This window comes from Syngnathus acus, chromosome 12, assembly GCF_901709675.1.
Source record: "Syngnathus acus chromosome 12, fSynAcu1.2, whole genome shotgun sequence".
NCBI classification, from domain to species: domain Eukaryota; kingdom Metazoa; phylum Chordata; class Actinopteri; order Syngnathiformes; family Syngnathidae; genus Syngnathus; species Syngnathus acus.
Genome location: NC_051097.1, coordinates 6,258,392 through 6,529,629, shown reverse-complemented (window position 1 = coordinate 6,529,629; position 271,238 = coordinate 6,258,392). Strand labels below are relative to the sequence as shown.

At 42.2% G+C, this 271,238-nt stretch overlaps 33 protein-coding genes and 3 long non-coding RNA genes across 63 annotated transcripts in view; 14 read left to right on the top strand and 22 right to left on the bottom strand.

The window, feature by feature from the left end:
* The window catches only part of LOC119131896, a 22,454-nt gene extending 17,339 nt beyond the window's left edge, over window positions 1-5,115 (top strand). Inside the window, exon 3 of the long non-coding RNA XR_005099730.1 lies at window positions 4,907-5,115. This is a non-coding gene — a long non-coding RNA (uncharacterized LOC119131896). The remainder of the gene's footprint in view (window positions 1-4,906) is intronic.
* Window positions 5,116-6,133: 1,018 nt separating this feature from the next.
* Window positions 6,134-25,966, bottom strand: rai14 (retinoic acid induced 14). 3 transcript variants are annotated; one of them, XM_037266536.1, is made up of 22 exons: window positions 25,848-25,966; window positions 25,694-25,732; window positions 24,368-24,444; window positions 15,094-15,224; window positions 14,258-14,346; window positions 13,969-14,033; window positions 13,781-13,838; window positions 13,433-13,503; window positions 12,529-12,635; window positions 12,125-12,306; window positions 11,916-11,941; window positions 11,315-11,401; window positions 11,004-11,084; window positions 10,726-10,830; window positions 10,234-10,335; window positions 9,504-10,175; window positions 8,957-9,423; window positions 8,713-8,881; window positions 8,463-8,630; window positions 8,238-8,396; window positions 8,094-8,159; window positions 6,134-7,372 (listed from the first exon to the last, which is right to left on the bottom strand). In XM_037266536.1, exons 3-22 carry the CDS (start codon window positions 24,401-24,403, stop codon window positions 7,286-7,288), a joined length of 2,928 nt encoding a protein of 975 aa, XP_037122431.1. In that variant the 5' UTR covers window positions 24,404-24,444; window positions 25,694-25,732; window positions 25,848-25,966; the 3' UTR covers window positions 6,134-7,285. The 3 variants fall into 3 exon arrangements, with proteins under 3 accessions (XP_037122431.1, XP_037122430.1, XP_037122432.1); XM_037266535.1 differs by having other exon boundaries at window positions 25,694-25,857; XM_037266537.1 differs by lacking the exon at window positions 11,315-11,401 and having other exon boundaries at window positions 25,694-25,857.
* LOC119131897 lies at window positions 25,135-48,858 on the top strand. The gene is made up of 3 exons (XR_005099731.1): window positions 25,135-25,147; window positions 44,743-44,753; window positions 48,576-48,858. It is a non-coding gene; the product is annotated as an uncharacterized LOC119131897 (long non-coding RNA).
* Window positions 27,055-31,822, top strand: scarb2c (scavenger receptor class B, member 2c). Its single transcript, XM_037266597.1, has 12 exons — window positions 27,055-27,242; window positions 27,659-27,816; window positions 28,049-28,193; window positions 28,271-28,462; window positions 28,552-28,643; window positions 28,892-29,011; window positions 29,687-29,865; window positions 29,933-30,051; window positions 30,583-30,656; window positions 31,010-31,061; window positions 31,151-31,303; window positions 31,431-31,822. The coding sequence occupies exons 1-12, from the start codon at window positions 27,123-27,125 to the stop codon at window positions 31,467-31,469; spliced, it is 1,443 nt and encodes a 480-aa protein (XP_037122492.1). The 5' UTR covers window positions 27,055-27,122; the 3' UTR covers window positions 31,470-31,822.
* On the top strand, window positions 32,407-33,507 carry LOC119131884 (liver-expressed antimicrobial peptide 2). Its single transcript, XM_037266690.1, has 3 exons — window positions 32,407-32,909; window positions 32,983-33,122; window positions 33,231-33,507. Exons 1-3 carry the CDS (start codon window positions 32,844-32,846, stop codon window positions 33,253-33,255), a joined length of 231 nt encoding a protein of 76 aa, XP_037122585.1. The 5' UTR covers window positions 32,407-32,843; the 3' UTR covers window positions 33,256-33,507.
* On the top strand, window positions 34,395-41,784 carry LOC119131804 (iporin). Of its 2 annotated transcripts, XM_037266526.1 has the most exons (11): window positions 34,395-34,625; window positions 36,044-37,142; window positions 37,228-37,302; window positions 37,366-37,417; window positions 37,497-38,279; window positions 38,882-38,958; window positions 39,320-39,494; window positions 39,573-39,678; window positions 39,757-39,803; window positions 39,915-40,437; window positions 40,694-41,784. In XM_037266526.1, the coding sequence occupies exons 1-11, from the start codon at window positions 34,609-34,611 to the stop codon at window positions 40,776-40,778; spliced, it is 3,039 nt and encodes a 1,012-aa protein (XP_037122421.1). In that variant the 5' UTR covers window positions 34,395-34,608; the 3' UTR covers window positions 40,779-41,784. The 2 variants fall into 2 exon arrangements, with proteins under 2 accessions (XP_037122421.1, XP_037122420.1); XM_037266525.1 differs by having other exon boundaries at window positions 34,396-34,625; window positions 37,228-37,417.
* fam166b (family with sequence similarity 166 member B) lies at window positions 41,992-43,356 on the bottom strand. Its single transcript, XM_037266661.1, has 4 exons — window positions 43,116-43,356; window positions 42,462-42,594; window positions 42,190-42,375; window positions 41,992-42,124 (listed from the first exon to the last, which is right to left on the bottom strand). Exons 1-4 carry the CDS (start codon window positions 43,317-43,319, stop codon window positions 42,009-42,011), a joined length of 639 nt encoding a protein of 212 aa, XP_037122556.1. The 5' UTR covers window positions 43,320-43,356; the 3' UTR covers window positions 41,992-42,008.
* si:dkey-106l3.7 lies at window positions 45,214-48,489 on the top strand. The gene is made up of 6 exons (XM_037266612.1): window positions 45,214-45,878; window positions 46,872-46,997; window positions 47,080-47,236; window positions 47,325-47,392; window positions 47,811-47,893; window positions 48,046-48,489. Exons 1-6 carry the CDS (start codon window positions 45,288-45,290, stop codon window positions 48,143-48,145), a joined length of 1,125 nt encoding a protein of 374 aa, XP_037122507.1. The 5' UTR covers window positions 45,214-45,287; the 3' UTR covers window positions 48,146-48,489.
* A 1,309-nt stretch (window positions 48,859-50,167) lies between the features above and the next one.
* On the bottom strand, window positions 50,168-56,403 carry rnf208 (ring finger protein 208). 2 transcript variants are annotated; one of them, XM_037266643.1, is made up of 2 exons: window positions 55,958-56,403; window positions 50,168-51,895 (listed from the first exon to the last, which is right to left on the bottom strand). In XM_037266643.1, the coding sequence occupies exon 2, from the start codon at window positions 51,284-51,286 to the stop codon at window positions 50,504-50,506; it is 783 nt and encodes a 260-aa protein (XP_037122538.1). In that variant the 5' UTR covers window positions 51,287-51,895; window positions 55,958-56,403; the 3' UTR covers window positions 50,168-50,503. The 2 variants fall into 2 exon arrangements, with proteins under 2 accessions (XP_037122538.1, XP_037122540.1); XM_037266645.1 differs by lacking the exon at window positions 55,958-56,403 and adding an exon at window positions 55,891-55,915.
* A 1,655-nt stretch (window positions 56,404-58,058) lies between these two features.
* On the bottom strand, window positions 58,059-62,745 carry slc5a1 (solute carrier family 5 member 1). The gene is made up of 15 exons (XM_037266574.1): window positions 62,409-62,745; window positions 61,887-61,958; window positions 61,697-61,801; window positions 61,553-61,612; window positions 61,378-61,482; window positions 61,208-61,313; window positions 60,814-60,894; window positions 60,535-60,743; window positions 60,119-60,254; window positions 59,946-60,053; window positions 59,735-59,885; window positions 59,495-59,663; window positions 59,005-59,220; window positions 58,824-58,926; window positions 58,059-58,273 (listed from the first exon to the last, which is right to left on the bottom strand). The coding sequence occupies exons 1-15, from the start codon at window positions 62,535-62,537 to the stop codon at window positions 58,059-58,061; spliced, it is 1,965 nt and encodes a 654-aa protein (XP_037122469.1). The 5' UTR covers window positions 62,538-62,745.
* A 2,377-nt stretch (window positions 62,746-65,122) lies between these two features.
* gnaz (guanine nucleotide binding protein (G protein), alpha z polypeptide) lies at window positions 65,123-82,677 on the bottom strand. Its single transcript, XM_037266634.1, has 3 exons — window positions 82,390-82,677; window positions 71,440-72,678; window positions 65,123-66,825 (listed from the first exon to the last, which is right to left on the bottom strand). The coding sequence occupies exons 2-3, from the start codon at window positions 72,160-72,162 to the stop codon at window positions 66,481-66,483; spliced, it is 1,068 nt and encodes a 355-aa protein (XP_037122529.1). The 5' UTR covers window positions 72,163-72,678; window positions 82,390-82,677; the 3' UTR covers window positions 65,123-66,480.
* Window positions 82,678-87,013: 4,336 nt separating this feature from the next.
* Window positions 87,014-100,819, top strand: sppl3 (signal peptide peptidase 3). The gene is made up of 11 exons (XM_037266611.1): window positions 87,014-87,576; window positions 93,891-93,968; window positions 94,461-94,549; window positions 94,617-94,736; window positions 94,969-95,047; window positions 95,999-96,111; window positions 96,207-96,313; window positions 97,462-97,625; window positions 97,876-98,066; window positions 98,172-98,281; window positions 98,545-100,819. Exons 1-11 carry the CDS (start codon window positions 87,551-87,553, stop codon window positions 98,611-98,613), a joined length of 1,146 nt encoding a protein of 381 aa, XP_037122506.1. The 5' UTR covers window positions 87,014-87,550; the 3' UTR covers window positions 98,614-100,819.
* A 10,823-nt stretch (window positions 100,820-111,642) lies between these two features.
* LOC119131892 lies at window positions 111,643-133,513 on the bottom strand. Its single transcript, XR_005099726.1, has 4 exons — window positions 133,503-133,513; window positions 130,461-130,465; window positions 111,862-112,689; window positions 111,643-111,739 (listed from the first exon to the last, which is right to left on the bottom strand). It is a non-coding gene; the product is annotated as an uncharacterized LOC119131892 (long non-coding RNA).
* On the bottom strand, window positions 112,942-120,386 carry nt5c2l1 (5'-nucleotidase, cytosolic II, like 1). Of its 5 annotated transcripts, none has more exons than XM_037266585.1 (18): window positions 120,241-120,386; window positions 119,304-119,377; window positions 119,037-119,154; window positions 118,841-118,936; window positions 118,672-118,763; window positions 117,946-118,003; window positions 117,777-117,870; window positions 117,637-117,690; window positions 117,386-117,469; window positions 117,264-117,299; window positions 116,935-117,045; window positions 116,765-116,831; window positions 116,513-116,683; window positions 116,385-116,436; window positions 115,895-115,955; window positions 115,498-115,674; window positions 115,333-115,420; window positions 112,942-113,062 (listed from the first exon to the last, which is right to left on the bottom strand). In XM_037266585.1, exons 1-17 carry the CDS (start codon window positions 120,297-120,299, stop codon window positions 115,334-115,336), a joined length of 1,491 nt encoding a protein of 496 aa, XP_037122480.1. In that variant the 5' UTR covers window positions 120,300-120,386; the 3' UTR covers window positions 112,942-113,062; window position 115,333. The 5 variants fall into 5 exon arrangements, with proteins under 5 accessions (XP_037122480.1, XP_037122477.1, XP_037122478.1 ...); XM_037266582.1 differs by lacking the exon at window positions 112,942-113,062 and adding an exon at window positions 115,065-115,262; XM_037266583.1 differs by lacking the exon at window positions 112,942-113,062 and adding an exon at window positions 115,065-115,257.
* On the bottom strand, window positions 120,752-125,374 carry slc2a11l (solute carrier family 2 member 11, like). The gene is made up of 12 exons (XM_037266591.1): window positions 125,221-125,374; window positions 125,042-125,140; window positions 124,757-124,917; window positions 124,559-124,683; window positions 124,339-124,468; window positions 123,230-123,378; window positions 122,981-123,168; window positions 122,552-122,662; window positions 122,329-122,430; window positions 122,177-122,252; window positions 121,538-121,665; window positions 120,752-121,448 (listed from the first exon to the last, which is right to left on the bottom strand). Exons 1-12 carry the CDS (start codon window positions 125,257-125,259, stop codon window positions 121,233-121,235), a joined length of 1,524 nt encoding a protein of 507 aa, XP_037122486.1. The 5' UTR covers window positions 125,260-125,374; the 3' UTR covers window positions 120,752-121,232.
* On the top strand, window positions 128,716-149,243 carry kcnn2 (potassium calcium-activated channel subfamily N member 2). Of its 4 annotated transcripts, none has more exons than XM_037266555.1 (9): window positions 128,717-130,802; window positions 131,168-131,260; window positions 139,023-139,441; window positions 139,648-139,789; window positions 140,438-140,548; window positions 140,623-140,750; window positions 143,135-143,143; window positions 145,505-145,574; window positions 147,164-149,243. In XM_037266555.1, the coding sequence occupies exons 1-9, from the start codon at window positions 129,804-129,806 to the stop codon at window positions 147,437-147,439; spliced, it is 2,247 nt and encodes a 748-aa protein (XP_037122450.1). In that variant the 5' UTR covers window positions 128,717-129,803; the 3' UTR covers window positions 147,440-149,243. The 4 variants fall into 4 exon arrangements, with proteins under 4 accessions (XP_037122452.1, XP_037122450.1, XP_037122451.1 ...); XM_037266554.1 differs by having other exon boundaries at window positions 128,719-130,802; window positions 131,165-131,260; XM_037266556.1 differs by lacking the exon at window positions 143,135-143,143 and having other exon boundaries at window positions 128,718-130,802; window positions 131,165-131,260.
* Window positions 149,244-149,590: 347 nt separating this feature from the next.
* drg1 (developmentally regulated GTP binding protein 1) lies at window positions 149,591-153,483 on the top strand. The gene is made up of 9 exons (XM_037266619.1): window positions 149,591-149,766; window positions 150,631-150,754; window positions 150,951-151,126; window positions 151,220-151,289; window positions 151,381-151,550; window positions 151,668-151,798; window positions 152,089-152,256; window positions 152,348-152,470; window positions 153,161-153,483. The coding sequence occupies exons 1-9, from the start codon at window positions 149,728-149,730 to the stop codon at window positions 153,258-153,260; spliced, it is 1,101 nt and encodes a 366-aa protein (XP_037122514.1). The 5' UTR covers window positions 149,591-149,727; the 3' UTR covers window positions 153,261-153,483.
* A 7,162-nt stretch (window positions 153,484-160,645) lies between these two features.
* Window positions 160,646-165,573, bottom strand: stard7 (StAR-related lipid transfer (START) domain containing 7). Its single transcript, XM_037266607.1, has 8 exons — window positions 163,672-165,573; window positions 163,356-163,519; window positions 163,224-163,273; window positions 162,753-162,863; window positions 162,228-162,310; window positions 161,894-161,993; window positions 161,714-161,798; window positions 160,646-161,523 (listed from the first exon to the last, which is right to left on the bottom strand). The coding sequence occupies exons 1-8, from the start codon at window positions 164,124-164,126 to the stop codon at window positions 161,348-161,350; spliced, it is 1,224 nt and encodes a 407-aa protein (XP_037122502.1). The 5' UTR covers window positions 164,127-165,573; the 3' UTR covers window positions 160,646-161,347.
* Window positions 165,513-174,780, top strand: slc20a1b (solute carrier family 20 member 1b). Of its 2 annotated transcripts, none has more exons than XM_037266573.1 (11): window positions 165,513-165,571; window positions 167,119-167,728; window positions 167,805-167,945; window positions 168,290-168,375; window positions 168,466-168,562; window positions 171,105-171,224; window positions 171,756-172,025; window positions 172,135-172,690; window positions 172,767-172,952; window positions 173,208-173,292; window positions 173,385-174,780. In XM_037266573.1, the coding sequence occupies exons 2-11, from the start codon at window positions 167,374-167,376 to the stop codon at window positions 173,547-173,549; spliced, it is 2,061 nt and encodes a 686-aa protein (XP_037122468.1). In that variant the 5' UTR covers window positions 165,513-165,571; window positions 167,119-167,373; the 3' UTR covers window positions 173,550-174,780. The 2 variants fall into 2 exon arrangements, with proteins under 2 accessions (XP_037122468.1, XP_037122467.1); XM_037266572.1 differs by lacking the exon at window positions 165,513-165,571 and adding an exon at window positions 165,689-165,992.
* A 3,265-nt stretch (window positions 174,781-178,045) lies between these two features.
* Window positions 178,046-182,980, bottom strand: pcyox1 (prenylcysteine oxidase 1). 4 transcript variants are annotated; one of them, XR_005099719.1, is made up of 9 exons: window positions 182,864-182,980; window positions 182,465-182,582; window positions 181,939-182,145; window positions 181,655-181,829; window positions 181,324-181,535; window positions 181,097-181,249; window positions 179,452-180,151; window positions 179,321-179,354; window positions 178,079-178,182 (listed from the first exon to the last, which is right to left on the bottom strand). XR_005099719.1 is itself a non-coding variant. In XM_037266590.1 (8 exons), the coding sequence occupies exons 2-7, from the start codon at window positions 182,580-182,582 to the stop codon at window positions 179,481-179,483; spliced, it is 1,536 nt and encodes a 511-aa protein (XP_037122485.1). In that variant the 5' UTR covers window positions 182,864-182,980; the 3' UTR covers window positions 178,046-178,182; window positions 179,452-179,480. The 4 variants fall into 4 exon arrangements, 3 of the variants coding, with proteins under 3 accessions (XP_037122485.1, XP_037122484.1, XP_037122483.1); XM_037266590.1 differs by lacking the exon at window positions 179,321-179,354 and having other exon boundaries at window positions 178,046-178,182; XM_037266589.1 differs by lacking the exon at window positions 178,079-178,182 and having other exon boundaries at window positions 178,749-179,354.
* A 345-nt stretch (window positions 182,981-183,325) lies between these two features.
* fam136a (family with sequence similarity 136 member A) lies at window positions 183,326-184,313 on the top strand. Its single transcript, XM_037266675.1, has 3 exons — window positions 183,326-183,604; window positions 183,675-183,815; window positions 183,950-184,313. The coding sequence occupies exons 1-3, from the start codon at window positions 183,518-183,520 to the stop codon at window positions 184,136-184,138; spliced, it is 417 nt and encodes a 138-aa protein (XP_037122570.1). The 5' UTR covers window positions 183,326-183,517; the 3' UTR covers window positions 184,139-184,313.
* Window positions 184,314-184,393: 80 nt separating this feature from the next.
* Window positions 184,394-190,485, bottom strand: gmcl1 (germ cell-less, spermatogenesis associated). Of its 2 annotated transcripts, none has more exons than XM_037266595.1 (15): window positions 190,356-190,485; window positions 188,287-188,450; window positions 188,077-188,200; window positions 187,690-187,786; window positions 187,514-187,611; window positions 187,298-187,410; window positions 187,117-187,182; window positions 186,771-186,855; window positions 186,608-186,698; window positions 186,387-186,527; window positions 186,204-186,273; window positions 186,033-186,108; window positions 185,732-185,877; window positions 185,496-185,583; window positions 184,394-185,427 (listed from the first exon to the last, which is right to left on the bottom strand). In XM_037266595.1, exons 2-15 carry the CDS (start codon window positions 188,442-188,444, stop codon window positions 185,287-185,289), a joined length of 1,494 nt encoding a protein of 497 aa, XP_037122490.1. In that variant the 5' UTR covers window positions 188,445-188,450; window positions 190,356-190,485; the 3' UTR covers window positions 184,394-185,286. The 2 variants fall into 2 exon arrangements, with proteins under 2 accessions (XP_037122490.1, XP_037122491.1); XM_037266596.1 differs by lacking the exon at window positions 190,356-190,485 and adding an exon at window positions 188,816-189,108.
* ggcx (gamma-glutamyl carboxylase) lies at window positions 189,866-194,367 on the top strand. Its single transcript, XM_037266548.1, has 15 exons — window positions 189,866-190,053; window positions 190,278-190,481; window positions 190,549-190,707; window positions 191,047-191,212; window positions 191,278-191,356; window positions 191,416-191,522; window positions 191,593-191,756; window positions 191,941-192,230; window positions 192,364-192,495; window positions 192,607-192,758; window positions 192,972-193,141; window positions 193,209-193,339; window positions 193,414-193,561; window positions 193,684-193,888; window positions 194,008-194,367. Exons 1-15 carry the CDS (start codon window positions 190,029-190,031, stop codon window positions 194,165-194,167), a joined length of 2,292 nt encoding a protein of 763 aa, XP_037122443.1. The 5' UTR covers window positions 189,866-190,028; the 3' UTR covers window positions 194,168-194,367.
* Window positions 194,368-194,562: 195 nt separating this feature from the next.
* Window positions 194,563-198,529, bottom strand: snx24 (sorting nexin 24). Its single transcript, XM_037266672.1, has 7 exons — window positions 198,209-198,529; window positions 197,402-197,485; window positions 196,653-196,757; window positions 196,265-196,359; window positions 196,109-196,138; window positions 195,959-196,023; window positions 194,563-195,778 (listed from the first exon to the last, which is right to left on the bottom strand). The coding sequence occupies exons 1-7, from the start codon at window positions 198,275-198,277 to the stop codon at window positions 195,708-195,710; spliced, it is 519 nt and encodes a 172-aa protein (XP_037122567.1). The 5' UTR covers window positions 198,278-198,529; the 3' UTR covers window positions 194,563-195,707.
* Window positions 198,530-198,907: 378 nt separating this feature from the next.
* loxa (lysyl oxidase a) lies at window positions 198,908-203,351 on the bottom strand. The gene is made up of 7 exons (XM_037266606.1): window positions 202,593-203,351; window positions 201,755-201,863; window positions 201,257-201,388; window positions 199,814-199,970; window positions 199,628-199,723; window positions 199,436-199,551; window positions 198,908-199,359 (listed from the first exon to the last, which is right to left on the bottom strand). Exons 1-7 carry the CDS (start codon window positions 203,200-203,202, stop codon window positions 199,353-199,355), a joined length of 1,227 nt encoding a protein of 408 aa, XP_037122501.1. The 5' UTR covers window positions 203,203-203,351; the 3' UTR covers window positions 198,908-199,352.
* Window positions 203,352-207,591: 4,240 nt separating this feature from the next.
* mpx (myeloid-specific peroxidase) lies at window positions 207,592-212,929 on the bottom strand. Of its 3 annotated transcripts, XM_037266545.1 has the most exons (16): window positions 212,884-212,929; window positions 212,699-212,764; window positions 212,516-212,600; window positions 211,842-212,017; window positions 211,649-211,781; window positions 211,306-211,435; window positions 211,020-211,226; window positions 210,584-210,944; window positions 210,347-210,507; window positions 210,019-210,277; window positions 209,697-209,867; window positions 209,391-209,628; window positions 209,056-209,273; window positions 208,856-208,900; window positions 208,697-208,743; window positions 207,592-208,025 (listed from the first exon to the last, which is right to left on the bottom strand). In XM_037266545.1, exons 2-16 carry the CDS (start codon window positions 212,760-212,762, stop codon window positions 208,014-208,016), a joined length of 2,307 nt encoding a protein of 768 aa, XP_037122440.1. In that variant the 5' UTR covers window positions 212,763-212,764; window positions 212,884-212,929; the 3' UTR covers window positions 207,592-208,013. The 3 variants fall into 3 exon arrangements, with proteins under 3 accessions (XP_037122440.1, XP_037122441.1, XP_037122442.1); XM_037266546.1 differs by lacking the exon at window positions 212,884-212,929 and having other exon boundaries at window positions 212,516-212,603; window positions 212,702-212,764; XM_037266547.1 differs by lacking the exon at window positions 212,884-212,929 and having other exon boundaries at window positions 208,697-208,741; window positions 208,857-208,900; window positions 212,699-212,762.
* Window positions 212,930-215,614: 2,685 nt separating this feature from the next.
* LOC119131862 (prosaposin-like) lies at window positions 215,615-219,058 on the top strand. The gene is made up of 10 exons (XM_037266642.1): window positions 215,615-215,941; window positions 216,014-216,066; window positions 216,633-216,707; window positions 217,024-217,152; window positions 217,237-217,347; window positions 217,423-217,503; window positions 217,702-217,885; window positions 218,535-218,593; window positions 218,688-218,752; window positions 218,925-219,058. Exons 1-9 carry the CDS (start codon window positions 215,890-215,892, stop codon window positions 218,739-218,741), a joined length of 798 nt encoding a protein of 265 aa, XP_037122537.1. The 5' UTR covers window positions 215,615-215,889; the 3' UTR covers window positions 218,742-218,752; window positions 218,925-219,058.
* Window positions 219,059-219,181: 123 nt separating this feature from the next.
* Window positions 219,182-225,438, bottom strand: mat2aa (methionine adenosyltransferase II, alpha a). Its single transcript, XM_037266610.1, has 9 exons — window positions 225,141-225,438; window positions 223,832-223,909; window positions 223,384-223,506; window positions 221,939-222,051; window positions 221,723-221,866; window positions 221,387-221,605; window positions 221,128-221,310; window positions 220,931-221,064; window positions 219,182-220,852 (listed from the first exon to the last, which is right to left on the bottom strand). Exons 1-9 carry the CDS (start codon window positions 225,232-225,234, stop codon window positions 220,750-220,752), a joined length of 1,191 nt encoding a protein of 396 aa, XP_037122505.1. The 5' UTR covers window positions 225,235-225,438; the 3' UTR covers window positions 219,182-220,749.
* A 483-nt stretch (window positions 225,439-225,921) lies between these two features.
* On the bottom strand, window positions 225,922-232,303 carry LOC119131820 (inositol polyphosphate 5-phosphatase K). The gene is made up of 13 exons (XM_037266567.1): window positions 231,845-232,303; window positions 230,555-231,031; window positions 229,698-229,805; window positions 229,509-229,617; window positions 229,308-229,424; window positions 228,739-228,914; window positions 228,547-228,658; window positions 228,230-228,339; window positions 227,932-228,142; window positions 227,712-227,849; window positions 227,577-227,642; window positions 227,410-227,514; window positions 225,922-227,025 (listed from the first exon to the last, which is right to left on the bottom strand). The coding sequence occupies exons 2-13, from the start codon at window positions 231,025-231,027 to the stop codon at window positions 226,558-226,560; spliced, it is 2,193 nt and encodes a 730-aa protein (XP_037122462.1). The 5' UTR covers window positions 231,028-231,031; window positions 231,845-232,303; the 3' UTR covers window positions 225,922-226,557.
* Window positions 232,304-233,088: 785 nt separating this feature from the next.
* On the top strand, window positions 233,089-235,359 carry LOC119131846 (tigger transposable element-derived protein 1-like). Of its 4 annotated transcripts, none has more exons than XM_037266615.1 (3): window positions 233,089-233,379; window positions 233,644-234,779; window positions 235,012-235,359. In XM_037266615.1, the coding sequence occupies exons 1-2, from the start codon at window positions 233,250-233,252 to the stop codon at window positions 234,627-234,629; spliced, it is 1,116 nt and encodes a 371-aa protein (XP_037122510.1). In that variant the 5' UTR covers window positions 233,089-233,249; the 3' UTR covers window positions 234,630-234,779; window positions 235,012-235,359. The 4 variants fall into 4 exon arrangements, with proteins under 4 accessions (XP_037122510.1, XP_037122508.1, XP_037122509.1 ...); XM_037266613.1 differs by having other exon boundaries at window positions 233,089-233,385; XM_037266614.1 differs by having other exon boundaries at window positions 233,089-233,385; window positions 235,009-235,359.
* Window positions 235,360-235,514: 155 nt separating this feature from the next.
* On the bottom strand, window positions 235,515-237,933 carry smtna (smoothelin a). The gene is made up of 7 exons (XM_037266656.1): window positions 237,347-237,933; window positions 236,930-237,005; window positions 236,717-236,839; window positions 236,616-236,646; window positions 236,197-236,311; window positions 235,968-236,119; window positions 235,515-235,879 (listed from the first exon to the last, which is right to left on the bottom strand). Exons 1-7 carry the CDS (start codon window positions 237,440-237,442, stop codon window positions 235,732-235,734), a joined length of 741 nt encoding a protein of 246 aa, XP_037122551.1. The 5' UTR covers window positions 237,443-237,933; the 3' UTR covers window positions 235,515-235,731.
* Window positions 237,934-238,217: 284 nt separating this feature from the next.
* slc35e4 (solute carrier family 35 member E4) lies at window positions 238,218-243,508 on the bottom strand. 2 transcript variants are annotated; one of them, XM_037266620.1, is made up of 3 exons: window positions 243,232-243,508; window positions 241,714-242,324; window positions 238,218-240,952 (listed from the first exon to the last, which is right to left on the bottom strand). In XM_037266620.1, exons 2-3 carry the CDS (start codon window positions 242,303-242,305, stop codon window positions 240,453-240,455), a joined length of 1,092 nt encoding a protein of 363 aa, XP_037122515.1. In that variant the 5' UTR covers window positions 242,306-242,324; window positions 243,232-243,508; the 3' UTR covers window positions 238,218-240,452. The 2 variants fall into 2 exon arrangements, with proteins under 2 accessions (XP_037122515.1, XP_037122516.1); XM_037266621.1 differs by having other exon boundaries at window positions 243,410-243,507.
* Window positions 243,509-243,959: 451 nt separating this feature from the next.
* Window positions 243,960-252,714, bottom strand: LOC119131815 (oxysterol-binding protein 2-like). Of its 3 annotated transcripts, XM_037266550.1 has the most exons (14): window positions 252,073-252,713; window positions 251,468-251,673; window positions 248,318-248,571; window positions 248,042-248,210; window positions 247,802-247,910; window positions 247,663-247,729; window positions 247,456-247,593; window positions 247,124-247,369; window positions 246,881-247,001; window positions 246,339-246,442; window positions 246,145-246,240; window positions 245,881-246,065; window positions 245,575-245,795; window positions 243,960-245,349 (listed from the first exon to the last, which is right to left on the bottom strand). In XM_037266550.1, exons 1-14 carry the CDS (start codon window positions 252,231-252,233, stop codon window positions 245,207-245,209), a joined length of 2,220 nt encoding a protein of 739 aa, XP_037122445.1. In that variant the 5' UTR covers window positions 252,234-252,713; the 3' UTR covers window positions 243,960-245,206. The 3 variants fall into 3 exon arrangements, with proteins under 3 accessions (XP_037122445.1, XP_037122444.1, XP_037122448.1); XM_037266549.1 differs by having other exon boundaries at window positions 247,456-247,729; window positions 252,073-252,714; XM_037266553.1 differs by lacking the exons at window positions 248,318-248,571; window positions 251,468-251,673; window positions 252,073-252,713 and having other exon boundaries at window positions 247,456-247,729; window positions 247,802-247,930; window positions 248,042-248,123.
* A 460-nt stretch (window positions 252,715-253,174) lies between these two features.
* atp6v0a2a (ATPase H+ transporting V0 subunit a2a) lies at window positions 253,175-259,788 on the bottom strand. The gene is given in 21 exon segments (XM_037266544.1): window positions 253,175-254,010; window positions 254,096-254,267; window positions 254,370-254,487; window positions 254,793-254,909; window positions 255,035-255,154; window positions 255,228-255,438; window positions 255,513-255,631; window positions 255,704-255,794; window positions 255,865-256,022; window positions 256,090-256,120; window positions 256,122-256,230; window positions 256,308-256,458; window positions 256,533-256,745; window positions 256,813-256,906; window positions 256,975-257,057; window positions 257,138-257,264; window positions 257,339-257,436; window positions 257,630-257,767; window positions 257,932-258,029; window positions 258,097-258,175; window positions 259,211-259,788. Coding segments are annotated over 21 exon segments (2,541 nt in total). The 5' UTR covers window positions 259,322-259,788; the 3' UTR covers window positions 253,175-253,907.
* A 469-nt stretch (window positions 259,789-260,257) lies between these two features.
* Window positions 260,258-262,042, bottom strand: nfkbil1 (nuclear factor of kappa light polypeptide gene enhancer in B-cells inhibitor-like 1). Of its 4 annotated transcripts, none has more exons than XM_037266623.1 (4): window positions 261,644-262,042; window positions 261,360-261,472; window positions 261,131-261,251; window positions 260,258-261,025 (listed from the first exon to the last, which is right to left on the bottom strand). In XM_037266623.1, the coding sequence occupies exons 1-4, from the start codon at window positions 261,915-261,917 to the stop codon at window positions 260,442-260,444; spliced, it is 1,092 nt and encodes a 363-aa protein (XP_037122518.1). In that variant the 5' UTR covers window positions 261,918-262,042; the 3' UTR covers window positions 260,258-260,441. The 4 variants fall into 4 exon arrangements, with proteins under 4 accessions (XP_037122518.1, XP_037122519.1, XP_037122520.1 ...); XM_037266624.1 differs by having other exon boundaries at window positions 260,258-261,022; XM_037266625.1 differs by having other exon boundaries at window positions 261,131-261,245.
* Window positions 262,043-264,775: 2,733 nt separating this feature from the next.
* On the bottom strand, window positions 264,776-267,016 carry aplnrb (apelin receptor b). Its single transcript, XM_037266635.1, has one exon. It carries the CDS (start codon window positions 266,966-266,968, stop codon window positions 265,901-265,903), a length of 1,068 nt encoding a protein of 355 aa, XP_037122530.1. The 5' UTR covers window positions 266,969-267,016; the 3' UTR covers window positions 264,776-265,900.
* Between the last annotated feature and the right edge of the window lie 4,222 nt (window positions 267,017-271,238).

The window sequence follows — 271,238 nt, the reverse complement described above, 5'->3', positions numbered from 1 at the left end:
GATAAACACAGATTATTTAAACAGATCAGAACCACATGCGAGGGCCTGATGAGAAGAAAAAAGGAGGGCCAGAACTTCTCTATCTCATTCATTACCGTGAGGACTCTCGGGCGCTCGGTCCCGGTTGACGTCGGCCGATCAAAGACGCATCGGCGGATCGGATTACCAAACATACACTAATGATGATTGCTTTTTACAGCGAGATGAAGAGCAAAGAACCGCGGCGAGAGTGCGAAGATGAAACGCGGCGAATGTGATCTCTAGCCCTCGGTAATATTTTTTTTTCGCAGTGACGTTATTCTCGTGGACGTCTCGTTACAGTAAAACGGAACATATGCATTCTTGTTTTGGGGATCGTAATTAAAGATCGTCTCGCAAAAAGAGGACAAGTCTGTCGTGCGATAAAACTAAATGAGTCATTTTAATTATTCTCATACGGATGCTGGAAGGGAGTACCGGAGTCTTATATTAGCGTGTCGTGTAACATGGAGTTTTGCTTTGCTTCATTGTGACTCATTTAATTAGTTAAAGCAGAGCAGCTTCAGGTAGTCCTGTTTAAAAAAACAAAACAAAAAAAACCAGACTAGACTGAGGACTAATTACACTGCTAATGCTCGCCAGGAATGTCACAAAATGTCTCCATGGCTTGGCTCGATGCAAGAAAAATCAGGTCCTTGGAAGGATTAAACACTTTTAGGGAAGAAATCTAGAAGTTGGTTCATTCAATTATATTTTCATTTATATACTGCTGTGATTTGATAAATGGGCCTAAATAAAACATGGTAGAAAAATTAGAAGGCAATCAGTGTCAGGGATGGACCATGAATCAGTGTTGGGGGCGGGGCAATAATGTGGCTTAAGTATCTGTTTTAAGCTATGCATCTGATTTATGAAGTTTTTAATTTTGAAATGAGTTTTTCTTGATTTGAAAAGTCTGGCTTCTATTCTGTTGTGTTTCTATGACCCTCGTCTTGATACAACATGTAATGTGTCTCGGTAAAATATTTAAAAAATTTGCAGTTCCGGATTGTTTTTCGGTTTTTCACACACACGCCGCAATCATAGCAGCCATGTCGGTGAACGTGAGTCTGTTTAAAGTCTCCAATGACTCTCAAGTGTTTAGTCTGCACGCTTCACTCCGCCATCTGCTTTACAGCTGCCTTCCTAGAAGGTAACAAGAATAAGGATTTAAAAAAATTAAAAAAAAAGTCATTTGCAGTCATTTTTGCTAACGCCAACCAATCAGGTCAAGGAGAAACGAAGGTTGGACGCGATTAAGATTCGTTATTGTCAAAAACAAGTCACTAACTACTCAAATGAGACTATTTGCAGATTTGGTTAAACAGAGGTCATTTACATATTCTTTTAAATTTATTCAGGGTCGTGATGTCACTATCATCTGATTGACTAACAGATGTAGGACCTTTTTTTTTTTTTAGCGATGCTGCAAGTAATTTCATTGCACAAGTCCAGTTGCTGTTTTGAAAGGAGCACAAAACAAAAAGGGGCCTAAGACGGACCCTTGTCTTTGTCAAGCCAGCTTCTTTTATTCGGATCTCATTAGTGTGTGCAGGTGTTCCTAATGTTGTGGCCGGTGCGTGTTTTACAATGTTTAAAGTTCTAATGATGGATGGCGCATGTCGTAAATATTTCCTGTAGCTTCTTTGGTCTCTTGTTTTGTGCTTCATCAATGCTGCTAATTTGTCCCACACATCCTTCCTGTGTCGGGCCTCTCATGTGGTCTCGCTCCTCAATTTTCTTCAACATCTAGTCATCGCTGGTGGAATGGGCTTCCCCTGAGCCTTCATCATCATCTGTATCTTTTGGGCCTCCTCCATTCTTCTTTCCCCACTCTCGTGCCCCTTAGCTTTGTCACCGGCCTTGCTTTGAAGTACGCTTTTAAGAGCACAATTAAACCCGCTTCTCCAGACACCGTACTCACTTCTCACCTTTTTAATAAGGTACTCATAGACAAGTGTCGTGCCCTTTTTTTTTCTTTTTGTTCGTTTGCACTCTCACATCCAATGCCTGTAAATTCTTTGGCTGCTATCTTAGCGACTGTACGATACACGTGTGTTCAGAGAATGAGTGAAAACAAATAAAAGTCAAAGCAGAGGCTTTTCTGGCACTTTGACTCATTGTGAATGTTGCTTCCGTTACTTTGATGCAAAAGTGAATCAGAGGTGACCACAGGTGGGAAGGGAGCAGGAAACCATTAGGGGCAAGAGACCACCTAACTGTCGCTCGGCATGTGCCCGCTCGTCTTGTCACTTGGCGTGTTAGTCAACAGGTATCACAAATTGAAAAACAAGACCATTAACTTTTTTCTAAATGTATTATATAAATTATTGTATTTATTTATGTATTTATTTGTGTTTATTTATAGACAAGGCTATTTTTCTTTTCTAAATTTATTATATAAATTATTGTATGTATTTATTTATTTATTTATTTATTTATTTATTTATGTATTTATTTATTACCTAGACTCAGTCCGTTCATCAGTAGGGTTCTGAAATTAGATTTATTAGATGCACTTGAGATCAAGGTTCAAGTTCCTGTACATGAAGCCTCGAGCTAAACTCGACTTTTGTTGTAGTCATGGGGGCATAAAGAAGTCACTAGACCCCCCCCACCCAAAAAAAAAAAAACTGCAAGTCCAAAAGAGAGTCAAGCGTATTTCTGCCATTCACCATCAGAAAGTTAAGCCTTCTAAGCTGAGAGACATGCAGCTCAGCCTTCAGAGATTGAGGGGATATTTTAAATTCAAACACGGACATTCCCTTAATAACTTCCTCAGCAGCTCAACCTTTGAGAAGGAAACCGATTTCCTTTCCTTTTGTCTCTATTTTGGTCATTAATAACACAATATTGTCCGGTGTGTCTGGGGAGCTAGCAAGGAACCACCTGGTTCCAGTTAGCCTCATCGGAACCTGATGTCGGGAGGCCGGCAGTGAGCGAGCAAGCGATGGAGGAGGGGGGGGGGGGTCTACAACGAGGCTACTCGGCCTTCCATTATTTTAGAGGCTAATTAATGACCAAATCAGGTAATTAATGTTCTTGTCCGTATGGCTGCCAAATTTCAGTTAGAACTGAGGCCTATTAAACAACTCTGTTTATCTTTTGTTAACTGTATTTGTAATGGCATGATGTACTTTTAGCCATAATATTATTTAGCATAATTGCACATTATCATTTTTCTTTTCGAATTGCAGTTACTCCATACGACAACCATTCTGCTCAAAATTACATGCAGGAAGGATTTTAGGAGGACGGCACAGCCATAAATCAGAGAGAAAAATATTAGCTATAATATTTACAGGAATTGGAAAAGCTTCCAATTTATGCTGCACATGTTTCCAAAATCAAATTGTTTGCAGTGTATTCATGTTTGAAATACAAACCTATCAAACAACGTTAGGATGATCAGAGATTTTGAGCTGGTCCTTCCTCACGTCCAACATCAATCACTCTGACATCTTAAATTGGCAAAAAACGCTGCGGAATACTCCAAAAGTCTTCCTACTCTATAAAACAGGGCACACACGCACACTTGAGCAAAATTCGTGTCAGTGTGCACAAAAAAACATTATTAAAGTAAAATAAAATATTAATAAATATTGTTGTTATTAAAGTCAAATAAAATATGAATAAAAATATAAATAAATATATATAAATATATCTCAAATAAAAATATTGCCATGCTGTGTCACCCTGTCGTCTCGCTCACGTATGCATGCGTTTAAGTGTAACCGCATCCCACTGACCCATGTTAGCGTCACCAGCAGTGCTCTGGTGGGCTCTCTGATGTCGCAGCGCACATGGCTTCTCACAAACGGGTCGGAATGGTTCCACGGGTTCCATTTAGGAAATCCGCTATCATTGCAGCGGCTCCATCCAATCACTTCTAAAGGAAGAAACCGGAGATGCCAACTATCTGTGATGTCATTCTGTGAAAACACCCACAGCTATAATCAAGAGTTGAGATGGCGAGCACACATCGAGGCGTGCCAGAATGTACTAAAGCGTGTATTTGGGTGGGGATTTATGGCGAACCTCTTTTGTGTTTTTCTGATCACACTGTGGCGGGCCGCAGTTTCTGTAATCAGCAGTGAGTGCTCTCATGAGAGTAAAAAATGTTGTGGGCTCTTTTCACGTTAAAGGGGATTGCGCAATTGAAAAAAAAAAATATAGACTAGAAATCACTGAGCCTAAGAAAAAACAACCAATTAGACTTTGGAAGTGTCATTTGTTGCACATTCATGGAAATTTTTTTTTTTTTCTTTTAACTTAATTGATTTTGTAGTTCTCGTAACTTCACTAAGGTGTTGTGGATTATTTTTTTTTGTGGTGAGGGTGGGGTGGCAGAACCTCCCTCCTCTGCGGCCCTTCTCATCACGTCTGTTTTGTAACGCTTCATCAGCTTCTACCACGGGCCAAATGTAGATCAATCAAGCATGTTTGCATTCATACCATCTTTGATCCGCCAGTTTGTTGTTCAGTTGTTTTCAAAACCCTCAAGGAACGACTGCACTTACGTAGATTTTGATTTGCTTTGATTAAGAGAACCTCGTCGTCTTTTGCCAGCAAATAAACAAAAGGCTGCAAAGTTTTTGAGCTGACTCCTTCATGTGGGCCCCCTCCCCTCTTTTTTTGTTGCTTTTTAGAAACACACTTGGAAAAAGGTTTTTGAATGTGTTTGGGGGTCAGGGTGGGCCGCAGGCCGAGTTACATCTTGCAGCAATTAAGCCGCATGCATCTCTTGGTGTGCACCTCCACTGCGCTCCTGTTTCAAGGCCAGAACAACACAACAAAAATGAAGACGTTTGGAGGGACGGGCCAACTTAGTTGTCATTTAGAAACTTAATATGTACTGTATTCTATTTGTTCCTTGGGTTCCCTGCAGTTCTGTTGGCTGACATTACTGACATGCCCAAAGGTTCCCCAGAGGCCGCATGCCAAAAGCAACGTTTCCCTCCGCGGAGGCACTTAATGTGGATTTGGTGTCCCTCAACAATTTTGAGCTGTATGCCAACACAAATGTTTCCAGAGCAACAAAGACATTATTGCCTCCTGGTGTGCCCCCCCCCACCCACACACACACACACACTGATTAGTGAGATTAGTTTCATATTTGACTTCCTGACGATTGGATTTATTTTATTTTGCAAGAATATAATATTGACTGTAATGATGACTCGTCAAACGTTTTTTTGCATTGAAAGTTTTTTTGACTATATGGAATTTGAGCTTATTTTTTTTCCTCAATTTTGGGATTTTTAAAAAATAAATTTTCATCACTTTATTCTTGCAAATTGACTTTTCCCAGACAGTTCTGACTTTGTGTCTTTTACCACTTTCTAGAACATCCCCAGTTTTTCAATTGCACATTTTTGCCTTGACAAATATGAGCCCATGATATATTAGGATCGCAGCACCCCGAGGTCACAACATGTGGGGAAGCACGATTGACAGGAAGTTATTGCGTAAAGACAGATGTGTTTGTCCAGCGGGCAGGAACCGGAACAGGAAACCCACTTGTTTTGTGCCACTGGTTGGAGGAAACACAAGAGAAGATTAATGATCCCTAGTTGAACTTCACCTGAGAAATTACCAATGTCAATTTGGCGCAAGTATCCAAACACCCACCCTTTTTCTGTAGTTCTTGTCCTTGTTAGGGTCAGGGGGGCCTTGGCACCAATTTAGAGTTTTCCATTAACTTAAAAGCCACAGGGAGAACATGCAAACGCCACACAGGAGGATAAAATTGATACGCAAACTTTGAATCTGAAATTGTGATGCAGAGGAGCTCACCACAACCAAAACTGGGTTGCCAGACAAATACTGTATTAAGGTGTTGGTAAATGTTGCCATCTAGTGGCCAATGATGCATTTACAGGCAGGTAGGGCTTTTTTTTATATAATTCTCCAGCGAGAAGTTCAAAATGTTTAATTAGTGAATAACAAACCCATGTGGTGACAGACCACCAGTATAGATTTGTGAAATAATATTAAATTGACCAAATTTGGGAGATGTCTGTCCAACTGACAATAATCGTATTACGTTGAATTAATTGGATGCATTTAATTGTGTAAATTGTAAAAAAAAAACACACAAAAAAACACAAGTATGTTATTTTAGTGTTACGTTTATTCATAACGGCAAAAAAAATCAACTGTACATCCCCACAAAACTTCTAGGAAAGACGCAACAAATAAACCTGAATTTATTTCTCTTGCTTTCCCTTACAAAATATTTCACAGGCCCAGATGGTAGATGTTATGATGCCATGTGAAAAAACAAAACTTACCAGAAAGAAAACTAAATTTTCTTCAGGAGTGTTGTGAACATACTTCCTGAGCAAGACATGAGAAACAATCATGAAAGCAGGCAAATTTTTTTTGTTTTTTCCTAACAGTCCAGAAAAAGTCACCTATTAAGTCACATGGATCTTGGCACAGTACTAAGGCAAAAAATGGTGGAGGAGTAAACGTCTTAGGAGATCCGCTACATAAAAGTGCTTCAAACACTAAAAGTGATGAGATGGAGCCGGGACATCAAATTATTTGAATATGGCGTCGAAAAGCTCAAACTGGGATGCAAACATGTCGGTCATAATAAATTGTCTTCTCAATAAGTGCAGGCACAATACCTGAAAACAGCCACATCGTTTTATGCCCCAAATATTCCAACTTTTACAATTTAATGAAGGGTGTGTGAAGAAAAACGCGTCAGTAGACATAATAGTGCATTTTTACATTGGAGGACAAAACAAAACATTCAAATCTCTGCATTAGAGTACAGTAACTTGGACAAAAACACCATTTTAATATCATTAAAAAAAAAATTACAAATATCATGCGAATGTGGCCACGATCTCATGCATCGCTATCAGGGCAAAAAAAAATAATTTAGATTGTACCAGGGTAACACATTTGGACAGAGAGTTAAAAATAACATTGTAAAAATAGACGCTATGAATGGCAGCACCAAATAGGCTCCGCCCCCCCCCCCCCCTCACACACAATGTAACAGAAGTGGTCGCTGCTTTCGTGCAGCAACGCGAGATTTCAAATCTACTTTGTGAAGATGGCTTGTTGGCTTTTGGGCTTTGCCTTAATCTTCTAGCTGTGACTTTGCAAGTAGACCGTGTAAGAAGTTCAGAGGCACGCCGTGCCGTGTTGCAGCCTCGCTCGCAGGACCTTGGCAGCAGCGGCAGCACCATCAGTTGACTTCAGTGTGTTTATTTTGCGTGTGTTGGCTTTGGAGCGCGCTCAGTACGTCTCAGCAGGCCTCCTTGGTTTGACTTGGCACCTTGCACATCATCAAGATCTGCTTCAAGGCTTTCTGCACATCCTCGTCCATCTGACCCTGAAGTGCAATGCAAAGGACAAATTATCAATGAAAGCATAAATATTTCATTTCCCATCCATTGACATTAAATATCTGATTATTGGATGTCTAAAATATTATCCTGACTAATTATTCTGTTCTGTTGTTTTTAGAAGTGTATTTCCCCCCTCCCCAATCTGCTTGAATAACATCTCATGTTAAAAACCTGTTCAATATTTGGTCAAGTAATTATTGCGCAATTCGAGCCAATTGGGAAGGGAACTTCAGCTTGCACTCTTTCCGAACACAAATAGAAGACAAACCAGTTGAATGTTTGTACAACGCGTCTGCCAAGTCATTCGCCATACCAAAAATGACAGGAAGCATTTTCAACCACATTCTAGTCACCAGTCTATTCAATAGCTAGCCTAGCTTCTTGCTAATAAACTGGTCCAAATGTGCCCTTTTTTTTTTTTTTAGCTCCTCTAGATGGCACTGGCATTCTGTTGAACATTGGGTTAACCTAAATGGTGCCATCTAGAGGAGAGAAAAATACAACTGGTTCATGAATCACATATGAAGCTTCATTTTCACATCACTAAAAAGTGCCGGTTGTATCATGGGCTTGCATTGCGTTGGTCAATAGCAGATTTTAATAAGAGATGACTTTGTGTACCTAACGTATTTTATTTTATTTAAATATTTTTCTTTTAAATGGCGGGGGAAGAACTGTTTTTATGAACATGGAAGAACCTAGTACCTGAACAGCGTAAAGAAGATGCATCCTGTAGACTGACACAATCTCATTGTGCTGCTTCTTGGACTCCTGAGATGTAAACAAAACAAGTGTGAAGGGAAAATTGAATGTAATGTAATGCGAAAGTTAAGCTAGGCTAAATCTTACAGCTAGTTGGAACTGCAACTGTTTGACTTGCTGCTGCATGGTTTCCAGCTGCTGGCTCTGCTGTTGTCTCTTGGAAGGTGATCCTGAGCTGTACGAGAGCTGCGAGAGGCTGTTTAAGGCGTCCTTTAGCTTAGCCACTTCCCGAGATAGGTCGTCGATCTGAGAGGGGATGAATGAGACACATTAGCGTGACGAGCTTTGTCTGACCGGTTAAAAGCGACATACCCGCTTGTTCTTCTCCCTCTCGGACGCCACGTGATTCTCCACCAGCTGCTTGAGCTGACACACAGCGTCCTGGGACTCGGCCAACCTGGAAGTCAAGCTCTGATTTTCTTTCTCCGTTGACGTCAGAACTTCCTGGATGGCCTCCCGCTCTGCTCGGTTGTCCCGCGCCTTTTGGTTGGAAGAAAATGGCCGTTAGTCATGAAAGCGGCATTGTCTCCTCCCCCCCACCCCCCGCCGTCCCGTCCTTCACCTTCTGCCAGGCGTCAGCTGCCTCCAGAGCCATCTCGTCCTGCTTACGGAGGGCCTCCTGGAGCAGCTGCGTCAGGTGGTTCACCTCGCCCTCCAGTTGTTCACGCATTTTAACGTGCTCCTCGCCGGAGATTGAATCCTCTGAGGTTGTGTCTTTCTCCATCGCTAGCCTTGAAGTAAACCACCAGATGGTTTCAAAAGGCTCCTCATAGAGTTGAACCGTTTGACCCAGATTAAACTCTCACCTGTTCTGGAGAGCGTCCAGTTGCAAGGTCTTGTGTCGGAGCTGCTCTTTCAATTCTTCCGACTGGCTTTCCAAGTCTTTGATGGCGTTGCCGAGCGACGACATCACTTGAGCGTGGTCGGCGAGGGTTACAGAGCTTTGCGCCTGAAGCTCCGCCTCCTGCCTCAGCTGGGAAATCTCCTCCAGAGCCGCCGAGTACTTCTTCTCAGTCTCGGCGAGCAACGTTTGCATCTCCTCCAGCCGGTTCTGCATCTCCTGCTGCAGCTCCTCCGAGGGCGGCGACGGCGGCCGGCTGCTCTCGGCCAGCTGCTTCTGCGTGGCGCCGAGCTGAGCCCGCGTTTCGCTGTAGGAATGCGACAACTCCAGTAGGCGGCGCTGCAGCCCGCAAATGACTTCGTTGAGCTCAGACTTCATATCCTGAAAGTCTTTGGCTGCCGCCTCCACGGGAACTGTGCCCCTTAGAGCCTCCTAATGAACGACAATGAAAAGGGTTCGCCCCGCCTCTAACTCAGTCAGCTGATGATTAACGAGCGGCGAAACCCGCATACCTGGAGCATCCTGATTTCCTCCTGCGCCTCCTTATACAGCTCCTCCATCTTTGCCGCCCTGGCCTCTTTCTCTTGAACGTTCCGTCTCTCTTCCTCGGCCTTCCTCAGCGCCTCCTCCAGCTGTCTCATTTTCTGCGTGGCGTTCTCATGCTGCCAGCCCGTCTGGACGAGCTGCCCCTTGAGCTGCTTGACTTCCTGCTCCAGCGCCGACGCTCGCCGCTGATTGGTCAAGTCGCCGCTTCCCATCTGTGCTCTCAACTCGTCCGCCTCCTCCACGGCTTGGTGGTACCGTTCCTGCGTGTCGGTGAGCTTTGCCTGTAGCTCCGCCAGACTCTCGATCAACTCTTGCTCTTTTGCTTTCCCCCTCACGCTTCCCTCCTCGGCCATTTCTCCGCTCCTCTCGGGTTTCACCAGAGCCTGCAGCGAGCGGTTCTCTTTTCTGCTTTCCAGCAGCTTCATCTGGACGCTCTCGAGCGCCTGTCTGAGCAATCGGGTCTCCTCTTGGCTCCCTTCCTCCTCGATTCCGTCCTCCCGCGGTGCGTGGGCGGTGGACGGTACAGCTGCTGCTGGCTCCAAGTCATCGCGTGTGGAATGGAAGGAGGAGTTAGAGGTCATGCTGTCGGGACGGCTGGTTTCTTTCAGGTCCTCGTTTCCTTGGAGTGATGGGTGTTTCTGCAAACAGGCTGAACATAAACAGCGGTCCAAAAAAAAATCTAATTGTGCCTCTTACCTTAAGATTGCTAGCCAGTTGCTGGTTTTCCAAAGTCAGAGCGGTAATTTTGGCTTGAAGGGCCGAAACGAGAGCGGCCGACGGCGCGAGACCGGGTTGAACCTGTCGGCGCATACGACGCATCACATACATTAGCGGCTGAAGACACTTGAGAAGCACGAGCTCGTCGGGACCACTGGCAAGTCAGCCGACGGGCAAACAAGTCCCGACTTGTCGTCTTTTGGTTAGACCTCCACAAGAATGCTGAAGGTGAACACGTTGAGCTCGAAACAGATGTCAGCTCTCGATATTCATGTAGACCAAATGTTGAACTTCTCAAACGCATTGAAAAGTTAACGTAGCATCCACAATGTGAAAATATTTTCCTTAATATTAAAACGTGTATGCTAGGATACATTTTGTCCCTTTTTTTTGGGGGTCTTTCAAGACAAATATGATGTCATGAGCAAGAGATGGTTTTTTCTTTAAAAGCCGACGCAGCATTGCGATTACCTTCGGATCCAGTTCGTCGGCGTGCGTCGAGTCGTCCGTTGTCTCCAGCAACATGTTTGTCTGGTGGTTGCGCAGCCTCTCAAAGTCCTCTCGGACTTCTTCGTCCTTCCAGGCCAGAACGAGGGGGAGGGAGCAATCGAGGGGGTGCGAGAAAAAGGGAAGTGGGAGTGGAGATTGGGAGAGGATAAGAGTCGAGGTGGGATCTCTTTTGTTGTACACTTTTACGATTGTTAAAATTTTAGTGCATCTCCGATGTCATGAGTGCTTTTGATCCTTACCTTGTCGTAGAATCGCTTTGGGGTGTCACTTTTGCTGGACGAGGGGGTTCCAGACATTGCAGGAGAAGACGTTCCAGACTTCTACACGAGGACAAAGTTGAAAGTCGTTTATCGTGTTACAAAGCCCAAGAGGTTGTTTAGACAAAGATGGTTTTATTTGCCTTTTTTTTTTTTTTTCGCTTTTAGGAAAACATTGCTCACAGAAAACAAGCTAGGCAACAACTGCATACTAAGCTTTCAAATGTGTATTAATACAGAGTGCAGGATATTGATACAAGCAAGACGTACAGAGGAGACATGCATTTATTTACCTGCAGTGGACTAAGAGGAGGTGGAGGTGCTTTTCGTTTTTTAGGAGTTGTGATCCGTTCATCATTTAGCTTAGCTACTTGATCATGCTACAGGGGGTCAGCAAAAAGCCAAGAAGTGGAATCAGTGGTGGTTAGTTCAAGGAGGTTCGATCAAATTTGAGTTTAATTTTAAACTAACAGGTTTACACAAGCTGGGACTGTTGATGTAGAAAGATGTCAAGATCTTTTTTTTTTTTTTTGTCATGTATGTATTGTATTTCCTCAAATAGTGGCCTCTGCCCTAGTTGACACCATGCAAAGTGGAAAAAACAAATTGCACCTCGTCTGTAAAGCTGAAGTCAAGAGTTTAAAGACTTGCTGTACGAGGCACGGAAAGTCGCAGCCGAGATTTGAATTGTCAAAAACATAACCGGGCATCTTCCACAAAAACATATTATAAACAAATACATACATTATAATTTAAGGCGTCCCCTCTCATAAAAACCTGATTAGACTCTGCTACCCCCACTATATGAGGAAACACCTGAATAAATATATTTTCTTTTTTTACAATTCACCTTGATTGATTTGTGTAAACACTGTTAAATGCATAGATTCTTACCGCAGGACTTAAGGGGGACCTGGGATCTGTAACATGTACAAAAGAAAAAGAAAAAAGGTTTTTAAAAAAACTACTGAGACTCTCCAGCAGATGGCAGTGTTGACTGCATTATTATCATCCAGTACAACTGTGCTTAAGTTCAAATGAAAGCGGGTCAACTAAACACTCAAACTTAATGTGTTTATTGATTGTGTGTTTTTGGTTCTCACCAGGGAGCTGCCTGGTCAGAGCAGCAGTGAGTGCAGCTCTGACCTCACAGTTGGCGGGCAATTTGGCGTAATGCAGGACATCGTGGCCATGCAAATCCACCGCTGACAGAAGAGCCCCTCTGTGAACCAGAACTTCCACGACAGCAACCGCATTGGACTCTGCGGCGAGCATCAATGCCGTCCTGCAAAGTGAGTATTCACAGTATAAGTGCGGTTGGACATTTTTTTTTTGTTATTGTATTTGTGTGCAGGCCAAAGCCATGTCTAATATAAAATGGTTGGGCTTTTATTTGTGAATTTTTCTTCATGGCAGCTTTTTTTTTTTTATAGTAAATATTAAAACCCTGAATATAAAAGAACCAAATGAAAATGTTTGCAACTGGGCTGCTGTTGTGCTTCCCTACCTGCCACTGTTGTCCGAAGTGCTGATTTCAGCGCCGCAGTCGAGCAAAGCGATGCACACTTCAGCATGGCCGTGTTTGGCTGCCAGGAGCAAAGGGGTGTGCCCGTCCTTTGGGAAGGAAAATAACAGCAGTGCCAACATGACATACAAAAAAGGAAAAAAGAAAAAAAATCTGGATTCAAATACAGACTCGGGACTTGGACATGAGACACTACCCTTGGACATGAATGGTATGTTCAGTGACTGTGTGGTGAGAGAAGTCACGGAACTATGTGAGAAAAAAAAAAAAGAGGTGAATGCGTCATGGCACTAATGCCCAAGTGAGGAAGAACACCGTTCCCTTTTCATAACATCTCAAAAGTTGAGGAGCTGTATTTTAGCATGGTGGACAATTTTTTTATATTAAAAAAAACAATAGGAATGCTAAAACCATTACTCTTAGATGTATAAAATAGAAAATACAATTATATAAATGTAATACAAAATAAATTAGTACAGCAGCAGTCACAGAATGGATCGCCTTCTCAATAACTCGCCGAGTGTTTATTTAAAGTCGCGAGAACGCCTCAAACGTATGCAGACGAAAATAAATAACCTACACACGCATTCATTAAATATCACGCGAGCCACTCTGATCAAACCACAGGTATGGAACCGCCGCTGCGATGTAGACCGCAAGTCTGCGGCTGGTGAGTGTCGTTCCCACAGTACGCTGACCTCTGGAGCTCAGGCGCATACTCGTACAAGCGAGGCACGTAACCATTTTTCTCAAAATCCACAAAAACAAATGTAATCAATTTGGGTGCGCAGCTGTGGCTCAGTGATTTATCGCCTGCCACTTTTTTACTCATATTTCCGGAAACTGTCTTTTGTGTACAATAGGTGGACAAAATGGAGGTACGTACGGCGTCTTTTAAGTTGATAGCACTTTTCAGTTCACACAGAAATTGGACAGTCTGGATCTTCCCACCAAGAGCTGCGGATGAAATGAGACAATACATTTATTACAAAAGAGCATTCCTCAGAGCTTGCAGAAGTGGAAAATAATTGAGAGGATTTTTTTGTTCCAACAATCCAAGATGAGCAATTTGTTTGATCATTCATTCGTCATTTTACGGCACAATCACTTAATTCTGGGAATGGCAGATGATTCAGGCTATATGAGCCCAAGGGCTTACAAAAAGAGAGATTTTCCCACAACCTCGTCCAACATTTCCTCATCAATAAATCAATCAAATAAATGTTATGCTTACCAGCATGATGCAAAGCGCTCCTTCCTGAGCCGTCGACTGCGTCAACAGGACATTTGCTCTGGAAAGGAAATAGGTTATCAAGGAGTTATGTTTTGGCAAGGGGAAAGCTCATTTTTTCCAAACGTCAGGGAGTCGTTTCGTTTTCTGAAGAGCTTTAAAGAAAAATGGCTGAAAATGTTGCTAGTTACCTGAATTAGCCTTTTGCAGCACTCTGTGTGGTTGTTCTTGGCTGCCAGGTGTAACGGATTCAAACCTAGGGATGAGTAAAACAACATATGCCTGTGAGTATTTCTATTTCATATTGTCTGTTAACATGTGTTGCTGCACCGTTTGCGTCCAAATATCTGCCGCGTAAGCGATTAGATCACGGCCACAGTTTTGCATTGTTAGCATAAAACTAGCAGACACAAAGTGATATTTTTCTTCAAAACATAGCCGTTGTTGATGTAAAGATAAAAGGTGTGTGCAGACACGAACCTGCAACGTCAGCAACTGTCGGGTCGGCGCCGTGCGAGAGCAGGGCAACCAGGCAGTCGACGTGACCACGTGACGCTGCGACGTGAAGCCTGAATACAAAAGAAAAAGAAACTGGAAAATATGGACACGCAGACCTCGGCCAAACTTGCACTCCATTTGCTCTTGTCAGTTTGTGACTTAACAGGCTACTTTCTCATTCGTGGCGAATGACGACTTTATATAAAACCGTTTCCAGCCCAATGAGCAAATTACACACATGCAGATTCCCTTTAATGTCGACAACACACACACAAATACCGCAACTATGCCCACATGCCTTTCGATCAGCTTTTTATCACCATGGCGATGCCATGGACTCGCCCTTTGTGCCGTTGTCTTGCACAGACTGGCCTGCCGCATTCTTCATAACGAACAAAGGTTGCGGGTATCCGCGAGCCTCTGTGTGTTTTCGTGTGTGTGTGTGAGAAAAGGTCAATGCATGGCGCATTTAGTTCACCAGCACGCTCCAGTATCGACACCTTCTCCCCCCGTATTGTGATGTTACTGGGTGATAAACACATGCAGGTCAGCGGGTGTTGTGTTGCAAGGGAAAAAGAATGAGGTCAAATATTTACATGGAGTTTTATCACCGTTTCAAGATGGCTGAGCCCCACTTTTGATGCAGGATTAACTCTGATTGCTTCATGGTGCATTGAAGGTGTTGCAGGAATTTCTGGTAAGTAGTGGCTACTTATTACACGTGACAACAATCTCCCATTTTTCTGTCTGTTTATGGGCTCAGGTGACGGGCGTATAAATCGGACCTTAAAGAATCTTCCTCCATCTTTATTACTTACGCTGATTTGCCCTCGCTGTCAAGCTTTACAGGGCTGGCGCCTTTCTTGGCAACAAGGGACGCCACCTTCTCCGCCTCGCCGTGCTCCACTGCAGCAAGCAGCCGCTCGTCATTTTTGTTCCACTCGTTGACCTATGGAGGCATAAAGTGAAAGTGACTTAAAAGTCCAACGTGGGAAGTCGTAGGATTTGGAGAACAAAAATAAATTCAATTTTCTAAATCTAAATTCAAAGGAAAGGAAATTCAGCCAACTAACAAAACATTGCTAACACTTCGAGCCCCAATATGGTCAGCTGGTTTACACACAAATGTCATCCTAGCGCCAATACTTAATGTGAGTCATGTTTCTCCCAGGGAGAGAAAGAGCAAGAGAATGTTTCTTTGGCTTAGCCCAGGCCCACAAAAAACATTTGTTCTCCTGCAAGCAATTTCCAGTTTGAACACATAAACACACGTTTACACAAAAAGGGCACACACTGTTTTTTTTTTTTTTGCAGGCTGTGAAGTCAAGTATCTGAGCACCATAGTTTTTAAAATTGAGTGAGAATAACAAGATCCTTAAGTCATCCAAATTTAAGCATGCAAAAATATAAACGACTATAGATGACAATAAGAGACCTGATAGCCCATTGACCTGCATCGTACTAACGTTGCAAACTCTTTGACTCCATAAATTGTTGTGCTGCACAAAGTGGGGCCTGTGCGTGCCAGCGCAGTATGCCAATATAAAGATAGACGGTGAAAATAGCCTCTGTGGCAAAGCCCCAAACGTAATCAGTAAGATACATTTTACACAGCGGGTGGAAAATTGGCAGGCGAGCCCTCGGATAGAATGACAACTAGCCATTGCTGCAGTGCAAACCACAGAGTTGACACGAGCCGGCGTAATGAATTGAGAAAAAAAAAAAAAACGGAAGAAATGCTGACTCGGGCATTGATGTTCGTGAAAGTTATCTAGAGTAGTTGCTAAGATACGAGACTTGAAAGGAGTGACGAGGTGAGAGACTATTTCCAAGGAAACGTGAGATGAGCTATTTGAATGGCCAAGTGAAAAATAACAGTGTACTAAGACACAGGCAAGGGTCATGTTGAGGAGATAGATGGCCACCAGGTGTTCTACCAAGTGTGCTGTGAGCTTTACGCAAGAACCTTCAAAGTCAAACACAATCTGTTCCGATTATCATTTTCCAAAATAGACTCCAAAAAGAATTCGTAACATTAGCAGATTTGGCTACTAATTCTACAAAATGGCTCTAACCGATTAGTCGATTATTAAAATAGTCGATTAATTTGATCATCGATTATTTGAGGATTAATCGATCCATTTTGACACCTAAAGTGAACCGTCGAATGTGTGTCGAGGCTAAACTACCAGACTACCATATGCTTGCTGATCAAATAGAAATATTTACATTACAGCGCTCATTACCGTGGCAGCGGTCATTGATCAAGTGTTTTTAAGGCGGACAAAAGACGTTTTACAACAAATGAGGCGCTTTGTTTACTTTGGTGTATTTCTCATATTTTCATTATGCTACCATTCTTTCGTTGTATTTATCACGGGGGGGGGGTATATCTTATGCTAATTGACTCTCTGGTATGACTGCTCGAAATTGAAATGTGTACAGTTGATTTATAATTACTAAAGATAAGATAAAGATTATGTAAGGTCTCTTTCCGGTCTATTAGAAGTAATATTAAAAGTATCTTATGCAGCCGTATTGTAAGCGCTCCTGGTTATTTACAACAAAATTGCAAAGTCGCACCCTGTTAGTCAATATTTTGATATGATGATAGGAATTAGGCTTGATGCCAAAGTTCAGCAAGTACACAAGATTGTTTGAAAGAAGAGCACATCATTTGTTGCTGATTAACACTAAACCGTTTGTGGATTGCCCGACATTTAGAGGAGATACTTGAGCAGAAAACAATGATAATGGCGGCTTAGCTAATAGTGAAAGGCTGTCGCCATAAAGCAGCGTGACACCGATAGCATTAGACGACATTGTCACGGACAGGTTGAACTGGAGCGGAATGCGCTGCTCCACTTTCAGGCCCGTGTAGCGTCATGGAGGGGAGCCTGATGAGATAATCATTCATGACTCAGCCCTCGTGATAAAAGTGAACAAAATGGCCGCTCAAGTATAGGCAAGTGCATTAAAACAGCAAATTGCTGGCAAGTTGTCGATCAGTAGTATATCCCGACTCTTTATTTACCTCTTGGACTTCCTAAAGTATCGCGAAAATTTTCTCCACCCACTTTGCCTTGTGCGGCAAAGGCCGCTAAAATCGCAATGATATTGTAAACCGGTAACTTCTTTGTTCCTCTGTGTGTACCGGGAAATGGAATAATCCTCGCTTCCTTCCCAACGTTCTTTCTCTTTTAGTCGACTCGGTAAATGGGTGTGGACACGAGTCCTTCTTCCCCTGGCTGTTTTTAGCCAGATACTCATTAAGACACACAGAGTTTGCTGATAACACTAAGAGTTTCCTGTTTGTCCAGACCAGACGCTAGCGCCAGGGACGAAAGTTTAGGAGCTGAAGAGATACGACGCAAGGAAGGAAGAAGCAAATTGGAAAAGGAATGTGGAGGGATAAAAAAAAGCCAAAAAATTGATTGTTTTCATTTCATGTTCAAACCGCAGGTTGATGTTAAAATCCAAAGAAAATATACACTTGGTAAAACAGCCATGGATGTTTGTTTACCTGCTGGTTTTTGCTCAAACATGTTCGGCTAAGAACGATTTCTCGGTTTCTTTGAACACCCTCCATTCCATGAAGGAAAAATAAACACTGATGTGGAAACAGTACTTCCTGCGGCGCATGATTTTTTTTTTTTACACCACTGTGATCACTGAGAGCAGATAGAGCTAGATGGAAAAACATTTACTTTTCAAAGACTCTGACATTTTTCTTCAAAATATGGGGAAAGCCATTTTTTTGTTGATGTAAAGATAAAAAGTGTTGGTGGACAAGTTAGAAACTTAATTTGGATTTTGCTGACTTATTGTCAAAAGCTGTGCACGGTAGGGGCAAATTATTTTTAATTGAAGTTAATTCCACAAAGACAACAATTGGGAATAACCTTGTAGTTTTACCGGAAAATGCTTTTCTTGGGAAAGAAGATGGCAGGACACGCGTATGTACGGACGGAAGAATCAAAGGAAATGAAAATGCCCAAGGAAAGCCTGAACACATTTACAATGTCGTTGGTCTTTGATCGTCTGCGCCTTGTAACTGCAAACGCCTTATCTGACACAAAGCAGATGTTCTCGAATGTCTCCAAACAATGCATCCATTTTTTTTTTGTCCTCGTCGGGGCACAGGCAAACAGACACAAATGGAAGAAACTGCTTCTAAACAGCTCGTGTCGTTCCAAGAACAGATCATGGATCTTATTGTGTTCATTCGTCATAAATCTATCACAATCTATTATACACGTGTAAATTCCGACTGGAGCCACGAAGCATTCAATTCCAGAAAAAAAAGCAAAGTATGTGTTTAAAAACAGATTACAGCACATGTCCGGAATTGTTGCACCAAGTCAAGACAACCCGGAGTTAAAAATAGTCGCCAGGCAACACTTCCTTAGGCTACAAATAGCCATTCCTGCCCTATAAATAAAACACGGCTGAACTTGGAAATAAAACCGCATACGCTTGCTGATTAAAGCAACTATGACCCCCGAAGCTATTTTGATGCTTCATTTACATTAATCAGCACATGGAGTCAAAAACCATCCGGCATAAACAGGAAACAGGCTTCGTTCGGCCACTTGATATGCCGTAGCTGTAAATCTGTCATTTTTCGGACTTAAATCATCGGGTTCGACTAAATACACAGTATGGTAACTGGGAAGCAAAAACATTACAAGCCACAAATCAAAACTGTCGCCAGCCAAAAGTCTCTCGTGAAGGAAATTTCTCCGTTTTTTCAGGTGGCCTGAGACGAACCCTTCCTTCACCCACATCCTTGCCTGATAGATTGTTCCACTTTGGCCAAACTAAACAAGATGTTTGAACGGGAATAAAAGCAGGGAGCCAGACTCTTCCTTTGATTCAAGTACATGAAGAATAAAGAAATAATCGAGACGGTTTTGAGACCGATTCTCTCAGCCAAATATTTGACGGCTGTAACCAATCAGGAATCAAATTACAATTATGGCAAAGCCTCAAACGATAGTAAGGACAGCTAGCATAGCAATGGCGCCACCAGAAAGACCGATTATCGACCAGACCGATTTTCAGCATATCGGCCTTCTGTTTTAAGGGGAACAATACTTTTATGGGATATTTTTAACTTCTGCATCACTGATGTCGTCTCTCCCCAAGCTGACTTTTGACTTAGCCCCGCCTCTTTATCTGCTCCTGGCTATTTTGTAATGAGAAGAAAGGTATGCCTGGCTCCGAGTATGACTTCATGCCCTCAATGGAGTCAGACGATTAAGTCATGTTCACTGCATGTGGTGCGGTAACATTTTGTCCAAGAACAATCCAAACATGCCACCGCCAGACCTTGCATCATCACAATGGATGGGCCTTATCTACTGATTAAATGGCATTTGCGAGAAAGTCATAAATGTGATGATTGTTTTTCCAGACTATTTTTTTTTATACTTGGCATGTAGAGGCAATAAAGAATAACTGGAAGAAACATCCTCTCTTCCATTTTAATTGGATCCACGTTTAACCCCCAAGTTTCTTGGAGTTGGTGCTAAAAACTTTGCTGCGGTAATTGGGACTTCGAGGAGGCAACACAGTGGCTGTATTTTCAAAAGAATTGTTTTTATTCCTGCTTTTATTATTGTTGTATACTGGTTTTATCATTATTTACATTCCCGAGCAAAGTGGTGATGCCGCAGATGTGCCCAACCGTCTCTCCACTTGCCACAAATCTGTTAGCTTCTAAGCTAGCTGGTGGCTATCACCTCATGTGGGATACATTTTGGCCACCAAAGCATTTAACCAGATAAATATTCATGGCTCCATCATGAAGGCATAAGAAAGATTTAAGTAGCATCCATTTTTCAACTGGGCACGGGTCCACATATTCAGCAGACCCGCCCTCATCGTTATTTACAGGGGATTAGCTGTATATTACTTTTACTGCACTGCCTTTAATCTCGACACCGAGTTTATCAGGCTAGTTTGTTTGAATGAGGACATCTCTGTGGACTTTTATTTTTTTTCTTCCCTCCCTTGTCTCCCTGGCTCAGATTTGTCAACACAGACACCCGCCCTTCCTCCCCTGGATTAACAAGGGTCTCTCCCTAAGGCTTTACTGTCACTCTCAGTATTAATACCCTTTTGCTGCACCCAGCCAGAATAAACTCAGACTTGAGTCCGACCGGGGCCAAATAAAACATTCCCTACCGGAGAGACGCTTCAGCTGCGTAAGAAACCATCAATAGCTGAAGGATTAAACCGCCACAATGTGACGCTCTAAATCTTTAAGCTTCGCAAAGAATTGAATTTATGTGGTCTATATTTCCCCATAAACTGCATTAAGAGTGTAATTCAATGCTCTTATCCCCCGGGGTGCACAAAGCATTCTGTCGAAATGTTTTCAGATGATCAGCATGTGACCCAGTGCCTGGGCAGCGCCGCTTTAACACAGCAGACATTCCATCACGCCTGATAGGGAGCTCTCCATTCCTGTAATATTTACACGGCTAAAATTAGGGAATTTACATTGTCGAATTGGAGCATAAATTTTGACATGTTTAGTCGTGCCCCCCCCCATATACACACTCCTGCAGATTAATTGATGCCATGGAACAGATGTGTGGAGTGATAGATGTAATCTGTGCATCAATTACATCGTGACCATGTTTGTGGTTACAAACTACTGGTTAGAGTGGGGGGGGGGGGTTAATCCCACCTAGTCTGGCAGCTGTGGGGGCAGTTTTTAAATCGTGACAATGGACCAAGGTCTGTGCGAGGCACTATTGTCATGTACACACAATGCAACAAAAGGCTGAATATATTAATAGGAAAGTGTGTGCTCAACAGCTAGTAAGACTAAAAGGAGTAAAGAGCATGAAGGTAATAGTAAATGGAGATTAGCTAATACAGTACAATGACATATTCAGTGTTGGCTCTTTTTATTATTCTAGCAACCAATTAAAAGGTGTCGGTGATAAATTGCTGCTTATGCACTGATAATTATGCTCCATATTTTTTCAAAGTGATAAAATTCATTCGATTACCCGAGTTGACAAAATTACACTGAAGAGTTAGCGTGGCTGTGTGGTTCTTTTTTGTTTAAAAAAAAAGACACGACCATATGTATGACATAATGCTTAAGCAAAGTGAACATGACTGAGGTATTTTCACAAGGTAAAAACCAGGAAATGGCAATTTCTCATCATTATTACGGCTGTACGATTGCTCAAATGCTTCATGTCTGTCTCGTTGTGGCTGTTTGCCAAACCCTATTCCCGTAAACCCAGATTACACGTCTGGTTGACCAAACACACACGCACACATTTTATTATAAACACTTTACAGTTGAGTAGACCAAATCCACAAACACATTGTCTCGAGCACACACACACAAACATAGACACACGTTCAACTCCACCAGACTCTGACTCATGTTGACCTTGCATGACCAAGTGTGATAAAGCTCCACACGTTCCTTTTAAATCCAACAAGCACCGAAAATTAGTGGGCAGGTTAAGTGTGACATGACCCCAACTTGTGTACTGTCTTATTACATGTTAAAAGTTTAACACGGGAGGTCGGAAATTGAAGACCTGAATCGCAGGCACATTGACATTGGTGTTAAATTAAAATAAATGTATAGATAAATTAATTATATTATTATAATAATAAATTTAATTTTGATTTCTGTAGGGACAAAAATACCAGGTTTTATTTTCAGGCCATTTTATTGAGTGAACTAATTTGTGAGCATAGAATCGTTGTTGGGTTTCTTTGAATTGAATCCAAAGCAATAGATGCTCAGTGTATAAAAGGAAGAACAAAAGTGGGCCAATCCAAGTGCTCAATAGAACGTGGGAGTGACGGGTGCAAAGACACACGAGCGCAAACGGCTTTGCTCGTGTTTCTAGGCAACATTCACATCCCTGACTTTTTTTTTTTTTCCTACGCTCAACTGGTTTATGTAACAGTCAGGATGGGCACCACTCACAAATGTTCCATCAATGTGCACCTTTTTGTGTCAACTGTAAATCCATGTTTTAGGACCGGTATGGGAAGGTGAGACAAACACTGTTGAGATCTCGTGGCTCAATACCAAACAGGACATTTTTTTCTGAACAATGGATGTGGTTGTTCTCTCCCACATAGCAGATTGAATTGGCAATCATTTACTTTCGTCTGGCTGCATGCCCGGCCAAAATAGCGGGGATTCATATTTGGGGTTACAAGAAATGCCAAGAGCATCTGTCAAATTGCACATGGATTCTATGTAGAGTGGACGTAAAAGACACACACCGGTTTTAAGTGCCAAGTTTTTACAGTTTAATAACACTGGACTAAAAAAAAAGTAATTACAAAAAAATTCCACTAATACTGTAACATATAATCTATTTAATGTGACCTATGACTGTCAATTGTACTGAAAAAATAAATTTTAACTGGGATCACTGGCGGAGCTAAGGGGGGGCCACGGGGCACGGAGTCCCACTCGAAATATTAGACCCAAGCCAGATCATTGACTTGTGAATATTTTGACCTGCCACATTTTCACGCGTCATCGATTAACCCCAAACAAATTTCTATTGGCTTTTTTTTTTTGCTTCCAGCAGAAGCCTCAATATTTCATCGACGATTTCAAACTGTTCATCATTTCCCCCCTGTTCGAGATCATTAACACACACACACAAAAACACGCACACATACACACAAAGCATGTGACTACTAATAAAACGGTGCTTCTGAATGGACCCCATTGTACAGTGAAGCCTCCGAATTGAAATGCCCCTAAATCATGCAATGTGGAATTTGACCCACATATTTCTGGGAAAAATTGCCCACCATCAGCCAGAACATCAACATCTCGAGACTTCAGCTCAGGGAGTAACTACATATTTACTCCACGTGGAAAGAAGGAAGTAATTAAGTCAAGGTCAGTATGAGTAAGCAATTTCAGGTTGAAAGTATGCGTTTGTTTTATAATACATTGTGTAATTTTCTTTATTGCGTTTAGTTTTGCAGTTAACTTTACAGGAGTGTGAATAAATTCTTTGTTTGAAGAACCTTGTAATGTCTCAAGCTGCATAGCCCAAGCAAAGGGTGGACAGACGAGTATAGAATGTATAGGACAGGTGGTATCGGGTGTCGTTGTATCGGAGCATTTTTATGAGTACACGTAGGAGTACAGATGTACAGTATTGACCCAGTTTTGGTGCATTCCTTTTTTTATGAAAAGCCTTTGAACGGTGCAACGGGTGAATTCGATTTACTGCTATCATTTTTTTTATTTTTTAAATCTCATCATTTTATGTGCTCACAATTCTAATGTGAACGGAATTGAACATAGCCTGACTCAAAGTGGAAAATGACTCCTCAAAAAGAGGACTCCTCATTTCTTTTGAGCCCATCAGTTGACACAAAAAACATTCTTGGCCCTACTTGATCAACTTCCTCTTCAAGTTAACCAGGAACTTCCTGACTTTTCCTGTCTGCCGCTTAGCTCCGTTGCCGTCAAGACCACGGTGACAGCGGTTGAGTCAAACACAGTGGAGACGCCTCACTTCCTGTCTGTGAGTGTTTGATATGTGAAAGAGCGATTCTTCCCAAACGATGAATTAATCATCTGCAGGGTGAACCGAGCTAGTTGAGATCTGCACAACTGTGGCCTTTGCTGGAAACAAGCCCGGTACTCCCACACTTACGGTCCTCTTATATGAATCACCGTGAGAAAAGTACGGTTTGTTTCGCGCCGCTCCGACGCCATCAATCACGGCTTCTCGACCTCGTCTCCCGACTGTGACCTCATTTTTCTTTTTTTTCCTGGAGGTGCTACCCTTGTGGTGGCACCCGCAATTAAATCTGTCAAAGCACACCATGTCACATAGACCTTTTCCCATGTGTTTTGTGTTTACAAAAGCACGCAAGGGCGGAGGGGGTGGGGCTAAGTGGATTATACGCATATTATGATTCCAAACTGTTGACTTTATTTTGTTTTTCTTGCAAAAAAAAATACAATTGCCCAGCCAAGAGGTGGCTATAAATCATCTAGAGCTGCCCAAGCGGGCATGTGCGCGCACTTCTGACTTAGTCACCAGCATGTGTTTTAGTACTTACATCAGTTTTCCTGAACTTGGCTTTAAGGCTCTTCATGTTCGGTCTAGTAGTCCATGTAGTTGTTCGCTCACTTACAGCTGGAAGAAGGAAGAAGCAGGAGGAGGGGGGGAGGTTGGAACACATAAATGTTAAAGCACTGAAATGTTATTTCTCCAACTTTTTAAATTGAGATGTCCAGCAGCACGATTCAATCAACATTTTCAATTTCTTCCCATTTTTACATTTTGCTTATCTCCCAAAAGTAACAGGAAGGTTCGAAGTAGACACAGCACATGCTATTCTAATTTGAACCTCACTGCAAATGGTTTCCAGCTTTCTATGCTTTCTTCCGATGTTCTAAATCACCTCCAAACCCTTCGGGATGCCTGGCAACCGTATTTTCAACTTAGTTCCCGCAAGCAAGCCCCGTTTTTTTTTTTTTTTTGGAGCCAAGAAGACCTTGTCCATGATTTACCTCCCAAAGTATCCCAATGAGCATTCCAGCCTTGTAACGAGGCTACTTTACTTTTGCAACTTTTGCATGCTAGTAATGCTAGGCTATTTGAATGTAACAGTGTTTGCCTCTTGAAATGGAGGCAGGGGGGAGAACATGGTTAGATTTTTATTGAGTGTTAGTGGGGGGCGGGCGCACTGATGTTGGGCACCACCAATTATGATAATATATTACAGTTTTTATGTAAGGAAGAATATGGCTCTAAAGTACAGCCAGGTGCATTGGATAACATTTGTACAACAGTTATGAATGTTTAACGAACTACGCGTGAAGTTAACTTGCTTTCGGTTTTCTTAATAATAAAAGAGGTCCATTTGTTCTATTAAATAGTTGCAGTTAATTCTCATTAAATCCTATCTATTCATATTTCCATTAATACTTTCAAAATTCTCCAGCTTAATTTCCCATTGAAATTTTCTGGGAGTTTTCTACCCCTTTGCAAACCCATGTTTCAACATATTTCATGCAAAATTGACACTTTGGTGAGTTGATAATGTTGAAATGTTACTTAAAACAGCCTGCCCTAAGAACAGATGAATTAAAATTCTATTCATGCCACTTAAATACCTGGTCCAACGTTTACGTTTGCGCAATTATCTTGAGTAAACATGTTTGCAGATGTATGTACTCCTAAGAATCCACCAACATGTTAAAGTTGCCAGCCTTTTGCATTGTGCCTGCTAAATGCAGAGTTTCCCGTTGAAGACGAGCACTCCTAAAATAGCGAAAGGCGCGCGACGTGCATCTTTGTCACCCAAACACTTGATGAGCACAAGACTACAGCAAACTACTTTAAATTGCATGCTGTCAATTTGCAGGGAACGCGTACTTACCCTTTTTTTATGGAGTCGCACAATCGGCTGGGGGTTCTCCTAAAAAAAAAAAAAAAAAAGGATTAGCTAGCGAACAGCGAGTCGTTGTTCTGCTGCCGCTCGAGTGGGAGGATGCAAGAAAGCTGAAGAAAACAGTGCGGGCGGATCGACCCACCGACACACTGGCCCGGCTCGGCCCCGGCCGCATACATTAAAAGTTGGGGCTGTTCCTGGATCCCCTCCCGCCCTCCCTCCACACACAAGGCTGTTGGATGCCTCTGGAGTGTGACGTCACGAAGGACCGAGCTCTCGTGACCGAAATAGGGGGGTGGGGTTCGTGTCCTCCATTGTGCTTCATTCATAAGCTGCATGGAGGGATTTTGAAGAACGGAAGGGGAAAACTGACTCATTTCAAACGCGTGTTAAAAATTGCACCTAAATGTTGAAGAAAACAGTTCTTTATTTCTGATCACTCGTATGTCAAAGCTCACCAGCTACCGTACATTTCATTTTGAAACTGAGTTGGTGCATGTTGGTCTGTGGTGCAACCACAGAGTAGTAAAAAAAAAAAAAAAAAGTATCAATGCAAGCAGCAACGTGTCAAAGCTCTAAGGGTGCTGCAATGTGTTGATCTGATTTGGCAAACTTGGATAAGGGCATGTTGCAACCTTACAATTTGTCAGACAAAAGCAAATATGTACGAGTTCTGAGTGTAAATATATAATTAAACGGAGGAGAGAACTCCCAAATACAAATACTGTAATTTAACTGTAATTTGCAGCGGAAAACGATGTTGTATTTTTTATTTTATTTTTTCGTCTAACGCAATCTGAATGATTCTTATAGAGCTGGTTACAACTCTTGTTGAGTGACGGACATCAATACTGTTCTCACGGTCTTTTGAAAGAAAGACACTGTCCTCTTGTGGCTGTTTTGGTCAGTGCGTCTCTGCTGCATCACATCTGATTCGGGTCATGTACATTCTTCGAGGCAATTGTAATAGTTCACCCTAAATTTGACTATTATTTTTATGATGGGGGACTAATTTTGAACAGAAGTCAGGAAAATTGTGGAAAGCTTTTGCTGCTCACACAATGTTGTGAAGGGACTGACTGCTTCCGTCCGCCTTGAGTTTTGTGACAAAGATTTCAAATTAAAATATATAAGGATATTAAATCATTAAACTGTTTACCTATAAAATGACAGATTGAAAATGCCATTGACGTATAAAAACGTTGTGTTAAACACGACAATTTTTGCGTTTGTATACATACAAAAAAAAAATTGACTGTCGAAGAAACAGGAAGTCGCAGCAGGGTATTATTTTATTGTGGTATTACTCTTTGGTGTCCGTGTGACTTCCGGATATATCAAAACAAATACTTTCAGTGGCGTTCGTCATTTTTAGCGCCACTTGTCACCGCCAGACGCCACCCAGTGCGGCCCGATCATGTTTAAATCGTGTTTTATTTATATGTGCGGATTATTTTCGTTTTTAATTCTCATTCTGGGCATCGCGCTGACATTGTCTAGTGTTTTTCCCAAACTAGTGGACTCCGTGGCCGAAAAGGTAAGCGATCACGAACAGCATCTTTTGACATTTTAGGAGCTATGCGACTATGGCAATTGCGTAATATCAAATGTGACGCAAATGATGATCCCGGTGTGGTAAAATTGATAACTCAAAATAGCGCCTTGGTTGTTTAATCCTCCGCTGGCCTATTTTTGTTGTGAAGAACTGCCATTTAACCGCTTTACCCATGTGATACCATTTTGGCTTGCTCAGCATCTCAAAATGTCCTTTTTGTTACAGTGCCCTTTGTTGCTGTAGTACTAATGTGGCCCACACAACTGTAGTCAAATTCCTTCTGTGTTCTTTCACACTTGGCCCAAAAAAATATGAATCTGATTCTTTTTTTTTTTTTATGAAACGTCACGTTTTCTCAATCAAATTTGAACGTCATTTTGTGCGCCCCACCCCAAAAGGAAATAGTATTGAAGAATGGCACTGATGCCTTCGATGCTTGGGCGGATCCACCGGCACCGATCTACATGCAGTTTTATTTTTTCAACCTGACCAATCCATTGGAGGTGCTGGATGGAGACCGGCCTGCTGTGCTGGAGATTGGACCATACACTTACAGGTACGAGTGGAAGAAATGCACAACATAATACAGGGCACCAGAGGACAGTATTAAAGACTGTCACTTAATTGGTTGGAATGGAAGTTTATTATATCTTTTACTACAAATAATCTTTCTGTCTATCTTATATTGTTCTTCAACTCATTAAATTGCTCAGAATTAATTTGAATTAATGAATTTTGTGTCATGTGTTGAGACGTGTCTGTAACCCACTTCTTTTTGTTTAACCCAGAGAGTACCGACCTATGGAAGAAGTCACCTTTCAGGATAATGACACTAAAGTTGCAGCGGTCAACACAAAAACATACATATTCCAACCTAACATGTCACGGGGTCCGGAGAGTGACCTCATCAGGACTGTCAGCATCCCTGCCATGGTGAGCATCCCTTGACACTTTTGCTCACAAACTACAATCAAAATGAAAAAAAAAATCACTGTTGTGTCTTTGCATAGACGGTGATGGAGCGCTTCAAGGATGACGCTTTTTATGCCAACGTGATCTCGGCGTACATGAAGGAAAAACAAATAGGCCTGTTCACCACTCGGACAGTGGGAGAGCTCCTGTGGAAATACGAAGACCCTCTCCTGAAATTCCTTAACACTTTCAAACCTGACATAGATCCTAATTTTGGACTCTTCTATAAGGTTGATGAGGATTTACATCATGAAAACTAATCAAGTGTTTCATTTATTTTATGTTTTCTTGACACGCCCCTTTTGCGATGTGATTCTAGAGCAACGCCAGCAATGACGGAGACTATGTGTTCCTCACAGGCCAGCAGGGCTACAAAGACTTTGCTCGAGTGGATACTTGGAACAATCAAAGGTTTTTGTGCCCACTCAACATACTTCTACCATGACTCATTTACATCCAATCAGTGAGCATTTGATTGAATCAAATGACTCGTATCAGTGTTACGAATCCTCGTCTGATTGGTGTGAAGTTAAAATCAATGTCTGGTTTCAAGATTAGAGATTTTTTTCCTGAACGAGTCATCTACGTGTTCCTTCCGGAACCTAAAAACTCCATAAAAAATACAAACTTGGATCCAAAATGTTTGTTTATGCCTGCAGCACGCTGAATTGGTGGACGTCTGATGAGTGCAACATGATCAACGGAACCAACGGCGCCTCTTTCCATCCTGTCGTCACTAAGGATGAAATACTCTACATGTTCTCCTCGGACCTGTGCAGGTGACTCAGACAACACCGATGCGCTTTAATTACTATTTTGGGTGACCTTTAGTCGAAAATCCACAAAGCAACAATGTACGTGAAGATCAAGTGTCAGACGACTGATGCATCTCAGTCGTCTATTCCCTCGTCTTATCTTTCTGTCTCTCGATTTTAATTTGGAAAAGTCTCCTTCTGCAATATACAAAGTTAATCATTACAGATTTGGTCTGACTCGTTAACCGCTTGAATGCGAGCACTGTTTGCGTATTGCTTATGCAACATTCTCTAAAACCATTCCTGTGTGTGTATGTGCTTTCTTACTGAGATTCCTAAACGAGCAATTTCAAAGAGGAATGAGTCTCTGCAGATATCCGATAAGATTCAGCTAAATACAAAGGTGAAGAAAAATGTAAACATTGTATATTTTCTCGGGCTACTTGTTCATAGAGGATGACTTAAGAGGAGCGGACTGTACCAATTTTGATCTTGGGGGGCTTAAGTTATTTTCTGTTTCATGTTGAATTATGTGAAACAAAAATGAATTGGACATTTTTCGATGGGTGATTTATGCATGATTGTGCTCACACACATTTTTATCATCTAAGTTTGACAAGTTTTTTTTTTTTCTAAGCATCTAATATTTAAAAAAAAAGAACTGAGCTACATTCACAAATGTCATTCTCTCTCTCTCAGGTCTTTGTACGCTCTGTTTGAGAAGGACGTGACGGTGAAACGAATCCCCGGCTATCGCTTCACTCCCCCCAGCCAGGTGTTCGCCAACTCTTCAGTGAACCCATCCAACACGGGCTTCTGCGTCCCCGCCGGCAACTGCCTCGGCTCGGGCGTCCTTAACGTCGCGCCGTGCAAACAAGGTGGGGGGATTTTTTTTTTTTAAAAGCCCATTTCCTTGATAACCGGTTTATCTTGCACTGTCTTCAGGTGCTCCCATCATCATGTCCTCACCGCACTTCTACCAGGGCGATGAGAAATTTGTGCAGGCAGTATTCGGCATGAGACCCAAGAAGGAGTATCACCAAACCTTTATCGATATCAATCCGGTTCGACAAACTTCACTTTACACACTCATTTCTAAAGTTTCCTGGTTCACTGTGAATGTGAGAGTGGATGGTTGCTTGTACTCTCGATAATCCAGTAGCTCTTATGCCAAGAGTTTATTGTCCTTTACGACAATAAAGTTAGCAATAATTAAACGTGCCGCCACGTAAACTTCACGTTGGCCCTCTGAACTTTGATACGAACTTAGCAGGTTGCACCCTACCCGTTAAAGAAGCTCTGCTGTTTGTGTAGTTCACAAATTAAGTTGAAACATAATTGAAGGAAAGTAGTTCTTGTTTAGATCAATGCTGGATTGTGGGGATGCACTTTTTGCTAAAAGTATTTGCAGAATAATTCTGAGGGCCCAGAATAAGATCAGATAAGATATTGCTTTATTTGTCCAAATTCCGGTATACAGCTGCCAGCTGTTTTAAATATTTATTTATGCATTTATTTTATTTATTTATTTTACTTGCACTCAAAAAAAAAAAAAAAAAAGATATACGTGTGACAGACGCCCTGATATTTTGCAGCTCACCGGAGTCATCCTGCAAGCTGCCAAACGTCTCCAGGTCAACGTCTTTGTGGAGAAAATGGACAGATTCAGGTGAGCATGCTTTGTCGTTTTTGTCTTTTCTGTTTTTTTTTAGCACTTGATCATTTTCTGGACACATGTCAGGAGAGGTTGCCAGTAATTCTAATGCCAGCATCATCATTATGAATGGACTTTGGTCCATTAGTCTTTAGCTTGAAGCAAACAAAGATAAAGATCATGACATATGAGCAATAGCATAATTTGCCTTCACATAGAATCTTAAATTCTAAAATTTTAATAATTATTGGAATAATAAAATGAGCAGCTATTTATCTTAACTTCCTCTTGTAAAGTGTATTTGTGTGCTACTATATATCTAGACAAGCACTACATAAAAGTGTATTTTTTTTTTCCTGATTTCTCAGCCAAACAGGAAACGTAAACTCGGTGATCTTCCCTGTCCTCCACCTGAATGAGGTAAACACACACCTGAGCGTATCAGAATACTGACAAAAGGTCAGAAAAGTCAAAACGATCCCCGCCCGTAACTCTCGTGGCGTCCTCAGAGCGTCGTCATCGATGATTCATCGGTGGCCAAGCTGAACGCTGTGCTGATGGAGCAGAATGTGCTGATCAACATTCCTTTCATACTGATGGGGATTGGCATCCTCCTGGGCGGAGTCTTCATGCTGCTGGTGTGTCGCCACAAGATGCCCGAGGTGACTCACTTCCTCACACGTGATCGCTTGAATAAAAAAAAAAAATCTTTTTAAATATGCATTCTCAAAAAAAAAAAAAAATTTACAGCTTGTGAGTAGATTAATAATAAAGATTTTTTTTTTTCAGAGTACCTCTGCAGAACGGCAGCCGCTACTTGCGTCTTAAACAGGAAGTGGCAGGCAGCACAGCGACAGGTTTTCCCATCGTACCTAACCCAAGTGTTCCGTGAATCGGCATCTTATCAGGTTTGCTTTTGTGTTATTCTCGGTCGACTCAACCGAGAACTACTGAACTAATCGAACCTCCGTGCAATCTTAATGACGACGTGTATTTTTATTTTTTAACTTGAGCCTTCTCACTTCTGCAATGTAGACTTTTTACAGTCAAGTGTTAGAACTGCCACCCCACAAAGTGAGTGCCAGCCATCAAACTGCGTTAAAAAAAGTATTTTTTAATGCACAGAAAATGGCAAGTGAACTACAGTTCAGTGATCCTGGAATAATAATATTGCACACTAACAACATAAAGGGAAGCTTTTGTTTGTTTGTTTTCCCCTAATTCCAAATCCCCAGTCCGCCCAAATCCTGTTGATGAAATGTTACAACCAATGTGGTTGTTGTTAACCTTTTTGCTAGCTCACTGCTAGAAATGCCGCTAGAAGTACTGCTAGAAATTTTGCATGACTGTTCACAGGGGTGTCAAACTCATTTACGTCTCGTGCCTCATAGTTTCCTTCGGAGGGCCATTATGACTGTTCAAATATTTTAAAAAGATGATTTTTAAAAAAGAACACAATTTGCAATTTTAATGACGACACATGAAGTTGATGTATAATTTGTCTTCGCGGTCCACATAAAATGATGTGGCGGGCCATATCTGGCCCCGGGCCTTAGGTTTTACATCTGCGTTCTAGAAGTATTAGTATCTTTTCAACTGGACTGCATGAATTAAGTTACTGAATAACACAAATGATAAATAACCACTCGCAGCTGACATAGTGTTGTCGTGTTTTTTGTGCAGTTAGTCGGAAAAGTGAAATGTGTTTACACGCGGCTATATCAGCTCACTAGTTCCGCCTATTAAAGAATTTGTCATTTGCCGTAAAGCAGAGTTCAATAATAAAGTTGTTGTGCTTCACAATAATATGCTGTCAATCAAATTTATGCTTGTGATGGTACTCGGTGTGCTTGTAGGAAATTTGCCACAAAGAAGAATCCGTTTTATTGTTCTGATATACAATTTTGCAGTTTAGCCTTGATGGTTAAAGTGGAATAAAGTGTGGTGACTTCTGCTTTCCTGAAAGTGAAAATACATTTTTTTGTTTTCTGCGTAGTCGTGGTTACGTCTTCTGAGTGTGTGAGACACACGTGGAGTTGTCCTCAATCCACAGGTTAAAGACTACTTTGCAGTAAATACTGATAAGTGCACACGCCTGCTCGCAGGCATCTAATAACGGAAGTCATTTTTCACCGTAGCTCCTCCTTAACCTAATTAAAGCCTTTTTAATCGGAGCCACACTGCATCGGGACATTTAGCACCATGAGGACTCTCGTGTACAAGGTTGTTGTTTGCTCTCTGATTCTGGCGCTCCTGTGCAGCTCGCAGGTAAGTCAACCTTGGTTGATGATTGTGTTTTGGATCATGCTAACGTCATCTTTTGTGATTATGGTGCTATCAGGTGGATTCGGCACCTGTGCCTGAAGACTGGATTGGCTTGGTCCATAGGACCAAGAGATCTTTGCTGTGGCGATGGAACTCTATGAAAGCGGTGGGCGCCAGCTGCAGGGATCATATGGAGTGCGCAACTAAAAACTGCAGGTATTGGACATCAGGCAAACTGGTACCAAAATAATAATGAGTGATTGTATTGATTGTTTTCACATTGTGTGTGTGACACTATGACAAATTGACATCTTGTCTTTACAGGAGAAACATTTGCGCTTTCTGGTAATTCCCCTGAAGAACACAAACAATTCCATCAGGGCCGGTGTTGGCACAACAAGCTGCTTGTTCATGGATCAGATCAACTAAAAACAACATGACTACATTGCATAATTGTAATGTTGAAATGAAGACTCGGCTACCAGCTCTTTGTTTATGATGAAATTACTTCAAGTAAGTCTCTGCATAGCTACAAAACAAAGTTGTAAAAAACTGTAAACGTGTCTGTTTATTGGTCAAATATACACACCAATGCAACATTTAAGACTTGTCCTTTTATTTAAATATATACATACTGTAACGTTAATGTCAATAGATTGCATTTTGATCACGTTTTGTAAAGATTTTAACATAAAAATTCCAAAAGAAACATTGTAGTCCAAATGCCTGTTTTTGTGATTAGACAAGAAACAGACCAGTTCTAAATGTACTTAATGTTTTATATTGTCAATTGCAGTAAATTTAGGAGTGGGGGGGGGGGGGGGGGGGCCTCACTATCCATAATATTCACACTTGCATGATCTAACGTGATTTCATAAAAGTATTTTGACGGTTGGCAATACTAAATTGATTAAATTGACGGTAATGTACACTTACATTATGTAGGTGTAACATAATGTGGTTATGATTACGTAACAAGGACAAAAACGCCCCATGCTATTACACTGTGCATGTGTATCTAATATGGTGTCCAAAAGAAAAAAAAGATCTAGTTTCTTGCCACTAGGGAGCAGTCTTTTTTTGTTTTTGTTTTTTTTGTTTAGGAACTCCAAAATGCGGGTTGATATGAACGTTATACATACAAAAAATACTTTTAATAATTTTGAGAACGTAAAAATAATTTGTGAGCCTAATCTTGAGTAACTTTTTTACTGTGTGGTATTCATTTTTTTTTGTAGGTTTTTTTTTAATTAGAAATAATGTGTATGCTATGTATTTTGTAGTAGTAATTAAATTAAGTATAAATTGTAGTAATTGGTAATACTAGATACATTCCTATTTAGTATTTATTTAATATACGGTAGTCCTATTTTCATGTTGTCCCCCCACTGTGTCTTGGATACTGCATTCCCTCTTTCCTCATTGGTGACAGGCTCGTGACGTCACAGTTGCTCCAGCTGGCTGGTCGTGCTGCCGGAGCTTCGGCATGGGGGTCCGTCCGGACCTTGGCGATGCAAGCTCGGTACCATTTTACATTCGATTATTAAACCTACAGACAAACCTCCCATCTAGCGTCAATAACTCACGCAATTTTAAATTGCATGCAAAGTAATGTAGGGCAGAAGCTGCATTTTTTTTTTTTTTTTTTTTTTAAATGCTAAGACATGAAAGTGACCCTAATAGAAGAGGATGGAGGTGACTCATGACTGACTGCTCTTTGTAAGTAAACAATATCTCAATGCTTGTTTATCTTCAAGTCAGGTGTCGAATGTTGTGTGTATGTGCATGGCACCACCACAGGCATACATTTCTCCAAAATTGATCAGACACTCTTAAATAAGAATATTTAGACAGTGATTAGTCAATCAAGGGTCACATATTTGTCCTGGGTGAGTTTGGTGTGGAAGAACCTATCCTGCATGCATGATGATCTAGAATGGAACATTTGTAAGGTGCATTATTAGAATTCCCACAGATTAATACAAACGAGTCTTCACGAGAAGATGTGGAATTGCTTCCAGTTAATGTAACAATAGCCTCAATACTTTGGGTTATAAATCTTCAAAATGATCACTTTACAGGAGGAGGTCACACATATTTGCTCCATTTATTATCTATTTATTTATTTGCAAATTAGTGTACCGAAATCCATATTTCTTCTGTGATCTGATGTCATATTTGCTCCTCGCGCTTCTCGAAAAACGAATAACAGATTATTTTTGTTGTTGTGAATTTTGCCACCAAAGCAGCAGATTAACCCAGTTTTCCAATACGGATTTATAGTTGATGCAGAGCAGAGGTTCAAATTAGAGTGTCATTTAAACTGTGTTGTGTGGGTGACACACACTGAAAAAATTTTTTTTATCTGGATACAGATGGTTTGTAGAAAAATTTCATACAACCCAAGTAATATTAAAACAATAAAATATACTGAAAATAAAATACAATTAAATTACACAGATTACATTTTGCCTAATGGGTTGATATTTTTATAATATTCACTTGAATAAAAATGATTTCTTAATATGAAAACACCTCTGATTATGAAGCATTTTTCCTATATAGCTTTACCGTGTGAAATCTTCTTGTGGGGCAAACATTGATTTGTGTCAGTTTTCAAAGCACAACATAACATGTTCTTTTATCGCGTGTAAACTCAGTGTTTGAACGTGTGCGTGAACACGCTTTTCCTCATAGCAATGCCGGCAGTGCTTGTCTGCAGTGCTGCTGACCTACTTAGACGGGCTGAGAAAAGTGGAAGACAGAACCACTAGGATTAGATCAAGCTTAGAACAAAAAAAAAAAAATCATTCAAGGTAATGAGCACAACAAAGCATAGCATTTAGCATGATAATCATTTCTAGTGCCTTCCTACTTTATTGGGCTGCTGTGTTTGTTTCTCCGAAGAGGAAACTCCCTGCACTGCTTCTCATGTTGCACACTCAAAATGCTTTTTGCAGCAGAGTGCATCTCATTGTTTCTCTGAATCATCACAAGTCAAGTGCGCAGCGAGGAAAAGGCCGAAGGAAAATGCCGCAAGCAACTTTTCACTTTCACTATTAATTGTAAAAAAAAAAAAAAGAAAATACAATTTATTTGTCATACATGATCAATAAGTCTGTGTTCTCTACTTGCAGGATTTTATTTCCACAACATGAGGAGATTGGATATGACAGATCAAAGTTCACCAGTATGATTGGCGCATCCAGTGTCTCGGGGGACACGCTGATTGCGTGCCATTTCCCGCTGCTTCCACTTCCCGCCTGGCAACTTCCCGTCCAGGCCCTGTGCGGCTCAGCCAGGAGGCCCGGTTTCTCGGGTCTGCCCCGGGCGGCGTCCCTCCCGGAGCAAGACAAGATCAACCAGGAGCATCCCATCGCTATTCATCAGAAGCAGTTTTCCAACAGTTTTGGTAGCCTCAACGAGGATCGAGGCGAGGAGGAGGAAGAGGATGCCACCAGCGATTGCATCTCCGCCTCATCGCCAGAAGAAACTAAAAAGGAACGAGCACGAGGAAGTCTGCACTCGCATAACTCGTTCCTTCCCAATCCGGACCTGGATGAGGACGACGAGGACAGCGATGGGGACAACCTTCACAAATACCTTGAGGATTCATCTTTTGTGTTGCACGGGACTTCCAACTGGCACAACAGCACTGATGATGATGAAGATGAGGCGACCCACAGGAACGTGGACTGGGGCCATGACGACTTACTTCAAGCTCACAACAAACACGAGTCTCCCTCAGAGATGTTCCGCAATAGCTGTGCCAGTGACTCATCTTGCGGGAGCTCCGATGGGGTCCTGGTGAACTTCGGCACCATGTACAACCACAGCAACAACCCCGCCGTGCCTCACGACCTCAGCGGCCCGGCGGTTCGCCCATCTCCATCCCCCGAGGGTTCCATATTCCTCAACCTCCGACCTCTTCCGAACGAGCGCGATGCCAGTCCCCTGGAAGAGGAGCTTTTTACATCTCGCTGGTCAACTCAAGATCTCGACTCAAACCGTCCCCCATACGAGCATCGATCTTCTCTCGAGGTGTCCGACCTGGCTACCCAAGCCGCACTGGTCACCGGGACTAATCAGACATACTACAAACTCGTGACTTGTGATCTTTCACCCAACGCAACCTGGTCCAACTTTGCTGGCTGTCTTGAGGATGAAAGCGTCAGCAGCCCCGAGATCCACTTTGTCGGGCCGAAGACAAGCGGACAAGAACATACGGCAATTGAAGTAAGGGTTCTTCATTATCTCTATCTAGTGTAAAATCATAGATAAGATTTTCATCCATGACCTTGACCTTGACCTTCCTTCTCAGGATCAACGGAGAGAAGATTCTCTAGACCCGGATTTTCAGCTTGCCAGCACTTCCAACGAGAAATCCTCCTCCGGGGTGAAAAAGCACTTCCAGAACTTGCCGTGTTTTCTTTGTTTCAACCATAGCTGTTCGTGCCAGGTCACAAATCAGACAAGCACCCAGGAACATTCGTCCTCAAACCAGGAACAATGTAAGAATAGTTTTGAAATTTTTGGAGTCTATGAAAAAAAATGCTGACAAGAATTTGTGTTTTTGTTGCTTTTATTCAGGTACAAGTTTGATGTGCTCCATCAAACCACAGAGGCCAACATCTCTACCAATCCAGCCCATGGTGCTTGGTCCCGGTGACAATGGTTCCACCAAGGCCCAGCAACTGGGTTGTCTGGTTGAACAATATATAAAACAAAAAACCAACAAGTCCCAGCTGGGCTTCAAGCCGAATCCAAAGCTGTCATCAGCAAATTCGTCTATCTTCATGGAGGCGTGTTCCAGCTCTGACACTTGTTCCACTTGTACTCCGAGCCCAGGCGGCATCAACCGCAGAAATATATACTTTCAGGGCCACCGTAGTCCAAGAACCTCCAAAACAATCACTCAGACTGACTCAAAGCTCAATCAGAACAGAACCAGCCCACAAACTGGTCCAGAATTGTTTCCAGGTCACTGTCAGCCCAAGTTTATGCGAATTCCAACCTACCAGGATCTCATAAGCCTCACAACCCCCAAGGAGAATCACCAAAGTCCCGCTCGGTCCCACGACCAGAACTTCTTTGAGTCCATCTTCTCTGATTCCATCGCCCAAACCAACAACCCTTATCAAGCAACGCCTCTCCCACAGAGCCCTCAAGCTCAAGGCTTTAGTTTCACAGCTACCTTCTCCTCCATGGGCCCTCTTTCATCTTTGGGTTCCCTGCTCTCATTCGCTGATCCTGCTCGGCAACATCTGCAAACCCAACGTGACGAACCTCTGCTCCTGAGCGACAGGGCCCCGACGGATCTCTCGCCTGACACTTCTTATGAGTCTCTGTCCATCAGTCATCTCCAGAGAAGAGGTGAGACCATACCAAAATGTGACATGGATTGAAATGGAGTCAAAATTAGCGGGAATTTTTTATTTTGCTTATCTGTCCTACGAGAAGCTCGAGTGAAGAGGAGCAGGGCAAAAGCACTTTGCTTCAGCGGCTCCCTCAATGCCCTTAAGGGGCTTCCTCTCACACATGACCTATTTTTAACTCTCCCTGCCGTGATTGGTTGAGCCATCTGCTCGCCGGCCTATGTGGGAGCGCAGGAATGATGCAGCGCAAACGGCACTAATGATTTATGACCTGCATCATCGTTTTTCTTTTAGAGCCACTTCCAATCCTTAATGATTGAAATCAGAGGCTAGCGAATCGGCGGAGGTTTGCGGTGTCTGCGATGCGCCGGTACGACGCGGCCCCCTGCAGGCGCCGTCGGCATGCATAAAGAATTCACCGTGACATTTGCGGGGATGAGCCAGTGTGCTGTAGAGGAGAAGAGCAATTCTCACTTTTATATGATGACCCAGTTAGTGGGGTGGAAACTAGGATCTGTGCTTTACTCGAGTATTTCTACACGAGTATATGTGATTTTAGGTCAAAGGTCAAAGATTCAGCATATTGATCTTTGTGTGCAGGTTTGCTAAGGTCTGTAAGCAGGGCTGTGGACCTCATCATAGCTCATTTTGGCAACAGCAGAGATCCAGAAGAAAAGGTAGATCTGAGGTTTGCATTCAAACACACGAATGAAATAAGTTTTTGGAGGTTTCCTGATTGCTGATTAATCGATTGTGTGGACTCGATTGCTGATTAATCACATCTTGAAGCAGATGAGGTCAGATGGAGTGCGATACCTGGTTGGATATAGTTTCAAATAGTTTGCTTTTCAACTCATTCACTACCATTGACGGATATAGACGTCAAAGATTCATTTTAACTTGTCGAGTTGAGGAATCCTAGCGCATGCCGCGAGCGATGGAAAGTTGAGCTGTTACAGTCTTTCCTTTTACGCAACATGCCGTGTGGAAACACGAGTTCAGAACAATTATTTCTGGTTCATTTTGTTTGCATCACAGATGCGTTTAGGTAACAGCTATCTGAGTGCCATGATGGCCAGTCTGGTTCTGGATCACCTGTGTCCAGCCATCCAGAATATTCTAGAAGATGGCCTCAGAGATCACAAATTAGACCTTGTCATTGGTCAGCGTCGTAACTCTTCCTGGACCGTAGTGGAAGTCTCTACCAAAGCTGGTAAGTATGACTTAGAATGAGATTTTTTTTTTTTTTAATCTTACTATTTTTTTTTTTTTATTCACCTTGGTGCAATAGGTCCACCCACCAAGGTTCTCTACAGCCTGGTCTGCAAAATCATCAAGTGTCCACAGCTTAACAGCCACAGTATGAGGCTGAAGGCCTTCATCATGGGCTTGCTGAAGTTAGTTTGTATATCTTTTTTTTTTTTTATTCTAATGCTTGAGATGCACACTAACAAAGCCCCTTCAACATTTTTCAGCTTGAGAGCTTTGGAATTCTGGCTCAGTCACCTCTACAGTCAAAGAAGTGAGTCTGCGTTCAATGTTCGACGTTATATTTGTTCAAGATGATCAAAAAAATTTCAATATCAAAGCCCGACATATCATTTTGGTGAGTTAGTTCTCCTTGTCTGCACAGATGTGGTGACTTCCCACTACCACGGTTGGGGCTTCCTGTCCATGTCACTGGGTCGATGTCGGCCTTTATTTCAGGAGCTTCTGCTTCTCCTGCAGCCTCTTTCCGTCTTGCCCTTTGACCTCGACTTATTGCTGGAGCCCAGGTTGTTTCAAAACGGACAAGCATGCGTTTCCCTTACTCCGCTCTTCGCAGGATTCTCAGGCCACCAGACCGAAGATAATTCTCAGAATGCATCTTTTAAAGTGAAGACATGTGAAGTGATGCAGTTTAACAGGAGACAGGTGCTTTTAGCTTCTGATCCAGAATGGAGGAACTCTGGAGAAGGTGAGGTGGAAGAGACTGGCTCCAGCCAGATTTCCCTTGATGGTGGACCCTTAGTTAGTCTGGATGGCGGGAAAATGAAAGACAATGAAACCACTGATGGTGCTCAGGTTGAGAGACCCGGCCCGGGTGGCCTGCGCTGGGCCAAACTTTTTGGAGCTTCCAGAAGGCTGCAGACAACTTCTCAGAGTCAAGTCAAAGGGTAAGACCTTGGATGGAGATACAGTGGTAGCTTAGATGAAGTGATAGAACTTCAAATTGAAATTGGTTTTGAATCCAGACATAATGACAAAGGAATAAAAAGGTGGGTGAGTAGTGACATTGCCATCTAGTGGCATTCTTTAGAACTGCTATCCAAATTGTGTCATTTCTTTTCACACATAAAGCTCCTACTGTTTTTTCTTTTTTAAATTATGTTCCTTCCTGATCTATTTTTCTCCCTTTTGTCATTTTTCCAGGTCCCATCGTCCATCGCAGTGGCTCCATCTGGACAGATCACACCTTGGACTCTTGACTCAATCCATCAGGTCATTGAAGCTTTGAGGCAGTCAGTCTGAAAGACGTTTTCCATAAAAGGAAACAGAAAACTGATGTGCAGTCTACAGTTAAGAACACAACACTCTGCCGCACTAATCACAGAGAACACGAATAACAAGATTAACAGCTTTGGCAGCCTCACTCAGCAAACATTGGCTGCACTTAAATCCAAGCTAAGCCCCAGTTATTAAAAAATTCATTCCATTTTTATGTCATATCTTTTGAAAGTAGACTGATAAACCTCATGACATGAATTCAAGTATTTTCAGGATTTAAAAAACTGTCATTTTCTCTATCATGTGGCTTTAGGACATACTACTCACCAGGCAAGGTTAGTCACAATCATGTGTCAGTGGAAGTGATGACACTAATGTCAACTAAGACGCTTTCACTATGATTCAGAGTTGCTTTTTTTCTGTCAACCATTTCCTTGTTTAGACAGCTCAGTCATCTAATCTCTTGTTTATGTCAGGTTCTTTTTGAATGAGCCAAAATCAATATAAACAACGTGAAAAAGAAGAGAACATGCTCATGCTAAAAATGAATGAATTATTAATGCGGGCCTATTTTTTTGGAATACTTTATTAATATGTTTTTGTCACAACAGTTGAATAATTCATTTGATACGCTTCAGTTGCTTTGAACGGATGTGCTAATCAAAATTAGTTACAGTTGGCCAGTTTCGGAATACACTCAATGGAAGCGCCGATGCTAATGCTAACAAATGTACTTTAGGTACATTTCAGTCAGACATTTATGTAACAACTTGATTCCTCGTCGTAGCAGGGCAATCGTCTGATGAAACTATTGTTTATATTGGTGTTAAGTGTTGCCGTAATAGTCCTCGTAACTCGCTTTTACACATATTTGTTACTGTTTAAGAGAAACCTGTGCATGTTTTTCTTCCATATTTGCATGATATTGCAAACTTAAATTTAGTATGACAGTAAAAGAAGATGGCCTAATCTGATACTGTATGTTTTTGTAGATAAATTCTAAAGGTGGGTGGAAACGGTCTGATAATCTATGTGTGTGAAATCCTCTGGTATATAAAAAGTAGTAAGCCATATTGTCTTGTTTTGATAAACTGCTATTCAAAGAAGTTACATAAATATACAAATGGAGACTTGCGCAATAGCCTGCAATAATCTATGGAATGGAGATATGATGACGTCCTTTAATGTCCAAAGACAATCAAATCAATAAAACAGTAGCATATATAGATTTCTCATCTTGTTATTCAAATCTGTTTTCTTCACAATATTTTGGGGGATGGGGTTTCTTGCTGGCACGTTTCTCCAAAGCTTTCTTGGAAAGCTGGCCAAAGGTGTGCCCGTACATGAATTTGTACCCTGTGGGATGGTTGATACGGGTTAATAGACTTTGGACACGGCGAAAGATAATCCGTGATACAAACCTGGTATGTGACCCGTGAATGATGATGCCACCCCCCTGTGGCATGATGGATAGATTGCACAAATGGATGGCAGCGGGCATTCGCCGCCACTCTGCTCCCTTCCGAACTGGACAAGGGCCTCGTTAGTGGTCATGGGGTAACCTTTCCCAATGAGGAAGCGGGATTTCGGCACATGTCCTGTGAAGCCTTCAAAAATATGCCAACCAAAAATTGTGTGTGTGGGGTGGGGGGTTAATCATTTTCAAGGATGACCATTTTTAGAAATGTTGTACCTGACATGTAGTACTTGTAGGGGTGTCCATCGTCCAGCAAATGTGGTTTAGGGATGGGGGTGAAGCTTTTTAAGGGTTTGTAGGACACCAATTGGTCTGAAATGGCGGTTAGGGGCACCGTGGGCCTCCGGACCTAAAAATGAACAACATGCCTTATCAAAATATGACTTTTTTTTTTTTTTTTTTTAAATATTGGGATTTATGCCTGAGATAATGTTGCTATTTTTGTGGCCTTCACTTTCAGCAAGGTGGATGACATTACACTGACCTGAAACTGAGCACCTCCATTTATAATTCAGCATGAAGGGGGGGGGAACTGATTCAAGCATGTCTCGCGCTAAATACAGACTCACCGGACACTTCATTAGGTACACGCTAATCAAACACAAAAAGGGAATCTGTCTTGACAAAGATTGTAACCTGAATGGTACACAATTTTATAATTTCTTTTTCTTTTTGAATCCAATAATTTCAATTGACTTTTTTTTTCTCAGTGTATGAATTGAATGTTCACTATTGTTCTTGCTTTCCACAGTAACGTGAAACCGTTTGCTTCGTAAAACTGTCAAAATTCTCGTCTCGAATCTCATTAGGTGTAACCGTGTATTTTGTCATGTAGTCAGTCAAAGAACTGAGAGAAATTAAAGTTTTAACCTCCAACTGCGGGTGCGAGGAGTTGACAGCGAGTGATGAATCTGCCGACGCCCGTTGAATATTTGCATATGTCTCCCGGTAAAAGTCAGAAAATGCTCTCTGGCATGTTTCCGCGAAGCTGCAGGCAATGTAGTGCTGCCTTTTGGGAACAAAACCTACAGGCGAGAAACAGGTGAGTGTAAGGTTAAAAAAAAAAAATTCCATTCATATGTCATTGTGTAGAATAAATCACTCCAATTTAGGAAGCTCAGTTGACAAGTTGACAATCAGATTTTCACTGTTCAACTTGTACAATCAATCTACTTGGAAATGATTGTAAAGCATCGCATGTCTTTTTAACAGAAAAGCTGTCGGAGCAGCAAAACAAACTGTGCTCAGCCTCAGACCACTTTCACAAAGGCTGCACGTCAGGTTTGAGGTGACCTTTGACCTCCAAGTGCCTACAGTTAAAAAGGTAAGTTATAGTCAAATTTGTACTTTAAGCATATTTTTTTTCTAATTCCAACAGAAAGTAGATTAAATGAGGACAAAGCAATGTATATTAATATTAAATATAAATGTAGAATGTCATGAATTTTGTATCTACCAGTGTAACCGGGCATGATTCGCCCAGCGTGTCTCTCAGGGATGCTTCCGAGGGTCCCGTCGGAACCCGAGTGCAGGACCGGGCTCCGCAGTTCAGCCACCAGCTGACCGTATGACTTGCCCATTTTAAACTTTAGCTGTGGACGATAACCTGAGTAGCTAAAAACACACAGCACCACTTTAAAAAAAAAAAAATCCCCTGATTGTAATTCTTGTGATGTACTCACCCTGGTATATAATGTGGATCTTGCTCCAAAAGACCCGTGCTCAATTCTGTCTCCATATTGGTGCTCTTCACCACTGGGTCACCTGCACTGGTGTTGACTGGTTGCTCAGGTATTGCCTTGCTTGGTTGCTAGTAGCCACAAAACAGCAGCCGAGTGACGAGCCTGAAACTCACCCATTCAAATAGAGACATTTAAAACTATTATTTTCATATTTTTTTATTTTGTTGTGTCTATTGCAAGCTACATATCATGCTTTTACTATTAAGGCTTAACGCGAGATAGTATTAATTAATGCAGAACAGTGACCTCTAGTGGTAGAAATGGCAAATGTTGGGGGGCACAGAGTATTACGCAGGCTTGGAAACTTATGGAAACTCATAAATAAATAAATAAATAAATAAATAGGGTGGATGATAAATTAATAATCGATAAAAATAATTACATAAAAAATTTAAATATACATACATCAATAAATAACATCTAAATACATCCATAAATAGATAAATAAAGTCGTTCATAATGTCAGTTTCTCAACCTATACAAGGAGGTGAGGGGCACTATGAAACCATAATCTTCCGTTAAATCTTTTATTTACATTAATAAGTGAATGGAGATAAAAATATTCTAGTTCAGTAAAACAATAACTCGCATTGTGCAAATCTACAGGCCTGTGTGTGCGTGCAAGCATGCGTGCGTGTGTTTGATGTCGAGAGCTAAGATCATATCAGCACATAGGAATGTCCATTCTACACATTCCAACCGTCGCAGACATTGTCACTGTTGTGAAATACAGTTTCAATCTAAGCAATAATTAGAATGCAAATGAGTCACAGTGACAACCTAAGATAAATACTTTTGCAAAATTCCACACATTTTCTCCCCGGGCTAAGGAAAAGAAAAAAACTATGCCGCCACAAAATATGTTTTAGGCAGCATGCAAATTAAATCTGAGTCTGTTAATTTCTCAAAGAAAATGTTCCGTCCAAGGGAAGAAAAAAAATACACTGTAACAGTAATCACACACTGTCAGTCATTTAAATTCTTTCCGTGTAGCATTTCCGAATGACTGAGGAGCTTTGATTTTTATTTTTTTTTTAGTTACATTTTGACACAGTTACATTTTGATTTTACATTTTGATAACCATGCTTGTAATAAGTTTGGAGATTAGCTCCAGCGGTCATTATTTTCCTGTGAGAGGAGAGTGAGAGCAGGTGAGGTAGGACGGGCGAAGGTGTGGTGACGAAGGTGCGGGGGCGGACCTAGGTAGCATGTTTCGAATTCTACTTAAGCAAGTCACCTCAAGACGACTTTCTTAAACCTTCTTGCAGTTGGATTGCGGTGCACCAAAGCAACGGGAGGATGAATCTTTACCGAAGTTTTGGGAACCGATTGGAGGCCTGGGTTGCTGAGCAAGAACCAGACACGGAGCTGCTGGAAGATATTCCGAATGATTCCCTCACATGTTCTTCACCTTCTTCTTCGGGCATGGAGAGAAATGTGCGAGCGGAATCGGTGGATTCTGGAGTGGAGACAGCCAGCACTGACACTTTTTGTCTCACCTCGTCATTGTCCACAGAAATGGCAGAGATGGACTCTTTTGCATCAGGGAATGACAACTTTGGTCCGTTCTTATCACTCGGATCTGCTTCGTTGCCTCCTTGTCCGCCACCGGCTGCTATCTCCCGGCCGCCACGTCTCAGCAGAATTCAGGGATCTGTCACCTTTAATCCAAAATTGAAACAAGCCCTCCAGAGAACCGAGTCCCGGCGGTCATCTGAGTCACACACAGATGATCGACGTCTTCATGCAGTCTCTCGATACAGAAATCCCTTGCTGAGGTCTGAGAGTTTTGGCACATGTGAGACCCTCAGACCATCAAGTTCACTCAGGCAGATATTAGACATCAAAAAAGAAACTCTGCCTTCCAGAAGCAGGATGCAGCCAATGCAGGTAAGATCGGAGGGGAGCTTGGCTTTGCGTCAAGGTTGGGGGTTAAAGTTCAGAACTGAATTTAAGGCTTTGGAGGAGTTTCTGCACATTTTTTGGATAGAGGCTGTTAAAGGATGCCAGCAGCAGTCCGAAGATGACATAAATCCGCCAGAAACATGCTGAGTCTAGTTCCCCCCCTCGTAAAGATAAAAGTGAAGGGATGCTGCAAGGGATCACAAACCAGTCTGCCTACATGACTTCACGCCGGCAGGCTCCGTAGTCCCTCCTGAATCTTGATATTTTATTTACTAACACATCTATCTATTCGTCCATTTTCTGTCACTGTCCAGCCAAGCTAGCCAAGGCCGCTGTAGAATTTAGAATGACAAGTAAAAGACAGTCACTCTACTGGCCTACATTTATTTGAGATCTAGAAACGCTTATAGCTGCAGAGGAGAAACAAAAATCCACATTTTCCTCTTGCTGTAAGTGTAACTTTATTGTCTGTCAGCATTTCTTCACTTTACGATCGTCGAGTTCAAAGAGGAGCGCCCGAGCTTTTGATTAGCGACGCCGCGCAACATACTTTACTAACTCTAATTATGTTTAATTAGGTCTTGTTTTTTTGCCAAGTTAAAACACCAAAGAAAGTACATGGAGATGTTGGGGGAAAAAAATGAGAAGTGGTGCTCTCAATCAGGTTAAACAGGTTGAATATAGTCTAGCACACTCCTTGTCAGGAGGTCAGAGAAACACTAAGTACCAAAATGTCATTTAGTTTTTGGAAAGAGCAATTAAATCCAACCAAGGTTTCATTAATAATTTTGCCTGCATCCAAGCACATTTTAATTTTATACACACACAATCATAGAAAAAATACAAATTCAAAAGGGCACATGACAATTTCCCCAGACAGATGGACGAGTTCACAAGCTAAATTTAAACTGTTAAACGATATCCAACAATGAGCTTGTGTTTTCCTTTCTAACCTTCCTGCCTTGTGTTGTGCTTCAGGATCGTGCTGAGGCGTTTGTGGCTCTGAGTCCCGGACTCAGGTACTTGGAGGAAGTGTGCAAAAAGTGGGAGGACATCGCCAAACAGCAGCTTGTCAAAGATGGCTACCATGTGGACATGGCTCAGGTAAGCAATACGCAAACTGCTTGATTTTATTTTATTCACATCGATGTTGTACTGTTTACTTACGACTTCCTTTGCTTGTCAGGATTTTGGCAGCGATCATTCATTAGACCAGCCTTTATATTTCCATGGTGCCAGGCCCGAGCAGCCTTCCAACAAGGACCAAGAGCTCAAAGACTTTCTTGATGGACATTTTCGGCAGAGGTCATCCTCAGACACAACCATATCATCAAGTCACATACGTGAGTTTTTAGATTTGAGTGAAATATTGTGGGACAGCAGAACGTTGTAGTGTTTCATGTGAGTGACCATTTTGTCCCCCCGAAACAGGAAAGTTAAACCTGGGCTCCAGAGGGCAGCAAGTGAGCACATTGAATCTGCTGGACAAGGAACTTCAGGTAAAAATCTACTGAATTACAATCAACCCAATAAGTACTATAATAATAAAACAAGTAAACAAAATAAGTTGTTATAGCCAGTACTTTATAATATAATTTGGGATTAAAAAAACATTGTCTCTCATGGCTTATTATTATCATCATTATTATTGTTAATTGTTATCTTATTATGATTATCATTATTATTATAGTCATAGTAGTAATATAGTAGAGTAGTAGTGTGATGTTGATCATTATATTATTAATAAAAATAATAAGTCTTTATTTAATTGCTTCTGCTAATATCCCTGATATTAATAATAACAAAATTGTAATTGTTGATAAATACGCGAAAAGGTAATACTATACTCACATAAGCTTTATCATTCATATTTTGTACTTTTTTCTACATGTCTTTCTTGTCTCTTTCTGTAAAAAGGGTGACCTAACATATAGACCCAACAAGCACCGGAAATTCAAGTTCCTGTCACTGACGAGAGGCAGATCCAGTCATCAAAATAGGTGAGCCCAAACATTTTTTTAAACAGCTTGCCCGTGCCATATGGTGCATGATGATGCATGGCTGCTCCAACATGCCATGCAACCAACCTTCTGACTGCTCCCCCCGAATGCTCATCTCAGCTCTGCTCAATGTGTTATTGTTTTTATTCCAGCCAACTGATGCAATCTTCTCAAAGCAATGGTGGTCGACGACAACTAGGCAACCTGCTCAGAAAGAGACGGCAAACTCTTCCCATTTCTTCCGCACATTAACATGAGACAGGAAATTGAATTATTATTTTACCTGTAGACCTCTGAAGATAATGTAAGTTATTATAAATATACAAATTTGTGAATATTTTGCATCTTTGTACTTTTCACTCCCAAAATTGATTTACTGTGTAAATACTTGTAGAACATGCAATACTTACACATTATACTGTATATAGTGGTTTCTTTTTATGTGTATGTATAATATTTAAAACTCACAGCACAGTCCTGCTATATGATATCTTCTCTACATTATATCAACGTTGAGACTGGTGCCACTGATTGTCTCAAAATTTTTGTTTATATGGGCTTTTCCCTTAAATATGATACTAATAATTGTAAACTAATATGTGCTGGTGAAATCTTTCTTATTGAGAAGAGCTTGTTTATTTTTGTAAATGATGATTAATTATTATTTAAAGCGGGAGTCAAGTCAAAAATGTTCGTTATTTAATTAATCAGAATATGTGGGGCCCATGGTGGTTTTTGGGACATTTGAATGGACATTCATACTCACCAGCCATGTCAATTTGAATTATGTTTCTGAACACGTTATAGGCCGTTATATGCAAATAGTACTGTATTGTATCAGTGGCGAATATTTGGGGATTTCAATAAGGCACCTGGGACAACTACGGGGGTCCTAATTAGTGATGTGCATTCCAGTTCTTTTAGGTGAACTGAATCTGTAGAATCAGTTCACTAAAAAGATTCGTTCAAACGAATCGTTCAATGAATCCCCCCCACACACACGCACACAATGATACGGCTTTTTTTTTTTTTTTTTATCCAGTGGAAACAACCCATACACATCAAACAATACAATGTCAACAACAACACAACCCCCCCCCCCCCCAATTATTATATATAATAATAATTGGCTCGGGGTAAATAACATATTTCTTTCTATAATACAACACTTACACACTGATCCGTTGGCAACAGTAACTCACTCGGTCGTGAACGGGAAGTTGCGTCACTGACTCGTTCGTGAACGGGAAATTACGTCTCTGACTCGTAAAGTCCCTCCTCCATCTAACGCTCGCTGGCGCTGCTGATGGTCGTTCGCGAAGATTCACGAGTGAGTGACAGACAGCATTGCCTCAATGCCATTGCAAACCGACACACTTTATGCCGACATTGATGTTTTAATTTTGTATTTGTTGGATTGTAGTTGATGGTGTTATTATATTGAATGTGTTTGTGTTTGAATAAAAGGTTGAAAAAAAAAAAAAAAACGTTTTTGTTAATTTTTGGGTCACCAACTCATAACAACAGATCCATTCAATTGTCGACCGGGAAATGCAATTCACAACTCGTTCGTGAACGGGAAGTGACGTCATTTTCTTCTTCGTTTTGTTTTACGGTGAGGTGGCACCAGCTTCAATGGGCATTACCGACACCTACTGGTTGAAGTCATATGAACTGGAAAAAGAACGAATCACTGTAGGAAGTGATTCGTTCACTCTTGTTCACTGAAAAGATTCGTTCTTTTGAATAATCGTTCACTCACGAGCCAACACTAGTCCTCATTACCCGAAAGTATTTGACAGTGAGCGGGAGTTTCGCCGGGTCTTGACTGTAACTGCCGCTGTTCTGTGTGTTTCAGGTGAGTAACGCATGTTGAAAAGATGATGATCAGAACTTGCAATACTGTTGGTAGTTTGAGCTAATTATTGTTTGAGAATATGTTACATACGGTTACGGTTGTACAATGTATAATTTTGCGTATAACATGGACAGTGTGCGACGCTTATAACGGGTACCCGGAAGTAGTTGACAGTGAGCGGGAGTTTCGCCGGTTCTTGACTGCCGCTGTTGTGTTTCAGTAAATGTATTATTTTAACAACAAATAACACATTATTGTAAAGATATATATATTCTTACTCGACTTCCTCTTGCTCCATGTGTTCGCTTTACAATGAAGAGCTTAAAAAAGAAACAACGCTTTGCCCACTTAGAAATTCATTAAAAGGTGTGTTTAAATACATTGAAGTGTGAGGAGATATCAGTAGGACACAACAGTTTTGTCATGAATTTAATCTTTATTCACCTTGAAGGGATGGGGAAGGGGTTGACCTCCCCTGGCATTCCCATGAAAAGAGATGACAAACACATCCAACCAAACACGAGAAGGGGAACAGGATTCCAGTCCATACGTAAAATACATATATTAACTATTTCTCCGACCGTCCGCATCCGTTAGTCCCACACAGTATTCGTCTGTGCTATTAAATATATAGAGAGAAGTCATCTGTGGAGGGATTATTGACAGAATGTGTGTGTGTGAGGGGAAAAGGGGAGAGCTTATAGTCGACAAAGGTGTGGCTGAGCAGCGTTACCACGATGCCCGCTTTTTCTCTACATGATGCCGCAGGAGGAGAGCGGGTTGGCGATGTGGCAGGTGCAAGCCGACTGGCAGTACTGGCGCACAGTCTGGTAGCAGCTGCGGTCGGCGTCCCCGCCCCACTGCACCGGCCCGTTGGGGTCGGCGGGCAGCCGGCTCAGAATGCTGGTGTTGATGGCGAGGGCCGCCAGGCCGTAGTCGGTGAATAGCACCGTCTCGCGGCGGCAGGTGGGGCAGGAGATGAACTTGTACTTGGGGCATGACTCGTAGAGGATCTGCAGGCATTCCTCACACACCGAGTGCAGGCAGGACAAGATGCGAGGGCGCTTGCCGGCAAAGTTGTAGGTGTGGCCGCAGGTGGGGCAGTCCAGGGGCTCGCAGGGCATGGGGGGACCCGAAGAGGTGGAAGACGATGACGAGGACGTGGATGTGGAAGAGGAGCGCAGCACGTACTGGTTGACGATGACGTCCTCCATCTTGTAGTGGAACTGGTGGTAGCAGATCTCGTTGGCACTGGGTTTACGCTGCGCTAAGAAGCTCTGCTCCCTGCGGATGACGGGGGTCTGGGGGGACGGGGCCGGCCTGGGGGTCGCCACCGTCACGTCCAGCGTCAGGTCGCTGCAGGCTTGGTTGACGATGATCTCCCCTTCGCCGCCGCCGTCCCATGCCACTCTGGGGGGCGGGGCGAAGCGAGGTTGAGTGACGGGCACCGTGCACTCTCTAGGGAACTTCTCCGACTGGATGATCTTGACCGTGTCCATCGGGATGGTGACGGGTTGACGCCTGAGGCAAGACATTTGGAATTCGGAAGTGGATGGCTCTAAAGAGGAGTGGACGCCCCTGCCAGGTTCTGGGCAAGAGAACTGGGTAGTGTTGTTATGTTCAAGTCAGCCGTTAGAGGGCACATGTGGGCGAACGACTGCCTCCATGTTGTCTTTAGAGACTCCGCTCCCGACTCTGGTGGAAGCTCCTGTCAGCCTGAGTCCTTATGAGGACTTGCTGGGTTGATAAGTTGAGCCAGAGCACCTTAATTCAAAAGCTTAAGAATGAACAGACCAGCTTCCTAGACCGGTGTTGGCTACTAGCATATTAAAGTTACATTATAGTCACACACTTAGCACCAATAGATAATCTTAAATGCACAGATTTATACACACACACTACAGGTTGGTGGAGGCCCGCTTTCAGTTCAGTCCGCCTGTGCTCGGTTCAGTTTCAGCTGACCCTTTTCTGCGGTCAAGTGAGGGGAGGTGTCCTTTGAAGCTTGCCGTAGTTGTTGGAAAAATTCCCTTTTGTAAATTCCTATGAGGTGGGAGTTGAAGTTTCGGGTCGAGGAAGTGATAACAGTCTAAAAGCGAGGAGTTCGTCCAGACTGCGATATCACCAGATAGCTTTGGCGCGGCAACCTGTGAAAACAGAACAGAGGGGACAGTTTGCTCAGATGTGTGTTTGCATGGACACATGGCATGTATCTGTGCCGACTGAGACAAATTTTCGGATAAAACAAAATCTAAAATCATCTATAATGTCACTATAAAAGGTATTCAAAGTTGCGTGGAAGGATTTCGTTTGCACTACTATTTGACTGATCCACCATGCGAGTGTAACAAAACAAGCACTTTGGCTTAAGTCTAGGCTTTACTTTTAGCGTGACTCAGTGATCAAGTTACTTCCTGCCTTGCAGCAGAGGAGTTTTTGAGTGACTTAATTAGGGCAACAGATTGGCTTCTTTGCTTTTTCACACAGCACCTGGTTTTCACTCTGGCACAATGCCCAAATTTGGAAGTGGTTGCTTAGCGGCTAACCAGGAAGTAGTCCTAGAAGCGCCTCATGTCATTTATCGCCCTGAAATCACTCCACAAATTCCTCTGCTGATGTCACAATGACACTGCTCCAGAATTGAACATGTTTCCTCACATCCTCATTTATTGTTTTATTGAGACTGGAATGTTGATTCGATGTATGTCAGAAAAGTTCCAAGACTGATGTCACAAAACATATTTTCCAATTCTAATTTTCTCCTTTGAAGTAGGGTGCATATAACATCATATCATAGATTTTTTTTTTTTTTTTTACTCGACTTTTCCTTTTAAATAAACACGTCGTCTGAGAGCAGGTGACTAACAGACACGTTTACGTCTGTCTGTCAACACTGTCATTCATCGAGCGCTCAAATAAATGCGAACTGATCTCGGGGATTTACGTCTACGTCTGGGTTCAAGAACAACAAGTGTGAGCCTGAGCTGTTTTTGTCTTTAACAAAACACAAAGCACACAAGGAGCCAGGACAACTCTTAAGTCTTCTATTTTGTGCACAGAGAGGATCCACTGAGGCGAAATCAACGGTGACCTACATGGTGAGTGAAGAAGAAGGAAAAAGGCGGCAGCCCAGCACAGTCGTTTTCTATTTTTGGTTTGTGTATGCATGCACACATCAGCGCTTCCTGCGCCCTTCCCCGCCACACTCTCAACAGACACCCGCCTTCACTCTCACATGATGAAGCGGCCATATTAGACGCGTCTACCTTGAGTGTATCGACCCATCTCGCATGTGTCTGCTCTTTCACACACATGGTCCAGCATTGACCCACAAGGTCTCCATTTGATACAACATATTATTGGAAAATAGAATTTGGACTTGACGTCCCCTTTAATCAATGCGAGAGAGTAAACCTCTCTCGGTAGGTGCTTCTGTTTTGGTTGGCAACAGAGTTTTTATTACAAAATTAAACATTACAATATATCTGTTGAAACCTGTTACGGGCTGCTAATGCTTTTATTTTGCAGACACAATGGTCAAATGTATTGGGACAGCTGGGCATTACAGGAAGTCAAAGCAGAAAGAGAGGAAGGAGCCGCAATTGCTTCCAATCTACTGGGAAGACTTTTGGTAAATGTTTTTTGTCCATTCAGCCTGTCGTTTGCTAACGTTTTACACCACTTAAAAATATTTTGCTTATTTTCAAATTGTGGCACAAGGGGGTCTGTGTTTATCAAAAATAAGGTAAAGGTTTCATTGTATGCCGAACGTATTCACTGCCATTGACGACTATAGATGTCAAAAGATGAAATAGTATGAGAATATGTTGGTTTGACTGAAGACTACTGAGTCACATCTACTTTAAAAATGGAAAGTAATGAGATCACATTAGTTTTTTTTTTTTTTTTTTTAAGGCTATAAACAGCGCATTGAAGTGTACCTGTCAGGGAGATGGAAATAAAGCACAAGTCTTTAAGAAGACAAAGCGGCTAAAATTACCCTCTCTGATTTGCAGGCGACACTACTCCAGACGCCTTGATAAGAGACCTCCTCCAACTGGCGACGGGCCGTCTTTGGCGCAGAATCCATGCTAATGGACGCGAGCCCTCCACTGTTATGTAAGGAGCTCATCCCAGCCCCGAGCACCGGTTGAAAAGTGCAAACTGCCGCAAGATTTTCCCGCAGTTATGCCATCTGCGGCCTCCTCTACCAACCAGCACTTGTGCAAGCCCCATTATGATGCTAATGAAATCAAGGTAGGCATCTGACTTGCTGGTTGTCATCACAAACATTAGATTGATGGGAACACACAGCATTGTGACCCGCATTTTGAGCCATGCTTTGCATTCCATTGGCTTGACAAACAAACGCATGGCAAGCGGATATCAGACACAAACATCATCTCATGCATACCTGCTCTAACGGCTGTTTAGTCGGAATGCATGCCGCAAAGTCGACTATATAGAATCAGAATGTCTTTAACGGATACTTTTTAATAGTGTGTCTATAATCTGTCCAGGTTTACTTTCTTCTATAATGATAGAACTACTGCAAACGCTTGTAAGTAAATAAAAAAATAAATGCAACTAAAAAATGAATAAATAAACCTAAAGAAAATAAATAAATCCATAAACAAAACTAAAATAAACAGATACAACTTAAATAAACCTAAAGAAAATAAATAAAAACATGTTAAAGAACAAGCACGTATAAAGACATTTTATGAGAATAATATAATAATATAAAAATCTATATGAAGTCAAGTTTTCAATTGAACGTTTCCACAAATGCATTATCAGGCCTTGGCATTCGGTCCGTCCGTTATTGGGGGTGAAAATATATGCAATTTTGCTAAAAAATTATTAACATAGACACAATATTATGCAGCACTGGTCACAGCAGCATTTTATGATGAAATTCCATTGCTAATTTGGAACACATTCCTCACCTATGCTAACGTAGTTGTAAAGTCATAACCATAGTAAATATCTTTATGAAAAACATTTCCATGCCACGAATGTCGCAATTTGAGCAGGCCTTTTTGTGCTGTGTGATGACAAACATTCCCATCATCCTCACACACACCTCCATCAATCGTCATCTTTTCTGCATTGATTCACTTCTGATTGGAGGCCAGTTAGCGGATTCGGAATCATCTGAATGAGTCATCAGTCTGTCTCCATGCCGACCCCGTCTCTCTCCCTCTCTCGTTCTCTTTCCTCAATGGAGAGCCGTCCGTGCTCCACATCCTTTTCACATCCGTGTCGGCATGGAAACGACCGCATGCCAACGACACGGCGGAGGCGTGCGTTCATATATGTCAGCTATGTCGAGCCAACTGCCCGCATTCAAACCTCGACTGGTAAAAAAGCAGCACGGCGGCGGGTATTATGTCGTGTTTCGATTATGTAACGTGCGCTGACCTTGAGTGCAAATCCCACGGTTTACGCCATCAAGATCATGCAGTTGCTCACTTGAATGTGGCAAGACTGACGTTGATTTTGTTTTCAATCGCTTCTTTTTCCCGCCGTCGACTTCGGCCATTTTGCAACTCATTTCCGTTAAGTACTCTTCATTGTGTGTAGCGGCGCTAACAACATGGCAGAGGTGCATGCAGGCAGAAAAATGAAAAAGCAATAAGCATCACCAGCCACTTCATGGATGATTAATGAGCTTCCGCAATACGCCGACAATGGCTGGATTGATTAAGGCTGATTGATTTTTCCTAAAAGGTCCGCCATGTCGGGAAGCTCTTGATATGCAAAATATTTAAGATGGAGAAGCTTTTTTGGGAGAGAATCTTCTCGTGTTGAAGAGACTCGGTTATGCAATAGCAACATTTCCCACTGCGGTACCAACGTACGAGTTGGGACGATTGAACACACACACACACACACACACACACACTCAGCACTTCATGCACACCGTCCAAGAAGTCTGCGAAATGTCATAACTACTCGAGACCTCCAGTTAACACAGCAAGGGTGGGGAACCTGCTGACTGTGGGCTACATAGTGCTTAAGATAGCATGTCATGTGGTTTAACACACACACACACATTCAACTTATGCATTAATACAGTTTCATAAATGGCCCTCAACAATCATGCATGTGCAATGATGCAACATCCATGTAAGCCCACCTGCGCCGTATTCAGATCAGAGCTGGGGTTGCAGCTCCAAGATCTCATAAAACATCATCATCCTCACCTTAAGCCTCGTTCAGGTCTTTCACGGAGGAGTACAAGCTTGTAGGTTCTGCTTCCCAGCAGGATGAAGATGGAGAGAATGTTAAGATGGAGGAGGCAAGGTGGAGGCACGTCCGCATCCCTCTTTTGTTCTTCACACCGCCGCTCTGCCTCCTCCGCCGTGTGTCAGAGCGTCTCTTTCGGCTTTCCCCATCCTTGCTCTTCCACCCTGTTGTGGCTTAGTCCTGCTGGGCCCGGGTCTTCAACCTAGCTGGACCGCACCGCTTTCCTCGGCGTCCCGCTTATCAGCCTGGGTTCACAACAACACCTCCTCCTCCTCCTTCGTCGGTTCCAGGCGAGCGCACCTCAGCGCTGCACATGCGCACTCTCCTCGCTTTGCCCTCCTCTCTCTCTTGCTCTCACTCCAGCTCTCTCGCCCTCTAGCTCTCCATCACACACTCCCTCCCATCCCCTCACTGCAGCACACACTGCAGTGGCTCTGCAGGCAGCGTCACGCATTTCAGTTGCCAGAGGAAATATTTCAGCCAATCCGAAACATTAACAGCCAACCCAAAGTGTCACACACCCTCCCTCCTTAACTATCCACACACACACACACAGGAAGCTGGCGCAAACACAGATCTAATCTACAGAGTGCCGAGAAGGAAATGAAGCATAAATTCCACTGACAAATCATGTCTGTTAAAAAAAAAAAAAAAAAAAATGCTGACTGCAAGATACAAGCTCAATCAAATGCATCTTTTCCATTGCTGAAATTCTCTGTAAAAAGCGATTTTTTAAAAAAATGGTTATTAACACAGTTCGATATAGTTAATACTTTTTTAATGAGTCCTGTTATAATATTGACATGTCAGGATGTCAAAAACTATAAGTACAGTAATTTATACAGTCGACTCAAGTTACAAACTTAAATTTGTTCATAAATCAAGGTAGTTTCTCCCATTGATATGAATGTTATTGCAGTTAATCCATTCTAATCAAACAAACAACCTTTTCTTTTTTAAACCAATTTGTGGTTTTAATAAATATAAGCAATATAGAAATAAGTAAGAAAACACTAAATAATAATAATAAAACAAAAGCTTACTCGACCAGCTTACAAGCAATATTCTTTCACACTATTTTCCCACATCCTGTGTTCTATAAATATATTCAGCAGTCAACTTAAAGGCAGCATCTTTGCTTCATATTGCATAATACAAATAATTGAAGCTTTCATCCTAAAAAAAATAATCCTCAGATCCATGGAGCAAGAAAATCCCAAATCATTTGATTACATAAATCACAAATAGCTGTAGGATTGTGGCTATTGTAAACCCGGTGGCCTGCTTTTGTCCAGCCCTGCAGCTTCCTGCCGAGCTAATTAGCTGTCACTAATGCGAAAATGAGCTCAGCACAGCAATATGTCAGTGAAATCTCAACATCTTGACCTCAGGAAGTCCACACTGTCAGTGTCGCAATAAGTAGTCCTCAAAATTCACTCTTATTTCATCCAGTGAGATTGTATTGTCTGGGATAAGCATGCTATGTTCCAAATCAAGTCCCCAGCCATGTTTCTGTTCCATCAAGTATTCATGAGTGTTTGGAATGATGAATTAAACACGAAGCCGTCACAGCAATTCCATGCAACATTTAAAATGAAAGAAAATTTGTTTTAAAAAATAATGATAATTGACACTGGATCCATGTGTTGGAACTAAATAATTTGATCAAATTGTCCTTTTAATCAAATTTTTCATTTCAATTTGATTTCATTTAAATAAATGCATTATTTGTGGAAAAATGCCAACAATTAGAACATTTACACCTGATCCACATTTGAATGAATATTGTAATGAAATATTCCATATTTCATTATTTTTGATAGTATTATTTTATTGTCTTGTTGTCAATTACAAAATGTAAACACTTTCTCTTTTAAATAATCAACACTGGACCCGCGTGTGAAGAATTTCATAGGGCATTTTATTATCATTTGTCAGTGCAAATATATGTATAAATTATGGCAGCTCTGAGTTTTAAACTGGTGCTTAATTGTTCAACAAAACAGTTGAAAGTGCTATTTTGAATAAAAGCCCATTGTTTGTATATAGTATGAATACTTATCCATAAAATCCATGAAAGAAAACAGCCACACCAAGGAGGATGACTGCGTTGATGTTGACAATATTCCTCCATAGTGGTATTTCAGATGTGTCTGTGAGCTTCTTCTGCAACTCGGCCTGCTCCTCCTCACTCAGCGTTGGAGCTTTTTTCTGATCCAGGCCGCAGAAAGCCTCTAGCGCCTTCTTGCAGAAGCCTGGTTCTTCCTTTGGTTCTAAACAGAAAATAACAAAGGGAGACATGCATGTGGCTTTGGTTTGTGAATGTAGTTCTTACATTTTTTGAATCATTCCGGAAATGCCCAAAAAAAAAGTTTAATGCCAGGCCTGTATTCTGCAATGTTACTTAGAAAGCAAATGCTATTTTCACACCATCTGCTTCTATCGCTGTCTATACAGAAATCATCAAAAACAACAACAATAGAGGACAACTGGGTCTCTTGTTGTAATTCTACTGAAGAGGATCAAGACTACAACCAGACCAGGTGGAGACTGGAATAAAATACTACAATATACAGAGCTACAGCACAGCAGCACATGTAAGCTAACATTAGCATGTGTACTAATCTCTAAAGCTAACATTAGCATGTGTACTAATTTCCAAAGCTAACATTAGCATGTGTGCTAATTTCTAGCTGTATCTCATTTACCGGTATTACATTATAGACGCCTGAATATGCGCAGTTTGGCATAAATATATAATACACACACACACATACACACACAAAGAAATGCAAAAGAACCGTGCCATTGTGTGACCATTACCTTCTATTACCGTACTGTTGTTGACATTTTCTTTCCAGTCGTCTTTCTCCATGTCAATCCTCTCTTCATTACTGTTCCTCAGGCTCCAACATAGTCGATATAACTGAACCAAAGACAAAACATAGAGCATGACACGTAGCGCTGATTGTCATAGTTACTTATTAGGTCAGACGTTGCGTACGTGTTTGTCGGGGATGGGTTCGGTCACGAGAGAGACGCCGATAATGACTACGCAGGAGATCGCAAAAAGGATGATGCTGAAGTAGAGGTAGTGAACACCACATATGATAGTGGGACATTTACTGGGCTCCACGCAGCTGCCCGTGCCGTAAGCAAACTCGGTAATCATCCTGGAAAGGCCGATCAGGAGGCCGATGAAGAGCCCGTAAAAGGCACCCTGTAGAACAAAACAAGTTCTGTAAACATTCATCTTGGGGTCATGATAATATCTGTGAAATAAAATCTTATACTTGAAGAGCTCAATACTTTTGATTTCTGCTGCTTGTTGTAAAATGGCAAGGTTTCATAACGCGGAACAAAAAGCCGTAACAAAAGCAAAGACCTTTGCACAGTCATTCTCTACCATGATAAACAGAACAGAGTTCACCTGGCTGTTTATTCAAGCCTCTGTTAATTGGTATTAACTAACCACGACATGAGTGGGAACTCACAGACTCATTGACTCGCTTGCAGAAAATAGCCAGTATAAAAACGGCAGACACGGGCGGCGCCAGATAGCTTGTGATGGCCTGGATGTAGTCAAAGAGATGACCGCTCTGGGCCGACTGCACCACGGGGATCCACGCGATGCTCACGCCAATCAGCCCCACGATAAAAACCCTGCAAGAAAAACAAGAACAGTGCGCAAAGCCAAATCACACCAATGGGTTCACGTCAAGCGTTCTTTCGACCTGCCGGCGATCATGAGCTCCCTCTCGGTGGCGTCGCTACGGATCTTGGTGTAGACGTCCATGGTGAAGAGGGTACTGGCGCTGTTGAAGATGGAGGTCAGGGAACTCATAAGAGAGGCCATCATGACCGACAGCATAAGACCACGCAGACCTGAGAAGGGAAGCGCAGGTTGAGTTTAAGGACGGAGGATTTTGGATTTCTTCTACCCACCGTCGGGCATCAGATCCAACACCAATTTGGGATAAGCAATGTTGCTGCAGCCCACTTTGGTGCCGCAGTGTTTTAGACATTCATCCGGGTCCACGCAGGCGACCTCCTCTACAAAAAAGAGGGGATATTTAACTGCTTTGGCAAGTCACCTAGAAATGTGAGCAACCCCTAACCAGTGTAGAGGATCCTGCTGATCATTCCGGGGAAGACCATCAGGAACATGGGCAAGAGCTTCAAATAGCCACATAAGATGCAACCGGCTTTAACGTGGGATAAATTCTTAGCGGAAAGGCAACGCTGCACGATCACCTATATTTTTTGGGGAGGGCGGAGACAGGAAAATGGAACAGCTTTCTGTGAGGTTCAACGAAGCATAGCCAAACGTTATGGTCAACAAAAAGAGCGCTTCGGGAACATTAGTCATTTGTGTACATCTAAAGTAGAAGATAAAAGGTCGTTATCTGCATGAATAAAACTTCATAAAAGAACATTATGTCCACCATACAAATGACCACTTTAGATAAACATCCATCAAGATCTTTATTTTTATGACCAGAGATGTGCCGGAAGTCATTCCATTTTTACTGACCTGATCCGTGCACCAGTACCACAAGGCTTGGATAGAGAGTCCAAAAACCAGGCCGGGCCATGGCAAGTCTCCTGTGATGGGGTCCCTAAAAAGGTGGAAAGCGTCATCTCGAGGCTTGTAGCATTTCTCACTGAAGTTCCCCGTAATGGAGGGAATGGCGTTCATGTAGCGTTCCTCTATGTTTGAATAGCCGCCCACTTTATGGAAGGCTGCAAAACAGATCTTTCAGTCAGACTCATTTCAAATATTTAAAATAGCGCGAAGAAATGTTTTTATTACCAAAGCCCATAAGAACAAATGATCCGACTATCATAATGATGGTCTGTAAGGTGTCTGTGTAGATCACTGCCGCCAAGCCACCTTAAGAAAATTACACAACAGGGTTTAAACAATTTTAATGCTTAAAACCAAACACTCATGTGGAGTTAATTATATATGCGTGTATTTATGTATTTACAGCTGTTTAAGTTAACATATCTCGCTTCCACAGTTCAATTTGAGGCACTAGAAGGCAAGCGTGCACTTATCACACTTTATGGGCCACAAGCAACAATAACATGCCATTGACAAATGGCGTGTGAAAAGACTTTGCCCCCACTAGACATCATCAAACATTTATTTCTGTATTATTTACCAATTCATTTTTTTCTGATTGAAATAATGTGGCACAGACCTGTGACGGTATACAACGCCGTAATCAGTAGCAACATCACGACGGCCAAATAGATATTTATGCCCAGTGCCTGGTTGATGAAAATGGCGCCGGAAAACATGTCCGCCTGAGTGGACAGGAGATCACATGTCATGACAAATTGTAAAAGTCAAGAAATATTGTACACTTACTGAGATTTTGGTGAAAATGTACAGAAAGAGGGAGAGCACAGAGAGGTAGATACGAATGCGCTGCCCGCCAAACCTCTTCTTCAGGTACTCGGGCATGGTGACCACCTAAACACCCAAATGTTGTTTTATTTCATGTCATACTTTCCATTTTATTTTTTCTAAAGAGTAACTTTACCCCAGCTTTAATGTAGATAGGCACAAAAAGCCAACCCAGCAAAACCACGATAATGAGAGCCTGAAATTAAAGCAATCATATTCGACAACTTAAATAGCATAAAAGTCAATAATAGTGATTTAGCATTATTTGAATAATACTCACATTCCATTCAAATCCACCAATGGCTATTCCGGTGGCCGCCCCCGTCCCGGCAATTCCCACAAAGTGCCCGCTTCCGATGTTACTGGCAAAAAGAGATGCTCCGATCTTTGGAAGGCATAATTAAAATAGATTTATTCAGAAATTATTTCACATTCTTGTTGCATTTTGTATCGTGTCACAAGCCTCTCACCGGCCACCAAATCATACTTCTGCCTGCCAGGAAGAAGCCACCCACAGTGGAGCGGTTGGTGCGAATCATGGCCTGAAAACAAACGGATTATATTCTATTCCCTGCAGTTATGCGAGTAGAAAAATATATACGGTTCAAATATGTTTTCAGGAATTATCTTAAAATATTTAGAATTTATTTAGAAACAAAAATCTCAATTCACTTCACAAGATCTTTAATCTGGCACTTGTGCATTCCCGACAGACCACAATTAAGCAATTAAATCCAAATCAGCCTTACTTTAATGCATTGTGTTATATTATAGTTATTCTCAATTTTTTTTTTTTCTTACTGGACCACCTGTGAGCAACACTCCTCTTCACACAACCTAAAAACAAAATCCTGCTCATAGCGAAACAAGCCCATCTGGGAAACTAAACATGTAATTTAGCTTTAGCTGTAACAAAAAATAAAAATGACCATGACCAACAAAGACTAAGCCAAGAAGATACCGAAAGGTACCCTTGATGTTGAACAACTCACCCATATTCCAACAGCCAAGACCACCACAAAATATATCACAATGACAGATATATCAGCAGCATTAGCAATGGCCGACGTTTTCGTTTTGTTTCCCGCATTGCTCTTCGCCAAGGAGAATTCAAAATCCATCTTGAAGCTGTCCGCCACTCACGCACAAGTGTCTGAGTGAAGCACCTGTAATCTTCTAAATGAACCTTTACCCGACCTGTGCTGCAGGTGTGCGGGGTCAAGCGTGAGAATATTCGAAGGGGCTAGTAGGGTGACATGAGATGATGTCAGTTGAGAGTCGATCCAGTCATTACGTGTGGCTGTGTTCACTGAGGGCAAAAGTTGTTAATCATCAACACTCAAGGAAATATATGCTGGGACTTCCTGTGAACAAAGCACAGAACAGATAAAAGCAGATAAAAGCAGCCAATATACAAATCACTTAACAACAAAACTTAGCTATTATGTGTAAAACACTAAAAACTTGACTCAATCAGTAAAATTAAATTACAGAGTGGACTCTCAGAGGTATTTCGTTTTATGTTAAAAACTCAGGCATGTTCATCAATCAAAACGTGATGGTCTTCAATCCTGGTTCTCGGGGTCCTGCATGGTTTCGATGTCTCCCTGACGCAATTCAAAAACATGCAGTACCCCGAGAACCAGATTGAAAACGACTGAAATATGACATCACTGAAAAGGAGGAAAGAATGGATAGGTAAATAACTTATTTTTATAGGCCAATTTGAATATTACTGATAAAGAACAAGATAGGTTGCGCGCGTACAGGAAGCAGTGAGAGGTCCGGCCTTCAGTCAACTCCATAGCTTCATTAAAAATGCTACTGTAGCAGAAGTAAGGAACACGTTTTTATTTCAAAACTGACTGCAAACAAGGAAACAAAGCAACAAAGACAATATGATCCAATATTGTTAAGAATGGTGTCAGCTAGGTAAACAGCGTTCACGGTTCAGAACATGCGGAAGAGGCTAAAGCTAATATTGCCCCCCATCCTCCCTCTTCAAATTAATTTCGTGCAGAGAAAACATAATTACTAACATAACATAACATCCTTCCTGAATTGATTTGAGCATTTTTTCATCAGCAGCAGCATTTTTGCAAAAGTGCTCGTCACCGGCGACGCTGTGGCCAGATAAAATACGTCAATTGTGAAGGTGGCCAGATAAAATACGTCAATTGTGAAGGTGGACTTTAACAAGGCACAATGATGGAGCGTCCACTAATACACACATCATTGTTGTTGCTATTTTGATTTTGCTTGCGTGCTTTGAGCTCACTGCCGTGTGAAGGTGAATGCTGCCACCTAACGGACACATGTTATTGCATCTATATGGTGAAACAGTGACGTACATGGTACAAATGGTTTTTTTTTTTAACTCATCAGGCAATCTGCATGAAGGTGGAGATATGGAAGTTTAGAGACCAAGCTGAGAACATTTCAGCTGGATGAAGCAGAGAGGTATGATTAGAACAAACAAGCAAATTCACAAGATATTTGAGGCCTGGCTTTACAAGGCTTGTTTTTGGGGATACAACTATTATTATTATAGGGATAAATGTTGAGCATTGTCATTAAAAAAAAAGAAAAAAAGGGCTTGCTGGCATCTATTTACTATTTAAAAATGCTCAAATAAATTGAGGAAGGTTGTTAATGCTATTATATCGCAATTATATTTTCTCTGTACCAAATGAATTTGAAGGAGGAGGGGCAATATTAGCCTCAGCCTTCTACAGAAAAAGGAATCCGTGAAAAGATTGTCATTATTTGACTAGTGGAATTTCCCTCTGGTTGAACATCAGCACCCCCTTGTGACCAAAACACCATCTGGGAAATAAATCCTGTCCCAATGGTTGTTTTTATCCTTGGTTCAGTTGCAGTTGCTTTTTGTTTTGGAGCTGCGTCGCACTTTTTTTAAATTTTATGTTTGGCGCTGATGCTCTCCACATGATGTTCACGAGGCTGCGCAGAACTGTCCAATTTGTGTTTGTGTTTGTCCAAGTGGGTTTTATTTATCAACACAGCATTGTCCAAACCAGTCCGTAAAAGCATAAACCGCAGGCCTAATTCACTTTGTGGAGCATTCATTTCAAAAAATGAACACAAAATGAGCCATTTATTGGAACACAGCTGGTGTGTGCAATGTTATTTATGAACCAGGATGTTGATGATTTGCACCAAAGACCTGAATCACTGGCGGAGCTAGAGGGGGCCCACGGGGCACTGCCTCCCCCCCGCCCCCCACCCCATCCTTTTGAATAAGCAAGACCAGATTTTTTTTCGGGATTTTTTTTAACATTTCCACTTGTCTCTTGTAGGGGACTTATAATAAATCTTTATCAGTGTTTTTTTTGATAATATTTTGGGGTTTATAGATATATATATTTTTTATCCTTGCCCCCAGTGACCTGCATGGCACTGTATGTTGTCACTTCATCACAAAGAGGCCACATTTATTCAGGAGTAATTTAATTACATTCTTGACGTGGCAATTAGTTGTGCCCCGGCAGTTTCATTGTCCACAAGGGGACAAACAGTGCTCATTCCATGATTTTGGACAGTAAGTTCCCAGTTGCCATTCACTTGATGCTGCATAGTTGTGGACAAGACAAAGTCACTGTCAAAAAACACAGTTACAACACCATGAAAATTTGCATAAGTTGTTTTATTTGTAGTTATCCTTTTTCATTTCGTTTTAATTGTACTGTTTTTTTTTCTCAAAGTGGACATCCTGTAAAGTCAAGCGTGAAGCCCTTAGCTCGGTTGTTGGCACATCATAAACCGAAAGGAAGGGTAAAGAGGAGGAGCAAAATGGAATTCCCCTTTCTCCTTCTCTTTCGCTCTCTTTCTCTCTTTGTCTCTTGCAGTCCTCCCAACTCAACCACTATTATTATTTGTTTTGACAAAGAGTGTACCGGACAGTATATTTACACATCATACCAACTGTTGGACAATTTCCACTTAGAGAATGCAAGGAAGATTGAACTTTGCGTCGTCTTTTTCATATTTTTCCATTGTCCTTTTTCCTTTTCTCATTTTCACGAATGAGACTTGACCCTATTATCATTTTTTTTTTTTTTTTTTTTAACCAGCGTAGCATCCCCGATAGAACTCTTCAATAGATTCCTCTCTTGACAGCTGTACAATCTTACACAGTGTTTGACTTCAATATATATTTTTGGGAATATACTTTGCAAACCTAAGAAAACAAAAAGAAAATTCCAAGGAAAATAGAGTAGTATCCCAAAGTAACAAAATCATGCATGTTTTAAGGTAATTTTTTTTCCCCCAGAAAAACAAAAGAAAAAAATAATTGTCATCAATGTTTTATTTACAAACTGATCTTGGCACTGTTTTTGTCGTCTTTGCTGGAAAGTCGAATTATCATGGTGAACACTTGACGCTAACACTCCTGGTAAGTCAGTGGCCTGCTATAAAAGGCAGGTTTGTCATACATATATTTTTTTTCAATGCACAAAAAAGCAAAAAGAGGAACAGAACAGCCTTTATAGAGTTTGGTGGAGAAGAACAGAAATAGTGCTTAGAAAATATTTTTTTAAACTGTGGCAGTTTCTTCTTTTAGGCAAAGACCCTGTGACATCATGCCTACCCACGTTTTGCTTCCCGACTAGAGACACGAGCTCCTTCACTAACTCTCATTGTTAAAAGTGACCAAAAAACAAAAACAAATAGAACCTTGATTTTTGCCTTCAATGTGTCCTGTAAAGCAGCATTAAATGTCCTCAGGCAAACAAAATAATTGAGACAAAATGAACAAAAAAGCCACCCGGCGAGTATTTTGTCTTCTGTTTGGCAGGCAGGTGGGGAAACTGTCGTACATGTCTAGTGTTGCCACGTCTTAATCTTGTGTGAGCAAAACAGAAAAGGTGTTTATCTGTGTGGGTGTCTGCATATTCGGTGCAAAAAAAAATCTCGTCTTTGTCCCCACTAAAACATTTCAATCCTCACCGTCCTTCCTTTCTCATTTGCATTTTTTTTCCTGTCATTCTTGCACTTCATCGGCGAGCTAAACCAACTACCCACCCGCCAACCAAACGTCGAGTCCTAGCACAACCCGATGTACTTGAGATTGTTCTGGATGATCACGTCCGTGACAGCGTCAAACACAAACTGGATGTTGCTGGTGTCGGTAGCGCAGGTGAAGTGTGAGTAAATCTCCTTGGTCTCCTTGTTGCGGTTGAGGTCCTCAAACTGCCGCTGAACGTAGACGGCGGCTTCCTCGTAGGTGTTCTGGCCCTTGTAGTCGGGGAAGCAGACTGTCAGGGGAATGCGTTTGATCTTCTCAGCCAACAGGTCCTTCTTGTTGAGGAAGAGGATGAGCGAAGTGTTGGTGAACCAGTTGTTGTTGCAGATGGAGTCGAAGAGACGCAAGCTCTCGGCCATTCGGCTCTGCAAAGGCAAAAAAGGGAATCAGGCCAGCAGTTCAATCTGACCCGGATCTCTTTTATTAACTTAAATCGATAGTATCATTCAAAGTTACCTAGAGGGTTAAAAAGATCCTACGTGAAGCATCTGATAGCCTGCAGTCATTCCGTTGTTTTCAGATACTGAGCTACATAGCCACTTTCCCCGCTCGAAATCACATGATGGAAAATTATATCAATTGCGATTGATAAGCAATAAGCACGTATGCATATGTTTGTTCTCATAAAGTTTAACGTCATGTGATGTTGGACATGAAGTCGAAAAGAAAAAGAAAACGGAATGGCGGCTGCTGGCATGTGGCGACAGGCCAGTAGCTTGTGACTGGGACCTTGTCAGATGGAGAGGGCTGTTGTTTCAAAGTATACAGGAATAACACAATGCTCCGAGCAAATCACAAGATCTGCACATCCTGGAAAAAAAAAAAATGGTGGACTAAAGTGAAAGAAGAGAAAAACTATGAATGAGAATTTTAATCCACAGCATTAATTGAATTTACACATTTTTTCGTTTTAACATTTAAGATGATACTTGTTCAGTATATTTTGCGAAATGTCATGAAATTTGAACCAAAAAAAATCACCTTTTATTTTAACCTATATAGCACAAACTATCAAAAAGATCTGGTCACTTATCACTGTACACCAAGATGTCAAACTCAAGGCCCGGGGGCCAGATATGGCTCGCCATATCCATTTATGTGGACCGCGAAAACAAATTGTGCCTCAAATTCATGTACCAATACTAAAGTTGCAAATTATCTTTAATTTTAAAAGATAGAAATACTGCAAACATTTTTTTTTTCAATATTTAGACAGTTTTTACTGATCTCTGATTTGAAAACTATTTATTCATCAGTTTGTTGTGTTATAAGGCGTTGACATTCATAATGGCCTTCCAATGACAATGTGGCCCTCGACAAAAACAAGTTTGACACCCCTGTTCTAACGCCATTCGACGGCTGTCCTCCACCTTTCAGATGATCCAAACAGGAGACGACAACCTGAGCCTAGGAAGCCTCTCGTCTTTCCACCTGTCCTCTACAATTGTTAAACAGTAAGCAATTTTAACTCATACATGTACATCTACCGCACTCTTCATTAGACACAATCTAATAATGGAAAATTACAGAAAAACCTCCAACGTCGAATTTCTTTTCCCAAGTCTCACAAATCATCCCTGTTACATGGACTAACTGCAAACGCATTGCGAATCTTATTTTTAAATCGCGTTTATAATCCATATCCCGCCTCAAAATCACCGACTGCTAAATACAACTCGTTTGTTCTTTTCAGTATTTACCAGCACAATAACGGCTCTGTAATGTTGCGTCGTACAATGGCGACTGGCATCGCTTGACTGAGCTTCACTGACAAAACAAGCCTACACCTCAAAAAAAAAAAAACACCAAGAAGTACAAATCAGTTCCGCTTACCATGTTGCGGTATATATGTAATAGTAAAGCTTGGCCTAGCTTGGATTTTCACCACAGGGATCGCATGCCAGATGGCATCCATGTGAATTACCTTAGTTCATCCTAACATAACGCTCTCATTTTCACAGAGAGGAAAAAAAAAAGATAGTAAGACGAACGATGGAGCACATCCAGCAATTTGTGTTCTTTTGTTCTTGGCACACGGCGCTTCATTACATAATCACCAAAAGCTTTCTTTGAGAAAAGGAACCCATTTCATATCTTTTGTCACATGAAAGTGATGATTTATTGTCGGTTGGTCAATCGACGACAGTGTCTAGGTAGCACATCGCTATGCTTGGTATCTCGGCCCAAGGCTGGAAAAAAATATTTTCTTACATTAGCAGTCTTTGGCACTAGAAGTGTTGCGTTCACACCCCCTGTCCAAGTATCGTGGAATACGCGTCTGTTACGACTCAATGTACTTTCAAAGTCGGCAAATTGCCGCCTCGACTCCCCACCCCCCCTTCGGGTCGGTGCCATCTGTACACTGGATAGTGTCTGTGAATTGCTGCCACAGCGTTATACAACAGTCTCAAAACCTCAGCTTGTTAGCGAAGCCATCGGATTTTTGGAGGGTCGAGTAGACGCCATTATGTCACAAGATCAATTTGATTGCATGATACCGTTGTAATCGGTTCCCTTAGAACTCGGTCATGTTTTAATCTACTATGTCTGAGTGCCCGATTTGAGACGGGAGCAGACATCCGCTTGTGTGCCTGTGATAGGGACAGTCTGTGTCAAATATAAAGTCATCGCTTTTGGGAATGTTTCATTTTGAGGACGACTAGTTAACGGAGAGGATCGTTCGTACCTATTTAAGCTAGCTCGCCATTGCTACGTTGACTTGCTCGGCATCAGCAATTTCATGCGTTCATTCAGCTCCCCCATCCCCCACCTGCTCTCACCTTCACACAACACATGCAGAGTACGCAAAGTGTGTCAGATGAGTTCCAGGACTGTCTTCTAGTGTGGACTTTAACAATTCACCAACAATGTCTACAGAGAAAAAATTCATTCCAGGAACAAAGTAAAGGCGTTGGCCAAAGGGCAAGGCATGAGGAAATGAAGGGACAATAGTGGCCTGGCTATTTTTGGCACTGATTGCTAAGTTAATGAACAGAAAGGAGCTAGGTGCTTTTTCCGCTGGTTTGGACTTCCAACAGAAATCCCTGACTTTGATTAAAATAAGAAGACATGACATAAAATCAACTATATGTGTCTATGTTCGATTGTATTTGAATCGTATTTAACATTTTCATTGTTAAAAATGCTAAATCTTCTTCCGAGCGACAAACACTGGGGCATTGCGTGGATGAGATTGTTCTCCATTGTCTCCGTGTCGTAGTCTGTACAGCAATTCTCGCTGTGAAATCACAGCGCCACACCTCTCTTATTGGATGTGCTGTCGGTCCTCGCAGCGGCGCTGCACCCAAATTTTTCATTTGGAGTGTGTTTCCTGTCGCGGGGCTGTATAGACCACAAAGGATGGGTTGAGGCTACGCTGTGATAGATGCAGTGTGAAAGACTCCGGGGGGATTACTTCAAAAGGGGGCAATCTTCTAGTTTGTGATTTGTGTTTCAATTATATCCTAGTCCTGGAAGTTTTCTGACACACCTTTGTACATCAACACGTATTCTCTCCTGTGATGCTGTTTGTTGGACCCCCCCCCTCCCCTTTCCTTCTCATCCTCCTTTCCCTAGTCACAGCTCACTGTCAACATTGCAGGATTAGGAGCATTTGACTGGCTTGTTGCTAGGCAACGGTAACCACGGAAACCGATTCATTATGAGGACAAGGATGGGACAGGGAAAATGCAACTGGGAATGGGTTGATGGGTAAATGTACAGTAATTATGGTGTGTTTTAAGTCTTGCGTGATTTGGTGCATCAACATTTCCTTCCAGAGGAATGTTTTTTATTACCAGGATAAACATTAAAAATGGAGTCTAGCTTAATTCAGATCCGTTCGATCCATCACTTACTATATACGTATCTTGTCATAGTAAGCCGATCGGTTTGTAGTTTGGCAATTCCAGCTCAGATTTTTATTCCTTAGAATCATCAAATGGAATGTTAGCTGAAGAAAACTATTTGGGGGCTTCCGGTTATTTTTGTCATATTGAAACCAGCGCAGAGCAAATGTTGAGGCTGAAAAGTGGACTTATCTCTACTGCTTGAATTCTTTCCATCATTGCTCATTTTCTTACACATGGGCGATATTTTGATAGAAGGCTGTTTCAAAGGGGTGGTTGCGCTTTTGTGGGTGTGAGCACCGCTGACATTTTGTTTGAGACCACATTCAATCTCGATAGTTTGTGTTGGTGACATGTGCCTGTGCACAAAAATAGAGACCCTGGTTTTATTTTGTCAATTGCTGTAAGCTAACAAGAAATCTATACTTTGTTGCTCTCTAGCTAGCAGTCTGAAAATTGTAGTTGTTTTTCATTCCAAGGACTTGTGAACCCCCAAAAGAGCCTTTGCAACCTGTTAAATCTCACAGGTAAAAGATTCACACGTGATTCTGTGAACTCAATTAACACCATACTGGATTTTTCTCCACAGTCTATTTTTAACCTGGACTTGTAATTGGTTCCAATCTGTTTTTGTTCAACTTTTGTCTGTACGCTATGCATTTTTAGCTCACTCTAGTAACCACAAGGACCCACAGCCTCGTGTGTTACTTATCTGTGGGTACAGACACCTTTTAGGAAATAAAATATGCTTGTGGAATTCTAAAAATAGCTGACCCCTGAGGTGATCCTGTCCAAAAACTGAAATAGTAGCCATTGTTGATCGCCTCCCAAAAAGGCAGTTAAACCAAACATTAACGACCTCAGCATACCAAAACATCTCAAGAAGGAAATAGATATAGCATGGCAAGGAAATTGCTTAAATTCCCAAACCATGAGAAAGAGATAATGCAGACTTCTTCGGTCAGAGACACTTTAGGTGTGCCTTCCATTTCTTTCCATGTTCGTAATAGTCTTGCTGAGGAATTAGGATGGCCTTACCTTCTGAGTTCTGGATCCATGGATACTTTGACCTTCTCATAATTATGATCTATGCCTGTCTGTATGCGGAGCTTTACAATTGATTTTTCTTACCGTCTGGTTGTCCTCGTAGAGTTTGAGGTCATAGCCGCTCAGTTCAACACAGAAAATGATTGCTGTCACGCCCTCGAAACAATGGATCCACTTCTTTCTCTCGGATCGCTGTCCGCCTACGTCTACCATCTTGAAGGTGAGCTCCTTGAAGGTGAACTTGTTCTCTACAATGCCAGTGGTCATGTCTCGGGATCGCAGAATGTCCTCCACCGTCGGGATGTACTCGGGCGCAGAAATGCGGTCCAGGTCGTTTAGGTAGTAAGCGGTATTGTCCTCTAAGTGGTACTCATTGGATCGCTGAAAACACTCCTGGACCCCAGAGTCTGCCCAGAGGCGTTTCATGACTCCCAGCAACTCCGGAGTGATCTCTCCCTTGCTTTCCGCCGGCCCCGTGAGGGCAAAGAGTTGCACAGCGTCGTAGGCGCGATCGGGATTGTGAAAGTCAATCTTAAGGGTGGTCAGGGCACGGATGATGCGGGTGAGCGAGTCGATGGCGTTGTACAGGATGAGGGGCTTGTACTCCTTGCAGGCCTCAAGGTTGAAGCCGCCGCTGTGGATGATCTTCATCTGCTTGACGATGGTACTCTTGCCGGAGTTGCTGGTGCCCAGCAGCAATAACTTGATCTCACGTCTCTGCCGCTGACTCTCCGATCGCAAGTGGCGGTCGATTCGCCGCGAGCGCCGAGCCGCTTCCTTCTCCTCCGAGCTCTGACGGCATCCCATGGTCCTCCACCACGTGGTGAGCGCGAAGGAACTCGTGCTGACGCTTGACGGGTGAACTAATTGCAGAGAAGAAGTGATGGGAACTTTGGAGGGGGTCGAGGATTGTCGGTAGAAGGTGCTACGTCAGAACGAGCCAGAAGAGCCTCCGCAGAAATGAGTGACTCAGAAGTGTCTCATTCTTCTTCCTCCGGGGCAGTCTGTGAGTCCCGTGTGGGCAAAACCCAGACTTGTGGGATGCCCACACAGTGCCTTGCACTGAGGTTCGACTGCCTGCTCAAGCCGAGGGAGATGGGGATCATAGCAGGGGCTCCCCTCAAGGAGAATCGCTGGAGGAAGGCGGACTACCTTCGGCTTATGTCAGTGGAGGAAGTGTTTGGGCTTGACGGGTGTGATCGGGAAAATTCTCTCACTCCATCCCCGCATGGCTCCTGTGTTGCCTCCTCCCAGTCAGCTCACCGCAATCATCCACCCCAGAGTGAGACTTATCTTCACAGGGTTGCAAATTCTTCTTAGAGTCTGGTAAAACACAAAAGATAAAATACATGAATTTTTACATTCCACGAGAGATTGGTTCATCACGCTACTAATTAGCTAACTGCGGAATGCATTCATGACATGGGAAATGTGGAAACAAAAAATCCCTGAAAAATCGCAATACTGGAAAACCCAAAAGCTAATTATCTGGTCTGGCATCTGGGGTTTCAAGCATATTTCCGGGGGGGGGGGGGACAGTGCCCCCGCAGGCCCCCCTCTAGCTCTGCCAGTGTCGCTTGGTGAAACACGTGTCCTGGCACATTTCCGCTCCACTAATACACCGATTTGGATCATTTTGAAGATTCTCATCATGGAAGTAAGGCTAAGATTATAAACTATCATTTTTTAAATGGCTGTATGCTCTAAAACATTGACTGGTTGGTGCCACAAATACACAAGACACGATCAAGGTCAGAGATACTATGTCGAAACACGGGCTGGAAAAAGCAGCTTTGCAAAACGAGTTTCTTTTTGAGAAAACAGCATGTACACCTCTGGATATTGTCTGCTGTTCTTTGACTGCAGTCAAGTAAAAATTCTTTATTTACTGTCCTGAGGGAAAATGACAGGTGCCTCCCACACTTTAATGAAGCAATGAAGCCAGCCCGCTCCGCTTGCAGACTTTTGTTATGTTATCCAGCAGCTCTGGGATTATTGGAAAGTACAAATATTTTCTATGGGATCTAGTTTCATTTTGGTTATTTGCGGTTTATATTAGTTGGGAGTTAGAGGTTTTCTTCTTAAGAAATATTGAAGTGCAATATATTGTAGGATGTTAATATAGTTCTGCTTTGCTGGTGCAGGGATGGCCTGTGGGCAAATCGGTATATTCTGTAATGAGACAGGCTGTTCTCTATTGGCAGAGTCACAAACGGGAAATCATGCTTTGGCCCGATGTTTTTTTTTTTTTTTGGCAGACCTAAACTTTGCCTACCTATAAACTGCAACAAAGCATCTCCACACAAATTGAGAAGTTGGTTTTCGAGCTTCAGGCACCTGATTCTATTCACTCAATGACAGACAGGCACAGATGTTAAAGCTATGCAAAAAATCCTTTAAAAAAATAATAAAAATGCAGCAACTGCATTTCTTCAGCTTTTGAAGTTGCACCACATTAGATAATTGTAAGAGAATACATTGCCAAGAGTGCAAACAACTATAAAGGAAAAAAGAAAATGCTGACCTTCATCATATCCTCATTAAAAGTTGGAGCAGTGCTGACCTTAACAACAAAATGCTAACGCGCATCATTGCTGACACCATTTCACATGTCTTGCAGACTGTCACATCCACTACTATTGTCAATTATGGAATTCAGATGTAAATTGGACAGCTTGGTGAGGAATAAATAGCAGGTGTTGGCAGGCAGGCGTCTTAATGTATCATGAGTGCTTAGGTATATGACAAGGTGGTACTTTAGCTAACGTACTTTTTTTTTTTTTCTTCACACAATTTTCCAATCCTCCCTCTGCTGTTCAAAGCATGTGTTTATCCCTACAGCAGTGAATGGCTGGCTACTAAATGGCTGGTTGGTGGATGTCAAAATATGTACACAAACATGATGGTGAGATTACAGTGAGTCAACAAACCTATCTAGGTCATCAAGAATTATATTGATTAAAAAAAAAAGTACAGTATAGCAGGATGTGTTACTGAAGCGGACACATCTGGTACAATCCTGCTAATGTGCATCGGTGTTAGCGATAAGTCCCAATGCAAAATGTATTTTTTTTTTAGGAATGAATATAATTGTAGGAAGAAAAATGAACAGCACAGGTTTTATCCATCGTGTTGTGTGTTGATGAATGAGGCGTCACAGTCGCAGGCTTGCGTTTGATTTGTTCCGGTTAGCATTGACTTGCGCTATAGGGCATGCAGTGTTCATGCATCCAGTGGGGAAAATATGCTAGTGCGGCAATCATTTCAGTACAAAGTCAAAGGTCGAACACAATTTGATTTATTTGTATTTTCAAATAATTTGCCTCGAGGAAATGTTCGAATATTTCCGCGCTCAAGCTGCAACTAGCATAAAAGTGTTTAAGCTATTGTTAGCCAAACAAACCCTTTGAACCCTTTGGGACATCAGAGCATCTTTTAGAATAACTTTAGGAAAAAAAAATATTTCACAGATGCTGAACTGATAATCTATGCTGACACTTTGTGACTTCACAGATACACGCACAACACATAAAACCTTTGAAATATGTTAAGTAAAAAAAAAAAAAGGTGAAATAATCCTTTGATGCTTGTGACTGGAATTTAACACAATACGCTGACGTCTTGTATGACGCCACCGTGATAGTTTGAAATACGGCTGCAAAAAGGTCACAAAGAAAAATCCTTTCATTCATTTTTACTGAGTTGTCAATTGTATAACTTCAGTGTTCCACTGTTCAAGTAAACAAATGGTATGACTGGCATTTAACGTTTGAGTATCTAGACCAGTTGGGCACTGAGGAAGTGTGTGACTTTTAGATGACTGTACTTCCTTTGTCTCTGGGTTTGGAGGGCCCGCTCTAACTTTGCTTGGCACCATCCGCTGACATCTTCACAATGGCAGGGTTATCCCTATCGTACTTGAGGAGATATTTGACAAGAAAGCTTTGCAGTGGGGAGCACAGAGCAGGCTCACATAGAAAAGCGCTCACATGTCATTTAATCATCATCATTTGAATAGCCGCGAGCTAGCTTCTCGCTACTCGCTATACTCCACCTGACAGCATCTTTTAGAAAGGGGTTAGTGAGAGAACTTTGTGTCCAATAGTGGAAAATTATGACCTAACCTTAAGATGGTATATCAAATAAAATGTTTAACTTTTGTGGTAGATAACAATCACTGGCGGAGTTAGAAGGGGGGGGGGGGGGGCGGGCCCCTCTAATGGCCCCCCTCCGAGGAAGAAAATTCTAGCTCCGCCAGTGAAAATACAACAGCATGTAATTATTCAGTTGATAAAGAATTCCTGAAGCCATGTGAGAGAAATCTGGCCTCCTAAGTGAGACGAGCCACTGCTGGAGGGACATTATTAATGTACGTGATGAACGAGCAACGCATTAGCGCAGCACGATCAATCCGCTCGCTCCGCTCGACTACGCTTGTCTTCCGCGTTGCACAGCCGCCACAAGGTGACTCGTAAGCCTGTTCAGTATAAACACGGCCGACCGGCTTTTCCCGAAGGGATAATGGCAAATTCAAATGAGGATATCGAACGCATGGCGTAGCAGATAAGCTCATGTTTGTGACAAATATTTCGTATGTTTGTGTTACAGTTACGCAGAAGTCAAGGTGACTTTCAAGGTTTTGTGAAGTTTCAAAGTGATTTTTAACGTCTGCAGCTCACACTGTTGACAGTTTAAACAAGCCGGGCGCTGCGGCTGAGCAACAGTCAACAAGAAATGCGCAGCTTCATTTCAACGTGTTTCATTCCAATAAATCACAATTTGATTTCTTTCCGAGCGCTGCGTATTGAACGTTGCTGTTCGTTATGCTCGGCCGGCGAGTAGCGAAGCGGCCCCTCTAATTAGGAGCCGACAAACACCAGAGAGATTGGCGTACTTTTGCAATCGAACAGAGGGAATACATAAATTTTTCATTTTTGAAATAAACATCAAGCTTTGCTGACACGCTACACTGATATTAAATGATATAGGCAAAAATGTTAGCGGCGCGCTAACTTATTATAATTATCTGTCTCTGTATAGAGTTATTGCTCTATAAGTGCACGCTGGAATCTGGGACAAAAAAAGCAAACAGTCAATTTTATGGTTCCACCCGGCGGATGATTGATCGGTGTCATCCCGGATTGGAGCACAGACATTGTTTGATTGAAACACAAGCGGGATGCCTTATTTTGCAGCTAATGAGCATAATGTATGCTTAACCGTGCGGAGCTCAGAGGAACAGAACATGTACAAGCACTCCCAAGCTAGAAAGCCTGCTTGGCAGTGATGACTCAGAGCTGCGTGTTGGGCCCACTTAACATCAAAATTAGAATAGATATAGGTCAGACGATTTTTCTGCACCATCCGACACTTTGTGCAAGTTTACGTTTTGATTCTTTTGCAGCTATTAAGACGTACTTAATTGGGCTCCAAAGTACCCCCACAAGTCCCATTCTGCTACTAAAGCATCATGTTGGGAGTTTTATGAGAATGAGATCACATTTCAAAACTTTGGATAATGCAGAGTTGTCAGACACCTTACAATTCAGAGATATAAAAAGTGACCAGAGGTTGGATTTTGGTGTGTATTTAATTTAACTTGGCCAACAAAAGCATGAATTTGTTTTATAGTAGCATGTGAGTAACCTCTAATGGAAGATAAAACTTTAATTAAAAAAAAAAAACAATCTGCTGTGAAAATACAAAAGCGTGAGGGTTTGTTCTGGTGGATTATTTTGTTAATTTATTCTGAAAGCTTCTTTAATCAACATAGATTCATTCGTGCCTGATAATCGCAGCAAATCTAAGTGCTTTGCTTTATGTTAGTCTCGGCTGGATTTAGCCTTCTGGACAAAATGCAATGCAGCGTAAATAAAGCTCAAATGTTTAATTGTTATTTGGGGAAAATAGCTTTGAATAGTGAGATTCTTGGAAATAATTTTCCATAGCTGACAAAAAATCAGCACTAAGACCACCCAAAAGTGGAATTTAGCCTCAAAGCCTGATTTCAAGTATTATAAAATTTTTTTTAATTATGTACTTGCAAAATCTACAAACACTTGGGGCCCTGTTTTTGTAAGCAGGCGCCTGTGCAGCCAGCGTAAGAAATTGGCATAAACCAATTTAGTTTTGAGCGTTTGTGAAGTTGGGGCACTCAGTATTTTATTGCACGGCCCCCGGTGCAATTTTTCTTTGATTTTTTTTTTTTTTCTTTTTTTTTGTCAAGTAAGGGTTGGGATAGGATTAGCAGGTGTACATGTACCTAATATCGTGTCGGTTATGCAACGTTAAAAGCAGACTGGAGAAATGGATGCCTGTGTGCACACGTGGGGATGCAACTCATTCATTATGGACAACAATGACGGGCGCTGTTCTTTTCCCAAAACAGTGGGCCGTTTTAAAAGCGGGGACGGGATGCTGGTGGCGGGGGGGGGGCGAGCTTTCTTTTTTGCAATAATGCCTTGTTTAATGTTGTTGATGCTGCGTTCCCCTTTCATCAATCTAGCAAGTCACATTGAGTCACGAGGCCAGCTAGCGTTGAGAATGGCGTGTTTGTGCACAGGCTGCGAGAACAAGGATGGCACAAGGTGGACACATGTAGACATGTATTTACTGCTTGAGTCTCATCCATGGTGGAAGCTCTGGAATAGTCATGGCCATTAAAGTTAGGACTGAGTGTTTTATTGTTTTGCTGTTGTACTATAAACAGTGGTGAGTTACTGATGGTGGTTTGTTGGCTTGACTTTCTGTGCAGGCAACATGGGATCAGTTTGCACTCAATGGCAATGTGAATGCGCGTTTGTACGTTCCCTGTGATCGGCCCAAATCAGCTGAGATAGGCTTCAGCTCAACGTGATCCTGAGCAAGAGCCGTGGAGTAGAGTAATAATTCATTTTGCACTTGTATAACGGCTTTCACCGATACCAATATTTTAATAATTTTGTATATTTTTTATACATATTGTTTTATATTTTTTAAAACATATTTTATATTTTAACATTTTATGTTTTTATATTTTTATATTTTCAATTTTCCTTGAAATTACATTAGGCTAACAGCAATTTTCTACTAAATTTTCTAATTTCTAGTTCCCAATTGGAAAAGGGTCTCAATAAGGCGCCATTGTTGCAAGTACTGATACTGAGGCTGGTATCGGCACCGATACTGATACACGATACTCGCCCATCTCTTACTAAAATGGCAGTTTGACCCTGGAGCAGATTGTGTTTGACCTTTATGACCCCTCTGTGTAGAATTCAAAAGTTCTATGTGTAAGTGAACACAATACGCATACTACCTATAATTGCTTTCAGTGCACAGCTACATCTCTTGCCCGCGGGCCGCATCATCAACCCACTACCACCATTACCCCTCCTCCCCTCCCTCTCCACTGCCTCCTTGTTGTCATATGACTACTGTTATGTGTGTGCATTGGGAACACAAAGTTGGTCTGTTTGCCCCCCCCCCCCCCCCCCTCTCTTACTCTGCCCTCTCACATTTGAGTGCAGCAAGTGAAGGCCCGTTCACTTGTTGGCCTTCAGAAGGGAAACAGACGGGCTCCTGTATGTGGTGCCGGGCATAGATGAGCGAGAGAGATGGAGGTCAAAGGAGAAAGAAAGAAGCGGGTCGAGCAAATGTTGTTTTTTACAACACCAAAGAAGAATGCAGTGCTGCTTCAAGCCCCGGCCTTAAAAATGGGTTTGATTCAACACAGACTCATAAGATATTTATTAGTCCTCTTTATGTCACTGCCTGCACAAGAGAATTGGCTCCCAAAGAACATGTTGCCAGGTAATAACCTGGCCAGGATAAAATAAATAAATAAATAAATAAATAAACACCAGTGCCGAAGCAGCTGAATATAAGCATTGTCTCGTTCGAAGACAATAGTTCAGTGTCATTGTTGGTATTATCGTGTCTAAACGAGTTCCATGCAAAGCACATTTTGTAATTAGTTTAATTAATAAATCTTACATTGTCCGACATAAGAGTTCAAGAGCAGTTACGAGGGCGTAACCTAAAACGTAACCTAAATTTGTAGCCGAAACACGCCGTTGCTAACCTATGCTAACGTTATTTGTTGAAAGATTCACCGATTTGCTGATTGAAAGATTTGTCCCACCGGTCTCATAAAAAACATCTTGTTGCCATGCGACTATGTTGAACTGAGGGGAGGAGCTTCATTTAGTCAAGTCATAGTTCTCCCTGTCTGTTCACATGTTTATATAAAAAAAACTTGTCGGCCATAAATCAGACAAAGTCAAATGAATCTACAGCGGTAACAGAGCATGTCTTTGTGTGGCGCTTGATATAACTTGATTCTTATGCTGCTCCACAAACCGGTTCATTCTGCACTATTTGTCAAAATCTCGTAAAGTGAGCAACCGCTGTAGCACAAATCAGAGTGACTCTAATATCCACACTTTACGTTAAATAGCGGACAAATTAGCCGTACGACACTTCAACTGTAGTGGGGCTTGTCCCCAATTTTGAAGAATAAAATTTCTAGCACTTGGCTTGGTAATGTAAAAGTGCCACAGGGGTGTCCCCAGTGTGCGGGCAACTGGGTGTGTCCCTTTACAGTTTTGTTTGTGCCTTTTAAATCAAATCTGCCTGTGCTGTCCCCAGTCATTATTTCACCCACTGGACTCGAAAGAAGCAAGTAACAAAAGAGTCGGAAGGAGGTCATTTTTTGTCACAGTCGCGCTGGTTTTTATATGCTCATTTGACGGACAGCGTACTGTGGCAAACATTTGCCATCGGCACAGTTGAGATGGAGGACTCGTTTTTAATAGCATTTCCACTTACTGAAACCGTTCAATCCAAATTCTTGTTTCAGTCAATATTTTGACATGTTCAATCATTTGTTAAAACACGCTCAAGTGAGCCTTTATTCCGTTGCGTTTGGAATAATAGGAACGGGAGTCGTTTGGCTTTTAGCTATTTTGACATTGGGAGGATTGGATAATGCAATCTCAATTTAAACATGAGAATTGTATTGATTTGATTGTGCTTGGCAGAAAATGAAAGGAGAAGCAATTTCTGTTAAGTTAGTTAGGCGAAACCGACAAAACTAAGAAATGCGGAGGAACGGCTAACCGTAATTCAATCGTAATTGGCTGAAATGCCAGTTCACAGGAGCTCGACGTCGGTTGACTCGATGCAACACAAATACCAAGCAGTTAGAAAGGATCCTCTATTTACGTTGGTCCCGACTGGGAAAAGTTGATAAACTTGTTTGCGGAGTACATTGTCATACTAAACAAGAAAAAGAAAAGAAAATAGCCATATTTGGCTTTTTTTATCATTGATAGTTTTATCATTCACGTGTTTTTAATACTAACATTGTCTATGATATTTATTGAACATCTTAATATTTATTTATTTAAGGTTTTTTTTAATTCCAAATCAAAATATTTTTCCCAATATTTTGATTTGGAATTAATTCCCAATGCATTTGCATGGGAAAAAACAAAACTCGAGCTCTTGAGGATTTTTGAGCTTTACTCATTTTCCACACTTTGGACCGCAGACATCCCACCTTCTCCCGCTTCATCAAACATTACAAGCCAAAAAGTCAACAGTTTAGCAAATAAAAGCCACTCAGATGTTACTGCAGCTTGCAGGGCTGATTAAAGCTTTTGTCACAGCGAGCTTGACCTTGCTTGGCCTCCCGTCGGGTTTCCGAGCAGTGACCCGACTGTGGGCAAACAGGTGGAAATATCGAAAGATGCACACGCTACTATTTCCCACGGTGTTTCCTGCTCTCGGTAATTGGTGTGACACAAAGTCCTAAAGCTTCAAATAACACACATAGCTTGCTACATGGCTAATGTTCTTCGGACATATTGAACCAATCAAATGGAAGTGAAGGGTGGGAAGGGAGTAGATGCATCTCAAGCGAATGATGAGTTACACATTTTGGATAACAAACCGGACTGGAAAGCTCCAAAATGGGGCTTGTAAAAAAAACCTTGAACAGGGACTTGATTAAGAACAGCGAGCTATAAAAGCCCATGTGTCAGACAGAGACTGATCAATATTCCTATCCTTTCTCGACGAGCCCAAACCACGCGAGCATAAGCTAATCTTCCTGATCCATTTTGACAAGCACAGTAGACTTTAGCCATTTTTTTTTTGTAACCCTAATTCCGAGACGTCTGGTGACGCTCTTCGTGCGTTGTCATGATAAGAAGCCAGCATTTCCTGCAGTACTATTTTTTTTTTTTAACATGCAAGTCGATCCAAATGGTCTTTTTCCCTTCTTTCCTTCTTTCTCTCTGCAGCATCACAACCTCCGCCCCTCTGCCCCATCTGCCTCCTTACTGTTAACCCCCCCAAGCCCCCCCACCCCACCTCTCAGCTGCAATGGTTCCCTCCCTGTCTCTCAGGCATGGAGCACAAGTATACCGTACAAAACCGATTATTATCAGCAAATTTACTACATATGAAAGGCGGCTTAAACTCCCACCCCCTCCCCTCCTTGCCGTCACAATCCCTAAATCAACTCAACGATGATCAATGATGATTTAACGCAGGCGTAAAGCGGCGGTCGGCGCCAGTCCCACGCCGCTCCTACAAATCTGTCCCGGCAATACTAAAAAGGAATTTTGTCCCCTTCCAGCTCGCGTCTTTGGAAGCCAACACCTGATCATGTGGTTCTTCTATTCCTCTCCTATTTCCAAGCCCCAGTGGCCTACACGCACACATGCACACACACACCCTTGTCCTACATAAGCCAACTTTAAGATTTCTGCACGCAGTTGTGACAAAAGCATCCTTAAGGATGGAGGATGCTCTTTGGTGATGATGCAAATAACAAGATGATAGCACTGTCCACTGGCACACAGCTAGCAGGGTGGAGGAGGGGGCCGGACAATCTGGTTGCCTTGGTGTCATCTCTGAACATCACCTTGCCCGTTTTGCGAAAACACACCCAACGCGCACACAGGTGCCCCGCATTTGTCCTACCTAACCGCGTTCCCAAAAAGGAAAAGAAATAAAAACAGCAGTCTGAGTAGTAGTTAGCCTTACCGTGTTCACAAGCCAGCATCCGTTTACAAAGGATACTGCAGATGAGCCCCCTGAAACGCCTCTGAGCAATCCGCCCTTTTACTCGCACGTCTTCATTTTGGTGTCTTCCTCATGTTCCCGATTACTTACACACACATACACACACACATACATTGCCTGTCTCTATCTTTAATGTGGCTTTTACACGTCAGTATCCTCCTCTCGTTTGCTCCAAGGCAGTTGAGACACTGCAGCGATGGGGGTGGAAGGCGTGTATATGTGTGTGCGTGCGTGTGTGTGTGTGCGTGTGTGTCAGAGACAGGGAGAGGGAGTACAGGACAGAAATGGAGGGAGGAGTCAGCAGCAAGGATAGAGAGCGAGCAAGGGAGAGAAGGGGGGAAATGGTCAGGATTAAATCATGAGACTAAGAGAGAATGAAAAAGGGAGAGAAAATGGAGCTGGATTTATTTGGATGCTATGGTGATGAAATTTATGAAGGAGAGTTGGTTTGAATGGAGGTGGCGGTGTGTGTGTTTAAGGTTAAGGCTGCCATTGCTTGTAATTTCATTAATGATGGAAAAAACATACTAGCAAGAGAGAGGGAGGGGTGGGGAGTGATGACGACAGCAGAATGGGAGGAGGTTTGGACGATGGTGTAATGTGCTGTTTCCGTGCCAACTGTCTCTGTGACAGGGAGGCCGCTTCGTTTATTGCCATTGGTCAGGAGCAGGAATTGACACAAGCGCGGGCAAATAAGATAATCTTACAAAGGGTGTGAATGGCCTTTTATTTGTTTCTTGTTTAACCTCTTGGAAGCAAAATGCTCTGATATAGTTGTAAATGTGTGTTGTCAATTTTCAATTGTGAAATCAGAATTTTAATAAGGGATGATGGTATGTTATAGTAATGCGGAAGAATTTGCAAATTATTTGGATGTGGCCTTTCAAATCGTTTTATTGCTAATAAGAGGCAGCTGCTCATCTTTCATATTGCCAAATGTTCTTTTATTTGGTGATCGTAAAAAATAGAACTTCCCCTACTTAATTGCTCTTTTCCTGTTCACATTACGTTCCCTTTTTCTTCTCCCATTTGAGCCTTATCGCCGCTCGCCTGTTGGATTTCAAGATTTTTGTCTTCGTGAAATCTCTCAACGACAACATTTAAGGCCTCCTAAACGGGATTTTGATCGGCCATCCACCCCATTCCAGATTAAGTACAATCTACCATTTGTTGTACAGTAGCATTACCTTGTATTGGGTTCTTCTTCAGAAAATACAAGGGACTCTTTTGTACATCCTTATACTGACATGTGCCCTTAGTCTTGCATTCTTTTCCCAAGATGTTCTCTGCCAGTGCCTCATGACCCCTCTTTGTCTCCGCCAACGTTTTCACTCTCCATCACCATCATCATCTTTTTTTTTTTTTTTTTTTTGTCTCTCTCTCCCGGATTGTCTGTGTGCCTCTCCCAGCTTCCTGTCTCCCTAATCCTTAATCCTGTGGAAATCGGTCAGGCAGAAAGCGCCAGCTTTGATCAGGCCCTCATATCAGGCGTGCTAACAGTGTCTGCTCACTCGGATCCCACAGAACCCTGGAGCCGATTGGTGGGGGGTGAGGGAGAGTCTTTAAAGAGGTGTGGACCCCCCTGGTACTCCATAGGTGTTAGGGTTACGCCACAGCTGACGAAGAGAAAATCGAAGTCTCTTTCGAGTGATCCATCAGGCCTCTTCTTCACGATATAACAACAATTCATATCGTATGTGAGAATTTGCTGACCTTGTTTACTAAAATAGTGGCGTCAAATATTAGAAGCATGTGTATGGCTGTGTTCACACCCACAACGGCGCAAACACCCTTTTGTAACTGTAAAATCCTGCACTTCAAGATCATCTTGTGCTGGACATACAAGTAGGGCTCTAGGAGTTCATTTTTTTCCCCAGAACTATTGAATCCTAAACACAGATAATTAAGGTCACAAAAACAAAGCGTTTGTGTTTATGGCAAAGCAATCAAGTGTGTCAGACCCTTATTTTAGTTGATAGGAAAGCAGGGTATGCGTGTTCAGACTAGTTTTCACTTGAGATAAGATCTTTTGTGACCAGGATGCAACAGCAACGGGTTTCTAATTTGATCAGCAGCTAATGCACAGGAGACATGAGTACTCAACGCTTTGCTCTGCTCACAGCCACATGATCTGAAGATTTGGAGCTCAGTCAGAGCTGCAACAATACTGACACTGTAGTCTGCTTGCCCCTTTAAACAGTTAATAAGTATAATCGGGTGCTTTAAATTAGCCTGAGAAATTAAGAATTTTGTAAGGTTATGTATCAAAACAGGATGCACAGCTTCGGTTATGGAATACCAGACCCATTCTTCTCCATTGAAAACGAGCGGCCGACTCCTCAGTGATAATATCTCTGACCTCAATTTGGAAAAATGTCAAAGTGAGGTTTGTGTGTTGGTTGTAATAACCGGAATGGCATCACATGCACCAATGAGGCCATACAGTTCTACGAAGATGTGCAACCAACTCCTCGAGTTGTGCATGACTTGGGAAGCATGCATTGGTCACATGTTAAGCTATGCCATCCCATTTTATTAGGAGAGCCATCAAATAATGCTTGAGGCTTTCTGTTCAGGAAGTGCAGTCTCCCTCTGCTGCAAAAGACTTACACTTTTTTTTTTTTTTTTTTTTTTTGTAAAGTGTTGTGTGACTAAAAATCTCTGAATTGCCAATTATGCTCCAAAACATGTAATCAACAATTGAATTTATTATGTATCATAATAAACCATTATAAACTGTCCACATGTAGTATGGCCCCTGGCAGATTTTATATAAACTCTTAATAAGACTTGAGGTCCTTCCATAAAATCAATAAAGGATATGATGTTTGTGTTTATGTAAAGACTGACATCTAGTGGCCATATGTGAACATACAGCCTGGCATTGCTTAATCCGGAGTGTGACGTATCGTTCACAAATTTTCTATCGAGTTTGTCCTCATTAACTTAATTACTTTTTTTTATCATGTTTTGTGTTTTGGGAGCTTTTATTGGGCTGGGGGGTTAAACACAAAACATGCAGTATTCTGCATACAAATTTAATATTTGAGATGAGATGAACTTTGAGTGACTCGATTAATTATAAAAAAAATAAATTAACAACACCCCCAAATGATAACCATTCAATAGTTTTCCATGAGAAATGGGTGGGAATCAAGTCCTGAGAAGACAGGAAAATCTAAAATTGGAAAAAAATAAAAATCCACAATTATGCAAATCTATAGGCGCTGAACATGCAGTTGTCATTTTAAGTTGTAATATTACCAATCACCACTATATGGCAGACATGTCTTAATTTTGCTTACGATTGGACAATTGTACCATAACGTGAGTAGCCCTAATAATGTTTTTTTTTTTTTTTTTGAATGACATACAAGACTAACAATAGGTAATAAGTTTTTTTTTCCATCCATCCATTTTCTGTACCGCTTGTCCCCACGGGGGTCACGGTCGTGCCGGGCCCTATCTCAGCAGTCATCGGGCAGTAGGCGGGGGACATCCTGAACCGGTTGCCAGCCAATCGCAGGGCACACTGAGACAAACAACTCACACCTACGGGCAATTTGGAGTGCTCAATCAGCCTACCATGCATTTTTTTGGGGATGTGGGCGGAAACCGGTTTTCTCCAGGCACTCCGGTTTCCTCCCGCATCCCAAAAACCTGCATGGTAGGCTACCCCACCACCACCACCACCACCATCAAGTAACTTGGGTTTAGCATCACAAAGGGCTATTGTTGAGTATAATTTGGAAAAAGATGTTCACTTAGCCCTTAAGGGTAATTGATCTAGAATGTATGCTGAATGGATGTGACTCTGTTTCTCAGAACAGATTGCGCATAATCTGCAAGAAAAGCAGCTCTCTGCAGACTTCTGTAATCCATGCTCTCTCGGGTTATACAGGGAATCCCACTGACCTCTCTCTAAACTCCAATGCAATCTCCACCATCCGCAGACACATCTCAATTTGCCACCACTAAGCCCTAATAGGTATGTTTTGTTTTGGAAAGCCATAGTAGTCGTGACACTGTGTATAAAAGCTTAGTCAGATGAGTATCCACGAAAGTCCTGTATATTTTCCTCCAAAGTTTTCATGAATTAAACTCATTACAGGTCTTAATGAGACACCAACACCATATGTCAACCATATGTCAGAAGTAATAAACCAATGTCCTCGTGATTACTAGACTGGTTCACTTGCACCCAGTCCACCAATCCTATTTTACAATGAATAATTTTTCATATTATATGGATTTACATATTGCTGAAGCCGACCTGAGCGACCCTAAAGAGAAATTACATCAATGTGTTGATACAAGACATAAACGTCGAACCTATACTTTGTACGTATTTTTTGTTTGCGTGGCGTTTAAAAATACACCGGTTTTGCGGTGGCGATCTGATTTCCAGAAAAGGGACATGCTTTGTTTATATGTTGTCACAGTCCAAATAATTGCGTTGCGTTTGAACCTGTGCGGTGCTCCTAAGTGCAAACGAAGCCGTCTTTGTTTTTGCGAGGCTTTCGGATGCCCAGAAGCCTCCATAGAAGCGTTCCAGTGCTCGTCCTACTTGCAAAGCTCTCTCCGCGTGCACACGCAGCAGGGCGAGTGTGCGCGCCCCCGCGACTCTGTGAGAGACAACAAAGCCTTAACGCCTTCCATAACAGCGAGGGCTGCAGACTTGAGCAACAGCCGAATTCGTCCGGGCAACGTCGCGCTGAATATGGATTTACAGTGGGTGTAGCATCGCTGGAAACCAAGCCTTCTCGGCTGGGGGGTGACGGACGGCAACGGGGGAAAAAAAGCGACGAGCGTAAACAACGATTTGTCTTGCAGTTTGGGGGTAGGGGGTGCTTTTGTCTCGTGCACCTAACCACAGCAACCCCCATCATCGGAGCCGCTCCAAGTGCACCATATTCGGCTAGTGGCTCGGCTAGCTGCCGTCGGGATGCAGCACCATGTTGTCACCGACAAGTAGCCGTTAAAGCGACGGTCTACGTGGGAAACGCCGAAAGAGCTTCCCCCTCCAACACCCACACCTCTTGATCGAGGTCCCAACGGGTCGTCGCCGGGGACCACAATCCGTGTGAGCCTCAGGAGCGGAGCTCCACTGTTGGTTGGCGACATGGCGGAGCAAGGCTACTCGTCTTGGTGAGTGCGTACGGGCACCGCGCGACCCGCTAGCATTAGCCACATAGCCTCCCGTGTTGCTCCTGGCAATCGCGAGTGATACGCATTTGGACGTAAACCTTTCCTTCTCCGCCCCGTAGCGACCAATCTCGCATTCACTCCATTTTGGAGAATATGTCACCCGTTGTAATATTCGGGAGAGCCGATAAATAAATGTGGTTAGCCGGCCGCGGCTAATGATGCTGCTGCGCTAACGCCATTCAGCTGAGGTCAATTCCAATGGTGCTATTGTGAGCGAATGCTAACGAGCTAGCCCACCAGCTACCTGACTGAACGTTTGTGCGTTACTGCATGATTATGAATATTATATCCAGATTTCGCGTGAGTTGCTTTTCTATTCCCCGGGGGGGATGTGACGTTGCACGGGAGCGATAAGCTGATTAGTGGGCAAACAAATTAGCCTTAGCTGATGAGAGAGAGAGAGGGCCAGCTTTCATCGACGAGCCCCACATAATAACGATGGCTCCGCTTGTGGGGGGCTAAAAGCCATTTGCGGTATAGTGGCAATCGTGTCCCAACTTGACAGCCTTTTTTTTTTTTTTTTCCTCCGCGGCGTGGTACTCGACAGGTTGCCGCACATATAGGTTTGAACAGGTGGGGAACAGGAATCCGAGCACCTGAAGCTACCTTGAATGTTGACACTCGATGGCGATGACGTGATCATTCAAAACACCCCTTGAATGAAAATCGCTCCGCTTTGCTGAGGCCCTCATAAAATGAGCGTTTTACTTGCTCAGCAACTTTGCGTGTAAATGAGCTCGATTTGCTTGTTAAAACCTGATTTTGCATAGGTTTGGCTGTCCCTCAGCTTAATGAACGTGGAGACATTTTCATATTGTTGCATCACTTTTATTGCCAATTGATATTATCAGACTCCTTGTGCAAACTTAATAGAGATCAACAGAGCTAAGGGAAAGACGCAATGAAGAATGCAACTTTTTATTAACCCTAATAAAATGACCATGTTTTGTTTGCCAGGGCAGTTGGGTAAGAATCAAGTCTGGTCCTTAAAGAGTTTTAATTTTTTTGTCTTGACTAAATTGTGTTTATCATGTAAATGTTGTGTCCTGGAGCTCTTTGTATAGTGGCAAAAAGGGACTAGTTTCTTCCTTGGACCTCTCAACCCAAATTTGTGTCTTCGCCTTCAAGGAGTATTTAATAAACGGTGTGGCACGGAATACATGTTATTCACAATAGGCTAGCAGTTCATGTCATTCCTATTCAAATACTGCAGTTGTCATTTTCAAAAGGTAAGAAATCCCACCTTGTCTGTCCTGTTTCATCTCTGGCACACTCGGAACATCATTGGACTTTCAGCATCACACATCCGTCCCACTCTTACTCCTCCGGCGCTGCGATGTGTCACACCACCATCTTTTGCCGTAGCCTTCGGTGACATTTACTCACTGAACAAAGTGCAGCAGTCTTGATGCTTGTTCATTTTGGATCTTGCGCTCTTTCTGCTTGGAGTCTCCTACCCAAATTGATACATTTTCGTCTCGCGCACACAAGTATATTTGCTGCTCATATGGTGGCAATGTAGCCCAAATTTATACGTGATTCAGAATGTGAAGACCTAATTACGGTGAATAGTTCTATTAAAATGCTTATAGGCTGTGTAATAGTTCATCTTCTTGTGTCATGTGAAATAATCCATATTATGTAGGCCAAAAACTCAAATTCAAAAATACCAACCATGCGTGGCAACCCGTGAGATGTCTGAAAATCTTTTGGGCGCAGTTACCCGAGTAATCGATGGGATAATTGATTCTAAAAAGATTTATTAGTGGCAGTCCTAGTCCTGGGTTTGAATCTTGGTTTTCTGTTTTATTTTAAAAATCAGAGACATCGACAGAATAATTAATGGGATTAATTGATTAAAATAATCATTATGTGCAGCCTTGGTTTTGTTTATTTTAATAATAATGCTTAGCTTTGTTTACACAAATAAGACAGTTGGGAATGCTGCTTAAAATTCCAGAACAGATACCAAAGATTTTTTTCTCCTCCCTCAGTGGAAATCATCCTGCAAAATAGCATTTGACCTTAGAGAATCGTTTCTAGTCAACACTTTGACAAGAATGTTGATTTTCAAACAACCATTTTACCCAGTTGAGCTGCAAGAGCTACTGGAATGTCATGTCACGTGGCCGTTCAAACCATCACATTTATTGAATAAATGTATTTTAATTGATTGCGTAAATCTCTCATCATGATGAGTTGAATTCATTTGTTTAATTTATTACAATTAAACTCAAATTACTTAATTGCTGAATTCATTTAAATAAACAGTGCCACTATAAAAAAAAAAAATAAATACTATTTTTAAATTGTAGTCACGTTTGCTCTGAACTTATTTTCTGTCCAGCTCAGGAAGCAGCAGACTTGGCTTGATGTTGACATTCTATGCATAGGGAACATTAGTGCTGTCTCATATTGTCGTGACCTTTTGAACACGTTACGCTGACTCGATCTATGTATCCAATCGCTTTTGTGAACACAGACATCTAACAGTAGCGGCCATTGTTGGTTTGTAATATATTCAGGCCATCTTTCTGATAGCGTAGCATGACTAATTTGTTGTGTTTAAATGGCTCTTGGAGAGTCGTGCCGAAAGGAACTAAAATATGTATTTCAAACTGAAAGTATGGAACAAGAGTTGCGCTCTTGTAATTGCAGCCTGTGATACAAGGCCGAAGCCTATATTTTCAAAATTACAGTTTTCCCATGTGAGGGAGCGAATGTTGTTGCCGCTTTTTGCGTTTTTGTTGTGTTTGGCCAGCAGTGGCTCACTGCTATCCGTCATCATCTTCATCATCACCACGACATTCGTCACTGATGCGATCTGGCCACTCTTCCACCAGTCTATTGAGACTCCTGTCACAATTTGTACAGCACTCGGGCTCTAACCCCCCAAAGGAGTTGTTGCTTTTGTGTCGTGAGGTGAGGCATTGGCCCAAAAATGAATTAAATTTACTTAGGGATTAGTGAATCACATCAAAGTGCAAATCTGGCTTCAAACAACTGTGCTACACTTTAGATTGCACTAAACTGTCTGGTCAAACACGAATTTCAACCACCGTAATGGAATGGCAAACTTCAGCGCACATAGCAAGACTGGGGCGAAGCATAAACATGTGACGCCGTGGCTAACTACACTTAAGTGTGGCTGGGAATTTTTTTATCATATATACTAATATAATTATTTTTCTGTTAGACAAAGCTACGGGACCGCTCCTCAATTCAATATGTGGCCAGGTGGTGACGCCAAATCAATAAATTTCGATTAGACATGGTTTTGGCCCAGAGCACTAAAAAGTGAGTTTTTCAGCCAATAGTGGAGGCTCGGTTCACAATAAAATCAGAAAATAGATGAATTTGTGAATGCCAGACGGCCAAAATGTAGATGCTAACATATCAACACTATTTATTATACCGTGGTGACAGTATCAGTCTGCTTCATTAACATCTCTGGGATGCTAGAAGGTTACTTAAAACTTCCATCCAACAGTTACTAAAGGTTTAGCGACATTAGCCATTTGTGCCTGTAATAAGTTGGGAAAACGTTTTGGAATTAGAGCAACTCGGAAGGCAGGTGTCACCCGAACTGATTGCGGTCGTACAAGTAGAACGAGATGTTAACCGCTAATGTGTGAAATCATCAGCTCTTCTATTGAATACTCCAACATTACGGAGAGTTAATTAGAAGTTGTACGAGGAGCCATACTGTCGCCTGGGTCGGAACAAAAGGACACGTAAGAACGCATGTTGAGTTGAGCTGACTTTGTGATGTATGTATCTCTTCCACTAAACTTCAAATTAATTTACGCCTCTCAGGCCGTCCCCAGTCTACTAAAACAGGTCCCTGTGTCTCAAGACTGTTGTAACCCCCCCGTCCAAATGCCACATGAGGCTGCAAACGCACCATACATCCAAATGTCTAAGAAGGGGAAGCAAACCCGTTTTAATGGAGGCAGAAAGGTCGCAGTTGATTACAAATTTCAACCTTGTTCCTGGTGGATTTAGCCCATTACAGCCATAATTGGATCAGCCGATGGAGGGAGATGAATATTAATCTCCAATTGAATGTCTCATGGTATCTCCACTCTGTAGTTACTGTGAAAATATGTTAAATACACACGACGTTTTTTTTTCTACTTTACCGCTCGCTGACCCTTTGCGGTCAAGTCACGCATGTCGGGTTGTTGCGAGTCAGATTTGGAATTGTTTGGAAGGGGGAAGGAGAAAAAAAAAAAAAAAACAAGTCTGTCAGTGGACAAGGAGGGCTTATGGCTCCTTGGGCTTGCGTCCAGCCCCCAACAGTCCGGGATTGTATTTTGTTTTTAAATGTTCCATTCATCTATCTCGCCCATGTTCTGCGGGCATCTGTGCGGGGAATTCAGACGAAGCAGTTTGGCGCTGGAATATGAATTAGCTCCGTGGTGGATGAAACTTGCCGTCTATCTAGTCACTGCGGTGACATCATTAGAATTAGAGAGGAACAAGGTCGGTCTTTCTGAATTGTTATCTGTAAATCTCTCACCCATTTAAGATGACACCTGAGCTGATGTTTGAATTCGCTCCCTCGCTATTATGATGATGGGTCGGACACAATTGTGTTTCGGGATATCTGTCAACAAGTATCTCAAAATGCTTTTCAAATTTGTGGAAGCCGAGTGTATATTCAGGAATTTAGCACTGTGGATTGAGTCCAGACGGGGAATGAGCATTTTTCTCACAGCCGCCATACATTTGTAAAATCTCACAAGACTGTTATAAAATCAAACTCGTGGAATTTTGTTCAAATGTCCCGTTGGTTTTTCCACAAATGTAGTTTGGACCTCGGAGGACGTAAAGGGCCCTTGGGTTTCCCCCCCACACACACTTCATCTGACGTGATGCTAATGCACACACGCACTCTGAAGTGCAATAATAATGTTATATAAGAAGCACATAGAGTGGTTTTACATACACTAACTGCATTCCTCACCCAAGAAGGGCGAGTTTGACAGGCGACTGACAGGTCGCCATCTCGGTCAGCGCGCCCGTCTGAAAGCGGCCCGGCCACAATGGCCGCCTTGTATTTTTTTTTTTTCCCCCTCGCACCCGGGGCCTGCATTAAAAGGTTGCGGGTCAAGTCCAGGCTGCGTCAAAACATTCAACACTTCAATCAAGACGGCCGATCTGATTTAAGCCCCCCCCCTTTTTTTTTTGCTCTTCGGGTCCTCCTAGATGTCGTTGCGTTAGAGAGAACTGTTTTGTGTTTCCATTGGATAATGTCAGGGCGCAAGAAGTTGCAGTTCCCACACAAAAGTTGTATGTGAATGCTGAGAGATGTTGTCGCCGAGCCAAGATGCCAAAGAATGAACTGAATGGCGGACCCACAACACATGTTTGTGCGTCACTGCAGGATATTGTAGCATTCCCTAGATGCCATGCAAATGTGAGCAATATGACAACAGAGTGACGACTGATAAGACGCTTAGTTATTGAATTTTCCCGAATATGCATCCATGATTTGTCCCCCCCCCTTCCCCTTCTTTCTTGCATTTCATCTCCGTGCAGTAAAAGTTCAATATTTTCGAACTGCCAAGTGTTGATAATGCAATGTCAGCAGTTCCAAATGAGTCATCGCACATTGTGTTTAATGGATTGTAATCGGTTCACGATAGGAGCGGCTACTATGTCAAGTGCAGGAAGAATACGAAACTCACGTTTAATTCATCTCGCTTGGAATCTCGTGTAGGTTTGTTCACTGCCAGTAGCGGCTTTTAATTTCCTGACAAGACCCATTGATTGATTGCCATATTTTCTTTTTTTAAACTCGTTATGCTCGCTGTTGTGCCAGAGGGAGAGGACGGCGGCTTTTTTGTAAAAGGGAAACTCCTACGGATTTGCGCCGACACGCAACGTAGCACGCCGCCCGGCCCGGCTGCCCTACCTTCCTCGAAAGAATTGTGTGTAGTCATTAAAATTGAGATTGACGTGCGGTATTTTTAGAACGATTGCCTCGGCTCTCACCAGGTCAGAAGGCTTGCGGGGCATCTGTCGACCTCCCTTTTAACAGTCAATTTGTTCGCTTTGCCCCGAACAAATGGTTTGGAGGGAAAAACACAAATATGAAAAGATCAAAACTTGCACATTATAAAAAATATATATATATATTTACATGTCGTTGCATGTCCAAGATGAGCTCATCATTGCTTTTGTACATTCAAGTTCGGCTCTTCCAGTTGATTTTTTTTTAATTACTTTTTTGTTTTTTTTCTCCCCAGGGCGTACTCTTTAGTTGACTCCAGCCAGGTGTCCACCTTCCTCATCTCCATCCTTCTCATCGTCTATGGCAGCTTCAGGTAAGTGACACTTGGCAAAAAAAAAAAAAATCACATTTGCCAAGATGTGGCTTTGCATTTCTTACATTTATGGTTGAAGTAACACAATCAGGATTTTTTTTATTTATTATTATTACTCTCAAGTGTCAAAATTGAAATAAATTGGAATCCGATAGCTTCAGTTTGGAATCCCAAAATGCACTTTGGCGTTGCAGTATGTGTCGTAAAATACTCCTCACTTATGTGTCGAGTCAGATAGTTTCTATGAGTAGAAGAATTTATGAGGCCAAAGCTTACTTTGCTTTTGCCACTACATTGCGAAAATGTGATAGATAAACATCCTGTGCTACAATCCACTCAATGTCCATTTTCTTTGCAACGCTGCCGGCTGTTTTATTTTTACTATCATTTTCCTGAATTGACACGCGTGGGCATTCAGTCGACTCTTAACAAGTCAATTACACTTGGCAAAGAAGCTGTAAATATGACAACACTCTCATCGCACCGCTGCAGGTCATTAAACATGGACTGTGAGAACCAAGAGAAGGACAAAGATGGTAACCCCACACCGGGCTCCTTCAACAACGCCAACACAAACAACAGTGAGTGCGATCTTCGCAGCGTCGCCATGTTTTGGTGGTGATTTTCCATTTTGTTTTTGTTTTGCAGGTATTCAGACTATAGACTCAACGCAGGCGCTGTTCCTGCCCATAGGAGCTTCCGTGTCTCTGCTAGTCATGTTCTTCTTCTTTGACTCGGTCCAGGTGGTCTTCACCATCTGCACGGCAGGTACGTGCCGCATAGCACAAAAAGAGCAGCGACTGACTGCTTTAAGGCTTTTACGCACACACACACACACAGTCGTGTGTCTCTTTTTCTGTGCTCGGCTGATAGAAGCGCAAAGATCATTAGCTGCTCTGTGAAGCGGACACACACGAAAAAAGAAAGAAAAAAAAGGATGAGAATGAACTGACTGTATCTCATTGCTGTTGTGTGCGCTCTCTCTCTTTCTCATCGTCAGTGCTCGCTACAATCGCTTTTGCGTTCCTCTTGTTGCCAATGTGCCAGTATCTGACGAGGCCCTGCTCCCCACAGAACAAGTAAGATGTTTTGCTGTTTTTTTGTTTTTAAATGTCAGTTCATCGCTCCATAGGCAATCATCTGCGTCCAACAGTGGAAAAACGATCGAAGGTTTACGAGCTGCAAGTTGGCGCGCCGTATTTACTCGTATAGTGGCCGGTATATTTACACAACTTCAGAGAGTACTAGATCTGTAAATAAATGTTAAAATATCCGCCTGTCCGTGTGCCTCGCTCTCCAGGCATGACCAATCAAACCTTGCTTAATCCAACTGTTAACAAATTGACCGCGTCTTGATTAGTTGTGCCTTGCAAGTGAGATTTGGGGATGACGTGCTAAATAGGCGACACTTTCTGTTACGAGGTTGAGGGGGGAAAAAAAAGTGCTGCAGTGTGTAATGATTTTTTTGACAAGAGAGACTTTGTGTGAGAAATGAATAATGATCAACCGCAGCACTGCTACTTTCTGGAATTTGGTACATTTCAGCATAAATCTGTCGTAACATGTGGTCTGATCAAACGACAATGAACTAGTTGTTTGTGTGGTGTTGCTTTAATTTTAAGCAGCGTAGCGTGTTTGTTGTGATTCCGATGATCAGATTATCTTTTATGACCAATTCATGGGAAAAAAAAAAAATTAAGAAATTAAGTTTTTCCTCCTGCTGTATATTTATCAGTGTTTTTCCCCTTTTCCATGACCATGGAAAAATGACTCTGCTTCATTGTTTGTGGAGAAAAAAAAAAACCCTTCAACTCGCTGCCTTCCTTCTAAAGGTTAAGTTTAGCATGGCGCCTGGACATTGCAGCTGTTCCATTGCAATGGTGTGACGCACAAGGAGTGGCAACACCCCACCTACTCTGCAACCAATCGAAACCCTTTCACACAAAAACATTCCAAGTTCCACTTACTTGCTCATGTTCATTTTGACATTTAATGATGTCACTAATGTCACCAAATGTTTGATTTTTTAGAATTTCCTTTGGCTGCTGTGGCCGCTTCACTCTGGCCGAGCTCCTGTCCTTCTCCCTCTCCGTCATATTGGTGCTCATCTGGGTGCTGACTGGACATTGGCTTCTCATGGATGGTGCGTCACCCCGATGGTTCACCGCAACCCACTTTACAAAGCGCTTAGTTTTCGGTCGTGTCCTCTTTTTTCAAGTATTTTTCCCTTCCTCACAGCTTTGGCCATGGGCTTGTGTGTGGCCATGATCGCCTTCGTGCGGCTGCCCAGTCTGAAGGTGTCGTGCCTGCTCCTGTCAGGGCTGCTCATCTATGACGTGTTCTGGGTAAGGACGTCGCCGTCAATGCTGACGCTCGCTCAGGCTCACACACAAGAATGCCGTGAGCGGAGATACATGAGGACAAGCTCATTGTCATCAGCTCACTGTCTCCCGGATGAGTTTGAGCGTAAACATTTGGACGAGGCTGTGGCGGCGCTGTGATTTATTGAGCTCAAATGACATTATCGCCGCTGTCGATCATCCACGCACCTGATTGTGGAGCAATGAGTAACAGTCACTGAAAAATTGGTCTCGTTAATGTCACTCGCTTTCCGGTTTGCTTTGGATTGTTTTATATGTACAAATATTTCCTTCTCTTGTGGTTATGACATTTGAGGTTACAAAGGACGCACAATGTGCGGGCACGACGCTGACGTATTATCTGATTTATTAAATTCGGAGTCATTTTCATAGCTTCATCATTTCTATTCATTTTTCCCCCTCAAGGCTGAAATCTTCCACAAGATAATAGCCTCAAAAGATTTCAATGGAATTCCCGCTAGACAAATAGCATTTTGTGTTTAGCGGTGATTAGTGAGCGATTCAGGTGTGCCACTTCCAGGTGTTCACCTAAAATGTCAGATTTCTTTTTTTTTTGTTGAGCTTTTTCACATTAGTGACATTGAGACAGAACAATTAAACGCTCCTCCACTAGATGGCAGAAGGTACAATTAACCTGTGTGTCTTCCCCGTTGACATTCACAATAATAGCTTTGTGTTCAACGCTAAGTCAATTTGCCTGTAAATTGACATGAGAACATCGTTACGTCCTTTTTTTGTATTTTCAAAATAAAATGTGACCTGGCCCAATAAAAGCTGCGAGAGCAAACTTAAACGCTTAAGTGTTTAGAGGCAATGTAAACAAATGATGAGAGGATGTTTATTCCAATTCGCAAGCTCATCTTATGCTGATTGGCCACGTCTTTATTAACAGATGTCTTTTACTACTGCTGCTTAGTCCATTTCACAACACTCAGGGTTTCCCCGGAGCAAAACAGTACTGTGTTTTAATGTCACATTAAAGTGAATTGGAAAAGGGATGCATCACACGCCAATAAAAGCAAGCGCTCAATCGCCGCTGCGGCAAGTCTCGCCTCTTCGCCTAGCAACCGCCAATCTAAACATAACGCCCCGATGCCTCTGTTTCCCTTTAGGTGTTCTTCTCAGCCTACATCTTCAACAGCAACGTGATGGTCAAAGTCGCCACTCAACCTGCTGAGAACCCCATTGACGTCCTGTCCAGGAAGCTTCACTTGGGACCGGGGATGGCCCGTGACGTGCCCCGCCTCTCCCTACCTGGGAAACTGGTCTTTCCCAGGTAGGAATGACCTTGTATTCCTCCAGTCTCCTTTTTTATTATTGCTAAAAAAAAAAAAAAAATCTGTATTGGATTTATTTTTTTCTGCTTTTCTCTCCACATGACTTTTAATTTTCTGCTAGAATGAGCATTACAGCCTCAGTGGGCTGTTGAAGAACATTTCTCCAGCAAATTGGTCTCTCTGTCCTTTTATTTGCACACAGCGACAAGAGTTTCAACATTCCAAATGTTTTTTTTTTTTTTATCACAGCTCCACAGGAAGTCACTTCTCCATGTTGGGAATCGGCGACATCGTGATGCCCGGGCTGCTCTTGTGCTTTGTCCTGCGCTACGACAACTATAAGAAGCAAGCTAGCGGGGAGGCCTTGGGGCCCGGGAACATGTCGGGACGCATGCAGAGGGTCTCCTATTTCCACTGCACTCTCATTGGATACTTTGTGGGTAAGGAAGTGGTTTACTGGCTGGGTCGCTGGATTTCAAAGATGCATGAGGTACATGTGGACTAGCATGTCCCCGCTTTGAAATATTTCTTTTTTTCCCTCATAGGTCTTTTGACTGCCACCGTGGCATCCAGGATCCATCGCGCTGCTCAGCCTGCTCTGCTCTACCTGGTGCCCTTCACCCTGCTGCCTCTGCTCACCATGGCCTATCTGAAGGTACGTGCACAGTCAGCAGATGGTACGCGTATGGGTCGATCGATCGAGTTATGTGGCAATGCAGCAAAACCGATTACTCTGTTTGCATATCTGCGCTGCAATGTGATTTTTCTGGCACTGGTCGACCTCCGATTTGTTTGGATCATGATTTCCCTGTAGGGGTTCATTTCAATGAAATAAATCTATTGGAATGGTAAAGAAAAAAACTACTTTGCCCACCCCCGGATGTAAACACTTGGTATGTTCCTGTGTGTGTGTTTCAGGGTGATTTGCGGCGCATGTGGTCCGAGCCCTTCCATACCAAGCCCAGCTCCCGCTTCCTGGAGGTATGATAGCACCCAGGCAAATTAACAACCAGCAACTAGGGGGGAGGACAGCGGACCCCCACTCCCGTGGAAGAGCGCTCGATGGAGGGATGGGGGAGTAGAGGGGGCGCCCTCACAGTGAGGCCATGTCGTCACCACTCGTTCATGCTTTCCACCCATCTGCGGAACCCCCCCGCTCCCTCACTCCCTCCCTGCCCCCACCACAGAAAGACACAAGTGTGTGTGTCCTACACACCACTCATCCTCCTCCTCTTCATCATAGCACATCCTGCTCATGTTTCACTTCCCCTTCCTCCCCGTCTTTCCTCCGCATTGATTTGTCACACAAGATCACATGACCTCCCTCCTGCCCCTCCCCCTCTTTGTGGACTTGCAGATGTAAGACATGGGGGGGCGGTGGTTATATATATATATATATTTTTTTAGCATTGTCGTGGTCATTACTCTTGACATTATTATTAATATTATTTCGGAGCGATGTCAAGCACGGAGCGTCGCCGTGGAGACGGGAGGGGGAAATGCAGTGAAGGAGAGCAGGGGAGCAGACACACACTCACATAGACTCCTCCTCCTTCTCCTCTCTGCTCATCTGCTATCCTCACTCCCCCATTCCACACAGGCAACAATGTATTTTATTTAGAAAAAAAGGTTTTATTCTCTGCGTATACAGAAAAACGATGTATTATTAAATTGCGAAGCACACAGCCGGCGGGCGTGGCTTTCGTTTGTATATATGTGTAAACTTGTATTTTTGCCATCTCTTGAGTTTGTATTTGTGTTTGAGAGCATGTTGAGCAACGGGTGGCTTGAAACTGACGGCCGGACGGTTGACTCTCGAACCCTTTGGTGTGTTTGCTTGAAACACAAATCAAATTCAAAACAACCATGAAATGTCAGCGGCCGTTAGTTACCCGCTCCTGTTCTGGGTCGCGTGTGTGCGAGTGTGATAGAATGATTTTATTTGCTTTTAATTTGAACTTGCTGTGACAATAGTCAGGTTGGCATTCACGCGGGCGAGCGACTCTGACATTTTTTTGTAAACTATGTACTTCATCTTTTTTTTTTGTTTGTTTGTCAAACTAGGGGGCAAGTTCAGACAAGTGGAAATGTAAACAGTGTTTTTTTTTCTAATTATGTTTCTTCAAATAAATGAATGTTAAACTAATTTGAAGGTATTTTACGTTCATCCAGGAGACCTTTTTTTGTCCCATTTGTCTTTTAATAGTTTTTTTTTTTGCACATCCTAAAGGGACTTTAAAAGGCCACCGAGGCGGTGACGTTGACGCAGAACAAGCGAGTGAGCGTGATGACGACCTGACTATTGTGATAAGTCAGTGGCAGATGCATACATACTGTGGTTACATGTAAAGATACAGCGTGAATGTGCGTGTGTGCGGACAAAAAAAAAAAATCACTTTAAAAATCTGAAATTGATCAATGGAAATTAGAACTAAAAGCTAACATGTATGTTTTTTACCGTAACCAGTCTTTTTTTTTTTTTATGCCACTGTTTTGTGGTGCTTGTCAGTTCATTTCTAATTTATACAGCAAGTGGCTAGAAAGCCCGAGGGACAGCTCATTTTTCTTTTTCAATGTTCTTTTTAATTTGATTTTTTACTCTGGACGTGCATGTTAAGTGTACATTGTAATCATTTTGGAGGGCTACTGCTGAACTTTTTTTGGAGGCTGAACTGGACCTATTCTATGAAGCACCCCCCATGTACACAGAAGAGTTTGTACTCGGGACATTTGTGACTTGGGGGGAGGAAAAAAAAAAAAGCTCAATATTTCAATATTTGGGACCTGAGGACCCTCTCAAAGCCTAAACTGTCAAAACCACAAACCCCATCACCTCTCCATGGACATGGCAAGAAAATATATAGATTTATATACATATATAAGTATACATATATACCTATATATATGTGTATATATACATATATAAATAGCTAAAGACGATCATTGTGGAATTTTTTTAAATGGAATTCTTTTCAGCCCTTTCATTTTTTTGTCTCCAGCAGAAGATTGCAGCTCTCTAGATATTGCGACTGAATGGATTCTGTATAGACAAATGGTGACTCAATAAATTAAGAACCGTGTTGTGATGAAACATGAATCCGGATGCATTCTATCCACGAAAAAAAAAAGAACACTTTTGTCTCCCTCCCTCGTTCAAGATTGTGCTGTAAATAAACATGACTCTAACTGTAAATGTTTTTGTCTTTTTTTGGGTCATATTTCAAATGGAGGAACCATAAAAGTGTTTTCCACTTGTTTAAATATAATAATAGGGACGATACCTAATTTTAACATTATACGTTTAACCTTAATAAGGCTGATTATTGTTAGAGTAGCTGTATCATCCAAACAGAAGGGGGCGTACGAGAGCGCACATGTTCAGGTGAGTCGCGTTTTTCTTCTACGCAAACAACTAACTAGCTAACCCAGCGGTCCCCAACCCCCGGTCCGTTTTTTTTTTTTTTATCGACGATCAATTAATTCAGGTCAAGACGCTCATCCCGGTCACGTGAGATGTTTCTCCAGTCGAGCCCGCAAAGCTAGCAACAATGAGTAAAAATTGAGTTTCTCTCCCAATTACATCCGTCAGTGCAGCTGTGTCCCGGTCACGTGACATGTCAAGCCAGTCGAGCCCGCGAAGCAAGCAAAAATGAGCAAGAAACAGAAATGTTTGGAAAGCTTCTTCGGAAAGGGAAAAAAGCCCAATGAGGAGACGGAAGAAGAAGAAGCTACGACTTTTAAGAAAAGGAAAGCTACATTTAAAAGAAAATTCCTGGAGTCCTACTTAAAATATGGATTTATCGCCACAGGTGACGAGCCAAGCCCACTCTGCATATGTGGCGGCGACAGGCTAGCTAACGAAGCAATGAAGCCTTCAAAACCTCTTCGGCACATGGAGACCAAGCATCCTGCATTAAAAGACAAATCTTAACCACTTCGGGTGTCATTGTCTCCGATTACGCCTCGATGGGACCGGCTCGGTTCTGAGAAACAAGCTCAGTGCTCCCACTGCTCAACGTAATGGTGAGTATAACTTTTATGTGGTTTATACTTGTTTATATGCCATTTTATTTCATCGTATTTATATATTTATTAGAAATGTATTATTTATTTTTATAAATGTAATTTTATTTATACAAAGGCCGGTCCGCGAAAATATTTCTGACACGTAACCGGTCCGTGGCGCAAAAAAAAGGTTGGGGACCACTGCTGTACAGGATGTAATCTTAAGTGGCATGGAGGGACTTTTAAAGCTCAAAGAAAATGAAGACTTGTAGAAGAAAAGTAACAAACGTAAGACAGACAATGAAATGTTTGACCTAAAATGCGTCCAGACTAAAACAAAAAAATAATGAATGAGTTGCCATCTTATCTAACTTAACAAATATGTTAAATACTTATGAGTAATTGAAAGTGCAAATTATTTTCTTTCTGTACTATTGTAATGTGTACTGCGTTGACGCATTTTCCGACCATTTAACACTGTTTACGACGATTATCCTCGTCGTAAACCGAGGATACGCCGTTGTATGAAATACTGTAATTAAGGTGCATGTGGGGTTGTTGTCCAGCAGAGGGAAACACAGTACAAATATCTGCTTACGCGCATGGGACGAAGGGAAGTTATTGACTTTATGAAAATGGCCGCAATAGAAGCAATATGATACTTGTTGAGATACTAATTAAAACATTTAAAGAAGACAATACCAAAAAGTAGACAGATTTTTTTTTCCTCCGGAAGTTGAAGATGAATTGAATGAGTGAGATTGACACAAGTGGAAAATGTGATTGTTTTTCCAACAAAGGCCAGTTGACTGAAAGCACATAATCATGAATGATAATCATCTTGATGTGACTGACCATACTAACCATTCAAAATGGATCTGGAAAGTAATCATGTTAGAACTTCTTGCATCCATTTTGTGCTGCAATTTTTCTCATTAGTGTCACAGTGCAGAGCTTCAGATTAAAATGTTTTTTACTAGCACAGTAGCCTCTAACTTAAAACTTTAGGAGTACTGGAAGAAGATTTTTGAGGTGCACATTTGGACCTTGCAAATATTCAGTATTGGAACACCAAAGCTCAATATTTTAGGTTTTGAGTCCTTCTTGTTGCTTGATGAAGCTTCTCCCAATTAGTTAGGATGTATTTTTATGTACATTGCCAGAATCTTTTTTGTAGACCTCAGAACTCATTCTGCTGTTACCGTCATGAGTTAGCAATAAAGACTAGTGAGCCCGTCTCAAAAGCAGCCATGCAAGTCCAAGCCATGACATGATCTCCACCATGCTGTGTTCTGGATCATGACAGATCTTTTCTTTCTCCATACTTTGACCCTTACCATCAATTTTATAGAAGTATATTTTGGTCTCATCAGTCCAGAAAACCTTTGTCTAAAACCTTTGAGGCTCATCTCTGGACTACTTTGCAAAATCCAATCGGGATCTTTCTGAATCTTCTCTATCGATTCATCGTAAACTGAGAAGTCCCTCTAGATGTCGACTAAATAAATTTAAATGGACAAACATTACGTATTGTCAAATATTTGTGATTAATTAATTGCTAAACCTCGAATTAATTACATTGCTTCTTTTTGGACTCTCAGGACTGTTTCGAAGTGACAGATGTTAAGATAGGATGGTTTAAGTGACCAGTCATTAGCTTTTGGTGGGTTTACTGACATGGAAGGTGGGGGAGTGGTTGGAGAGCATGACACTGGGTGGTGGGATTGCGGCAAAAGGGGGGGAGGGTGGACAGGGGTTGGGCGTAAGGTCGGGGAGGTCAAGGCAGGCAGCGACCCACCCCTCATCCGTCATTGGCCGCTCGGCCCGGCCGGCCCTGCGCCGCTTTGAAGTGGCCAGAATTCCACCACGGCCATGGGGATTGTAGCATGTCATTTGAAAGGAAATTTGGCGTGGTGGTCCTAAAAACAGAAAGGTGGGGGTGGGGACGCTGGGAATGCTGGGTTTTGTTGTCCAGAGGCGCTTGTATGTCACATGACCAGGTGATGATGATGGCCAGCTGCTATTAGACGCATTCATTTACATTTAGAGTTTCATTCATCGGATACTGACACCACTCCTGCCCCACCCCTGCCTGCGACACACACACACACACACACACACACACACACACACACACACACACACACACACACACACACACACACACACACACTAGTCAAACGACTCATCTGTATCTAGCCTGCTTCGTATTGTTCTAACCTACAAGAGGCAAAAAAATAATTCAGGATCCATTGCAGATTTTAAAGAGGCAGTTTTGCGTAAAATTTGTCTCCACTTAATACTTGACACTTAAGCCTGGCGGAACCTTTGTAAGAACTTTTTGTGGTTATGAAATTTCACACTATTTTTTACAAACTTTTCGATGTAAATTGTATGTATACATGTATATTTATATGTATATACTTGTATATTTATGTATATATGTGTTTTCATGGGGAAAGAATTTGAGTTTAGTTTTAAAAGAGACATTTAGAAGCTTTTTTAATGTCTTTTGTAATGTAAAGAATTTTCACACCTAAGACTTTGCAGAAGGACGTTTTCACTGGTTATATTATCAGACATTTATCTGCATAAATCAGCTAATTTCACGGTGTCCTAATTCTTTGCACAGTGTTCTACATATTTTTGTAAGTCTTACAAAAAGACTTGTAAGACTCAACTGCTTTTATGAGTTGTATCATAGGAAAAAGACTGCAAAATAATTGTATATAACCTCAAAACACCGCATTTAATTGTGAGATATGTTTTCTAACCAAATTTCAAACCCAAATTTTTGGTGTGATTCATACGAGCTGGGTGGTAAGAGACAGTTTATATTTTTCTCACATTTTCTGGTTTTGTATCCGTTTTTTGTCATTTAGAAAGAAAGAAAAGAAAGTGAAATAATTGTATACATCAGAGGAAAACACCAATTTCAACCATGTCCTAATCTGTTGCACCGTACCGACACTAAATAATTAAATGACTTGTACAAGTAGAACTTTTTATTGGACTCACTTGATCTCGTATATTTTAATGTTATTGCAGTTTGGAAACTGACTTTCTCATACTAGGTGAGTGCTGCTGTGTGGTCTTGACTGGAGGGCCTCTTTTAAAGGGGGCCGGCCCATACCTCAAGATAACTTATTCAAGGTCCAGAAAATGTCCAAAAAGTGGCACAAAGTGCACATAAATAGAAACAAAAGTATCTTAAAGTGAATAATTGTGAAAAGAGAATCTTCAGCACAACTTGGAATTCATGGAATTCATCTGAATTATAGACTTATTGTGTATTTCAAGAAGAGAGCTGAATCATTCCTAACGCTAACGGAAGTGAGGCAGTGTTGCATTATTTGTTGGGAACAATTTTGCAAAATATTTTGAAGCATAATACAGCAACAAAATAAACCGTTTGAACAGTTGCAGACAGTTTGATTGGTAGTGCGGTCACAGGCCACTTCATTAGGTACAACTGTGCAATCTAATGAGAGCCGCTACCTAAAGAAATATGATCAGGATTATAGAATAATTGTAGCGTTTGAATTGACACCCCGCTATTACGCTTTGTATAAAATGGATCCATGTTCAAATGAAAAATCATAATAATAAATAATAATTCTCGAGTGGAGCTAATAATACAAATAAAATAATTGCTAATTTCTTTGTTTCTTTCTTTTGGACACTCGTAAACACAAAAAACGTAAACATAAAGATCGCAACGTGTCTATTGGTGTTGTGGTGTAGAGCTGCACTTTGAGCTGCTTTTTGATATTTGCTGATTACGGACAATCCAGTTGAAAATGTCCTTACTGTTACTATTAGGCTTAATTTTTTTTAATGCTAAAAGTACCAGCACAATATTCGTAAACACGTACCTCAGCGAGTGTGTCAATCAAAAGTGAGCCTTCTGATCTTTTTGCATTGGACGTGAATGGCGTGTTGTGTATGGAGGTTCTCAACGAGGTCATTTAAAGCATGTTGCTATTTATTGGCCACTCGTGTTCATGTTAATAGCAGAGAACTTCCTTCCTCCTCCACCTCCTCCTCCTCCTCCTCTTCTTCTTCTTGTTCTTCCAGCACACCATCCAGCAAGCAAAGCAGGCATTCCAGGCTTGTTTAAATAAGGCCCGGCCTGCCTTGCCTGCTTGGGTGCGGGTGGATTCCCCTCTGGCCCTTTGCCCTTCGACCTCTAGTGCATTCCGTATGTAAAGTGAGGAATTCCTCTGAAGTTCACTTAATGGGCTCGAGTTTTTTTTTTTTTCTTCCTCTTGGATTCTGCTCATGCAGTACTGTTGAAGTAGAAAGAGGCGGGTGCATGTATGCATACTGCATGGGGGGGGTGGACTGTGAGTTACAGACTAGGCTCGTCGTTGATCACGTGCACCACGTGCACACTAGGAAATAATCGATGAGTAATCAATACGCTTGTCAGCGAGTGAGCTTGGGAGTCATTATAGGTGACTCTTTGCTCACTGGTTGCTTTAAGCGTATTTTATTCGCAAAATACAACAGCAAGGTGCTGGCATCTCTAATAATGGAGTTCACTTTATTTAGATAGCATGTATCCATATGTTAGTCAATGGCAAGGCAAAGAGGACTAGACTTATAGCTAGCTAGCTATCTAGCTATCTGGCGAGCTAGCTATCTAGATATCAAATCTATCAAATTTCTATTTCTTGTAGATTTCACTGGTGTACAAGTACACCATAGTGAAAAGTACTTATGCTCACCTTATCTAGAGTCAAAATAATAGAAACACCTCAGTGATTCAGTGCATTTGCACACCTACTGGTAATCAACTAAGCCTCATTGTCTTCATACATGTTTACTTTATGGGCTCTGAGGAGAACGTGCAGGCGTACCTAATGTTATTTTCAGCCGGTTTAAAGAGAGTTTGAAGAATGGCGGATGCCGCCGGGGGTGGTGGCGGTTCCCGCGCCGTCGGGAGCGTCAGGAGTTGCTGTGTACCGTTGGAGACGTAGTTAAAAAAAAAAAAAGCGTGCCACCCACACAGCTGGAATGTCATGCATGCAGTCCATAGAGTCTGTTTCAAGGGGGGGGGGGGGGGGGAGTTTGAGGTGGGGCTCAGCCACTGCTCCTTCATCAAAGAAGAAACCTCCTACAGCCACCTAAAACGTCACCATTAAGAGTCTTCAAAATTATCAATGATCATCCATCGTTGTGTGTTGTGTGTGTGTTGTGTGTGTGTGTGTATTAGATGGAAATGGGTATGGGGGAAGGGAAGAGGTCAAAGTGCAGAGGAAGAAAGGAGGTACGTTTTGGGAGGATGGGAGCTGCTACATAGAGGGAAATGCAAAAAAAAAAAAAAAAAGAAAGAGGCACAACAATAAGCAGCATCTTTTAAAAGGCTTTTCTCACCCGGGCCCACATGACCTCACACAGGGTGTCAGAGGCAGACAGCCATATTACTACTACTGCATGCATGTTTGGGGCCTTTAAATCTCCTCAGATTCCTTTTAAACAGAAACATTTTCCAAAACATGAAAGTGAGTCTCTCTCTCCCTCGCTCTCCCTCTCTCTCTCCCCCTCTCTCCCTCTCTTTCTCTTTTTAAACCTACTCTTAGTCATAGAGATAATCCTATTCCCCAACAAAACTTCAACGTCCAAGTGTGTAACCACAGGAAACACTTTCAAACTAACAACTATCTTACCATTAGAATTATTTTGATAAAATCGCTCATCTTTAGCTAATAAATAATAATTAACACATGTAAGGCATCTTTTACAGAAAATAAAATGTTGCTTGAATTTATATACATAAGTGTATTCAAGGTGTAGACCACCTTAATAGCTACTTAAATGTTTGACTTCAAAAACTGCATTTAAGCGTATAAACCTTCAATCCTCCTCATTTTGCAAATTTTAAAAACATCCCCCAGTCGTTTTAACTTCACTACTAGAGCTCCTGAGAGTAGAAGAATCTTTTAAACTGAACGGTAATAAATGTGTAAGCAAATTAGTGTAGTTATTGTCACAAACTAGAAGCCTAAACGTGCCTCTATTTTAATATCCATGCATTGTTTCATTTGACTTTAAATTGTATTAGTTATGTATGCAAATTGGATTACGGGACGTAATTGTGATATTTGAATTAGCAAAAAGATTCAAAGCAAAGTTTGATTATTTTTAATTGCTCAATCTTCATTTTAAAGTAATCAAAACACATTTTTAAAAATGTGACTACATTCTTTTTGTATTATTGTATGTTACATTTTATTCAAACAACAAAACTTCAATCCATTGGAACACAACAGTTTTGTTGAAACATTTTAAATTGTTTTTGTTCTCTCCTTAGTTTGTTAATACAATCATAACACATAATAGTACTTAATGCTATATATACCATGCTCAGTTATATTGGGTTTAGGGTATTTTTACATAATTGTACATTAGATTAATCTCTAATAAGATGACACCCCACCCCTCCCATTAACATTTTCAGGTCTTTGAGTCGATTGTCACCCTGTGTGTGTGCTCTCTACAGTAATGAATGAGCTAATCGGGCGTTTGCAGCATTAATTCCCTGCACTTGGTGCAGTTTGTGTATTAGCAGCAGGACGCTGTGGACCACCAACAGTCACTATCAGAACTTATTATTGGATCTTGATAGAGAGACCAAAGAGAGTGAGAGAGTTTTGGTGCCTCGGTGCCTTAAATTAACTTGTGTGTCTTGACGGGACACATTTAGGGGGGCAGAAGAGGGGAGTCAACCTTCATCACGCCCTGCTTTATATATACATTAAAAAAAAAAAAAAAAAGCACCGAGTGGCTGCACAATCAGATATGAGTAGACCTAGTGAGGGAAAGAGGGGGAAAGCCGCGGGATAATGCCATTATTTCAGCTCCTCTGGGCCAGGAATGCCAAATTTTACAGGCCGCTTCTCCTTTCTGGGCGTCGATAAAAAAAAAAAAAAAAAGGCTGGCCGCGCTTCCATTTTGTGCACCGACCGAGGTGACAAATTGAGCTACTCGAACGGCACATTTTGTCACTCTGATGGCGCCTCGGTTCGTCTCCCCCGCCCGCAACTACGCGAATATGTAGGATTTTTTAATTATTAATATGAATTTAATCTAATCGGATTTTTTAATAAAAATTCGGTGCGGAAGTAAGCGAGGTGACGCCATAGTTGGTAAAATGTCCACCCGTGTTACCATCAATTAAGGCCTGATTATTATCATATCATAAGCGTGTTTTTTTTTTTAAAGCAGGCTCACCAAAAAAAGTGAATAAAATAATTAGGATACCGCGAGGGGAGGAGGAGGAGTTTGGGTGGATTTTGTGAATGGGACACAGCTAATCAGGGATTTGCTGCGCTGGCTGACGCGTCGTTGTGCTCGACCAATGAGAGGCGCATAGGAAGCGGGGCGGGCGCCTAGGGCTGACCAATCGCCGCAGACTAGCGCAGGAGGCATCCAATGGGCGCGCGGCAATGCAAAAGCGGCGACTCGAGCCTCGCCAGCCTGTGAATGTCAAGTAGTCAAAGATGGAGTCCGGTATGCTCGAGGGCCGTGCGTGTTACGTGTGCGTGGAAGACTTTTTCCACCACCATCGCCTCATGAGGAAAGAGGAGGTTTGTGCGGGATTCGACGCTCATTTTTGGACGCTTTTCGGCTCCGATTTGTGCGGTTATTCACGACGCGGGGACAACGAGTACCGAAGCCATAGTCCCCCCCTCCCCCCTTTTCCCCCCTTCCACCACCCGCCTTCCACGCGGCGTGATTTCGAGGAAAGAGGCTCGCTTTTCCCTTATCGTCGTTGTTTTTCTTGGCCTATCCACGGATTCTCCTGCTGATAGTGTTCCGTGGGAAGACGAGAGGTAGAAAAAGGGGGTGGTGTGTGCGAGAGGAGGGGAGGGGGGGTTCTCCACGGTGAGTTGTAGCTTCTTTTTTATGCGTAAATCTTGTGCACAAACTTGATTCCGCGCGTGGAAAACAGACCGAGCCTGGGTCGGGGGGGCTTGAAGAGGATAAAGTGCACCTTATTTGGCCACCTAATAGGTATCCGATGATTGGGAGGAAGGGGAGGGAGTGACGAGCAGAGAGGGGGGGGGGGGGGGGGGTCTGGTTGGTGGGGGTGGGTGTGGGGTTACATTTTCACGTTGCGGGCGTGTGCGTGCAGCCAAGCCTGTTGTGCAATCTAACAAGTCGTCAGTGTTGCGCCGTGAGCTGGCAGGAAAGAGACTCCGAGCTGCCTGCTTGGTTGGGTGGCTTGGCGTGGAGCGGAGGAGGCGCATAGGCCGCGCGCGCTCCTTCTTCCTCTCCTTCTTCTCCTCCTCCTCTGTAGACATGGCGGAGAGTGAAGGAAAGCAGGTAAACAGCAACATGCGTCCACCTTCTCGTTTTTCGTCGTCCAATGGCTGGCGTCGTGCTATGGATTGTGTACGTTGTGTAACAGCCACGGAAGGTGTTGCGCAAACGCCTCACGTGCACTTCTTCACTTTTTTTTTCAAAATGAGCTTTTCCCAAACTTTTTCGCTCTCCTCCTTGCTCTAGAGTGACTTTGTACTCATCAGAACTGCAACTTGGGGCCATGTCTGACTAATAGTTTGCTAGGCAAGGTGTGGGAAGGCTTTAATGTGCAACCCCCCTCCCTCTCCTCTCCCTTTCTTCCTCTCTTTAACCCCCACCTCATTCCTCCTCCTCCTCCTCTCCCCCCCAAATTAGAATGCATGTCATTGACTGAAGAGAATAGTATGGGCCCACATGCTGGGAAATTCCCATTCTCCCAGGGCGAGAGTATAAGCAACGCTGTTAAATTTAGGAAGTTAATTCAGCACTCAAGCAGCTTTTTGTTATTGTGCCCCCTCTTTAACCACACACAGGCATGGGCTGTTTTATAGTTTTTTTATTTATTTATATAGAAAAGGTCCATCCAATCGTGTGTGTGTGTGTGTGTGTATATATATTTGTATTTAAGTTTTTCTATGCAATAGAGGCTTCATGGTTGTTGACCACTGCCCTTTTTCTGTTGCACTACTGGCCATTGGGGATGAGCAGTGCAATATTAAAAGGGCATTGGTTGATGGACCCGCACCACTCGTTGACTTTTGTTTCTAAAAAGAAATTCAATGTGGACTGGGCTGTGGAAAGTTTTTCAAGTCCTGTTCTGAATGAATTGAAAATGACTTTGCAATCAAACAAGTGGTTATTACAGATTGTGTTTTTTCAAAGTTTCTTTGCATATAGATGACTTTTTGTGTCTTTGTGAAATCAACTTTCAACGTGTGAGCTTTCCTTTAGGAAGAAATTGCTTTTAAGATTCCATTAAATACTCTGACTGGTTGCATATGGTCCACGGGTTGCAGCTTCCTCCCTCTTTTGGTGGGTGTATTAGTTCAAGCAACTTCCCAAATAGCTTTCAAATATTTAAATACTGTCACACAATTACAAATAAAGCAAATTAAAATGTAGATTGGCAGCAAAACTAATGGCCGCCCCTCCCAGCCCTCAACTCCCTCCTCTCTATCTCTTTATTCTGTCCGTGTGCTGACACATGCTGAGGTCAGCTGCTTTGACAATGTTGCACTACTGTACCATCCATTCTAGCAGTGCAATAGTATTGTCATAGCATTTGGCCTCAGAACTGGCCAGTGGAAGTGGACTGGTTGACTTGACTTGATGGCTGATGGCAGGTGGTGGAGCCTCCTGCACCGTTTACTCCAAAAAGAATTATATAAGTATTTTTTGATAACCATGTTTAAAGTCACTATTAAGAAATAGTGATTATTTATATTGAGACACCCATAGGAACAAACGGAATGTTCTTATTTTGCGTCATTTAATTCACAGATTCATTTAATATATAAAATTCAACAAAATGGTGGAAGGGGTTCTTCCTTGACCTAGTTTTCACCCTTGAAAGTTCATTACTCTTGCATAATAATAATAATAACAATAATAATAATAGAACACAATGAAACTAACCACCTTGGTGACTAAAGAAAATCTAGAAGGGCTTAGAGTTGATAAAACTTAACTGTCCATTCCACCAAAAAAAACAAAAAACCTTTGTAATTACATTTACTGCATTTTCCCCACTAGGAAATAAGGAATGTATGACTAAAAAAAAAAATTAAAATATTAAAAACTTTTTTATGGCTCCAAACCTATGAATACATTTTGTGGCTATGAAATGTCAGCACAAAAGTGATCAAATTGGCCACCAAAATGTATGCTACAAAAATGCCGAAATCATTTTTGGCCTGCTACAAAAACTGAAATGTGTAGATGAAATTTTTAAGAGTTGGGCATGCTCACAAAATGAGAACCAAAAAAATCCTTGCAAGGCAGTTTTCATAAAAAAGTGTTATGCTGGTCATAAAACTGGGATATGATAAGTATATTCTGTTTAATCCTATATAATCCTGTAGACTAACAATTAAAATATATGAAAGTGTCCATACAATATTAGCAAAAATGATCCAAACAAATCTTGTATTCACGCCTGAACCCATAGCCACACCTTGAAGTTTTAGCCTGAAACTGCTAAACCCAAATAATCACATTTAGATCAAATATACAAAAATCAACACATAATAAACAGCAAAAGTTCCATTTGAGCTAAAAATGTCAAACAGAGAATCCCACTTAGTCACTTTTGAGAAAGAATGTGACATTGACCAATGTTGGTTTTCTTCAGTGGTTGGGAATCCACACCACAAAAAAGGGAAAGTTAAGTGGAACTTGAAGTAGCTTTAGAGTGGCCTTAACTCACAAACTGTGTCAACATAACCTCCTTAGTTTAGGTAACACTTTTGTTTATTACATTAAACAGTAACACGAAGTTTATTTACACCAACTGTCTTCTGCACCTGTGTGGTGTTGTGTCATCAAACACGGTGACACGGGAGTGCGAGCTTATGCTAAAAGGAAGTGGAGGAGGGTGAGGGTGGGCCTCTGTGTTTTTTGAGCATCCTTGTAGCGTATAGCAGGTCGGGGAGGGGGGAAGGGGGAGGAATGCGGGGCCCCTCGCCCTCCCTCCCTCCCTCCCCCCAAGCCCGTCCCCTCTCGTCCTGCTCTTCTCTCAGGTTGTCAGTGCTCCCGTGTGTGCCTCATGTTTGAACCCTGAGGGCAAGCTTCTCAGCAAAGAGCCTTGTTTGTTTGCACCGTGCTAAAAGACCTTTTTTTTTTTTTTTTTTTTTACCACCGGCGCTTTTTAAAAAAAAAAAAAGTCTTTGTCACAATGCAAACTTAAGTCCTTGTTTTTGCGATCGGCCACCGTAAGGGAGGGGTTGATCGAGGGCCCCCCGAAAAAGAGAAGCCGCCTCAAGTCACTTGACTGTGTGAAATTCCGCCCCAGTGCAAGAACGTGACTTGTTTGGGCTTGCTTGCAATGCTTGCTGGGAAATCCTGGAATGTGTGGAATGGGGGACGGTGGTGCTTCTGCATCTGCACAAGAGTGCACAGTATCCTGCCATGAGAGACACATGGCTGCTAAGGAGCACTTACAAGCGCAAAAGAATGACGAACAACTGGTTAAAAAAAGCTTTGGAGTTTGACTTGGATGTCTTTTGTAGATGTAACTTTGCATATGGACTTCAATAAAGGTGTAAAAATGCACAATTTGCCTTTTCAATGCTTCCAAACGACTTTATAAGTTAAATTAATTCATCGTATTAAAATTATACTATCAAAGTCTTTTTTCAAGTCTCCTGTGTATATATGTTTGTGTGTGTACATTTATATGGGATAAAGTGCCAAGAAAAAGGTGTGCTTTTGAGCTTAGCAAAAGAAAGTTACTGATTAAAAACTGGGATTTATAGAATTAACTTTCTTGCCTAATGCAACCAAATGCAATAATTAATTGTGAAAATAATTGTGAATGAGGGCGGGGGACAATAAAGGAGCCCAGTCAGTAATAATAATAAAGAGAAAAGAATAAGTTAAGTAATTATGCTAAAGAAGGAAGAAGTTAAAGATTTTTCTCCTATTATAGTGCACTTTTTGAACCCCCCTAAAAAAGTATTTTTAGTGTTGCAGAAAACATACGAGCCTTTCAAAAGTTAGAAAAATCCAAAAAGAAAAACAAAACTGGCTTTAATCTTTTTAAATATGATAGTGACGTTTGCACATTAAACAATAATTAAGTAAATTAAATCACGTTATTTTGTTGATTTGTGTTTTCTGCTCACTTTGTTACAATAACTTGTATTTGTAGGAAACTAAAATAAGTGCTAACGGTTTATAATGGTTTGCATTGGTTAAAGGGGGAAACTTCACAAAAAAAAGCTTTTCCATTGTCATACTGCCTCATGTGAATACATTGTAGAATTACAATATTAAAAATGAGGGTTTAAAAAGCATTTTGTGTAATATTCTTTCTCCAGTACTCCACTATTAGCTTTTAATGAAATATATCAACATATTGTTGGATTTATATCCCCAAAGAGTTTAATGATATCTCAAAAAAAGTGCATAAAACATGAAGATGTATCAAAAGTAACATTAATTATAGCATTGATTCCAAATAACAGAACAGCAAGACTAAAAACAGTCAGAAACTATCAAATGTGTGAATTTAATAAGTGGTGTTAAAGCAACACAATAATTTAAAAAAAAGAGGAGGAAAAAACCCACCAAAACAAACAGTAACAATAATAAATCCCGTCGACAAGCAGACAATGAAGAGGGAAATCCAAATAAACTAAAATAGCCCCTGATACAGGAAATGAAATCATCTGGGAAGTGAGTGTGTTGCTTTGTGTGTCTGGTTGTAGAAGGGGGCGGTGCCAATCAAAGCAAAGGGGGGGTGTATCCTCTTGTGGTCTTTCCTCTTAGAGGCGAAAAGGGGACTTAATCACATCCACATTGCATCACTATCAACTTTATTTTTCATCTGTCTGTCTGTTTATTATAGTATTTCAAACTGATGGATAACTACTTTTGAAATCAATGAAAAAAAAATTGTTTAACTACTGTTTAATTTATTTTATAAGTGGGCTTGGTAATAAAAAATTGCTTGCAAAATTTCAATGATACTTTCTGCAATGTATGTGTGCATGCGGATGCGAGCGAGACAGAATTTGATGAGAATGGTTGCTGTAAAGGAGACTTACTGCCATCTAGTGGACATTCAAAGTATAACAGTTATAAAAGGCTATGATTCTAGTTGGACTAGTCTCGTTTGTGATTTTACTAGCGGCACAACCTTAACCATACATGATGGTTTTACTCTTAAAGGTGCGCATATTTATCTGGAAAGTTCATAGCCCCTCGTGTGAATGATGGTTTGTATGTGCCTTTTTTTTTTATCTTGCTGTTAATATAAAATTTGTTCTTGGAGCTGAAAAATGCAAAAAGCTAACAGTTTTGATACACACTTCAAAAGATTTGCTTAAATTACCTTCAACAATTTTATTAGTTTATATGGTTAATTTGTCATGCATAATAAAAGAGAAAAAATAACTACTGAAATGATTCAACTTTTCTGACTTAGAATTTATTGAGGGTTCACTAAATAGAGGGTGAATAGCAACTCCCATCCAGCAGAGGGAGCCGTGCATTTCGGCAACATATTATCTCCTCATGGCTGCCAAACTATTCCAACAGCAACATCTTCATGCCATGCTCTTTAGAAAGTGTCCTCATGTTCTCTTGTTTTAAACGCTGCTTTTGAGACAAAAATAGTCACAATTCTACTTTTACTCAAATTTGCTGTAAAGAAAAAGTAATTAAAGCTACCTTAGCCCCTGTCCTTCCCACACTGACAGTTGGTTAGCGGCGTTGAAAGAAAGTCAACAGAGCCGTGCGCCGGGGCCTCGTGGGGCATCTGGGAAATGCAACGCGGGTGACCAGTTAGAAGAAGTGACAGTAGTTTAATTCCGCCGTGAGTAAAGGAGGACTGACCAGCACAGGAGGAGCCATGAAGAGGTAATTGAGGGGGTAGTGCAGCAGGCTGAGGCAGCTAGCCGCGTAGAGGTCGGCGTAGCGCATGAGTTGGCTGGCAAACAGCGTCTGTCTGGAGCCGCTTCGAAGTAGGCTGCCCATTTGACCGTAAGACATGTCCATCCAGGTGGTCAGATTCTGCAGGAGGCCAACCAGGGGGGACGAACCCACACAGGCAATCAAAAGGTTATCAACTTAACAATTATCTGACCTAAGTTATAAAAAAACATGACTCGTAGCCTGTGCTAGCTGACTCTGGATGGGATACTGTACTAGTCGCGAGGCCACCCAATAATATTAATAGTGTGAAGGTTTAGCTGTATGTACATTCTCACAGTACAATATTTCATGTCTTTACCGTCATTCTGTTCTGAATGCTGATGATGTCAGGAGTATCCTCACTACCGCTGTCCAAGTGCCTGCAAGCAACAATAGCCAAATGTGAAGACAACCATTACAAGAACGTAGAAGATGAACAAAAGAAACAGTTAAAAAAAAAAAAAAACGCTTCCCCGGAGTCAAGTTGGCTACCGCGAGTCGTGGGAGGTCGAGGAACTAGCTAGCTAGCAACAGTTTTGGCTGGCGACTACTGCGCCTGAAAATGTTGCTTAGTCAATTCAAAGTTGGTAAACATCGCGTGGCGGTGAATAAACTATATCTGAGAAGTAGCTTATTTGCATGACAAGAAAAGATGGAGAGGCCATGCTAAATGCTAAGCGAACCTAAGATTGAAACGGCTAGCGCGCGATCGACTATACTTTCAGTGACAGCTGGTTTGAACCTCGTTAAAGCGGAGAACTTTCAACAGCAAAATAGCAGAATACACAATTACTCGAATGCGTACGTACTTGTAAATCTCAGCTAGGGAAATGTCAAGACTTTTCAGCTCTTCAAACCAATCTGGGGGAAAAAAACAAATCTCTCAAAAACTCAATCACAAATTAATTCTGGGGAAAAAAATTGAAGATTGGGGTACTTTTCTTCTTCTCCCAAACTTGTTGCTCTTTGATGAGCTCTGGAACCATCAGGAACGTTTTCCAGCCTTGCCGTTTCTTGGACTTGAGGATGTCGCCGAAGATATGATCACCCACATAGAGGATGTCTTTACCTTTGACGTCCAGCAGGTCGGAAACTATGTTTGACGAGCCTAAAACCATCAAAATAATCCATAACAGATTTTTACAAAGAATTGCTTTAGTGACAACTGAAAAAAATAGATCTGGCTCACCTCCAGAGTACACAGTTCCATGCTGGAGAGCACCGGTGTACGTTCCGATACGAAGTTTCCCTGTGTTCTGGATCGCAAATACCGATAAAATAATTGAAAATGATTGACAGAAGTCAATCACAGTCCAATACTGATGTCAGGTGTCAAAGCGCAGGAATTCCTTCATATACCGTCTCAACTTGTCTTAGCACCGTGCCCCCCGCGAAGAACAGCGGCTTCCTCGTATCAACAACGATGAGGTCAAAGAAGGAGCGCCACGACTCCAGGGAATCTCCAGACTGCTGGTGGAAAATTTGAGCAAGAACATGCAGTGTTTTGCCCTCAGAATAACAACCTTAAAGCCAAGTTGTGTATTTTGAGACAAGTTGTTGCTATGGCGACACCTTATCAAGCTCTATCTTTTATTGGTGGACTCGCTAGGTGGCCTGACAGTTGCGTGTTTTTTACTTTAGCGTGTCGCTTATCCATTTTTGTGCATTTTCAAGCCAAATGATCTTACCGTGGCATTGTGTTCAAGAAGATATGTCATAATGGCCTAGATAAAGAGCGGAAGAAGTTTAAAGGCACTATTAGTCATTTTTGTAGCAATTTTGTACCATTTGAGTCTTTTTGGAGGCTTACCTCAGTGTATTTGTAGTCACTGTTTGTGGCAAGAAAAACTTTGGCCACTTTTTTAATCCGGGTCAAGAGAGTGATTATATTTGGCTGTAAAAGATTTTATTAAAATATATTATAATATATATATATAATATATTTTTGTTTTCATGTTATATATATATATATATATATATATATATATATATATATATATATATATATATATATATATATATATATTATTATTATTATTATTTTTTTTTTTAGCTACTCACGTCTTGTATAATATATTTGTCAATATTCCTGATGGTCTGGTCTTTGAGGATGCCCTGCACAAACAGAGTGTAACACTAAGTACGTCTCAGAGGAAAAAAACAAACAAACAAAAACAGACCAACAGTCGTGTAAAGGTTACCGTGTCATGAATGAAGTTCATTGCGTCTCTTACATCCTGGAACATGGTTCTGTATGACATGAACAGGTCGCCATAGTGGTAACCTTTTTGCACGCTGGGGGAGGTCGATTTTTTGTTACCGTATATTTTTAGTTTGCAAAAGAAGATGGTTCAGAAAGTACATGCTAACCATTTGTATCTGCTGCATTTGGTAAAGAAGTCCACAAGGCAAGAATAGAGATATGTCTCTGTAAAAAGGAAAAAAAAAAAAAAATTTGAGTTCGGGGTAAGTGTTTCTTTGCCCAAACACATTTTTAGAGTAATAGCAAGTAATACTATGTAAGGATTGACATCAGGCAGACAGGAGAGGCCAAGTCGAATAGTTTCCTGAAACATAAACATGGACACACATGTACACACACACAACATTGTGGAGCAATCATGCGTGAATCCACCCAAATGTTAATAAAAGTCCCCGAATAACCTAAGATTACACACATTTTTAGTGTCTTTTAATCAAAGATGCAAATAAACTCTATTAGATTGTACTTAATCTGAATCAACTCAATACACTCTTTGAATTTGCTTCAAAAATGCATTTAGGGATACATAAATTAATCTCTGATTGACATTTGCTGTTTGACCACAATTGTTGGTAATACCACACAATTTTTGAATCCCCTGTTAGCTAGTTTTATGCCCAATTGTTGTCAAATGAGGAACAGACATTTTTTTCCGAGTAGATATTCCATTATGGTTTCAGCAGAGCTCCCAAGGTAACAAGTTAGTGCAAGGCCACGGGATGAACACTTAGGCCTACTACACTACACTACTGTTTTGTAATGTTGGTCAGGACGATAGCGCCTATGGTGTTAAAAGTTTGAGTTCTTGAGAAGAAGAGCGATAAATGTGACACCTGAAAGGTTGAAGAGGGTGTTGAGAGTGTAGTAGCGATTGGTGTCGTCTCTCTGGATGAACTTGTTGGGGTAATAGCGGTGAATTTCCTCGCTTTAAGGCACAAACAAACAAAAAAAAAAGGATGGGGTGATTGTTGGAAAATCCATTGCCGTTAATTTTCACATTACCCTTTGAGGAACCAGAACCCGTGACTGCACAGTAGAATGTTCCCATTGGAGTCCACCTTCAGGAGGTTGCCATATGTGGTGTCGATCACTAAGCCCCTGAGGGAAAGTGGGCGGCATGATGGGTGGCAGTGACGGACGGAGTGTTTCCAGCCATCTTATCACAACTGAAGAATGTCATTTTGAGTGAAAAGCCAACCTGGTGGTGAAGCTCGGGTCATACGTGTAGCGTAGAATCTCATGAGGGTAGCCGACAGACACAATTCTGTCCCTTAGGAGCTCAAAGCCCAAGCTCTCGTATTCCGGAGACTTGTACACTGCAACGAGGTCCATTTTTTTTTTTTTTATCAAGAAAACTAGTTTGTGCATACTAATAGTTTACTCATATTTTTGCTCCAAAAAACAAAATGTGATAATAGCGATAACCATAATATTGGTCAGGATAATTCACTACTTCAGTACTTACTTGCCAGCGTGTAGTCCATGTCGAAGCCGTAACATTTGATCTTTTCCAGCGTCAAGCTTCTGTTGACAAATATCCTGTGATGAAACACAAAGACATGGAGTAGTTGAGGTCAGCTGACGTGACCAGAGAAAGGTCACGACGCAACATGATTCTGTGACCAATTGATATGCTGTGACGAAAGGATTCTTAGGGGAACAATACTGTATACTATTCTCTTAACAACTTTAGGTCAACCATTTTCAGTCTTATTGTGATTTTTTTTAAATTATGACGTTTTTCTTTAGTTTTCAGTATGGTCTTAGTAGTTCTCCCTTGGGATGTTGATCGATGCTCAAAATAATGTAATTTAAAAAATAAAATTAAATTAAAAAATAAAAATAAATAAAATCAGCTAAAATAAATATATAGTGCAAGGACAACAAGTAGTATTCCTCTTCTAGTCATCTAATGTAGAAGATTTTTTTTTCCTTAAATTCTTATTGGTTCATTGGCCCATTTTCTTCTCATTTTAATCTGTTGTTGCCATTTTGTACCTACTGACTGCCTGCATTCATGGCGATAGGTAGGCTTGGGTGGAGACAATGCCTTTTATCATCTTCTAAGTATTCTCAGCTTCATCTCACTTGACTTGCTAGTCACAGATAGACACCAAAGACTCTACGCCTTCAGGGACCTGGGTGGTCCAGGTGTTAGCCTCTAGATTGCACGCAGAAGGTGGCTATCAATATTTACACCTACCTTTGACCTCTAAGGATCTTTCTCTTGAGATTATTGCTGCAAAATATTTCTAGTACAACTCGAGACTACATGATCGAGTATCAGCTGATAAATAATCTCTAAGAGCTAGGGAGCATGCAGTAGATAACTGAATAAAAAATAAATAATTAAATAAATAAATAAAGGCATTTAAAAAATTATCACGTAAAGAAAAACTTACTTTTGTCCATTGCTTCTGGCAACCTTGGAGTCACCACACAAACGGCGTTCTGTGTCCATCGTGTCCACAGTTGCTGACGTAAAAAAAAAAAAAATCAGCCTGTTGTGTTGTTGAATAGGGATGCAACTTTTCTCAGGGTTGACCTCAGTCCTCATATAAATTGCCCAAGTGACGTAAATTGCAGGATGCCGCAACTCCTCCCTCCTCTGATTACTGCCGCACATTAGCGGGTTGCGAGGTGTGCAGCCTTGAAGATTGTCTTATCAGACGTGCACACACACTTTTATGGGTGGGTAATGCACCCCTGAGTGGCTCCTTAAAACTTTCGTAATGGGAGTCACGCTCAGCAGAACCCAAACACTTAATTTAAATATTAAAATACGCTCACTTCATCAATGCTTAAGCCAATGAGACCTTTCTACTCCCTCTCAAGGATAAAATTTGTCCTGCATGCAACAGGAATTCAAGATATTGGTTCTGCATGATGAACAGTACAGTCAACATAAACAACTTAATGCAAACACAAAGGCGTTTATTGTTCCCTGGATTCACATTTATACAAGCTTTTAAAATAAAAGAAAAGCATATTGTTTTCTTAAAAGATGTGGCAACAGGACAAGTAAACATATCTAACCTCGTGTTCTCACGATGAAAATTTTAAATTGAAAAGTTATTTTATCAATTGGTTGAAAGTTGTTCTAAAAGAAAAAAAAAAGCAACTGCAATCATGTTAAATCATAGGCAATAAAAAAGTGAAAAAATAAAAACCAAGTGCACTTCAAATAAGATTATTTAAAAATTTTCGTAAAATTATATAAAAACATTCGACACGCAAATGATGCTAAATCCTTACTTGAAAAAAAGTTGCATCCTGATTAATTAAACAACATCCTCTGCTTTAGTACATGAGTAGACATGTAACATTTGTAACTTTAAAAAAATTACTTTAAAAAAACAACTAATCTTTTACAAGCCAAACTTCACAAATACAGCTAAAACTTGGTCTCGCAACTTTTACAGTCATCACGTAGTTGCTCATGCCTTTTCCCCTCCTTCAACCTTCCAGATTTGCTGCGGATCCGTTCAAAGTCATCAGCGATCTCCAGAGCGGTTTTATTCCTCATCTCGGGCACGCTGAAGTACACGTACACTCCGGTAGTCAAGCACACAAACAAGAATATGAGAAAGCAGAAGGCATGGAGATACTCCTGGAATGAAAACGAAAGCATTGTACGTGAGTTTGTGATCCCGACCTCAACTTTCTCCATTTACATGATGAAGATATGAATGAGCTCACCACTATGATTGGGAAGACCATCCCCACTATAAACATACCCGTCCAGTTCAAGGTGGAGGCGACACTGTAGGCGCTCACTGTGAATGCCTGAGTGAAAATGTTCCCTGGTATCGGAGGTATTACTCCGCCTATGGAGCAAGAATTTAAACAGGATAATAATAATAATCTTGGCGGCAGCACACTGCGCTATTCTGTTAAGCGCAGTCAACAAACATGGCCGACGTGGGTGCTCATTCCACAAACACGACAAAAACGCCTCGTCTGGTAACCCCATAAACATGGCCAATAAAACAGTGGGACCCGAGCCCTGTTGCGATAGCAGAAGTTTACGCCCCTAAAAAGGTTTGTAATTGCTTACAGAACCCTCAAAGCACTACTTTTGTCTAAATAAAAAAAACTCAACTCCCTTCAACTTAGTTCCATGAAACTAAAATGCCACAAGATGGTGGCAAAGCACTATTTTTGTCCAAATGAAAGCCCTTAGTGCCCTTCAACTTAGTTCCGTGAAACTAAAATGCCACAAGATGGTGACAAAGCACTACTTTTATCTAAATGAAACTGTCTAAAAATGGCATGTCATTTTACACCTGCTCGATTGTTTCTTTTTCTTGATTTTTTTTCTTTTTCTTTTCAGCTTACCTGGCCCAATGGAAAATGCAGAGAGGAACAAGTAAATGAGGGCCATGCTGCAATACGCCATCCAGGAGATGTGATGCTAGGTGAGAAACAAAGACATAAGTGTCAGTTGGAGCTTCTAAAGATGCAGAAATCCGGATTTTAGTGCGGCTCACCTGCAGATAGAGAGTGATGGTGAGGAGGATGAGTATAACAGACATGCTCATAAATCCTGTGAAGAGGAGCACTTTCTTTCCTGTATTCTCAATGATCATGAACTGCAGTGTAGGCATAGAACAAGGCAAAGTATTGTAGTACAAAAACGATTACACAGTGAGAAACTACCACTAGGTGGGGCTATAATGCTGCTTCTCGGTTCCGTAATGAAATGGCACTTACACACACAAGCGAGAACGTCATTTCACATGACCCCATTCCCAAAGTGGCAAAACGGAGCTGGTTTTCAGCAATGCCTGCGGCACGAAACACTTCGTATGAATAGAAGTACACCTGCAGTGAAGCGTAACAATATATGTTTATTTACAAGTGTTCACGATGCAAAAATAAATAAATAAATGTTTTCAAATTTTAGGTAACATATCTAGAAAAATTAGCCATGTTAACCATTGACAGTAACCTCCCTTTTAATGATTGCTTGCAATGGATCAGCATTTAAACAATGAAGACCACAATAAGTCCACAGCATTTCTTGACTAGTTTTCCTCATTTTTAGCCTACCTACCAAAGTGGCCAGAAAATCATCAATGTTATCGTAGCATATATAGTGTAAAAACACTGCTCTTGAGTTCTTTATGTGGTGGGACTCACTGCGTTGAGGCCGCAAAGTTGCAGCGCGATGAAGGTCACGCAGACAGTTGCCAGCTGCGGGCGAACACTTCTTTCCTGAAACAGCGCCATCACAGAGCGACTTTGGATGTTCTGGAGAGCGGCTTTCTCTTCCAGCATCTCCTCCACCTCCATGCTGTGGTCCTTGTTACCCCAAAGCCTTGTCAAAGCTAAACGGCAGGACCAAGGTGTGACTTGTTCGTACAAGTTATTTTCAACGTGTGCTCGCACCTTTCTCGCAAGCTAGCCGGTCTCCTTGGCTCAGCAGAAGATATTTGGGCGACTCCGGCAGGAAGGGGAGGGTGACCAGCTGAAAGAGCGCAGTGAAGCCGATGAAGCCGAGCAGCCAGGGCCATCTATCCTCTGTGCCAAGTAACTCACTGCAAGGAGAGTGTCTATGAATTAGCACCAAAAGGAATTGAATCGAACTATTCACTTCACTTTTTTTTAATACAGTTAGTTTTAATTAGTTATTAAAGCAAATTTGTTATCGTTTATTAGTTTGTGAATATGAATTAAGAGGCAAAATCCATCAACTTTTTTCTCTCAAGGGGCGGCCATTTTGTGGACTGAAAATGATAGCATTGTTCGAGCAACTGTGATGTCATTTTCAGTGGACAGCTAGTGGCAAGATGGCCGCCCCCAGAGGTGGATGGAAAAAAAAGGAGGGGGGACACAAAGAATTGTGTAACAAAGAAAAGTATCGAGCAATTCTCAAATAGTGACTTTCAGTCTGTAGATATAGATGAAATACAGCAATACTAAAATACATTTAAATAGTCCCGGTAGTGCATGTATATTAATTGACAGGAAAAAAAAAACTGAGTATTTTTACAGTAATGATGGTTTGTTTCAGTTTGTTTTATAAATGTAAGATGTAGTATCAGCTAAGTTTTTGTTTTTTAACGGAATTTTTGTTGTATTTCAATAACAACATCAATTTCTTTCATTTTTTTTGTAGTCTTTGTTGTTGGTGTTTATACAAAAACTAGTCAGGCTTCAGGTTCATTTAGGTTCACGAGAAGAGGCAGGCAGGTATGCGCTGACTGATTCTCAATAAATTTGAATGACCTTAGTTAATTCTGAACATCTTTAATTGCGAGGGTGTGGACTCTTGTGTAAACACAGCTTAATGGTTCACCCCTTTCAAAATTTGTTTTACTTTTTTTTTAATTAAGTTTATAGGATACAGGTCACAGTGGTGGAATTTGTTTTTCTTTTGCCATCTCAAGAGAGGTAGGCAGACTTTTTACATCCACTGCAGATTTTGGCCACTATGGTGATCATTTGCTCATAAATATTGGATTATGACAGAACATTTTGTTCCACAATATTCTCACCTGAGCCCCAAAACCTGACCAGTGAACTTCCCTAAGCCGATGAAGGTGGCAACGGTCACGCCCACCATCGCTTTCAGCATCTTCGGAGTGCATTCAATAATGTACAAGGTGTGAGCAGAGATATTGATTCCTGCAAATAGCCAAAAGAAGCATTTTAGGAGCTCATCTTGAGTTAAAAATTAACCAAATGTTAAAAAAATATCTTGCGTCCTAGTCTCACCTGAATTGACACCGTGCAGAAGTCGTCCTACCATAATCATCTCAAAGGACATGGCTTTTTGGCTCAAGAGCATCAACAGCGCTCCAATTATAGCCACAAAATTGTTTAACAAAAGACATTTTCTCCTGATGGGAAAACAGAAACCTGCATGTATGCCAAATGTAATAGGGAAAGAGAAGCCTTTATTTGCACACTAACCTGCCAAAGATCGAGAGGCATGGAGGTGCCAAGAACGAGCCCAGCAAGCCGCCGATGCAAAAAATGGAAACAATAAAGGACCATATGAGCGAGACCTGCCAATCTTGTAAGTAGACGTTGTATCTCTGTATGCATGTTTGGTTAACCAGCTGCTTGATGTACTGAAATTAGCACAAATAAACATTTTCTGACTGAAAACACAAGATAAACTTTGATTATAAGTTGGGCAAAGTGGTTCTTAATTTGTTTTAAGTAAAATATATATATATTTTTTTTTTTACTTACAGCGGAAGGGGCAGTCACTACAGATACTCCAAATCCGTATTGAAATGTCCCACCGATGCCCGAGATGAAAATGGCAACGATGACAAGAGGACAGTTCACCTGTGAGGAAAAAGCACGGTAGTATTCATTCTAAATCTGAATGCAAAATGATCTTACAGGAAAATATAATTGAGCCCTACCAGGAGTGATATGTGCTGGAGCATTGCTGGTCTGTTCATGGTCAACCTGATGAATCACTGACATGCTAATCTGGTGTTTCTCACTCATAACGCTGGCCTGAAATGATTAACACCAGCTAAAGAGTTCTATGGCTCGTGTGTGTGCGCTTGCGTTACGTGTGTGCCAATCATGTTTGCACAAAGATTAGGTTAAACGCTTTGGGCTACTAAACGTTCTTCTTCCAGAGACGTCTTGGCAAGCGCAAGTGGGAGTGTTCAAAAACTCATCCTGTGGGGATAAAGCTCCTCACAGACAAATGTTTGACACTTTCTTTGGGCCTCTATTTACATATATATGAATTTGCTTATGAAACCTTTTTCAAATCGGTTTGTACATTTGGGACAGTAATGTAAAACTGTTTGTTTTGCACAACTAACAACCCCCAAAAAGTTGGTGTTTTGTACAAAACAACCCAAAACCTTGTTGGTTGGGTCTTTTTTTTTTAACCAAAATTAGCTTATTTCTTGTTTAGTGCGTATCATTCCATTTCCTGTCATGAATCACGCCCGAGGCTCAGCCAAACACGTGTTGGACAGACAAAGAAATATTTGCCATCTTGAATACAGGTTTTACATTTAACCATTGTCGCCCTCTGGAAGAATGACTTAAACCCAGAGTATAATTAGGATCATCTTTCAGTCGAAGAATCACTCGAAGAATCTGGCCTTTGTAAATGAAATAGTCCATGTGCTGTCACATGCAGGTAAATTTGAAACAGTTGGCATATTTAATAAAAACCGCCCACATACAAAATGATGTGCTGTCTTAAATGCTCCCCATACACCCGTAACCGGCGCGGCCGAAGCCATCTCGAAGCTCCACGCTCTGCCGAGCATGCACTTTTAAAGCAGGTAAAAGTGGGCTCTCTTACGTTGTCAAGTGAAGCCGATGTTTCTGGGCCCTCTCGAAATAAAATGTGACTGCATCAAAATGTGTTTACTGCTAAACAGTGCTGATATGTAACGCACGATGCTGTTTTACACTCGCCCTGGTGCAATGTATTTCAAGTCAGTGGCCAAGAAGCACCTCTGGCGTTTGGAGAAAATGACTGCAATCTGTCCTGTCCCCATTGCCCCCTCCAGGTCTGAGGTAATGATTAAACCCATAAAGCGTTTTCATTCTCAGGGATGAGTGACATTGACTCAAAGAAATGGCTAGTAGATAAGTAAAAAGTTGTGGGTCCAGTTTCTAAAAGTGTGGGATTATACAATGTCTGGCAATAAGTGGTGCAGATGTTTTTATTTGCCACTCCCACCAGAGGGCAGTATATTACACACATATGGATATAGTGTCCTCGGTAAAGCGCTAATAGGTAATTAGTCATGCTTTGCTGAGGATAAAGAATGCATTTCTTTGAGTATTGTCTTACCAGTTTTCATGTGTTGCTACACCATTTGTGTTCTAGTATCTCTTATGACATCACAATACCAATGCCATTTGTTAACCCTTCAATGGCATTTTGCATTATTTGTTAGCATTAAGCTTTGTAAATAGGCTAAAGTTCTTTTTTTTTATTTCAGTATCAGGCACTTCGCAGAGTTTTACATGTTATTTTAAAACCTTGCCTAGATTGTGAGTAAAGGTTCCAGTACATAATAATTGTGAAAACATTTATGGTCGCATAAAAGCCAAGTTCAATTTTGAGGTGAGGTTTGAGCATCTATCTCTTCGACTGTGCCCAATCTCTGCCAACACATCTTGCAAATTAGAATGTACCAACACATCAGCCGTATATCATTCTGACAGAGGATATAAACCTGTGAATCCAAATCCCGCATGGTCCCATCATGGCCTTGAGCGGGACATTTGAGGCAGATTGACCGTAAATCTCCTGCACAACGTAAATGGCCGTTATGTCAGTTGCAACGTGACTAAAACTTGGCTGGATGTCAGGTATGTGGAGATGAAGTGTGAGAGGATGTTGTTGTTGGGCAAGATACATTTTGTCATTCCTCCCTGGTGTCCTATGCCCATGTGACCAACCGGGCTAGACTGGGGAGCCAGTGGCGGTTTCATCAAAGTCCGGAAAGTTCGTTCCATGATCAATTTGATTCAAGTCTGCAGCTTTTTTTTTTCAGTTTCTGCAGGTGTTAAACATAAGGACATTGTCACACGCTTTCACTAAGTCCCCAGTTACACTTTCATGGTCTGTCAGCCAAACGTTAAATGTCTCATTAAAAACCAAAAAGCAAGAACAAATTTGACAGGGGTGACCCTCCCGCCGATAAGTCGGTCATCAGAGTTTGTAGACAAACGTCAAAGAAGTATAGTGAAGTAATGAACTTTATAATCACTCTCTCGCTAATATGCGCTCCTTCTCTGTGGCGTCTGGTGTTTAATTGATGCTCTTAATCTTAATAGCGATTCTGATCCTCACATCCAGACTCGCATCTGTAGTTTTAATCATCCCATTCCTCCAACGCCTTGGGCTGAAGCTAAAGAAAAGTTCTGTGCATAACAAGTCAAAGTAATTACTTTTCTCTTCATCATGAGGGTTTTTTTTCTCCTTCTAAGCAACCTACATTTCTTCTACCAATAACGGCCTCAGAATTTGACCTGGTGACTTTATAGATCTAGTTGAGAATTTGGCACATGCGCTGGCGGAGCTAGAATTTTTTTTCTGTAGGAGGGGATTGGGGGGGCCAAGTGTATTTTAGGTGGGTTTGCAAAAAATACAAAGCCAAAAAATTATTTGGAAAATGCTGTTAAACATTCCCTCCGTTCTTTAATGAGGATAGGACGAAAGGTGAGGAATAATTGCCCAAAAATCAGAAAACAGAATAAATTATCTGGCCTGGCACCTGGTGGCTCCACATATTGTACTTTTCTTGAATTGCTCACATTTAATGCAGAGGTGACCAATTGATCGTGTAGGTTAAAAAGAACGACAGAACATGATTTATTAGGCTCGAGTGCCGTTATTTGAATTTTCCCGTCAGTGTGTTTCAAAAGACTAATGAGCAAACGTCTTGAAGTGATGAAGTGCTTGCAAAAGTGCTTTGGTACGGAGCGCGCAACTCACAGGAAGCCTGTCTTGAGGTCAAACTTAATACCGTCAGGAATAAACTAAGCGAGCTGCTAACTTTTTCTTCCTTGTCTCAAAGTAATTTCGCTCTCAGCATGTATGATCAACATAAGAGGTCTAAAGCAGAGCTGACTGTGGAATTATTGTTTGTGGGGTGGTGGGATATTCCATCTTTCATAACATTTTACAGCCAATGGAACAATGATAGGCTCCAGCTCTGAAACACAAACCCTTTATTTATAACCCCAAATAAAAGTTAACTTTCCCGTGCCCCTCTGCAATATAGGAATGGCTTCTTGGATCATTAACACTACATAGACTGCACTAACTAGACATGGTGGCTGGGATCTTATTACAGGAACTTAGGAAGTTAATCATAAACATCATGATATATATTTGAAATATATAATTTTTTTCTGTCTGAGCAAATCTGCTTTATAGCTTAATTATAGAATGTATACTAAATTGACTAATAGTCTTGTCTATCACAGGGATTTTTAATAGATGGATGGATCCACACACGCAGAGGAGAAGGTGGGAGGCTGTGTCACGTGACACGCGGATCCAGCCAATCAGGAGTAAGTGCGCAATGCGATGGTGTGCAGGGGGACTGTTTTATGAAAGGGCGCTTCGTGTTCAATGAGCGAGTGTGTGAGAAGTTCGTTCACATACACGCTTAGTAAACGTGGAAGCAACTTTAGTGGGGCAACATAACTAAAGAGCCACAAAATGCAACCGTAAATAGTGTGATCGACATGAGCGCAACTTCGCTTGATGCAAAGGGCTGCAGCGGTCAAGCGATTCCGGGGGTCGGAGAATATTAATGGCCCCGGGCACACGCCTGCTCACGTGGCCAGCAGCCAATCAAATGAATCAAGTCGCCGCGGTGTAACTCATAAAGAGGCTGGACCGGAGGGAGGCGAGCGCCTTGTGGCCAATAAATGTGCACGCGTGTGGAATTTATGAGTCCTTGATGGGTGATATCGGTGCGAAAAGATAGGATGTATTTAGATGTGTAATATCGATCAAATACAGTAGCTGGTAGTGGAAACAAATGTACCTGTTTTTTTTTTAATAAGTTTGGAGGGGATAGCAGGAATGGCGTGAATAAATAATGGATAAATATTTGATTGATACATTTCTTAGATGGATGAATTAATATTTCATAGATGAACAGATGGCTAGATAAATACATGGGTTGGTCGATTGCAAGATGGACACAAGTGATATAGAAAGATTGATGGTTATATAATAGATATCTTTAGAGCTAGATGGATAAAAAATGCAGGCACTAGCAAACGAAAACAAACATGGTATGGAGTCGCAATGACAAAACAAAAGGTTTTATTGATATGAGTGACGTTGTGATTGCCTGATTTAATTGTAGATAATATAAACTAAAGTTGCCAAGAACCAAAATCTTAACCCTATTCTACATTGAATCATATGTGTTGTTAAAGCTATAAAGTGACTTTAAGGACACATCATATTGTTGGGCACACGTTTGGGGTATTTTAGATGGGTTGGGGGGTCAGAACACAACTACTTAATTTATATATGTACGACCTGGTACACGAGGCAGAGTCAGTTAACCCGTGGCAGCAAGCGTTTTATGACGTAGTAGCATTTAGTTGTTTTGGTCGAATCTGCTATGGTCTCCTCCAAGAGCCGACATGGCTGTCCTGGTCCGAGTTGCACACCACCCTTTGCCGGGTGCTCAGTGGTAGGCAGACTGCTGCTTCTTTAAAAAAAAAAAAAAGGAACTGTGACATGAAAAGCCCGTTGCAGCTGCGGAACCATTTCTATCGAGAGCAGCAGTTGGATCCGAGTCAGTGCCACCGGCACCTTTGCGGACAGCCTCCGCGCTCCACCTGCACCTGCACCGACTGCTGCACCTGCCATGGCCGGGAGAGCTGCGTACTCCGCGGGACGTCGCCGACGCACACCGCGGTAACTTTGAGGACATCTTCGGAGACATCTTCCAGGCGAGGCGTCCGCGACCCGACTCCCTCTAGTCATGCTACTTCCTCCAGGCATCCCCCTCCTCCTCTTCCTCGTCGTCAGCAGCAGCAGCATCCGCAGCATCCCGGGGCCAGCCACGCGAACGCCCCCCACCATGAGACAGCCATGAGCAGCTGCAGATACAACGGCGGCGTCATGCGGCCGCTCACTCACTTGAGCTCGTCCCGCAGGAACGTGCACGAGTTCGATTCCGAGTCGCAGCCCCTGCAGCCCCTCTCGGCCGCGGACGCGTCGGACACCTTGGCAAGCTCCAAGCCGGAGAACCACTCGGCCGCGCTCATGCCGTACGCGTCCGGGGACGGAGGCGGGGGCTGCGGCCACGGCGGGGGGAAATCGGGCAAGAAGAAGAACCAGAACATTGGCGAGAAGCTCGGCCACAGGAGGGCCTTGTTTGAGAAGAGGAAGCGACTCAGCGACTATGCTCTAATCTTTGGGATGTTTGGGATCGTTGTAATGGTAATAGAAACTGAACTCTCCTGGGGAGCCTATGGAAAGGTGGGTATCTTGAAATTTTGCCAACTTTTTTTTTTTTTTAGATCCTAACAAGTGCACAGACAAGCATAGGAGTAATTTAAGCATGTGTTGCGTCCCTCAAAGTACAGTAAATCCTCATTATCGGGCTCCAAGGTAACTCAGTGTCCAGAGATGTATACTGAGTTGCTAAAATAAAATTCAAAGGTTCACAAGCAGCGTCTTTGAAGTTGATGAGCCATTAATGGACTTGTTTTCCCTCGGAGCAAGCACTTTCCTAATCAGCCGTCATTTTGATTTATCCAGCCGTGTAACGTAATAGTGTGATGTTTCTCTCTTTATGCCACAAAGTTGTCTTTGGTTTTAGTGTTGTCGCTCTCTTCCAGGAGTCCCTGTATTCATTAGCTCTAAAATGCCTGATAAGCCTTTCTACAATCATTCTCCTGGGACTGATTATCATCTACCATGCGAGAGAGATCCAGGTAATGAAACACACCTTGCATTTTGGTCTTTTTTCTTTTTTTTTTATCCACTCTTATACATGTTGATGTGGCTAAAGTTGGTTAATATGGGATCATTATAACTGATTGTTTTAAAAAGGTTATTTTTAGAAATGGAGCATGGTAAAGGATCATGTATTTATAAAAGTTGTGCAGCGCACAAACATGGACACATTTTGGAGTGCGACCATGTAAGAGCACTGGAATGCTAATTGTCACTAATGACTGCATTTCCACATTACAAGCATCTTTTTTCTTTCACGTTCACATCGTGCACTCATTCTCCACACTAATTATTCAGAGACTGTTTACTTCACTCGGTGCTGCTGTTTTGATTAGCAAGTTCAAATGGGCTCAGCAGTTAGTTAACTTTTCAATGTCTGCGTATAAATAGTCGCGTCTAGGCACTGAGATAATTACATGTAATGGGGAAAAAGATGAAGGGATGAATGATGCATCCGGCAACGTTGTATGAATTAAGAATTTAATGTGTTTAGTGCATAGCGACACAGCCACACCACCACCATCTTGCGAAAGTTCCCCCAAACGCTTGGACAGTTTAATGACCTTGCCCAGGAAAAAAACGCCACAACAGTTCATCCTAAGCCGCAGCACTTGCGTCTTTGTCAAACAGCCACAAAATCAATAGTGACACATTCTGCGCTGAGAATCTATGTAGCTTTCACATGTGCCTCTTTTTAATTAACTTGAAAGGGAAACAACTTGAATGCAGTCACAGTTTCCATCGTCCGTTCCAGACGTGTTTGCTTAACAGTTCAATACTCAATTCAGATTATCATATTTTTGTGCTAGCCTTGTATTTTTTTAATTTACAAGTCTCTGGGGAATATCTGTCATTGGAATGGCCCAACAGTAAAATGTCTCATTGTGGGCCTTTCTTTTATGAGGGCTGATAGAAATGCACATTACCATATTTCAATGCGTATCTAAAGTGCTTCCATTCAATCCTGTTGCCATTTATGAATTAGAGATTTAAAAGTATCATTGTTTGCATCCTTTCAGCCTTTCTAATTTATATGTGTAAATTATTCTATTCCCAATGAGAGCCATAAACATTTCCATCTTCGTGTCAAGTCGAGATTTATTTGTGATTGACATGGTGGCGCTATGCATTCTTCATTGCTAGCATACTGATGGCTTGAATTGTTGGCGGTGCCTCAGCGCCCATTTATCGACTCCACTTCCCATAAACACTTTGAGTGCATGTGCATTCAGACTATTTGATAGTCTTGGATGTTAATAGTGAGCGCTTGGTTTTGCGGTGATCCTGAAAGTGTCGTGATAAACATAGACAGGCACACCTGTGCATTTTTACAATTTCCACAAGAGTCTTCATTTGCCTCAGTTTCAACATGGGGTCGTTCATATGTAGATTCAAACTCCCTGCTTTTGACTTTGCAATTAAGATTCATGAATTATTTACTTTTAGGGAAATATGTTAGAAACTGCTCTATCATGCAATGTTAACTAAAGTAAACATCCCAAATCCCGGATCTCTACTTTAAAGCCACAGCAAGTTTAATGTGGTTGTCCTTTGACCTGCAAAGATTAGGCAAAGTGGTTTTACATAATCCTGCTCACGTACGGGTTATAAGTAAACAAATGGAAAAATAAAAACAGCCTCGTTGGTGGAATATTTAAGACGCCAATAAAAATACTGAAATACCTCTCAAACAGTCACGAGAAATTAAAGTTGCTTTATGAGTGAATGTGAAGATGCTACACATTTTTTTAAATCATTTCCGACAAAGAAAACAAATAACATGTTGGAAATCATATTGAATATCCATTTTTGCCTGTGTCTAGACTTTTATTTCCCAAAATGAAGTGTATTATTATTATGTTTATGAGGTATCATAGTGATGGGAATAATGAAGCTTCAAGATGGTTCATGAACCAGTTGTTGTGTTTATTGAGTCCTCTAGATGGCACTCTTCTTCGACATTGACTTGCCATTTTTCAAACCCATTTTTTAAACCAACAGCGCCATCTAGAGGCGCCAAAAATATATCTGGGGTATGAAGCAAATTTGAAGCGTCGTTTCCATAGTATCTAAAAAAAAAACACAGAAGGTCGCTTGTAATTAAAAAAATTATTTAAAATAATTATTTTGATTCAGTATGTAGTCCAATGCATTTAAAACCAAAAAGGAACATTTTCTAGGAGTTTTTCTGAGGTGGGACAACTTTATAACAGGCTCTACATTAGGTGTCATCTGTATTCACAGTCAATAGGTTGCACCAAGCCGCATTTTGTTTTTTGAGTACACTCCAGTGTTGCTGTTTTATGAAGCGATAATTGTAGGCCTGCCGAGATGTTGCACCCCCCTGCAATGAAATCCATTATGCATGCACGTCCCTGTGTATTCACAGATGTCTGTCCCATAATAAGTCGGCACTATGAAATGTTCCCTTTACCACTCCCAGCTCCTTAAAACGGATTCACTTGTCAAGCTCGGTAAATATTACGCCCGATCGTTTCTCCGGCTCCTAACAACGTGAAATGTTTTTGGTTTTCTCGCTGAAAAAGGTCACGTCGGACAGGAATAGATGCCTACCTGCTGTCACGGGAATTAGTTTAGGAACGTTTGCCGTGCTCAGGTGGCCTCCGGAGGCCTGTGTATTATCCCCGAAAAAGTGAGGCGGGGTGTCCGTGAACTAGATTGGTCTCGTCATCTCCAATGGCTTTCATGTGAGATCCTCACTGCTGATGTTCAGACTATTTTTAGTCCTCCTTGAAGTGTTAGCAGATGATGAAGTTGCCTTGATGCCTCTTGTTGACACATGGCCATACGCCAGAGGAATTTTTAGACTTTTTATTTTCGCTGCGGTTGCTCTGTTGGCAGCCAGCGACTTAGCGTACCGATGGAGATTGTGTTGCCCCACCCCCCCCGACTTTGATTTGTCATTGTCAGCGGGCAGGCGTCATCCTGCTTTGAGATGGTCGGCGGGTTCACCTTCATCCCCAGGAGGGAGAGAAACTAATATGTTCACGTTTTTTCATTTTTTTTAACGCTCACGTCAAAGAGTTTTTTTTTTCTTCTTTTGCCCAAGGGCCATTTTGTTGAAACTAACGTTGAGATGCTTTGTGGTGATGGTTCTGCTGAGTTTCCTAGATGTGGACTTAAGCTAAATTCTTTTGGGGGCTTGTGTGTCCTTGATGTTTGTTTCAAATTTGCATAGTATTAAAGTTAGTTTGACAAAACAAAACAGTCAACAAAGGGAATTTTATTTGTCATAGGGGTGTTTGTCACGTTTGGATTTGTGATTATTGTTAGTTTTCTGACTTTTTTTTTAATTCAGTTAGGTTTAGTTTTTAGAGCAAATTTGTTCCTCTTCTTTCTTTTATATTTTTGGAAATTGTGCTAGTCAGGTGACCCGATTGGCTGCTGACCTCAATGTTTTTCTCCGAACATACAAGCTTTTGGAGCAGACATACTTCTTTACCGGGACCCTTAAGATAATTTATTGATGGCAGGCATCCTCGTCTAAAGCGTGCTCTGCATGGCAATGTGAACACGCGGGGCATTTGGGTTTACCTCAACTGTGCATCAAGGAAGGGAGATTTACTCAAGCGCTTACTTTGCTTGATTAAAAATACTTTATTTGCATGCATGAAACTTGAGCGATTTCATTCTGGATGGCAAGATGTATGTTTCCCAATCGACATTACACAAATTAAATATTGAGCTGGACTCCATTAGTTATATTGAGCGTGGTGAAGGTGGTAACCAGCCCAGCTAGCAGAACTGGTGAGCGGGTCACTAAGGCAACCAAAAACTTTCTCACTAAACTAGAATGCAGCCTGTCTTTGTATTTCAATCGTGCGTTGCACGAGATTAGCGTGCGCCTCAGGTGAGTGACCGTGCTCGTTTTGAGCACATGTCCACTCCGTCCTTAGCTCAACTGCCGGGTGAAGGTTATCGGATCCAATTGTGTGTTACAAAAGAGCCAAACACGAGTGTCTTGTCTTTGAAGCTAAAAGGATAATAAGGGGGAGAAAAGAGGTTAATCCGTTGGGAACGACAGAAATCATGCACTATTTACTCACTTTCTTTGTCTTCAAATAAATTGGATTCGTTCCTTGCACCATTGGGCACAGCGACGATATTTCTGTAAAATGCTGCTTTTCTTAACGTTTGTTTTTCCTTTTTCAAAGTATGATGACGCAAAAAGTAATTTGCTGGCAGATGTTTTTTTTTTTTTTTATAATGTGTAGACTGGCCCTTTCAATTAATCAACACTGGAGCATCTAAAAATGGCATATGGTCTTTGCACAAATGTTCATTGCAGCTTGAAAACAATCCTTTTTCTTTCTCCCGCTCACGTTGATGCTTTTTACATCAACTACACCGTAACAGGCAAGCAAACACAATTTGTTTTTTTTGTTTTTTTAAGAAAACCTTATTAATTATTCTGTTGACGTGTGCAGTTTCTTCCAGCCTGTCAACAAAAACATAAATAAGAGATTTCTCCGCGTTTCCTACAACAGATTTTTCCGGAGGGTCTCATTAGAATTTAATATTATACAAAGGGTCACGCGCTAAATGAAATAGTTACCTGGTTAGTCTTCAACAATAACATTCCAGCTTTAAAACACACACATAACAGTAAATGGACCTCATTTAAACTCAAAATTCAAATCCCGTACAATTGTTTCGAAAGCTTTGCTTGAATTATAATCCTCAACAAATTTTGACTCTTTGACTCCACGCTTTGTGTCATAACTGCTGTTCTCGTGCCATCTTTGAATACTCCGTGATGAAGGGCCCTTGAGTGTTGTATTTCAGGTCAACCATTACCCTAATTGCTTTCCGCCACCAAGGAGGCTCTCCTTCTGCAACCGGGGTCTAAATGTTTAATTACATTGTTTTGAGGTAACAAGCTCTGTAAACGTTTCACACAGGGATGTGTGTAGTTTAAAATGTAAAATAAAACGCAGCTTGAGCCGCACAGAAAACAATGCATTTAGTGAGCGTCAAGTAAGTAAGTAGGAGGCGGGAAGCGGGAGGCCGGCCGACCGCTCGCCGTTTGTGTGTTTGTGTGTCTACATTACACCCGACCGGCCGAGCAGGTTAGGGTTACACACTTCTCTGACAGATGTCTGCTTGTCAAAAGAGCTCGGTGTCACTCTGCTGATATGAACAACGGCCACTGAAAATTTAATTGATGTGTCTTCATGTGTTTAGCGGAAACGGATTGTGGCTTTTAAATAATTATAGATGAGTCGGGCTGCCTTTGTGGGGCCACTCCGGCGAACTTGTAGTTTGCTCTGTTCTGGTTGTATTCATACAAAGCAGCCTTTGACGTGTGTTGAGGCTAAGTGGGCGGAGCCAGTTATGTCATGTGGAAGGAAATTGGCATTACACTTTGAGTGATTTTTTTTTTTGTCCTTGGTTTAAAAATGGTGAAAAAAGAGATTGTAATATCACATTGCAGAGAAAAGACGATTCAGCAATTTAATTTTATGTATCACTACTAAATTTACAACCTAGGTCACTGATCCCATTAGGCCTCCAGGACTGTTTTCACCTACATAATGAGAAACGTCAAATTAGTCTAAATGGAAAGTTACTGGCAAGGTTCCGATGTGAGCTTTGCAGTATGATGAATATCGGTGTGTCTGCATAGTCGACATTGTTATGAGCCCTTTTCAGCATATTTTACGTACGATTGTAACAAGCTGCGTAACTCAAAGCAGTTTAAGTTTGTTTGTTTAGCCCGACTCGGCTCAACTGGGGCCTGGAGTTGTAAATTAACAAAAGGCTATAAAGTCTTTGTCCGCCACTTCAGTTTGGTGACCTGTTTTTGAACTATAGTAAATTACAATGTCCCTATCAAATAAATGAAGTAAAATACAAGCACAGCGGCGGTTGAGTAAAAAAATATTTGCTATTTGTTCAGATTATAATGCAGCAAACAATAAATGTATAAAAAGATTAATTATCCTGGAGGCAGAAATTAAACTAGTGAAATATCTGCTGCTGTACATAAAGTCAGAGGAGGACACCTCCGATGGGAATAGGCGGGGAAATCTATTTGACAAATGTTGTGGAAGGTTTGGGAGACTTCTGGAAAATGTGTAAACGAGATAAGAGAGCACCGTGATCCGACTGCTGCCATTAGTTCGAGGTGACAACACTCTGTCTTCATAGAAAGCTGTAAATTGCACTGAAAATGATGAAGAGTAGAGAGGAGGGGTCTCCGTGTGTGTGTGTGTTTCGGGGAAGTGATGAAGGTTGTTAAATTACTGCCACACTCAAGTCCCCCCCGAGAGATGACGTCACTGGTGGTCATTGGCACGGTCCACTCAGAGGCAGCAGCAGATGTTTGCATCAGTGCCACTCGAAAACGCTGACTGCTATTGTTGCACCTTTCTCGCCTCTTGTTTTATTCAGAGTCCTAGTGATGAGAAAAAAAAAAATCACAGAAGTGGAAGAAAGAGAAAATCGCCTGTGGTGCGTTGATTACATTTGAATGCAAACACCAGTGCCCCCGAGTGCTTTAGATCCTTTCACATTATTGTAAAAAAATAAAATAAAAAATGCTGGAATATTTGTCACGACGGGGTGTGAAAAAGCAATTGTGGCTGTACGACAAGTCTTTTATCCGTTCCTGATTGCGGGATGCCGTGTCACTGAGTGAAAGTGCACGCTGTTGCAGCATTATCCCACTTGGCTAGGTTGTGCATAAAAGACGTAAGCAGATAAATGGCGGAAAGATGCTGGTGGTGCACTTTGAGTGCAAACGCCACTGCCCAAAGTGCTTTCAATCTTTTCACATGAATATAAAAAATGAGCTAACGTGGTTTGGATTTACAATTTGTGCCAGGAAGTTACATGGAATTAACTTAGTCACGATATTTGAGCAAGTCATAGACAGATTGTAATTATTTTGTTGGCCTTTGTTCTTTCTTAAGCGATGTCTGCCATCTAGTAGTGAACGCTGTTATTACAACTACGCTACACTGAATTTTATTTTCAAAAATGAATTGAGTGGCCCGTCCCTGCTCGAAATTGTCAATTTTCGAGAATATGAGCCCGAATTGTTGTCCATTCACCCAAATTCAGCTAGGAATTCGGTTTCTTTGTGTGTCTTGACACATGAAGGGATTGACAATAAAGCTGACTTTGACTTTGACTAAACTAAACAAAATAGAGGAGCGATATTCTTGTAATGATTTAAAGCATATTTCTAAGTAGTGAATCTATTCAAAAGCAGATTTTTTTATTCATCTTAGATTTCTTTTATGGCTGCCTTTGCTTAGTGTTGGCTTGCATTTTTATTGGCTTGCAGATTGTCAGAGTGAAATGCTGTAAGCTGTTTTATTGATCATCAAGCAGACACGCGATTTCTCGGCGATGGGCTTTTTGATTCCCATTTGTTATGTAATACATTAGTGTTCTTTTTCATTCATTTATACGCACGTGTCGATATTAAATCAATATGTAATTTATTCGTGTGACTATCTGACGAGGAAATTTCTAATTTGGCTTTGGACCTGAAAGAGAGTTTGTATTGAATGTTGGGCAGGGGGTGTTCAATCAATTGTCTCCTGCTCAATGTCTTGGCCCAAATCAGAAATAAGAGACTTGGAGTAATGTGAGGTGAGAAATGTACTTTAATGACCCGAGGCCATTAGTGACATATTGTTTAGAGGTTTTAATGATTTCCTGTTGCCTGGTGCGTGGCAATGATGAAAACGTTGGCTGCTGTGCTCGCAGTTATTTATGGTGGACAACGCGGCCGACGACTGGAGGATAGCCATGACCTACGAGCGCATCTTTTTCATCTGCCTGGAAATCCTGGTGTGCACCATCCATCCCATCCCGGGAAACTACACCTTCACCTGGAACGCCCGTCTGGCCTACACCTACACGCCATCCCAGACGGACGCTGATGTGGACATCATCCTGTCCATCCCCATGTTCCTGCGACTGTACCTCATCGCCCGCGTCATGTTGCTGCACAGCAAGCTCTTCACAGACGCATCATCTCGGAGCATCGGGGCGCTCAACAAAATTAACTTTAACACTCGCTTTGTTATGAAGACCCTCATGACCATCTGTCCCGGGACGGTGCTGCTGGTCTTCACCATCTCGCTGTGGATCATCGCGGCGTGGACCGTGAGAGCTTGCGAGAGGTGCCTGGATTTTCCTTTTCCTTTTATGCTCACGCTATGCTGCGCCCCTCAGCATCAAACATAGATAAGGCACAAAAATAGATCAGCGCCACGCATCCAAGATCTCAATTAGCATTCAGCAACCACTGGCGGCGCTAGAGGGGGGGCTTCTGGGGCACCCCACCCCAATAATTATTTTCTGATTTTACCCGGATATTTTTTTGCAGGTACCACGACAACCAGGACATCAACAGTAACTTTCTCGGGGCCATGTGGTTGATCTCCATCACCTTTCTTACAATCGGATATGGAGACATGGTTCCAAATACGTACTGTGGGAAAGGAGTCTGCCTCCTGACTGGCATTATGGTGAGAAATTTAGAAACATATGCAGAGGATGGCGACAGAAAATATGGATTTACTTATCGCACTAGTAGAAGATTTTGGAGTCTGTGGCGAATATTGCCCACTCATCCAGAACAACATTTGTGATGTTACAGCAAGGGACTGGCTCCCAATCTATGTTCTCGTTCATTCCAAAGGTGTTGGGTGATTTAAGCTCTTCCACACCGAGCTCATCCGAGCATGCTTTTATAGATCTTGCTTTGGGCATTGGGGAACACAAAAGTGCTTTCCCTTAACTTCTCAGACAAATTTAGAAGCCGACATTGCTCTGAATGAACAATTAGTCCATTTAATGGATTTGATCATATACCATATGTTGTATTTAGAGTTGTTAGGTTTATGGTATTTTATGAAGAAAATATTCTCCCCAACAACTTTACTGCAATGCTAATATTAATCCATTGAAAAGTATATAATATAATAAAGTAAATATATTATGGAAATTTCTCTTTGTAACAATAAATAAAAATAACTGGGTTTTGCCTATTGTTAATAAATATATATTAATACATTAAATGTATAATATATATATAATATAATAAAATGAATATATTATTAAAATTTCTCTTTGTAACAAAAAATAAAAATAATTGGGTTTTGCCTCTTTCCCAGGGTGCAGGCTGCACCGCCTTGGTGGTGGCTGTGGTAGCAAAGAAGCTGGAGTTAACCAAAGCTGAAAAGCACGTTCACAATTTTATGATGGACACCCAGCTCACCAAAAGAGTGAGTCACCTCCGTCGGCATGCTCGCTCGCGTCGGATTACGCTTCAACTTGTGTTTTTCTCGGCCCCCTCCAGGTGAAAAATACAGCTGCGAATGTTCTCAGGGAGACGTGGCTCATCTACAAAAACACCAAACTGGTGAGGAAGATGGACCATGCCAGAGTCAGGAAGCACCAGAGGAAATTTCTCCAAGCCATTCATCAGTAGGTGCCATGTTTTGCAAACGCTACCTTTCATTCAGCCGAAACCTGAATTGTTTGACACCTGTAGCAAATTAAACAAGCCCTCACGTGGATTTAATTTTTTTTCCTTTCCTTGACTCAATTCCATTTCACAGCTCAGCAGTTGATCTGACTTTGTGTGGTCTACACGTTAGAATATGCAAAGGCCATAAATGTATGTAAATCAGTCTCGCCGCCACTCAAGACTAAGAGGCTCTTGTAATACATTTATAGTAAGACCAGGATTGGAGCAGTCAGCGTAAAAGCTATTTAAAAAGCTTCTTCTTGGATTAAGATATGTAAAAACATCCCTGGTGTGTGAACGTGTGTGTCGCTGAGGAGACCAAACCGAATCATTTTGCTGTGAATTATCGATTCATGCCCACTCCCGATGAGTCCGACTCCCAGGCTGACCTGAGCCTTTTTGTTTTTATGCTTTTCCTAACGGGCTCATTCACACTCTTACCTGGCAGCGCGAGCCCTCCGAGGACAGCCAAAGTGCGCTGTGACTCCACTAAAGTATCGATCGTAGCCTCACCTTGCTCGTGTTTTTTCTCCGTTGACACAGAGGCTTCTTTCAGCGGCAATCAGCTCAGTGCTTTGTTCAACTAAAGGTGACTGACTGTGCTCTTATTTAGTTTTAGAACGGCACTATGTGCTGCTGTTTGTACGTTTTGGTTGCTCCCTGTAGTTTGATGTCTGTAAATGGGCCTTTGTGTGTGACTTTCATTTGACACATTCGTTTGTCTTCTGTAGGCTGGTTCCCACACAATATGTCTGCTGCTGCTGCTGCAATCCGCATCCACATTTGGCGTCATTTATAAAAGCTTTTTGCGGTCACGGATGACGTGACGATGACACATAAACCTCGTGCTCTCCTCATTAAGAAGTTCCCTCGGCGCTTAAGATAAATCTGTAAGAGGAAGCAGATCGGGTAGGAAAGAGGCACGTCCAGCTCTGTGCGGGAATGTCGTGCTCAGCATCCTGTAGAGATTGTAACACGCACAAGATGTTGTGCAGTGTGTGTATGTGTCTGTGTGTGTGTTATCAGAGTGCCTCGAGTATTGGCTGAACTGTGTGTGATGCTTGTATCAAGATGAATGTAGGACAGCAAATGGCCATCAGCAAGCAGATCAAAGTAGACGCTGCTGCCCTCCCTGTATAGTGCATTCAGACAGCCTTCAATTGTAATTGTATTAAATTGTATTAACGGGAAGGATTCATTCGATTTGTAGTCAGCCATCCACTGTTTTTTTAGGCTCATGTTATCATCATTGATCAAAAATGCTATCACCTTCTTAATGACAGCGCTGCTTTGACTGGCTAAAGGAATTTTCTATGTTCATATCCACAGTGGTGCAAACCTCCCTTTTAAAAAAAAAAAAAGCAGAAAATGAATATGTTATAAAAAAGGCAGGTCAGGACTGAGACCATGTTAAGGCTAGTCAAGAATAGTGACGGAATACTATGAGATTATTAACACAATCTAGACCAAATGTGTCAAACTCATCAGATTTATGGATTCCCTCGTGGGCCATTAATGACTTAAATAGAAATAAATGTGTGTGCACATTATCACACACACACACAACCGAATTTTCCAATTTATTTTGAAATTGGGATTATAACAAAAAAAATTGCAATATCTCATTGTTATTAAAAGTAAAGTAAATATAGAGTTTGGGTATTTTAACAAGAAACATTGAGTTGACACTCATGATTTTAATTCTGTGGGCCACATAAAATGATGTGGCGGGCCGAATCTCGCCCCCAGGCCTTGAGTTTGACACCTAGACCCTCATAAAATAGTAACTCATTAAAGTAGCGGTGGAACAAAGCTGAAAGGGGTTTGGAATCCTGCTAGAATGCAACTGTGTGGCGAGCGGTGCGGCAATGCGAAACATCAAATCGCGTCGCTGTGAGACGTCCTCCCTTGGTGCAGTAAAAAGATCCATGCCAGGTGCAAACAGCTGTAAGGCCGTTAACGCTTTGAGGCAGCGTCTGTCTGTTTGGCCAAGCGTAAGTGTCCTGACGTCAGCAGCAAGGTTGTTTTCCTTTGCTTCCTCCTATGTGTGTGTGTGTGTGTGTGTGTGTGATGGCTCGCTGTAAGATTGGACGCAGTGAAGAGAGCAAGCGCAGCAGCAAACAAGTGAGACTGCAGAGAGATAAGAGCGTAGTTGCTGAAGCAATAAGTCAAAACGGTGGAGATGAGGTTTGCGCAGCAGCCAGACTCAAGAGAAAGCGATTATTTTGCCATCTGAATATATGTCTATATGATGTTGCAATAATTCATTTGTCTACTTCATGTTTCCTTTTTTTTTTTTTTTTTTTTTTTCCCTCTTTGTTGTCCACACTCAATGCAATAGAGCTCGAAAGTAAGTCTTCGCCTCACATTTAGACCCGGTCCTGTCGTGTGCATGCTAACGAGAGCTTGTCCTCCAACTCGATAGTGTGACTAAAAATCACACGCCCTCATTTGATAAGTGAAATTCATGCCACATTTTTCTTTTTTTCTTTTTTTTTTGAGAGAGGGGGTAGCACATTTTGTCAAACGTCTTTTTCACAGTGAATTTCAATTATCAGCGATGGAGGGTGTTTTTTTTCCTTTTGTGCATGGGTGTGATGACAATTTGATTTTTAATCAGAAAGCCACTGATTAAACTCCAACCAACTATGCTTTCATGTACCAAATGATGACGACTCGAGCTCTACAGCCAGCTACTGCAACATCATCTATCTCCCTTGTGTTTTGTTGAACAGCTTTTGTCAGCCTCATCAGGGCTCGGGGGTCATCTTTCGGTGTGTGGAATCATTGTTTGGCCTGCTCCTACATTTCCTCTATTTCTCCCTTGGGTGACTCAATCACAAAGATGATGGCGGCGGCAGCTGTCATGCGTTTCCCTCTCTTGAATATAAAGTTGGACACCTTTAGGCGCATTAAGAATTCAGTTGGAAGCATATGTTCAAATTTAGACTAAGTTTCCAGCAATGTAAGACTTGGTGTTGGATTTTTTTTCAAAAGGCGGTTTGCGCTTTTGTGGGTGTGGACACAGCTGTTTTGATTCCCCACCAATCAAAGCAGCTCCTCTCATCCCCCTTTAAATGTTTCAATTCCCCATTTTCCATTGTATCAATTCCATTCGAGGCTCTGTCCCTCCCCATTACCAAGGTTAACGTGGGAGTCAAGGCGAGAGCCTTTTAGCCGCAAGATATGCGAGGAGGTACGTGACCCCAAGGGAAGGTCAAACCATAGCCAGCCGCCTGTCATTTGCAAGAAGCCGTAAAACTGTCAGCAAAGATAAAAGTGCGACTCGGTGGCGCAAATGTCCACGCGAAATAATAACGAGGGCTACGATAAAAGCTGAAATAAATAAATAACACAACACTAACGAGGAGTGACACACGCCGAGAGGGTTTGTGTTGCCATGCTGTCGTCATGAATAACAAGCGGAGGCCGTTCCTATGCACAAGCACCCATGACGGGTGATTGACCGAGGAGGGGGGACGCATTAGGAATAAAATGCGGGGCGAGACGGACTCCATGCACTGACCTCTACATTGTTTTCCCTGCCATCGGTCATCAATTGCAGTCGGGTTGGTGTGACACTGAATACATATCAACGTTACATATTCTCCGCTACACATTTGATTAATCAAAAGAATAGGAAAGTCATATTTTTGGGAGCCCTTTGGTTTTGGTGTCCGGGCATTTGGTCCTTTAGTGGCTCCTTTGGCGCCCTCTGCTGGTCATGTGTGCTTGTCTCCAGGACAAAGATGCTCTTTCCAGATTGAACCTCAGCATATTTAGTTCCCCTGTGGTTGTTCTGACATTTACATAACCGGATGATCCCATTAAATTTATCTTGTGGTTTATTTATGGAGGAGTTTTATTTTGTCTAAAAACACACATGGTCAAATCTCTACAGCTGCTTTTTAAAGGTCACTGTGAGGACAACAATGAATTAAACAGGTCTGGTGAATTATACAGTGTTTGGTAGTTATAGTTTAGACATGAGAAATACGTGCTTGGGGGATTCATTGGTTGCATTACTCATGAGTAACATTTCAATCATTTCTTTTTGGGAATACAAATTAAAATTAAATTACACATCAGATATCGTTCTTGGGGTTATTATATTTTAGTTATATAATAATGAAGTATTTTGTAAAACTACATACAAAATATTTATTTGAATTATTCTTAGGAGGGCAAATTAATTAAATTTCAGATGCATAATGGGTTTGAGGTTATTAAAAAGCGGGACGATGTGTAAATATGTAATCACTCATACTTATCTAAATTGTTCTTTGGACAGAATACAAATTAAACAAATGTCATATGAATGTCATATCAAAAACTCAATAGGTAGCTGCTGTCGAAATATTTTATTTTCCCCCACCCCCTAAAATAGTGACAACTAAGAAACCATTTTGAGTCTACTTGATAGCCGTGGTCTTGTTTGCATTGATGAAGTTTAAAGCCATATAGTCACGTGTCCCTTTCTTTTAGGCTCCTTCCCACTTGCATGCAGCTCCAAGCAACCAGAATGACCCCTTGCATTCTCTCTTTCTCCACACACACATCCCTTGCATTCTCTCTTTCTCTTTCTCCACACACACATCCTCGTGCATGTTCCCGGGACCGTGTTGCGTGCCCTTTGTGTTCATCGAGTTAACCCCGCCCCACTATTGATGGCAGCGTTCATTTACTGGCGTCTGGATGGTCTTGTGTTCAGATTGAGAAGTGTTAAAATGGAGCAACGCAAGCTGAATGACCAAGCAAACTCTCTAGTGGACCTTGCCAAGGTAAGCTATATGGACGATAACGGTTCTCTGCTGCATTGCACGCGAGGAAAAACTGACACGCTTCTCTCCCCTAATGTGTGTGCGTGTTGTTGTTGTCACGCATGCTGCTTCGTTCCTCAAGCAAAAGTCTACAGGTGTCAAATGAACAGACAGGCCTTTCACATGTGTGCCGATACTCACTTCCGGTCTTGTGTTGTGACAATGCAGTGTGTGTGTGTATTCGATAAGGATAGAAAAAAAAGTTTATCTCCAGATGCACTAAACAGAACCTTTAAGGCAAAGACCGGGCAGTGGGCCAACCTGACACAGCAGAACCAGTAACCTGGGAAAAAGACTTTCACACGTATACACACACACACACACATTTAGATATAGCGAACGAGGGTTTGACATTCAAAAGAACACTGGAGTCAAACTGGACAAAATCTGCACGTCATGAAATGTAATATTTATCAATGTATCACGCAATAAAAATAGCTGCAATATGGTTCTGTCGCCACAAGAGGGCAGTGTAGATTCAAGCTACCCTTTGTGGAGCTGCAGTACCTGTCCCAGCAGCCTTTGAATGAAGGCAAGCGCACGGTCACCTCATTTTGAATTAAAAATGTATTTTCTTCCTTCTCATTAAAACCAGACCCTCCTCAGTTATGTTTGTGCCTCATGGAATTTGTTTGTTCCCCTCTCAATTCTTTGTTTCCAGCTCCTCACTAACCTTCTTTGTCCTTCTCCAGAGAGGTGCTTTCTCTTCCTGTCAGCAATGTGTTCTTTGTTTTGTTTTTTTAATCCCTAATTCTTTTGGGGGTCCTTGTTGACATGTTTAGCATTTTCTTTGCTCCATATCTCATCCAGCAGCAATTCCACAATAGCTTTTACTGCTCTGCAAGTGGATGTCAACCTGGTATTTAAAAGCACAGCTATATAATGTAAATCAATTCATTACAAAATGCTCTCAGTGTCCTCTTCAACAGTCCAATTTCAAAGTGACAGTGTTTTCAAAAGGTGCTCTATTTTTGGTCAACCTCCCCCAAGCCCCAGAGCTGGGGGGGTTTTCTGTCAAGATGTGAGAACAGATGCACCAGAAAGTACAATGAAAGTCAGCGGCACCTTTTTAGTCAATTTGAGGTCACAAGAGCTAATGCGCTTAAACACGAGTAGCTGCTCATATAACACGAGGCCTCGTGGCCTGCGTCTCCTCCAGCAAATATGCTGCTGCTGTCTGCTTCAGCTGTAAAGATAAGTCATGTGCGCGTGTTATTGAACCATACTGGATGTGCCCTTCTGATTATAACCTTTACTCCTCTTTGGATACGCTCGGTCAGTTCTTCCTCTTTCGGGAGTGATGCTTTTTACTTAGCCTTGCTGACCAGACATAAGGGTTTAGTAGCAACAAGGTTATTTTTAATAGTTGGCAATAATATCTACTGTTGAGCCGCTGACTCGCCTGACTTTTGTTACTATGACAACCAGGGACGGAGCCTGAATCTTGCAAGTAGTTCCCACTGCTTGCGGCAGCAGTTCATACACAGCGTAATTAGAATGCGGAGAGCAGCGTGCAAAGCTAATGCTTCCTTTTCTCTGCCTTGTCCCAGACTCAGAACATCATGTATGACATGGTGTCGGATTTGAACGAGCGGGGAGAGGACATGGAGAAGAGGATCGCCTTGCTGGAGACCAAGCTTGAGACTCTACTGAGCAACTTGCAGGCTCTGCCCGCGCTCATCAGCCAGGTGATCAGCCAGCAGCACAGGGACTTCCTGGAGGTGCAACTGCAGCCTTACGACAAACACAGCCCCGAACGCTCGCAGTCGGCGTCGCGGCGGCGGTCGTCGTCCACGGCGCCGCCCACCTCCTCTGAGAGCAGCTAGGGTCCGAAGGGAAGGCCTCCATTGAAGACTTTTGCCATCATATGGCTAAGTTGCATTTATCTTAAAGCCTTATGGCTTCAATAAGTATTATCCCAATTCTGATGACAGAATCCAATGATAGTGGATACGTGCGGTTTATTTTTTGCTTTCTATTACCTCATGACGCTTCCCTCAGTAAAGGCCTGTCGTCGGCTGGGAAAATACTGCACTAAAATAGTGCTTCCCATTGGGGGAATGGTTTGAGCTGGATGGGACCGGAGTAACAGTAGAAAGCAAATACAAGCAAGTGTAATCGTTTAGGTTAGAAACAGCATCAACATTTATGGCAAGATTCATTCGTAGCGGGGGTTCACTGCCCTGAGAAATGTAACGAGAGATTTTGAATACACACAAAACGTAAACATATTACAATTGTAATAGAAATGAACCCAATTTATTGGTTTATGATCTCCAAATGATAACTCCCCATCACAAAATTGAAACTACTTCTGACACTTTGTACCTCAGCCGTAATAATAAACCGTATTTCATATCCTTCCTTCGTAACAAATTTCTTTGTTTGAAATTATTTGAGTCCCACTGATAGTTTTGTGCAATTAACTTGCACACTCGTGATATCTGTATTTGAATATTAGCATGTTCCCACATATGTTATTATCACCAAAAGACCAAATAAAAGGTAGTTGGTTGCTATTATAGAGCTATGCTAGAGGTATGCTAAAAGTACTTTAAAAAAAAAAGTACCTGAAAATGATTTTTAGGAAGGAGGGCGAAATAGTGCAAATTAATTTGGGTTATCAAATAGTGATTTTTAAAGTGGGGTGTACGCAGACTGACAATCGGGGCAGAGTGGAGCAGTTATTAAATCATGCAAAGATCCAATTCTTAGATGTCTGTTTTGTGCTGACAGCGATTTTTCCCGATCTGCTCGGAAATTGTATCTTTTTATGGGGAATGTGCGCCCCCTTGTGGGGTTGCCCTTAATAGCAGAACTCCAGAATGGGAAGCAGAAACTAGAAAGACCAGAAATAATTGAACAATCTACTCCATAAAACCATCGATCAGAATAATCTTTTACAGACAACCAATAATTGGGTCTTTGCAGACTTGAATCCGATTATCGGTATGCATGTACAGCACATGAGTAAAAATTCTCCAGCCAAAGTGAATGCATCAAAGTCTGTTACTGCACTTTTATTAATTGATGCACTTCATCGATGACTGATGTTTGGTGATGTCTTCCAACTAAAGAGGATTTTGAGTTGTCAAGGGTGGTTGAATGAAGGCTTGTATGTTAGGACAAGCTCAACGTACATATCTATACAGTACAGATGTCACAAACTCAGTAATAATGAATCTTGTCTTGTCTTGCTGTGTTTCACTTCCTCCTCCTTCCTTCCTTCCTTCCTGTGCTCCTCATGCTCAGCTGGACAACAGCGACTGATGTTGAACAACTCGCTGAATACCGTATCTACCTTATAGAAAAGTACTATTTTTGTATATTTTGATGAGGACAAGCACACCTCCTACTGTGTAATAATGAACAGCAACGAGGATCTGGGCACAAACAGATTCAACATACCGAGCATGTGGCGTTAGACTCATCAGAATGGAGTACTATACATATATATTGAGTATGAAATAAAATATTTGAGGTGCTTTATAGAATGTAAAATAATTACGGACTTGTTTTTTTTTTTTTTTTTTCAATTATATCATTATTCAAATTGCATTTATTTTTACAGGAAATGATTCCGCTGAGTTGTATTCAAGAGCAGAAATGATAAATGTGGCTGGCAACTGATTTGTCGTGTGTCTGCTTTCAATTCATATAACAATCATTCTCTCTCAAAACACTAATTTCTCAAATAATGGAAATAATAGAAGCCGGGACTTAATTATTTACTTGGTGGAAAATTTACCATCACATCTGATATCGCCATGAAAGCTGTGGATAGATCATGTTATGTTAATATATTTATTATGATACAAATTTTAATGTATAATCCATCAATTTTTGTATGCAATGGTATAATATAGGTCAGGTATGGTTTAGTGGTACACCTGGCTGTATTTGTTATGATCATCCTGCGAGTCAACACTCGGGACAAAGAAAATTAACGTGAACATGCATTCTCTCGCGAGAATTCGCACCAGGAAGTCCACGACGTTAACGCTTGCGTGGTGGCAGTGTGCTAGCCGCACACGTTCTAACGTTAGCCACGTCTATTTACTATTTATCTAACGTTTACTGTTAACGCAGGACTGTGACACAAATTTAAGTCATCATGAGCATATTAGCCAAAATAGCAGAGATTGAAAATGAGGTGAGTGCGGAAAGAAGCGTGGCGCTCGCGGAATGAATCAAGTACCGTTGTAGCTAACGGCTAGCTTGGAATGCAAGCAAAAATTAGCCGGGCTCACACAGCCGGGCCTTATGTATTTTATAGACGTCGCACTTTATTGCCTTTTTTGCCTGAAAACATTAACCGTTATATCAATTAGTAGTTGTATTATTCGTTTTAAGATGGAGTTTGGGGTTGTCTTGGTGGTGAAGTTGACCGGTAAATATCAACTCCTAATGCGTCGCCCTTTTCCGTTCAAAAACTGAATTTTAGTGGTAAATAAATATGCAATATACATTCAAATAGTCTTGTACCAAAGGAACGTTATATCAAGTATTTATGTCTTGGCCTTTTTTCACATGTATTCTACCTGTCATTTGTTTACTTGATGCTGAACACATAATAAAACCGATATTGGTGTCTGCTGCTTTTACAGATTTTAAATTGCATCAATTTTTCCAGACTTAACGTACATGGTTAAATTAGTTAAGTGTTATACCGGGTTGGAGACTGAGTCCTACTACAGACCGCAAACCCCCTGCCCCAAAGTTTCAAAATTTCCTGCAAAACAAATTGAAGCTCCTCCATTCATTTCAACATAGTTACTTGGCACCCAGGTGACAGCGAAATAATTTACAACGCAGTAATGAAGTCATTATTACAGTAAATATTTGTACGAGAAATGCTCACGAGCCCTAAATGTTAATCAAACGGAGAAACAACAAATAAACTAAAAATAGTCATTAATTTTGCAATGTTATATTAATGCAGAATGTAGTGCTTTATTCACAGTAGTCAAGCATAAGAGACCTTACGAACTTCCATTCTTACTATGCTTTGTCTTAGATGGCCAGGACGCAGAGAAACAAGGCCACCGCTCACCACTTGGGTCTGCTCAAAGCACGTCTAGCCAAGCTAAGGCGGGAGCTCATCACACCCAAAGGAGGCAGCGGTGGCGGCCCGGGAGAAGGTAACGAATGAGAACTCGGTTATGGTTTTGTAATCACATATGACTGAAGTAGGGACAGGGTTTTAAGAAATGTCATTGATTGGTGTTTGACTTGAAATGTGATTTCACCACTGCGTTAGCTTTGGTTAGTGGTGGATGTTCTAATTCACCAACTCAATACTGTTGACATTTTGAATATTCATGTCTCTATTTTCAGGTTTTGATGTCGCAAAAACCGGCGACGCTCGTATTGGCTTTGTAGGTTTTCCCTCAGTGGGGAAGTCGACATTGCTCAGCAACCTGGCGGGGGTCTACTCCGAAGTTGCCGCCTACGAGTTCACCACCCTAACAACAGTACCCGGAGTCATTCGCTACAAAGGTGCAAAAATCCAGGTACAGGAAAATATAAAGACATAAAACTGATTAGCAGCCGCGGACAGTTTTCGGTGTGTGGTTTCATTTTGACTTTGCTCTGTTACCTGAAAGCTTCTGGATCTCCCTGGAATCATTGAAGGGGCCAAAGATGGCAAAGGCAGAGGCAGACAAGTTATAGCCGGTAAGACCAAAAACACGAAAGTTTTTTTGCACAGTCAAACATTCAGCGAAATGAGACTGTGTAAATGGTGTACCCCCCAACCCTTCTCTAGTGGCTCGAACCTGCAACCTCATCCTGATAGTGCTTGACGTGCTGAAGCCTCTCCTGCACAAGAGGCTAATAGAACACGAGCTGGAGGGCTTTGGCATCCGACTGAACAAGCAGCCGCCCAACATCGGCTTCAAGAAGAAGGACAAAGGAGGCATTAATTTTACCGCCACTGTACGTGTCTTTTTAAACGTATTTAGCAACGTCGCCCTCTGGTGGACATCTTATCTGAATTTTCTTCTACTTAGTACTGTGCAGTATTTGGTTGCTTATGTGTTTTCTGCTCTGCAGTGTGCGCAAAGCGAGCTAGACGGTGACACGGTGAAGACCATCCTGTCTGAGTACAAGATCCACAACGCCGACATCACCCTCCGCAGCGACTCCACGGCCGATGACCTCATCGACGTAGTGGAGGGAAATCGGTGAGACGGTGTGCCGCCGTCATCCTTCTTTTGTCGTTCTCCGTGGGCGTGGCCTCTCGGCAGATGTGTCGCTTCGTTGATGGCGGCCGTGTTTGTCTGACATGGTCGCTCTAATCTTTTAGAGGGGGGTGGGGAACGCACAGTCCACAGTGAGCCATTCTGCAATTTTGAAAATCATTTATCAAATTTACAATTGTTGTGTGTGTGTTTTAAATATTTATATTTTCATATTATATGTTGTGTTTATTCCTCAACAAGTCCATAGTGACGGTGAGTCTCTCCCCCTACAGGGTCTATATCCCTTGCATTTACGTGCTGAACAAAATCGACCAGATCTCCATCGAAGAGCTTGACGTCATCTACAAGGTGCCGCACTGCGTGCCTATCTCGGCCCACCATCGCTGGAACTTCGACGACCTGCTGGAGAAGATGTGGGACTATCTGAAGCTCGTGCGCATGTAAGTGTGTGCGCCGGGAGCTCTGCACCCCCCACCACCAATGACGTCTCACCCCGTCTTGCCTAACCTGAGGTCGTTTTTGGGCTTGCAGCTATACTAAACCCAAAGGCCAACTCCCCGATTACACGTCTCCCGTCGTCCTGCCTGACCAGCACACCACCGTCGAGGACTTCTGCTTGAAGATTCACAAGAACCTTATCAAGGAATTGAAATAGTGAGTATCTTCAGGACTCCTTTTGCTTACAAATTCCACTGTGTGCAGTCCTACATTCTATAACCACAATATGAAACATATTGTTTATTACTAAATTTAAAAAAAAAAAAAATTCAATAGATTGTTCTGGTGTAGATAATTAGTTGTCCATTAAGGATAGACAATGCCTCGATTGTCATTGTGATTTGAGGTTTTAGAAAAATTAACATTTTAGTGCGGCGTCAGCCGCCGGCAGTTGCAAGACAAATGCAGAATTTTGCGACCAAAGATAACAAAGCACCAATTAGTTTAATTGCTCTCTACTTGGCCACAGTTTGAAATGTTCTTTTATTCCTTAAGACTCATACAAAGAAAATATATCAAACCTTAAAATAAAGAATAAAAAAATATATAAAATAAAATATATATCTAAAAAATAAAATAAAGACCCAAAGCAAGCACTGACTAGTCACAGCCATCGGCCGCTTTATGCGCAGATACTGCGTTTGCGACCGGGCGCTCGGGTCGTCAATCAGTCAATACATGAGTGCTGCCGAGCATTAGCGATCCTCCGGGGAGGCGGCGGGGGCCAAGCGGTGTCACACCACATTAGGGAGGAGTCTTTTGTGCCGACGAAGGCTGTCGTTTGCTGTCGCTCACCTTTTACTTCCATTCCACGCGATTCACGAGATGCCATCAACTTGTTTTCAGCGCGCTGGTGTGGGGATCGTCCGTCAAACACAACCCTCAAAAGGTGGGCAAGGACCACGTGATGGAAGACGAGGACGTTATCCAGTTGGTGAAGAAGTAATAGGGATTAAACAAAAAATCAGTGCGGCATGGCTCGCTATCACAAAGGCAAACACTTGAGCTTCTGTGTAATGTGCTCGTCACTCGTTTTAACCCGGATGACATGAATGTACATGTCACATGGAAACACCTCAACACCATGATTAGTTCATATTGAATATTGGTTAACGCTTGCATTGACATGGAAACAAAAGTATGAAATAATAAAAAAAGAGTCTCACAACTTTGCAAGAAATTTCTATTTCTCTCAACAGGATCTGTCTCACACCTATTTTACTTCCTACCTATCTCGTGTTTATCAACCTATTTATTGTGCGGTAAGTATAAAAAAGTCCTCTCACCCCTTTACAATCGCCAGGATGTTTTGATCATTTCAGAGCTTTTCTCCACCATTTATTGTCACTTATATGCTATTGAAACAAAATGTATTCAGGTTTTGGTAATGTCACTGTTGTGATAAATATTTTGTCGACTTGATGATGGCTGTGTTCCGTAGCATATTTGATGTCCTGAAAAATGTTTTTCCTCCCGAGTGCTACCTTTGAACAATGAGATCCATCCGATGCTGTGAAAAATCTCCGCAAACCATCACTTGTGACTACAAGAATGACAGGAAAAGCCGACTAGAACATCTGAAGTTTATTTGGTGGCACGCATAAAAGACAGGTATGTGATGACTCCCATTGAACACAAATTTAAATGTACCTGGTTGTACTTGAATGTACCTCGTTGGGCACAATATAAAGTCAACTCATTTTTGATGCAGTCGCAACGCAAAGGCCTCTCTGCAGCATCACAACCACTCAAGTCTGGCTCAGAGAAGGGAGGGGGAAAAAAAGTCTCATTTAAAAGGCCTGTCCAGCTCAGTGATTTACGGGACATTGATGATGAAGGCACTTATTCAGCCCGGTAGGCCCCCTCCATTCCTAAACCCCCCTTTTTCTCCCTCGCCGGTTGGGACGGCCACTCAGGTTAATCAGTTCATTCACTCAGACGCAGTTTGGGGACATCGTGCAGCAGCTGTTCACAACTAACAAGCCTCCGTTGAGCGAACACGCATGTAGAAGCCGTTCCTCATGCTGATCTAGTCTGTCGTGCGAGAAGAGGAGTGGCCATTTTATGCTCAACAATGGACTGTGCCCTTGTATCAACTATTATGAGGCTGCAGCGTAGTAAAACTACCTCGGACCACACAGATGAGGGCTGCAGTCTTCTACAATTTGTTAAATTAGTTAAAAAAAAAAAAGTTTGCCTTGTACAAATCTTGCCTTAAATTGCTATGCAGTTATGTCCACAACTTTTCACTAGTGTTACAGATGGAGCTACATAATACAATACAAATGCACGAGATTTTTCATTTGAATTTTTGACCAAATTATTAAAATTATCTAATAAAAAGTAACAAAAACGAAGTGAATTTGAAAAGCGAAAGTCAAAACGCACTGAATAAAAAAAATAATAAAAATATCAAAGTACGACAACCCTGTTCCTCTCTCGGGTATGTCTGTCAAGAGGTGCCGTACACCTTAAATTGGTCACCAGCCAATCAGAGAGCGCACACACACACACACACACACGGACTAGATGGCTGGAGGCCGGATTTGATCCCATGACCCCTGAACTCAACTGTTAGGCAAATGTACTAAACACTTGGTCACCGTACCACCAAATTTAAATTTGTACTTACAAATGTCGGTCCAATGTGGCTGCATTTTAGAGTTGGGATAACTTTTTTGGGGTTGTGGGGCCATTAGATAATAGTCAGTGTAACATGTGTTGGTCTCCAATTGTTTTAGCAAGTATGAATCCAAGCACTTGAAGGACTTTCCAGTCAGCCCAGCATCAGGCACAGCCTCCGATCCATCCCTCCCCCTTATTTCTTCCCCTGTAAATTATAGCAGCACTTTAGCTAATGAAAGAGTTGAAGACCGGCCACTAATAAAAGCCATTTAGTGAATAAAGCACTCCCACTCCCCCCCACTAACAAAATTAAAGAAACTAGCCATTTAGGGAGGGCGGGTGCAGAGGGAGGCCTCTGTATTAATATTTATGAAATGCGGAATTGGATCCATCCTCCGCCCAAAAAAAATAAAAAGAAATCCCCAATCACCATCTCATGTCCAATGGTAGCGTGAAGCAGCGCCCCTTGGCAGCGCACCTATCCCGAGAGGAGAACATCACTGACCCCTCCTTTAGCTGGAAGGAGGGGCGGGAAGGCGATGGTGACTTGAAGGGTGCTGAGGACGCAGTCGGGACAGTCTGGCTCCAGCAGAGCAGCCTGGAAACATCTCAGCAGCTACCGAGCAGCAGCAACCTGGCGGTGGTCGACTTCAATGGAAAAGGTGGGTCTTTTTTTCCACACGGTGGGCTAAAAAGTCAAAGTTCTCTCTTGATTTGATGACAGATTTCTTTTGCAGCGCCACAGGTAAACATTGGAAAAGAACCTGGTAAGAATGCGTACTTCAGTATCACAATCATCCATGAAAACATCTTCCATCCCTTCAAATCATCTCCAAAGTTCTTCCATTTTGCCATTGAGTCACCACCAATGTAAGGTTTCTAACTGTTTCCTTAAACATCCCACAGAAGACAAGACAACACTCAAGGGAAGGTAACAAGATTGTCCTTTAACAAGGTTAGCGAGGAAAATTTCTGAGCAAAGTCTTAGTAGTACATGGTCAATTGGTGAAGTCAGTCGACGGGCTTGCGAACCACTTTGAACAGAGGGGAAAAAAACCAATGTCAATTTGTTACAATTTAAAAAAAAAAAAAATTTGGTGGGGGCAAAGTCGATGTGACCGCCAAGAGGGGCGTGGGTGTGGTTTGACGCAGTTTGTTCGCTAGAAGGGTGGAGCCCCGCTTTTTTTACCGCAGTGAGCCGCAACCGATGAAGCTTTTTCTCTTTTTCAAAAAATTCTGCAGCCCAAAATGATTCAAATTTTTCTTTAGTATTTGTTGATTTTTTTTTTTTAACTGAAATTTATTTCTGTACTTTTTTGACAGACAAGCTTCACAAAAAAAAAGTTTTTTTTGTAATCCTCGCGGTTAAATTGGGGGTCAAAATGACAAATCTCGAATTTTTTATTCAGATGGACTTGGTCTTTACATCCAATAGAATAATTTTATATATTAAAAAATATAAATGTAAACAAATAAATAATGAAAGTATAAATTTGTAATCGTTAAACTGCAGGTTATATTCACTCATGAACATTTTGGTTAAGGGTCAAGTCAAATAAATCCCCTAAAATTTGAAAACTATAAAAAAACATTAAATGGTGAGAATATACAATTAAATGTTTTAAGCCACTCTTCATCTTCTCCACTCCTCTTCAACATTGACTCAAAGATGTTGTCAATTGGAGCGACAAAAACACTCCCATACCGTCATAAAAAAAAAACTAACTAACTGCATTTGTCTTTAAAACAATTATTTTTTTCTTGTTTCTCTTGTTGACATTCTTCTAGAGTGTTTCTCTCCTTCCGTCCCTCATTTGGCTGCCCAGGGCACCATTGTGCTTGATCTAACCATGCAGTGGGTCTCTGTCCATGGTTGTGCCAAGCACTTTGGAGCCTTGCGAGCAAATTCTGCATCCGAAAAACAACCTCTTGATGTTTTTCTTCCCACCACTCTAGACCATAATCAAGACTGTTTATTTTCTTATTGTGTATTGTAATAAATATTCAAATATAACGTGTCTTTAAATGATGACTGTGGGCCAAAGCCAACATGGCAGATTTGTGAAGTGTCTCAATTACACTAAGTGCCTCAACCGTACGGTTAATAAGTGCTGCTAGTAGAGGTCGTTTTATTAATGCTGTTAGCGGATCCATAAATCAAAGCGAGCAGAGACATTGCGTGATGAGACAGTTGAGGCAAAGTGTGCGCTTATGGAGATGATCAAATGTTATTACAGCACTCCACTTGATAGATTTTTTTGTTAGAAATGTAGTATAAAGCACACTTGGAACAAAATGAATACACATTTAATATGCTTAGCTTGAAGTCACCAGTGTCCTTTTTTTTTCACAGCATTATTTGATCAAGTAAAAGCATAATCTTGTATTAGATATTCCATATTATTGATGTTGGTTGAGAAGTATTTATGTAACAATGTGATTATTATTGATGCTATGTTCTGTTTGTCGGTCAAAATATCACCAACATTTGCATTTTGACGCAATGCAGTTGGCTTCCACTGCAAATTATGTTCATAAACATATTGCTAGATGCATACTACTCTGATGCTGTCATTCAAAAACATGTCATTGTAGCAACAGTACCAGAGAAACTTGAAAATCACAGTGATATATTTATTCCTTTATTCTGTCACAACAGTAGCTTATTGTTATGAATGAAGCACACAATGCTTGTAGCGTGTTCTGCCTGGCTTGACCTTTATTCCAGACTCCAGACAGGGAAAACAAGGCTTTACACACACTTTTATCCCATTAGGCTGGACTACGGTAGCTGGCTTGGACAAACTAAATGTTAATCGCTCATTACAGTGAACAGGTTGGGGCAAGACTGTTGTGACCGTGGCTCAGGTAGTAGAGGTGTTCATTCAGTAGCCTCAAGGTAGGTAGTTCAAATCTAGCTCGGTCCGGTACACTTTAGCTCAGGGAAATTTTCAACACAAGAGATAAAAATATTTTTCACACACATGTAAATAAGGCCCCAAATGCATCTGATTGGCAAAAAAATGAATAAATTGAAACAAAGTGTGCAACATTTTCAACGCCAAAATGGTCCGTGTCTCTTTTGGGCAGTTCGTGAACTTGACGTATTATTTATTTAGGTATTTATTTATTTGAGTGACTCACAAAGAAAACAACCAATCAGGAGGTGAGGGGGTCGTTTTTCCAGTTTCAGTTAAGATTTGACCATGAATTTTCCATAATGAAGTGGGCCGTTATTAGGTACACCTCGTGACGTCACAAAGAAAACAGCCAATCGGGGGGTGAGGGGAGGGGACACTTTAATACAGACACTTTAACGCAGGGTTGTCGAACTCCAGTCCTCGGGGGCCGCATTCCAACATGTTTTCCAAGATTCCCTCGTTAAGTGCACATGTGTGAAAAGTTAGGCTCCTGCAGAACGTGAAAATGAACTCATCTTTTCACGTAGTTGTGTTTAACAATGGTAACTTGGAAATCATATTGGAACGCGGCCCCCATTCCCTCATTAAGTGCAGGTGCGTGAAAAGTTGGGCTCCTGAAGAACGTGAAAATGAACTCAACTTTTCACGCAGGTGTGTTTAACGAGGGTAACTTGGAAAATATATTGGAACGCGGCCCCGAGGACTAGAGCTTGACACCTGAGACCTTTGACCATGATATTTCTCTAATAAAGTGGCTTGTTATTAGGTACACTTGAAAATGGCGGTGTACCTAATGGAGTGTCCGTGTGATTCCCTCGTTAAGTGCACCTGCGTGAAAAGTTTTAGCTCCTGCGGAACGTGAAAGTGACCAAAAACTTTTCACGCAGGTGCGCTTAACGAGGGTCACTTGGAAAACATATTGGAACGCAGCCCCCGTTCGCTCATTAAGTGAAAAATGAACTCATCTTTTCACGTAGTTGTGTTTAACAATGGTAACTTGGAAATCATATTGGAACGCGGCCCCCGTTCCCTCATTAAGTGCAGGTGCGTGAAAAGTTGGGCTCCTCCAGAACGCGAAAATGAACTCAACTTTTCACGCAGGTGTGTTTAACGAGGGTAGCTTGGAGAACATATTGGAACGCGGCCCCCGTTCCCTCATTAAGTGCACGTGCGTGAAAAGTTGGGCTCCTGCAGAACGCGAAAATGAACTCAACTTTTCACGCAGGTGTGTTTAACGAGGGTAACTTGGAAAACATATTGGAACGCGGCCCCCGTTCCCTCATTAAGTGCACGTGCGTGAAAAGTTGGGCTCCTGCAGAACGCGAAAATGAACTCAACTTTTCACGCAGGTGTGTTTAACGAGGGTAACTTGGAAAACATATTGGAACGCGGCCCCCGTTCCCTCATTAAGTGCACGTGCGTGAAAAGTTGGGCTCCTGCAGAACGCGAAAATGAACTCAACTTTTCACGCAGGTGTGTTTAACGAGGGTAGCTTGGAAAACATATTGGAACGCGGCCCCTGTTCCCTCATTAAGTGCACGTGCGTGAAAAGTTGGGCTCCTGAAGAACGTGAAAAGGAACTCAACTTTTCACGCAGGTGTGTTTAACGAGGGTAACTTAGAAAACATATTGGAACGCGGCCCCTGTTCCCTCATTAAGTGCACGTGCGTGAAAAGTTGGGCTCCTGAAGAACGTGAAAATGAACTCAACTTTTCACGCAGGTGTGTTTAACGAGGGTAGCTTGGAAAACATATTGGAACGCGGCCCCTGTTCCCTCATTAAGTGCACGTGCGTGAAAAGTTGGGCTTCTGAAGAACGTGAAAATGAACTCAACTTTTCACGCAGGTGTGTTTAACGAGGGTAACTTGGAAAACATATTGGAACGCGGCCCCTGTTCCCTCATTAAGTGCACGTGCGTGAAAAGTTGGGCTCCTGAAGAACGTGAAAATGAACTCAACTTTTCACGCAGGTGTGTTTAATGAGGGTAGCTTGGAAAACATATTGGAACGCGGCCCCTGTTCCCTCATTAAGTGCACGTGCGTGAAAAGTTGGGCTTCTGAAGAACGTGAAAATGAACTCAACTTTTCACGCAGGTGTGTTTAACGAGGGTAACTTGGAAAACATATTGGAACGCGGCCCCTGTTCCCTCATTAAGTGCACGTGCGCGAAAAGTTGGGCTCCTGAAGAACGTGAAAATGAACTCAACTTTTCACGCAGGTGTGTTTAATGAGGGTAGCTTGGAAAACATATTGGAACGCGGCCCCCGTTCCCTCATTAAGTGCACGTGCGTGAAAAGTTGGGCTTCTGAAGAACGTGAAAATGAACTCAACTTTTCACGCAGGTGTGTTTAACGAGGGTAACTTGGAAAACATATTGGAACGCGGCCCCTGTTCCCTCATTAAGTGCACGTGCGTGAAAAGTTGGGCTCCTGAAGAACGTGAAAATGAACTCAACTTTTCACGCAGGTGTGTTTAACGAGGGTAGCTTGGAAAACATATTGGAACGCGGCCCCTGTTCCCTCATTAAGTGCACGTGCGTGAAAAGTTGGGCTTCTGAAGAACGTGAAAATGAGCTCAACTTTTCACGCAGGTGTGTTTAACGAGGGTAACTTGGAAAACATATTGGAACGCGGCCCCCGTTCCCTCATTAAGTGCACCTGTGTGAAAAGTTGGGCTCCTGCAGAACATGAAAATGAACTCAACTTTTCACGCAGGTGTGGTTAACGAGGGTGTACCTAATAACAGGCCACTTCAAGAACATGGAAATGCATATGTTGCCAGACATATTACCAGGCTGTAAACTTTGTTTTATTATTTTGAAGCAGTGCATTATTTGTACATTTATTACAGGACGAACACAGAATTACAGAGAACACCAAAGCTTCTACATCTCATTTCAATCCAGTTTGGGAGAAAGCTTTTGAAGAAGAAAAAAAAAAAATATCTGGGTGACATGTTAGCGCGCTACAAAGAAAAAAACAATTGAAATGAGTTAAACTTTTTTGTTAATTTCTATCTTATGTTTTCGCGCTTGTGAAATGATACCGGAACAGTTCCAAAGTGCTGTTTTTCTCCAGACAAGGACTACATGTGTACATCGGACGTGAGGATTTCCACGGTTGTTATAAGACACTGTGCCCCTGCTACGGAAGGACTGGTTTCACCTGTTTTTAAAGCCCTCTTATTCGTTGACATAAAAGCAGAAACAGCATCACTGTGACTCATATAAAGACGAAGAAAAAAAAAAAAAGGAGTCTTCTCCCATCAAGGCCTTCATCTATCTCTATTCGGATGGAAATACTGTACTGCAAAAGCACATCCACCCAAATGTCATGAAAGGCCCAACAACAGTCAGTGGGACCACACATCACACATTGGCAGAGGTCCATTCTTCTTTTTCCAAGCTTCATCTACCAAAAAACAAACACCTTCACACATGTCGTATCCACAAAGTAGGCTTTGGAGGGTTTCATCTGTTAAAAGTCACTTCAGGCGAACATCTGACTGGAACCGCCGCCGTGTTTGTTCTCAGCGGCAAGACGGTCCTGGTTCTGCTGGCGGCCCGCGTTGTCCTTGATGACGCTAGTGTAGTCATAAATGCCAACCTCCAAGTTCTTGGCCTTCAACGCAGCTGTGTGAAGCTTCTCGAGGAAGTCCGGCATGCCTGTCAGGATGTGATAGAAGACATCTGTTTTATTTTCATGCCAAATGCATTTAAAGCATTAGATGTGTGCCATATTAGAAACGCACTTCAAATAATATATTTTAATGCATATTTTAAATAAATATATAATAATAAAATAATATATATAAAACATAAATGTAAAAAAGGAAAAAATAATTTTTCAACTCACCACTTGACACCATCCAGCTCACACAGTAACGAGGGAAGGCAGTCTGAGGGTCGTCACTGTAGGTTAGCAGGTAGTCAAATCCATTCTGTCAACATCATCAACAAGTGTTTAAAACTTTGGATTCTGTAACCTGAAAATATTGTTTTATAATGACTGAAAATTGTCAGATTCGATTCGAACCTCATCGAAGGACTTGTGGGGACGGATGACCATCTTAGATTGATAGGAGTGAACTCTCACAAAATTTTGAGACTCTGGGACTCGAGGATGCTGCACAGCTCTAAAACACAATGATGAAAAAGGATATTACGTATGAATTTCACATTACGTATTCCATATTAATTTTTCACGTATTACATATTAATTTCACATTTATTTCATTTACAAGGGGCATATGAACAGTTGAATATGAATTCTTAATACAAGTTTTTCCAATCTAATTTTATACAAAGTCAAAATAACAGTCCTTACATACATAAATAATAACAATATGCATGCTTTAATAGTTTCTTACTTGGAAACTAGGATCATCAGGTTGTTTTCCACGTCCACCTCATAGCGTCGTACATACACGTAGTCCCTGGAATACATGGGATACTGTGGAGGAAGAATTGACATCAATTTAAGGAAAAACTGTACAGTATTCTTCAAATGTTTTACACCATAAAAATATACACTTCTCCAAGTACCACCATCATGGCCAGCATTAAAATACAGTGTTCATCAAAAACATGACTGTTGTCTTAAAGTATTTTTATTATTATTCTACTGCAACATTATCCACAGCTTCAATGCAAACATTGCACTTAAATGCACAATTTTAATTACTTAAATAATGATAAACACCATATTTTATTTTATTTTTTTTAAATAAAATGCAAATGTATTTAACTCAAAAGCGACATAAAACTGAATGGTGTTTTGGTAATGATTCTTTCTCATACCACTAGAGGGCGGTCACATGCCACTACAATGCTAAAACGCTGATTTAGCAGCTCTTTAGAAAGTAAATAAATAAGAAGGCGAAGGGGAAACTAACAGGAAAGTGCGTAGCCCAGTGTACAACTTCTGAGCCGGTGTTGATGTCCCGGTCCACCACTTCCAGTTTGATCACCAGGGCATCCCACTTCTTCCTATACTCGGTATCCAACTGCAAAAGACAAAGCAGTGGTCAGTCAAGTGTTGTGCTATTTATATTCCGTGTATTAGTACAAGCAGAGTGTCAACATTGCCTTGGTGACAGAATGATTGCGCTTGAGGTGACTCCATAAATAGTAGACATGAAAGCACTGTTCTCAGTAGTAAAGGCTTGAAATATCAACAAATGAGTTTTATTTGTAATTTTTTCCCCCCTGTAGTGGTTTTCACTTCTTTACCGACTATTTATTTTGTCAGATTTTTCTAACACCTACTTTTGTAATGTGCATAGGTTTTATGCCTAACATGGACCTCAGGTCACACCAATGGCCATTTCAAACTAGAGTGACATCATAGAAAAAGACATTGGTACCTGCACATTGAAGAACTGCCTTGGTGTGACATCAGTGTATGAGCCCAACACTGCAATAAAATACAAATAGAAACAAATGTCGACAGCTCAAACAGGACACATGTTTGACAAGCCAATTTTATCATTTGTAACCTCTGTACTCGTAGAGGTGACTGTCAGGGATCGGTCGCTTCCACACACGGAAGTCCTTCTTCTCCATCACAACTTCCCAGACCTGCTCCGCATGACCACTCACTGTGCCTGCATGTGCATTTAGACTCTTTACAGCATCAAGGGCCTCAAATTCCAGGCCGCATCTGGACAAATGTACAAACATTTTAAAATGATTACATCTAGAACATTCAGGGGCACAAATTTGGTTGGTGATCCTAGTCTAAGCAAAGCATGACAAATGAAGACTTTTTTTTGGGTTGGAATGACGGACACCATCGAATAAAAGCTTCCAAACCTGTACATTTCCTCATCTTGAATCTTCTCATTGTCCCACATGAAGACCCCAGCAAGTGCCGCGATCAGCTTGCCCGGGGAGGGATGCTTGCTCTGGAACCTGCGCCATAAGCTGCTCACCAGGGTCCATCGGGTCCTTTCAGAGTACAAATTGGAGTAGAGCTCGGCAATCCGACAAGCACGCCGCAACCTCTGGCCGGTGACAAAGCCGCAATGGTCTGCGAAGATCGACAGCAAATCCTTGCTTCTGTGTCCAGATCTCGTTGCAGACTCCGTGGCGAGGACCCCCACCCGGCGCAGGGTTGATAAGAACAGGCCAGCGGCCCTGCCCAGCCACGCCGCTGAGCCTTGGCCGTCGTCATTCTGCACAGCCCGTCGAAATGACCTAACCCCTGGGAGCCTGAGTGTCCTAACGCCGACCTCGGTAGTGACACGACGGGGCACGGAGTGAAACATGACGGCTTGCTACGACCGTGGAAATTGCTCCCAACAGACGGGATAACTCTCCCAAAATTCGGGTAGCAAGAAATGCTAGTGGAAAGATCTAGCTCCAAGCACGAGGCGAACGTTTACATTAAAAATTATATGGAGTATTTGAGTTCGCAAATGTCCATTCTCGCTTGGTGAACACGCGACTTTTAGCATCGGCTAGCGTTAGCACGTCACTTGCGCACATTAATGAACTGAGATTGTTTGGATTCAAATTTGCGAATACCTGCGTTTGTAAAGATAAGTGCCTCAAAGCGTTAGATTATCCAAAATGTTCTAATATTCTGGAGCCAAATCGTATTACGCACGTCCCATGCATAACAAACAACTCCTTTGACCTCTTCCTACCGTCTAGTGAACACGCCCACCCGGAAGTCAATAGGCTTACAGCCTTCTAACAAGCATGCTGATTGGGAAATGAGCAACAACATGATGATTTTGATTGGTCGAGAAGGGAAATCGTCTATAACGTATTGAATCGGTACAAGCATGTGCGTTTCAAAAGTATTTTATGGCTGTAACATCCATATAATGGAAAGAAATGCAAAACATACTGTGTGGACGTACTCTGACAGTGTGCCAATACAACGACTACATCATTAAAAGATCTTTCAGGTGGCACAAAAGTAAGAAAACACGTTTTACAAGGGAACAGCGAATAGTTCAATCCCAATCATTAGCATTAGATTGAAATGCATGAACGGGATTTGCTGTGAAAATGAATACACATTCGGGGAAATCTTTTAGCTTGGCGGCAGGTGGCGTCATTTATCCAAGAAAACAAAAGCTATATCTGCTGAGCATGCCGTGATCAAGGCTGGAAAATAAATTCTACAGTATGTAATTAGATGACGTAAATACCGTTTGAATAATTCATTCAATTTCTAATTTAAATTACAATACTTGCTCTCTGCATACGCTGGCTTTGTCCGATAGAGGATTTGATGGCGTACTGACCACCTTTTGTAAAACGACACCTTCCCCTCTTGACTTCACTCTGCATGGTTGTTTCCGGCACTCATTGCCAAACCGACAGGATTGCTAAACTACTCGGAAACGATAAGGGATGTTCCTCGAAATGCTGCTTTAACGTCATTTAGGGCGGACCGCCAAAACGAATATCAAGGAATGCCAAGTTGGAAGGTTTTTCTTCCACCAAGTCTCATGCAAATCCATAATAATTAAGGATTATGATACTGAGCCCTTTTTAATATGATACCCAACAAATACGACGGTAATTACATAACCCAGGTATTTCTCTAGATTCTCTTTTCATACAAGATCCTGCTGTTTTTCTTCATTTTCAAGAATGTCTCGTCCTGGTTTACACCTTTAGTTTTTTTTTTCAAGCGCAAGAGTTGATTTAGTTATCCTACCCCTACCAGAGTCTTATTTTCTTTGATCATCAGAGTGTGAGTACTTTTTAGAGTAACAAAGTGCCTCTTGAATTTGAAAGCAGTCCTGTCAGCTGGGTGGGGGTTAAGGTCGCGATTTGGTGGAGGGGCGGGACGAGCCAATGATAAAACCCCCCTTCACCCGCTCGTTCGCCGGCAACAGCGAGCGTACACACGCGGTGGTGAAGCCTTGTGACATTGAAACGGTTCTGGAAAAGAAGACGCTGCTATCTGTTCGTGTCAGCTTGCGCCGCGTAACATAATTTATATTTATTTCTTTTTATAAGGCCTTATTTTCGGTGATCGCATTTTAAATCTAATTTGAATTCTACACGGTCCCTCCCTCGCAACGTTCCGGTGAGCGCGCGCGCGCTATCCTATTTATCTTAGCGCCTACAAGGATTTATTTTCCGAACGAAAATCAACTACTCGAAGTGCGGTAAGTGAATTTGTGTGGTGTCACGTCAAAATGATGGAACCTGTGTGTTTTCGCCCGCGTCTCGATTGCAGCTTCAACCGGATCATTGCGGATAACTGTTAGCATCCACTGTAGCCGACTGTCTACCCTGAAGAATTACTTTGAGGCGCTAGTTTGAATGAAAAATGTTACTCCTACTTACTATTACGCGAGGAAAAGGTGGCGGATTTGTTGGTCCTTTGACAAAGAATCCATTCGGGCGAATGCTCAAGTCGAGTTGTACTTGTTACTCGTTTATACGACACAATGAAAGTCGTCATTGGTATACGAGGAGTGGGGGCCATCTGTCCAGCACTTTTGCTCGGCAACATTTAGCTACATGCTACATGTCGCAATTTCCTACGGCGATACCACGTATCGAATAAAAGTGCAAATAATTAACACTGCCGCGGTTCACTTGACGTGTATGTAGTAAACGGAGTGTTTAAACCGGCTGAATGTCACCGCTGTGCTGTGAAGATGGCGAGGGCTTCAAGTCGTGTGAATGGGTGACGACACGTGCGCATGATTCAAGATGCCTTGATCTATTATTTCCTTTTTCCCACTGCCAACACACAAACTGCTTTGTTCAGTTAAGCCCCCCCGAGTGTTTCGCTCGAGCAGGGTGGGATTGTGTTATTTATATACGCGTATACGCACACGAAAAGCCGGATTTGTTTGGCGACTTGAACCGAAGATGGCTACCCGTGTCCCGCCTACTTGCGTTTAGACAGAGACGTGAGACGTTTAAAATTTCAGGATATTTCACAATCCACCCTCGGTGTTTTATAAATCCTTTTTTTGGGTTGTTATTGTATTTTCCCAATTTTAAGTGAGCACATATTTGTAATTACAAAAATGTCACGACCCCCCCTAAAATAAAAAACAAGTGTACATACTGTCGTTTGAAGGGCAACAGGTTAATTGTACTTTCTTGTGGGAGAGCATTTAATTGTTTTGCCTGTCACTAGCTCACATTGACAGATGAATAAAGATGCAGTATTTGTAGTTTATAATTTGGGTCGATTGAGTGGAAAAGGATAGTTTCCTATGACACACCTGATTTGGGAATCCCTGATCTAAAACATTTCTCTCTTGGTTCTTTCAGGATGTTCCCCTGCTCATCTGCTACTCTTAAAGTTGCACAATGGCTGCCTCATCACACTGCGCACTAACCCAGACCCAAAGAAACTGTAACTTGTTTAACATAATTATAGGATAGCAATAAGCCTCATCAGTTGGCACACTATACCTCTGTTTTCTTGCCTGTCCCTGATTTGGGCCTTCAAGAAAATCCTCGTACCTCCAATAGTTGATCTGTTTGTATATTTATAGCATTATTAGTTTTACGAGGTCATTTACAATGGTTACGACAATGACAACCGTGACTGCAACCGTGACTGCAATCGTGGAAGCGACGCAGGGCCCCTTGAGGGAATACTTATGGCTTCTGATCATCGGCTTCATCATCGCCTTCATCTTGGCCTTCTCGGTGGGCGCCAATGACGTCGCCAACTCATTTGGTACTGCGGTGGGCTCCGGGGTGGTCACCCTCAAGCAGGCTTGCATCCTGGCCACCGTGTTCGAGACGTTGGGTTCGGTGCTCCTCGGCGCCAAGGTCAGCGAAACCATCCGCACGGGGATCATCGACGTGGGCACGTACAACAGCTCCGATTCCGAACGTGTCTTGATGGCCGGATACATCAGTGCCATGTTTGGTGAGCATCGGCGTCACACCTCTGATTAAAAAATAAATAAAATTGCAGCTAGCTGAATGTTCTCAATTATCTTCAGGTTCTGCTGTGTGGCAGCTGGCTGCCTCCTTCCTCAAGCTGCCCATCTCTGGAACACACTGCATTGTTGGTGCTACCATCGGCTTTTCTTTAGTAGCCCAAGGCCAGGAGGGAGTCAGGTGGCTCCAGCTTCTCCGTATTGGTAAGTCACACATGACACGCCTGGTGTTTGTTAGAATGGCTTGTGGCGATGCAAATAAGAAACTACAGCCTTGCGGTAGTTTTTAAAGAACATTTGCCAAATTGTTGGACTCCACAAACACATTTTTTAGCCCATCTCTGCAACACAGACTCAAAGGCACACCGTAGTCTCTAATTACTAATGCTTGCTGTAACTCGATATTTAGCAAGCGTTTCCTGTTGGTAACCTGATGAAGAGGAAGAATGGATGGAAATGTCGCATTGTTGACTAATATGCTCGTGTGTCTGTTTTTTTTTTTTTATCCCAACTGATGTTTTTAACTAGCCTGTTTTTTTATTTTGCAGTCGCGTCCTGGTTTCTGAGTCCCCTTCTGTCTGGTATAATGTCTGCTGTGGTTTTCTACATTGTGCGCGTTTTTATTTTGCACAAGGTGAGTTTGAGATTAGATCACGGAGTGATATACGAAGGAAATTTTCCTTGGAGTGATTGGGAATAATTTGATTGTGATTCCTCTCTGCAGAAAGACCCGGTGCCGAACGGACTGAAGGCCCTGCCCGTGTTCTACGCCATTACAATGGGAATCAACCTGTTCTCCATCATGTTCACTGGAGCGCCGAGTAAGTATCACCGTCTCGTCTCATTCACGTCTCTCTCCGCGTCTGTCCTTGGCCACAGCTTAAAATAACTGCTCCCTCACGCAGACTGCAGGGTGCCCACGCATATTCCAGGCTCAACCAGACTGTTTATCCTCATAACTTGTGTTTATTTTAACATGTTTTTTTTCGGGGCTTTCTTGGTCGCTTGTGGTTGGAAGTGGGTCATAGGCTGAATGAAAATGTTAAAAGCGGAGCACGGCAGACAGACGGAAATAAGAATTCACTTAAAGTCTTGACGTCACTGTCTGTGGCCTTCACACACAGAAGAGGAAAAGAGAAGTAACAAGGGTGTGCTTTTATTTGCACTAATGCTTGTGGTCTATGGAATCATACGTAACCTTTTCTGAATACATGTTGCCCCTTTTAACGTCGAAACATTTTGATTAAACGAGCAACTTTTGCTCCTTTTGTGTTCTTCTCTCTACAGGGCCTAACAAGATGTTAGCTGGCCTGGGCCATTAAATGGTGGCTACAGGCCAGAGTAGGACCAGATACACTTGTGGTTCCATCGTAACCCATGAGCCTGCTTAGCCAGGCACATTCTGTACAATTGTACTTGGGTTAAAAAAAAAAAAAAAAAAAAGGTGCGAGAATGCATTTTAGACACATTAACAAATGCCTACCGGGGCACAATCTTTGCCACTCAGTATGTTCTCCGCTGAGTACAGCCAAGCAAGGACAGTGCAGTTGGTGATAAGGCTTCAGATGCTATCATAGTAGCACGATAGGATAGCAAACATTCCAGGACACATTCCAGCACTTGATATACACACACATACTAGTGGCAGAGACCAAGTCAGCAAGGCCAATGCGATCACTGGGCAAGTTGAGGCTCAGCTGACCTAAAGTCAAGTCAAGGAGCCTTGTAAATGAACAAAAAAAGTCACATTTCGAAGGAAAGAGCTGTGCAAACTGCAGTAAACAAATCCTCTGATTGCACGCCAGACAGAGCGAGTGCGTGTCTGGGTCAGTGTCATTGTGAGGGGACAAGCCGACCCTCGCACCAGCCTCCATTGATGAGAGCTCAATGCGGTCGGCTGGACGGGGATTTTCTGCCCGAGTTACTCTGAAAAAACAAACACCCCCTCGGCATTTGTTACCGTGGTGACACTAGGCAGCGGCATAAAACGGACTTTTTGTTGTTTTTCCAATTTAAGCTTGCTTCCTGGAACCAACTCATGAGCCCCCCCCCACCCCCGGGGGTAGCTAATTTTAGATATTGATTTATGATTTTTTTTTTTTTAGGCGCTAATACTGAACTCAAAGACCTTTTTTCCCCCCCTCAGAGCTTGAGCTGGGCAAACGTTGGGTTAAGTCGCCCACGTGTCCATAAAGTATCACTCTCTCTGTCACTTGCGTAATTAAAGTTGGCGGCTGACTGAAGGGAGAAAACGACACTCTGTGTAATTGTATAACGGTGTCAGGAGGTTTTTGGGGAGGGGTGCGGAACGGCGCTGTGGTTTAAATTCCATTTCCTGCGCAGTCCCATCCATCCCACTTAATGGCTGCGGCGGGACTGTTTTGCAGGAAGCCCGTAACTGAGTCACAATGACACACAGGCGGACTGACGTGAATAACGTCTAGCCCCCAAAACCCACTTTATTTTTTTTCCTTCTTCTGACACCTGTTTGTGAACATCTCGCACTTCACATGCGCCTGGTGAAGGGCAGCGAGCTCAGCTGCTCACAGAACCGTATCCCTCTGGTTATTCTTTTCATGCCACGCCCACCACGAAGGCCGTGCAGCTCTCTTACATAACCGAATAAACAGCAGCGAGGTGCTCTGCTGTCTCCTGCTGCAGCGTGACCCAGCTGAGGCCGAGATAGACCGAGAACTCTGCCCTCGAACACGTATCGGCCTCGCCATTTCTGTTTGCTTTTATCCACCGAAAAGGTGGCTGGGAGGTTGAAGTCGTTACGTTGTGCCCGCGCACTGCATCGTGCCGACGTCAGCTGCACCAGCTCTTGCTGCAGTGCTGGCATCAAGGTGCTCTTTTTGCTCCCCCCTCCCCTCTCACTCCTCATTGAAATGTCACCTTTTAAGGAACTCCTCGTTTCTGTGCTCGTCAGCCCTTCATGCTAACATTGTTGCTCTTTACACTTTGTTTCTTTTTTTAATAGCTGTTACATAAGCGTTCAGATCAAAGGGGTCCGCATGTTTAACTAGAACTACATAACAAGGCCGCCAAGTTAATATTTACATACGGAGCACAGCCAGGGCGCGTGTCCACTTGTCAAAGACAGTATTGAGACACCGCTGCGGCTCAAATCACAGATTGCTCCGTACCAGTGACATCGTGATCATATTGCATTGAACTAACTGTTAATGACCCACTCTAGTCTCTACTAAAAAAAAATCTGAGCAAGTGGCCATCCCCCTTTTAAAGCCGACTGTGAGCTGCCCACAAAAGAAAGTGGCGCCCGCTGCCCGTTTGTTTAAATACCTGCCTTTTTTTTCCCCCTCCTCTTGCTCCATTTGTGTGTCTGACCTGGTGGTCTTCCAGTGCTGGGACTAGACAAGCTCCCTTGGTGGGGCGTCCTGCTCATCTCGCTCGGCTGCGCGGTGCTGACGGCCTTGGTGGTGTGGTTCGTCGTCTGCCCGCGCCTGAAGAACAAGATTGAACGTAAGTGGATGACGTTTGTGACGTGACTAAGCATCTTCGCTCTGGTCACAACCAGTTTGGATGATGCAATACAAGCAGTCAAAAGTTCAGAACACATGCAGAATATTTGTCAGCTGCATCCACACACCTCTGTAATTATAAATACATCTAAAACTTTTGATCTATGAAATTTAATTTCGCACAAAAGACAACATTGTGTACAAAGAGTGAGATCTCAATTTACAGGTTATTGGGAATGACCAACTATCTAATTAAAAAAATAAAATAGAGCCCTTGAGCACCAATGTTTTCACACCCCTGCTGGACTAGATCACTGAATCCACAAACACTTGTCATGTGAGAGACAAGACCGTTTTTACAAGGGAAGCTGTGAGGGGTCGTGTAAATACATGTCATCTGATTCTTTTTTCAAACAGTATTTTCCCCTCACTTGGTTGTGTACTCATGTGAAAGGAGCCCCATGTCCTGTACTTGCACTTTGTTTGGATGAGTCCCAAGGAATGTCTCTCTCAACTCGCCTCTCTTCGCTAGGAGATATAAAGTCCTCCAGCCCGTCGGAGAGCCCCCTCATGCAGAAGAGCGAGCTGCGGGAGCCCCACTGTCCCATTCTCAAACACACCGACAAGGACGTGCAGTCAGCCCCGACTGACGAGGAAATCCCCGCAGTCCCGCCCCCTTCCGAGGAGCGCCGCGTGGCGTTCAACATCGGAGACTGCGACGAGACTGAAGTCGTCAAAGAGCGCAAGGTGGCCTTTGACATCGGGGAGTCCGATGAAACCGAGTGCAACAATGCAAATGGGGGTAAGTAGACTATAGTAAAGCTTTTTTTTTTTTTTTTTTCCCCACCTTAACTAAAAAAGTCTGTACAATAAAATGCAGATATATTGAACTTGCGTATCTCGCTCTCCAGTCCCCAAGCAGCACAGCAACGGCTTTGCCCATCAGGCCCAGTTCAACAACCGGCCGGCGCAGATCCCGAGCAACGGTTACAGTCAGTACCACACGGTCCATAAGGACTCAGGTCTCTACAAGGACCTTTTGCACAAGCTCCACTTGGCTAAGGTTGGCGACTGCATGGGCGAGGGCGGCGACCGACCCATCCGCCGCAACAACAGCTACACGTCCTACACCATGGCTATCATCGGTATGCACGGCGACTTCAAGCACAAGGACGGCGAGCCCCAGGATGGGGACAAGGCGCCCGGGCAGGGCCAGGATAGAAAGCGCATACGCATGGACAGCTACACCAGCTACTGCAACGCCGTGGCCGAGCACGCCACGCCCGAAGGCCTCGGCGAGGAGGATGTAGCGTTGGAGATGGGAAAGGAGGACGCGGGAAGCACCCAGAGCTCCCTGGACGAGGATGGACTGGACGCGGACAAACCCGAAGTGTCCACGCTCTTCCAGTTCCTTCAAATTCTCACCGCCTGCTTCGGTTCCTTCGCTCATGGAGGAAATGATGTCAGGTACGTGTCCGTTTGACATTGGGTGATGTATTACTCAAAGACACTGGCACTGACTTTTCCCTTTGGGGTCGTGCAGCAACGCGATTGGCCCGTTGGTGGCGCTCTGGCTGCTTTACAGCAGCGGCAGCGTGACGTCCAACGAGGCTACACCCATGTGGCTGCTGCTCTACGGAGGTGTGGGCATCTGCATGGGCCTGTGGGTGTGGGGCCGCAGAGTCATCCAGACTATGGGCAGGGACCTTACACCCATTACCCCATCAAGGTAAAGTCAATAGTATTTTTTTTTTTTCCAATTGGGTTAACTACAAATTGTTGTTTCATTATAACCTTTAACATATTAAGCAATTGGCCAATTATTAAATTCGGACTTTTTTTCATTACAATAATAATTACATATACTGCATTAGCACAGCAATTTTTAATTAGCAATTTAATTTAAAAACATTTTCCAGCCATTGCACAGAACAGGATTTGCCCAAAAGCCTTGTTTTGATTCCCTCCTTCGTCTCTTGCGCAGTGGTTTCAGCATCGAGTTGGCATCGGCTGTGACCGTGGTAGTGGCTTCTAACATCGGACTGCCCGTCTCCACCACACACTGCAAGGTAGGTTTACGCTCACACTGGATTTAGTCAAGTGTGGCCAGGGCTCCAGTAAACAGGAAGTGCACTCGACTCAAGGGGAATGTTTTTGTCAGGTGGGCTCCGTGGTGGCCGTGGGCTGGCTTCGCTCCAAGAAAGCGGTTGACTGGCGTCTGTTCCGTAACATCTTCATGGCCTGGTTTGTCACCGTACCCATCTCGGGTCTGATCAGCGCTGCTATCATGGCCATCTTCATGTATGCCTTCAAAAGCACCATGTGAGCCTTCGGTCCCCTGCTGGGGAGAAGAGAGAGAAGACGACGACCGCTCCGGTGCGGTGCGCAACGAGAGGAGTGCAGTTGGGTGGGGTTCACCTCAAGCCAATGGAAAAAGGGGGTGGGGGGATACTTGATGTTTAGTGGGACTTGTGATATAGGCCTTTTGGTTCATGGCGGTGTCATGCAACAGCCCACAATATATTGCTTGTTTCCAGTCGGGCCTCCCATTGAGAAAACTTGTTGCATTTCTTTGTTCTCATTTGCTTTTCATGTCTTCTCATTCTGTAAAAGGCAACAACTACTAGTACATTCTTTTTTTTTTTTTTTTTTTTTTTTTACTTTGCAGTTCTGTAAATACAACGGTATTGTTTTAACTACGTTTAGCAAAAAGGTAGAAAAAGAATTAAAATGCAGTATTAGACTTATGCAGAGCTCGGCTTTAACATGTGCTGGAGTAGATGCAAAGCTTTTTTTATTTATTTATATGAACTGAAAACCAGATTATTGTTTGAGTCAGATTCTACACGATTGGTATACTCCTGCAGTGAGACCAATGTATTCACTACATTTAAAAACCCAACACTGTTGAGGGATAGAAAATCATATTTACAAACATTTGACTCATGATATTGCTAAAGACAGAAGAACGAGAGGCAGGCAAAAAGCTAATTGTGCATCTAATCAGCAAGAGTGTCCATGCTTAGTGTGATATTTGATCGTTTCTTGTAAGTGTGGCATGTTCAAAGCTATTTTTAGAATATGCAACAGGCCAATAAAAACGAGGTACAGAAAGCAATTGGCTGACTTCGCCAAATACGTGCCCCTCGAGAACTATCAGCGCCAGCTATTGAAACACTGAACAATATCGTTACATGAATTGGATGTCAAAACAAGAATGTGCTGAAATCCAGTTTACCTTATCAATCCTTTGTTTCATTTACACGCAGGTGCCCAATTGCCTCAACAGCGGGTTTATTTTTTCCCCCCCTCTTTTAGCTGGCAATTGAAAAAGCAATATTTTGCATTTGAGAACAGACGTTGCATTCCATTGGTAGTTGTGTAAATGCTCTAGTTGCCTTAAAATGTTTCATTTGCTCTTTAGTTACCAAAGAATTTTCTATTTTTTTTTTGTTTTTTTAAATATGAACATACTGAGCCACGTTATTAATGGAAAAAGTCAAGAAACAATGTTGTGTCAAAGTTCAACAATAAAAGTTGGGTTCTGAGTGTGGAAATTTTGGATGCCTTACAAGGGAGGAAACTGGAAAATTACAACACAGTGGTATGGTGGTTAGCTCAGTGTTAGCTCGAGTCTGGGTTTGAATCTTGGGCTATTTGTATCAAGTTTCATGTCTTCCTGTGCTATCGTGGGTTCTCTCAGTTTACTCTGGCCCCCTCCCACATTCCAAATGCATATGTTAGTTTCACTCAAGACTCTAAATTGCCTCTACACAGTAATGTCAGTGAGCAGTTGATACGAATATTTGGAGATTACCAGTAACAAACAATTAGCCAAAACCAGTCCAACTTGAAAATTTCCACAAAAAAATCTCCAAACTTAACACGGTGGTTTCCGGAACTAAAACGTTGCTGTGTTCATTTGACAAAACTGGGAAGACATGACGCTTGATAATGTTTGAATACATGAAAAGAAAATATATATATATTAGGATTTAATTGGTGCTTCCACGCTGTAAAAAGTGCTCCCTTCCATGCGGATGCGTGCTCTCGCTCGAGTTCGTCTATTAGGCGGGAAAAGAACACACACCCACATAAAAAGTCACAGTTAAATTCCTATTAGAAACATGAACTATGACTCACATTTAGCTCCCTTCTTAATCGCAACTTACTCAACAGGTTTTACTCAAACAGGTACAATAATTCGTGTTGACATAGTTGTGTATACAGGCAACAAGCACACCATTCTTTCACTTAACACTGCAAAAAGTAGCACGAGCAAATATAGTTACTATATAAATCCAGAACAATAAGCACCAGGGAGAACTGTCCTGGTTTGTGTCCTACATTTTTGAGCCAGTCTAAAGATGTGGTCATCTTTGCAGTGATCACATTGTTGTTGGCACTTTTCAGTCAACTTGTTTAAAAAAATTTTTTTTTTTTTTTATAAAGCCGCTAGTGTGGTATGTGTAAATGTTGTGTTCGCAGCCAAGGCCTATAAAGGGGTTTTGACTATTTTCAGCTGACCCAGACTGGCTGTGTCCAGTTTCCCCCACAACATGCTGCATTGCATAATTACACATTCACACACAGACACACACTTACAGTTACTTGAACTGTGTATTGGGACACATTGGTGTAGTGGGACGCACCTGCTAAGGCTAAGTTGAACCTCTTCCCGATTTTCAGGCCACTGCGGACAAAACAGGATAGTTGTGAGGATGGGATTTGTAAACGTGACACTGACAGGTCGCGATTCCATGGCAAGATTTTTATACCGTTAAAATAAAATGGCACACGGTGTGGACGAGAAACCTAGCCAGCTGTAATAAAAAGTCTTTACATAATATAGACACTGAGTGTGCGGTCACCTTGTTCCTTGGTTGAATCCTTGCGGTCATCTTCTGTTGAAACATGAGGGAAAAAAATTAGGTACATCTGCACAAGTTGCGTGACTAAATGCAAATAATACACAAGATCGATTTAATTATCTGTCTTATCGTGTCTTTTAAAGTGTCGTGTTTGGACAGGTCAAGTTTTGTAACAATATTGTGCAACATTATGTTGTGTTATCTTGTGCGGAATAAGGTTATGTTTGACACGTGTACGGCTTGCAACATGTGGGATGAGTTACCACTGTAATGAAGAGCTGAGAAAAATTCGTGAATATTTAACCTCATTTTGGGTGTGCCTAATTTCACTGATCACTTTCCTTACCTGAAGCGCTCTCTGGGCGAACAGATGACTGCTGCGGTTCTTCTGGAGGACAACAACGGCATGACTACTTGTTTGATAACGTGACAACTTTTCTAACTTGAGTAGAGCGTGTGCTTCGCACCATCTGCCACCATCTCCTCTGAGGACGGACAGTTTGCACCTGTACAAAGACACAACAAGGTCATGTGATATTTCACACTACTTTCTCAAAGTGGGCTTAGTCGCCACCTACAGTCCGATCCCCCACTCTTACCCTTCTCCGAAGCTGCTGCGTCAGAAGAGCTTCGGCCTCCCTCTGCAGGAAGACCAGAGGGATTCATTATTATGGGTGTGTTATGTAATACTTATGTGTGCAGCATCCCAACACGTGTTGTACTCACTTGCTGCATCGTTCTGAACCTCGCTGTATACCTCCACTGTGGAAAGTTTAGAAACAAATTAGAAATAAAATTATTATATATTTACTGCCAACAGGAGTTTCTAATGAATCATTTTATTCCACGTGCACATTACTTACACAGTGCTACTATTTTGTCCATATATGTAGCTGCACTTACCTGTTACATCACCGACTGATTCCTCACTGTGCGCTTCCACTGTGGAAACAACATCAGTGATGCATATTAGACATGCACACGACTTATTAGTAATATTTGAATTCTTACCAGATTCATCTGTAGCAGCCCCTGTTTGGATATTGAACATACCATGTTATCACGCAAACCTGGGTGAGGTTGTGAAGTGATGTTTGGGGTTTCACTTACCAAGGTAGCGGGCGTCTTCACTTTGCTTCTCTGTAACTAGAATACAGATGTCACTTGAATTCAATGCATTCACTCACACACAACAGAATCGTACCGTTCAGCTGAGCGGCTTCATCTTTCTGACCGGCCTCAAACTCCAGCTGATCTGAACACACAGAAAAATAATATATAATAATAGTAATAATAATAATAATAATAATAATAATAATATACATGATAATATACGACTCAAGACGATTATTATTATATTTTAAATACTATTAATGACAATGCAAGACATAATTGTTCTATTTTCAGTGTTGAAAAAAAACAACTAAAAAATGTTTTCAACAATTTAATCATCCCGTGGCAAATTACAGTACAAGCAGCAAATGAGGCTATATATATATATAAACGGCAAATTTACATTTCAAATATAAAGAAATGCTCATTACCTATTTTCTTCAGCTCTGTCAGCGCATCTGTAAGAAAATAAATTATATATAATTGTGATAACCTAATGATGAGCTTTTTTTAAATTACTACTCACCATGATGAACCTTTTCCTTTCCCTTTTCCTTTTCAACCGACTGCAGCGATGCAGAGAAAGCTACAGCAAAAACAAATACATTGATAATAATGCATTTTGAAACAAAGTACAACAAATGGTACAAGTAAATAAAATTCCAAGTTGATGAAATAATCTTACCGGACTGCAAAAGTGCCGCAGCAAGGACGACAAAAAGCGGCGCTAGAAATCTCATCGTAAACGGTTTATGTTTGAGTGTGTGTGTGGACAAACGGCGTCAACGCTCTTATATGTCCTCTGATGTCCCGTCACATGTCGTGCTTGGATTCTGGTACCATTGTCCCCCTGGACCCCTTTCACTACCTGAGTCACATCAGTACAACAGACTCATCCTTATTCAGAGGCTCAATGGACACTCATTGTTAGGCCTTAAATCACATGGGCCTTTATTGAGGGGAGGATGCTCAGAGCTGTCAAAAAAAAAAAAGAAAAAAGGTTCAAAGACGATGTTGACAAGTGGAGACAATGTTTATTTCCTTTATTTTTTAATTTTTTAAATCTGATTTCATTTGGCTTATAACTGGGAGCTCACAATGCTACACAGTCACAATTGGGGCATTGGTAGAGGGGACTTTTGTTACTAAACAAATACACAACACAATGTGTCAGTTCAAAGTCTCGTAAAACATTTTTTTACTTGTTCCAAACTGTTTGAGTTCTTGAATTTTGTCAATTAAAGTGCCTATTTAGCCCTCTTTACAAGTGCTTTAGTAAATGCTTCTCTTTTAAAATATAGTTGCCAATGCATTACAAAAGAACAATATGGCATGTATACAATACTTAAAATGACAGTTGCAAACATTTGTCTCCCTGATTCCAGTTACACCAGCATAATTATTCTACAATAGTAATCTTTAAAAAATAAAAGTAGCATTATTTGCCCTATTTCGTGTATAAAAAGAATTTAATAGTAGTCTGTTCAGGAGGTAGGTCAGAGGAAGAAGTTATTGTTAACCAACATTTACAGTTTAAAAAGAAACTCATATAGGTTGGGCTCTACGCTACAATTCCACGTGGCTCAGTAATTTATTGCAATTCATGTCAGTGCAATGCAGTCACGCCTGTTAGGAACAAAGAAAACCACAACTAGTAGTTTGGAGTAGTAAGTGTTGCTTAATAACTTCCGCAAAACGTGCCTTTCATTCTTGTGAGGCTGACTTCAGAAACAACGAACACGTGTATGGGGGCGCTTTTAAAGTGAAGCAAAGTTCAATCTAAATGATGAAAAATTGTTGAATTTTCATAATAGGTCTACTTGAGATGGAAACCAGTGATGGAAAAGAAAAAAAACATTTTGATTAATATTGTATTTGTGGAATATAAATAAAACTTAAAAAACGACCCGTTATTATCCATTCCTGGGGGCGGCCATTTTTGCTTAACTCATATTCCACAAAGGCGATAATAATCAGAATTAGACAAGAGAGGGCACACATATTGTAAAGATTGTTTTTAAGAAAAAAACGACTAAATCAATGTTAAATTAATTACAGGACTCTAAATGTTCTACGGACCCAATGAGAAAAAACGGCACAATATTTTGCCTACGCTGTAGGTGCCACTTTGCAGACTAGCAGCTCATCTGGAAGCGATAAAAAGACATATTTTTGGCAAATCATCACTTAATAATAATAATTCTGTTGCCGAAAATAAATCTGACCCTGATTCCAACCAAATACCTGATGTTTTCGGGCCAATGCCTTGTGCTTCAGAGTTCCCCCCGCAAGCGCGTGTGCAGGTCCTCTTGGTCGATCCGGCCCTTCTGCTGGTGCCAGCGGTGGTGCGCCAGCAACGCCACGTTCCTGGCTGAGATGGCGCTCATCTCCATGGAGCTGGCTGCCCACTCCACGGCGCTGAGGTAGTAGAGTCTGCTGTGGAGGATAAAAGGCGGGGTCTGGCGTTGTGGGGAGCGGTAAGTGGGGTAGGCCAGCCATGGAGTCTGTGATACCGAATCCCACGAGAGGAACAAACGACGCAGGTCCTCTTGGTCTAGCTCTCGTGAAGAAAACACTTTCCAAACTTTGCTGTGGCTGGCGGAAGGTCGGCTGTAGCCGGCCGGGATGTGGACCGGATCGACAGATGTTAAACTGTACATGATGTGTTCTTTGGAATCTGCGGTGAGAACTTCAGACACCGTGAATTCCGAAGGGGGCCGTGTGACTCCAAGGTAGGACGTGTTAAGCACGCCGTGGACCAGAATGGAGAACACTCGGTGGTAGATGCCTGGGAAATGGGACATCACGGGCGGAGATAGACCTGAGAACAAGATGTCAGACTTGCCCTGGTGAAGTGGGGTTGCTATGACAACGATGTCATACATGGAGTGCCCTGCACCGGTGTCTCCAACATAATTGACCTCATAGAACCCAACGGAGGGCCCTGCAAACAAGGAAACAAATAGAGGTTATGGAAAATTGACTTTTTAATAGTTTCAATGGACAAATAGTGAGGCAGAGTCAGTATTTGCTGGCTGAAAACCAGATTTGATTGGCTTAGTGACCTGGGATGACTTCACTCGCATGTAATTCGTTCGCATGCTTCGCCTTCTACGAGACCGCTACAGTAACACCTGGAATGGGTGCGCTGCTTGAACAACAAGTGCCGGCTCATATTTCATACCATACATTCTTTCTTCTATGGATATCAGCCAGGGTCCAAATGGAAGCACTTCAGGGTCTGGAGCCAGATCCAAACCAGGCTCTAGCATGTTCGTGACCCTGACCTAAAGGTCATTCAGTCTTTCATTCATTTTCAACAACGCTTGTGATTCTTAAATGCGGTATGTCAGCTCCCTCTAGTGGCGTGTAGGGGAAAAACACTGTACTAAATGTTGAAATAGTCAATTTGAGAGGCTTCAACTTTTTTTTTTTTTTAAATCCTGTACAGTACATTTGTTGTGTTTAACGTTTTACGTACAATTTCAATTAAACTTTTTTATTTAATACATTTTAATGAAATTGTTATTTGGGTAGTTTTTCCCTTTACATTTAATTGCAATTGTTTTTTATAAAAACTTGGACCTACTACACAACTAATTCAGTGTTGGTCATTTTGACGGTAGTTAGTGTAAAATGTTTGCTAAATTCGGATATAGGCAGTTCCAAATATTTTGGGGTGGGGTGGGTGCTTTTCAGTTACTAGGCTGAATATATACGAGAATGACATGTGAGCTGCTGCTCACTGCTCCCCTCTCCCCCAGGGGATGGATCAAAATCACACGGGGATGGGTTAAATGCAGAGGACAAATTTCACCACACCCAGGTGTGTGTGTGACGATCATTGGGACTTTAATTTAATTTAATTTTTAATTAATGTGAAGGATACCTGTCTTGGAAGGGCGGACTTTGAACAAAATGTTGGTCACGCTGGCTCGGATGAGTTCACTCTTGCTGTGGTAAAGAAGTCCTGAGCAAACTCTTTTGTTGCCTCCGTCCACAGCCCAATGGCCTGAGTCAGACCCCGACAATGACACAGCCCCTGGCAGAACAATGCAAAAATGTCAACGAAAATACCTCATCTCAGAGTACATGAAGAGGCGTGAGATTGCGAACCCGCGAGGCCGTTGATGCGGACGCTTTGGCCGTAGGTTTGGCGCGTGAGGGGAGCCACCACGTCGTTGAGGTAGCTCTGCGGAAATCCTTCGGCTCTCATGGTTTCCTCCAGCGAATGATTCATCAGGCTGAGGAAGTCATCCCCTCCCATGGCGTGCAGAAGCCTCTCCACGCTGGTGAAGGAGTAACCGTACTGCTGGTACTGGTAGATCCTATTGACAGAGGACATTTTGACCTTCCATGTGAAAGAATGTCAGGGACGTCACTAGACATGAACCTCACCGCAAGGCACTGAAGGATGTGAGATTCACTCCCCCCCTCCCGTACTCACCTCATAAATTTATCCATAACACTCTCCACCCACATCTGCATGAACAGATAGTTGAGCCCATAGCGCCACAGCATGCGCAAGAAGTTTACGATGAACCAGTCACTCTCTTCGAAAACGAGCTCACTGCCGTCAAAGACCGCCTTTTTCGACGGGACGTCCTGACGTGTGGAGATGCCTGTTGATAGATGTAATAAAACATTTTAAATAGCAACCATTTTTACAAGAAAACTTCTTTACATCAAATTTGTAATATTTTCAAACTTCTAGCGTGTTGACTCCATTACCTAATTTGTCAACAAAGTGCTTCATGTGGAGGTTGAGGGGATGGATCGCCACACCTCCCGTTTCATATTCCTGGTTTGCTATCTGCGCCGTCGCCAGTCTTCCACCGACATCGCCGGGTTCGAACACGTCTATCTTGACCGTAGGTCCGAACTCCTGCCTCAAGTAGAAGGCTGCGGCCGAGCCGCCGATGCCTGCTCCTACCACAGCTGGACGGGAGCAACGTTGACACTGTCAATCAATGGTATGCACATACATGGTGATGTGCTGCTGTGAGTGTCCATATGTACAATTCATGCATCGAGTGTGAGACTGCCTTGGGCTTGAGTAGTTATTGACCGCAAAATTAAAAACGTCAGAGTCTATTCGGATTCAATTCATGACTTCAAATCTTGAAAATAGGCAATTTTATTCTCAGAAAATTACAACTTTAATCTCATTGTAATTTTTTTTCAAGGTGACCCTAATACAGTTTTGTAACAGTAAAATCAAAGTAATCAAGATAAGGAAGTCTTCGTGAAATCTCACCAATGTTTGTGGGTGGTTTGTGCAGCTCCTGAGTTGAAGCAAAACTGTGACAAATTGCCAAGAGAAGGAAGACTCCCAGGCTGAGGGTCCCAACACACATGATGTGGTCCAACAACATCTGAAACAACACGAAGCAGGCATGTTACTGACAAGTGTTTTATCAGCCATGGCTCAAAGTCTGACCTCGTTTTTATTTTTGTAAAAATAGTGATGGTTAGAGCGTACGTTCACTCAACATTCCAACAATACACGTTTCATACATAGTCGAGTAAAAGGGGGAGAAAGATATTAAAATTTATAGACAGCATGGGGCAAGGCCAATTCTCGAAACTACAAGTCTACAGCGTTACTCTTCGACATAAATATTCCGACCCGTATCAAAGTTCTTTGACTACTTACACAAAACGGGGAAGTTTTCAAAACGACGTATTATAGACGAAGCTTGGCTCGAAGCGAAACTAATAAACTGTTGTTAGTTTGAACAGTTGAAAAGAGATGAACGACGTCCCTTCCGTGGTTCCGGGCTAAGTTTTCAGTGTTTCAAAATAAAAGTGTTTCAAGCTTTTGCATGCACTCGGAAGCCGATAATACAATATTATTTTGTTTCATAATAGTCATTTAGGTTATACTTGCATTTAGACCTCCATCTGTATGAAATAATTGCGTCTCAAACTGGTATTTTGAATTTTATTTTATATCCAGAATTGACGTTTGTTTTCAATTGTTATAGAAAACACTACCCAACATATGTATTTCGTCACCGTAGTGCGAAACATAGAACTATATATATTTCTAAATATATTTTCTATATATTTTGAAAAACGGACTGATTCAATAAAAAGGAAAAGGCGGTCTTCATCCAAACTGACAGCGGAAGTAACCCGGAAGTAGCAAAACCGCCTTAGTAAACCATGCTTGAATGGAGGTGACCTTAGTGCCTAATCTATACTTAGGTAAAATCAATTTCGGACAGCTCCCTCGACCTATGCGCCCACCTCGTATTGTTTAACACAAAACGTATATTATATAAAGTATTTAACGGAACGAGCAGACATGGCGGAGGCTCACCAAGCACGCGTTCAGGCTGTGGTGGAGGAAATGGTCCAAAGCCTGGAAAGGGATCACATCCGCAAAATGCAGGTAGGGCTTCTGTTCGTGCACACTTGCTCATTTGTGTGCAATTATTAAGGAGGTGTGTCCATGCTGGCAGGCTCGCATGTTCAAGTGCAGCGCGGACTGCTGTGATCGAACCACGGACTCCATGACTCAAGTGCATCAATGCATCGACAGGTGTCACACTCCTCTGGCCAAAGCCCAGGGGCTCGTCACTAACGAGCTGGAGAAGTTTCAGGTTAGAAATAAAAGTTACATTCATTTTTTGCATGAGTGGACTCACTTACCACACCTGAGTCATCGTTTTGAGGTCAAGGAGAACGTGAAATTCTTCCCCATTGATATTAAAATTAAATCTGTCACCCCCATCAGGACCGTCTGGCCAGATGCACAATGCACTGCAACGACAAGGCGAAGGATCTGTTTGACTCGGGTGCCAAGGAGCCCGCCGTCCGGTCGCTGATGGAGCGATGCGTGGGCAGCTGTGTGGACGACCACATGAACCTGATCCCCAGCATGACCCGTAGAATCCAGGAGAACCTGGACTCTATACCCCAATGAGACAACAAATGTCAACACTTGCACTTAGTAGGAGACGTGGTATTCAAATGGTCCAGAATGCCAGAATTTGAATCATTCACAAGGTGTTGAACTGTCACATATTTAAGAAGTTTGTCATTTGTAATACAAGGTCTGTCTCTGTGAAACAATTAAACATGGAACAATGCAATGTTAATCAGAATTTCGTGTTAAGTGAAACCTAAAAGTTAACCAGTGTAAATGAATACAGAAGCGGAAGTTCATTTAGATGATATCACAGCACCACAGCCCAAATCCATGGGCAGTTTTATTGGCAATAAACATCTTGGATACGTACAAAAAAAACCTTGGAAAAAATTTTATAAATAAATGTGTACTAAAAACAAGGAGTGCCGCAGCAGCACGAGTAACGGTAACCTCGGATTGCTACAGTCATCTCATTTTGACATTACGACGCAAAGAAAAATATTAGCGGTAATGTAACGACGGAAGCAGTCAACTGTGGTAAATCCCCCCAAAAACTAAGACTTGGATGTGCGAGTGCCTAAATAAGTGACAAAAATGTTTTTTAGGTATGTGTGAAGTGATAGTGAAGCCACATCAGAAAAACAATTATGAAGGAAGCAAGACTGTATTAGATTGCTGTTTAAAATTGAGAGTGGTGACTATTGAATTTTTTCCTTACGTATTTCAGATGTATTTGCAAAATAAGAAGCTGCTGAGTTGTACATGATGTCAACTAACACCATATCTTCAATACACAGCAAATTGTAATAGTTCCTCTTATTTATTATTCTTTTGAAGTATTTTACCTGTCGGTATACAAAAAAAGGACAATTGCAGATTTCCTGCTTTGTCATGCCAAGACGGTTAGGCGGAAAATCCTCACAATTCTCACTTCCAGAAGTCCATAGGACAGTCCCGTTAATGTTCCCATCAGTGAAGTTGAGGTGACTGGTTTGTGTCATCAACATGAGTGCAGAAATGGGAAGTTTCCTTGTTGAGGTATGCAGCAGCTTCACGCCACGAGAGAATGACAGCAGTCTTCAAGTAACACGTTAGGGACGTACTCCCCGCGCTGGCTCATTTGTGAAGTCGAAGGTGCCGGCGGAGTGTACAAACAGCGTCAACGTTACCACAAGAACGGATGGGCGACCACAGCGCGCCGATCAGGAGATGCTGCGGGCGCCTCCCTCTTGCTCCGAGGGGTCCGGCCGGTGGTCCACGCACGGCGAGGTGTACAAGAAGTTGCAGCAAACGTAAAGCGGGAAGGACAGCAGGCGGCTGTCCAGGTTCATCACCACATACTCCTGTGAGGAGGGATACGAGTTAAACATCTTGGTCTAACATCCTGTGAGGATGAACCATGGTTCCTGACCTGGTCCTTCTCAAGTGTGAGAAGCTGGTAACCAGTAGAGCGGCTGCACACCAGCTTGCCGAGATTGTCAAAGGAGGCCAAGCGTAACCTGGACAAACAATAGCAGCAAGTACATTGTAAAGTCTGGGGAAACAGCACTGACACAAAACCATCTTTGATAAAGTTTTTAATTTTAACTTTATATGTTGCATCACCTGTGACCCACAACAGGAAGTGAATGTGCAGCGCCTGCAAACCTGTATGCCAGATGTCGCCGTGGCTGCAAGCTCACAGCGCCCCCGCATGGCTGACTGAGTGTGTTCCTTTTGAAGATGATGAAGCGGTTGGTGTAGGTCACGAGCAGGTCGAAACCGAAGTTGAAACCTGTCCATCGCCAACAGTACTGAGGATTACAAAAAATATATACCATTAATATATATCAAATTATATGCAGTATTTTAAAATATATACAAATCTATGTCATATGTATACAGTTCATCCTCATGCATTTAAAAATGATATGTGCATAAAGCAAACGTGCTGTCTGTCATCACTCACGTCTCCATCTTTGGTCAGTTTTCTGCCACACCTCATGCTGCTAAACTCAAATTCTTCTTTGTTTGCTTCCTGCGGACTAATGGTGACTAGCATTAACAATTCTTCTATTACAATCAGCTGAGTTTAAAAATACATGTCACATAGATTGATCGCAGTCAAAACTCTTCTTACCCGTTATCGTTATCAAATTCTGTCCGCAGCATGGCAAACCACTGTGTTTTGTATACTGCTGTCAACCAATCTGGAAGAGAGGGTAAAGGAAACAATGCACTGTAACAGTTTCCTGCTTTATCTTGGAATCAGTTTTGCGCTGTTATTTCAAAAGCAAAGAATTAGCAATGAAATGATGTATACCAGGAGGCAAAATGTTGTCCCGCTCCAAGATGCGCGCAGAAGCGAGGTCGTTGACGATATACTGAAGACGCACATATTTGAACACGGAGCTAAAGGGGGCCCCCTCGTCAGTGCTTAAGAAGGGCTCGCTCTCACACAAGTCTGTAAGGCAACCACAAACAATTGTTTAGAAAAAAAAAAAATGCAAAAGCAAGGATGCTGATTTCAATCATAAGCAGTACCGGTCCTGCGCTTGCACAGCCACGCGTCAGCATCAGCCAGAAGCTGCTTTATGGGTCCGTCCCACATGGGGTTGAGTTGCAGGAACATCCACTGACGAAGAGAGAAAACCAATTCATTCAATAATGCACTGAAAATCAGTGAAGCATAAAATCAAATCTATACCTTCTTTAGAGCAGTGTAGACATCCATCTCCACCTGCATGACGAACAAGTCGGACGACTGGATGAGCTGCACCATCATCTCCGTTCTGAACAATTTCGAGTATGTGAGAGCGCATGTTCATTGGCCGCATCCTTATAGTTGCAGATTTTTTTTCCCAATATTTTAAGCAGTTTCATCCATCATTCTTTTGTGGAAAAAAAAATATTAAATGTGTATCAGCAGTTTTAGATTTAATTTTGTGGTTTAAGTTTTTCCCTCCAAAGCATTTCAATAGGTGTCAATTATATACGGATGTTCGCTATTTGGAGGGTCCTCTGTAATAAATGATCCAATTAAAACCAGATACCCAATTTCTTTCATCAAGTCCACATTTTGGTGCGTCATGAGGTTGTTTAGTAGCCACTCCAGACATCTGCACAGCAAATAAAAGCATTCAGAAGCACATTGAGTTTGTCAGCCATATTATACTTTTCTCTGAATATTTTGAGGTCAGACCTCATGAGCTCTGGTAGAAAATAAGCACTGACTTTTTCGTGACAGAGTCCAAGCCATAGATGCAAGCGGATGCGTAGTAGCTGCACACCGTCTTCGCGCTGATGTTTTCTTTCATGGTTTCACCGCACTGCTGGATCAAACCATCCTGCCAACACAATGGGAAAAAAAAAAAGATTGCTGTCATCTCACTGCGCCTTTATAATACAGTAGCACTAGTTACTAGCAAAACAGTAATTCCATTTACTGACCAGCTGTAGCATACAAGCACCTGCAAGAATACTGACAACCCCACTGGGTTTGATAAGAACGTCATCACGGTACATGGAGCCAAAGACTACCTGCAGAGCTAAAGACGCACAAAAGAAAAAAATTCGAATAGTGAATAATTGTTGCATGACTTCACCACTTTAAATCGCCTTCTCACCTTCTATGTCAATGTTCTGGTCAGGTATCTCCAGGTTGATTTCCATCATTTTGGACTCCTTCCATGAGCCACTGAACATGCTGGAGAAATAACCCGACTGGCAGGTCCCAAAAGGAGGTAAGGGTTAAGATAAAAGGTGACACTACGGCTAGATTTACACTGACGTTTGAGAAATGAGCCAGTTAGAATTTCTTATCAATGTACATAAATTGCCCCCAGCAACATGGCCTCCAGGCAGGCACAAAGCTTCGCCACCTTGCTCCATTGCGGTGGTGTATCTAGGGCCACAAATTAAATAAAAACTGGGCACCTCAACCCACAGTGTAAATCCAGCTTTCAAAAGCATTTGAAAATTAGGTGTGTGATGCTTTTATCTCTTTGTTTCACCTGGCACAGGTACAATTTATGAAGTTTCCACTCTTGGCCAAGTGCGCAGATGCTAATGTCACTGTTTTCTCCATTGAGGAACAATGTTTGATAAATGTAATTGGAGGTGCTTTTCAGTTTCTTCCTGTTCAAGGTTAGAGAGAATAATATGCATTTAAAGATGGCATGTGAGGACAGCTTGCTAATTTGCTGTTGAGCCTGTTGACTTGCCTGCGCGGTCTATCTAGAATGGCATCATCGTCCTTGTCATCTTCACAGTCACACTGTGTGTTCCGTGTTCGCTTCCATTCACACCCGTGTTTACGACTGCTTTCGCCGGTTTCGTCTGGTCCCTTCGAGGACTGAAATCTGCTTCCCATATTCCCCATTTTTGCCTGCAGAAACAAATACATTGAGTGACTGGTAGTCCAATTGACAAAATTATTGTTTACACTTTTAAGGACAATGCAGATTTCATTTTGGTCATTCAACACAAACACATAATTAAGATAGTAGTCATAGAGTTAATTATACAACTGCTGAACTAACACATTGATACTCCAAAATAGACATTAATATTTCCTTGTATCAAAATCAAGTACGTTACTCTGATATTAATAGGTGGGTGCTACGTTCACAACCTACAAAGACAGAACACCATTTTTCCATGCTGCGGTCGGCTAAAAGGCTGCTCTCTTAAAGCTAACTGGTTACCAATATGATGTTTGATTTAGCATATTCAGTACGAACGTAACTTTACCTTTTGACGAGAACGGGGTCAGTCGGGTACGTTTGACGTGGACTTTAAAACAAAACCACGTCTGTTTATCACCTCACCGAGCCCAGCTGAAAATGGGCTTGCTCCATTTACCATACAAAAGTCTTGGACAACGGTGTTGGCAGTCACAAACTAAGCATTCACAAACCCGCTAAACTAGATACATGTTGTCCCAACAAAAGAAAGGAGTACAAATGCAAATTTTTACGCGTGTGCTGAGGTGCGACAAAAACGGTTGTTGTATTCGCTTTCTTCTTCTCTTGTTGCCTACGCGTTCATTGGCTGCGTCGCAGGAGGCTGCCACTCTCAATAGCGCTACTTATGGCAGATCGGCAAAGTACACCCAGAAAAATAAACAGCATGTTTACAACAAAGTTTTAATTTGGCTAAATCTTGTTTACGACTGGCGTGTATTTAAGTGTTTATTTTTCTTGGACCTTTTTTTACATGCAGTGAAAAATAAATTTTATACGTTTTTTGCTTATTTTCTGCATCTTAAGAACCTAATTTTGCACGATCACCCTCTGTAAACATTTGTTGCTGAATGTTCTCTCCTAGTCCAAAGTGCACAGACGATCAATATTTGGCATCACGACTGGCGTGTATTTAAGTGTTTATTTTTCTTGGACCTTTTTTTACATGCAGTGAAAAATAAATTTTATACGTTTTTTGCTTATTTTCTGCATCTTAAGAACCTAATTTTGCACGATCACCCTCTGCAAACATTTGTTGCTGAATGTTCTCTCCTAGTCCAAAGTGCACAGACGATCAATATTTGGCATCACGCCCAAAAGTGTTTTTTTCCCATAAAACAATTTGGAAAATTGTTTTTAATTTTTTTTTTTAAAAACACATACACAATAGCACAATTCAAAACAAATCTTATTTGAATGAAAATCCTGTTTATTTCTCAGCGTTCGTAAAACATGTTATTTTCGCTACCCGGATATGACGTTTAAAAATATTTTGGGTGTGGTTTACAAAGAAACCAGCCAATAGTCAACGAGTGTTTCGCCAACAATTTTATATGGTCCCGCCCCCTGGTCAGCCTGCGGTTTGGGTCTGCGTGGGACTGTGACACGTAAGTTGGTCTGTCTCGTTGACTCCAGGACACCACCTGAGGCCAGGACAGCAGACCAAGATTTTTAATGAGCCCTAAACCACTCTGCCCCTGCTGCATTTAACATTTTGAACCATGGAAGCGAGAGCCGCGAGTGCAGGTGAGGTTGTTAGCCTGGCTGCGTGTTCTATTGATTTTGCCAAAGTAACAATTTAATATGGAGAATATAAATCAACTTGCAATTAAACCTAAAGCTGCTTCCCCAATGTAATTCCTGTGCGGGTATACGGCTCTTATTGAAATACAAGCTCATGGCAAGACCTGCATAATGCGCGTGGAGATCTTCCAAGGAAGTTTTGACTTTACTACTGTATAATACCATAGGTGCTTTCGTGGGCAGCGATGGAGGGAAAACAACAGCTAAAAAAGCTTCAGCACATAAGAAAACAAAACAACCCGCACCTCAAAGTAAGCTGGAGCAGCTCTTCGGGTTCAAGAAGGAGGACCTGACCTCCTGGTCCAGCCTGGTGGCCCTCCTGAACCGACCAACGGACCCTGCATCGTTGGGCATCTTCCGCTGCTTGTTTGGTGACTAGCAATGCTGAAAAATGACCAATTGTGATCAATATCATGATCATGTCATCGTCATGTATAGGTTTGCTGATGGCTGTGGACATCACGCAGGAGCGTGGCCTCAGTCACGTGGACTACAAATACCTGGATGGTGCACCCGTGTGCCGCTTTCCGCTCTTCAATTTCCTGAAGCCTCTTCCCATGGACTGGATGTATGTGGTCTATCTGGTGATGTTCCTCGGTGGGTTTCATTCGCAGCCCGCTCCCCTCACCTGCACCTCCCTCTCTAGCTTCAGGGAAAAATCTCTGCGGGGGTGGCACTGTTACCAGACATGAAAGCACACATGTTGCTTTTTAAACCCAACCTCCACCAAACCTCTTCATACAGTCACTTACTTTTTTTTAATTGGTATTGGGAAAGCAAGTCAAAAACAACTTTTGTCATTAGATGAGGCTAAAGATATTTAGATTAGTATATTTAATTAGTTATAAAGTTCACATTTTGACACACAAAACTGGTCTTTGAAAATAAATGTTCCTTTTTATTTGTGGTTAAATGAACATCTATGTGTGTCTGAAGGTGCGTTGGGCATCATGCTGGGCTGTTTGTATCGTCTGTCCTGTCTAATGTTCATCTCCACGTACTGGTACATCTTCTTCTTGGACAAAACGGCATGGAATAATCACTCCTACCTCTACGGCCTCATCGGATTTCAACTCACACTCATGGACGGCAACAGATACTGGTGAGCGGTCGCTTTACGCAAAAACAACTAGGAGGGGGTTTAACGTTTATGTCGCGGCTCTTTAGGTCACTTGACGGCTTGAGGAGACCTTCTATCAGAAACGCTCATGTGCCGCTTTGGAACTACACCCTTTTGAGGACGCAGGTTTGAGAAATTTATGTTCATGTATGTAATGTTTGTCTAATGGCGTCATCTCTTAATAGATATTTATAGTCTACTTCATTGCTGGCGTGAAAAAGCTGGATGCCGATTGGATGGAGGGATACTCCATGTCGTACCTGGCGCACCATTGGCTGTTTGATCCCTTTAAGTAGGTAGTATTTAAAATGTTCCGCTCAAATCTCAGCTGACTCAAAATCATGGCGTTGATTTTATTTCAGGGTGATTCTTCCCGTGGAGTTTGTGAGTTTGGTTGTGGTACACGGGGGCGGGCTCATTCTGGATTTGAGCGCAGGATACCTGCTGTTTTTTGACGCCACGCGGCCTTATGCGATGGTTTTCGTGACCTACTTTCACTGCATGAACTCTCAGCTCTTCAGCATTGGTAATTTGGTTTATCCACTTTTATTATTGCCACAACTCAAGTGATTATATTTTAATTTGTGGTTTTGTGCTGTCTGGAATGCACTTAGATACCACAAGATGCCACCAAGATAGAAATCTAGCTAATCTCTCATTGATGATGCAATTTTTCTGAGTGATGTTACCTTCACGCTCACCTCCCACAGGTATGTTCGCGTACGCAATGATGGCGACATCTCCGCTCTTCTGCTACGCCGACTGGCCGAGGAGGTTCTTCAGCCGCTTCCCGGCGTTCCTCAGGGGCCTCCTCCCCTTCACTTCAGCGGACCCCCAGTCCAGCTCCTCCTGCGTTTACCACGCGGGCTCCGGCAAAGGACGCCAGCCAGCCGCATCTAAATCTCCTAAACTGCGATTTAAACATAAAATGGCGGCTGTTTTTACTTTGGCCTACATACTGGAGCAGTTTTTCCTGCCTTACTCCCACTTCATCACTCAGGTAGAAGCACGTGTTGCATCAGCTTCAGTTTACTCACAGTTGAGCAATGCTGATCAGCAAGGTCACCGGCCCGCTGATAAAAAAGGATCGTCGTTCTGTCTCTGGGTCCTGATCGTTTGCTTTTGTCTACCAGGGTTACAACAACTGGACCAACGGCTTGTACGGGTACTCGTGGGACATGATGGTTCACTCCCGTAGCCACCAGCATGTCAAGATCACATACAAGGATGGCCAAACGGGAGAAGTGGGATACCTCAACCCAGGGGTGAGTTAGTAGCAAACTCTTAAATACAAATACATCTTTATTAACATCACATTTATAGTGACAGGAAGACCACGGAAATCCTCTTTTCAAATCAGAATTTTTTTTTTTTAGGTGTTCACTCAGAGCCGTCGTTGGAAGGACCACGGCGACATGCTAAAGCAGTACGCCACATGTCTCAGTGACCTCCTGCCACGCTACAACATCTCTGAGCCCCAAATCTACTTTGACATCTGGGTGTCCATTAATGAACGCTTCCAGCAAAGGTAACGCCGCGTCGCTCGGGACCAAGCAACAAGATTGGTTGGCTTCTGTTAAAAGTGTTTCTGGAGAGAAGATCTATTTTGCCTGTCACTATATATCAATGGCATGGAGAGCATTAATAAATATATACTGGCGATTTAAAAAAATTAAATCATTTCCTACAGGCATGATGATCTCTCACATCACATTTAATACTCATTCTGTCCTCCTTGAAGGATCTTCGACCCGCGCGTGGACATCGTCAGGGCCGACTGGTCGCCGTTCCGACCCAACGGGTGGGTGATGCCGCTGCTGGTGGACCTCTCGCCGTGGAGAACCAAGTTCCAGGAGATTGAGAGCACTCTGGACAACCAGACCGAGATCGTCTTCATTGCCGACTTCCCAGGTGTCACCACATCCTTGTCTGTTACGGAACTGAACAGTGAACTTACTGCATGCTAATTACCTTGCAGGTCTCCACTTGGAGAACTTTGTGAGTGAAGATCTGGGCAACACCAGCATACATTTGTTGCAGGGTAGCCTTAATGTGGAGATAGTTGAGGAGAAGAAGAACTATTCTCTGCAGGCTGGAGAGAAGATACAGGTACAAATTGGAAAGAAAAAAATTATTCCTGCTTATGACAATCGAGTGATGCCTTTGGGTGTTGTGTGCTGCAGGTTCCTGCCGGGGCTTACCACAGAGCGTACACGGTGTCCGAGGGGCCATCTTGCTACATGTACGTCTACGTCAACACAACAGAAGCGGCGCTGCAGCAGAACTTCACCAGATTGCTGGACCTCCAGGAGCGCATTCGCAATGGGACAGGTAACATTCAAAGTGACTCGTGCCACACAACATTCGAAAAGTTAAAAAAGTAGCAGAACAACACAAGCACACTTGCGCGCAGATTTCAAATCGCAACCCAAACTTGAGTCTTACCCGAACAGAAACCGAACCTCTTCCGCCGGAGTTGCAGCCGCTCATGTCGACCGACGACGAAGACGGCGCCGAAGTCGATGCCATCGACCCCGTCGTGAGGCTCTTTCTTAAGAGGCAGCGGCGCATTAAAGAAGTGAAGAAACGCAGGGAGGCCGGCGTGCTGGAACGACTCGAGCGCTTTACCATCAAGAAGTACTACGCCATACGACGAGGGTGAGTAAAGCGGGGTACACACATTATGACTTTTTTACTTTAGAGACATAATGAGCGTGCCAATTGTCAGTTTGTGTGTACCCTGCATAGGCAAGTATTTGTTTTTCTTTTCTTTTTAGATTCTTGATGACCGCCATCGCGGTGCGAAACCTGGCGGTGGGTCTGCCTCCGATGGAGCAGCTAACGCAGGAAGTGGCATTTGCCAACATGAAGGAACCCGAGGCAGAAAAAACCCAGGACGATCGGCTTAAAGATGAAGTTGGTCACGGAGAACTTTGAAGACGTTACTGCTGGATCTGGACTGTGTTTGTCAGTACTACTGGACTGTTATGACGGGAAACAGACACACATCCAGATTGACATTTTTGTAAGTTATTTGTCATTTCAAATGACTTTGAAACTAGCACAAGTCAGTATTTTTGCCCAACATCTAATCTAAAATAAATTTTTGGCTGAAATGTGTTTTTACACAAAAACGATTGTAGTTGGATGTTCATTAGTTTTTGTTGTGGGTCAACATAATTTAAGATCAGTTTTTAAATGTTGAGCAAAGGAAATATGGTCAACAATGTTCAATTGTTGGATGCAAATCTCCATACTGTGAGTATTACTTTGTCAAGCCAAAGCCTTTTTTGTCACTTTTATAATAATAATAAAAAATAAAAAGCTTATGATATCAGTAACATTGTGGTTTTAATCATAAATTAGTCAGTTTCATCCATTTTATGGCACATTGGGACTCTTCATACATACAAGCACAAACGGAACAATAATCGCAATATGAGAGTACAGTTGTACCAGAAGGATTTAGTTCAATTATAATTCAGTGCATGATAAAGATGATGTCGCACAAAACTGCCGTGTCGGCATGAGACATCAATTCACAGATTCAAGTTCATAACATTGACTACTTCCAGGACAACTATTTACTGTAGTACACGTAAAAACATAGGGGAGCAGCTCACTAAATTCAAAGATTTCATTCCAGTCGTTTCAACTGAAAAAGTGAAATCCATTTTCTAGATTCATTACACTATTAAGTGAAATATACCACCATTTGACAATGAAAACAAACGGACCATCTCAAGAAATTACATTTGAATGAAATAAAATAGGCAGGCATTGGCCATCTGAAAAACTATTTCTCACTTTTTGAAGTGAACTGTAATAATATGATATGCACACGAGCCACAAAGTGTTTGATTTCATATTGCACAAAATTCGATACTAACGCAGTCTTCATTATTTGCATCCCGTCTGGGACATCACTGGTACTAGTGTCACATACTGGCCATTAATTAAGTCAAGTTTTGATTATATCTTGAAAAATAAATTATAATCTCTTATAGGTGCAAGTACAAAATGAAACCAAGGTTAGGTCGGTCTTTCGGGTTTCCAATGAACCCAATGTCCCTTTCGAGTCCTCTCTGACCCGGGTGCTGGTATTTTAAAGGGAGTGGCACCACGCCGCTCTGCATATATATATTTTTTAAACCAAGAGGCCTTCAACGCTTCATTTCCCATGTGGCTCCTTGGCGCAGCTTGTATCCCTCAATCATTTTGTTATTCAAATAAATCTCCCTAGCAACCCGCCTCTTTCTCTCAAACTTGATGACGAATAGTTTCACAGTAAGACATGTTAAAAAGACTCCAGAACACTATTTTGCTGCTTCAGTCATATAAAACGTCTTGATTAACTTCATTCGCCTGATTCAAATGCCTCAAACTTATTATGAGATTAAATTGAAAATAAAATCTACCTTTAAGACAATGTAAATGAGGTTTAGTTTCCGTAAAACTTGCTTCCATCTTTGTGACTCTACCTGGGCTGGAGATTAGCAAAGAAAACTCCATGGATGACGCCTTCAATCACAACATTTGAAAAGGCATCTGAAAGCCACGAAGGAGAGAGAATGATAGCATAGGGATTAAAATGAAATCAAACTTTTATGGGGTACACCTACAATGACATTTTATAGCTAAAGAGTTTGTCAAAATGTTAGAAACAGCTCTTGCTACGTAATGACTTCTCATTATGCAGGTGTACCTAATTTTGTGGCCTAAACTCACCGTGTGCATCCGGCAGCAGGTAGGGGTCGTTCAGAAAAACCATGATGGGCTGATGTGAAAGTTTACTGAAAACAAACCAGCAATTACGTTAGTTTCATTATTAATTTGAGTGACTACTAATTTTATATGAACATACCAAAACTGACTCACCTTGATTCTACTGAGTCTGTATCGAAAGACCTTAAAGAAAACAAAATGGAGGGTAAGGCACAAAGGCTTCCAGTGAACAGGCAATTAACTTACCGCAAAATGGTGCAAAAATAACCTTTTTTTTATTTTTTTGTTCTGAATTCAGTTTCAACTTACCCACAGCTCTCTGTCTTTGGCAAGGAGGGGAAATGGCGGATATTGAGGAAGTCCAGGAATATCTTTGGAAGAACCTCGTTCTCCATAATTATCGTCTGGCGGGACAGAGAAAACAGCAGAAAAAAAAAATTGGGCATTTGTTCCCCTGAAGAGCAACTTGTCTTCGTTTAAATGACCAAACTGCCCCACCCAGGCCCTGGCAATAGTGAGTGGATCGAAGTGTTGGGTGTAGTGTTTGTGTTCAAACGCCCATTCTCCATGAACTGAACCAGCGAGTTGTTGTAAAGTTAGGCGCCATCATTTCAGTTCATTTTGGTCTTATGTTGAGGTCTCAAGTGCTGCAGCAAACACAAAATAGAGGAGAAGCCGGTGTAATGCTGGCGAGTACCTGCAGGTAGAGCTCCAGTCCTTGTCTCCTCTGCTCCAACACTTTGGGAACCCAGTTTCGCACATGCTTGGACGGGATCTCGGGCGGTTTTATGCTCTTCTTCAGCTGAAAACATGAAAGGAAAAAATAAAACCGCATCTAGCTTGGACTAGAGCATTTTTTTATGGCCTTCCACATTTTAGCATTTTTTCTCATTTTCGGCTCCATGTTAGACTTTCATGAGATACATTTTTTGATTTATTCTCTGTTTGTATTGAGCCCTGTAAATAAACTGTCATATTGTTTTAATCTTCTAGTCAATTGTTTGGGTCAAACTATAGAACAGGGAGAGACGATGATGCAGACGAGCTTACGTGAACTGTTGGGAGGCCCTTTTTAGACTCAAAAGTGGGAAGAGGAAGTATTTATGGCTGAGAGTGCAAACAAAATGATGAACAGATTTTTTTTGCGGTTCAGATTTCCTATGTGCCAACATGCCATCTATTTTCTATAGCACTCATTAAGGTCAAGGGCAAGCGAACATACAAACAAGCATTCATTCTCACGTTCACAACATTGGGCAATTGAGAATGCTCAGTGGACCTAACATGTATGTTTATGGAATGTGGGGGGAGCAGGACTGAGGAAAACCCAAGAAAGAAATTCAAGATTAAAGCCACCCAAATTGTCATACCCGATGACTAAACATTTCCTAGTTTGTGTAATGACATCATGCCGCATAAAAAATGCGTGACGCTTAATCAGCTCACCATTTTATGCAAGGAGTGAAATTCACTGTAGCGTTTCTCAACAGCATGTTGCCTTCCGCTTGTCAGTACGTCAATCCGAAATACCTGAAAGAGAGGAACGACCATGAAAAAAAAAAGGGGATGTTTGCATCCTGATCCACTTGCAGTCCAACAAGAATGATGGCTGATGTGTCATGAGGAAACATTTGGCAATGGCGATTAAACTTCCTCCCGTCACTCACGTTTGACTACCGCTTGGGAAAAGTAAAAGTTACTCTATAATGAACGTATGCACAATCCAAAAGTGTCAAAACCGGAAAAACTTCAGTGTTTCCAAACTGTAATGAGACAATTGAAATTATAAGAATATAATGTCTTAGTGAAAACTGGGGTTGGGCCTTGTATTTTTTTGGTAGCAATATGTCACATTGAGTGAATTTAAAAAAAGAAAAACACAAGTCATTGAAAAATAAAAAATGACGATTAATTGGAATACAAAACATCCACCAATTTTGTCAATATAGATTAAATAAATCAAAAGTACCTTAGAAGGAGAGAATATCCCCTTTTTGGATTAATTATCGTATGCTTAATGATGTTATAGTGCATTCTGGGGAACGTACGTAGTTTGCTTCCAAAGCGACACTTGACCGTTTTAACTATTAACTGACTGCACTGTCCTTCAGTTTGGAATGTCCAACGGTCGGGATTCTTGTTTTTATGTCAATAAAATGGAGCACAGTGCACTGAGCAATATGGTATTAAAGTCCACACAGACAACACATAGCGGTAACCCGACACAAAACAAATATAAGATGTGAAGCTCACCGTGTAGCCCCTCTCGACGTGGTTGTTTTCTGAACGAAAAGACGGAATGGACACGCTGATGGGATGCATTACGACAACTAGTGAGCAACTTCGGACCCGAGAAAAACTTTAATAGAGGGAAACACTTGGCTGAGCTGTGTGGACAATATTGAACGTACGCACGTACATGCACACGAAGGCACCGTTAAAGGTAACACTAGCTCAACGAGTACGCTAGTTCGTACTTGCGTGCTCGAGAGGACACGGCGCGGGGCTTTGAGCAACGTAAAAAAACAAAAACAAATCCCACAATGCATTGCGTGGTGGACTCTTGCAGCCAGACCACATACGGGTACTCGAGTCATAAAAGTGGATACTTTCATTTGGTCCTTTATTATTATTATTACTATTATTATTACTATCATTATTATTATATTATCGTTATTATCATATTATCATTATTTATTATGTTCAAGGATGGTTTGCTTGCTGATGACGCAGAAGTCCACAAGTACGAAGTACAATACGTGCACAAGGAAACAAGTGCGCATAATTTTTTTCACAAGGTAGTTTTGTTACCGCCCTCTAACGGCGATTTCAAGGAGTACACGTGTAATAATGTTGAGAGAGAGAGAATGACGACATGAGACAAAACGTCATACAAGTTCAGATAGCTGACATGATGTCACAAGGAGAAAGGTGAATCACTTCAAATCCATCTTTCTTGCAAACGATACAGTATCACAAACCTTTATTCAAATAAGATTAGTACTGAACACATTTTGTTATTAAAAAAAGGATAAATTTGGTTTGTGATTTAAAATAAAGCATGTTATTAAATACCAATTAACATTTTAAAGATGTGTTGTACTGTGTTGTAATACTTCATGGGAAAGAAGACAACATTCAAAAGTAAAAAATAGAATATAAAGAGCCAGAAAGAGGCAAAAAGCAGAAAATACGAGGAAGTAACATCCAAATGTTCAGAAAGCCATTATTGAAGGGACATGGCATGCAATTAAAAAAAATTCTATTTATGTCTAAACTATATAAACCGTGAGTATTCTGACATTTTAAACTAAGTTTAAAAATAACTCCTTGTGTTGTAAATACGCTCAAATGCAGTCATCTTCACACTTCAGATGCCGTGAACGATTCTTCTTCATTAATACCTGAAAAGCAACATTGAATCATTATTAAGACACTATTTAAAGGATAACTGGTAAGATCTGACGAGTCGGCGCTTACGTTGACATGTGACAACCGGACAAGTAGGCATAATTGCCTGTGTAGCGGACTTCACAACGCACAATGTTGTTGGTGTAATCTTCCTCTGGCACCTGGTAGAACGGATTCACGCTGACCTGCGAACAAAACGTGAAAAAGATAACAATGACGATGCACTGAATGCTTCTATGGTGACATTTCCACGTGACACACCTTGAGGATGTAATTCCCCGGTTTTACATCAGTGATGTCAATCCACTGGCAGTCGATGTCTGCATTGTAGGTGTCGTAACATCCTGGACTCAGACCCTGGATAATGGACATTAATATGATAAGAAGTCATTTTTAAAACACTTATGCACTGTTATGGAGAAAATAGCATTAGCCTATTAGCAGCACCTGAGTATGTGAGGTACAAGCGTAGCGCCTGTGGTAACCGTAATCGCACGACGTGTCCTCCAGGCAGAAGCTGACTTTGTGGCCTTCGGCAACCGACCGCTGCGTGCTGGATTCCAGCAGCTCGTAGCGACTGAACTCGTCCATGCTGTGGAAGTGCCTGTGACCACACGCCGCCATGTTATTACATACTGCTACTTCTTCTCAGTACACACATTTCTTCTACTGTCTAATGTAATGATTCTCAAAGTCAATTCAAAACTGGTTAGCATAAAATACCTTTGAAACTCCCCAAAAATCTCTTGTGTGTGTTTTGGAGCGCAGCCACAAGCTCACCATTTAGAGGATTTATTCAGACAGTTGAGTTTTTTTTCTTTCCCCAGACATAACTTTGGAATGAGGTCATTTCTTTGCTGAATCGAGAAGCCAGTTAATTTTCCATTAGGGGAAAAGGGCTCATTATGGCTGTTAGTTTTACAATGTCTGGGTCTGTGTTGTATATGAACGCAACTGACAGGTCATGTGAAGTTCACTCACATCGATTTTCAATCTTAAAGAAGCTGGTGTACCCAACTTGTTCCGATTGAGAACAAACCCATCGGATAGAATTTGAGTGTTGAGCCGAACAAAGTCACCAGGGCCAGATTGCGGGTTTTGTGAGTATCTCATTATGAGACTCTGTCTTACTGTGTGATGCCTGCTTTGTCTCACACTCCAATAGACTCTACAATGCACATTGACTGGATGGACAGTAATAAGTCTATTTTAGCACACCCTCTAATTAACGTATTTTTGCTATAGTCTATTTTTCGACCCTTCTATTGTATGTATTTAGACTTTGCCACACATACAGTGAACAAACACAAATCATTTGAGTGCTGCGAAAGCTTCACAAGTTCACATTTAGCTCGCAATCTAGCGATCTACAGTATCAATACATCTGAGGGCTCCCTCTAGTGGTAGGGGAAATAATCATTGCCAAAGAACTTTTTAAGTTAGTCTACTGCTTTTGCATTTCATGTTTGAGAACTATTGGTTTGTTTTTGTTTCCCTGCCAATAAAATATTTAGGGACAAATTTCATTTAAATTTTGTGTGCAATACATTTTAACAGAACTATTAAGTATATGTATATGTGACCATATTTTAGTGTAGTGTTAATGTTCTAACAGCTTGTTCCAGTTGTTTACAATAGCATAAAATATTTTTGGGCCCTACTATATTGTATGTTAATGTTGGTAAAGATGGTGGCAGTACTAGTAGGAGAACCAAATATTTATTTAGGTGGTAATTGATGTGAAATGCTTGAGAATATACTTAATGTTTTGAAGGGACCCTACAATTAAAATAAGGAATAAGGAAAGGGCAAACAGGACTACCTGGTCTTACACCTAACCGCCACTAGTATCAGATACTGTACTCATTATGGTGATGAGTGTATACCCACTGGTGACAGCTGTGCCATTCCCAGGCGTAGCGCGGCCTGCTGGGCCGGAAGTCAGCCGTGCCCTGGTTCTTGACCCTCTGGGTGAAGCGTAGCAGCATTCGGGAGTCATAGTCTCTGGCCGAGTAAGCCGAGCTGCAAACAAGAGAGAACGCGGTATTTGTTTTTCTCCAACAATGGCATCCTGAGCTGAGGTGAAGCCTTTGAGGGAAAACAGCCTGAGCTTAAATGGCGGGTGGAAAATACCACGCAGGCACGTGGTTGTTTGGGTTCGGTGATGTGTTTACGATTCCGGCTTCTTTTCCTCAGGCAAACTATGATTAGGTCTCGTCCAATCCACCCCTGGCAGGATTTGGCTCATTTTACATCCTCTCACAGTTGCACAGGGGCAGAGCGTAGCCACAAGGACTATAAAGTCATGGCTCTGACTTTGAGTCACACACTAACTGCCATGTTGTTTTGTTTGATTTCAAAACCACCCATGGCTCGAAAACAGCCTACCTTGACAAACAGTTCTCCTCAGCTGCGCATCTGAGGTTGTACATGGGGGTGCTCTGCACATAAGCAGCATTCTGAATGTAGTATGGGTCCAGCACCAGGTCCGGAAGACCTGCAATATGATTTAGATTGAAATACAATTTTAAAAATACAACACAAGGTATTATGTAAAGTACCAAACACAATATTAATGAACGCCAAAGCAAGACATACGTCCAGTGATTATAGAGAGCTGTTGTTAATAATTTATCCGTCTTCATATACGAGGATTTATCATTGTGATAGCCTGGCCCACATTACAAGTAGGACATTACCGCCACCTACTGGTGGTGTTGGTGTTGCGCCTTGGCTGATGTCTGCGATTTTGTCTTGTTTGAAATTATAATTCCACAAGTATTATTGTTTATTAGATTATTACTTAATTTCCCCCCAGGTTTATGACTGTAAATTTAATTTAATAAAATAATAAAATGAACAAAATTGTAATCTTTACTAGATTTATTTTTATTTACATTATTTCACATTTGTGATATTTATTTGTTACATTATTTCGCATTTGTATTTATTTTATTGATTTAAAAAACTTCTAATGAAACTTTATATTATGTATGTACATATATTTAGTTTAATTATTATACTTTATAGACTGTAACGTACGTTTGCTGTTGCCATGACTTAAATAATGTAGTAACCACAACAGTCATTAAAACCACATAACTTGTATGCATTTTATGTTACTGTTATTAGTGTAATTAAATATACCTAAGAAGGTGTCCGCTGTGTGAACATGTATTCCTAGACTGTCTCGATGGTGCGCACGGAACCGAGCCCTCACTCTTACCGTGCTGATGGTACCTTGTGCCATATCCCGGTCTGGATGATCGGGACCTGGGCCTCTCGTACACGTCATAGTGATTGTAATAGGGGTTGTAGGGGTCCATATCGTAGGACTTGGACGGGTCGTAGGGGTCGTCGGCGACCATCACGTCTTCCCTCTTGGGCTGAGGTGGGCTCACGGTCACTTTGGCTTGGGTGCCGTTGTTCTGCTCGCTCGGTTGGTCCGGGACCCGGGCTTGGACCCGGCGATGTTCCCTGCCTCTTACCAGCCGCTGGAGCGCGGGCGGGAGCGCCTCAGAGTCCGGCCGGGCGGCGGGGGGCTGCTGCGGAGTGTCCGACGCCCGCTGTTTGGCATCGCTGAGGATGGTGATCGGTCTCTGCACTTGCTCCTGCGGCGCGCCGCGACGCCTGGCCGGCTGGTACTCGGAGCCGTGGCTTAAAATGCTAAAGATTTTACCATTGTGAGACCACTGAAGTGTCTGCCTGGGAGCGGCTTCAGGTTTATTCCCTTGGGGGGGCGCCGGGTGCCTCTGGCAACGCGCACCTCGGAGGGTCACGACAAATAAATAGACGCACACGAATGCGTAAAGCGGCGTGCCAATGCGTAATCCCATGTTGGACTCACTCGCGACCCTGGCACTTGTCTTGGTTTTAATTTACAAATCCACCATGTCAATTTGCAAAGCTGACGCGGAGAGCACACACAAGGCAAGGGAAAGTGTGAAAGTCACATCTCTCCACTCCTGCTGCCTGCACATGCACTTAGAGATGGGAAGGAGGAGGCGGAGTTGTGAGTTGGCATCATCGGATGGTTACACAAGTCTGCTACTAGTCATATAACTGAATACTTGACGTCTGTCTGACCCTGCAGGCTCTTTTGAATAAGTCTTTTTTTTTTTTTTTTGCCTTACGATCGAACAGTTTCTTGTCACAAATTTTAGCTCACAGCACAAAGCAAAACAAATGGACCAAGTGAAGTCTGAAGTCTCAAAACCTGAATCTCAGCTCCCCTCTTTGGACACCCCTGGGTATATCTTATTACCATATTAATGAATTAATTTTCACAAATTGCTGTTAAAGTCAACTTGCATTGGGACCAAGTGATACAATGAACAGAAATGGATTAACACTCCAGTCGTCTTCCTAGTTCCGATCCTATAAAACAACTATCGCTGTTAACGTCAGCGCTATAATGCTCAGTTTGGGAAACATTAAAGCCTTTAATTTCCATATTTATAGAAAAAAATCTCTACAAGCCATCCAGGGATTACATTGGCTCAGCTATGGTAATTTTGGTTTCCTCACATATCAACTGGCTTCACCGCAAACAACAACTGCAGTAACGACATTTTGACCCCACAAGGATATTTCCTGTCCTCAGATGTCCTGGTGATTGTGTGGCCACCAGCTCCAGTGCATCAGATGCTAGAAGAGGATGTGGAACCCTCTCTACGTGATGCCAACATAATCAAAAATATCTCGGAAGCTGTTTGGCTATTGCATGCATTCTCAGGCCATGTTGCTGCTTTTGGCACATGCTCACATGGATGCTTTGATCGGCTGCCGTTCAAGCTGTGATCACTGGGCAGAGGACGATTTGAGCCACAAGCGAGCGACGAAGACGGATTGAAGAGTCGCTACCGTGACGACACCTGCAAGTTATTAACATTTGTTTGTTAGTTGCTTTCCTATTGGCTACCGAGCTTGCGTCAGCTGTGGTGTCCCCATGCAATTTTTGAAATTAGATTACTGGAGCGTTGAGAGAGATTTTTTCAGCTCCATTTTCAAATTTCTGTGGTGATTCTTTTTGTAGTTAATATGCCTGCAAGGACGACTGGAGAACACATTCAAAAACCAGTTGCTTGCTGATTTGTTTTTTTTTTTTACCAGCTAACTATTGTTAAACTTGTATGGCATAAGGATTGGAATATAATATGAAATAAAATTTGAACTTGTGTTCCCATTTCGATTCAAAGATAGCAAAGGGCCAATTTTCAAATGTTCCTTGATTCTCGTCGAATTGAGTCAGTTGTGTTCACTCCCGCATCGGCGCAAACCACCCTTTTTGAACACAAAATTGCCAACGCCTGTGATTTTGTTAAAGCTGGACAGCATTCTCGCTGACTGTTAACCGAGAATACACGCTTTTAAAATTCCATGCCATTATCAATAACCATGTTTTAGAATTGCACTCGTCCAAGTTAGTGAGGAGCGTACAGATCTTACTAACCGTTTCAAAACTGCAAATTCCCACTTTAACATCAGCTAATTGTATTTTTACAATGGAAAACGTTTCCAAGACTTGCACAATACTCAACTAAGCATTTCATTAAATTCCCTATCAAGGGTTAACGGTATCCAGGAGTGAGCGGTAAATTACTCGGAGGCAGTCTTACACTTCTCAGATAACAGACGGGACAGACATCATCGTTTACCGTCACGTGAGGCTGCTGGTCTATCTTGCGCAAGCTGTGGTCCTGGATGGAAGCCAAGTGGAGTCACAGAAGCATCCAAAACTTTTTTCCTCCCTGCAAAACCTCTTGGACTGGGCACACACACAAGATAAGTATAAGTTTATGCTTTGTAATTATACACGTCTTTGCAGATTGAGAAAAGAGCCCAAGAAAATAGGGCAAAAAAAGTTGTACCTAAAGTGAACATTTGAGTGACCTTCACTGCTTCACAGCTGCTTTGAGTTTCTCTCTTCACAAGCACTTTATTGTGTTTCATTTCATTAATGGAACGTCCCATGAAAGTGAAAAACATGGCTCAATGAGAAACAAGTCTGATCCAGATGCAGCAGGTCTCTGTTTTTTTTTGTTTTTTTTTTGCTCATAATTCACAAAACTTTCACTTCTCCTCTCAATTCCTTACACATCTGTAAGGAATTAACCAAGTTCTTTTGTTTCTGGAATCCATCTCAGGTCCACATTTTTGGCCGTCCAATTGAGCTGCAGGAATTTGAATCAATTCGTGCCTCTGATGAATTATAACTGGCAGAACACGGGGAGTGTTTTTAGTAAAAATATCCTCTGGTGTTCCACAGGGCCATTACGTAGAGCCACTTTCCTTCTAATGTTATGAATGGTCTACCAAATGTTTGATACGAAAGCCTGCTAGAAAGTTTGTTGATATCACAAAGACATTGCTATTTTAGGAAACTATTCAATATTATTTCCAAATTCTGTTAGAGTCATTGTGGCTTTTTGTAGAAAAACAACAGGGAACAATACAAAAGGAAAGAAAATGGCCTCTTGCTTAGTCTATTTGGATTGGGGAGGGGGGGGGGGTCCTCCATTTTCTCATGATACTAAATTGAACAATTTAAAGTACACTCACTTGGTCAACATCTGGCAGACATTTTGTTTTGTTTGAGTCTAGTGTGCAGGCAGGGATTTTATTGAAAGTACTTTTTAAGAGCATCATACCCTTTGATGGCAGATTGAGCAGTAAATGCACACTTTTGGATTTCGCTTTCGTCAATGCTAATTCATTATTTTTAATTGCAACCCCATTGTCATGGAAAAACAACAACACAACATGACGAAAAAGGGTTCGATACCACTTTTTTTTCCATACCGATACCACTACGAGTAATTCAATCAAAATGACAGCAATCCTCGCGTACGTCCCTCTAATTCGGCCAACCACTTTTTTGCAGCCTGCGGAAACAAATCTTGTGCCTCAATTTCCATCATTCTTGCTAAAAAAAATCTTAATATGAAACTATTATCCATGATACTTTCAAAAACTAGTTATCCGTTAATTGTTTCTATACAAGAATAATATCCAAACGTAAACATCGGGATAGTTTGACCGAGAATATGCAAAACACCAAATAGGAATGCCGGAGCTGAGATTGAAAAGCCAAACTTTTTGATTGTGAGAGCAAACTTCATTCATTTTCCTTGAAATGGGGTTTCCCATCCATTTATTTGTTTAGCAAAACCTAAGCCTATTCAAATACATTCAGGCCAAGCTCAAAGTTCTTTAACAGATGGAGATAACTCAAGTGTTTCCTAAATACTGGGTTTCCACTACTCGGGAAGCATGAGCAGGCGCAGGCACACGCACACACACGCACGTACACAGTCTGGAGGACGACGTGGCACTCTTTTCAAAGCATCAAGGGAGGCGGAGTGAAAGCGCACCCCAGCACACTTTATATAGACAGTACTTGGACTCATACTGTCATGTAGATTTATGGATTTATAAAAGAAAATTCCAATGTCTCTGTTTCACTTACAAGTGGAAGAATGTAGTAGGAGGTCTCATTTGCTCACAGTATAACATTTGTGCCTTTGCACATCTGTCATTTATGACGTACTAATAAGTTCTGAGTGTTGCAGAATGTTCTTGAATGCATCACAGACTGTCCTTGAGGTCCAAATGGACAACAGGTCTATTCTGGTCTGGCATTCATTCATTTGTTTGCCCAATATTGCATCCTCCATTTTTTCATAACGCGACAGGAAATATGTTGTTACCTCATTGCTAATATTGTCTAAATGGTAAGTGTAAAAACATCTGTGTTGAAGCATATTTACACGAAGCTGCCTCCAGACAAATAAAAAAAGATTGTAGTTTACAAGTAACCGAATTCAATTACAGTACAGTCACAATACGTATAAACAAATATAAGTAGATTAGGTTTCACGATGACCATAAATATGAGATGGAAATGAAAATTAGGCCAAATGTGTCTGCTTTCCAAAGTAGCAAATGGGGAAACATAGAAAAACTACCGCCACCTACAGGACATTCAACATTATTGCACAACCTTCCAGTCTTACTTTTTATAGAGTTGTCATATGATCTTCATTTGCACATCCTCTTGTTGGGTATCTGGAAAAAGGAAAAAAAAAAATTCATACATGTTTTACAACTGGTTCCCTGTCAAGTTTTTCCAACATTTCTGGTAGTCCTATGTGTTTAAATTCATAAAATGTGACTTGACGACCTCAAATTAAGAACACGAGCATAAAAACACTTGGTTGCAATTATTTTTTTTACAGTTTTTATTAAGTGCAGAACAGAAACAGATGAGAAGGATTCAGTAAAAAATAGCCTTTGCGCGTGCCTATGCTTTCTACATAAAAAAAAAATAAAATCACTGCACAAACCAAAAATAAGACAAATCGCATGTTGTAACAGAAAGAAGATTTTTTTTTTTTTTTTGTCATTGTCAGCAACCCGCGTGCACGTATGAGGGAGGACAACAAAAAAGTGCGGGTGTTAGTCGGCCAGAAGAAAGTGATGCACATAAAGGTTGACTCTGCGCTGGCATGAGGAGAAATATGCTGGTGTTGGTTTTGCTCTTTGGAGATAAATTCATGTGGAGGTTGGACTGAATTGACACAAGTGGACGATGAGGGCAAACGGGCGCTGGGTTATGATGATGCCAAGTGGCTGGGCTCTTTCAGCTTCAGACTGGAAGCTGCAGGGAAACAAAATGAGACAAATGAAGGCCACATATGTCCAGCAGAGGGTGCTGTTTCTTACTTTTTGAAAACTGCAAAAGTATATATTTTTAAAAGTCTTTCTTGTATACTGCATTAAATTGAAGATTGATTTCAGTCTAGACTCATAATTTATAGAATAACAGACTGCATCATTTACAAAATTTCTGAACAAGGGAGCAATCTAATGAAATATTCAAAATTACCCTAAAAAAATGCATTGAATGGCTTACTGTATTTCAATGGAGGAAAATTTAATTTAATTTAGTATTGTATTTTTAAAATATTATTGTTTACTTTTGTGTGGTCAGTGTCATATAGGATTTGCATCACTTGAAATGTACATGTAAACAGAGAGTTAAAAATGTGAGTTCTAAGTATCTCATTATCCTGCTCATCCTTTGGATGCTTGTGGGGTACATGTCAAGGAAAGACATAATAAAATTTAGGTTTTGGACGCACAATTAAATGCCACAGTTTGATATTCAGAATTGTTTTTCTGAATTTCCATTTAGCTATTGAGCTAGTCAGTATGCTACATTGCTATCTTTCACTAATATGCTACAATGCTTCTATGCTATCCAACATTGCTACTTCCACTTTTCATTTCATAAATTAATAAAGAGCTTATTTGGTGTGATGACTATACCTCGTTATCCATCTCATCCCCGGAGAACTCATTTAAAATGTGTTCCTGCATGACAAGACAGTAAAATTTAGCATTTTTAAAGGAGACTGACAATTAAAAACATAGCGTTAAATAAGTTGTATGGTGTTGGAGAGAACGGTTTAATAAAGGGAGCACTGACTTCAAATTCAGGATCGGGTGGGAGATCAGGACAGGAACCATTCTCTGCAAAAAAAAAAAAAAAAAAAAAAAAAAGTCAAATAAAACGTGATGCTGTGGATTCTATGTTGGCGCTTACTCCATCAAAATTAGGAGGGACTAAATGAAATAATAATGAAATATAATATGAAATCAATAAATAGCAACATCAATTTTCTCACCCAAGAAATCTGTACACCTCCTCTCTCTCCACGGCGCCAGGTTCAGTCGTCGCACGTTGTTGCAGCGTACAAGTCGGTTACGTCTCGAGATAACACTGAATACATCTCTCGGAACGCTCGTGATGCCGGTGTTGTCGCAGATGAGCCTGGACATGGTGGCGGTGGAAAGGGCGGCTCTCTGCCTCGCCGAGAAGACGCCAGGGTTCTCGTACCACAGCCTTTGAATTTTGCAAAGAGCTCCATTAGCTGATAAGAAGTGTGATCTATCTTTCTATCTATGTGAGGTGTTGCCTTCAGGGACAATATCAATCCATCCATCTGTCCATGAGACTGACCTGTCACCCTGGCGGATCCTCTGGAACTGGGTGGCGATGATGCAGGCAAAGAGAGGCCCAACGCGGCCGCCGCGGACAAAGGGCTCAGCCACGCCCCCCAGCCAGACGTCAATGTTGGCGGGCGTCCCGTAGAGTCGCAGCAGTCTGCGGGCCAGGTCGGTGTTATTCAGGACCCGAGCAAGCTCGGCCTGGTTCCTGGGCTCGGACAGGTTACAGAATTTGCGCCATGCGTTGTAGCCTAGTAAACACAGAAAGTAAGGGGATGAGGAAATGGTCATCTGTGATGAATGGGAAGAAGTGACCTACCGGGTATGCCGTGGTCACGCGACCTCTGCATGTTGAGCGAACCCAGGTCCAGAGCCAGGTGTTGCACGAACTGGAAGAGCCTCTCCCTGATAGCATCCACCATCATGTGGTCCTGAGTGTTCAGTTTAGCAGGACCGCCCACGAGACCACGCACCAGTGAGTCGATGCCACCTGGAGGGGACATAATGTCTTTAAATTCACGAGCACTTTGCAAGAAATGAAAACTGTCATTTAAATCCAGTGTAGTGATTCAAGATTAATCGTGTGACTGTCTAATTTGAAACATAACTGAGAGAGAGCGAGAGAGACAGAGACAACTAACCCTCAAATATGATTCTCCAGGGGGTGAAGAAGGCTTTGAATAAGGGAACGCTGGGAAACTGACGATCTTGAGTGTAGTCGGGGCCCAGGCGGCCTAAGACAGGCTGGATGGCCAAGTGAGCAAAGCGGTATGCCGCCGTGGCAAAGACGTTGGAGATCCTGGGGTCCACGTTTGAGTTGTAGCCGGGATAACGTCCAAGCAGCCTGCGCATGGCATCGTCACCCACGATGTGCGGCAGATAGTCACGGATTATAAACACCTAAAATGCAATGAATGAGTTCAGGATTTCACATTTGGAGCCAAAACTATGAAGGGAGCTGAATCTGACCTCTGCGTAAGCGCCCATGATCTTGCGCGTTTCTTGGTAGATCGTCTCACTGTCCCATTGGGGGTTGAGTCTCTTCAGAGCACGGGCTAGACGGTTGTGTTCACGCAAGAACATGGTGTGCATGGAGGTCAGAGCGATATTCTCATCTACGCGGGTGTCACCTGGAAGACAGGAAATTATTCATGAGTGTGGCATCATTTCGAAGCAGGAAGCCTAAAAACAGAAAATATGACTAACCTCCAATAAAGCAGGGAACCTCTGTGGCATTGGGGTCATTGGTCACACGTTTGCGGGTAGCGCACATGTTGACCTGCAGAGGGTGAAAGGGCAGCAGCTCCCGTCCGTTGTCGGTAAACCGGTCATTGACTCGCATAAGTCCGTCGCTGTTGAGATCTCGGAGACTGAGGGCGAGCTTAGGCTCGGAGCCGTAAACCTGGCTCAGATCCAGGAAGGCGGTCAGCGCGTTGATTTGCTCGCGCTTGACCGGCTCTCCTCCAAAGTTGTAGGCCGAGAATCCCGTGCCGCATGCGGGGGCCGATCTGAACGAGGGGATGCAGCTATCAGGACCGGTGGGCAAGCGTGGGTCGCCGGGAGGAATCTTTAATTAAAAACAGATGCCAAAAAGTTACGTTTTTTTAACTTCAGGCCAACAATTTGAGTTTCAGAGACGGACCTCGATGGGGATGCAGGGCTCGGTGCGTTCGCAGCTCTCGTCGCAGTTTATCCCGTTGCTGAAGGAGCGGATGCTTGGCGAGAAGGGAGTAAAGGTGAGGTCGTGGTCGTTCCACTGGCCGAAAAAGGTCACCATGAGAGAGAACTCCGTATCGTTGACCACGCCCGCATCCGTGGTGCTCAGGATATTATTAGACACCTGGCGGACCTGAGGGCGAAGGACAGCTGATTGGCTTTTTGGTTCGGCTCATAAAACACGAGAGACATCGCGGGTGCCAAACAAGTACCAGGGGAAGAATGAAGTTGTTGAACGTTCGGTTGGGCTGCCACCCTCTAGGTTCCGAGATGCCGTCGTCGTACTCGGCGGGAAGCCAGCGGGTGAAAGGAGTGTTGGAGGCTCCAAGGCGGGGCTTCATTCTACAACGCAAAAAAAAAAAAACGGAAATGAAGGAAGTGTAAACATTTTGTTACATGTGGCCCAACATGTTACACAGTGCAGTTTCAACACTTGTCGTGGTTTTGTGTCTTATTACCATTTTAAAGCAAAGTGCCGTTTCCAACATTTGGAAATGATCAATATTTGAATGATGAGTAAGTGAAACGACTCAAAATCATACGTAAGAAGCTCACCGGTTGTTGCAGACGCCTGTAATCGTGCGATACTTGTCGAGGTTTTGCGTCGAGCTACAAGGCGGAGGCCTGACTTGAGTCGCGCATCCCGTCAGCATGGCGAGTTTTTCCAGATCCTCGCCAGAAAGCAAATCTGTGACGACGACCCATGTCAGCAACGTTGATTCGTAAAAAAATTCTCACACTGTCTGACCTGTTGCGTTGAGGGAGCGTTTGTGGATGCGGTGCACCCTCTGCTGCACCAAGTGCAAAGTCTGCGCCATGTAGTCTGCGGCCCTCACAGCCGTGCGAGTTTCCCCACGAGGCTGCTTCAGAAGACGCAGAGCGTCGTGAGGACTCACCACATCCTTGCGCACTCGCCTTAGACTCCTGGAAGCGACAATTCAATTGAAAATAACATTGTGAAAGATTTGACAACTTCCTGCCAGGCCAGTTTTTAACAATGTTTGTGGTATTTACTAGAAAACACATAAATATTAATATTCATTGGTTGATTAATTACGGGTTTTAAACGGTATTTTATGAGATCAAAAATGTTACCCATTGTGATTTGTTTATTAATGCTCAAGTCATTAAAGCAATGTTAATTGACTTCATAACACAAAAATTCACCAAAGCTAATAAAGTTATATTACATTGAGCTAGGTAACGATAGCGGTAATTAGCTAAGGTATACATTCGTACGTTAGTTAGATTATTTGACATGTTTATATAGTCACCTAAATTAGTTAGCCTAACACAAAAACCGGTTTGACCATAGTATTTTGTATAAAATTACTTGCTTCGCTGGTTGATATCTCTACATAAAAACACTCAGTCAATGGAAGTTAGTGAGCTAGATTACTAGATAAAATAAATAGAACTTACTCTGCTCTGGAATATGTGTAGGCATCATCAACAATCTTCTTGGCTTCCTCAAAGCATTGTTGAAGGAAAGAGCTACCAAGATGTTCTACAAAGTAAGAAAATAGTCAAAAACATCTTTAATTTGACTGAACAAGCAAAAGTGAGAAAACATTTTTCTATAAATGTAAATAATATTCCATTCACCGGTGGGTGTCAAGTGTGCAGGCACCAGGCAGATGCCCAGCATGAAGAAGACTGGAAAGAGCATCTCTGAAAGCAAATTAAGAAAAAAAAGATAAATGTAGGATCGGTTTGCTGATTGAAAAGCATCTGCTGGTTCTCTTAACTATAACAAGTCTTGTGAGAAAAGCGAGATGTGAGAGGCTTACCTGTCAGAAGCGTACAAATGTTGTCATTGCAGTGTTGCGGGTCATCTGTTTTTATTTGCTAGTGTCAGGAGACCTCGCCCCTTGAACTTCACAACTAGTTGATTGTCAGGAAACAGTTATGTTTCCTTGTTCCTTGTTGAATTCTTCTCACCAACAATTGATAAGATGGTTTCACATCTCTATAATTTATTGCATTGTATTATAATGATACATACATTTATGGATGTTGGATTAAAAGCCTTGTAGCAGGATGGTGGCCTTCTAAAAAAAATGTTTAATACATTTCCCTATATCATTAGCATTTTCTGATTATTTTTTTTTAAATGCCATTTTTTCCTCACTATTGACATTCGTGTTGAACATACAATTATTTTTTTAATTGTTTTTGTTCTATTTATTTTTAAACACTGGACAATGGCGTGAGATGAAGACAAACAAGTTTGAGTGATGTAATAACAGTCTTTGCACAGCACAAATCAAAACCGATGACAATCGAGCCAACTGTCAAAATGATGCGTGATAAAATTAGTGGCCTTGCAGTCACCGTAGTGTGCAGATAAGGCCTTTCTTTATCTCCTTGTTGTTTCCCCTCCTTACAATGACCTACCTGGAGACATAATCAAAATATGATCGATGAATCAGAAAAAGTGAGGTGCGAGTTAAACCTGATAGTACAAAGTACACACCATGAAGGCGGAAAATTAAATTAAGAGCAATAAACATGAGACGTGAAAAGAAGCTCCCACTCTAAATGCCTGTACGTGTCCTACTTTTACTGGTGGCCTTAATTTTTTTTAAATAAAATAAAACAGCTCCCATAATAAAAGAAAGACCTCTCGATAAACAATAAAATAAGTCATCTTGTAGCATTGGAGCGGTCGTTGTTTGCAACATTCCGAAGAGTTGCATGAAGTCAGTTGAGTTCCCGTTTAAGGGCCCTCGAAAAGCAGAAATAAACAGCATTGGTTGAAATATTGTTGGCCAACTTTTAGGAATGTAGCAAGCAATAGCGTTTCACCAGTTGCTCTGTTAGCAGGCCATCTCAGTTCAGCTCGTTTTACTGCTTTTACTGTCAAAAGTATAAAATAAAATAGAAACAAGAATAGGTCAGCCAACATTTCAAAGTTCACAGTAAATGTAGGAGTACAGTGGCTTTGGACATTGCTCAGCATTTAAGATAAGCATTGCCTGCGTCTCAAAATAATTTCTGTACTAAATCGGTCTTCTTCCGGAACATAATAAGGAAGAAGGACAATAAACCCAGAACGTTCCAATTTCGCAGCTGGTAAAACAAGAATGATTTAGCAGAAACCCAGAAGGGAAATACAGTCCGGAATCACTGTTAAAATTTCCCAGCATTTCGCAATTATTAACTAGTAATATTTTACACTAACTTGTTGTAATTGTGTTTCCTTATAATATCCAAACAAATACCAGTAAAAACTACAGAATACTTGGATTTTACAGCATTTAACAGTTATTTCACTGTTAAAAATGAAATTAAAGCCGCAGCTTTTATTTCATTGTACCGTTTTTTTCCATGTATAATGCACCCCCATGTATAATACGCACCCTAAAAATGGCATGTTGATGCTGGAAAAAAACCTGTACCCATGTATAATACGCACCCAAATTTTGACTCCTACTTAAGTCCGTAAAGGTAAAATTATTTCAGAAAAAAGATCATCTTTGGGAACAACCGGATGTTATTCTGCCGGTCAGTATCACTGCGCATGCGCTAGCAAACTCGATAGCGAAGAAATGTTTCGGATTTGTGTAGGGTACATTGTGACAGCAAACGAGCAGGTGATCGAGCAAGCGTCTGATACGAGAGCATTGTGTTCGTATGGAGCGTGTTTGAAGTGAACAGCAGAGAAGAAAGCGCATCTGTAATGGCGGCCTCCGTATGATATCCGGATAAAAAAAAAATAATAAAAATTGTACCCATGTATAATGCGCACCCCAGATTTTAGGACAATAAATTAGTTACATTTTGCGCATTATACATGGCAAAAACGGTAATTACATTTAGATGTCTCAAACAACCCTAACCCTAACCCAGGCGAGAGCAACTTTTTGTTTTTCAACTTTTCAAGCGAGCAAAAGTATTGGAACAGACATTATTAAACTAACTTGAAGTAAATAACATTTAATATTTGGTGGTATAATGTCAGAGGCTTCGGGCCACTGGCCCGGACTCGGATCCATTTAGTATTGCCTATAATTATCGCCCCCTGCTGTTCTGAGAAGGTATGACGTGTATCAAGTCTTCCGTTTGGAAGTCAGCTGAGATAAATTCCAGGAAATAAAAAAGGATTCGACTGTGGTTGGTGGCCCTGAGGATGACCTTGGTCTTTCAACATCTAACTGCAAATATGTGAGAACATATTGGACAAACGTGCCATTCTGCCTTGTAATTCCTTTGCAAATTTACCAACGTGATATCGTAAAACTGTGTTTGTATCATTTTGAAGCACATATTTGGCTGCTGTTGAGCAGGGATGACCACCTTATAGTAATGTGAGAGGGGGAAAAACCAAAAAAAAACTGACATTTTAATTGGTTTTGTTGAATGTTAAAGGGGTTTAAAAACGTTTAGATTGTGACTTTTTAAATTAGAGTGCTAAAAAAGTAAAAAATATAGAACGATTCTATAAATGCTATATGACAGTTTACTTTCTTTTAAGTTTATGGGAGTGAAAACTTAATTCTGAGTCGAGATTGTAAACGGTAAAATATGCATCACTTTTGGATCCACTGCAGTACAATAATAATAAATGTAACAGCAATTGCATGTATGCGCTGACTCACTCACACCTGCGATGAATTGAAAAGAGAGCATTCCCGACTCTGCAAATACAAATGTTATCAAAAAAGTTTTTGTTCTTTCTCAAGGGCTGTGGGCGTCAGGTAGTTTCTGTCAAATAAAAGCTGCATTTTGAGGGTCCTTACACATAATTGAGTCAGGACGCTACTGACGCACTTAATCGTCAAATTTAAGAAAGGATGAATTCCATTACTTTTGCATTGCTTCTCGTCACTGGTCTCCAAGGATGTGGTGAGTTTTCAAAGCCCATATTTAATATATTCATATAAATAGTCATAATATACAATTACATTTTCTTTGCAGCTCTGAGTTTGAATAGCGATGGCTTGAATAACGAACCAGATGCACTGATGACGGTAAATTTCTTTTTATATTTGCATTAAAATAATAGATAATTTAGCAATTTGCACTGCAATAGGGTATGAAGTTAATATTGATAAAAGAAATACGAGAGTATACTGTCAAATTGTGCCTCATCAAAATGTGTTTTACTTTTTGACGCTTCACTGCAAAGAATTTTACATTGTACACATCTAATTTGATATTTTTTTGCTATATCACGGGATTTTGTGATGATCATTTTTGTCGTATAGGCTAATAAAAAAATAGTCTCTTTAAGCCATGCCAAAAAAAATCAACGATACAAATTATTACCGTTCAAATTTTATAGAACCAATCAATTAATTATTTATCAATTTAAACGTTAAAATTCAATGACTCAGTGTATTTACAAAGAGGCATTGTGTTTTTTTTTTTACTTCTTCCTTCTTCCTTTGCCCAAGTAAGCGCATTGAACCAAGACATCTTGAGATAATCTTTTCCGTTCTTTCAATATTTGATGTTCAACATGTTCAATAACTATGATACATTCACACACAACATGCTGTCAATGTATTCATATCTACTGCGACTTTGTGCCCAGGATGCAATTCCCTGTGAGGACTGCACAAAAATAATGAACCTCCTCATCGACCTGCTCTCCAACACAGACCTCCAGGTGAATGGAAACGTTGCTTATCTGCCCTTCCTTATCTGTCCACTGTAAACAGTGCTATCACCCTGAGCTGCTTTCACTTAAAAAATAGACTTTCACAACCAATCCTTGAAATGTCGGTCAACAACATTCTTGACAAATCACGTCACAACACGGTAGTAAAATTGGATTTACAAAAATATTTGCATTAAAACACTCAAGTTCACTGCACACCTATTGTCAAGTTTGGGATTGTTTGGCAAAGCATCTTTTCAGTTGTCGGTGTTTAGAATGAATTATTAATTGAATGGTATGTTTTGATTTTTTTTTTCTTTTTCAGAAAAAGATCACGCACGGTATCGGCAAACTGTGTGACCACCTGCCTGGGAAAGCCAGCATGGCTGTATTCTGCAAGGAGGAGGTGGACAAGATCTTGCCAGTGGCCATCAGCTTGATCACTGTTGTAGCAGTACGTTACAAAGCCGTGACACTATTTTCCTAGATGCTCTTTCGTATTTAAACACATATTAAGTTTCCATCTATCTGCCTACAGAAGCCTGGGGACATCTGCAAACTCATGGGACTCTGCGGCTCCAACGAGCAGCGGAAAATGTTCGACTATATGGTCGACAAGTACCTCCAATTTGCTGCGATGCCAGTAAATGTCAGTGAAAAAATAAGCAGAACTTTAAAAAAAATTGATTATCGAAATGATCCTTTAAATCTGCTGTTTTGTTAGGAGAAGCCCACATCACCGTGCTCATTCTGCATCTTTTTCATCAAGACACTTGATGACTTGCTGCCCAAAGAGAGGACCGAGGTAGGTCAGCATCACCAACCCACTTTTAATAGGTACACCTCATCAAAAAAAGATTTACAGTAATCCTGAACAGCAGCAATCCACTGTATTATTTTAGCAATACTGCAAATATTCTAACAGTCCTGATCCATTTAAAATGGGATGTTTTCACACTGCACTTACCTATTGTGTTCAAGTCTTGCTTCTGCTGCGTCGTAGGAGGCCGTGGTGAAGGTGATGGAGAACGTCTGTCACATTTTGCCCATCTCCTATCATGATCAGTGCGAGGTGGTCATCGGCAAGTTCAGCAAGACGTTGCTGGACGCCCTCCTTGGTTACGCCACGCCGAAGGCCATCTGCACACTCATCCGCCTGTGCGAAAGTCAGGAGGGTCCTCCCGTCGGTCAGTCACGCTGACACACACTAAAACTATACTTATTGTTTAATCTGGAAGAAAAACAAGACAATTCCATGGGACCCACATAAGACACCTAAGTACAGTCCAGATACAATAGATGGTAATAAATAAATAAATAAATAAATAAAGACACTAAATTGGGCCTTTTCAATCTAGGCAGTTCCTCCAACCTAAAGCAGGGAGCAATTTCAAGAACCACGTAGCAATACTGCCCCCTACAGTATAGGCTGTGATCTGAATAAAGAATGGTTCTGAGTCAATAACAGTGCTTATAAACAACATTGTTTTTACAAAATATTAATAAAACACAAATTTACTTTAGACACCACTGGAATTAAGTACATATAAACCATTTCATCATTTTGGTTGAAAGGATGATAAAATGGCTGATTAGTGGAAATAAATGAATATGCTCTAAAATGACTGACGAGTGGAGATAAATGAATACGTTCGCCATTTGAAGAAAATTTTTTAAAAAAATGAAAAAAAATTACCATCCAGTTCCAGTCAACCCAAGTTCAAGTGTGTGGAATAAGATCTACTCACATGATCAATTAAAACGGGCATCGCGTAAAAATCTGAAATATCTTTTAACCAAACCACACCCTATTCATCATATATGTTCTCGCCCCAGACCCCTGTACTTTGGAAACCTACAGGTGCAGGGACCTGCAAACCTCTCTGAAATGTGGGGTAAGTCATACACAGCTCATTATAGGTATACATATATAATCTCGTGTTTTTTGTATAAAGATGGTAAATTTAACATTATGTCCACTCTGCGTAGACTCTGTTCTACTGCCAAACATTTGTCTGGAAAGCCCTCAACAAGGTTCTTTGAAGAGTTGTCAGGTACATGTGACCAAAGCCGAAAAAATGTCAATAATGACTTGGAAACCAGAACGGCGTATCTTTATTGTCAGGCTGGAATTAAGCGCGAGTCAGTACTTGTGGCTATGAAACTTGAAAATATTTCTCTTAACGCCGATGATATTAATATTGATATTCCCACTGTGCTTTTCAGGTTTTGATTTGATACCTCAAGACAGGGAAGAGAGACTGGGAGCTTGATAAGTTGATGTATGAGAGATTTTGTATTACCCTCTTTCACCCAAATCTGTCATTGCATCCTTCAATAAAAAATCAATTTATCTTTTAGCTGCATCCTGATTTGATTTCAGAATTCTAGCATAACATTTTGGGTTTAGGTTTGGCTCAAAATTCAAGCCGCTAAATCTGTGGGACAATTCTTCGTAAAAGAATGGACTCACATACCCCAAATGCATGAGCAAAGCATGCAGTTTATTTTGAAGGGTTTGAGAGAGAGAGAGAAACTCAACAGCAGGTCAGACCCTTGAGGGTGAAACAGTGGACAACAAAGGAACAGGAGTGGGTGGGAAAAATGCGAAAAGGCACTTACACAATCAGCAAGCGCACATACTGACAAACTTTTTTCTTCACAGAACAATTTTAACGATGGGAGATCCCACGTAAACAAGCTGGTTTCTCTGTACAACACCAGCCAATTTCGGTCCCTCCCATCATGTGGACGTAAACAATGTTAAGTAGTCACTGGGAAGTCTTTTTTTACCTGATGATTCAACACACACGCTCTTTGCACCACCCACCCGTGGCTCGCTGAAAGTTTCTCTGTAGTACACTCCAGGAACCACAAGGTGGTGTCAGAGACGCTTTGCCAAAGCCTCTTTCATCTAACGAGATTTTTATGCGTCACTGTTCCGTAAAAACTGGCCTGATATGGAAAGGGGGAACAAAGTCAACCAGCCATAACGCAGGCAGGGAAATTTCACAATGCGGTAAGAAACAACTTGCCCACCTGTACCTTTTACACGGAACCCAGCAAGATTAAATATTACCACCACTGTCTAATCCAGCTTTCAGATAATTAGATCTGTGATGACATCAGCATCTGGTGTGACAAATTCAAAAATAATTATCTGAATAGTAGATGGATGTGTCGCCATTTGTTTGCGGCAATGTCCCGCTTGACTGTGTTCTGTATAAAAGGCCTAAGTGAGTAAGCAGCTTATCGTCGCAATCTTTTTGGCAAAATGCAAACAATCTCAATTGGGCGGAAAGAAAGATTATCACGTGCTTTAACAAGTCTTTGGAGCGAACAAGGTGACGAGCATTTGCTTGACTGTTAAAAAATAATAATAATAAATAACACAAATGCTTTGGCCGCAGCTTGCTTGAAAATAGGGCTCACATTTAAGCAGGCGCAAATTGTGAGGGGAGTATCGCAAATTCAACAAGCGAAATCTGATCGTCTTTCATCAGCAGTGCAAAACTAACGCCATAGAACGGGCAACTATTATGTGCGACTTGACAACAAGCAGGAAGTAGACATACTACCTTTTCGGTCTTCACGGTCAAAAGACATTTTTATGCTTCAAGTACGGGCCAGGTAGGACCAGGGGGGGGCTAACGCTGAAATGACACCCAGAACACTTAACCTCGTTTAGAACGGACCCCTAACATTTCGAGGACATTACAAAATGGAGTGACATTTACGTGAAGCCCAACACGGCAAAATGGTCATGAGCAGCTTCTGACTTCTCTGTAAAACGTCAGAAAGAAAATGGCGTGAAGGGACAACACGGAGAAGTTTGTGCGCTTGACTGGCTTGAGCAGAATGTCTACAAATGCCAATGTAACCCCGCTGACATTTGGCGCGAGCGTTACACGGATCTTAAATGGGGTTCAACAAGAAGACAAAACGGCTGAAGTACATAGAGCGGCAAATGTGGCAGTGATGGGGCTATTTGCGCAAAAGAAGAGGATAGCGGGAAGAGTTGGTAAGGTGAGCTTTTTGGAGGGGGGGAGATTTAGTATTTGAGCTCTTTGGGAACCTCCCACGAAAAGAGGACACGACCAAAGTGACCGTAAGCTGCAGTGCGCTGGTAGATGGGCTTCTTTAGGTCCAACTCCCTGCCAGAGAAAGCAACACGAACGTGAGCAAGTTATCGTGATGAAAACTGTGACAAAAGAAACATTTGCAAGGATTACCTCACGATGACTCCTGGACGTAGGTCGAAATTCTTCCTTACGATGTCCAGCAACTCACGTTCATTCTTCTGGGAGGTCCCGTAGTGGAAGATGGACACGGAGAGAGGATGCGCCACCCCGATGGCGTAGGACACCTACCGCCAGACATTCTTTAGCCACCATCTGCTTCGATTTGCTACAATATGCTTGGCACTCACCTGGACCAGAACGCGCCTGCACAGCCCCGCTTTCACCAGCGACTTGGCCACCCAACGAGCCGCATAGGCGGCGGAGCGGTCCACTTTGGTATAGTCCTTGCCTGAAAAAGCCCCACCGCCATGGGCCCCCCAGCCTCCGTAAGTATCAACGATGATCTTGCGGCCAGTCAGACCGGCATCGCTCTGGAGGAGGCAAGCATACTATTAGCACCATTTTTGGATCGATGGAATCAAACGCCGAGCACGTCATGACTCTTACCTGCGGCCCACCGATGACAAAGCGACCACTGGGCTGCAGGTGATAGATGGTATTATCATCCAGATAGGCCGGAGGGACCACCGCTTTGACCACCTGCTCCTTCAGACTGTGACGCATTTCATCCAGACTGACAAACTCGTCGTGCTGCACGGAAATGACGATGGTGTGGACGCGCAGCGGAATCACGGCGCCGCTGTCCTGTTTGTACAGGACGGTCACCTATCAGGAAAACATCGCAGCAGTCAATAAACGCGTTATGGTCGGGTCGAGCGCAGCACATTTTATATGGCCCACTACGGATCTGACGGAAAGCAGACACCCGGTTCGTCATGTGACCTGAGTTTTGGAATCCGGGCGGAGCCACGGCAGCGTTCCGTCACGGCGTAACTCGGCCATCTTGGCGTTGAGCTTGTGGGCCAGCACGATAGTGAGAGGCATGCATTCCTCCGTTTCATCGGTGGCATAGCCGAACATCAGACCCTGCGGGAGTCGTCACTGGATTGGTTACACACACACACATGAGGGCATGAACGGCGGGAAGTCTTTTCAGACCTGGTCGCCGGCCCCCACGTCCTCCTCTTTGCGGTCCAGGTGAACGCCTTGAGCGATGTCGGGGGACTGCTGCTCCAAAGCCACCAGCACATTGCAGGTCTTGTAGTCAAAGCCTGCAATGGACAATCAAGCCTCAATCGTACTGAACAATTTGAATCTGTTGGGGTTTACAGATTATCTTGATCGTATGATTATGTTGGAATGTAACCTGTAATGATTAACATAGCTTGTCCTGTCTTAACAAAAGTAGTAGAAGAAAGTGCGAAGATCTTTTGAACTGATTGACTAGCTGCAGAGGAAGCAATAAAAGTTGTTTTGTTTACACAACGTCGTAAAAGACCCCCTGCTATGCTTTGATCAGCAGGCCAGGGGCTTCAACCCCATCCTGTCTACTCTCACCCCCACTCTCACCCCCACCCTGTTTCTCTCAATAAAAATGCTCCTGCAAGAGGCCTGAGTCAGACCTCATTTGATCATCGCTGTACGCACAGCGACGAATGACTCTCCACCTGCAGGTGTTTCAAAGGGCATACTGTCTCCCGTGTGGTTCTTGCAAAAATAAGTTAGAGTGAGCACCACTCTAACAGAATCGAATTACTTGGTTTTGCAGCATCAAAGCTCTCGGTTGTGAAAGACTGAGTGGTAAATCAATTTGAATGATTTTTGACGGAACAATAAGTTTTCAAATCAATTTCTTCAGTGGCTTTGATGATTCAAAGCACTTCGGCACGAACATGTCATGCATAAGAAGAACATGGCTGCTGAATAGAGTCAGTGTTGTCAATCTTTTTCGCCCAGTGTTGGAATTTTCCCAATCCTTCTAGCTACTATTTTCCCCCCTCCAAAAAAAACCCTGCTAAGAAACAGACAAAATGAGTTAGAAATTCTAAAAACAGGTGTTTATCATGCATTGGATGTTTTTTTTTGTTTTTTGTTTTTAAACTTGTGTGAGGTATGTGCTTCTAAACCACAAGACTATGAAAGCGCTAGCGGGATTCCCTGCTATTCTTAGTCAACGAACATGCTCGAGCTTAGCGATGCAGTTTGACAGCTCATTGTATGGTGTCAAATATTTAACATGCTTGACAGGATGGTTGTTTTTCCAAATAGAAAAAAAAGCATTTCTCCGTCAGTGGAAGTAGATGCCAGGTTTTGTCTTGGCAGTTCAATCCTGAACCTTGACACCTGATTGCAAGAGAGATGTCGTTGTACATTATTGAACATATTAACCCTCACACCTAAATAGAAACCTGCAGTGGAGTAAATAAACACCTCAGGCAGGTCAATATTAACAGAAATATGAAAATGAGACTTTCCGTGTTCTATTAGAAATGCGTAACCAAACAATCAAAACAGGTTTCTTCACAAGTATCTGAGGGCTTACACTACCCCCAAAACTGGAAGTACCTTGCCAGAGGTTTGTTTACAAGGATTTGCAAATTTACCTTTGGAGGAATCGTCATAACCGATATGCTTGATTGTCTCTCGCACAATCTTCTGGTAGTCTACAACAGCCCTGGAGGTGATCTCCCCAGCCAGCAGGATCATCCCCGTCTTAGCGACCGTCTCTGTTAGGGTGAAAGAGATTAACGTGAGCAAGCAGCGCATGTGTTCAAAAGAAATGTTCAACTTGTCTGAAATCATAAGGAAGAACTTAGAGCAGAAAATATGAAATCATTCATAAAAAATCAATCATTAAAAACTTCAAGGAAGAAGCAAATAAGATTTTGTTTTTGGAAAAAGAGGGTAAAGAAGCTGCAGGCTTTCATATGAAGACACAGCTCATAAAAGTTCCCATCAAAATTTAGAGCTCCTACGTTGTCCTGGGGGGCTTCGGGGGCCATTTTGTACAAATAAGCGAGGTTATTTTTGTGATTAAAGGAACTCACTTACCACAAGCGACTTTGGCATCTGGGTCTTGAGTGAGGTGCGCATCCAAAACCGCATCACTGATTTGGTCGCAAATCTTATCTGTTGAATGAAAAGGCTCATTTTAGATACACAATTCTGAAGGGGAAAAAAAATACATCAAAGTAGTCTTGTTCCTGTGGAAAAATAAACGTAATAACATTCTGTTTTGATTAGGTATCGCTGTGGCACACAACTTTGTCTTAACGTGATGCAACGCAGACTTATGATTGCCTGGCCGCCTTGTTTTGTAGTTATGAAACAGGTTAAACCACTTTATAGATTTGTTAAGTCTCCAGATGCATTCCAAGATAAAGTTACTTTATTGCATCAACAAACTAAAACCCTCCTAACGACAGATAAGTGTAAATCACTAGTAGTACCTAAAACGCTTAGTTTAAATCCTGATGTTTGTTCAGCTCTTTTTGACACGCCACAACAGCTGTCACAAGACTGTGTTGAAATCGGTGACCCTAAACCCAAACAGATTTCTATTGAACCACGTGCACATGTAACACTTGGAATGGAATCAATAATTTAATTGATTTGACCTATCTGATGCTGTCTCTGATCCCATCTGTAATTTTTGTGGATACTCAAATTTGGCAGGGTTATATAACACTCTTCTCAACTTTACTTGTAGCACACTTTTTCACAACCACAGTTCTAACAAAGCAGGAGCAATATTTATATTACAATTATAGTAACATATCAAATACGTAAATAAGGCAAAATATAATGATAATTACAAGAACTATTCCTTTTCACTTGACAGGAAGCGTAAAATTCTCACTTTACATTTATTAATATTCCTGACTGGAGCAGGATGCTAACCGGATATTAACATGCCGATGGCGAGCACGAACCTGAAGTGGGGCTTGTGTACGATGTTGCAATACTATTAACGTTAACAAATCCCCTCAAGATAGACTTAATGTTTATTCGTCGTAAATATACCACATACGCTAGCCACGTATACAAATATGACCGGCTAAACTTGAACTGTATTAAATAAAACGACGTGTTTGTGACACTTAGCGTTCGTATCCAACTAGCTAGCTAACTGTGAAATGGACATGAAAGTCAGTAGGGGGTAAAAAAAATGAAGAAAGTCGATACAAGTGTTTCTAAATGTTACAAACGCTTTAAAATGCCATAAAAACTTTCACAAAAGAGAGATGCTTAACCTTAGAAGAGACGCTATCAATCTCACCTTTATTTGTATCATATGTACATCTGTTATGTGTAATTTCTTCTTAATATTATGGAAATTTAATATAAAAAGTGAACCCACCAGGATGTCCTTCTCCTACAGATTCGGACGTGAAGAGGAAGCAGTCGTCGTCGGCGGACGAGTTGTTATGGAAACCGTTCAACTCGCCGTTCATCTTGAACACTGTTAGCTAACAAGCTAGGCGTTCGGATAGCCTCCGCGCAATAAAGGCGAAAACAGACGCAGCTTTTCTTTTCTTAGGCTATGCTGTTCCGACTCACAATAAACCCAAACAATCACCCTGTGTTGTTGTTCAGGAGGCGACCCGCCGCTGGTTGTGATCTGCAAACTGGTTGGACTGCTTCGGTTGTTTCGTAGGTAGAGGCAGTGGCAGTACAGCCTATTAAATTGCGAGTGCTAACCATGTGGCGCAGATGGGTGTGCGCACGCAAACAAACGAAACTACAGTGATCCCTCGCTACTTCGCGTTTCGTTTATCGCGGCTCCCTGCATCGCGGTATTTTTTTTTTTCAAATTAAAAAAACATTTAAAAGTCAAAATAAAACTTCTAAATTGAGGAAACGTGTCTAACCTTTAGGACAATGTAGCATTGCTCCAAATGTTTGTTTACATTCCTTTAGAAGTCCGTTTTCGCGTGTTAGCACGATCGCGAATTAGCATCTTTCCGCTAACTCATCAGCCTGCCCAGTACTTCTTGTTGGTGACCGTACTTCGCGGGTTTTACCTATCGTGGGTGGTTTTTGGAACCAATTAGCCGCGATAAACGAGGGATTACTGTACACTAAAGGTTTTTTACTTCATGCTTTTTCCCTTTACATGAACAGAACCAAAAAGACCTTGAAGCCTTTTCATATAATGACATCACTCCTTTATTGATCCAGTGGGATTTATCTTGCCTGGCTTCTGTCTTTCTGCCTGTCTGGCTCAGCAATTACAAAGATAAGCTAATCCAAATAGTCTCTCCTCTAAAAAAAGAAAAAACATCTTGATAAGCCCTCTCATATCTCTGTCGATGTTCTTTTATAGATCTGTGGTGTCAGTAGCTTGTTTTCTGTCTGCTGTTGGTAACAACGATCTAAATTATAGACTCGCTTTTTGTCCTCTTTGCATCTGGTTTACACAACTTGTAAACAACAGGCCACATAATAGATTCACACCAACGGACAACAGCTGACAGGCATGTTTGACATGTGGGAAGAAGCCAGAGTACCTGGAGAAAATTTGATTAGAGGGAATGTTGCCTATGATACTCTCATGTTTGTTAGTTTTTATTTGCAAATGCAGACAGGCGAGAAGAATGCAAACAGATGTTGATTTGGCCTCACATTCAATGTGTGTGTCTCGACACATTGGAGCTAGTGAGTGTATAAAAGCACTTGTCAGTGGGATTTGACTCCCAGATAAACACAGTGTAAGATGCTTTGGAAATCGACAATTGCAGGGTTGCACACATTACATTGTTCCGTTTTCATATCTTCTATGAAGGGTTGTTCTTCCCTGCATGTCCAAGCTGTTTGAGTCCCGAGTGGCTTACCTGTGTGGGCCTATGCTCCCCTATTATGGCGGCAATCAGGGCCTCCGGCGCCGTAACCCCGCTGCCCGGAGACACAGGGCTCCGGGGACTGAGCGGGCTGACGACCGGAGACGACAAAGAACCAGCGGAAAATAGTCTTTCCTTTTTCGAGGTGCAACCAGGTGAACGGCTACCGGTTTCTTTGGGCAGGGGACACAGGCTGAGGCCCTGCAGGGAGGGGAGGGGGTTGGACGAGAGAGCCGGGACGGCGGGGCTGCGGCTGCGACGGTGGCGGCAGTGATGATGTTTGATGGGTTTCGGGCTCGGGCTGCGGGAGTTGGGAGCCAGCAGCACCAGGGTGCTGTCGTCTTCCGAGCTTATCTCGGAGCTGTCGGAGCGGTGGGCTGACGGGCTGTGGATTGGAAGCTTGATCTGTCCAGAATGAAAATGGTCTTTAATACACTAACGGCCTCTCACAATGCCAAAATAATGTGCTTGCCTATAAATTAAATTAAATCATCTCTTCTCAGCTTTCCGATTCTGTGAGCTGGTCCACTCCTTAGCTAGCAAGCTTGCTGTTTAATATAATTAAAAAGTGTGGACCTTATTTTGTCTCCAGCATTAAGTTAATTGAAAAAATGACCAAAATTCGCCATGGGCATTGATAGGAATATATATGGCTGGAAAATTGTGAGAACAAACTTGAAATATGCAAATTTGGTGGTTTGTCCAAACTACAGCCCGAGGGTCATTTGCGGCCGGACAACCGCCTAAAAACCGACCTTGAGAAATTGTAGTAAAACCAATAAACTATACCTGGATGTTTGTCAACACTCCAACAATGCTGTTCATATTATTACTGTAGAAGCCAAGGATGTATTCACAATCATCTCTTGGCAAGTCCTCTTCTGAAAAAGACACCTGAAAGGGGCAGGACAGAAATCATCCCTGATCCCAGAGTTACAAAAAAAGATGTGTCTCACCTGTCCTGAATGTTCCCCTTTGGCCCACACATACGCTTGATAATCTTTGTAGTGCCTGAATCCAACCTGTTGGCAGACATAAAGTGACGACACGGGCAATCAAAAGAAAATGCAAAACGACGCTTCTTACTCTACCTTGTATATTGCTACCCAGTCCCACGAGCTGCGATGATAATTGGACGCAAATGTGAACTTGACTGTGGCATCGGAGACTTTGAACCACTCCTTGTTGGCCTGCATCTCCACCAGAGGCATGTCCACCCTGAATGGGAACTGCGACATAGACGCGTGCACTCAAACAGTACTCTCCAAAAAAAAAATATGGCTGCCGTCTTCAAATTTGTCAGATACTCACATGGAGGGAAAACATGGCCGACACGGGCTTGTGATCGCTGATAGTGAAGGCCATATGGCTCTTGTACGCGTGCTGCGTCACTTTGGTCGCACCACCCAACCAGGAGGTCAGACCTCTCTGAAGTGCCGCATTGTGGGTCGGAACCGGGGAGCCGGTGCGGCGGAGGCGCCAGAGGATCCGATCGGTCCACGCGGGCTTCCTCTTTTTAGCGCTTAACCACACGTGGAAACATTTAAAACGATGGTTAGGGGAAATGAAAGGGTAAAGTTCTGATTCATCCAAATGATTAAAGACGGACCTTGTGTCGTAGGTGTGTGTGCCCACATCAAACTTATACGTAGGTGGGAATTTTAGCGGCCCCTCCAAGAAACCTTCCAGGATGGATTCTGTGCTTTTTGCCATGTTGAGCTGAGCAAAAGATAATAAAAAAATCACATCAGGTTATCAAGGCTACTTTACTGCCATCTGCTGTTTTAAACAGTTCCTACAAAAAAAGGCTGTTTAATTTCTTTCCCAGTAAAGTTTATTGGTGAATTTAAAACAACCACATCACTTTTAATGTCCACTAGCTTAATGCTAACACATGAAGGGAAATCTTATATTGATGATGCTCACCTGATCTCGCTCCCACAGCATAGGGAGTTTATTGCTATCAATTGCACATTTCACCACATGGATGTCGTAGTCTTCAATCCGGAAATTCAAATCCCCGAACCAAAACACGACGCTAGGAAAGCACAAAATACGATGTCATATTCCATCATTTATTTTTGCATATTTGAAAATAGATGATGCACGCAAGCCCACTCGTGATCCAGCACCCCGGTGGCAGTTCCTCCTTCAAATTGCTGCTGCTGCAAGATGCTTTCAAAGTCCTCCATCCTCTGCTCCAGGTTCCTCATGTGAGCGGGCAGGTGGCAGTTGAGAAAGCACACGGGGTGTCCAAACAAGGTCATCCTTGCACTCACGCCACCTTTGTTACCCTGCAGGTGGCGCCACAGAGCAGAAACGCCGTGAATAGCAGCAAAAGTATCAACAAATCCTCAAACTCATTGGTTTTTTTTTTAACAGTTTATGCTCATTTTAAAATGTCATGGAATTCATTCCATTTAGAATAACTTTCTGCCATCTTATTTTGAAAGCGGCGAGCTAGACGCCTGCTGCAGCACTGACCTCAAAAAGAAGGAGACTGCAGCATCACGCTGGTGTGACGCCGACATCAACACTGAAGGTCACGCACGCTCTGACATAGCCACACTTACACACGCGAACACCTGCCGGCGTGCTCCACCTTCGTGCTCGTTAATCGTACTGACGCTCCCCACGCGACGGCAAATTGAGTAAAGTCATAAATCCAAGAGCAGCGCGGCACGTACCCAACATCCGCCCAGGCCTGTGCGAGTGCTCTGTGTCTGCACGCCTCGGAGGAACGGAAGATGGACGAATTTGGAGAAGACCAGCAAGAGCACACCCTGCATCCGTTGGGACGCCACCTACAGATAAATTCACACACAATATCGAATTTTTTTCCATTGTATAAAATAGATTACATATAGAGTAGAGCTGATGTGACCAACCAGGACATATCCAAAGGGACTCAGCGTGTCCATGAGGAGCTCACTCCACTGGTCTGAGAAAAGAGCATCCTTCAGCCGCTTGTTGATCATGGAGTTCACTTCCTGGAGCCTGTTCGGTGAGAAAAAAAAAGGTCACCTATGGAGGGAGATATGAGCGAGTGGGCACCTTGGCATAGTCCTCCCACTTACCCAATGACAAACATGTCAACGCTCCCATCTGACACATTGGGTCCAAACAGAGCGCTGACATCATCCGGTGGGACGGCCGAGCCCACGTTCCATGTGGCGATGTAGACTCTGTGAAAAGAGCACACGCCGCGTTAGCTTTCAGTCATGTGTAAGCCTGAGCTCTTAGTGTGGCTGGATCGAGAGCGAGGGTAAGCGTGATTAATCCCTCTTTTTACCTCGGTGATGGAAAAAGTGTTCTCTGTGCATGTCTTACGTAACACAAATCCAGAAAAGACAGTACTTCTCAGACCTGGGCCTTATGCTATCTAATCCATCCACTACTATCATGTTGCTAAGTAATATATAGTATATTGTAGCAGCCATTATCAAAGTTTTAGGCCCCTATGTTGTTGTTCTCCCTCTAAAGCAAGGTGCACGGCATTAAAACGCTCTGCTTCTGTTTATGGGCAAGCGAGCCGATGGGAAGACTGCCAAGTGGATTTTATGCGGCTTCATCACTTTCTCAGCAAAAAAGCTTTTAGAGAAAAGAGCCGCTATGATTCATATGGTGCCTTTGGGTGCATAGTAGCTTGCTTACTGCTGCTGCATTCAAACACAACACGGAGCCTTGTACAAACAATGGCTAGACAGACTACTTAATAGTAGTGATTCGAAAATAAAGATTCAAATTTTCTTCATGAACTAGTCTAGAAGTACACTAATTTGCCATTTCTTAAACCCCCTTTATTTAAACCAACAGTGCCATCTAGAGGATTCATAAAATACAACAACTGGTTCATGAAGCAATTTTGAAGCTTCATTTTCCCTTCATTACTTAACACACAAATGTGAATAGAGATGTAAACCGATAATCTCACCTGAAATCATCGTTGTCACCACTGGACTTGTCACTCTGCGCTTGTGTTGTATTGCCAGCTGGTGGCGGACTGAGACTAGATTTGGGGCTCAGAGAGTTCTGTGGACTACGAGGAGACACCAAGGACTCTGACGGGGAACAGGGCAGGACTTTGGCACTTTGAGGTGCTGGGATGCAAACCGGCATCAAATCTATATCCTTAGGAGGAACCATGATGGGTCTAGGAGGAGGTTTAGTCCCGAGGGCGGTGGGTCTCGGTCGGCTTATGTTGGTCAGCGCCACAGGAGCCGACCCGTATTTACTTTGTATTAAGTCTCTCGCTGCAGGAGGGTTTTGCGTAAGGTGGTTGTCCTGCGCAATCTCAGGTGGTCCTCGGGGTGGACCTAGACCTGGTCTGGTTTGTGCACAGGGTCCAGGCTGCATTTTGTGACCATGAGGGAGTGCCTTGGATGGGTTCTGCCTTGTGCGATTCATCGGCCTGCACAAAACAACAATCAAACACTGGGAAACACCAAGAGTTGTCTTTCTGGTTTTAATTGTGTAGTAAAGGAGAAATTGCATTGAGCGCAAGTTCTACAAGGTCCTTTGAATGACACCACAGCTGCTGCCCCATTTTCACACACACAACTATTAAACGAGAAAAAATTACTTGCTGCTTCACTAATAATGAGACAAATAAAGTCTGATCACATTTAACAACATTTTCTTTACTGGTCATCCTATTCGGGTTCCAGGGAAGTCTACTCTAGCTGACCTTTATTCGCAACACCTAAAGCTTTTGTTGATTCCAAACATAGAACCATAAAACTCTGAGACAATGGTGCTAACCACAAGTCCGAGCGGACTGCCTTGTCGTGTCCAATTCTCTTATTTTTTTTAATATGACGCCACCAACCTATTCCCCAGACATCCTCTGATGATGCCATCATGAGTCTGCAAATGGAGGTTGAGGAATTAAGTTTGGACCTCTATCTTGTTCCCAAGCAATGTTAATTAGAGCCTGACCTCCTTTTGAATGGCAATGGAGGACAAATGCATTGAGGTTGAGCTCAGACAGTTCAAAAGGGAAAAACTCACCGCTACCGTCACCCTACAACAATCACCACTCTTTTATTTACTCGAACATCATTTAAATTATTCATAACATTCAAATTAGCATCCAGAAAACCTCAAATCCATCATCAACATAGCACTATTGTCACTGCAAAGGCAGACTTTTAAATATAGCTTCAAATACATTCTCATGACAGAATCTGAAATTGAAACCAAAATATTGATATATATGTCCTACCTTTTTTCAAGGTGAAGCTCCGAGTGCAGCTCATAAATTCCTTATGGAAGGACGGAGGATCGGAGCGGAGAGAGCGAGAGACAGGTGGTGTTGGTGGTACGCGGGCCACCCGGACAGTTGGCGGTCACGTGAGATTATGCATGTTGAATGATGGTGGTGGTGATGATGGGGGAGGATTGAAGATGATCCGACTTAATATTGCACCGTGCAGCTGGACACAGCATCCTGCGCGTCATCCCCACCTTGCTCCACCTCTCGCTCCATACTGTCCTATGACGCAAGCATCTCATATACAGGAGAGATCTTCATCCTTGCACTAAAATCCTTAAATCTTGCATATTTGAGAATGGAGAAAATATAACTGATAGTAAAATGAAACGGTATGTCAATATTCTAAAAATAACATATATGTATTTAAACTATGCAGTAATGGCTGCCGTTAATCAAACACGAATCTTCGCATTGATTGAATTGAACCTTCTCACTTACTGTACGCATTCAGTACATGGGGGGGGGGGGGGTTAATAAATAAGATGCAATCTTGTAGAAATATGTTGTAGAAATACGGTTTTAATTTCATTACATTTTTGTCTTTATTATGTTATATGTGTGACAAAAAAATATATTTGTGTCTCATGGTATTTTCGTTTTGGAAATAAAAAAATTAAAATCGAACTGTTATAAGACTTTTATTTTCTCTTTATACACAACAAACGAGTAAATTAAGCTGGATATCAATTTTAGTACTTCTATATTAAAATGAAAATCAATTTTAATGGCTGCTTCTAAGTGTTACACTTCGTAGACAGTTAATTTGTTACATACAATAAATATAAATAACATATTTATTATTTTTGTCTGAGGTTACTGAAAGAGTAAAAAATCTTAAAAACCGGCATCAACATGACGCGATGGCGTTTCCAGTTGTATTCTACACTAACAAGTGACGTCTGCGTCGTAACGGACATATATAGTCATTAATAAGTCATTGTGTTAATACGAATGTCGCTCAGTGAATTTGCGTGTGAGAATACGTCACGCGGCACAGCAGTGCACAAAACGATTGAGCAGACAAATGTTTTTCTTTATTCGGAACTGTTTTAATTTGATTTTGGTTTATGTGTAGGATATGCAAATGTTTTCCATAAACTATACTGTAATCATGATTAAACTACAGCGTTAGCGTAGGGTAGTGATAAAGAGTACGATGTGTTACGTACAAGTTACGTCGGTGTCGTAGGAACGTAACTCCGAACTAGTTTTCATATCGGCTTCGCGGAACTTATCCAAGGGTACAGTACACGGTTTACATTACATTGTCGCGCGGCGGACGACCCAAACCAATCAAGAGTAAACGTAAGCGAATTATTATCCTCTATTATTGGATATAAATGTTTTTTTTTTCATGCAACTATTCACTGTAATTATGACTACAAAAGCGTCGACTGTGGTTAAAGACAGACTGCAAGTTGCAGAAACAGAAAGTGGCGTAAAAAACGTCACCCGACACTTGGCTCAAGAAAAAACAACAAGAGGTAAAAGTAAGGAATTGGTCTTTTCGTTTGTAGCTGTATTATTTGTGCATAATTATATCCCCGAAGCTTCTTTATTACACGCTAGTTACCGCATGACATAGCGTAGGGTTATGTTGTATTAAGTTACGTCAGTGTCGTAGCAATGAACTCGGAATACGTAGTCGCGTTGTGACTCAAGAGCAAGTTACGGGCCTCACTTTCCGCCATTTTGGTGTGCTATGCGTGCATAAATACTTTTTTCCCCCTTCTGTATTGACTTTCTAGCCGTCGTCATGCCTCGCAAGGGCAAGGTAGAATCATCCGACGGGTGCCCTTCGAAGAAAAGGAAAGCCATTACCATGGAGGTGAAATTAGACATCGTAAAGCGATCGAAACGGGGAGAAACGCCGACGAACATCGGGCGCGTTCTCGACTTAAGCCGCTCTACCGTAGCGACTATCATTAAGGATCAAGATCGCATCTTGGAACACGTGAAGGCATCTCCGCACATGAAGTCGACCATAATAAGCAAGCAGTACAGCGGGCTAATGATGGAGATGGAAAGAAAACTAGTGATTTGGCTGGATGATCGGCACCAGCAGAGTCTCCCCGTGAGCCTCGTGTTGATCCAACAAGAGGCGAAGCGTCTATACGAGACGCTAAAAAGTCAAAAGGGGGAAGGCAGTGAGGAGAAATCATTTATGGCCAGTCGAGGTTGGTTTATGCGATTTAAAGCTCGCGCTAATTTGCGTAACCTCCGAGTGGAAGGTGAACCAGCCAATAACGAGAACGAAGCAGGGAGTGATTTCCCCACTGCCTTGGCGGAGACAATTAGGGAAGGGGTGAATAAGTGTTGTGCTCAACAAGTACTGGGCGAGGGTTTGTTCTCGAATCCCCCGTTAATCAATAAGATGGAGACAGAACCGAGCCAGAACGCGGGAGAGGACACACTGACTCCAAAGTTCACATGCAAGAGCTTGGCAGCAGGTTTCTTACTGATAGAAGAAGGCTTGTTAAAGTTCAAGGCAGAGGACACCGACACGGCGAGATACGCAAGGGTCTTCAAGGGGGTCATGGATAACCTACGGTGTTACAAGGACATTTGGGAGAAGGAGAAGAAGGTCTCCTTCCAGTCAAACCTGGAGCGGTTCTTCAAGATGGTAGAGAGGCCCACACCGGATCCCACACTGGATCCCGTACCGGATACCGAACCCTCGACGTCATCTCCTCCGTCACCTCCCGTGGCCTCTCCATCTCCTACGAAAAAGTGAAGAGGCTTGAAACAGTACCTGTACTCGCCACCTGATCTGGTTCTTCACCTCCTCCAGTGCCTTCTTCGCCATCTCTACCTCCTGTGACCTCGACAGCAAGCTCCTCCCCTTTCCTAGCTCACAGTGTGCATGCTATCAGCAGGAGTAAAGGTGAGGAATTCAATTGAATTTATGGCCTAAGAATTTTTCACATTTGACTTATTTAGCCATTTTTAACAAATTATTTTTAAGTACAATTAACACCCTTAAAGACACATTTTTCACTTTCTGTAGACTGGAATTTACGTCTAAAGAATTTATATGTATGCTCACCACGTAGAAGACACAAGTTAACTTATTACTGCTTGCAATAATTGCTTTTCATTTTTCATTCACTGAGGAGGTCTGGAGAGGATAGCGTGACCTCAGGTGAAGCTGCGGCAGGAAACCCCCACGGCTGAGAAGTCAATCTCACGGTGAAGACGAGAACTTCTTTGTTGGCAGTCCAGCTAAAGGACATCAAACCATGCACCAATTATCCTCATCTGTGAAACTTCAACCTCATGAAAGGAGGACACAACCACTCCTGAATTATCGCAGCAGCAGGATCGGGCTGACCAACCTCAAACACAATTATCAACGTGGCGACCGACAACAAAGAACACACAGACACACAAACTGCAAAGCCCATGTTGTTATTAGACAATTTTGGTCGGAATAAATACTTTGTTGAGTCGCTGACGCAATAGACGAGTGCGTGTGTTGATTCCTGCATCTACCCAACGAGCACCTCGAAGCTCCACAAAGGGATTTATTAGTCAATTGAAGAGTGGATTGAGTTTTGCTGATCTGGCTACAAAGTATCAGTAACAGAATTCGATGATGTCATTAATTTAATACCTCTTCTGACAGTCTCAATCCAAAGTGCACTTTATTGTGTTTGTAAAGTCAGACTTTGCATTCTCATATCTCATTCTGACTGGGTGTACCTAATGAAGTGGCTTGGTGTACCTAAAGAAATGCCTTTCCGTTTAAAACAAGTATGAATATGTTAGTGCAGATTTTTTTTTTTTTTTAAAGGACTTAGTGTGACTTGACTTTGCTAGTGTCCATTAGACAGACACTAAGCCCGCTTTTTAGTTTTGACCAGGCCTTTTTCCACTAGGCAGCGATAGAACTCTTGAATGTACGTGTAAATGCACTTCCAGTCGGGCTCCTTCATCCGGACCAAGTCTTCGGGGTCCAGCAGTGGGGGGCAGCCGGCCAGTCTCCTGCAGACGGAGGAGGAGCATCAACGTTAGAGTCGAAAAGCAACACGGACATTCACACAACATGGCGACACAAAGAAGAAGTACTAACTCTGCGGTGCTGAACGCCAGTTGGAAGTTGTCTCTGGGCTTGTTAGGGTTCAGGGTGGAATACTCAAAGGCGTCTGGGAAGAAGCGGTGCACCAAAGCGCAGAAAGCTATGCCGTCCTTCCAGCTGGAGGAAAAATTGTGGATGTTCACCCCCTAAAAGAGCAAAGACAGTTGCTGTGAGAAAAGACAGCAGAGCAAGTCACAGCAAAGGACAGCGGAGACATGATGACCTCATATGGTTCCGTTTTGGCTTTGCACCAATCCAGAAGCATCTGCTTGACGTTTTTCGCATTGGGTGCTGCAGAGGGGGCGCATTTCTGGGTGGCTTGAGCAAAACTCGCTTTACTGAGGAGAAGTGGAGAAGAGTACACATTTGGTCGTTTTTAACTGGATTGTGCTTGCTGCCCCAGAAGTGATTTTCATGTTAACGCCAATTATGACTTTATCACCAATCTACATTAAAAGACTTGCATGCAAATCCAGGTTGTGTCCCGAGGATTCCCTGGATGCACAAGAATTAATGCCTGACCTCAACTAAACATAATTTATAACTCTCACATTCATATTAGTGAGAAAAAAAATCCTATTTAATTTGAAATAAATTGCTATAAATAAATACGTCACCTTAATAATAGACATAAAGACTCACCTGCCTGCTGTCATGGAGGAGGCTGGTCGACCTAACGAAAAAAAAGCATCAAATGAATGTTGCAAAACTCGTGCAATTCAATAATATGAGAGCATCATCACTGTTTGTTGCAGGCTGCTGGTTGACAGGTGCCCTCGCTGCACCCCCACTCGGCGTCCCGCCTTTGCTCAATCCCTGCTGCTTTAAGTCTCGCTGCCGGGACCCTCGTTCCTGCTCACGCTTGTCTGATGAGGAGTTTCGGTTGTTACATGATGTTTGAAGTGGGGAGCAAACACTTTTCACACTCACTCTACACCTCCCAGAGTTGAGCTCACCTCGCTTCTTCTTCAGCAGGTCCCTCAACGCAGCACGGATGAGTCGCCGCTCTTCAAATTCTGAAGCATTGTCCAGCTAAAAAAAAAAAACCACACACACACACACACACTTTCACTGAATAGCTGTCCAATGTCATGAGGGGTTAAAATGATGCTCAATTTTAATGTGTAATATGTTTTTTTGGTTTATTATTGTAGTCAGTCTATTAGAGAAATCTTTCTAATAATTATTCAGTTACATAAGAAGCGCATGATATTAGAAATGCTTCAAGGATGACGCAAACCAGTTCTACATCAATCTACAAGCACAACATATTCACAATATGACCATTTTTGTCCAGGCAGCATTTTTCATAGAGCTCTAGTATCGAACGCGGGTGTGCCTAATATTATGGCCTATACTAGAAGATAGCTCACCATCTTGTTGAGAACATCCTCATCTTCTATAGCAGCAAGTTGCTCGCTGGTCACGCTCGCACTCGGTCCGTGTTCTTGTTGAGGCTTGGGCTCCATCACTGATTATAATGTTCTAATGGTTGAAAGAAATGACACGGGGAATACAAGGAGGACATTCCCCGGCCCTTGTTAGTATGAAGAATGTAAACTGAGAGGAAACATGCAGAAGTGGCTCTCGGCGTCACTGCAGCGACTGGCCCAGTGTTTGGAAAAACACGTACAAATATAGTAATGTAGCAGAGAGAGAGCGGGAATCAGATAAGGCCAGGGAAAGCCCTAATAAAGCAATGGGTGCAAGGATAATGACATTAGAGCATGTCAACTCCATGCAGGAGACTCTCACCTGTTCTCTTCAGGGGTCATTCGTTCATCGCTTCCGTCTCGTTTCAGCATTGCTTACATTTTTGGAAGGAGGCTACTTACAGAAGTAAGGAGAAGCACATCAGTCATCTTTCTCTGGATCCTGCCTGTTAAAACAGCTGCATTTTTATAGTATATAGATAAAAAAAAAGCTTATAACTATAAATATTCAATTAATATGAATAATTAGTGTATTATACATCACTTATCTCACTGGTTAGCCGGCGATTTAACAGGTTTGCATGTGATTGGGTAATTTTGAACACACACATTTATGAGGGTGTGTACACTTATGCAACCAGCTTATCATAATATTCAATTTTATTCACCCCTCAAATATACATACATATAGTGTTGCTCCTATTAAAGAGGCACACACTTTTCCATGTTATGAAAATGTCTGGATTTATGGCGATCATGAAAATATTTTGTTGGCATTCGAACGTTGGCGGTAAGATCAGACAAAAGAAAATTTGCAGTTTTTCTTTTTATTTTTGAGGCATCATCTCCAGAATAAAGCGCTCATTCGGGTCACTAGTCTAATCTGGTAGTTATAGTAGTACAATAAAAAAAAAAAAAGTTGATTAAATTTGCTACAGGCCTAGAAAATCTGTATCGGTTAAGTCTTCAACACTGGTGAACATAGTGTAACACAAACGGACAAAAAAAAGGTGCAACAAGAAAGTTATACAATTCAAAAGTAAGTTCTTGTACCAGTCCGTTTATTTCTATTGAAGAGACAGCAGATTGTATTTGCACGATTCCCCACCACACATAAATTTGCCTCCAAACAAAATGGCAAACATCTCTTCCATAGAATGTCTCAATAAGGCCTAATGCAAACTGTCGACTCGCCATTTTGGACAATAAAAATACATCATGTAAATCATAATAAAACAACAAATACATCCAACCAGCAGCTGTGAACCTAATCAGTGCACTAGTGTTCACTGCCAAAGATGAACATGCGTTTTGCTCGTAACATATCAGTGCTGCTTTCATTTTTTCGGTGGCGTGCAACAAAAGCTGCTTGAGGTAACTCGATCAACCCAATATTGAACAGAGTGCCATCTGGAGGAAAAAAAAAAGTGGTTCATGAAGCAATTTTGAAGCTTCCTTTTCCCATTTCTACTAAATTACTGAAATAAATTGTTTTTCCACCACAAGATTGGCTTTGGTGTCCCTCAGGTGTGTAACCAATTTGACACAGCAGTGCAATGAACAAACGTAAACATTTTGCTTGCTCGCATGGCACACACACACACACACACACACTGACGCACGCACACACACACGCTTACATGTGGCGAAGGAGGAAATGTTCCATCAACATCCTGGGGGTCTTTGGGTACAGGGGAAGCTGCATTCAGCATTCCGCCTGACACCCGACAACACGAACACTGACGTTTGTGCAAGACATTTCAAAGCCAGTGACTGGTCCTAACGTTAAAAAATAAATATATTTAGAGATATATATATTTTTTAAATAAGAGGGTGGAGGGAAATTTGTCATCAAATGATAGTAAACAATATTTAAAGAACCATTGTCATCGTCCAGCAGAAGTCCAAATATTAAAACAATGTCTTCTGCAGTAATTCAAGGCTGCAAGATGGAAGCATCTTCTTTTTGATTGGCATGTTTTAGGGCACAGAAACTGAGCTAATTATGATTCTTCCTCACAAATTAACCTATCTTTGTTCTTGGTAAAGTTCCAATCGTTTTTCTTTCTGAAATATAAAACATCTGCCTCAGCTAAATGAAGTTTGGAAAACACCACATCCGGGAATGTGTGGTTCTATTTTTTTTGATGGTGGCAAAATAACTTTAATTTGCTCTGTATTATTCTGATGACGAAACACGTGCTTCTTGTGGCATCTGACAAAAGCTGCCAAAATTCTAGCCCCTTAAGAAAAAAAACTCAGGAGGTCATGTAACAGTACCATCATCATACATGGTGTCGCTTCAAACGTCACAGTGCAGTCGAGGTGACACGTCATGTAACCCTGGCGAGGTATCCAAACAGTCTAAGTGTGCTTACACACCACCTGTGGGTGGCGGACATGTGATATTCGGAGGAGAAGGTAGGAGAGGTAACAATGAAGAAGAAAAATAGGCCAATGCTTCTGGTCTCCACAAGACAGAAGAATTGGCACAGTGAAGAGGACGGTTGAGTACAGCAATCCCCCCGTACCTAACCAGAATTCTTTTTTAGCCCACCATTAGTAAATATTTGTAGCTGCATTGAGTCATACATTTGACACACGCTTGTAAATAATGTAAATCGATTTACTGTAGAAGCAATCTAATGGACACAGATATTAAGGCGCATGCGTCTGTGTGTCAAACTACAATCAAGTGACTCTGGCATTAAAAAAAAAAAATGCCATCATGTCACCAGGATAACTATACTTTAAAATGAATAATAAAGGCAATTATTAACTTTTTTTGTTGACTAACAGCAGGGCTTGGTTGGGCTCGAAGGGGATTCCTGTACTTTGGCACATCATCATCAGCGAGGATCATCTTATAAGGTCGACTACTAAAAGGGGAAAAATAAATTCACAATAAAAAATTCACTAGTCTAAACACGGCATTCTGATTAATATTGTATTTGTAAAATATGAATCAGGCAGAATCCCGCATTTAGACTAGTGGGGTGCACATAGAATGTATTATTGTTAAGAACATTTTTGTTTTGACTTCAGTTCAGTCTGTCTTGTGCTCTTTATCTTGCTCTGTTCTTTGCTGGCATCTCATTTCAGTGGTATCCATTTTGTTCTCACCTTGTGAATCCGTCGCTTTGGCTTTGCGCGTGTCCATGTAGCTGATAATGAACTCAGAGTTCTGATAGATGAGCATGCCGGATAGAGTGAGGACGACGCCGGCGCAGCTCAGGGAGGACAGCTCGCTGCCGAAGAGAAGCTGAGAGAGCAGGAGGTTGCCCACCACGCTCAGGTTACCCAGGATGTGGAGTGTGACGGCGGACGTGAGCGTGATGACGCAGCTGCTGGCCAGGTTGTACATGACCGAGCCCAGGCAGCTGAGCAGGATGAAGACCCACAGGCGCCGGTCGTAGTGCAGCGGCGACTCGAGCAAGGCCCAGTTCTCCAGCGCCAGGGCCGCCACGGCCAGGATGAGGAAACTGGGGATGGACATCAGGTAGAGCAGGAACACAGAGTTGATCTTCTCCTCCTGGAGAAGATTGCCTGAGGGGAAATGATCTTGTTCAGACGTCCAATCCACACAATGGAGTCAGGAAAAATACAAGTTTGTCATGTCAGCTTTGCCCAACTATGAGTGGGGAATCTATCAAAATCATGTAATCATGCTGCCATCCACTTTTCATATAGCATGTTAGAGGCACTTATCTACTCACAAGAGAAACATACTCAAGTTGAGCTTGCGGCAATCATTTCTTCTACCCACAAAAAAAGAAGATGGGATTGGAACATTGGGTACATTCAATGAGGGCGCGGTCCACATGACATTCATTCCAGTGGAATGTGTCTCAGTTCTACCACTTCGCTGCTGGAACTCTTTGGAAAAATCTCGTTATAGCTCAAAAGCTGCACCACAGTAGGCCAATGTGTGTAATTTTGTGTGTAGTAGAGTTATACAAGGAAATTTGTAAGTTACACACTGTAAAAGGACAGAAAAAGACAAAAATGTGTTTCTACTTCCTTCCCAAAGTTAGCCCCGATAAGAAGCCTTAAATTTGAAATTCTGAGACAAAAATTAATGAATTAATATATTTTTTATTTTAGTATTTAGAATGACTTGATATGAAACGATACATTTAACTATAGAGATTAGTTCTATTTACTAGTAGGGGTAATTTTATTACTTACACAACATCAATTCACTAATTATTTATTCACATATATTAATTTAGGAAATTGAAACAACATTTGAGTGAACTAAATCGAGGAACCTGAGACAGACGAAAAGTGATTTAAGTATGACTTACTCTGTTGAATGGACTTGACACCCCTGAACATGGTGGCTGCGATGACAAACAGGCAGCCGGTCTGGTCGTACTGGACCTCCCCCATGATGCTGAAGGAGGCCCCTAGGCAGATGGGCATCATGGCTGTGTATTTGAGGATGTGATGCTGCTTGCCCAAGATCAGAGTGGAGATGGCCAGCGTGAAGAGCGGCGTGGTAGTGTAGATCATTTGCGCAAAAGACAGCTGCACATAGTTCAGCCCCATGTTGCCAAAGGCGATGCTGGCGCAAAACGTAAGACTCAGCAGGAAGACTTTACATTTAGCCTCCGGGGTCAAGTCCTGATCTGTCGCCCCCGTGTGGTTGATCACCCGCAGTTTGATCAAGCCGTAGTCCACCACGATGGCCGTAAGCATGTGCAGAGCGGACAGCAGCAGGGGGTACCTGAAGTTGTACACGGCAAAGATCCATTTGTTGAGGCTGGAGATGGTGGTGCCAGTCACCAGCCAAATAATAACCGCAGAGAGAAGATGGAGCATCTCTGCTGGGGGTCTCCTCCTGGTTCCCGGCTGCGTGTTCGCCTCGTACTTTGAGTAGCCATCGGCGTGGATCATGATGAGAACATCCTGCTCACTGTTGAGGAAACACAGACACCACACATTAAGGGTGAAAAAGTATAGGTATTTAATTTTTAATAATTAATCTGATGTGGAAAGCCATTCATTTACCGCCACCAACGAGTGCGACGGGCGTGGAAGAGCGACTCGCCCAGCTTGTCTGACAAGCTTTGGATTTTTAATTCTGTCCTACCCAAAGTATATGCAAGGCTTCTATATTCTCTTGAATGCTGAGACTCTTCTTCTGGCAGGCCCATTACAAAAGACGCTTGAGGGCCATGTATGGCACAAAACCCTCAGAAAAATGTTTCGCCTTCAATTGAAATGACGAAATGTTTTAATCAAATCATGGCATATATGTTAAAACATTTGGGAAATGTTTCAGTGTTTTTTTTTGAAAGAACTGGGAAAGAATGTTGACATTTTTGCTGCACTCGCCTCCTCTGTCCACGTGCTTCTATTTTGATGACGTAGCCTGCTGCCTAACAACTTGTCTGTGTACGAATGCACTGCATTGCTTCCTACAAAACCACACACGGGAGCACTAATGTAGTGCTCAGGTTTCAAAATTGCTTCCCGACCTGACCAAACTGCCCGTGACACACCAGAGCGGAAAAAAACGGGGATGACGTAATGGCAGAAATGACCGTATACACTTCAAAGTAGAAACTTCAAGAATCATCAGTGATCTATTTGAATAGCAGCTCGTGTTGATAAACCATCATAGCGTGCAGAAGACTTCCAGAATATTATTTGTAAGGTCACTAAATATGAGCTCGCTTTTAAGCGTAAAATAGCTAACAGCGAACCCTTTAATCCCACGATAAATTGCTCCGCTTTAAATTAATGTAGTAATACAGAACACCACGTGTTAAACGCTTATGTAAAAAGACAACAGTAATTTGTTGACAATAAACGCTTACCTTATTTGACCTTTACAAGGAGCCGGGCTCCTCACTCGTGTTGTGATGCTAACGCTAGCTCGTGGCTAGTTAGAGGTCTACCAAAAACAGTTTCACCTTTTACTTCCGGGTTCGTGATGTTGTCTACACTATAGTTTGCATTCAAGCGCGTTTTCCCAAAAGCACGTTTAAGATTTGCCGCTTCTTGTTATATCTTTCGACGAGCGCATTGAGTGACCGCTGGAAAACATCGCAGCTTCACTGCAACAAGGCGGACTCAAAAAAACGTCGACTGCATCGCGTGTTTTGATTTTTTTTCTTTTCTTAAAGGGCCAGTGCAACATTTTAGAGTCGAAGAGGTGAAAGCCAAAGCCAGTCATGAGGCCTTCGCATTGTGGCAGCAGAAATTTTGAATATTAATGTTTATAATCACCTTGAAAAGTGACAACTTTAGAAATTTCTACTATTTCCCAAAGTAGTATGATAACTTGGGGGAAAAAAACTCCATCATCAAGTTAAGAGGCATTTTCTCTCAGACATATACAGATATTTGATATGAGATGAAAGGCTTTGTTTGTGATGTGAAAAGAATGACATAACTTGAATCTTCAAAGAACCTATAACGTGTGGAGTCATCATGTTTGTTTTCAACTTAAATAGTTACCACAAAATTGTTTATTTAGTGTAGAACTATATTGATATTGCATTCATACACCTTGTAAACATACGCCAGCGTGGACAGCAAACACCGTCTCAGCGATAGCTTTGTGTTTTTATTGAAGAAAAAAAAAAAGGGTAACATTTTGAAGGTCGTCGGGCACAAATGGTGAGTTCACATGTTCCATTAATGGTCCACTCAGAGTTGGGTGAAAGATATTCACACTTTTTAAACAGGTGCTCAAATCTAAAACCCCCCTAATAAAACATCCATTGGTACAGTCCACGTAGTGTCAAAAGCTTGATATTTGGGTAACTTGCAGGTAAACTTCACTGTTGTGCTTTATCTGAACTAAAAAGTTATATGAATAAATATTCATATGGTTTAGATTATAATCTAACCTGACATATGATATTTACATTATAATTTGTTTACAGCCATGTTAGGGATATTCAAGTAAATATGGAAATTTTTACAGTAAATCTGAATGACATGTTTCTACTTCTACTATGTTTCCTATAGACAGGCAAAAGTCAACCAGTGACTCATATTTGTACAACAAACAGATTATTCGTATTATTATTATTTTTAATCGTCCTTACTAGAGCGGAGCTGCGCATGAAGCCTTCAGTATTTGTGTTGCTTTTCTAGCCCATTTAGTTTCTTAATGCAATAGGATTTTTTATGGATAAATTAGCATTCGGAATAAATTATGTTTTTGTGCATTATAAAACACAATTTGCTAATCTGCCTGAGTTTTTTTCTCAAGTAACAGGGCAGTTAACTTATTGCAGACAACTCTAAACAGTAATTACAAGAGTGAAACCAGTGCTATAACTATCATTTCTAATAGGTCCAACAAGGCCCCCATTTGTTGCTGTCTAACTCCAAATTTTCTAGACTCAATCAATTATACATATATGCATAATTTCATTAAAGGTGCATTTCCCTTTCACTTTATCGTCTACTGTATTTAAAAATTATATTGTATACATCTCAAGATGGATGATAACTGTTCTCCAGGAACAATGATGATGTCATTTTACTCGTTCATTCAGTTTTAAAATGGAAAAGTAAAATGAATTTACAACCTAGCAATAGCTAATATCGTTTCCAAAGCATTTACTTGCCAAGCAGCTTAGTCCCATTCAGGCAGCACCAGAATGTAACAATGGAAACGAAGCAGGGTCCATTAAAGGCCTGAAGTCCCTTGTCAAAAGAAGCAAGCATCAATAAGTGTGTCTTCCCAGGTTTGAGAACAACAAACCTGTTTTGGGCCAGATATGATCTGACCGTAGACAGGAGCCCATGATGTCTAAGTGACAGCTTCCATTTGCGCTAAAAGATTTCGGGGCACATGCTCCAGTCCTGCCTCTCTTTGGCCTCCCAGTAGCCTCCCCTGTAGATGTAGCTGCTTTCTCTTGTTGTTTCATCTGTTCTCTTCTCGAACCAAAGCGGCTGGTACACTTCCACTTCTTGCCCTGCACGCACGCCATATTAAGGACTAATTGATATCGCATCAAATCGATTGGTAAGTCTCCAACCACACCATTTCGACTAATCTTGCAAATACATTAACAGAATCAATGCTAATGTGCTAATGCTAAGCACTTAAAATGACACTCTGACCATGCTACAGCACAAATTGTACAATTAAATTGTGGGACAACAATGATGGTATTAGATGGTATATTTAAAGGGCTTGCCTTCCTCGATGCCCTGCATGCTTTGGACCTCTCTCCTCTTCCTCTCTAGCCTCTGACACTCCTCCAGACGCTGCTTCTGCGTGTTGGCTTCATCCCACAAGCCGGCCTCCATCAGCCGCTGGTCCGGACGCATGCGGCTGTCGGTGGGCGCGACCCCCTCCTCTGGCTCATTCAGAGTCAAAGCCAAGGCGGAGAAATAATGCATGTTCTCGGCATTGTCCCTGAGGGAGCCAAAGGGGAGATGAAGTGAGAGATGGCACGTTTGGTATTTGCAGAGAAGGTGCTAACGATTTTGTAAAGGCGTACGGGAGAGGGTATTTCTTCCACAGCAGCTTTGGCTGAAGAGTCTGATAAACAGTTTTTTGTTTGCCTTCTGAGCCACCGCTTCCTTGACTGCTATCCACTATTTTGGCACTTTCCATCTTTTCATCCCACGTTCCTGATAGGATGTAATGCGATGTGCCCTCACAGTCCTCCACCATGCCCGTCACCTGGAAAATAAAACACTCAGTTACAGCTCTGCGTACGTTTGCGAGTCTCACCAGACAGAACACAGGGCTGCTGTCGTACTTTACGGGGGACGTCTCTGGAGAAGTAGCTGTAGGGCGAGAACTTGAGATGGCAGGTATCCTTGGTGGTGATGTTTACAACGTCAATGTCACCTGACTGTCAGGAACAAGAACAAAAAATCTTTGACTTACTCATGAATGGCTTCAACTTAATGAACAATTTACTGGATGCGCACAAAATGAGGGAAACCCAACCTGATCAATCCAGAGTTTCCCCACAATGATATTGTGAACTGTTGAGGTCACTTTGCTCCACACGTAGTGGTTCCCGCTTGAGTGGAACTGCAAGTGAATCTTCCCTATTTTGGATGGAAGGACACTGAGGTATACCATGAACAAATATATGTATGTGTAGCCACAGTTTATAATACTTATTAATGGTACTAGGTCAGCAGGATGCTTGGTTCACATTCCTTACCAATAGATGGCAGTAATGCACTGGAAAATTACGTACTGACTAATACTCATCGATACGGTTGTATTATTATTATTTTTATTTAATCCTTATAATTCCTTTCCTCCAATTGTATTTTTTTTTTAAAGGTAAATTCAGTTTCATTCACGGCTCATATCGGGTTTTGCTCCCCTCTCCCCCAGGGGATGGATCAAAATCACATGGGGATGGGTTAAATGCAGAGGACAAATTTCACCACACCCAGATGTGTGTGTGACGATCATTGGGACTTTGACTTTTGACGTTGGAAGGCATGAAAGCACACGCCGCTTTGTCTTCTTACCGAGTGGCACGACAGAGATGTACTTCCCACGGAACTTGCTGTCAATAGTGATGTGTTGCCATAGGGTCCATCCTCGCTGTGAGGTCACGTGGTGGGCAGCAGCTGGTGGGTGATGACTCACCTGGAAGTACACCAAACAGGGTAATGATAAGTAACTCCCTATTTTATAATACTTAAAATTGATCCTTGTTCATTTTTCCCTAAAATGTACCATGTTTGTAGAATTTGGGGACTTCAACCCACCTGCTCACAGATGGAGCGGTAGCCGTATTCCTGCAGCCGGTCAAGCTCGTAGGTCTCCCCAAGTAGAGGGTTGAAGGGTTTGGATGTGCGATAGGTGGTGGTGGAGTAGGAGGAGACGGAGAAGGCGGACACCAGGCACATCTGCTCCAAGGAGTCGCCGCAGCGAGCCGCCCGGTCCAGGAGCTCGCTGTACTCCACATCCTCGGTCAGACGCTGCAGCATCGAGAGCGGCTCGTTGAAGTTGACCTGCCAACAATCGGCGAGACGGAAGGAATGCCATCGAGTCAAATAGAATTCCGTTGGTGGTTTGAAATCTTCGGCGACGCATTTACAGGCATGGGTATCTTTGATAAGTCTTTGCCGATACAGTTCTTCATGATGCTCCAAAGGTTGAGGGAGTAATTCGGTTTGTCTGGAATACGGCTGCGTCTTGTTCTGCGTAGCTGCATGTGGTTCGAGTCTGAGGTGTCCTGAAAAAAAATGGTAAGAGGCTGCAATTTGTTTGTTTCCGTGTGCCGAAGAAGAAGTAAGCCACCTACATTCTCATTTAAGGTCCAGTCACTGGGGACTCCACCACTCATCATACTCTGACTACTCCCTGAGCGCCTGAGAGAAAGAATTGTCTTGGTGAAGAACGACAGAAAGACAAATGAATTTAGCACAGACACAAAATTTCACCTGTGTTTGGTTTCCGCGTTCACCGTTATGAATGAAGGCGCGTCCTCCATGGCGTCGAAGAATTCATCATTCTCGTCACTCCCGTCCACCTCGCACGATCTCTGCACACCTGCACACAGCATGTTAGTTCTTTTGGGATATTAGTGAGTGTATACTAAAGAACAGAAGGGCCATGGTCGTCTGAAACAATCATCCCAAAAAAAGCGGCTTCCACTATTTGGATTTCATTGCGTCTCTCACCTGTGTACGAGGTGGGCTTCTCCCTCCAGGCCGTCTCCAGGCTGTTGTGCTGTTTGGCTAGCTGCTCAATGGTGGTCTCCAGATAGTGACGCTGCTCTTGCTCATGCTGCAGGGTTTTCTGCCACCTCCTATTTTGAGACTGCGCTACATCCACAAAGTCACGACAAGCCTGAGGTGAGAACACAACAGAGAACTTAGATGACCCCCACCCCCGCCCGACTCCAGCCCGGGGGAGAGAGCAACAGATAATGAGGAAGGCTGCAGGCTCACACTCACATTGATCATAGCATTGGAGGTGATGCGGAAGAGGGCGGCTCGCTCGTTAACCGTCTTCAGTTTGTCTGCGCCGTTGACGCACCCGCGGGGATCCTCAAATTCGCCGAGGGAACGCTGAAGGGCGGCGCCATGCTTTCCGATCAGCTCATTACAGGTGCTTAGATCATCCAGCTTACTGGCCAATGTCTTCAACGCGCCTTGGTTTAGGACTCGAGCGTCATGCGGGCCAGGACTTTCTTCATCTCCTGAGTCATCTGCTCACAGATCACAAAAAGCAACACATTCATTCATTTTCTACAGTTTTTGTACTTGATCCTATGTCAGCTGACTTATGCCCAACCAAAAGGGGTCAACCTCAATTTTCTTTACTTTACAATTATGTGTTTTATGTGTCCCAAATAGTCTAAATACAGCATTCTGATTAATATTGCGTTTTTGGAATATGAGCTTGGCAGCAAAAGTCACCCGTTTTTTATGGATCTCAGTGGGCAGCCATTTTGCTAAGTACTGTCGACTGAAAATGACATCACACTTACCCTCAGGTCCCAACCAATCACAGGGCACCAGTTTTCTGAAGCTGAGCCATGATTGGTTGTGACCCAAGTGGTAACTGTGATGTCATTTTCAGTCGTCAGCAAGTGGAAAAATGGTCGCCCCCTGAGATGGATTAAAAACAGGTGGAAACATTACACAGAACATATTACAAAGAAAATGTTTGGGTTGACTTCTTTAAGTGGTGAGCTCATGGAGGAAACCAACTGTAACAACAAAATGGAAAAGCATTTAATTGTTCTGCCTGTCACTATCTGTCATTGGCATAATTAGATGACCAACCATATATTTGTAGTGTAATGTACTTTTGGACAAATCAAGTGAAATTTGGGCTCCCGCTACAACCCTAAATGATATTTCACCGCTCCCTCGTTGTTTGCTTGAGATGAGGCTAACGGGACAAGGCGCGTGGATGAAAACACTCCACCGCCCATCCCAGACACTCCATCCTTTTACATGAGGGGGAAGCTGTGAATCAAGACGGTTGCCCTGGAAACATAAGCCTGTGCAGTCAGGAGGCTTGGCTATTTTTAGAAATGGGGGGCGATGACGCAGTCCAATTTGCCGCCGCCCTTTCTTTCCCTGAGACTCTCCATCAGTCACAGAGATTTTAAAAGCAGGGCAGGACATGTGGGCTGGACTCACTCAGTGGTGACCTAGTCGGAGATAAACTATTCTTTTTCAAAAGGCTTGAATAAGGACAAAGCACATGAATAAAATAGGAGGGGGAATGTTATAAGGCAAATGTTGAAAACCCCTTCGAATGCCTGGAGTTGATTTATGACCCATATAGAGCAGGGGGGGGGGAAAATAATCTCGTATGGTTTATGGTGGAGTGGAAATACATATGATTAAAAGGTATAAGTGCTTTGGAGAGTTGGAGATGCTTCTGGGTGTCATTGGTGACTCATGAACGCAAACACACCCACAATTGATAGCGAGAGCATTACTATGGACACGTGTGGGAGGACAAACTCAAAGTTGGACTCTCCAACAAGCTGAAGGTTTCCTGCAGCGTAACTACAGTGCGGTTAGCATATCTTCAATCTCTAATATAAGTCTTTTTTGGCCTTGTTGCCTATGTATTAAATGCACAGTATATACATATTTTTATTGTTACATTACTCTTCTAAAGGCTGAATTTCCTTTTTGAAGGACACAAAATAGCCTCATTCTCTTTTGTTGTATTATATTCGATTCACTATTAAGGGAGTTTTATTGATGCTAAAATGGCCAGAGTAAGTGGGACCATTAAAGTACCTATTGTCAATGTAATCAGTACAAAAGTACATGCATCTAATAACCCCAAATCAAATACTACTAAAATATCAAAGCAAAATATTCATGTTAAAAATGAATCAAAATAATGTACAATGAGGAACTCATGCAAAAAAATCTCCAACTTTAAATAAATGACGTGTTTGCTAATTACTGTATCCAAATGTCCGTGAGTGCAAACAAAAAGCAGCAATTGCACATGCATGAAAACACTCACAGATGCTATAGCTTCTATTTTAAAGCCTTAATCTTTTCCGAGCAGTAAGCAGCAATTAACTGGTTACTTACAAGGTGACTTTCAATGGGGAGTCTGCACTCATCCCGCCTTATTGCCAGCTGGAGTGCTGAACAATATTCTGAATGAAAATCTTCCTGCTCTCTCTCTCGCTCTCTCCTTTTTTTTTTTTTTTGCCTCTTGCGCTTCCAGAAGGGGAGGCGGCGCTTAAAGCAAGGTCATTCATTCATTCATCCCTGCTGTCGTCATAGTGGTCCAAACCAGAGAGGGGGAGAGGAGGCGCATGTGCGAGAGAGTGTACGTCATCGTACCACTCACACTGCAGTAGGATATTAAATTCATTTTATAACAGGACATTACATGCCAGGAGCAAACATCCCATAAAAAAATAATAACGTTAGGTGGCCTTGTGGATGACAGGATGATGTGTTTCTATGTATTGCTCCTCGCCCTTGACAGGTCCTTCTTGGACAACACTGCCCTCTTGTGTCCACACCCAGAATGCCTGCAGGCCATTTGGGTTCACATTGTGGCTAAAAATCAGAGGAAGATTTTTCATAACATCTTGCAATAGTCTGCTATCTAAAAACTAAAGAGTCTAATACCCTCCCCATTTTTTTAAAATATTTTTCAGTCTTATTTGTATTGGGTAAAGGTGATTAATATATGACCTATTTGTGAAACTATAATGAAATAATATGAATATTTGTTTTCATACTGTCATTTTCAGGATGTTGAACTTGCCTTTCTGCTTGTTGAGAGACAAAAAAAAAGATCAAAACTTGTTTGAAACTCTCGCATCTTCTCAATTAATTGACGATATTGGAAAGAAATGCCAATTTCCTCCCCCTGAGCAAAAACCAACAACATAGACTTTGGTCCCTTTAATATTTCTGTAAATCGAGCTGTTCTACACTCATGGACGTTTCCTCTCGCTTAAATTGAGCTGGCATCGTGTCAAGCTATTTTGCATAGGGTAGGTGGTGCAGATGGTGGAGGGATAATACTCTAGTTGTCTAATCCATATGCATTAAACAACATTATCAAGGCATTTAAATATGACGTAGACTCACTGTAAGCCTTACCAGAGTGATGTATGAGAGCGTTGGCGTTGATTTTGGCCTGCTGCAGGGTGGATAACCAGTGCTGACACTCTGCTTCAGAGGTGGCCTTCAGGTGATAGCTTCGCCCTCCGTTGGTTATCAGCAAGTGGCACGCGTCGCCCAGCTCGATTTGAGCAGCCGCCAGGGGAATGGTTCCTCTGCAGGTGTGGCCCATCTCTGCCTGGGTTCTGAAGGATGAACAAAATAATACATTTAAAATATACATGAAATAAGCTCCAGCACGTTTGCGACCATTGTGAAGATAAAGCGGTTCGTCTAATGGATAGATGATGAATGTATTTTTCCCCCCAAGCTATTCAAACTTCCTCCCACATTACAAAACATCTATCAATTTATCTTTGTTCATAATGCTCACCTTTGTTCCTTGCACAATTTTAGAAGTATTACAAAATATGTTTCAGATGCATATTTCAAATAAACATTTTAAATGGCTTCTATTTACATAACTATTTAATTTAAGTATCCATTCTCTAAATAAAATAAGTAAAAAAATGTTTTACATTTTTTAGGACATCAAAGTCCAGGGGAATGTTGACCTTCACACAGTCCCGTTACTTTTACGGTACCTGTAATAGGAGAGCAGGCCGTTGCTGAGGACGAACCATCGCCTCTGGTATCCCTTCAAGTAGTTGGTCCATTTAAACAGCCAGCCCTTGTGCGTGTCCAGACGCGGCAGCTGCATCCCCGGGAGATTCGGGGAGGGCAAACTTCTCACCAGCTCATCCATGCAGCTCCTCGGAGCAAAACGCCCTAACCTTCCCCGTCCAGATGAGCCCAGCTGTGCGGCGAAGCTAACCGGATGCTAACCGCAGCTAGCCTGCAGCTGGAAGTCCGGGACGAACTGTCAAAGAACACGCCCGCTGCCAACCACGTCCCCCTAGTAGGGGATGATTATCTAACACTAGTTGTGAACATACGACAGAAACTTTCATAAATGTCCGATGTGGACGTGGACACGCCTTTCTGCTAACCACTTTGACGATGTAATCAAGAGCTCACGACGTTGCCATATAATGATGGCAGCAGGTGTATGGAAAACAGGTTTAAAGAGGATAAAAAGAAAGTGTCGAAGAATATTGAAAATATGAAATTGTCAGGCTTATTTGAATTAAAATGGGACGAAATATACTCATGATTAATTTAAAAAGCACCTTTGTAAATGTAAACTTTAAAAGTCGGGATAGTAGATCGTCATGGAAATGATGCAGGGTTGTTTGCGACAGCGTTGTCGGAATACGGTATGGATATGACGCATAAAAAAATAAATTAAATTAAAATAAAAACTTTAAATTAATTGATTCATGATTTTTAACATCACTTTATCTGCTTCTGTTCTTATAAAGGTAAAAAATTGAAATAATAAAAACTGCACTTACCTTTTAAGTAATAATTCTAACAGGTAAAGATTTCCGTTTTTGTTTACAAAAATTAAATACTTTTTTTTTTTTAATTAATCCTAGTTCAGTCGTGGATTGATATATGCTTTTAAATCATCCTGTGATGATTCTTATGCGTGAATCTCATTTCACCTTTCCTTATTGAAATGAATGACAATTGAATACATATTGAATATGGAATATAATTGGTGCCAGCGACCGGTAGGCGTCGTTTCTTCTAATCTGTCATCCACTAGTGTTATTACCTGTAGTACATTAATCAAATAAAATGTTTCACAGTACATCATTTTATTTGCTTGTGAGTCTTGAAAGCTTTATTTAACACATGAAAATATCAAGATTTTTATACAGAGTTGTTTAAATAAATAGCATAATAACCAGATCAACATATACAATAAGCAGTGGTTGCATTTTTTTTCTGCATATAACAGGGAAGGTTACATTTAAATAAATGAATGAATAATAAGCAAACAGCCGATATATTGTTTGAATTTGGCATCGTCACAAGCATAAACGTAAAATTGTTATACAATCATTTCTGAAAAGTGCTTCTTTGCTAGAGAGATGTTCACTTGTTTGATAAAATTATGAGAAAGGGGTGCACCCAAATTGTTCATCTGTATGGCACTATATTGTGAATTTAGAAATGGTTACTGTACATTGTGCTGTATGACACTTTCAATCCAGTGTAGGTCACACACAGCACAACATAAACTCGCTGGTGTGCCTTGGGGAGTTTTACGATATCTCAACTGAATTTTACCATCAGTAACAATTGTAGAACCTGTGATTTTTGCTGGGTGGAGAAATAAGGCAGTCAGCACAGTAGGTAGGATTTTTTTTTTTTTCCATGATGATTTCATCACGGAGGGGAAAAAAAGATTGCTACGAGAGTGAATTACCATCGTCTTGAGGGTTCCTTGTCATTTTCACAGTGAGAATTGTCCCAGTGTATGCAGCATCCCTTCCAGTGAAAAAGGCCTACTTTCACTTGAGCTTTCAATTTAGAGGAGGCCGTCTTGCTCGAAAACCGAGGGCAGCAGCGAGAAGTCAAAGGGTATAAACTTGACACCTGTCCCGTGGTAGAATTTATTCTGAAACTCCACCCTGAAGACAAGATGAAGCAGTCATTTTTACAAATTCTATTTATATGATGACAACATGTCATTGTGCGGGGATAACGTTAGCTCACCAGTGCAATCGGAGCGCGTGGAGGAAGGCGGACAAACCTTCCATGACCAGCAGGATGGACACAGTAAGCAGAGCGAAGAGGCCAAACACAGGCACTAAAAAGACTACCCCAACTCGGGTTGTGATCCTCAGGCCTAGACGCATCACCATATCCCACAAGACCTCAGACAGCTCTGCAAGCACACATCAACCAGCCCCCCTAATTGATAAATACCTCTCCGACTGTCAATCAAAAGTGCGCATTTTGCTTGTCAAGGTGCGCCAACTACACTTACGCGCGTGCGCTAAGCTGAGGGCCCAGAGCCGCAAGTACGAGGCAGTGTTGGAGATGCAGCCCAGGCAATACTCGATGGTGTGGATGGCCTGGTGCAGGAGCACGTCGGCAAAGTCAAACTGTAGCACAAATCGCAACAAAAACAATTTATTTTATACCAGGGAAGGGCAAAACGTGTCTGTAAAAAAATTAATATATAAATAAAAAATAAATAAAAATCAACATATAATAATTTTTTGTTTAATTTTTTATTATATGCAATCAACATATAATAAATATATATTTAAATGTACAGTAAATTAAAATTGGAAATGGGGGTATTTTTTACCCATAGCGAGAGCTCAAGCACTGATATGAACAAAAAATACTACAAAGAAGCACAATAATGTGCAATAACAGTAAACCGGTGTGACGTCTCTCTCACCTCTCTGGGACGAAGGTCCCTGTGGGTCATCTCATCAAGTTGCTCCTCTTCATCGTCCTCATAAGCTGGCGCATGTGTACTGTCATCCTCACTAGCACGTCTCACCCTCTCGTAGCCCTGCCAGACGTAAACAATGATGCTTTTGGACAAATGGTCAATGTGCAATCTGTTAGACTGTGTGAACACACAATTTAGCAAATCGCTATGGGGATCTTAGTAATTCAGGCCTTGGGAAGACCTACCCTGCGCCTGCGTAGGCCTTTGCCTCCGCGATGCATCCAGTATAGGAACAGAGGTTTTCCTAGCAACAGCATGGGAGCACACAGAATGGCGATGGCAAGCAGGAAAATCTGTAACCCCGTCTGGGAAGGGAATATACGTGAAAAATAAATAAATAAATAATAATAATAATAATCAGACAATTTCCAGCGTTACCTGTCCCGGGTACAAAGGAGCGACGTCCTTGCCCTGCATGACGAACATATTAATAAAGTGGATGAGGATGCTGGGAGCCTGACTGGAGTCCCGCGCCGAGAAGGCCAACCACTTGTAAAGGATCATAAAAACCAGGTAGCCGAAGAGACAGAGTAGGAAGAGCAGCTCGGGGAGAAACAGCAGATAGACATCATACTTCTGTTGGAAGTGCCTTAGGATAAAATAAAAAACACGCTGATAATTATGTCCCTTTGTAAAAAGCAAAAATAATTTGTAGTGACTCACAAATGATTGAAGACACTCAAAACCACACCAAAAGTCATGTGGATGACCCCGATGACCACGGACATCTTCATCTTATATGAATTGAGGAAGGACAGTCGGTTCACCGCCATGCTCCATATCTGTGGCAGCAAAAAAAAATATCACTAAGTGATGGAACATCATTTGACAAATTCTTTAAGCACTTTACTCACAGGGTCGATGCCAAACGGGTACGGACCCGTGAACACTCCGCTAACATTGGGGTCTAATGTGAGCAAAGTGTTTGTTTGAAGTGTTTTGTTCCTAAAAAAAGCAGGACACTCCTATTAGCATATAGCAAACATATGTCAACAATAATTAATCAATAACATACGTCCACTGCTGACTGGTGAACATGGCCTTGACACTCCAGCCTGAGCCGAATATATTGAGCGATTTGGAGAAGCAGTCGTTGTAAATGAAGCCCGTGTAGACGGAGAAGAGCCCCATCATCAGGATGATGTAGCGTCCGTTGAAGAAGGTGGCCCATATCTGCAGAGCCATGTTTGTTATTGGAAAATTAAAAAAAAAAAAAAAAGATCGGGCTGGAAACGCACACCTCATTACTGGAGCGTTTCCTCGTTTTTTTTTTTTTCTGTAAGCACCATCCAGAGGGCGAAGAAGGTCATCACCGCTCCGTGGCCCAAATCGCCGAACATGACGGCAAACAGGAAGGGGAATGTGATGATGGTATAGGGCGCTGAGAATTAGAAAAACAAATATGTGCGATGTTTTTTTAGTCCAAATAAAGTTAGAGTAATAGCAAGTGATTCTTACCTGGGCTGACCTCACGGTAGTCCCCGACTCCGTAGGCCTCCACGATGCTTTGAAATCCACACGTGAACTTGTTGGTTCGGACTAAAGTGGGAGGGGTGTCGGCGCTCGGGATGCGGTTCACAAATGATGGAACGGTTGCGTCGCCTTTTCGCTGATGGAGAGAAGGTATGGAACCAAATATATTTGACAAGCTAGCTAAACAACAACAAAATGTCGTTTGTTTACCGAGCCTTCCTCTAGCGCCCCCCGTAGGTTGGCCAGGTCGCTGACAGGACACCACACCTCAGCGATCAAACACTTGTTGGTGACGTCGAAACTGCACAGGTTGAGGATGTGGTAGATGGCCTTCATCTTCTTCACCTGCACGACCCAAGCGTACGCAGACTCCGCCGCCCTCTGCAGCACCTGCTTCAGGTAGTCCTCGGTGCGATGCAAAACCTGCAAGGGACACAGCTCGCGCATCACCTCGTTTGATTCCAAACCTTGAAGATCTGAGCTGCCCTACATTATTGAGGTCTTGGATGCGCGTTCGTAAGCTGTCCAACATATCCGCCCTCTCTTCGTCGTTTTCGGGGTGAGGATAAAGATGGCAGTGGTAGCTGAGGAAAACAGTGACATCATGGGAGAAGAACAAACTTAATCGAGGAAGTTGTGATGTAGAACTTACCAATCGCAGATTTTTTGAACCTTCTGTCCGATTTGGTCCCCCCAGAAAGAGATGAGGAATACAACGTTCTTGCTTATCTCACCCTATGAAAAGCCCCGAGGATGTTAATGTGTTGTGTAACGCCATCAAAAAAAATGGATGGAAATCTTTCGAATGAGCTCACCGTATCGAGGTCGGCCAGGTTCTCCTCCACTTCTGCATAACTGAGGATGGTGTAACCTTTGCACACCCTCCATAGCATGCGTTCAAAGGCTTCCACTTTTACCCGCTGGATGAGGCCCGAGATGAATCTACAAGCAAATTCACATTGAGTTAAGCCGCTATTAAAAAAAAATACAACCGCACTCGTTTGATGGCAGCTCACCCAAGTTTGGCTCCGAGTCTTTGCATGCCAGTGTAGCCTGACACCGAGTCTGTGTCCATGGAGGGGAATTCTTCATACTGAGGACCAAGAGCCTCATGCTAATAATGAAAAGGGACAAAACCCCTATCTCAATAAATTTGAATATTGTCACGTTCCAAATCATTTCTTCAGAAAACAACAAAAAATTAACCAATGACTGATTTTGATGGTGACGTTGTTTTTGTTCGCTATAAATTCAAAATTCTCCAAAATAAAAGCAAGAAATAATTCTCTTCATAAACGAGCACTCACTCTGGAGCGGCTGTGTATGAAGTTGCGTGTGATCTTCAGCATGTGCGTGTACTCGATGAGTTCCAGTAGGTTCCTGCGTAGTTTCTCTTTGTTCCTCGCCACCTCGCTCAGCTCCATCTCAAGTCGCTGAAGCTGCTCCTGAAAACGACAACCTCCATCACTTAAGAAAACACTTGTCAACAAACTCTGCCTAATGGACTGAAATCTTACACTGTTCGCAAACCTCTCTTTGGGTCCACAAAATAATTTGGCAGGAATGGAATGTGGGATGGCTTTATTTATCTTTTTTTGTCAACACTGACCATGATCTCCAACACTTGTCTTGGCGGAGGCGCAAGTGGACTCTCATCTTCCTCAGGAACGGCAATCTTAGCCTTTTGGATTTCCCTCAGAAGATAACCTGGCCGCAAAAGAAAATACGTATTATTTTGCTTATTACAAAAGTGAAACCCAAGTGCGGTCTTTACCTAGAATCCGCTCCATCTCCTCGCATCTTTTGATCTCGCTGACAAAGCGCCGCTGGAAGGAGCTGACGCTGGGATTGAGCTAAAACCAGAGCGGACAAACGGGTTCATGGTGTTCAGTGAGGGAAGAGGTCAGTGAACAAGCACACTCAGCTTAGTTTAATTTTTTTTACATAGAAAGTGCAAAAATAAAAAGTACACATCTAAATAATTTACATTGACTACAATAATTACATCTTAAAAGCAGCTCACAAAGCCTGGCTAGTTGCAAGGCTCGGCATCCACCCCTGGTCGTCATGGTAACGCTCTTGCTATTGATTTATCAATACATGGGGTGGCGTGTAGCTTTCCTCAGACTAAAAACAGGTTAAATTCAGCAAAAATAACAGAGAAATCCGCAATATTATTATGCCAATTCTAAAAAAAAATAAAAATAGAATGTTGTGTATGTGATCAAGATACATTACTTACAAATGCGAACTAGTTTAATTCAAAACGGCATAATCATACTAGAAGTGGTAGTTATAATCCTTTCAAAAATTGAATCATTTTGTTCAACTCTTCCTGTATATCTGTATTACACTGCCCTCTAGTGGCCAAGGTGGGCACGAGCTGAAACGATGTGAGGGTGGAATGAATTTCCATTTCTAGTCATTTCAAAGCGGAAATATTATTTGAGTGGTTTAAATTATGACCATTTATAAACCAAAGCACTGATATAAACCGAAATATTGATATACTCTCTATTCTGAATTTTGCTTAGGTTACTCAGTGTAAAATCTGGATCTGTATTGATAAAAATTCTGTTGTTTGATTGGCAACATGTGGAATAGACATGCCTTCTGCCATCTTTTGGAAGGACATTTGATTGTGCTGCCTGTCACTGTTTGGCATAGACAAATAATTATTGCGTGTAGTAAATAAAAATATTTCCGTGGGAAATAATAGTTAAATTTGATAGTTTCCCCACAGCAAACCTGCAGGGAATCACTGATTTAGCATTTGCATGATGTGCATACATTGTAGTCTACAACCATGCAAGGTGCACCTTCGATGCATGCTAGAAACCCTGCAGAAAATACTTCCGATTCGTATATTTGTTGTTGTGAGTACTTACATCTCGAAACTCAACCAGGCCCAGTTCACCGAGCTCACTGATGCAGTCATACTCCGAACCGGATTGCAGGAACAACTGGGCCAAGCACATCTCCTCACTCCGGAACACCATCTTGAAACGTGGCGCTGTCGCTGATTGTGTCTTTAAAAACAAACTCAATCACCATGCGTGGTGCATCACGCAATTCTGCAGCCCTTCGCCAATTAAGCAAGAGGATTAATTGTGAATTGGGATTATCCCCATGCTGCAGCACCACTTGCGGTTCCGTTCTATTGTCCTTTCTAAAGCGAGAGGTTGTTAAAGGGACAAAAAGGGATTGGAATGAATACAAAAGCCTTTCTGGTACGTCGAGATGGGCTTCATCTTCACTACATCTCGACACCTGTCACTTGACGCCTTCAAAACGAGCGCAGCACCGCCGTGTACACAAATGGCTCCACGGGCGGGTTTAAAGAAAAATAATCCAACTTTCGATCTATCTTGCAGCTCCACGTAGGTCAAAAGCACGTCATGGTTAGGAAATAGGTTCGGGCCTTTCTTTATTCGCACTACCGCGGTCCACACAGATTGTGTCGGGGCCGCCGGGTTGCCAGATCCGCTGTATTTCATCCCACGGAGGATAAACTGCAAAATGAAAAACCTAAAGATAGAATTCTGTCTTTCTTTTTCTCTCCTTTTGCATGAGACGTGACGACAGTGACGTGTTCTTTCGGAATTCCTACCGTTTTCTACACGATTTAGTTGCCATAACAGCGTGCCTGTTTGCAAACCTGGCAACCAGCATATCCGTTCTATCACTCCCTGCTGGTTGCATCCATTGTGTCAGACCTTTGTCTACTTTTGACCCGAGGAACTCATTTATTACAGGCAAAACATAGAAATGCTAAAAACCAAAAATCCATTACTTAATTCTAGAGGTCATAGTCCCCATTTACCATTGAAACACTGGGAAGAACCGCTCCTGCAAAAAGCGTAAAACTATAAAAAAAACCTCATGGATTTGAATGCGACGTGCAAGTTTGCATTGAGAAACGTAAGACGGTTTCATCAAAGCCCTAAAGTATATATATTATTTTATATTGGCACCACCAACGTTCATTATTCAAGCTTTAATGGCAGAAACATTTGAAGTTAAGAAGTAAATATAAAAGAAGATTACTTCTAATAATAATAATTCTGCAGGAGCTAGGATTGAACACCCACTTCAACTCCTGAATAGAAGACAATTTTGTCAGGACTTCAGGCTCTGAGACAGTTTGTTGAGTTGTTGCGACAGAGCGGTCACCGTGTCAATGATGCGCTTCTTGTCCTTTCCGTCCAGCCGAGCTTCGCACCTCTGTGCGAATTTGTCGGGGTGCCACAGCGTCTGCTGCTTGCGCAGGGCCTTCCGGAAGGCCACCGCGTCCTTACGATCCACGCCGTGCAGCATGATGTCCACCATCTCCTCAACGGTGCCGCGCGGCGTCGGCCAGGGGATGTCGTCGTAGGTCAGGAGCTTGGCGCCGCCTTCGCTGTGGAATGTATCCGAGCACATTTGCTCGTAGTGGCGTTTCTTGCTTTGCCGAGTCTCTTCCTCTTTGCGGGCGGCGCGAGACAAATACTCCTCGTGTTCCTTTTGCAGCCTGGCGTGCAACTCCTTGTAGCTCTGCTCCTCTTCTTCTCGCTTACTCTTCTCCCTCTTCTTCTTTCCGCTAAATGACGAGGAGGCCAATCTCTGAGCTTCAGCATGCTTCTTCGAAAAATATTCTCTTCTGATGCGTTCGGCCCAGTCGCCGTAGTCTTCCTCGTCGTCATCGACAGTCATCCAATCATCTGCTGTCATGCAGGCACAAGAGAAGCAACTATGACTACTATAACTATTAAAAATTAAACACTGTTAAAAATTTGTATCGATAGACAGCTAGAGAAGCTACATTTTACCGTCATAAACTCCAAAGGTTTCGTAGAACTCGTCCTCACATTCACCAAACAGCTTCTCCATCCAGTCTTTCTCCATATCACCGTGAGGTCGGACACTTGGGCCCGGTCTAGAAGGCTGAAACCAATGGAACAGATTTTTTTTTTTTCAGTACTTGTAAAAATGCTAGTCATGTATCCATTTGTAAAAACAGTAATTCCAACTCTATGTGAATTGTGAACTGGATGCTACCTCGGAGTGTTTGAAACCATTCAGGAGTTCTTGTGGTGTCACGCCAGCCATGTTTGAGGCGTTCATGGCCTCTGGGCAACTCTTTCTGAGAGGTACCACCAGGTCGTCATAAGCTGCAGGAAGAAAAAGACAAATTTGGGTCTTGGTACTGACTCCTATCATCATAAATAGTGTGGGTTGATTGGAAGTTTTGTGGTGCTTGCATAATGATGCAAATAGCTCCTTTATTTAAATTACAGAATGACACGACTCGAATAAGCCTCACTATTTCTATTCTAGCCCACCTGTTCTTCCGCGTGCAAGAGCTCTATTTACGGCGACGTGTAGCGCCGTGTCTCCTTTCCTGTTGGCCCGCAGCACATCGGCTCCATGCTTGAGCAGAAGCCGAACTGCGGCGTCGTCGCCCAGGTGACAGGCGAGATGCAGCGGGCTCCTCCGCCTCTTGCCCTGGGAGAAGTTCACGACCAAATCTTGATGCTTCCGCAGGTGTGATTTGAGTTTGGAGAAGTTGCCCTCCTCGACATACTTCCAGAGCCGCTTCTGCGTCTTAGTCAGCATACTGAGTGTGTTTAATTTATTCGGTTAAAGAAACAACAAGAGCTTTCAAGTCATGGCTTATTTGGTAGCAAGATGTCGCCAAGACACTTCCGGTATCCGCTGCTGATGGCGGAAGTAGGCTTCTATCACGACGTCTGTCCATCTTCAAATAAGTCTCGGAAAGAAACGAGAGCGCAAATAAAAGGTTCCGGAACGTGCGTACTACTGCCGCTAGATGTCAGTATTGACTCTTTTATTGCATTATTGTATCTAAATTAGGGAATCGCTCGCGTCTCTGAATCTTTTTCAGTCGTCAATGCTCTGATTGATCTTTTTCTGTAATACGCCTATACTTTGGAAAAATAAAGAGTAGAAAGTATTGTCTTTTTTGAAATGCAGCAAGAAGAACAAATTATCAGAAAAATAAATACTACAATAAAGATAGGCGTTTTTCATTGGATTGTTTATGGCCTATGAGAGATTATCAAACAAATGTTTGACAGTTATAGTATGATTATCTACTGCTTTTTAACGGCACTTTCCACCTTACATCCAAATTCAGGTTGCCTTGCCACTGCCATTCAATCTTTTTTTTCCTCAATCTATAACCATCACTCTCCATTTTCAAGGCAATAGGCTGCAATTCTGCCCGCATTTAATAAACAGTGACCACATGCAATTTGTTCCACGGCGTTTATAAAGATGTGGCAGATTCCACATGACTTACTCAGTATGCATCATCTCTCCCCTCTGTGTCTCTGTGGGTTCCTTGTGCGCCCCAGGCTCCTTTCAAAATGCCACCTGCCAGGAAGCCGTCACGTTACAAAGTCAACCGACTGCTCCTGCATAGTTCAATGTTTTGAAAAACACAGTCTGAGGAAAGGGGAAAAGATCATGTTATATTCAAGAAGAGGAAAAGCACTTTTATGAATATGCCTGGTGGCAATCGTTCTGCCAGTCGCTGGCATGAATAAATGAACAAAACGACATGATCAGAAAGTCATTTTCAGATGAATTTTGTGAAACTGAATAATTTCCCACATTTTTGGGTATCACTGACTTATCTTTTGTATGTTGGGCATCACTGTGCTAGGTTCTTTACCTGCAACCAATGAAGAGCACGCAGCTGAGCCTCCTCAGCACCGGGGCCCACCGCAGGTCACAGTGGCTTCTTTTAGGACCTGAAGAGAAGGCCGGAGATGAAGGGATGAAGAGGCGCTTTGTGCTTATAGGGACACTGGCATTAAGGCCAAGATCCGGAGTCTCTCTCAAAAAGCCGGTCTCCTTCCGCAGCCTCGGAAACGACGTGTCGCCGTTAACGATGGCGCCTTTGAGAGGCGGGGAAGAAAGAGATGTTTGATTAGTTACTTGAGGTGTTTTCTCACACTTTTTTGCGTTTTCTTTGCAAAAGCGAGACTTCTGCTCTTCAAGATCCCTGCAAAAGAGGATATCCCTGATCGGGAACCTTGACTGGGTGACCTGCCTTTTGTCTTTCCTGCCCCATGCACACTCTCGACACTCCACGGCAGGAAGCTCGAGGTCCCGCCACAAAGACGCTCAACTAATGTCATCCTTGGGCCTTGCCTGGGCTCCAGGTCCGGTTGAGCTTCTCCTCCATTGTCAAGGAGCAGAAGAGAAAAGCCGTGTGTTTCCTGTGTCTATTTTCTGCGTTAGCCGCTTTATTGGTTTTGGATTTATGGTAGTGGGGCCACGCGCTCGCCACCCACGGCACACCTTACTGCAAAGCAAACAATAGCATGGCCACCCATTGATATGCGATAGAAACTTTCCACTTTGGTTCCTACAGGGTTTTGATTATACTTGGTAGGTGCTGTTGTTTTGGTTAGCGAGGTTTAATCTTCTCCTCACGATGTAGAGCTGCTCTCCAGTATTTATTTATCCAACCTTTATTATCACAAACGAATGAAAACGTTTGCTTAAAAAAAAGATTTCTTTGAACGGTGCTCTGTGCATCAAAGAACCCGAATGGCAGCGCTACAGTGTCCACGCGCCGTGAAATGTCTTTTAGTGTTAACGTAACATGAGCACGCACGCTTCATAAAACCCTCCGTGAAAATAATCTCGACCGGTTATGTTACGCAGCGGGATATGGCTTTGATGCGGAAAGGTCAGGGATACTTTGACGGGGCGGCGTCTCAAGTGAAATAGAGCTGAAATGGCCTCGCCAATAAAAGATGATGAATCTACAAGGGAATGCATTCATCTTGTACTATATGTATAAAATGACTGGGAAGTTCTTCTGTTACTTATAACATTAAATGATGTGGTGGGCCAAATCTGCCTCGTGTTTGAAACCTACAGTATCGATTCTATCGAAAAATTTTTAATTGTGCTTGCATAACATAACTGTATACACATGAGCAGCAGGCAATTTATTGGCACCAATTAAGGGGATCAAATCCAGGATACTTCAGTTACAGGCCGTGTTATTAGCTATGGCTAAAAACCTCTGACCTTTCTTTGATTCCGATTTATCGTGTCCACTCCCACATTACAAACCAGTCCGCCTGGATTAGGCTGCTCCTTCTGTCTCCCTGATTATGCCTTTAAGAAGCTCAATACCGTCCACAGTCATTAACATTCTCATTTAGATTTCCAAAACCTGACTTTAAGATGTTTATAGGACTTGGGGAACAGTTGATTGTTTAGGTGAGAGGAGCAGAAACATGTCTTTCTGCGGGGGGAAACAGAACTCCAACATGCATTTCCTGCAGACATATACTTTGATTTGGAACCGGAGCGTACGACACAATGGAAGGGCCACCGCCTCCCCTCACGAATGCGTCCTCAGGAAGAAGCAAACATTCAATTGAGGGGAGAAAATACATTCCAGCAAAAAAAACAACTCAGACAGGATCTTTGGGATTTTGCTTTTTTTTTATTACAAATCATAGACAAATAAAACACATGTAAAAAAATATTCACAAATTCATATTTTTGTCAGGATCAAACACATTGTGGCTGACAACACACACACACTACAACACACACATTGCCTGTCAAACTAGTCACCTTTTAATTGGCTTCTCAGTTCAGGCAGTCTGAAAACATTTGTCAGCTGCCATCTGTCCGTCTGTCTAGACCCCCTCCTTGCATCCCGAGACCCCCCGTCTCTCCTTACCATGCTTATCAGAGCCTGACACTTCATACCCACACACACACACACACACACACACACACACACACACGACTGTAGTAACACACCGCAGGCTGGAAATGCCACAGACACTGACGTCTTGCTGGGTTGTCACACCTCAAGAGCTTACAAATAAAAAATGTAATGGTGGGAGGTAACTTAGTACAAAGACCAGGTTAGAGACACATTTTACTGACTGATTGATTGGAAAAAAAGGTAGAAGCAGCAAGATTGGTGAAACAAGGAGCATGAATGACAAAGGAATTATTTAAGAGAATTGTTTGTTGCCATGAAAGAATGATAAGAGGTGAATGTAATGTGTTAAATCTGAAAAAACTACAATTAATATGCATTTTTTCCTGTTATAATAAGCTAATTTATTGTTTTGTTAGTCTGTTCACAACGGCAGCACTTTGTTTTGATAGCATAAAATGCTAGCTCGCTAACACTATGCGACGTGATTATAAAAAAGGGGAACTAGTTTGTATTTTTTCAATAGTTATCAAATAGTACAGTTAAAAATGACACAACATTCATTTTTGTACATTTCAGAGTCTGTACTGAAGTTCAATCATACTACTTTTTGTCCTTTTTTAACACAAGTATCTGTGTCAGTCCTTTTGCCACGTTTGATAGAATAACAAAAAGTATGACATTTCATTCTTGGGTTGTAAAACTTGAGTCCAAGACCACCCAAAAAAGAAAAAGAGAACCCGGGCCTTTTTGGGGATACATTCCACACGGTCTACTTCACGTTTGGTCCCTTCAAAGTTCGTCAAAAGTCAGTAGTTCAGAGCCGAGAGTCTTGTAAGTAAGCACCGAGCAATGGCGGAGTCCTCCAGGCGCGCTAGACCTTGGTAGCCAGAGACTGGGCCTCAGTCTTCTGGGAGGACAAGGAACCGGCCGGACTGGCGTGCAGGGACTTCTTGAGGTGGAGCAGGCAGAGGCACTGGGACCTGAAACGTAGGTCGAAGAAAGCGTACAGGAAGGGGTTGAGGCAGCTGTTGACGTACGCCAGGCAAGTGGCGTACGGGTGGGCCAAGAGCAGGAAGCGCAGGAAAGCGCAAGTAGCCGGGAACAGATCCAGATAGGAGAGAGCGTCGGCGCTTTTCACCACGTGGAAGGGGATCCAACAAGCGGCGAAGACCACCACCAGCGTGGTGATGATTTTGAGGAGCCGCCGCTTGCGCTGGTCCTCCTTGCGCAAGGTGTTGAAGTGGCGCGTGATGGTGCAGCCGATGAACCCGTAGCACACCATCATGGCCAGGAAGGGCAGCAGGAACCCCAAGGCGGTTGAGGAAATGCTCAAGCCGGCGATCCATTTGGCCTCCTGAGTCTTGTCGCTCACCAGGCTGAAGTCCATGGCGCAGGACGTGCGGTTGCTGCCCAGGTCGTGCCGGGTGGTACGGAAGAGCAGGGTGGGTGCGGCCAGGAGGCTGGACAGCGTCCAGATGGCGGCGAGGGAGGCTCGCATGTAGCCGCGAGTGCGCAACTGGGTGCTGGACAGCGAATGCACGATGGCTAGGTAGCGGTCGAAACTCATGCAGGTGAGCAGGAAGACGCTGGCGTACATGTTGAGGAGCACCACGTAGCTGCTGATTTTGCAAAGGGCCACCCCGAAGGGCCAGTGGTAGCGCATGGCCGTGTACACCGCCCACAGGGGGAGAGTCACCACGAAGGTCAGGTCAGCCAGGGCCAAGTTGCCGATGTAGACGTCGGCGGCGCGCCGCTTCCCCTGCGCCTGCCATACGGTGAAGATGACCACGCCGTTGCCCGACAGGCCCAGGATGAAGATGAGCATGTAGAGCACCGGGATGACCGAGTAGGACGGCGCCCATTCCGAGTAGTCACACATGGTGTCGTTGTCAAACTCGTCATCGTAGTCATACTCGTACGGGTTGCCTGTGTGCGCCATGGCTTTTGCCTTCGGGTGGCGGTGGAGTGACTTGCTGCCCCGTGTGATCGGCCCGCTCTTATATACGACGCGCCCGCTCGCCCCCCTCTGAGTTGTGAACCCTCCCAGGATACGCCCTCCCCCCTCCCTCACTTATCCACCACAACACAACCTCCCACTCTCAGTGGAAGCAAGCCCACTCATTTGTAAGTCACTGAAACATGGCTAAGCAAATTACATTACTACATCTATTACTCTTTTCAATATAAATAGATATACAGAAAAAATTGTATGAATTGCATTTTCCAGTTTTCATTATTTCTTGATATAGTAAAATTATTTTATAGACAGTAGTACATTGTATCCATACATACATTTGCAAATATATAATCGATCCATTAATTGACAAATGATCAAATCAATCAATAATCAAACGCACCAAACTTTCGAAAACAAGAATCAACCCATTTGCACATTATCTGACCTATTATCAACCCAAACAGAAATTAAAATCTGAATTAATAATTTGAATAAAAATATGGAAATTAGAAATGAGCTTCTATATCCAGTAATTGCAAAATCAATCGATAGAACTTGATTAAGATTATATTATAATGTTCACATATTAGATTTTAGATTATTATGACTTTTGATTTTATCAGTATAAATTAAAAAAAGATGATTATAACAGTTTTTTAAAATAATTATTAGGATTGTGTCAGCACAAAAGACGAGTCTTCATCTTCTCTTGCACAAATTGAGATCAACAAAAGGTTTATTTAATCAGTCGAATGAAAGCTGATGTTTGAAAAGCTTTTGTGTCTTTTTGCCAGAGGCCGCGAAAAAAGACATGTAGACATGTTTAGACAGTCAGCCACAAGACAAGCCCAGGCATGACATGTTCCATCATCATTTCAATATCAATCCAAGAGTCGTTACGGTACCTGAGCTCAAGGCCAAATACTGCAGCTTCTTCATCTGCCACCTCACGACGTGTTCCGACATGCACCACCTCAAACCAACACGGTGGATGTCATCGAGCCTGGAATTGATTACAACGACATTAATGATCATTATGTAAACTGATAGCAGACTCAATGATAACACTAAAAAAGTTTCATATCTGCAGCAAAATGACAAATGTCATTCAATTTGTTGGATTTCTTCCCCCCAAAGATGTACCAAATAACAATTGGATTTAGTAGGTGCAAAAGTCCAAATATATAATAATATTTTCATATTTTCCTTTATTTATTTTACACATTATAAACAATTTAAAGCAATGAAAAACTCAAGAATAAATCTTGAACCGTGACAATTTTGTCATCTTAAAATTAAAAGTCTGGTTTTTTTTTTCTTTTAACCCTAACTGCAATGATTTTTTTTTCAGTGTAATTTGAAGTTGGAGTTGTGTGTAAGCACCATTCTTCCTCTCCTCTGTCAATGTCTGTTGGGCTGTCCCATATGGGCCCTCTCAGTCCACAAGTCAGCGTAGGGGGTTGGCAGCAGTGGCGCCGACCCAGTGACTTTTAGACATAACTACTGTATCACTCAACAATGTCCAACCCTATGCACTGATCCCTTCTTCCTCTGCACGGCCGCTCGTCCTTCCCCAACGCGCCCACCTTCCTCTCATTATGAAGCCTTTGCTCTCACATCTCCATTGCTTTTACCACTCTCCCGGGACAAAAAAAACCCCAAAAAGTTTTTTTTTTTTTTTTAATTGTGACGCACACTTGAGGTATTAAATTCAATTGTGTATATCAAACTCCACCCAACTTATGTCTTATCCTGCTTGTGTGCATCCTGGCAGGAAAAAAGCTACAAATAAATCAAAGTGAACTTCCCATCTGCCCTTTGGTGGCACCGCATGCTGTTTTTAGCCAAGTGTTGGCAGGGAGGAAAAGAAGATCATTATTTAGGTCGCTGTGGAGGTAGGCATTGTTTTGTTCTTTGTCACTACAATTACAGATGTGGTAATTAGACCTACGAGTTTAATACGATTTGTGATCAAGCACGTAAACTAAATTACAAATATAGTTTCCCCTTTGAAATGGTTTAAAACCTCATTATTGTTTCTACTATACCCCCCCGCGACTTGATGTTATTTTGACCTAACCGTCCACTTGTGCCCACTTATAGATTTTCGTTATTGTTGCCTCTATGTGTGGCCTTTTGCTGTAAACCACACACCATGTTGCCAATCTGCCAATCACATCACACTGAGGAGGATTTCTTGACATTTTTCAATCGTGTCCATCATCAATGGGCAATAACAGACATGCAAAAAAAACAAAAAAAAAAACTGACTGAGTCTGTCTGCCACCAAGCGAATACCTTTGATGTTTAATCGAGAACTCGTATGTTTGATGATCACTTTTTGGTGATACCAGTGACACCCAAAGAGTGTGGAGGTGTGTGTTGGTGGTGCGGCAGTTGTTTGATGTGTGTGTTAAGCTGTCACAGACCGACCGCATGCAGACTTAGGAGGGGGGCTAAATAGTATAGGGACCAGAGACAGCTGGTTCCTCAAGGCTTTTTTTGTAACAGTCATTTTGTGATATCATCAGACGAATATATATACCTGTCGCTAATCCTTAGCATGTAGCAGCAACTTTGGTGCCGCTTTAAAATGTCGTGACAGTCATGCACAATGGGACAAATGGTCAGTGAGTTGATTAATTAGGCTTGGCTTAATTAATTAGGCTTAGGACATTTTCTGATCAGATTGCTATCTAGCTAAATGTTAGCATTCCAACTGCTGGTACTGTTTTTGTATCTGCCTTTGCACTTGTTGCACCTAAATACAGAAACAATGTAAAGCCCAAAGCGATTGGCGTATTCATCTCTCAGCATATGAACTGTTAGCATGCTAGCAGAGTCTCATTAGCAAATATGCGAAAGCAAACCCTGCTAAAGTGATAAAAGTCTTGCTTTCATCTGACATCTAACATTAATGCTGCCAAAACGGACACTTCAAGCACTAGTAATTTAGCGCTGTCAGACATTTTGGCTGCTCCCCACACTCGTTAACAAAATCAAGCAGTTGACACAAGCTTGTTAGACGCAAATGCCTCAAGATGTTAACACCTTTTGTTCGGTCCAATAAATTTGGCCATTGTTTCAAAGACAAACGCTTGACTGGAGTGTTACCAGTTGAGTTGACTTTAACTCAAGTATTAAAATGAACCCATCAAGTGTTTAATTTTGATGACTTGAGACGAACTCCGATTCACCTACTATTGTCTACAATGGAACAATGCCATCACTGTGGATTTCCTTGAGGTCGTCAAGCACATGTGCACAAGGTGTTTGTCTGACCTGATGAACCACGTAACCCTGAGAAGACATTCAGAGCTGAGCTATGGCAGCCTTTCCTGATGAGCTGCTCACCTTACTTGGGGGGGGGGGGGGGGGGGGTGAAGTGACACATGGAGGTCGAGCTTCTGTTTGGAGGTTGGCCGGGAGACTGTGTTGATAGCAACCTTCCTGCTTTCCCTCTTGTTGTCTCCTAAAGCAGAAGTAGCCCAGATGAAATGTTTATCTGATATAAGTATGAGGAGATGGAAATCCCCCAATAGCATTTAGGCAAAAATTATAAATAGGCTTCATGTGAACTTACGTGACAAAAGTTTGGATCAGAAGCAACTTGTATCAATTGAGCTTGTTTACACAGGCGACGTTTGGGGTCAGTGTTGTTGTCACTTCCTGTCCCAAACAAAAAGAAGGAGAATCACGTACAACCTGCAGAAAAGAAACATGCATGGCAACAGCTTACTGGCCGGAACAAAAATACCTTTTCCAGGCCATGACATTATTCACGTGGGAAAGTGTGACAAAGAAGAAGTCCAAACAGCCTGTGAATTATTTTAAAGTGCTCACCGAGATTTAGGAAGCTTTCGAATGTGCCATTCCGTATATAACATGAACCGTTTTATGGACCTTCAGAACTTCAGAAACTCGAACGTGTTCAGTTTCAAGGCTCACGCATGAGAACGCACGTGCTCTCTAAATACACGCCTGCATCCAACACAAACACACACATACACAGAGTGTGTAACAGCGCCTGAAACACAATAAGCTATTGTAACCTCAAACCCAGAGGTCCTGACTCCCATGTGCTTTTGTCATTAGTTTCAATTATAAGGCCATGAAGTCAGCCTGTAATGAGATGAACATCCCTTACTTGAAACACACAAAAATAAAACATATAAAACTTATTCCATGATCTGATGTATGTATATGTGTAGCTTTAAAAGATTTTTTTTTTTTAAAGCAGAAGTAAAGACAA

What these genes read in the sequence shown, in the direction of transcription:
- rai14 (XM_037266536.1), bottom strand. Translation starts at nt 24,403, where the DNA reads ATGAAGAGCCTTAAAGCCAAGTTCAGGAAAACTGAT. An exon ending in GGTCCCCCTTAAGTCCTGCG is followed by an intron (nt 11,402 to 11,915) that starts GTAAGAATCTAT and finishes GACCCCCTGTAG; the next exon opens with CATGATCAAGTAGCTAAGCT. An exon ending in AGAGGGAGAAGAACAAGCGG is followed by an intron (nt 8,397 to 8,462) that starts GTATGTCGCTTT and finishes ATCCCCTCTCAG; the next exon opens with ATCGACGACCTATCTCGGGA.
- scarb2c (XM_037266597.1), top strand. Translation starts at nt 27,123, where the DNA reads ATGTTTAAATCGTGTTTTATTTATATGTGCGGATTATTTTCGTTTTTA. An exon ending in CTGTCAGCATCCCTGCCATG is followed by an intron (nt 28,194 to 28,270) that starts GTGAGCATCCCT and finishes GTCTTTGCATAG; the next exon opens with ACGGTGATGGAGCGCTTCAA. An exon ending in GATACTTGGAACAATCAAAG is followed by an intron (nt 28,644 to 28,891) that starts GTTTTTGTGCCC and finishes TTATGCCTGCAG; the next exon opens with CACGCTGAATTGGTGGACGT.
- LOC119131884 (XM_037266690.1), top strand. Translation starts at nt 32,844, where the DNA reads ATGAGGACTCTCGTGTACAAGGTTGTTGTTTGCTCTCTGATTCTGGCG. An exon ending in CGCTCCTGTGCAGCTCGCAG is followed by an intron (nt 32,910 to 32,982) that starts GTAAGTCAACCT and finishes TGGTGCTATCAG; the next exon opens with GTGGATTCGGCACCTGTGCC. An exon ending in TGCGCAACTAAAAACTGCAG is followed by an intron (nt 33,123 to 33,230) that starts GTATTGGACATC and finishes TTGTCTTTACAG; the next exon opens with GAGAAACATTTGCGCTTTCT.
- LOC119131804 (XM_037266525.1), top strand. An exon ending in CAGTCATCTCCAGAGAAGAG is followed by an intron (nt 38,280 to 38,881) that starts GTGAGACCATAC and finishes CTTTGTGTGCAG; the next exon opens with GTTTGCTAAGGTCTGTAAGC. An exon ending in TTCATCATGGGCTTGCTGAA is followed by an intron (nt 39,679 to 39,756) that starts GTTAGTTTGTAT and finishes AACATTTTTCAG; the next exon opens with CTTGAGAGCTTTGGAATTCT.
- fam166b (XM_037266661.1), bottom strand. Translation starts at nt 43,319, where the DNA reads ATGGAATTTTTTTTTTTTAACCTTACACTCACCTGTTTCTCGCCTGTA. An exon ending in CCTCGCACCCGCAGTTGGAG is followed by an intron (nt 42,595 to 43,115) that starts GTTAAAACTTTA and finishes GTTCATTTTTAG; the next exon opens with GTCCGGAGGCCCACGGTGCC. An exon ending in CTACAAGTACTACATGTCAG is followed by an intron (nt 42,376 to 42,461) that starts GTACAACATTTC and finishes ATATTTTTGAAG; the next exon opens with GCTTCACAGGACATGTGCCG.
- si:dkey-106l3.7 (XM_037266612.1), top strand. Translation starts at nt 45,288, where the DNA reads ATGAATCTTTACCGAAGTTTTGGGAACCGATTGGAGGCCTGGGTTGCT. An exon ending in ACCATGTGGACATGGCTCAG is followed by an intron (nt 46,998 to 47,079) that starts GTAAGCAATACG and finishes TTTGCTTGTCAG; the next exon opens with GATTTTGGCAGCGATCATTC. An exon ending in AGATCCAGTCATCAAAATAG is followed by an intron (nt 47,894 to 48,045) that starts GTGAGCCCAAAC and finishes TTTTTATTCCAG; the next exon opens with CCAACTGATGCAATCTTCTC.
- rnf208 (XM_037266643.1), bottom strand. Translation starts at nt 51,286, where the DNA reads ATGTCTTGCCTCAGGCGTCAACCCGTCACCATCCCGATGGACACGGTC.
- slc5a1 (XM_037266574.1), bottom strand. Translation starts at nt 62,537, where the DNA reads ATGGATTTTGAATTCTCCTTGGCGAAGAGCAATGCGGGAAACAAAACG. An exon ending in GGCGTTGTATACCGTCACAG is followed by an intron (nt 60,895 to 61,207) that starts GTCTGTGCCACA and finishes AATTTTCTTAAG; the next exon opens with GTGGCTTGGCGGCAGTGATC. An exon ending in GGTACTGGTGCACGGATCAG is followed by an intron (nt 60,255 to 60,534) that starts GTCAGTAAAAAT and finishes CAAAAAATATAG; the next exon opens with GTGATCGTGCAGCGTTGCCT.
- gnaz (XM_037266634.1), bottom strand. Translation starts at nt 72,162, where the DNA reads ATGGGATGCCGTCAGAGCTCGGAGGAGAAGGAAGCGGCTCGGCGCTCG. An exon ending in TCTACGAGGACAACCAGACG is followed by an intron (nt 66,826 to 71,439) that starts GTAAGAAAAATC and finishes TTGCCTTTGCAG; the next exon opens with AGCCGAATGGCCGAGAGCTT.
- sppl3 (XM_037266611.1), top strand. Translation starts at nt 87,551, where the DNA reads ATGGCGGAGCAAGGCTACTCGTCTTG. An exon ending in TCTCATTGGATACTTTGTGG is followed by an intron (nt 98,067 to 98,171) that starts GTAAGGAAGTGG and finishes TTTCCCTCATAG; the next exon opens with GTCTTTTGACTGCCACCGTG. An exon ending in TCACCATGGCCTATCTGAAG is followed by an intron (nt 98,282 to 98,544) that starts GTACGTGCACAG and finishes TGTGTGTTTCAG; the next exon opens with GGTGATTTGCGGCGCATGTG.
- nt5c2l1 (XM_037266585.1), bottom strand. Translation starts at nt 120,299, where the DNA reads ATGGACACAGAACGCCGTTTGTGTGGTGACTCCAAGGTTGCCAGAAGC. An exon ending in AAATGCAGCAGATACAAATG is followed by an intron (nt 117,871 to 117,945) that starts GTTAGCATGTAC and finishes GACCTCCCCCAG; the next exon opens with CGTGCAAAAAGGTTACCACT. An exon ending in TGGAACTGTGTACTCTGGAG is followed by an intron (nt 116,684 to 116,764) that starts GTGAGCCAGATC and finishes TGATGGTTTTAG; the next exon opens with GCTCGTCAAACATAGTTTCC.
- slc2a11l (XM_037266591.1), bottom strand. Translation starts at nt 125,259, where the DNA reads ATGAACAGACCAGCAATGCTCCAGCACATATCACTCCTG. An exon ending in CCGGCTAGCTTGCGAGAAAG is followed by an intron (nt 123,169 to 123,229) that starts GTGCGAGCACAC and finishes CCTGCCGTTTAG; the next exon opens with CTTTGACAAGGCTTTGGGGT. An exon ending in TGACGTTCTCGCTTGTGTGT is followed by an intron (nt 122,431 to 122,551) that starts GTAAGTGCCATT and finishes CCTACACTGCAG; the next exon opens with TTCATGATCATTGAGAATAC.
- kcnn2 (XM_037266554.1), top strand. Translation starts at nt 129,804, where the DNA reads ATGGGTTGGGGGGTCAGAACACAACTACTTAATTTATATATGTACGAC. An exon ending in ACCATGCGAGAGAGATCCAG is followed by an intron (nt 131,261 to 139,022) that starts GTAATGAAACAC and finishes CTGTGCTCGCAG; the next exon opens with TTATTTATGGTGGACAACGC. An exon ending in ACCGTGAGAGCTTGCGAGAG is followed by an intron (nt 139,442 to 139,647) that starts GTGCCTGGATTT and finishes ATTTTTTTGCAG; the next exon opens with GTACCACGACAACCAGGACA.
- drg1 (XM_037266619.1), top strand. Translation starts at nt 149,728, where the DNA reads ATGAGCATATTAGCCAAAATAGCAGAGATTGAAAATGAG. An exon ending in AGGCAGACAAGTTATAGCCG is followed by an intron (nt 151,290 to 151,380) that starts GTAAGACCAAAA and finishes ACCCTTCTCTAG; the next exon opens with TGGCTCGAACCTGCAACCTC. An exon ending in GCATTAATTTTACCGCCACT is followed by an intron (nt 151,551 to 151,667) that starts GTACGTGTCTTT and finishes TCTGCTCTGCAG; the next exon opens with TGTGCGCAAAGCGAGCTAGA.
- stard7 (XM_037266607.1), bottom strand. Translation starts at nt 164,126, where the DNA reads ATGTTTCACTCCGTGCCCCGTCGTGTCACTACCGAGGTCGGCGTTAGG. An exon ending in CCCACAAGTCCTTCGATGAG is followed by an intron (nt 161,799 to 161,893) that starts GTTCGAATCGAA and finishes TGATGTTGACAG; the next exon opens with AATGGATTTGACTACCTGCT. An exon ending in GAGCTGGATGGTGTCAAGTG is followed by an intron (nt 161,524 to 161,713) that starts GTGAGTTGAAAA and finishes ACATCCTGACAG; the next exon opens with GCATGCCGGACTTCCTCGAG.
- slc20a1b (XM_037266573.1), top strand. Translation starts at nt 167,374, where the DNA reads ATGGTTACGACAATGACAACCGTGACTGCAACCGTGACTGCAATCGTG. An exon ending in ATACATCAGTGCCATGTTTG is followed by an intron (nt 167,729 to 167,804) that starts GTGAGCATCGGC and finishes AATTATCTTCAG; the next exon opens with GTTCTGCTGTGTGGCAGCTG. An exon ending in CCTGAAGAACAAGATTGAAC is followed by an intron (nt 171,225 to 171,755) that starts GTAAGTGGATGA and finishes TCTCTTCGCTAG; the next exon opens with GAGATATAAAGTCCTCCAGC.
- pcyox1 (XM_037266590.1), bottom strand. Translation starts at nt 182,582, where the DNA reads ATGTTGTTGGACCACATCATGTGTGTTGGGACCCTCAGCCTGGGAGTC. An exon ending in CAAACCACCCACAAACATTG is followed by an intron (nt 182,146 to 182,464) that starts GTGAGATTTCAC and finishes GCTCCCGTCCAG; the next exon opens with CTGTGGTAGGAGCAGGCATC. An exon ending in GCACTTTGTTGACAAATTAG is followed by an intron (nt 181,830 to 181,938) that starts GTAATGGAGTCA and finishes ATCTATCAACAG; the next exon opens with GCATCTCCACACGTCAGGAC.
- fam136a (XM_037266675.1), top strand. Translation starts at nt 183,518, where the DNA reads ATGGCGGAGGCTCACCAAGCACGCGTTCAGGCTGTGGTGGAGGAAATG. An exon ending in ATCACATCCGCAAAATGCAG is followed by an intron (nt 183,605 to 183,674) that starts GTAGGGCTTCTG and finishes CCATGCTGGCAG; the next exon opens with GCTCGCATGTTCAAGTGCAG. An exon ending in ACGAGCTGGAGAAGTTTCAG is followed by an intron (nt 183,816 to 183,949) that starts GTTAGAAATAAA and finishes CACCCCCATCAG; the next exon opens with GACCGTCTGGCCAGATGCAC.
- gmcl1 (XM_037266595.1), bottom strand. Translation starts at nt 188,444, where the DNA reads ATGGGGAATATGGGAAGCAGATTTCAGTCCTCGAAGGGACCAGACGAA. An exon ending in GTGCTTGTATGCTACAGCTG is followed by an intron (nt 187,411 to 187,513) that starts GTCAGTAAATGG and finishes TTGTGTTGGCAG; the next exon opens with GATGGTTTGATCCAGCAGTG. An exon ending in GGACAACATTTTGCCTCCTG is followed by an intron (nt 186,274 to 186,386) that starts GTATACATCATT and finishes CCTCTCTTCCAG; the next exon opens with ATTGGTTGACAGCAGTATAC.
- ggcx (XM_037266548.1), top strand. Translation starts at nt 190,029, where the DNA reads ATGGAAGCGAGAGCCGCGAGTGCAG. An exon ending in AGCGAGAGCCGCGAGTGCAG is followed by an intron (nt 190,054 to 190,277) that starts GTGAGGTTGTTA and finishes ATAATACCATAG; the next exon opens with GTGCTTTCGTGGGCAGCGAT. An exon ending in ACTCCCACTTCATCACTCAG is followed by an intron (nt 192,231 to 192,363) that starts GTAGAAGCACGT and finishes TTTGTCTACCAG; the next exon opens with GGTTACAACAACTGGACCAA.
- snx24 (XM_037266672.1), bottom strand. Translation starts at nt 198,277, where the DNA reads ATGCATCCCATCAGCGTGTCCATTCCGTCTTTTCGTTCAGAAAACAAC. An exon ending in ACAGACTCAGTAGAATCAAG is followed by an intron (nt 196,024 to 196,108) that starts GTGAGTCAGTTT and finishes GTTTGTTTTCAG; the next exon opens with TAAACTTTCACATCAGCCCA. An exon ending in CCTGCTGCCGGATGCACACG is followed by an intron (nt 195,779 to 195,958) that starts GTGAGTTTAGGC and finishes CGTGGCTTTCAG; the next exon opens with ATGCCTTTTCAAATGTTGTG.
- loxa (XM_037266606.1), bottom strand. Translation starts at nt 203,202, where the DNA reads ATGGGATTACGCATTGGCACGCCGCTTTACGCATTCGTGTGCGTCTAT. An exon ending in CACAAGGTACCATCAGCACG is followed by an intron (nt 201,864 to 202,592) that starts GTAAGAGTGAGG and finishes ATCATATTGCAG; the next exon opens with GTCTTCCGGACCTGGTGCTG. An exon ending in CGGGGAATTACATCCTCAAG is followed by an intron (nt 199,552 to 199,627) that starts GTGTGTCACGTG and finishes TTTTGTTCGCAG; the next exon opens with GTCAGCGTGAATCCGTTCTA.
- mpx (XM_037266545.1), bottom strand. Translation starts at nt 212,762, where the DNA reads ATGCTCTTTCCAGTCTTCTTCATGCTGGGCATCTGCCTGGTGCCTGCA. An exon ending in AGCCCTGCATCCCCATCGAG is followed by an intron (nt 210,945 to 211,019) that starts GTCCGTCTCTGA and finishes TTTTAATTAAAG; the next exon opens with ATTCCTCCCGGCGACCCACG. An exon ending in ACCCGATCCTGAATTTGAAG is followed by an intron (nt 208,744 to 208,855) that starts TCAGTGCTCCCT and finishes GTCTTGTCATGC; the next exon opens with AGGAACACATTTTAAATGAG.
- LOC119131862 (XM_037266642.1), top strand. Translation starts at nt 215,890, where the DNA reads ATGAATTCCATTACTTTTGCATTGCTTCTCGTCACTGGTCTCCAAGGA. An exon ending in AACCAGATGCACTGATGACG is followed by an intron (nt 216,067 to 216,632) that starts GTAAATTTCTTT and finishes CTTTGTGCCCAG; the next exon opens with GATGCAATTCCCTGTGAGGA. An exon ending in TCTCCAACACAGACCTCCAG is followed by an intron (nt 216,708 to 217,023) that starts GTGAATGGAAAC and finishes TTTCTTTTTCAG; the next exon opens with AAAAAGATCACGCACGGTAT.
- mat2aa (XM_037266610.1), bottom strand. Translation starts at nt 225,234, where the DNA reads ATGAACGGCGAGTTGAACGGTTTCCATAACAACTCGTCCGCCGACGAC. An exon ending in TGTAGGAGAAGGACATCCTG is followed by an intron (nt 223,910 to 225,140) that starts GTGGGTTCACTT and finishes TTCATTCAACAG; the next exon opens with ATAAGATTTGCGACCAAATC. An exon ending in ACGTGGGGGCCGGCGACCAG is followed by an intron (nt 221,867 to 221,938) that starts GTCTGAAAAGAC and finishes CGACTCCCGCAG; the next exon opens with GGTCTGATGTTCGGCTATGC.
- LOC119131820 (XM_037266567.1), bottom strand. Translation starts at nt 231,027, where the DNA reads ATGAATCGCACAAGGCAGAACCCATCCAAGGCACTCCCTCATGGTCAC. An exon ending in GGTGACAACGATGATTTCAG is followed by an intron (nt 229,806 to 230,554) that starts GTGAGATTATCG and finishes CTCTTTTCACAG; the next exon opens with AGTCTACATCGCCACATGGA. An exon ending in TGCTGTGGGAGCGAGATCAG is followed by an intron (nt 228,340 to 228,546) that starts GTGAGCATCATC and finishes TCTTTTGCTCAG; the next exon opens with CTCAACATGGCAAAAAGCAC.
- LOC119131846 (XM_037266613.1), top strand. Translation starts at nt 233,250, where the DNA reads ATGCAACTATTCACTGTAATTATGACTACAAAAGCGTCGACTGTGGTT. An exon ending in AAAAACAACAAGAGGTAAAA is followed by an intron (nt 233,386 to 233,643) that starts GTAAGGAATTGG and finishes TTGACTTTCTAG; the next exon opens with CCGTCGTCATGCCTCGCAAG.
- smtna (XM_037266656.1), bottom strand. Translation starts at nt 237,442, where the DNA reads ATGGAGCCCAAGCCTCAACAAGAACACGGACCGAGTGCGAGCGTGACC. An exon ending in AGGATGTTCTCAACAAGATG is followed by an intron (nt 237,006 to 237,346) that starts GTGAGCTATCTT and finishes TTTTTTTTTTAG; the next exon opens with CTGGACAATGCTTCAGAATT. An exon ending in CCAAAACGGAACCATATGAG is followed by an intron (nt 236,120 to 236,196) that starts GTCATCATGTCT and finishes TTGCTCTTTTAG; the next exon opens with GGGGTGAACATCCACAATTT.
- slc35e4 (XM_037266620.1), bottom strand. Translation starts at nt 242,305, where the DNA reads ATGATCCACGCCGATGGCTACTCAAAGTACGAGGCGAACACGCAGCCG. An exon ending in TGTCAAGTCCATTCAACAGA is followed by an intron (nt 240,953 to 241,713) that starts GTAAGTCATACT and finishes ATTTCCCCTCAG; the next exon opens with GCAATCTTCTCCAGGAGGAG.
- LOC119131815 (XM_037266549.1), bottom strand. Translation starts at nt 252,233, where the DNA reads ATGGATGAGCTGGTGAGAAGTTTGCCCTCCCCGAATCTCCCGGGGATG. An exon ending in GAAGCCCACCTCGTACACAG is followed by an intron (nt 247,911 to 248,041) that starts GTGAGAGACGCA and finishes TGCTGTGTGCAG; the next exon opens with GTGTGCAGAGATCGTGCGAG. An exon ending in CATCTCTGTCGTGCCACTCG is followed by an intron (nt 246,443 to 246,880) that starts GTAAGAAGACAA and finishes CATCCAAAATAG; the next exon opens with GGAAGATTCACTTGCAGTTC.
- nfkbil1 (XM_037266623.1), bottom strand. Translation starts at nt 261,917, where the DNA reads ATGCTGACTAAGACGCAGAAGCGGCTCTGGAAGTATGTCGAGGAGGGC. An exon ending in TCTTGCACGCGGAAGAACAG is followed by an intron (nt 261,473 to 261,643) that starts GTGGGCTAGAAT and finishes TTCTTCCTGCAG; the next exon opens with CTTATGACGACCTGGTGGTA. An exon ending in AACCTTTGGAGTTTATGACG is followed by an intron (nt 261,026 to 261,130) that starts GTAAAATGTAGC and finishes CCTGCATGACAG; the next exon opens with CAGATGATTGGATGACTGTC.
- aplnrb (XM_037266635.1), bottom strand. Translation starts at nt 266,968, where the DNA reads ATGGCGCACACAGGCAACCCGTACGAGTATGACTACGATGACGAGTTT.